Source organism: Pimephales promelas, chromosome 9, assembly GCF_988280905.1.
Source record: "Pimephales promelas chromosome 9, fPimPro1.hap1.1, whole genome shotgun sequence".
NCBI lineage: Eukaryota > Metazoa > Chordata > Actinopteri > Cypriniformes > Leuciscidae > Pimephales > Pimephales promelas.
This window is the reverse complement of record NC_142777.1, coordinates 36,332,919-36,621,276: the sequence shown is the minus strand read 5'-3', so window position 1 is coordinate 36,621,276 and position 288,358 is coordinate 36,332,919. Positions and strand designations below refer to the sequence as shown.

At 40.9% G+C, this 288,358-nt stretch overlaps 5 protein-coding genes across 35 annotated transcripts; all 5 read right to left on the bottom strand.

The window, feature by feature from the left end:
• Nucleotides 1-105,693: 105,693 nt before the first annotated feature.
• LOC120473285 (protocadherin gamma-A11) lies at nucleotides 105,694-277,401 on the bottom strand. 31 transcript variants are annotated; one of them, XM_039663063.2, is made up of 4 exons: nucleotides 274,909-277,401; nucleotides 116,668-116,726; nucleotides 110,464-110,561; nucleotides 105,694-107,652 (listed from the first exon to the last, which is right to left on the bottom strand). In XM_039663063.2, the coding sequence occupies exons 1-4, from the start codon at nucleotides 277,315-277,317 to the stop codon at nucleotides 107,387-107,389; spliced, it is 2,832 nt and encodes a 943-aa protein (XP_039518997.2). In that variant the 5' UTR covers nucleotides 277,318-277,401; the 3' UTR covers nucleotides 105,694-107,386. The 31 variants fall into 31 exon arrangements, with proteins under 31 accessions (XP_039518997.2, XP_088991213.1, XP_088991208.1 ...); XM_089135087.1 differs by lacking the exon at nucleotides 274,909-277,401 and adding an exon at nucleotides 271,424-273,957; XM_089135082.1 differs by lacking the exon at nucleotides 274,909-277,401 and adding an exon at nucleotides 267,445-269,937.
• On the bottom strand, nucleotides 161,231-164,410 carry LOC148977606 (protocadherin beta-16-like). Its single transcript, XM_089135080.1, has one exon. The coding sequence runs from the start codon at nucleotides 163,779-163,781 to the stop codon at nucleotides 161,250-161,252; it is 2,532 nt and encodes an 843-aa protein (XP_088991206.1). The 5' UTR covers nucleotides 163,782-164,410; the 3' UTR covers nucleotides 161,231-161,249.
• LOC148977605 (protocadherin beta-16-like) lies at nucleotides 175,143-178,033 on the bottom strand. Its single transcript, XM_089135079.1, has one exon. The coding sequence runs from the start codon at nucleotides 177,814-177,816 to the stop codon at nucleotides 175,402-175,404; it is 2,415 nt and encodes an 804-aa protein (XP_088991205.1). The 5' UTR covers nucleotides 177,817-178,033; the 3' UTR covers nucleotides 175,143-175,401.
• Nucleotides 186,696-189,663, bottom strand: LOC120473287 (protocadherin beta-16-like). Its single transcript, XM_089135101.1, has one exon. The coding sequence runs from the start codon at nucleotides 189,152-189,154 to the stop codon at nucleotides 186,737-186,739; it is 2,418 nt and encodes an 805-aa protein (XP_088991227.1). The 5' UTR covers nucleotides 189,155-189,663; the 3' UTR covers nucleotides 186,696-186,736.
• Nucleotides 214,836-218,207, bottom strand: pcdh2g14 (protocadherin 2 gamma 14). The gene has a single exon (XM_039663076.2). It carries the CDS (start codon nucleotides 217,493-217,495, stop codon nucleotides 215,120-215,122), a length of 2,376 nt encoding a protein of 791 aa, XP_039519010.2. The 5' UTR covers nucleotides 217,496-218,207; the 3' UTR covers nucleotides 214,836-215,119.
• Nucleotides 277,402-288,358: the final 10,957 nt, after the last annotated feature.

Here is a 288,358-nt window from a genome sequence, read left to right as displayed (position 1 = left end):
CTCTGGATTATGATAGAGGGCCGCGAGACTGTGACCTTAGCACAAAAATGGAGGCTCTAGACACTTCCAGAGCTGAGATATGGAAACTCAAAATTTCGACCCGAAAAAAAAACGACAGTGTTACCCCTTACGTTTTTTTCAGTTTTCGGGCGAAAAATCAAGTTTCTCCAATCTTCTCAAAACTCTGGATTATGATAGAGGGCCGCGAGACTGTGACCTGAGCGCAAAAATGGAGGCTCTAGACCCTTCCAGAGCTGAGATATGGAAACTCAAAATTTCGACCCGAAAAAAAAACGACAGTGTTACCCCTTACGTTTTTTTTCGTTTTCGGGCGAAAAATCAAGTTTCTCCAATCTTCTCAAAACTCTGGATTATGATAGAGGGCCGCGAGACTTTGACCTGAGCGCAAAAATGGAGGCTCTAGACCCTTCCAGAGCTGAGATATGGAAACTCAAAATGTCGACCCGAAAAAAAAACGACAGTGTTACCCCTTACGTTTTTTTCTGTTTTCGGGCGAAAAATCAAGTTTCTCCAATCTTCTCAAAACTCTGGATTATGATAGAGGGCCGCAAGACTTTGACCTGAGCGCAAAAGTGGAGGCTCTAGACCCTTCCAGAGCTGAGATATGGAAACTCAAAATGTCGACCCGAAAAAAAAACGACAGTGTTACCCCTTACGTTTTTTTCCGTTTTCGGGCGAAAAATCAAGTTTCTCCAATCTTCTCAAAACTCTGGATTATGATAGAGGGCCGCGAGACTTTGACCTGAGCGCAAAAGTGGAGGCTCTAGACCCTTCCAGAGCTGAGATATGGAAACTCAAAATGTCGACCCGAAAAAAAAACGACAGTGTTACCCCTTACTTTTTTTTCCGTTTTCGGGCGAAAAATCAAGTTTCTCCAATCTTCTCAAAACTCTGGATTATGATAGAGGGCCGCGAGACTTTGACCTGAGCGCAAAAATGTAGGCTCTAGACCCTTCCAGAGCTGAGATATGGAAACTCAAAATTTCGACCCGAAAAAAAAAACGACAGTGTTACCCCTTACGTTTTTTTCCGTTTTCGGGCGAAAAATCAAGTTTCTCCAATCTTCTCAAAACTCTGGATTATGATAGAGGGCCGCGAGACTTTGACCTGAGCGCAAAAATGGAGGCTCTAGACCCTTCCAGAGCTGAGATATGGAAACTCAAAATTTCGACCCGAAAAAAAAAACGACAGTGTTACCCCTTACGTTTTTTTCAGTTTTCGGGCGAAAAATCAAGTTTCTCCAATCTTCTCAAAACTCTGGATTATGATAGAGGGCCGCGAGACTTTGACCTGAGCGCAAAAATGGAGGCTCTAGACCCTTCCAGAGCTGAGATATGGAAACTCAAAATTTCGACCCGAAAAAAAACGACAGTGTTACCCCTTACGTTTTTTTCTGTTTTCGGGCGAAAAATCAAGTTTCTCCAATCTTCTCAAAACTCTGGATTATGATAGAGGGCCGCGAGACTTTGACCTGAGCGCAAAAATGGAGTCTCTAGACCCTTCCAGAGCTGAGATATGGAAACTCAAAATTTCGACCCGAAAAAAAACTGACAGTGTTACCCCTTACGTTTTTTTTCCGTTTTCGGGCGAAAAATCAAGTTTCTCCAATCTTCTCAAAACTCTGGATTATGATAGAGGGCCGCGAGACTGTGACCTGAGCTTAAAAATGGAGGCTCTACGTAGACCCTTCCAGAGCTGAGATATGGAAACTCAAAATTTCGACCCGAAAAAAAAATGACAGTGTTACCCCTTACGTTTTTTTCCGTTTTCGGGCGAAAAATCAAGTTTCTCCAATCTTCTCAAAACTCTGGATTATGATAGAGGGCCGCGAGACTGTGACCTGAGCGCAAAAATGGAGGCTCTAGACCCTTCCAGAGCTGAGATATGGAAACTCAAAATTTCGACCCGAAAAAAAAACGACAGTGTTACCCCTTACGTTTTTTTTCCGTTTTCGGGCGAAAAATCAAGTTTCTCCAATCTTCTCAAAACCCTGGATTATGATAGAGGGCCGCGAGACTGTGACCTGAGCGCAAAAATGGAGGCTCTAGACCCTTCCAGAGCTGAGATATGGAAACTCAAAATTTCGACCCGAAAAAAAAAACGACAGTGTTACCCCTTACGTTTTTTTCCGTTTTCGGGCGAAAAATCAAGTTTCTCCAATCTTCTCAAAACTCTGGATTATGATAGAGGGCCGCGAGACTGTGACCTGAGCACAAAAATGGAGGCTCTAGACACTTCCAGAGCTGAGATATGGAAACTCAAAATTTCGACCCGAAAAAAAAAACGACAGTGTTACCTTACCCCTTACGTTTTTTTCAGTTTTCGGGCGAAAAATCAAGTTTCTCCAATCTTCTCAAAACTCTGGATTATGATAGAGGGCCGCGAGACTGTGACCTGAGCGCAAAAATGGAGGCTCTAGACCCTTCCAGACCTGAGATATGGAAACTCAAAATTTTGACCCGAAAAAAAAACGACAGTGTTACCCCTTACGTTTTTTTCCGTTTTCGGGCGAAAAATCAAGTTTCTCCAATCTTCTCAAAACTCTGGATTATGATAGAGGGCCGCGTTACTGTGACCTGAGCGCAAAAATGGAGGCTCTAGACCCTTCCAGAGCTGAGATATGGAAACTCAAAATTTCGACCCGAAAAAAAAACCCGACAGTGTTACCCCTTACGTTTTTTTCCGTTTTCGGGCGAAAAATCAAGTTTCTCCAATCTTCTAAAAACTCTGGATTATGATAGAGGGCCGCGAGACTTTGACCTGAGCGCAAAAATGGAGGCTCTAGACCCTTCCAGAGCTGAGATATGGAAACTCAAAATTTCGATCCGAAAAAAAAAACCCACAGTGTTACCCCTTACGTTTTTTTCCGTTTTCGGGCGAAAAATCAAGTTTCTCCAATCTTCTCAAAACTCTGGATTATGATAGAGGGCCGCGAGACTTTGACCTAAGCGCAAAAATGGAGGCTCTAGACCCTTCCAGAGCTGAGATATGGAAACTCAAAATTTCGACCCGAAAAAAAAACGACAGTGTTACCCCTTACGTTTTTTTCCGTTTTCGGGCGAAAAATCAAGTTTCTCCAATCTTCTCAAAACTCTGGATTATGATAGAGGGCCGCGAGACTTTGACCTGAGCGCAAAAATGGAGTCTCTAGACCCTTCCAGAGCTGAGATATGGAAACTCAAAATTTCGACCCGAAAAAAAACCGACAGTGTTACCCCTTACGTTTTTTTCCGTTTTCGGGCGAAAAATCAAGTTTCTCCAATCTTCTCAAAACTCTGGATTATGATAGAGGGCCGCGAGACTGTGACCTGAGCGCAAAAATGGAGGCTCTAGACCCTTCCAGAGCAGAGATATGGAAACTCAAAATTTCGACCCGAAAAATAAATTACAGTGTTACCCCTTACGTTTTTTTCCGTTTTCGGGCGAAAAATCAATTTTCTCCAATCTTCTCAAAACTCTGGATTATGATAGAGGGCCGTGAGACTGTGACCTGAGCGCAAAAATGGAGGCTCTAGACCCTTCCAGAGCTGAGATATGGAAACTCAAAATTTCGACCCGAAAAAAAAAACGACAGTGTTACCCCTTACGTTTTTTTCCGTTTTCGGGCGAAAAATCAAGTTTCTCCAATCTTCTCAAAACCCTGGATTATGATAGAGGGCCGCGAGACTTTGACCTGAGCGCAAAAATGGAGGCTCTAGACCCTTCCAGAGCTGAGATATGGAAACTCAAAATTTCGACCCGAAAAAAAAACGACAGTGTTACCCCTTAAGTTTTTTTCCGTTTTCGGGCGAAAAATCAAGTTTCTCCAATCTTCTCAAAACTCTGGATTATGATAGAGGGCCGCGAGACTGTGACCTGAGCGCAAAAATGGAGGCTCTAGACCCTTCCAGAGCTGAGATATGAAAACTCAAAATTTCGACCCAAAAAAAAAACGACAGTGTTACCCCTTACGTTTTTTTCCGTTTTCGGGCGAAAAATCAAGTTTCTCCAATCTTCTCAAAACTCTGGATTATGATAGAGGGCCGCGAGACTTTGACCTGAGCGCAAAAATGGAGGCTCTAGACCCTTCCAGAGCTGAGATATGGAAACTCAAAATTTCGACCCGAAAAAAAAACGACAGTGTTACCCCTTACGTTTTTTTCCGTTTTCGGGCGAAAAATCAAGTTTCTCCAATCTTCTCAAAACTCTGGATTATGATAGAGGGCCGCGAGACTGTGACCTGAGCGCAAAAATGGAGGCTCTAGACCCTTCCAGAGCTGAGATATGGAAACTCAAAATTTCGACCCGAAAAAAAAAACGACAGTGTTACCCCTTACGTTTTTTTTCATTTTCGGGCGAAAAATCAAGTTTCTCCAATCTTCTCAAAACTCTGGATTATGATAGAGGGCCGTGAGACTGTGACCTGAGCGCAAAAATGGAGGCTCTAGACCCTTCCAGAGCTGAGATATGGAAACTCAAAATTTCTACCCGAAAAAAAACCGACAGTGTTACCCCTTACGTTTTTTTCCGTTTTCGGGCGAAAAATCAAGTTTCTCTAATCTTCTCAAAACTCTGGATTATGATAGAGGGCCGCGAGACTGTGACCTGAGCGCAAAAATGGAGGCTCTAGACCCTTCCAGAGCTGAGATATGGAAACTCAAAATTTCGACCCGAAAAAAAAAAACGACAGTGTTACCCCTTACATTTTTTTCCATTTTCGGGCGAAAAATCAAGTTTCTCCAATCTTCTCAAAACTCTGGATTATGATAGAGGGCCGCGAGACTGTGACCTGAGCGCAAAAATGGAGGCTCTAGACCCTTCCAGAGCTGAGATATGGAAACTCAAAATTTCGACCCGAAAAAAAACCGACAGTGTTACCCCTTACGTTTTTTTCCGTTTTCGGGCGAAAAATCAAGTTTCTCCAATCTTCTCAAAACTCTGGATTATGATAGAGGGCCGCGAGACTTTGACCTGAGCGCAAAAATGGAGGCTCTAGACCCTTCCAGAGCTGAGATATGGAAACTCAAAATTTCGACCCGAAAAAAAAAACGACAGTGTTACCCCTTACGTTTTTTTCCGTTTTCGGGCGAAAAATCAAGTTTCTCCAATCTTCTCAAAACTCTGGATTATGATAGAGGGCCGCGAGACTGTGACCTGAGCGCAAAAATGGAGGCTCTAGACCCTTCCAGAGCTGAGATATGGAAACTCAAAATTTCGACCCGAAAAAAAAACGACAGTGTTACCCCTTACGTTTTTTTTCATTTTCGGGCGAAAAATCAAGTTTCTCCAATCTTCTCAAAACTCTGGATTATGATAGAGGGCCGCGAGACTGTGACCTGAGCGCAAAAATGGAGGCTCTAGACCCTTCCAGAGCTGAGATATGGAAACTCAAAATTTCGACCCGAAAAAAAAACGACAGTGTTACCCCTTACGTTTTTTTTCGTTTTCGGGCGAAAAATCAAGTTTCTCTAATCTTCTCAAAACTCTGGATTATGATAGAGGGCCGCGAGACTGTGACCTGAGCGCAAAAATGGAGGCTCTAGACCCTTCCAGAGCTGAGATATGGAAACTCAAAATTTCGACCCGAAAAAAAAAACGACAGTGTTACCCCTTACGTTTTTTTCCATTTTCGGGCGAAAAATCAAGTTTCTCCAATCTTCTCAAAACCCTGGATTATGATAGAGGGCCGCGAGACTGTGACCTGAGTGCAAAAATGGAGGCTCTAGAACCTTCCAGAGCTGAGATATGGAAACTCAAAATTTCGACCCGAAAAAAAACCGACAGTGTTACCCCTTACGTTTTTTTCCGTTTTCGGGCGAAAAATCAAGTTTCTCCAATCTTCTCAAAACCCTGGATTATGATAGAGGGCCGCGAGACTTTGACCTGAGCGCAAAAATGGAGGCTCTAGACCCTTCCAGAGCTGAGATATGGAAACTCAAAATTTCGACCCGAAAAAAAAACGACAGTGTTACCCCTTACGTTTTTTTCCGTTTTCGGGCGAAAAATCAAGTTTCTCCAATCTTCTCAAAACTCTGGATTATGATAGAGGGCCGCGAGACTGTGACCTGAGCGCAAAAATGGAGGCTCTAGACCCTTCCAGAGCTGAGATATGAAAACTCAAAATTTCGACCCAAAAAAAAAAACGACAGTGTTACCCCTTACGTTTTTTTCCGTTTTCGGGCGAAAAATCAAGTTTCTCCAATCTTCTCAAAACTCTGGATTATGATAGAGGGCCGCGAGACTTTGACCTGAGCGCAAAAATGGAGGCTCTAGACCCTTCCAGAGCTGAGATATGGAAACTCAAAATTTCGACCCGAAAAAAAAAACGACAGTGTTACCCCTTACGTTTTTTTCCGTTTTCGGGCGAAAAATCAAGTTTCTCCAATCTTCTCAAAACTCTGGATTATGATAGAGGGCCGCGAGACTGTGACCTGAGCGCAAAAATGGAGGCTCTAGACCCTTCCAGAGCTGAGATATGGAAACTCAAAATTTCGACCCGAAAAAAAAACCGACAGTGTTACCCCTTACGTTTTTTTTCATTTTCGGGCGAAAAATCAAGTTTCTCCAATCTTCTCAAAACTCTGGATTATGATAGAGGGCCGTGAGACTGTGACCTGAGCGGAAAAATGGAAGCTCTAGACCCTTCCAGAGCTGAGATATGGAAACTCAAAATTTCTACCCGAAAAAAAAACGACAGTGTTACCCCTTACGTTTTTTTCCGTTTTCGGGCGAAAAATCAAGTTTCTCTAATCTTCTCAAAACTCTGGATTATGATAGAGGGCCGCGAGACTGTGACCTGAGCGCAAAAATGGAGGCTCTAGACCCTTCCAGAGCTGAGATATGGAAACTCAAAATTTCGACCCGAAAAAAAAAACGACAGTGTTACCCCTTACATTTTTTTCCATTTTCGGGCGAAAAATCAAGTTTCTCCAATCTTCTCAAAACTCTGGATTATGATAGAGGGCCGCGAGACTGTGACCTGAGCGCAAAAATGGAGGCTCTAGACCCTTCCAGAGCTGAGATATGGAAACTCAAAATTTCGACCCGAAAAAAAACCGACAGTGTTACCCCTTACGTTTTTTTCCGTTTTCGGGCGAAAAATCAAGTTTCTCCAATCTTCTCAAAACTCTGGATTATGATAGAGGGCCGCGAGACTTTGACCTGAGCGCAAAAATGGAGGCTCTAGACCCTTCCAGAGCTGAGATATGGAAACTCAAAATTTCGACCCGAAAAAAAAAACGACAGTGTTACCCCTTACGTTTTTTTCCGTTTTCGGGCGAAAAATCAAGTTTCTCCAATCTTCTCAAAACTCTGGATTATGATAGAGGGCCGCGAGACTGTGACCTGAGCGCAAAAATGGAGGCTCTAGACCCTTCCAGAGCTGAGATATGGAAACTCAAAATTTCGACCCGAAAAAAAAAACGACAGTGTTACCCCTTACGTTTTTTTTCATTTTCGGGCGAAAAATCAAGTTTCTCCAATCTTCTCAAAACTCTGGATTATGATAGAGGGCCGCGAGACTGTGACCTGAGCGCAAAAATGGAGGCTCTAGACCCTTCCAGAGCTGAGATATGGAAACTCAAAATTTCGACCCGAAAAAAAAACGACAGTGTTACCCCTTACGTTTTTTTTCGTTTTCGGGCGAAAAATCAAGTTTCTCTAATCTTCTCAAAACTCTGGATTATGATAGAGGGCCGCGAGACTGTGACCTGAGCGCAAAAATGGAGGCTCTAGACCCTTCCAGAGCTGAGATATGGAAACTCAAAATTTCGACCCGAAAAAAAAACGACAGTGTTACCCCTTACGTTTTCTTCCATTTTCGGGCGAAAAATCAAGTTTCTCCAATCTTCTCAAAACTCTGGATTATGATAGAGGGCCGCGAGACTGTGACCTGAGCGCAAAAATGGAGGCTCTAGACCCTTCCAGAGCTGAGATATGGAAACTCAAAATTTCGACCCGAAAAAAAAACGACAGTGTTACCCCTTACGTTTTTTTCCGTTTTCGGGCGAAAAATCAAGTTTCTCCAATCTTCTCAAAACTCTGGATTATGATAGAGGGCCGCGAGACTGTGACCTGAGCGCAAAAATGGAGGCTCTAGACCCTTCCAGAGCTGAGATATGGAAACTCAAAATTTCGACCCGAAAAAAAAAACGACAGTGTTACCCCTTACGTTTTTTTCCGTTTTCGGGCGAAAAATCAAGTTTCTCCAATCTTCTCAAAACTCTGGATTATGATAGAGGGCCGCGAGACTGTGACCTGAGCGCAAAAATGGAGGCTCTAGACCCTTCCAGAGCTGAGATATGGAAACTCAAAATTTCGACCCGAAAAAAAAACGACAGTGTTACCCCTTACGTTTTTTTTCCGTTTTCGGGCGAAAAATCAAGTTTCTCCAATCTTCTCAAAACTCTGGATTATGATAGAGGGCCGCGAGACTGTGACCTGAGCGCAAAAATGGAGGCTCTAGACCCTTCCAGAGCTGAGATATGGAAACTCAAAATTTCGACCCGAAAAAAAAAACGACAGTGTTACCCCTTACGTTTTTTTCCGTTTTCGGGCGAAAAATCAAGTTTCTCCAATCTTCTCAAAACTCTGGATTATGATAGAGGGCCGCGAGACTTTGACCTGAGCGCAAAAATGGAGGCTCTAGACCCTTCCAGAGCTGAGATATGGAAACTCAAAATTTCGACCCGAAAAAAAACCCGACAGTGTTACCCCTTACGTTTTTTTCCGTTTTCGGGCGAAAAATCAAGTTTCTCCAATCTTCTCAAAACTCTGGATTATGATAGAGGGCCGCGAGACTTTGACCTGAGCGCAAAAATGGAGGCTCTAGACCCTTCCAGAGCTGAGATATGGAAACTCAAAATTTCGACCCGAAAAAAAAACCGACAGTGTTACCTTACCCCTTACGTTTTTTTTCGTTTTCGGGCGAAAAATCAAGTTTCTCCAATCTTCTCAAAACTCTGGATTATGATAGAGGGCCGCGAGACTTTGACCTGAGCGCAAAAATGGAGGCTCTAGACCCTTCCAGAGCTGAGATATGGAAACTCAAAATTTCTACCCGAAAAAAAACCGACAGTGTTACCCCTTACGTTTTTTTCCGTTTTCGGGCGAAAAATCAAGTTTCTCCAATCTTCTCAAAACTCTGGATTATGATAGAGGGCCGCGAGACTGTGACCTGAGCGCAAAAATGGAGGCTCTAGACCCTTCCAGAGCTGAGATATGGAAACTCAAAATTTCGACCCGAAAAAAAAAACGACAGTGTTACCCCTTACGTTTTTTTCCGTTTTCGGGCGAAAAATCAAGTTTCTCCAATCTTCTCAAAACTCTGGATTATGATAGAGGGCCGCGAGACTGTGACCTGAGCGCAAAAATGGAGGCTCTAGACACTTCCAGAGCTGAGATATGGAAACTCAAAATTTCGACCCGAAAAAAAAACGACAGTGTTACCCCTTACGTTTTTTTCAGTTTTCGGGCGAAAAATCAAGTTTCTCCAATCTTCTCAAAACTCTGGATTATGATAGAGGGCCGCGAGACTGTGACCTGAGCGCAAAAATGGAGGCTCTAGACCCTTCCAGAGCTGAGATATGGAAACTCAAAATTTCGACCCGAAAAAAAAACGACAGTGTTACCCCTTACGTTTTTTTTCGTTTTCGGGCGAAAAATCAAGTTTCTCCAATCTTCTCAAAACTCTGGATTATGATAGAGGGCCGCGAGACTTTGACCTGAGCGCAAAAATGGAGGCTCTAGACCCTTCCAGAGCTGAGATATGGAAACTCAAAATGTCGACCCGAAAAAAAAACGACAGTGTTACCCCTTACGTTTTTTTCCGTTTTCGGGCGAAAAATCAAGTTTCTCCAATCTTCTCAAAACTCTGGATTATGATAGAGGGCCGCGAGACTTTGACCTGAGCGCAAAAGTGGAGGCTCTAGACCCTTCCAGAGCTGAGATATGGAAACTCAAAATGTCGACCCGAAAAAAAAACGACAGTGTTACCCCTTACGTTTTTTTCCGTTTTCGGGCGAAAAATCAAGTTTCTCCAATCTTCTCAAAACTCTGGATTATGATAGAGGGCCGCGAGACTTTGACCTGAGCGCAAAAGTGGAGGCTCTAGACCCTTCCAGAGCTGAGATATGGAAACTCAAAATTTAGACCCGAAAAAAAAAACGACAGTGTTACCCCTTACGTTTTTTTCCGTTTTCGGGCGAAAAATCAAGTTTCTCCAATCTTCTCAAAACTCTGGATTATGATAGAGGGCCGCGAGACTTTAACCTGAGCGCAAAAATGTAGGCTCTAGACCCTTCCAGAGCTGAGATATGGAAACTCAAAATTTCGACCCGAAAAAAAAACGACAGTGTTACCCCTTACGTTTTTTCCGTTTTCGGGCGAAAAATCAAGTTTCTCCAATCTTCTCAAAACTCTGGATTATGATAGAGGGCCGCGAGACTTTGACCTGAGCGCAAAAATGGAGGCTCTAGACCCTTCCAGAGCTGAGATATGGAAACTCAAAATTTCGACCCGAAAAAAAAACGACAGTGTTACCCCTTACGTTTTTTTCCGTTTTCGGGCGAAAAATCAAGTTTCTCCAATCTTCTCAAAACTCTGGATTATGATAGAGGGCCGCGAGACTTTGACCTGAGCGCAAAAATGGAGGCTCTAGACCCTTCCAGAGCTGAGATATGGAAACTCAAAATTTCGACCCGAAAAAAAAACGACAGTGTTACCCCTTACATTTTTTTCAGTTTTCGGGCGAAAAATCAAGTTTCTCCAATCTTCTCAAAACTCTGGATTATGATAGAGGGCCGCGAGACTGTGACCTGAGCGCAAAAATGGAGGCTCTAGACACTTCCAGAGCTGAGATATGGAAACTCAAAATTTCGACCCGAAAAAAAACGACAGTGTTACCCCTTACGTTTTTTTCCGTTTTCGGGCGAAAAATCAAGTTTCTCCAATCTTCTCAAAACTCTGGATTATGATAGAGGGCCGCGAGACTGTGACCTGAGCGCAAAAATGGAGGCTCTAGACCCTTCCAGAGCTGAGATATGGAAACTCAAAATTTCGACCCGAAAAAAAAACGACAGTGTTACCCCTTACGTTTTTTTCCGTTTTCGGGCGAAAAATCAAGTTTCTTCAATCTTCTCAAAACTCTGGATTATGATAGAGGGCCGCGAGACTGTGACCTGAGCGCAAAAATGGAGGCTCTAGACCCTTCCAGAGCTGAGATATGGAAACTCAAAATTTCGACCCGAAAAAAAACGACAGTGTTACCCCTTACGTTTTTTTCCATTTTTGGGCGAAAAATCAAGTTTCTCCAATCTTCTCAAAACTCTGGATTATGATAGAGGGCCGCGAGACTTTGACCTGAGCGCAAAAATGGAGGCTCTAGACCCTTCCAGAGCTGAGATATGGAAACTCAAAATTTCGACCCGAAAAAAAAAACGACAGTGTTACCCCTTACGTTTTTTTCCGTTTTCGGGCGAAAAATCAAGTTTCTCCAATCTTCTCAAAACTCTGGATTATGATAGAGGGCCGCGAGACTTTGACCTGAGCGCAAAAATGGAGGCTCTAGACCCTTCCAGAGCTGAGATATGGAAACTCAAAATTTCGACCCGAAAAAATAAACGACAGTGTTACCCCTTACGTTTTTTTCAGTTTTCGGGCGAAAAATCAAGTTTCTCCAATCTTCTCAAAACTCTGGATTATGATAGAGGGCCCCGAGACTGTGACCTGAGCGCAAAAATGGAGGCTCTAGACACTTCCAGAGCTGAGATATGGAAACTCAAAATTTCGACCCGAAAAAAAAAACGACAGTGTTACCCCTTACGTTTTTTTCAGTTTCGGGCGAAAAATCAAGTTTCTCCAATCTTCTCAAAACTCTGGATTATGATAGAGGGCCGCGAGACTGTGACCTGAGCGCAAAAATGGAGGCTCTAGACCCTTCCAGAGCTGAGATATGGAAACTCAAAATTTAGACCCGAAAAAAAACGACAGTGTTACCCCTTACGTTTTTTTCCGTTTTCGGGCGAAAAATCAAGTTTCTCCAATCTTCTCAAAACTCTGGATTATGATAGAGGGCCGCGAGACTTTGACCTGAGCGGAAAAATTGAGGCTCTAGACCCTTCCAGAGCTGAGATATGGAAACTCAAAATTTCGACCCGAAAAAAAAACGACAGTGTTACCCCTTACGTTTTTTTCCGTTTTCGGGCGAAAAATCAAGTTTCTCCAATCTTCTCAAAACTCTGGATTATGATAGAGGGCCGCGAGACTGTGACCTGAGCGCAAAAATGGAGGCTCTAGACCCTTCCAGAGCTGAGATATGGAAACTCAAAATTTCGACCCGAAAAAAAAACGACAGTGTTACCCCTTACATTTTTTTCCGTTTTCGGGCGAAAAATCAAGTTTCTCCAATCTTCTCAAAACTCTGGATTATGATAGAGGGCCGCGAGACTGTGACCTGAGCGCAAAAATGGAGGCTCTAGACCCTTCCAGAGCTGAGATATGGAAACTCAAAATTTCGACCCGAAAAAAAAACGACAGTGTTACCCCTTACGTTTTTTTCAGTTTTCGGGCGAAAAATCAAGTTTCTCCAATCTTCTCAAAACTCTGGATTATGATAGAGGGCCGCGAGACTGTGACCTGAGCGCAAAAATGGAGGCTCTAGACCCTTCCAGAGCTGAGATATGGAAACTCAAAATTTCGACCCGAAAAAAAAACGACAGTGTTACCCCTTACGTTTTTTTTCTGTTTTCGGGCGAAAAATCAAGTTTCTCCAATCTTCTCAAAACTCTGGATTATGATAGAGGGCCGCGAGACTTTGACCTGAGCGCAAAAGTGGAGGCTCTAGACCCTTCCAGAGCTGAGATATGGAAACTCAAAATGTCGACCCGAAAAAAAAACGACAGTGTTACCCCTTACGTTTTTTTCCGTTTTCGGGCGAAAAATCAAGTTTCTCCAATCTTCTCAAAACTCTGGATTATGATAGAGGGCCGCGAGACTTTGACCTGAGCGCAAAAGTGGAGGCTCTAGACCCTTCCAGAGCTGAGATATGGAAACTCAAAATTTAGACCCGAAAAAAAAAACGACAGTGTTACCCCTTACGTTTTTTTCCGTTTTCGGGCGAAAAATCAAGTTTCTCCAATCTTCTCAAAACTCTGGATTATAATTGAGGGCCACGAGACTTTGACCTGAGCGCAAAAATGTAGGCTCTAGACCCTTCCAGAGCTGAGATATGGAAACTCAAAATTTCGACCCGAAAAAAAAACGACAGTGTTACCCCTTACGTTTTTTCCGTTTTCGGGCGAAAAATCAAGTTTCTCCAATCTTCTCAAAACTCTGGATTATGATAGAGGGCCGCGAGACTTTGACCTGAGCGCAAAAATTGAGGCTCTAGACCCTTCCAGAGCTGAGATATGGAAACTCAAAATTTCGACCCGAAAAAAAAAACGACAGTGTTACCCCTTACGTTTTTTTCCGTTTTCGGGCGAAAAATCAAGTTTCTCCAATCTTCTCAAAACTCTGGATTATGATAGAGGGCCGCGAGACTTTGACCTGAGCGCAAAAATGGAGGCTCTAGACCCTTCCAGAGCTGAGATATGGAAACTCAAAATTTCGACCCGAAAAAAAAACGACAGTGTTACCCCTTACGTTTTTTTCCGTTTTCGGGCGAAAAATCAAGTTTCTCCAATCTTCTCAAAACTCTGGATTATGATAGAGGGCCGCGAGACTGTGACCTGAGCGCAAAAATGGAGGCTCTAGACACTTCCAGAGCTGAGATATGGAAACTCAAAATTTCGACCCGAAAAAAAACGACAGTGTTACCCCTTACGTTTTTTTCCGTTTTCGGGCGAAAAATCAAGTTTCTCCAATCTTCTCAAAACTCTGGATTATGATAGAGGGCCGCGAGACTGTGACCTGAGCGCAAAAATGGAGGCTCTAGACCCTTCCAGAGCTGAGATATGGAAACTCAAAATTTCGACCCGAAAAAAAAACGACAGTGTTACCCCTTACGTTTTTTTCCGTTTTTGGGCGAAAAATCAAGTTTCTCCAATCTTCTCAAAACTCTGGATTATGATAGAGGGCCGCGAGACTTTGACCTGAGCGCAAAAATGGAGGCTCTAGACCCTTCCAGAGCTGAGATATGGAAACTCAAAATTTCGACCCGAAAAAAAAAACGACAGTGTTACCCCTTACGTTTTTTTCCGTTTTCGGGCGAAAAATCAAGTTTCTCCAATCTTCTCAAAACTCTGGATTATGATAGAGGGCCGCGAGACTTTGACCTGAGCGCAAAAATGGAGGCTCTAGACCCTTCCAGAGCTGAGATATGGAAACTCAAAATTTCGACCCGAAAAAAAAAACGACAGTGTTACCCCTTACGTTTTTTTCAGTTTTCGGGCGAAAAATCAAGTTTCTCCAATCTTCTCAAAACTCTGGATTATGATAGAGGGCCGCGAGACTGTGACCTGAGCGCAAAAATGGAGGCTCTAGACACTTCCAGAGCTGAGATATGGAAACTCAAAATTTCGACCCGAAAAAAAAAACGACAGTGTTACCCCTTACGTTTTTTTCAGTTTCGGGCGAAAAATCAAGTTTCTCCAATCTTCTCAAAACTCTGGATTATGATAGAGGGCCGCGAGACTGTGACCTGAGCGCAAAAATGGAGGCTCTAGACCCTTCCAGAGCTGAGATATGGAAACTCAAAATTTAGACCCGAAAAAAAAACGACAGTGTTACCCCTTACGTTTTTTTCCGTTTTCGGGCGAAAAATCAAGTTTCTCCAATCTTCTCAAAACTCTGGATTATGATAGAGGGCCGCGAGACTTTGACCTGAGCGGAAAAATGGAGGCTCTAGACCCTTCCAGAGCTGAGATATGGAAACTCAAAATTTCGACCCGAAAAAAAAACGACAGTGTTACCCCTTACGTTTTTTTCCGTTTTCGGGCGAAAAATCAAGTTTCTCCAATCTTCTCAAAACTCTGGATTATGATAGAGGGCCGCGAGACTGTGACCTGAGCGCAAAAATGGAGGCTCTAGACCCTTCCAGAGCTGAGATATGGAAACTCAAAATTTCGACCCGAAAAAAAAAACGACAGTGTTACCCCTTACGTTTTTTTCAGTTTTCGGGCGAAAAATCAAGTTTCTACAATCTTCTCAAAACTCTGGATTATGATAGAGGGCCGCGAGACTGTGACCTGAGTGCAAAAATGGAGGCTCTAGACCCTTCCAGAGCTGAGATATGGAAACTCAAAATTTCGACCCGAAAAAAAAACGACAGTGTTACCCCTTACGTTTTTTTCCATTTTCGGGCGAAAAATCAAGTTTCTCCAATCTTCTCAAAACTCTGGATTATGATAGAGGGCCGCGAGACTGTGACCTGAGCGCAAAAATGGAGGCTCTAGACCCTTCCAGAGCTGAGATATGGAAACTCAAAATTTCGACCCGAAAAAAAAACGACAGTGTTACCCCTTACATTTTTTTCCGTTTTCGGGCGAAAAATCAAGTTTCTCCAATCTTCTCAAAACTCTGGATTATGATAGAGGGCCGCGAGACTGTGACCTGAGCGCAAAAATGGAGGCTCTAGACCCTTCCAGAGCTGAGATATGGAAACTCAAAATTTCGACCCGAAAAAAAAAACGACAGTGTTACCCCTTACGTTTTTTTCCGTTTTCGGGCGAAAAATCAAGTTTCTCCAATCTTCTCAAAACTCTGGATTATGATAGAGGGCCGCGAGACTGTGACCTGAGCGCAAAAATGGAGGCTCTAGACCCTTCCAGAGCTGAGATATGAAAACTCAAAATTTCGACCCAAAAAAAAAAACGACAGTGTTACCCCTTACGTTTTTTTCCGTTTTCGGGCGAAAAATCAAGTTTCTCCAATCTTCTCAAAACTCTGGATTATGATAGAGGGCCGCGAGACTTTGACCTGAGCGCAAAAATGGAGGCTCTAGACCCTTCCAGAGCTGAGATATGGAAACTCAAAATTTCGACCCGAAAAAAAAAACGACAGTGTTACCCCTTACGTTTTTTTCCGTTTTCGGGCGAAAAATCAAGTTTCTCCAATCTTCTCAAAACTCTGGATTATGATAGAGGGCCGCGAGACTGTGACCTGAGCGCAAAAATGGAGGCTCTAGACCCTTCCAGAGCTGAGATATGGAAACTCAAAATTTCGACCCGAAAAAAAAAAACGACAGTGTTACCCCTTACGTTTTTTTTCATTTTCGGGCGAAAAATCAAGTTTCTCCAATCTTCTCAAAACTCTGGATTATGATAGAGGGCCGTGAGACTGTGACCTGAGCGCAAAAATGGAGGCTCTAGACCCTTCCAGAGCTGAGATATGGAAACTCAAAATTTCGACCCGAAAAAAAAACGACAGTGTTACCCCTTACGTTTTTTTCAGTTTTCGGGCGAAAAATCAAGTTTCTCTAATCTTCTCAAAACTCTGGATTATGATAGAGGGCCGCGAGACTGTGACCTGAGCGCAAAAATGGAGGCTCTAGACCCTTCCAGAGCTGAGATATGGAAACTCAAAATTTCGACCCGAAAAAAAAAACGACAGTGTTACCCCTTACGTTTTTTTCCGTTTTCGGGCGAAAAATCAAGTTTCTCCAATCTTCTCAAAACTCTGGATTATGATAGAGGGCCGCGAGACTGTGACCTGAGCGCAAAAATGGAGGCTCTAGACCCTTCCAGAGCTGAGATATGGAAACTCAAAATTTCGACCCGAAAAAAAAACGACAGTGTTACCCCTTACGTTTTTTTCCGTTTTCGGGCGAAAAATCAAGTTTCTCCAATCTTCTCAAAACTCTGGATTATGATAGAGGGCCGCGAGACTTTGACCTGAGCGCAAAAATGGAGGCTCTAGACCCTTCCAGAGCTGAGATATGGAAACTCAAAATTTCGACCCGAAAAAAAAACGACAGTGTTACCCCTTACGTTTTTTTCAGTTTTCGGGCGAAAAATCAAGTTTCTCCAATCTTCTCAAAACTCTGGATTATGATAGAGGGCCGCGAGACTTTGACCTGAGCGCAAAAATGGAGGCTCTAGACCCTTCCAGAGCTGAGATATGGAAACTCAAAATTTCGACCCGAAAAAAAAACGACAGTGTTACCCCTTACGTTTTTTTCCGTTTTCGGGCGAAAAATCAAGTTTCTCCAATCTTCTCAAAACTCTGGATTATGATAGAGGGCCGCGAGACTGTGACCTGAGCGCAAAAATGGAGGCTCTAGACCCTTCCAGAGCTGAGATATGGAAACTCAAAATTTCGACCCGAAAAAAAAACGACAGTGTTACCCCTTACGTTTTTTTTCGTTTTCGGGCGAAAAATCAAGTTTCTCCAATCTTTTCAAAACTCTGGATTATGATAGAGGGCCGCGAGACTTTGACCTGAGCGCAAAAATGGAGGCTCTAGACCCTTCCAGAGCTGAGATATGGAAACTCAAAATGTCGACCCGAAAAAAAAACGACAGTGTTACCCCTTACGTTTTTTTCTGTTTTCGGGCGAAAAATCAAGTTTCTCCAATCTTCTCAAAACTCTGGATTATGATAGAGGGCCGCGAGACTTTGACCTGAGCGCAAAAGTGGAGGCTCTAGACCCTTCCAGAGCTGAGATATGGAAACTCAAAATGTCGACCCGAAAAAAAAACGACAGTGTTACCCCTTACGTTTTTTTCCGTTTTCGGGCGAAAAATCAAGTTTCTCCAATCTTCTCAAAACTCTGGATTATGATAGAGGGCCGCGAGACTTTGACCTGAGCGCAAAAGTGGAGGCTCTAGACCCTTCCAGAGCTGAGATATGGAAACTCAAAATTTAGACCCGAAAAAAAAAACGACAGTGTTACCCCTTACGTTTTTTTCCGTTTTCGGGCGAAAAATCAAGTTTCTCCAATCTTCTCAAAACTCTGGATTATGATAGAGGGCCGCGAGACTTTGACCTGAGCGCAAAAATGTAGGCTCTAGACCCTTCCAGAGCTGAGATATGGAAACTCAAAATTTCGACCCGAAAAAAAAACGACAGTGTTACCCCTTACGTTTTTTCCGTTTTCGGGCGAAAAATCAAGTTTCTCCAATCTTCTCAAAACTCTGGATTATGATAGAGGGCCGCGAGACTTTGACCTGAGCGCAAAAATGGAGGCTCTAGACCCTTCCAGAGCTGAGATATGGAAACTCAAAATTTCGACCCGAAAAAAAAACGACAGTGTTACCCCTTACGTTTTTTTCCGTTTTCGGGCGAAAAATCAAGTTTCTCCAATCTTCTCAAAACTCTGGATTATGATAGAGGGCCGCGAGACTTTGACCTGAGCGCAAAAATGGAGGCTCTAGACCCTTCCAGAGCTGAGATATGGAAACTCAAAATTTCGACCCGAAAAAAAAACGACAGTGTTACCCCTTACATTTTTTTCAGTTTTCGGGCGAAAAATCAAGTTTCTCCAATCTTCTCAAAACTCTGGATTATGATAGAGGGCCGCGAGACTGTGACCTGAGCGCAAAAATGGAGGCTCTAGACACTTCCAGAGCTGAGATATGGAAACTCAAAATTTCGACCCGAAAAAAAACGACAGTGTTACCCCTTACGTTTTTTTCCGTTTTCGGGCGAAAAATCAAGTTTCTCCAATCTTCTCAAAACTCTGGATTATGATAGAGGGCCGCGAGACTGTGACCTGAGCGCAAAAATGGAGGCTCTAGACCCTTCCAGAGCTGAGATATGGAAACTCAAAATTTCGACCCGAAAAAAAAACGACAGTGTTACCCCTTACGTTTTTTTTCGTTTTCGGGCGAAAAATCAAGTTTCTCCAATCTTCTCAAAACTCTGGATTATGATAGAGGGCCGCGAGACTTTGACCTAAACGCAAAAATGGAGGCTCTAGACCCTTCCAGAGCTGAGATATGGAAACTCAAAATGTCGACCCGAAAAAAAAACGACAGTGTTACCCCTTACGTTTTTTTCTGTTTTCGGGCGAAAAATCAAGTTTCTCCAATCTTCTCAAAACTCTGGATTATGATAGAGGGCCGCGAGACTTTGACCTGAGCGCAAAAGTGGAGGCTCTAGACCCTTCCAGAGCTGAGATATGGAAACTCAAAATGTCGACCCGAAAAAAAAACGACAGTGTTACCCCTTACGTTTTTTTCCGTTTTCGGGCGAAAAATCAAGTTTCTCCAATCTTCTCAAAACTCTGGATTATGATAGAGGGCCGCGAGACTTTGACCTGAGCGCAAAAGTGGAGGCTCTAGACCCTTCCAGAGCTGAGATATGGAAACTCAAAATTTAGACCCGAAAAAAAAAACGACAGTGTTACCCCTTACGTTTTTTTCCGTTTTCGGGCGAAAAATCAAGTTTCTCCAATCTTCTCAAAACTCTGGATTATGATAGAGGGCCGCGAGACTGTGACCTGAGCGCAAAAATGGAGGCTCTAGACACTTCCAGAGCTGAGATATGGAAACTCAAAATTTCGACCCGAAAAAAAACGACAGTGTTACCCCTTACGTTTTTTTCCGTTTTCGGGCGAAAAATCAAGTTTCTCCAATCTTCTCAAAACTCTGGATTATGATAGAGGGCCGCGAGACTGTGACCTGAGCGCAAAAATGGAGGCTCTAGACCCTTCCAGAGCTGAGATATGGAAACTCAAAATTTCGACCCGAAAAAAAAACGACAGTGTTACCCCTTACGTTTTTTTCCGTTTTCGGGCGAAAAATCAAGTTTCTCCAATCTTCTCAAAACTCTGGATTATGATAGAGGGCCGCGAGACTGTGACCTGAGCGCAAAAATGGAGGCTCTAGACCCTTCCAGAGCTGAGATATGGAAACTCAAAATTTCGACCCGAAAAAAAAAACGACAGTGTTACCCCTTACGTTTTTTTCCGTTTTTGGGCGAAAAATCAAGTTTCTCCAATCTTCTCAAAACTCTGGATTATGATAGAGGGCCGCGAGACTTTGACCTGAGCGCAAAAATGGAGGCTCTAGACCCTTCCAGAGCTGAGATATGGAAACTCAAAATTTCGACCCGAAAAAAAAAACGACAGTGTTACCCCTTACGTTTTTTTCCGTTTTCGGGCGAAAAATCAAGTTTCTCCAATCTTCTCAAAACTCTGGATTATGATAGAGGGCCGCGAGACTTTGACCTGAGCGCAAAAATGGAGGCTCTAGACCCTTCCAGAGCTGAGATATGGAAACTCAAAATTTCGACCCGAAAAAAAAAACGACAGTGTTACCCCTTACGTTTTTTTCCGTTTTCGGGCGAAAAATCAAGTTTCTCCAATCTTCTCAAAAGTCTGGATTATGATAGAGGGCCGCGAGACTGTGACCTGAGCGCAAAAATGGAGGCTCTAGACACTTCCAGAGCTGAGATATGGAAACTCAAAATTTCGACCCGAAAAAAAAAACGACAGTGTTACCCCTTACGTTTTTTTCAGTTTCGGGCGAAAAATCAAGTTTCTCCAATCTTCTCAAAACTCTGGATTATGATAGAGGGCCGCGAGACTGTGACCTGAGCGCAAAAATGGAGGCTCTAGACCCTTCCAGAGCTGAGATATGGAAACTCAAAATTTAGACCCGAAAAAAAAACGACAGTGTTACCCCTTACGTTTTTTTCCGTTTTCGGGCGAAAAATCAAGTTTCTCCAATCTTCTCAAAACTCTGGATTATGATAGAGGGCCGCGAGACTTTGACCTGAGCGGAAAAATGGAGGCTCTAGACCCTTCCAGAGCTGAGATATGGAAACTCAAAATTTCGACCCGAAAAAAAAACGACAGTGTTACCCCTTACGTTTTTTTCCGTTTTCGGGCGAAAAATCAAGTTTCTCCAATCTTCTCAAAACTCTGGATTATGATAGAGGGCCGCGAGACTGTGACCTGAGCGCAAAAATGGAGGCTCTAGACCCTTCCAGAGCTGAGATATGGAAACTCAAAATTTCGACCCGAAAAAAAAACGACAGTGTTACCCCTTACGTTTTTTTCAGTTTTCGGGCGAAAAATCAAGTTTCTACAATCTTCTCAAAACTCTGGATTATGATAGAGGGCCGCGAGACTGTGACCTGAGCGCAAAAATGGAGGCTCTAGACCCTTCCAGAGCTGAGATATGGAAACTCAAAATTTCGACCCGAAAAAAAAACGACAGTGTTACCCCTTACGTTTTTTTCCGTTTTCGGGCGAAAAATCAAGTTTCTCCAATCTTCTCAAAACCCTGGATTATGATAGAGGGCCGCGAGACTGTGACCTGAGCGCAAAAATGGAGGGTCTAGACCCTTCCAGAGCTGAGATATGGAAACTCAAAATTTCGACCCGAAAAAAAAACGACAGTGTTACCCCTTACGTTTTTTTCCATTTTCGGGCGAAAAATCAAGTTTCTCCAATCTTCTCAAAACTCTGGATTATGATAGAGGGCCGCGAGACTGTGACCTGAGCGCAAAAATGGAGGCTCTAGACCCTTCCAGAGCTGAGATATGGAAACTCAAAATTTCGACCCGAAAAAAAAACGACGGTGTTACCCCTTACATTTTTTTCCGTTTTCGGGCGAAAAATCAAGTTTCTCCAATCTTCTCAAAACTCTGGATTATGATAGAGGGCCGCGAGACTGTGACCTGAGCGCAAAAATGGAGGCTCTAGACCCTTCCAGAGCTGAGATATGGAAACTCAAAATTTCGACCCGAAAAAAAAAACGACAGTGTTACCCCTTACGTTTTTTTCCGTTTTCGGGCGAAAAATCAAGTTTCTCCAATCTTCTCAAAACTCTGGATTATGATAGAGGGCCGCGAGACTGTGACCTGAGCGCAAAAATGGAGGCTCTAGACCCTTCCAGAGCTGAGATATGAAAACTCAAAATTTCGACCCAAAAAAAAAAACGACAGTGTTACCCCTTACGTTTTTTTCCGTTTTCGGGCGAAAAATCAAGTTTCTCCAATCTTCTCAAAACTCTGGATTATGATAGAGGGCCGCGAGACTTTGACCTGAGCGCAAAAATGGAGGCTCTAGACCCTTCCAGAGCTGAGATATGGAAACTCAAAATTTCGACCCGAAAAAAAAAACGACAGTGTTACCCCTTACGTTTTTTTCCGTTTTCGGGCGAAAAATCAAGTTTCTCCAATCTTCTCAAAACTCTGGATTATGATAGAGGGCCGCGAGACTGTGACCTGAGCGCAAAAATGGAGGCTCTAGACCCTTCCAGAGCTGAGATATGGAAACTCAAAATTTCGACCCGAAAAAAAAAACGACAGTGTTACCCCTTACGTTTTTTTTCATTTTCGGGCGAAAAATCAAGTTTCTCCAATCTTCTCAAAACTCTGGATTATGATAGAGGGCCGTGAGACTGTGACCTGAGCGCAAAAATGGAGGCTCTAGACCCTTCCAGAGCTGAGATATGGAAACTCAAAATTTCGACCCGAAAAAAAAACGACAGTGTTACCCCTTACGTTTTTTTCAGTTTTCGGGCGAAAAATCAAGTTTCTCTAATCTTCTCAAAACTCTGGATTATGATAGAGGGCCGCGAGACTGTGACCTGAGCGCAAAAATGGAGGCTCTAGACCCTTCCAGAGCTGAGATATGGAAACTCAAAATTTCGACCCGAAAAAAAAAACGACAGTGTTACCCCTTACGTTTTTTTCCGTTTTCGGGCGAAAAATCAAGTTTCTCCAATCTTCTCAAAACTCTGGATTATGATAGAGGGCCGCGAGACTGTGACCTGAGCGCAAAAATGGAGGCTCTAGACCCTTCCAGAGCTGAGATATGGAAACTCAAAATTTCGACCCGAAAAAAAAACGACAGTGTTACCCCTTACGTTTTTTTCCGTTTTCGGGCGAAAAATCAAGTTTCTCCAATCTTCTCAAAACTCTGGATTATGATAGAGGGCCGCGAGACTTTGACCTGAGCGCAAAAATGGAGGCTCTAGACCCTTCCAGAGCTGAGATATGGAAACTCAAAATTTCGACCCGAAAAAAAAACGACAGTGTTACCCCTTACGTTTTTTTCAGTTTTCGGGCGAAAAATCAAGTTTCTCCAATCTTCTCAAAACTCTGGATTATGATAGAGGGCCGCGAGACTGTGACCTGAGCGCAAAAATGGAGGCTCTAGACACTTCCAGAGCTGAGATATGGAAACTCAAAATTTCGACCCGAAAAAAAAACGACAGTGTTACCCCTTACGTTTTTTTCAGTTTTCAGGCGAAAAATCAAGTTTCTCCAATCTTCTCAAAACTCTGGATTATGATAGAGGGCCACGAGACTGTGACCTGAGCGCAAAAATGGAGGCTCTAGACCCTTCCAGAGCTGAGATATGGAAACTCAAAATTTCGACCCGAAAAAAAAACGACAGTGTTACCCCTTACGTTTTTTTTCGTTTTCGGGAGAAAAATCAAGTTTCTCCAATCTTCTCAAAACTCTGGATTATGATAGAGGGCCGCGAGACTTTGACCTGAGCGCAAAAATGGAGTCTCTAGACCCTTCCAGAGCTGAGATATGGAAACTCAAAATTTCGACCCGAAAAAAAAACGACAGTGTTACCCCTTACGTTTTTTTCCGTTTTCGGGCGAAAAATCAAGTTTCTCCAATCTTCTCAAAACTCTGGATTATGATAGAGGGCCGCGAGACTGTGACCTGAGCGCAAAAATGGAGGCTCTAGACCCTTCCAGAGCTGAGATATGGAAACTCAAAATTTCGACCCGAAAAAAAAACGACAGTGTTACCCCTTACGTTTTTTTCCGTTTTCGGGCGAAAAATCAAGTTTCTACAATCTTCTCAAAACTCTGGATTATGATAGAGGGCCGCGAGACTGTGACCTGAGCGCAAAAATGGAGGCTCTAGACCCTTCCAGAGCTGAGATATGGAAACTCAAAATTTCGACCCGAAAAAAAAACGACAGTGTTACCCCTTACGTTTTTTTCCGTTTTCGGGCGAAAAATCAAGTTTCTCCAATCTTCTCAAAACCCTGGATTATGATAGAGGGCCGCGAGACTGTGACCTGAGCGCAAAAATGGAGGCTCTAGACCCTTCCAGAGCTGAGATATGGAAACTCAAAATTTCGACCCGAAAAAAAAACGACAGTGTTACGCCTTACGTTTTTTTCCATTTTCGGGCGACAAATCAAGTTTCTCCAATCTTCTCAAAACTCTGGATTATGATAGAGGGCCGCGAGACTGTGACCTGAGCGCAAAAATGGAGGCTCTAGACCCTTCCAGAGCTGAGATATGGAAACTCAAAATTTCGACCCGAAAAAAAAACGACGGTGTTACCCCTTACATTTTTTTCCGTTTTCGGGCGAAAAATCAAGTTTCTCCAATCTTCTCAAAACTCTGGATTATGATAGAGGGCCGCGAGACTGTGACCTGAGCGCAAAAATGGAGGCTCTAGACCCTTCCAGAGCTGAGATATGGAAACTCAAAATTTCGACCCGAAAAAAAAAACGACAGTGTTACCCCTTACGTTTTTTTCCGTTTTCGGGCGAAAAATCAAGTTTCTCCAATCTTCTCAAAACTCTGGATTATGATAGAGGGCCGCGAGACTGTGACCTGAGCGCAAAAATGGAGGCTCTAGACCCTTCCAGAGCTGAGATATGAAAACTCAAAATTTCGACCCAAAAAAAAAAAACGACAGTGTTACCCCTTACGTTTTTTTTCATTTTCGGGCGAAAAATCAAGTTTCTCCAATCTTCTCAAAACTCTGGATTATGATAGAGGGCCGTGAGACTGTGACCTGAGCGCAAAAATGGAGGCTCTAGACCCTTCCAGAGCTGAGATATGGAAACTCAAAATTTCGACCCGAAAAAAAAACGACAGTGTTACCCCTTACGTTTTTTTCAGTTTTCGGGCGAAAAATCAAGTTTCTCTAATCTTCTCAAAACTCTGGATTATGATAGAGGGCCGCGAGACTGTGACCTGAGCGCAAAAATGGAGGCTCTAGACCCTTCCAGAGCTGAGATATGGAAACTCAAAATTTCGACCCGAAAAAAAAAACGACAGTGTTACCCCTTACGTTTTTTTCCGTTTTCGGGCGAAAAATCAAGTTTCTCCAATCTTCTCAAAACTCTGGATTATGATAGAGGGCCGCGAGACTGTGACCTGAGCGCAAAAATGGAGGCTCTAGACCCTTCCAGAGCTGAGATATGGAAACTCAAAATTTCGACCCGAAAAAAAAACGACAGTGTTACCCCTTACGTTTTTTTCCGTTTTCGGGCGAAAAATCAAGTTTCTCCAATCTTCTCAAAACTCTGGATTATGATAGAGGGCCGCGAGACTTTGACCTGAGCGCAAAAATGGAGGCTCTAGACCCTTCCAGAGCTGAGATATGGAAACTCAAAATTTCGACCCGAAAAAAAAACGACAGTGTTACCCCTTACGTTTTTTTCAGTTTTCGGGCGAAAAATCAAGTTTCTCCAATCTTCTCAAAACTCTGGATTATGATAGAGGGCCGCGAGACTGTGACCTGAGCGCAAAAATGGAGGCTCTAGACACTTCCAGAGCTGAGATATGGAAACTCAAAATTTCGACCCGAAAAAAAAACGACAGTGTTACCCCTTACGTTTTTTTCAGTTTTCGGGCGAAAAATCAAGTTTCTCCAATCTTCTCAAAACTCTGGATTATGATAGAGGGCCACGAGACTGTGACCTGAGCGCAAAAATGGAGGCTCTAGACCCTTCCAGAGCTGAGATATGGAAACTCAAAATTTCGACCCGAAAAAAAAACGACAGTGTTACCCCTTACGTTTTTTTTCGTTTTCGGGCGAAAAATCAAGTTTCTCCAATCTTCTCAAAACTCTGGATTATGATAGAGGGCCGCGAGACTTTGACCTGAGCGCAAAAATGGAGTCTCTAGACCCTTCCAGAGCTGAGATATGGAAACTCAAAATGTCGACCCGAAAAAAAAACGACAGTGTTACCCCTTACGTTTTTTTCTGTTTTCGGGCGAAAAATCAAGTTTCTCCAATCTTCTCAAAACTCTGGATTATGATAGAGGGCCGCGAGACTTTGACCTGAGCGCAAAAGTGGAGGCTCTAGACCCTTCCAGAGCTGAGATATGGAAACTCAAAATGTCGACCCGAAAAAAAAACGACAGTGTTACCCCTTACGTTTTTTTCCGTTTTCGGGCGAAAAATCAAGTTTCTCCAATCTTCTCAAAACTCTGGATTATGATAGAGGGCCGCGAGACTTTGACCTGAGCGCAAAAGTGGAGGCTCTAGACCCTTCCAGAGCTGAGATATGGAAACTCAAAATTTAGACCCGAAAAAAAAAACGACAGTGTTACCCCTTACGTTTTTTTCCGTTTTCGGGCGAAAAATCAAGTTTCTCCAATCTTCTCAAAACTCTGGATTATGATAGAGGGCCGCGAGACTTTGACCTGAGCGCAAAAATGTAGGCTCTAGACCCTTCCAGAGCTGAGATATGGAAACTCAAAATTTCGACCCGAAAAAAAAACGACAGTGTTACCCCTTACGTTTTTTCCGTTTTCGGGCGAAAAATCAAGTTTCTCCAATCTTCTCAAAACTCTGGATTATGATAGAGGGCCGCGAGACTTTGACCTGAGCGCAAAAATGGAGGCTCTAGACCCTTCCAGAGCTGAGATATGGAAACTCAAAATTTCGACCCGAAAAAAAAACGACAGTGTTACCCCTTACGTTTTTTTCCGTTTTCGGGCGAAAAATCAAGTTTCTCCAATCTTCTCAAAACTCTGGATTATGATAGAGGGCCGCGAGACTTTGACCTGAGCGCAAAAATGGAGGCTCTAGACCCTTCCAGAGCTGAGATATGGAAACTCAAAATTTCGACCCGAAAAAAAAACGACAGTGTTACCCCTTACATTTTTTTCAGTTTTCGGGCGAAAAATCAAGTTTCTCCAATCTTCTCAAAACTCTGGATTATGATAGAGGGCCGCGAGACTGTGACCTGAGCGCAAAAATGGAGGCTCTAGACACTTCCAGAGCTGAGATATGGAAACTCAAAATTTCGACCCGAAAAAAAACGACAGTGTTACCCCTTACGTTTTTTTCCGTTTTCGGGCGAAAAATCAAGTTTCTCCAATCTTCTCAAAACTCTGGATTATGATAGAGGGCCGCGAGACTGTGACCTGAGCGCAAAAATGGAGGCTCTAGACCCTTCCAGAGCTGAGATATGGAAACTCAAAATTTCGACCCGAAAAAAAAACGACAGTGTTACCCCTTACGTTTTTTTCCGTTTTCGGGCGAAAAATCAAGTTTCTCCAATCTTCTCAAAACTCTGGATTATGATAGAGGGCCGCGAGACTTTGACCTGAGCGCAAAAATGGAGGCTCTAGACCCTTCCAGAGCTGAGATATGGAAACTCAAAATTTCGACCCGAAAAAAAAAACGACAGTGTTACCCCTTACGTTTTTTTCCGTTTTCGGGCGAAAAATCAAGTTTCTCCAATCTTCTCAAAACTCTGGATTATGATAGAGGGCCGCGAGACTTTGACCTGAGCGCAAAAATGGAGGCTCTAGACCCTTCCAGAGCTGAGATATGGAAACTCAAAATTTCGACCCGAAAAAAAAAACGACAGTGTTACCCCTTACGTTTTTTTCAGTTTTCGGGCGAAAAATCAAGTTTCTCCAATCTTCTCAAAACTCTGGATTATGATAGAGGGCCGCGAGACTGTGACCTGAGCGCAAAAATGGAGGCTCTAGACACTTCCAGAGCTGAGATATGGAAACTCAAAATTTCGACCCGAAAAAAAAAACGACAGTGTTACCCCTTACGTTTTTTTCAGTTTCGGGCGAAAAATCAAGTTTCTCCAATCTTCTCAAAACTCTGGATTATGATAGAGGGCCGCGAGACTGTGACCTGAGCGCAAAAATGGAGGCTCTAGACCCTTCCAGAGCTGAGATATGGAAACTCAAAATTTAGACCCGAAAAAAAAACGACAGTGTTACCCCTTACGTTTTTTTCCGTTTTCGGGCGAAAAATCAAGTTTCTCCAATCTTCTCAAAACTCTGGATTATGATAGAGGGCCGCGAGACTTTGACCTGAGCGGAAAAATGGAGGCTCTAGACCCTTCCAGAGCTGAGATATGGAAACTCAAAATTTCGACCCGAAAAAAAAACGACAGTGTTACCCCTTACGTTTTTTTCCGTTTTCGGGCGAAAAATCAAGTTTCTCCAATCTTCTCAAAACTCTGGATTATGATAGAGGGCCGCGAGACTGTGACCTGAGCGCAAAAATGGAGGCTCTAGACCCTTCCAGAGCTGAGATATGGAAACTCAAAATTTCGACCCGAAAAAAAAACGACAGTGTTACCCCTTACGTTTTTTTCAGTTTTCGGGCGAAAAATCAAGTTTCTACAATCTTCTCAAAACTCTGGATTATGATAGAGGGCCGCGAGACTTTGACCTGAGCGCAAAAATGGAGGCTCTAGACCCTTCCAGAGCTGAGATATGGAAACTCAAAATTTCTACCCGAAAAAAAACCGACAGTGTTACCCCTTACGTTTTTTTCCGTTTTCGGGCGAAAAATCAAGTTTCTCCAATCTTCTCAAAACTCTGGATTATGATAGAGGGCCGCGAGACTGTGACCTGAGCGCAAAAATGGAGGCTCTAGACCCTTCCAGAGCTGAGATATGGAAACTCAAAATTTCGACCCGAAAAAAAAAACGACAGTGTTACCCCTTACGTTTTTTTCCGTTTTCGGGCGAAAAATCAAGTTTCTCCAATCTTCTCAAAACTCTGGATTATAATAGAGGGCCGCGAGACTGTGACCTGAGCACAAAAATGGAGGCTCTAGACACTTCCAGAGCTGAGATATGGAAACTCAAAATTTCGACCCGAAAAAAAAACGACAGTGTTACCCCTTACGTTTTTTTCAGTTTTCGGGCGAAAAATCAAGTTTCTCCAATCTTCTCAAAACTCTGGATTATGATAGAGGGCCGCGAGACTGTGACCTGAGCGCAAAAATGGAGGCTCTAGACCCTTCCAGAGCTGAGATATGGAAACTCAAAATTTCGACCCGAAAAAAAAACGACAGTGTTACCCCTTACGTTTTTTTTCGTTTTCGGGCGAAAAATCAAGTTTCTCCAATCTTCTCAAAACTCTGGATTATGATAGAGGGCCGCGAGACTTTGACCTGAGCGCAAAAATGGAGGCTCTAGACCCTTCCAGAGCTGAGATATGGAAACTCAAAATGTCGACCCGAAAAAAAAACGACAGTGTTACCCCTTACGTTTTTTTCTGTTTTCGGGCGAAAAATCAAGTTTCTCCAATCTTCTCAAAACTCTGGATTATGATAGAGGGCCGCAAGACTTTGACCTGAGCGCAAAAGTGGAGGCTCTAGACCCTTCCAGAGCTGAGATATGGAAACTCAAAATGTCGACCCGAAAAAAAAACGACAGTGTTACCCCTTACGTTTTTTTCCGTTTTCGGGCGAAAAATCAAGTTTCTCCAATCTTCTCAAAACTCTGGATTATGATAGAGGGCCGCGAGACTTTGACCTGAGCGCAAAAGTGGAGGCTCTAGACCCTTCCAGAGCTGAGATATGGAAACTCAAAATGTCGACCCGAAAAAAAAACGACAGTGTTACCCCTTACTTTTTTTTCCGTTTTCGGGCGAAAAATCAAGTTTCTCCAATCTTCTCAAAACTCTGGATTATGATAGAGGGCCGCGAGACTTTGACCTGAGCGCAAAAATGTAGGCTCTAGACCCTTCCAGAGCTGAGATATGGAAACTCAAAATTTCGACCCGAAAAAAAAACGACAGTGTTACCCCTTACGTTTTTTTCCGTTTTCGGGCGAAAAATCAAGTTTCTCCAATCTTCTCAAAACTCTGGATTATGATAGAGGGCCGCGAGACTTTGACCTGAGCGCAAAAATGGAGGCTCTAGACCCTTCCAGAGCTGAGATATGGAAACTCAAAATTTCGACCCGAAAAAAAAAACGACAGTGTTACCCCTTACGTTTTTTTCCGTTTTCGGGCGAAAAATCAAGTTTCTCCAATCTTCTCAAAACTCTGGATTATGATAGAGGGCCGCGAGACTTTGACCTGAGCGCAAAAATGGAGGCTCTAGACCCTTCCAGAGCTGAGATATGGAAACTCAAAATTTCGACCCGAAAAAAAAACGACAGTGTTACCCCTTACGTTTTTTTCAGTTTTCGGGCGAAAAATCAAGTTTCTCCAATCTTCTCAAAACTCTGGATTATGATAGAGGGCCGCGAGACTGTGACCTGAGCGCAAAAATGGAGGCTCTAGACACTTCCAGAGCTGAGATATGGAAACGCAAAATTTCGACCCAAAAAAAAAACGACAGTGTTACCCCTTACGTTTTTTTCAGTTTTCGGGCGAAAAATCTAGTTTCTCCAATCTTCTCAAAACTCTGGATTATGATAGAGGGCCGCGAGACTGTGACCTGAGCGCAAAAATGGAGGCTCTAGACCCTTCCAGAGCTGAGATATGGAAACTCAAAATTTCGACCCGAAAAAAAAACGACAGTGTTACCCCTTACGTTTTTTTCCGTTTTCGGGCGAAAAATCAAGTTTCTCCAATCTTCTCAAAACTCTGGATTATGATAGAGGGCCGCGAGACTTTGACCTGAGCGCAAAAATGGAGGCTCTAGACCCTTCCAGAGCTGAGATATGGAAACTCAAAATTTTGACCCAAAAAAAAAAACGACAGTGTTACCCCTTACGTTTTTTTCCGTTTTCGGGCGAAAAATCAAGTTTCTCCAATCTTCTCAAAACTCTGGATTATGATAGAGGGCCGCGAGACTTTGACCTGAGCGCAAAAATGGAGGCTCTAGACCCTTCCAGAGCTGAGATATGGAAACTCAAAATTTCGACCCGAAAAAAAAACGACAGTGTTACCCCTTACATTTTTTTCAGTTTTCGGGCGAAAAATCAAGTTTCTCCAATCTTCTCAAAACTCTGGATTATGATAGAGGGCCGCGAGACTGTGACCTGAGCGCAAAAATGGAGGCTCTAGACCCTTCCAGAGCTGAGATATGGAAACTCAAAATTTCGACCCGAAAAAAAACGACAGTGTTACCCCTTACGTTTTTTTCCGTTTTCGGGCGAAAAATCAAGTTTCTCCAATCTTCTCAAAACTCTGGATTATGATAGAGGGCCGCGAGACTGTGACCTGAGCGCAAAAATGGAGGCTCTAGACCCTTCCAGAGCTGAGATATGGAAACTCAAAATTTCGACCCGAAAAAAAAACGACAGTGTTACCCCTTACGTTTTTTTCCGTTTTCGGGTGAAAAATCAAGTTTCTCCAATCTTCTCAAAACTCTGGATTATGATAGAGGGCCGCGAGACTTTGACCTGAGCGCAAAAATGGAGGCTCTAGACCCTTCCAGAGCTGAGATATGGAAACTCAAAATTTCGACCCGAAAAAAAACGACAGTGTTACCCCTTACGTTTTTTTCCGTTTTCGGGCGAAAAATCAAGTTTCTCCAATCTTCTCAAAACTCTGGATTATGATAGAGGGCCGCGAGACTTTGACCTGAGCGCAAAAATGGAGTCTCTAGACCCTTCCAGAGCTGAGATATGGAAACTCAAAATTTCGACCCGAAAAAAAACCGACAGTGTTACCCCTTACGTTTTTTTTCCGTTTTCGGGCGAAAAATCAAGTTTCTCCAATCTTCTCAAAACTCTGGATTATGATAGAGGGCCGCGAGACTGTGACCTGAGCTTAAAAATGGAGGCTCTAGACCCTTCCAGAGCTGAGATATGGAAACTCAAAATTTCGACCCGAAAAAAAAATGACAGTGTTACCCCTTACGTTTTTTTCCGTTTTCGGGCGAAAAATCAAGTTTCTCCAATCTTCTCAAAACTCTGGATTATGATAGAGGGCCGCGAGACTGTGACCTGAGCGCAAAAATGGAGGCTCTAGACCCTTCCAGAGCTGAGATATGGAAACTCAAAATTTCGACCCGAAAAAAAAACGACAGTGTTACCCCTTACGTTTTTTTTCCGTTTTCGGGCGAAAAATCAAGTTTCTCCAATCTTCTCAAAACCCTGGATTATGATAGAGGGCCGCGAGACTGTGACCTGAGCGCAAAAATGGAGGCTCTAGACCCTTCCAGAGCTGAGATATGGAAACTCAAAATTTCGACCCGAAAAAAAAAACGACAGTGTTACCCCTTACGTTTTTTTCCGTTTTCGGGCGAAAAATCAAGTTTCTCCAATCTTCTCAAAACTCTGGATTATGATAGAGGGCCGCGAGACTGTGACCTGAGCACAAAAATGGAGGCTCTAGACACTTCCAGAGCTGAGATATGGAAACTCAAAATTTCGACCCGAAAAAAAAAAACGACAGTGTTACCCCTTACGTTTTTTTCAGTTTTCGGGCGAAAAATCAAGTTTCTCCAATCTTCTCAAAACTCTGGATTATGATAGAGGGCCGCGAGACTGTGACCTGAGCGCAAAAATGGAGGCTCTAGACCCTTCCAGACCTGAGATATGGAAACTCAAAATTTCGACCCGAAAAAAAAACGACAGTGTTACCCCTTACGTTTTTTTCCGTTTTCGGGCGAAAAATCAAGTTTCTCCAATCTTCTCAAAACTCTGGATTATGATAGAGGGCCGCGTTACTGTGACCTGAGCGCAAAAATGGAGGCTCTAGACCCTTCCAGAGCTGAGATATGGAAACTCAAAATTTCGACCCGAAAAAAAAAACCGACAGTGTTACCCCTTACGTTTTTTTCCGTTTTCGGGCGAAAAATCAAGTTTCTCCAATCTTCTCAAAACTCTGGATTATGATAGAGGGCCGCGAGACTTTGACCTGAGCGCAAAAATGGAGGCTCTAGACCCTTCCAGAGCTGAGATATGGAAACTCAAAATTTCGATCCGAAAAAAAAAAACCACAGTGTTACCCCTTACGTTTTTTTCCGTTTTCGGGCGAAAAATCAAGTTTCTCCAATCTTCTCAAAACTCTGGATTATGATAGAGGGCCGTGAGACTTTGACCTGAGCGCAAAAATGGAGGCTCTAGACCCTTCCAGAGCTGAGATATGGAAACTCAAAATTTCGACCCGAAAAAAAAACGACAGTGTTACCCCTTACGTTTTTTTCCGTTTTCGGGCGAAAAATCAAGTTTCTCCAATTTTCTCAAAACTCTGGATTATGATAGAGGGCCGCGAGACTTTGACCTGAGCGCAAAAATGGAGTCTCTAGACCCTTCCAGAGCTGAGATATGGAAACTCAAAATTTCGACCCGAAAAAAAACCGACAGTGTTACCCCTTACGTTTTTTTCCGTTTTCGGGCGAAAAATCAAGTTTCTCCAATCTTCTCAAAACTCTGGATTATGATAGAGGGCCGCGAGACTGTGACCTGAGCGCAAAAATGGAGGCTCTAGACCCTTCCAGAGCTGAGATATGGAAACTCAAAATTTCGACCCGAAAAATAAATTACAGTGTTACCCCTTACGTTTTTTTCCGTTTTCGGGCGAAAAATCAATTTTCTCCAATCTTCTCAAAACTCTGGATTATGATAGAGGGCCGTGAGACTGTGACCTGAGCGCAAAAATGGAGGCTCTAGACCCTTCCAGAGCTGAGATATGGAAACTCAAAATTTCGACCAGAAAAAAAAAACGACAGTGTTACCCCTTACGTTTTTTTCCGTTTTCGGGCGAAAAATCAAGTTTCTCCAATCTTCTCAAAACCCTGGATTATGATAGAGGGCCGCGAGACTTTGACCTGAGCGCAAAAATGGAGGCTCTAGACCCTTCCAGAGCTGAGATATGGAAACTCAAAATTTCGACCCGAAAAAAAAACGACAGTGTTACCCCTTAAGTTTTTTTCCGTTTTCGGGCGAAAAATCGAGTTTCTCCAATCTTCTCAAAACTCTGGATTATGATAGAGGGCCGCGAGACTGTGACCTGAGCGCAAAAATGGAGGCTCTAGACCCTTCCAGAGCTGAGATATGAAAACTCAAAATTTCGACCCAAAAAAAAAACGACAGTGTTACCCCTTACGTTTTTTTCAGTTTTCGGGCGAAAAATCAAGTTTCTCCAATCTTCTCAAAACTCTGGATTATGATAGAGGGCCGCGAGACTTTGACCTGAGCGCAAAAATGGAGGCTCTAGACCCTTCCAGAGCTGAGATATGGAAACTCAAAATTTCGACCCGAAAAAAAAACGACAGTGTTACCCCTTACGTTTTTTTCCGTTTTCGGGCGAAAAATCAAGTTTCTCCAATCTTCTCAAAACTCTGGATTATGATAGAGGGCCGCGAGACTGTGACCTGAGCGCAAAAATGGAGGCTCTAGACCCTTCCAGAACTGAGATATGGAAACTCAAAATTTCGACCCGAAAAAAAAAAACGACAGTGTTACCCCTTACGTTTTTTTTCATTTTCGGGCGAAAAATCAAGTTTCTCCAATCTTCTCAAAACTCTGGTTTATGATAGAGGGCCGTGAGACTGTGACCTGAGCGCAAAAATGGAGGCTTTAGACCCTTCCAGAGCTGAGATATGGAAACTCAAAATTTCTACCCGAAAAAAAAACGACAGTGTTACCCCTTACGTTTTTTTCCGTTTTCGGGCGAAAAATCAAGTTTCTCTAATCTTCTCAAAACTCTGGATTATGATAGAGGGCCGCGAGACTGTGACCTGAGCGCAAAAATGGAGGCTCTAGACCCTTCCAGAGCTGAGATATGGAAACTCAAAATTTCGACCCGAAAAAAAAAACGACAGTGTTACCCCTTACATTTTTTTCCATTTTCGGGCGAAAAATCAAGTTTCTCCAATCTTCTCAAAACTCTGGATTATGATAGAGGGCCGCGAGACTGTGAACAGAGCGCAAAAATGGAGGCTCTAGACCCTTCCAGAGCTGAGATATGGAAACTCAAAATTTCGACCCGAAAAAAAACCGACAGTGTTACCCCTTACGTTTTTTTCCGTTTTCGGGCGAAAAATCAAGTTTCTCCAATCTTCTCAAAACTCTGGATTATGATAGAGGGCCGCGAGACTTTGACCTGAGCGCAAAAATGTAGGCTCTAGACCCTTCCAGAGCTGAGATATGGAAACTCAAAATTTCGACCCGAAAAAAAAACGACAGTGTTACCCCTTACGTTTTTTTCCGTTTTCGGGCGAAAAATCAAGTTTCTCCAATCTTCTCAAAACTCTGGATTATGATAGAGGGCCGCGAGACTGTGACCTGAGCGCAAAAATGGAGGCTCTAGACCCTTCCAGAGCTGAGATATGGAAACTCAAAATTTCGACCCGAAAAAAAAAACGACAGTGTTACCCCTTACGTTTTTTTTCATTTTCGGGCGAAAAATCAAGTTTCTCCAATCTTCTCAAAACTCTGGATTATGATAGAGGGCCGCGAGACTGTGACCTGAGCGCAAAAATGGAGGCTCTAGACCCTTCCAGAGCTGAGATATGGAAACTCAAAATTTCGACCCGAAAAAAAAACGACAGTGTTACCCCTTACGTTTTTTTTCGTTTTCGGGCGAAAAATCAAGTTTCTCTAATCTTCTCAAAACTCTGGATTATGATAGACGGCCGCGAGACTGTGACCTGAGCGCAAAAATGGAGGCTCTAGACCCTTCCAGAGCTGAGATATGGAAACTCAAAATTTCGACCCGAAAAAAAAAACGACAGTGTTACCCCTTACGTTTTTTTCCATTTTCGGGCGAAAAATCAAGTTTCTCCAATCTTCTCAAAACTCTGGATTATGATAGAGGGCCGCGAGACTGTGACCTGAGTGCAAAAATGGAGGCTCTAGACCCTTCCAGAGCTGAGATATGGAAACTCAAAATTTCGACCCGAAAAAAACCCGACAGTGTTACCCCTTACGTTTTTTTCCGTTTTCGGGCGAAAAATCAAGTTTCTCCAATCTTCTCAAAACCCTGGATTATGATAGAGGGCCGCGAGACTTTGACCTGAGCGCAAAAATGGAGGCTCTAGACCCTTCCAGAGCTGAGATATGGAAACTCAAAATTTCGACCCGAAAAAAAAACGACAGTGTTACCCCTTACGTTTTTTTCCGTTTTCGGGCGAAAAATCAAGTTTCTCCAATCTTCTCAAAACTCTGGATTATGATAGAGGGCCGCGAGACTGTGACCTGAGCGCAAAAATGGAGGCTCTAGACCCTTCCAGAGCTGAGATATGAAAACTCAAAATTTCGACCCAAAAAAAAAAACGACAGTGTTACCCCTTACGTTTTTTTCCGTTTTCGGGCGAAAAATCAAGTTTCTCCAATCTTCTCAAAACTCTGGATTATGATAGAGGGCCGCGAGACTTTGACCTGAGCGCAAAAATGGAGGCTCTAGACCCTTCCAGAGCTGAGATATGGAAACTCAAAATTTCGACCCGAAAAAAAAAACGACAGTGTTACCCCTTACGTTTTTTTCCATTTTCGGGCGAAAAATCAAGTTTCTCCAATCTTCTCAAAACTCTGGATTATGATAAAGGGCCGCGAGACTGTGACCTGAGCGCAAAAATGGAGGCTCTAGACCCTTCCAGAGCTGAGATATGGAAACTCAAAATTTCGACCCGAAAAAAAAACCGACAGTGTTACCCCTTACGTTTTTTTTCATTTTCGGGCGAAAAATCAAGCTTCTCCAATCTTCTCAAAACTCTGGATTATGATAGAGGGCCGTGAGACTGTGACCTGAGCGCAAAAATGGAGGCTCTAGACCCTTCCAGAGCTGAGATATGGAAACTCAAAATTTCTACCCGAAAAAAAAACGACAGTGTTACCCCTTACGTTTTTTTCCGTTTTCGGGCGAAAAATCAAGTTTCTCTAATCTTCTCAAAACTCTGGATTATGATAGAGGGCCGCGAGACTGTGACCTGAGCGCAAAAATGGAGGCTCTAGACCCTTCCAGAGCTGAGATATGGAAACTCAAAATTTCGACCCGAAAAAAAAACGACAGTGTTACCCCTTACATTTTTTTCCATTTTCGGGCGAAAAATCAAGTTTCTCCAATCTTCTCAAAACTCTGGATTATGATAGAGGGCCGCGAGACTGTGACCTGAGCGCAAAAAATGGAGGCTCTAGACCCTTCCAGAGCTGAGATATGGAAACTCAAAATTTCGACCCGAAAAAAAACCGACAGTGTTACCCCTTACGTTTTTTTCCGTTTTCGGGCGAAAAATCAAGTTTCTCCAATCTTCTCAAAACTCTGGATTATGATAGAGGGCCGCGAGACTTTGACCTGAGCGCAAAAATGGAGGCTCTAGACCCTTCCAGAGCTGAGATATGGAAACTCAAAATTTCGACCCGAAAAAAAAAACGACAGTGTTACCCCTTACGTTTTTTTCCGTTTTCGGGCGAAAAATCAAGTTTCTCCAATCTTCTCAAAACTCTGGATTATGATAGAGGGCCGCGAGACTGTGACCTGAGCGCAAAAATGGAGGCTCTAGACCCTTCCAGAGCTGAGATATGGAAACTCAAAATTTCGACCCGAAAAAAAAAACGACAGTGTTACCCCTTACGTTTTTTTTCATTTTCGGGCGAAAAATCAAGTTTCTCCAATCTTCTCAAAACTCTGGATTATGATAGAGGGCCGCGAGACTGTGACCTAAACGCAAAAATGGAGGCTCTAGACCCTTCCAGAGCTGAGATATGGAAACTCAAAATTTCGACCCGAAAAAAAAACGACAGTGTTACCCCTTACGTTTTTTTCCATTTTCGGGCGAAAAATCAAGTTTCTCCAATCTTCTCAAAACTCTGGATTATGATAGAGGGCCGCGAGACTGTGACCTGAGTGCAAAAATGGAGGCTCTAGACCCTTCCAGAGCTGAGATATGGAAACTCAAAATTTCGACCCGAAAAAAAAACGACAGTGTTACCCCTTACGTTTTTTTCCGTTTTCGGGCGAAAAATCAAGTTTCTCCAATCTTCTCAAAACTCTGGATTATGATAGAGGGCCGCGAGACTTTGACCTGAGCGCAAAAATGGAGGCTCTAGACCCTTCCAGAGCTGAGATATGGAAACTCAAAATTTCGACCCGAAAAAAAAACGACAGTGTTACCCCTTACGTTTTTTTTCCGTTTTCGGGCGAAAAATCAAGTTTCTCCAATCTTCTCAAAACTCTGGATTATGATAGAGGGCCGCGAGACTGTGACCTGAGCGCAAAAATGGAGGCTCTAGACCCTTCCAGAGCTGAGATATGGAAACTCAAAATTTCGACCCGAAAAAAAAAACGACAGTGTTACCCCTTACGTTTTTTTCCGTTTTCGGGCGAAAAATCAAGTTTCTCCAATCTTCTCAAAACTCTGGATTATGATAGAGGGCCGCGAGACTTTGACCTGAGCGCAAAAATGGAGGCTCTAGACCCTTCCAGAGCTGAGATATGGAAACTCAAAATTTCGACCCGAAAAAAAAACGACAGTGTTACCCCTTACGTTTTTTTCCGTTTTCGGGCGAAAAATCAAGTTTCTCCAATCTTCTCAAAACTCTGGATTATGATAGAGGGCCGCGAGACTGTGACCTGAGCGCAAAAATGGAGGCTCTAGACCCTTCCAGAGCTGAGATATGGAAACTCAAAATTTCGACCCGAAAAAAAAAAACGACAGTGTTACCCCTTACGTTTTTTTTCATTTTCGGGCGAAAAATCAAGTTTCTCCAATCTTCTCAAAACTCTGGATTATGATAGAGGGCCGCGAGACTGTGACCTGAGCGCAAAAATGGAGGCTCTAGACCCTTCCAGAGCTGAGATATGGAAACTCAAAATTTCGACCCGAAAAAAAAACGACAGTGTTACCCCTTACGTTTTTTTTCGTTTTCGGGCGAAAAATCAAGTTTCTCTAATCTTCTCAAAACTCTGGATTATGATAGACGGCCGCGAGACTGTGACCTGAGCGCAAAAATGGAGGCTCTAGACCCTTCCAGAGCTGAGATATGGAAACTCAAAATTTCGACCCGAAAAAAAAAACGACAGTGTTACCCCTTACGTTTTTTTCCATTTTCGGGCGAAAAATCAAGTTTCTCCAATCTTCTCAAAACTCTGGATTATGATAGAGGGCCGCGAGACTGTGACCTGAGTGCAAAAATGGAGGCTCTAGACCCTTCCAGAGCTGAGATATGGAAACTCAAAATTTCGACCCGAAAAAAACCCGACAGTGTTACCCCTTACGTTTTTTTCCGTTTTCGGGCGAAAAATCAAGTTTCTCCAATCTTCTCAAAACCCTGGATTATGATAGAGGGCCGCGAGACTTTGACCTGAGCGCAAAAATGGAGGCTCTAGACCCTTCCAGAGCTGAGATATGGAAACTCAAAATTTCGACCCGAAAAAAAAACGACAGTGTTACCCCTTACGTTTTTTTCCGTTTTCGGGCGAAAAATCAAGTTTCTCCAATCTTCTCAAAACTCTGGATTATGATAGAGGGCCGCGAGACTGTGACCTGAGCGCAAAAATGGAGGCTCTAGACCCTTCCAGAGCTGAGATATGAAAACTCAAAATTTCGACCCAAAAAAAAAAACGACAGTGTTACCCCTTACGTTTTTTTCCGTTTTCGGGCGAAAAATCAAGTTTCTCCAATCTTCTCAAAACTCTGGATTATGATAGAGGGCCGCGAGACTTTGACCTGAGCGCAAAAATGGAGGCTCTAGACCCTTCCAGAGCTGAGATATGGAAACTCAAAATTTCGACCCGAAAAAAAAAACGACAGTGTTACCCCTTACGTTTTTTTCCATTTTCGGGCGAAAAATCAAGTTTCTCCAATCTTCTCAAAACTCTGGATTATGATAAAGGGCCGCGAGACTGTGACCTGAGCGCAAAAATGGAGGCTCTAGACCCTTCCAGAGCTGAGATATGGAAACTCAAAATTTCGACCCGAAAAAAAAACCGACAGTGTTACCCCTTACGTTTTTTTTCATTTTCGGGCGAAAAATCAAGCTTCTCCAATCTTCTCAAAACTCTGGATTATGATAGAGGGCCGTGAGACTGTGACCTGAGCGCAAAAATGGAGGCTCTAGACCCTTCCAGAGCTGAGATATGGAAACTCAAAATTTCTACCCGAAAAAAAAACGACAGTGTTACCCCTTACGTTTTTTTCCGTTTTCGGGCGAAAAATCAAGTTTCTCTAATCTTCTCAAAACTCTGGATTATGATAGAGGGCCGCGAGACTGTGACCTGAGCGCAAAAATGGAGGCTCTAGACCCTTCCAGAGCTGAGATATGGAAACTCAAAATTTCGACCCGAAAAAAAAACGACAGTGTTACCCCTTACATTTTTTTCCATTTTCGGGCGAAAAATCAAGTTTCTCCAATCTTCTCAAAACTCTGGATTATGATAGAGGGCCGCGAGACTGTGACCTGAGCGCAAAAAATGGAGGCTCTAGACCCTTCCAGAGCTGAGATATGGAAACTCAAAATTTCGACCCGAAAAAAAACCGACAGTGTTACCCCTTACGTTTTTTTCCGTTTTCGGGCGAAAAATCAAGTTTCTCCAATCTTCTCAAAACTCTGGATTATGATAGAGGGCCGCGAGACTTTGACCTGAGCGCAAAAATGGAGGCTCTAGACCCTTCCAGAGCTGAGATATGGAAACTCAAAATTTCGACCCGAAAAAAAAAACGACAGTGTTACCCCTTACGTTTTTTTCCGTTTTCGGGCGAAAAATCAAGTTTCTCCAATCTTCTCAAAACTCTGGATTATGATAGAGGGCCGCGAGACTGTGACCTGAGCGCAAAAATGGAGGCTCTAGACCCTTCCAGAGCTGAGATATGGAAACTCAAAATTTCGACCCGAAAAAAAAAACGACAGTGTTACCCCTTACGTTTTTTTTCATTTTCGGGCGAAAAATCAAGTTTCTCCAATCTTCTCAAAACTCTGGATTATGATAGAGGGCCGCGAGACTGTGACCTAAACGCAAAAATGGAGGCTCTAGACCCTTCCAGAGCTGAGATATGGAAACTCAAAATTTCGACCCGAAAAAAAAACGACAGTGTTACCCCTTACGTTTTTTTCCATTTTCGGGCGAAAAATCAAGTTTCTCCAATCTTCTCAAAACTCTGGATTATGATAGAGGGCCGCGAGACTGTGACCTGAGTGCAAAAATGGAGGCTCTAGACCCTTCCAGAGCTGAGATATGGAAACTCAAAATTTCGACCCGAAAAAAAAACGACAGTGTTACCCCTTACGTTTTTTTCCGTTTTCGGGCGAAAAATCAAGTTTCTCCAATCTTCTCAAAACTCTGGATTATGATAGAGGGCCGCGAGACTTTGACCTGAGCGCAAAAATGGAGGCTCTAGACCCTTCCAGAGCTGAGATATGGAAACTCAAAATTTCGACCCGAAAAAAAAACGACAGTGTTACCCCTTACGTTTTTTTTCCGTTTTCGGGCGAAAAATCAAGTTTCTCCAATCTTCTCAAAACTCTGGATTATGATAGAGGGCCGCGAGACTGTGACCTGAGCGCAAAAATGGAGGCTCTAGACCCTTCCAGAGCTGAGATATGGAAACTCAAAATTTCGACCCGAAAAAAAAAACGACAGTGTTACCCCTTACGTTTTTTTCCGTTTTCGGGCGAAAAATCAAGTTTCTCCAATCTTCTCAAAACTCTGGATTATGATAGAGGGCCGCGAGACTTTGACCTGAGCGCAAAAATGGAGGCTCTAGACCCTTCCAGAGCTGAGATATGGAAACTCAAAATGTCGACCCGAAAAAAAAACGACAGTGTTACCCCTTACGTTTTTTTCCGTTTTCGGGCGAAAAATCAAGTTTCTCCAATCTTCTCAAAACTCTGGATTATGATAGAGGGCCGCGAGACTTTGACCTGAGCGCAAAAGTGGAGGCTCTAGACCCTTCCAGAGCTGAGATATGGAAACTCAAAATTTAGACCCGAAAAAAAAAACGACAGTGTTACCCCTTACGTTTTTTTCCGTTTTCGGGCGAAAAATCAAGTTTCTCCAATCTTCTCAAAACTCTGGATTATGATAGAGGGCCGCGAGACTTTGACCTGAGCGCAAAAATGTAGGCTCTAGACCCTTCCAGAGCTGAGATATGGAAACTCAAAATTTCGACCCGAAAAAAAAACGACAGTGTTACCCCTTACGTTTTTTCCGTTTTCGGGCGAAAAATCAAGTTTCTCCAATCTTCTCAAAACTCTGGATTATGATAGAGGGCCGCGAGACTTTGACCTGAGCGCAAAAATGGAGGCTCTAGACCCTTCCAGAGCTGAGATATGGAAACTCAAAATTTCGACCCGAAAAAAAAACGACAGTGTTACCCCTTACGTTTTTTTCCGTTTTCGGGCGAAAAATCAAGTCTCTCCAATCTTCTCAAAACTCTGGATTATGATAGAGGGCCGCGAGACTTTGACCTGAGCGCAAAAATGGAGGCTCTAGACCCTTCCAGAGCTGAGATATGGAAACTCAAAATTTCGACCCGAAAAAAAAACGACAGTGTTACCCCTTACATTTTTTTCAGTTTTCGGGCGAAAAATCAAGTTTCTCCAATCTTCTCAAAACTCTGGATTATGATAGAGGGCCGCGAGACTGTGACCTGAGCGCAAAAATGGAGGCTCTAGACACTTCCAGAGCTGAGATATGGAAACTCAAAATTTCGACCCGAAAAAAAACGACAGTGTTACCCCTTACGTTTTTTTCCGTTTTCGGGCGAAAAATCAAGTTTCTCCAATCTTCTCAAAACTCTGGATTATGATAGAGGGCCGCGAGACTGTGACCTGAGCGCAAAAATGGAGGCTCTAGACCCTTCCAGAGCTGAGATATGGAAACTCAAAATTTCGACCCGAAAAAAAAACGACAGTGTTACCCCTTACGTTTTTTTCCGTTTTCGGGCGAAAAATCAAGTTTCTCCAATCTTCTCAAAACTCTGGATTATGATAGAGGGCCGCGAGACTGTGACCTGAGCGCAAAAATGGAGGCTCTAGACCCTTCCAGAGCTGAGATATGGAAACTCAAAATTTCGACCCGAAAAAAAAACGACAGTGTTACCCCTTACGTTTTTTTCCGTTTTCGGGCGAAAAATCAAGTTTCTCCAATCTTCTCAAAACTCTGGATTATGATAGAGGGCCGCGAGACTTTGACCTGAGCGCAAAAATGGAGGCTCTAGACCCTTCCAGAGCTGAGATATGGAAACTCAAAATTTCGACCCGAAAAAAAAAACGACAGTGTTACCCCTTACGTTTTTTTCCGTTTTCGGGCGAAAAATCAAGTTTCTCCAATCTTCTCAAAACTCTGGATTATGATAGAGGGCCGCGAGACTTTGACCTGAGCGCAAAAATGGAGGCTCTAGACCCTTCCAGAGCTGAGATACGGAAACTCAAAATTTCGACCCGAAAAAAAAAACGACAGTGTTACCCCTTACGTTTTTTTCAGTTTTCGGGCGAAAAATCAAGTTTCTCCAATCTTCTCAAAACTCTGGATTATGATAGAGGGCCGCGAGACTGTGACCTGAGCGCAAAAATGGAGGCTCTAGACACTTCCAGAGCTGAGATATGGAAACTCAAAATTTCGACCCGAAAAAAAAAACGACAGTGTTACCCCTTACGTTTTTTTCAGTTTCGGGCGAAAAATCAAGTTTCTCCAATCTTCTCAAAACTCTGGATTATGATAGAGGGCCGCGAGACTGTGACCTGAGCGCAAAAATGGAGGCTCTAGACCCTTCCAGAGCTGAGATATGGAAACTCAAAATTTAGACCCGAAAAAAAAACGACAGTGTTACCCCTTACGTTTTTTTTCCGTTTTCGGGCGAAAAATCAAGTTTCTCCAATCTTCTCAAAACTCTGGATTATGATAGAGGGCCGCGAGACTTTGACCTGAGCGGAAAAATGGAGGCTCTAGACCCTTCCAGAGCTGAGATATGGAAACTCAAAATTTCGACCCGAAAAAAAAACGACAGTGTTACCCCTTACGTTTTTTTCCGTTTTCGGGCGAAAAATCAAGTTTCTCCAATCTTCTCAAAACTCTGGATTATGATAGAGGGCCGCGAGACTGTGACCTGAGCGCAAAAATGGAGGCTCTAGACCCTTCCAGAGCTGAGATATGGAAACTCAAAATTTCAAAACGAAAAAAAAACGACAGTGTTACCCCTTACGTTTTTTTCAGTTTTCGGGCGAAAAATCAAGTTTCTACAATCTTCTCAAAACTCTGGATTATGATAGAGGGCCGCGAGACTGTGACCTGAGCGCAAAAATGGAGGCTCTAGACCCTTCCAGAGCTGAGATATGGAAACTCAAAATTTCGACCCGAAAAAAAAACGACAGTGTTACCCCTTACGTTTTTTTCCGTTTTCGGGCGAAAAATCAAGTTTCTCCAATCTTCTCAAAACCCTGGATTATGATAGAGGGCCGCGAGACTGTGACCTGAGCGCAAAAATGGAGGCTCTAGACCCTTCCAGAGCTGAGATATGGAAACTCAAAATTTCGACCCGAAAAAAAAACGACAGTGTTACCCCTTACGTTTTTTTCCATTTTCGGGCGAAAAATCAAGTTTCTCCAATCTTCTCAAAACTCTGGATTATGATAGAGGGCCGCGAGACTGTGACCTGAGCGCAAAAATGGAGGCTCTAGACCCTTCCAGAGCTGAGATATGGAAACTCAAAATTTCGACCCGAAAAAAAAACGACAGTGTTACCCCTTACATTTTTTTCCGTTTTCGGGCGAAAAATCAAGTTTCTCCAATCTTCTCAAAACTCTGGATTATGATAGAGGGCCGCGAGACTGTGACCTGAGCGCAAAAATGGAGGCTCTAGACCCTTCCAGAGCTGAGATATGGAAACTCAAAATTTCGACCCGAAAAAAAAACGACAGTGTTACCCCTTACGTTTTTTTCCGTTTTCGGGCGAAAAATCAAGTTTCTCCAATCTTCTCAAAACTCTGGATTATGATAGAGGGCCGCGAGACTGTGACCTGAGCGCAAAAATGGAGGCTCTAGACCCTTCCAGAGCTGAGATATGAAAACTCAAAATTTCGACCCAAAAAAAAAAACGACAGTGTTACCCCTTACGTTTTTTTCCGTTTTCGGGCGAAAAATCAAGTTTCTCCAATCTTCTCAAAACTCTGGATTATGATAGAGGGCCGCGAGACTTTGACCTGAGCGCAAAAATGGAGGCTCTAGACCCTTCCAGAGCTGAGATATGGAAACTCAAAATTTCGACCCGAAAAAAAAAACGACAGTGTTACCCCTTACGTTTTTTTCCGTTTTCGGGCGAAAAATCAAGTTTCTCCAATCTTCTCAAAACTCTGGATTATGATAGAGGGCCGCGAGACTGTGACCTGAGCGCAAAAATGGAGGCTCTAGACCCTTCCAGAGCTGAGATATGGAAACTCAAAATTTCGACCCGAAAAAAAAACGACAGTGTTACCCCTTACGTTTTTTTTCGTTTTCGGGCGAAAAATCAAGTTTCTCTAATCTTCTCAAAACTCTGGATTATGATAGACGGCCGCGAGACTGTGACCTGAGCGCAAAAATGGAGGCTCTAGACCCTTCCAGAGCTGAGATATGGAAACTCAAAATTTCGACCCGAAAAAAAAAACGAAAGTGTTACCCCTTACGTTTTTTTCCATTTTCGGGCGAAAAATCAAGTTTCTCCAATCTTCTCAAAACTCTGGATTATGATAGAGGGCCGCGAGACTGTGACCTGAGCGCAAAAATGGAGGCTCTAGACACTTCCAGAGCTGAGATATGGAAACTCAAAATTTCGACCCGAAAAAAAACCGACAGTGTTACCCCTTACGTTTTTTTCCGTTTTCGGGCGAAAAATCAAGTTTCTCCAATCTTCTCAAAACCCAGGATTATGATAGAGGGCCGCGAGACTTTGACCTGAGCGCAAAAATGGAGGCTCTAGACCCTTCCAGAGCTGAGATATGGAAACTCAAAATTTCGACCCGAAAAAAAAACGACAGTGTTACCCCTTACGTTTTTTTCCGTTTTCGGGCGAAAAATCAAGTTTCTCCAATCTTCTCAAAACTCTGGATTATGATAGAGGGCCGCGAGACTGTGACCTGAGCGCAAAAATGGAGGCTCTAGACCCTTCCAGAGCTGAGATATGGAAACTCAAAATTTCGAAACGAAAAAAAAACGACAGTGTTACCCCTTACGTTTTTTTCAGTTTTCGGGCGAAAAATCAAGTTTCTACAATCTTCTCAAAACTCTGGATTATGATAGAGGGCCGCGAGACTGTGACCTGAGCGCAAAAATGGAGGCTCTAGACCCTTCCAGAGCTGAGATATGGAAACTCAAAATTTCGACCCGAAAAAAAAACGACAGTGTTACCCCTTACGTTTTTTTCCGTTTTCGGGCGAAAAATCAAGTTTCTCCAATCTTCTCAAAACCCTGGATTATGATAGAGGGCCGCGAGACTGTGACCTGAGCGCAAAAATGGAGGCTCTAGACCCTTCCAGAGCTGAGATATGGAAACTCAAAATTTCGACCCGAAAAAAAAACGACAGTGTTACCCCTTACGTTTTTTTCCATTTTCGGGCGAAAAATCAAGTTTCTCCAATCTTCTCAAAACTCTGGATTATGATAGAGGGCCGCGAGACTGTGACCTGAGCGCAAAAATGGAGGCTCTAGACCCTTCCAGAGCTGAGATATGGAAACTCAAAATTTCGACCCGAAAAAAAAACGACAGTGTTACCCCTTACATTTTTTTCCGTTTTCGGGCGAAAAATCAAGTTTCTCCAATCTTCTCAAAACTCTGGATTATGATAGAGGGCCGCGAGACTGTGACCTGAGCGCAAAAATGGAGGCTCTAGACCCTTCCAGAGCTGAGATATGGAAACTCAAAATTTCGACCCGAAAAAAAAACGACAGTGTTACCCCTTACGTTTTTTTCCGTTTTCGGGCGAAAAATCAAGTTTCTCCAATCTTCTCAAAACTCTGGATTATGATAGAGGGCCGCGAGACTGTGACCTGAGCGCAAAAATGGAGGCTCTAGACCCTTCCAGAGCTGAGATATGAAAACTCAAAATTTCGACCCAAAAAAAAAAACGACAGTGTTACCCCTTACGTTTTTTTCCGTTTTCGGGCGAAAAATCAAGTTTCTCCAATCTTCTCAAAACTCTGGATTATGATAGAGGGCCGCGAGACTTTGACCTGAGCGCAAAAATGGAGGCTCTAGACCCTTCCAGAGCTGAGATATGGAAACTCAAAATTTCGACCCGAAAAAAAAAACGACAGTGTTACCCCTTACGTTTTTTTCCGTTTTCGGGCGAAAAATCAAGTTTCTCCAATCTTCTCAAAACTCTGGATTATGATAGAGGGCCGCGAGACTGTGACCTGAGCGCAAAAATGGAGGCTCTAGACCCTTCCAGAGCTGAGATATGGAAACTCAAAATTTCGACCCGAAAAAAAAACGACAGTGTTACCCCTTACGTTTTTTTTCGTTTTCGGGCGAAAAATCAAGTTTCTCTAATCTTCTCAAAACTCTGGATTATGATAGACGGCCGCGAGACTGTGACCTGAGCGCAAAAATGGAGGCTCTAGACCCTTCCAGAGCTGAGATATGGAAACTCAAAATTTCGACCCGAAAAAAAAAACGAAAGTGTTACCCCTTACGTTTTTTTCCATTTTCGGGCGAAAAATCAAGTTTCTCCAATCTTCTCAAAACTCTGGATTATGATAGAGGGCCGCGAGACTGTGACCTGAGCGCAAAAATGGAGGCTCTAGACACTTCCAGAGCTGAGATATGGAAACTCAAAATTTCGACCCGAAAAAAAACCGACAGTGTTACCCCTTACGTTTTTTTCCGTTTTCGGGCGAAAAATCAAGTTTCTCCAATCTTCTCAAAACCCAGGATTATGATAGAGGGCCGCGAGACTTTGACCTGAGCGCAAAAATGGAGGCTCTAGACCCTTCCAGAGCTGAGATATGGAAACTCAAAATTTCGACCCGAAAAAAAAACGACAGTGTTACCCCTTACGTTTTTTTCCGTTTTCGGGCGAAAAATCAAGTTTCTCCAATCTTCTCAAAACTCTAGATTATGATAGAGGGCCGCGAGACTGTGACCTGAGCGCAAAAATGGAGGCTCTAGACCCTTCCAGAGCTGAGATATGAAAACTCAAAATTTCGACCCAAAAAAAAAAACGACAGTGTTACCCCTTACGTTTTTTTCCGTTTTCGGGCAAAAAATCAAGTTTCTCCAATCTTCTCAAAACTCTGGATTATGATAGAGGGCCGCGAGACTTTGACCTGAGCGCAAAAATGGAGGCTCTAGACCCTTCCAGAGCTGAGATATGGAAACTCAAAATTTCGACCCGAAAAAAAAAACGACAGTGTTACCCCTTACGTTTTTTTCCGTTTTCGGGCGAAAAATCAAGTTTCTCCAATCTTCTCAAAACTCTGGATTATGATAAAGGGCCGCGAGACTGTGACCTGAGCGCAAAAATGGAGGCTCTAGACCCTTCCAGAGCTGAGATATGGAAACTCAAAATTTCGACCCGAAAAAAAAACCGACAGTGTTACCCCTTACGTTTTTTTTCATTTTCGGGCGAAAAATCAAGTTTCTCCAATCTTCTCAAAACTCTGGATTATGATAGAGGGCCGTGAGACTGTGACCTGAGCGCAAAAATGGAGGCTCTAGACCCTTCCAGAGCTGAGATATGGAAACTCAAAATTTCTACCCGAAAAAAAAACGACAGTGTTACCCCTTACGTTTTTTTCCGTTTTCGGGCGAAAAATCAAGTTTCTCTAATCTTCTCAAAACTCTGGATTATGATAGAGGGCCGCGAGACTGTGACCTGAGCGCAAAAATGGAGGCTCTAGACCCTTCCAGAGCTGAGATATGGAAACTCAAAATTTCGACCCGAAAAAAAAACCGACAGTGTTACCCCTTACATTTTTTTCCATTTTCGGGCGAAAAATCAAGTTTCTCCAATCTTCTCAAAACTCTGGATTATGATAGAGGGCCGCGAGACTGTGACCTGAGCGCAAAAATGGAGGCTCTAGACCCTTCCAGAGCTGAGATATGGAAACTCAAAATTTCGACCCGAAAAAAAACCGACAGTGTTACCCCTTACGTTTTTTTCCGTTTTCGGGCGAAAAATCAAGTTTCTCCAATCTTCTCAAAACTCTGGATTATGATAGAGGGCCGCGAGACTGTGACCTGAGCGCAAAAATGGAGGCTCTAGACCCTTCCAGAGCTGAGATATGGAAACTCAAAATTTCGACCCGAAAAAAAACCGACAGTGTTACCCCTTACGTTTTTTTCCGTTTTCGGGCGAAAAATCAAGTTTCTCCAATCTTCTCAAAACTCTGGATTATGATAGAGGGCCGCGAGACTGTGACCTGAGCGCAAAAATGGAGGCTCTAGACCCTTCCAGAGCTGAGATATGGAAACTCAAAATTTCGACCCGAAAAAAAAACGACAGTGTTACCCCTTACGTTTTTTTCCGTTTTCGGGCGAAAAATCAAGTTTCTCCAATCTTCTCAAAACTCTAGATTATGATAGAGGGCCGCGAGACTGTGACCTGAGCGCAAAAATGGAGGCTCTAGACCCTTCCAGAGCTGAGATATGAAAACTCAAAATTTCGACCCAAAAAAAAAAACGACAGTGTTACCCCTTACGTTTTTTTCCGTTTTCGGGCGAAAAATCAAGTTTCTCCAATCTTCTCAAAACTCTGGATTATGATAGAGGGCCGCGAGACTTTGACCTGAGCGCAAAAATGGAGGCTCTCGACCCTTCCAGAGCTGAGATATGGAAACTCAAAATTTCGACCCGAAAAAAAAAACGACAGTGTTACCCCTTACGTTTTTTTCCGTTTTCGGGCGAAAAATCAAGTTTCTCCAATCTTCTCAAAACTCTGGATTATGATAGAGGGCCGCGAGACTGTGACCTGAGCGCAAAAATGGAGGCTCTAGACCCTTCCAGAGCTGAGATATGGAAACTCAAAATTTCGACCCGAAAAAAAAACCGACAGTGTTACCCCTTACATTTTTTTCCATTTTCGGGCGAAAAATCAAGTTTCTCCAATCTTCTCAAAACTCTGGATTATGATAGAGGGCCGCGAGACTGTGACCTGAGCGCAAAAATGGAGGCTCTAGACCCTTCCAGAGCTGAGATATGGAAACTCAAAATTTCGACCCGAAAAAAAACCGACAGTGTTACCCCTTACGTTTTTTTCCGTTTTCGGGCGAAAAATCAAGTTTCTCCAATCTTCTCAAAACTCTGGATTATGATAGAGGGCCGCGAGACTTTGACCTGAGCGCAAAAATGGAGGCTCTAGACCCTTCCAGAGCTGAGATATGGAAACTCAAAATTTCGACCCGAAAAAAAAAACGACAGTGTTACCCCTTACGTTTTTTTCCGTTTTCGGGCGAAAAATCAAGTTTCTCCAATCTTCTCAAAACTCTGGATTATGATAGAGGGCCGCGAGACTGTGACCTGAGCGCAAAAATGGAGGCTCTAGACCCTTCCAGAGCTGAGATATGGAAACTCAAAATTTCGACCCGAAAAAAAAAAACGACAGTGTTACCCCTTACGTTTTTTTTTCATTTTCGGGCGAAAAATGAAGTTTCTCCAATCTTCTCAAAACTCTGGATTATGATAGAGGGCCGCGAGACTGTGACCTGAGCGCAAAAATGGAGGCTCTAGACCCTTCCAGAGCTGAGATATGGAAACTCAAAATTTCGACCCGAAAAAAAAAACGACAGTGTTACCCCTTACGTTTTTTTCCATTTTCGGGCGAAAAATCAAGTTTCTCCAATCTTCTCAAAACTCTGGATTATGATAGAGGGCCGCGAGACTGTGACCTGAGTGCAAAAATGGAGGCTCTAGACCCTTCCAGAGCTGAGATATGGAAACTCAAAATTTCGACCCGAAAAAAAAACGACAGTGTTACCCCTTACGTTTTTTTCCGTTTTCGGGCGAAAAATCAAGTTTCTCCAATCTTCTCAAAACTCTGGATTATGATAGAGGGCCGCGAGACTTTGACCTGAGCGCAAAAATGGAGGCTCTAGACCCTTCCAGAGCTGAGATATGGAAACTCAAAATTTCGACCCGAAAAAAAAACGACAGTGTTACCCCTTACGTTTTTTTTCCGTTTTCGGGCGAAAAATCAAGTTTCTCCAATCTTCTCAAAACTCTGGATTATGATAGAGGGCCGCGAGACTGTGACCTGAGCGCAAAAATGGAGGCTCTAGACCCTTCCAGAGCTGAGATATGGAAACTCAAAATTTCGACCCGAAAAAAAAAACGACAGTGTTACCCCTTACGTTTTTTTCCGTTTTCGGGCGAAAAATCAAGTTTCTCCAATCTTCTCAAAACTCTGGATTATGATAGAGGGCCGCGAGACTTTGACCTGAGCGCAAAAATGGAGGCTCTAGACCCTTCCAGAGCTGAGATATGGAAACTCAAAATTTCGACCCGAAAAAAAAAACGACAGTGTTACCCCTTACGTTTTTTTCCATTTTCGGGCGAAAAATCAAGTTTCTCCAATCTTCTCAAAACTCTGGATTATGATAGAGGGCCGCGAGACTTTGACCTGAGCGCAAAAATGGAGGCTCTAGACCCTTCCAGAGCTGAGATATGGAAACTCAAAATTTCGACCCGAAAAAAAAACCGACAGTGTTACCTTACCCCTTACGTTTTTTTTCGTTTTCGGGCGAAAAATCAAGTATCTCCAATCTTCTCAAAACTCTGGATTATGATAGAGGGCCGCGAGACTTTGACCTGAGCGCAAAAATGGAGGCTCTAGACCCTTCCAGAGCTGAGATATGGAAACTCAAAATTTCGACCCGAAAAAAAAACGACAGTGTTACCCCTTACGTTTTTTTCAGTTTTCGGGCGAAAAATCAAGTTTCTCCAATCTTCTCAAAACTCTGGATTATGATAGAGGGCCGCGAGACTGTGACCTGAGCGCAAAAATGGAGGCTCTAGACCCTTCCAGAGCTGAGATATGGAAACTCAAAATTTCGACCCGAAAAAAAAAACGACAGTGTTACCCCTTACGTTTTTTTCCGTTTTCGGGCGAAAAATCAAGTTTCTCCAATCTTCTCAAAACTCTGGATTATGATAGAGGGCCGCGAGACTGTGACCTGAGCGCAAAAATGGAGGCTCTAGACACTTCCAGAGCTGAGATATGGAAACTCAAAATTTCGACCCGAAAAAAAAACGACAGTGTTACCCCTCACGTTTTTTTTTCAGTTTTCGGGCGAAAAATCAAGTTTCTCCAATCTTCTCAAAACTCTGGATTATGATAGAGGGCCGCGAGACTGTGACCTGAGCGCAAAAATGGAGGCTCTAGACCCTTCCAGAGCTGAGATATGGAAACTCAAAATTTCGACCCGAAAAAAAAACGACAGTGTTACCCCTTACGTTTTTTTTCGTTTTCGGGCGAAAAATCAAGTTTCTCCAATCTTCTCAAAACTCTGGATTATGATAGAGGGCCGCGAGACTTTGACCTGAGCGCAAAAATGGAGGCTCTAGACCCTTCCAGAGCTGAGATATGGAAACTCAAAATGTCGACCCGAAAAAAAAACGACAGTGTTACCCCTTACGTTTTTTTCTGTTTTCGGGCGAAAAATCAAGTTTCTCCAATCTTCTCAAAACTCTGGATTATGATAGAGGGCCGCGAGACTTTGACCTGAGCGCAAAAGTGGAGGCTCTAGACCCTTCCAGAGCTGAGATATGGAAACTCAAAATGTCGACCCGAAAAAAAAACGACAGTGTTACCCCTTACGTTTTTTTCCGTTTTCAGGCAAAAAATCAAGTTTCTCCAATCTTCTCAAAACTCTGGATTATGATAGAGGGCCGCGAGACTTTGACCTGAGCGCAAAAGTGGAGGCTCTAGACCCTTCCAGAGCTGAGATATGGAAACTCAAAATGTAGACCCGAAAAAAAAAACGACAGTGTTACCCCTTACGTTTTTTTCCGTTTTCGGGCGAAAAATCAAGTTTCTCCAATCTTCTCAAAACTCTGGATTATGATAGAGGGCCGCGAGACTTTGACCTGAGCGCAAAAATGTAGGCTCTAGACCCTTCCAGAGCTGAGATATGGAAACTCAAAATTTCGACCCGAAAAAAAAAACGACAGTGTTACCCCTTACGTTTTTTCCGTTTTCGGGCGAAAAATCAAGTTTCTCCAATCTTCTCAAAACTCTGGATTATGATAGAGGGCCGCGAGACTTTGACCTGAGCGCAAAAATGGAGGCTCTAGACCCTTCCAGAGCTGAGATATGGAAACTCAAAATTTCGACCCGAAAAAAAAACGACAGTGTTACCCCTTACGTTTTTTTCCGTTTTCGGGCGAAAAATCAAGTTTCTCCAATCTTCTCAAAACTCTGGATTATGATAGAGGGCCGCGAGACTTTGACCTGAGCGCAAAAATGGAGGCTCTAGACCCTTCCAGAGCTGAGATATGGAAACTCAAAATTTCGACCCGAAAAAAAAACGACAGTGTTACCCCTTACATTTTTTTCAGTTTTCGGGCGAAAAATCAAGTTTCTCCAATCTTCTCAAAACTCTGGATTATGATAGAGGGCCGCGAGACTGTGACCTGAGCGCAAAAATGGAGGCTCTAGACACTTCCAGAGCTGAGATATGGAAACTCAAAATTTCGACCCGAAAAAAAACGACAGTGTTACCCCTTACGTTTTTTTCCGTTTTCGGGCGAAAAATCAAGTTTCTCCAATCTTCTCAAAACTCTGGATTATGATAGAGGGCCGCGAGACTGTGACCTGAGCGCAAAAATGGAGGCTCTAGACCCTTCCAGAGCTGAGATATGGAAACTCAAAATTTCGACCCGAAAAAAAAAACGACAGTGTTACCCCTTACGTTTTTTTCCGTTTTCGGGCGAAAAATCAAGTTTCTCCAATCTTCTCAAAACTCTGGATTATGATAGAGGGCCGCGAGACTGTGACCTGAGCGCAAAAATGGAGGCTCTAGACCCTTCCAGAGCTGAGATATGGAAACTCAAAATTTCGACCCGAAAAAAAAACGACAGTGTTACCCCTTACGTTTTTTTCCGTTTTCGGGCGAAAAATCAAGTTTCTCCAATCTTCTCAAAACTCTGGATTATGATAGAGGGCCGCGAGACTTTGACCTGAGCGCAAAAATGGAGGCTCTAGACCCTTCCAGAGCTGAGATATGGAAACTCAAAATTTCGACCCGAAAAAAAAAACGACAGTGTTACCCCTTACGTTTTTTTCCGTTTTCGGGCGAAAAATCAAGTTTCTCCAATCTTCTCAAAACTCTGGATTATGATAGAGGGCCGCGAGACTTTGACCTGAGCGCAAAAATGGAGGCTCTAGACCCTTCCAGAGCTGAGATATGGAAACTCAAAATTTCGACCCGAAAAAAAAAACCGACAGTGTTACCCCTTACGTTTTTTTCAGTTTTCGGGCGAAAAATCAAGTTTCTCCAATCTTCTCAAAACTCTGGATTATGATAGAGGGCCGCGAGACTGTGACCTGAGCGCAAAAATGGAGGCTCTAGACCCTTCCAGAGCTGAGATATGGAAACTCAAAATTTCGACCCGAAAAAAAAACGACAGTGTTACCCCTTACGTTTTTTTCCGTTTTCGGGCGAAAAATCAAGTTTCTCCAATCTTCTCAAAACTCTGGATTATGATAGAGGGCCGCGAGACTGTGACCTGAGCGCAAAAATGGAGGCTCTAGACCCTTCCAGAGCTGAGATATGGAAACTCAAAATTTCGACCCCAAAAAAAAACGACAGTGTTACCCCTTACGTTTTTTTCAGTTTTCGGGCGAAAAATCAAGTTTCTACAATCTTCTCAAAACTCTGGATTATGATAGAGGGCCGCGAGACTGTGACCTGAGCGCAAAAATGGAGGCTCTAGACCCTTCCAGAGCTGAGATATGGAAACTCAAAATTTCGACCCGAAAAAAAACGACAGTGTTACCCCTTACGTTTTTTTCCGTTTTCGGGCGAAAAATCAAGTTTCTCCAATCTTCTCAAAACCCTGGATTATGATAGAGGGCCGCGAGACTGTGACCTGAGCGCAAAAATGGAGGCTCTAGACCCTTCCAGAGCTGAGATATGGAAACTCAAAATTTCGACCCGAAAAAAAAACGACAGTGTTACCCCTTACGTTTTTTTCCATTTTCGGGCGAAAAATCAAGTTTCTCCAATCTTCTCAAAACTCTGGATTATGATAGAGGGCCGCGAGACTGTGACCTGAGCGCAAAAATGGAGGCTCTAGACCCTTCCAGAGCTGAGATATGGAAACTCAAAATTTCGACCCGAAAAAAAAAACGACAGTGTTACCCCTTACATTTTTTTCCGTTTTCGGGCGAAAAATCAAGTTTCTCCAATCTTCTCAAAACTCTGGATTATGATAGAGGGCCGCGAGACTGTGACCTGAGCGCAAAAATGGAGGCTCTAGACCCTTCCAGAGCTGAGATATGGAAACTCAAAATTTCGACCCGAAAAAAAAAACGACAGTGTTACCCCTTACGTTTTTTTCCGTTTTCGGGCGAAAAATCAAGTTTCTCCAATCTTCTCAAAACTCTGGATTATGATAGAGGGCCGCGAGACTGTGACCTGAGCTCAAAAATGGAGGCTCTAGACCCTTCCAGAGCTGAGATATGAAAACTCAAAATTTCGACCCAAAAAAAAAAACGACAGTGTTACCCCTTACGTTTTTTTCCGTTTTCGGGCGAAAAATCAAGTTTCTCCAATCTTCTCAAAACTCTGGATTATGATAGAGGGCCGCGAGACTTTGACCTGAGCGCAAAAATGGAGGCTCTAGACCCTTCCAGAGCTGAGATATGGAAACTCAAAATTTCGACCCGAAAAAAAAAACGACAGTGTTACCCCTTACGTTTTTTTCCGTTTTCGGGCGAAAAATCAAGTTTCTCCAATCTTCTCAAAACTCTGGATTATGATAGAGGGCCGCGAGACTGTGACCTGAGCGCAAAAATGGAGGCTCTAGACCCTTCCAGAGCTGAGATATGGAAACTCAAAATTTCGACCCGAAAAAAAAAACGACAGTGTTACCCCTTACGTTTTTTTTCATTTTCGGGCGAAAAATCAAGTTTCTCCAATCTTCTCAAAACTCTGGATTATGATAGAGGGCCGTGAGACTGTGACCTGAGCGCAAAAATGGAGGCTCTAGACCCTTCCAGAGCTGAGATATGGAAACTCAAAATTTCGACCCGAAAAAAAAACGACAGTGTTACCCCTTACGTTTTTTTCAGTTTTCGGGCGAAAAATCAAGTTTCTCTAATCTTCTCAAAACTCTGGATTATGATAGAGGGCCGCGAGACTGTGACCTGAGCGCAAAAATGGAGGCTCTAGACCCTTCCAGAGCTGAGATATGGAAACTCAAAATTTCGACCCGAAAAAAAAAACGACAGTGTTACCCCTTACGTTTTTTTCCGTTTTCGGGCGAAAAATCAAGTTTCTCCAATCTTCTCAAAACTCTGGATTATGATAGAGGGCCGCGAGACTGTGACCTGAGCGCAAAAATGGAGGCTCTAGACCCTTCCAGAGCTGAGATATGGAAACTCAAAATTTCGACCCGAAAAAAAAACGACAGTGTTACCCCTTACGTTTTTTTCCGTTTTCGGGCGAAAAATCAAGTTTCTCCAATCTTCTCAAAACTCTGGATTATGATAGAGGGCCGCGAGACTTTGACCTGAGCGCAAAAATGGAGGCTCTAGACCCTTCCAGAGCTGAGATATGGAAACTCAAAATTTCGACCCGAAAAAAAAACGACAGTGTTACCCCTTACGTTTTTTTCAGTTTTCGGGCGAAAAATCAAGTTTCTCCAATCTTCTCAAAACTCTGGATTATGATAGAGGGCCGCGAGACTTTGACCTGAGCGCAAAAATGGAGGCTCTAGACCCTTCCAGAGCTGAGATATGGAAACTCAAAATTTCGACCCGAAAAAAAAACGACAGTGTTACCCCTTACGTTTTTTTCAGTTTTCGGGCGAAAAATCAAGTTTCTCCAATCTTCTCAAAACTCTGGATTATGATAGAGGGCCGCGAGACTGTGACCTGAGCGCAAAAATGGAGGCTCTAGACCCTTCCAGAGCTGAGATATGGAAACTCAAAATTTCGACCCGAAAAAAAAACGACAGTGTTACCCCTTACGTTTTTTTCAGTTTTCGGGCGAAAAATCAAGTTTCTCCAATCTTCTCAAAACTCTGGATTATGATAGAGGGCCGCGAGACTGTGACCTGAGCGCAAAAATGGAGGCTCTAGACCCTTCCAGAGCTGAGATATGGAAACTCAAAATTTCGACCCGAAAAAAAAACGACAGTGTTACCCCTTACGTTTTTTTCCGTTTTCGGGCGAAAAATCAAGTTTCTCCAATCTTCTCAAAACTCTGGATTATGATAGAGGGCCGCGAGACTGTGACCTGAGCGCAAAAATGGAGGCTCTAGACCCTTCCAGAGCTGAGATATGGAAACTCAAAATTTCGACCCGAAAAAAAAAACGACAGTGTTACCCCTTACGTTTTTTTCCGTTTTCGGGCGAAAAATCAAGTTTCTCCAATCTTCTCAAAACTCTGGATTATGATAGAGGGCCGCGAGACTTTGACCTGAGCGCAAAAATGGAGGCTCTAGACCCTTCCAGAGCTGAGATATGGAAACTCAAAATTTCGACCCGAAAAAAAACAACAGTGTTACCCCTTACGTTTTTTTCCGTTTTCGGGCGAAAAATCAAGTTTCTCCAATCTTCTCAAAACTCTGGATTATGATAGAGGGCCGCGAGACTTTGACCTGAGCGCAAAAATGGAGTCTCTAGACCCTTCCAGAGCTGAGATATGGAAACTCAAAATTTCGACCCGAAAAAAACCCGACAGTGTTACCCCTTACGTTTTTTTTCCGTTTTCGGGCGAAAAATCAAGTTTCTCCAATCTTCTCAAAACTCTGGATTATGATAGAGGGCCGCGAGACTGTGACCTGAGCGCAAAAATGGAGGCTCTAGACCCTTCCAGAGCTGAGATATGGAAACTCAAAATTTCGACCCGAAAAAAAAATGACAGCGTTACCCCTTACGTTTTGTTCCGTTTTCGGGCGAAAAATCAAGTTTCTCCAATCTTCTCAAAACTCTGGATTATGATAGAGGGCCGCGAGACTGTGACCTGAGCGCAAAAATGGAGGCTCTAGACCCTTCCAGAGCTGAGATATGGAAACTCAAAATTTCGACCCGAAAAAAAAACGACAGTGTTACCCCTTACGTTTTTTTCCATTTTCGGGCAAAAAATCAAGTTTCTCCAATCTTCTCAAAACTCTGGATTATGATAGAGGGCCGCGAGACTGTGACCTGAGCGCAAAAATGGAGGCTCTAGACCCTTCCAGAGCTGAGATATGGAAACTCAAAATTTCGACCCGAAAAAAAAACGACAGTGTTACCCCTTACGTTTTTTTCAGTTTTCGGGCGAAAAATCAAGTTTCTCCAATCTTCTCAAAACCCTGGATTATGATAGAGGGCCGCGAGACTGTGACCTGAGCGCAAAAATGGAGGCTCTAGACCCTTCCAGAGCTGAGATATGGAAACTCAAAATTTCGACCCGAAAAAAAAACGACAGTGTTACCCCTTACGTTTTTTTCCATTTTCGGGCAAAAAATCAAGTTTCTCCAATCTTCTCAAAACTCTGGATTATGATAGAGGGCCGCGAGACTGTGACCTGAGCGCAAAAATGGAGGCTCTAGACCCTTCCAGAGCTGAGATATGGAAACTCAAAATTTCGACCCGAAAAAAAAAACGACAGTGTTACCCCTTACGTTTTTTTCCGTTTTCGGGCGAAAAATCAAGTTTCTCCAATCTTCTCAAAACTCTGGATTATGATAGAGGGCCGCGAGACTGTGACCTGAGCACAAAAATGGAGGCTCTAGACCCTTCCAGAGCTGAGATATGGAAACTCAAAATTTCGACCCGAAAAAAAAACGACAGTGTTACCCCTTACGTTTTTTTCAGTTTTCGGGCGAAAAATCAAGTTTCTCCAATCTTCTCAAAACCCAGGATTATGATAGAGGGCCGCGAGACTGTGACCTGAGCGCAAAAATGGAGGCTCTAGACCCTTCCAGAGCTGAGATATGGAAACTCAAAATTTCGACCCGAAAAAAAAACGACAGTGTTACCCCTTACGTTTTTTTCCATTTTCGGGCAAAAAATCAAGTTTCTCCAATCTTCTCAAAACTCTGGATTATGATAGAGGGCCGCGAGACTGTGACCTGAGCGCAAAAATGGAGGCTCTAGACCCTTCCAGAGCTGAGATATGGAAACTCAAAATTTCGACCCGAAAAAAAAAACGACAGTGTTACCCCTTACGTTTTTTTCCGTTTTCGGGCGAAAAATCAAGTTTCTCCAATCTTCTCAAAACTCTGGATTATGATAGAGGGCCGCGAGACTGTGACCTGAGCACAAAAATGGAGGCTCTAGACACTTCCAGAGCTGAGATATGGAAACTCAAAATTTCGACCCGAAAAAAAAACGACAGTGTTACCCCTTACGTTTTTTTCAGTTTTCGGGCGAAAAATCAAGTTTCTCCAATCTTCTCAAAACTCTGGATTATGATAGAGGGCCGCGAGACTGTGACCTGAGCGCAAAAATGGAGGCTCTAGACCCTTCCAGACCTGAGATATGGAAACTCAAAATTTCGACCCGAAAAAAAAAACGACAGTGTTACCCCTTACGTTTTTTTCCGTTTTCGGGCGAAAAATCAAGTTTCTCCAATCTTCTCAAAACTCTGGATTATGATAGAGGCCCGCGAGACTGTGACCTGAGCACAAAAATGGAGGCTCTAGACCCTTCCAGAGCTGAGATATGGAAACTCAAAATTTCGACCCGAAAAAAAACGACAGTGTTACCCCTTACGTTTTTTTCCGTTTTCGGGCGAAAAATCAAGTTTCTCCAATCTTCTCAAAACTCTGGATTATGATAGAGGGCCGCGAGACTGTGACCTGAGCGCAAAAATGGAGGCTCTAGACCCTTCCAGAGCTGAGATATGGAAACTCAAAATTTCGACCCGAAAAAAAAACGACAGTGTTACCCCTTACGTTTTTTTTCCGTTTTCGGGCGAAAAATCAAGTTTCTCCAATCTTCTCAAAACTCTGGATTATGATAGAGGGCCGCGAGACTGTGACCTGAGCGCAAAAATGGAGGCTCTAGACCCTTCCAGAGCTGAGATATGAAAACTCAAAATTTCGACCCAAAAAAAAAAACGACAGTGTTACCCCTTACGTTTTTTTCCGTTTTCGGGCGAAAAATCAAGTTTCTCCAATCTTCTCAAAACTCTGGATTATGATAGAGGGCCGCGAGACTTTGACCTGAGCGCAAAAATGGAGGCTCTAGACCCTTCCAGAGCTGAGATATAGAAACTCAAAATTTCGACCCGAAAAAAAAAACGACAGTGTTACCCCTTACGTTTTTTTCCGTTTTCGGGCGAAAAATCAAGTTTCTCCAATCTTCTCAAAACTCTGGATTATGATAGAGGGCCGCGAGACTGTGACCTGAGCGCAAAAATGGAGGCTCTAGACCCTTCCAGAGCTGAGATATGGAAACTCAAAATTTCGACCCGAAAAAAAAAACGACAGTGTTACCCCTTACGTTTTTTTTCATTTTCGGGCGAAAAATCAAGTTTCTCCAATCTTCTCAAAACTCTGGATTATGATAGAGGGCCGCGAGACTGTGACCTGAGCGCAAAAATGGAGGCTCTAGACCCTTCCAGAGCTGAGATATGGAAACTCAAAATTTCTACCCGAAAAAAAAACGACAGTGTTACCCCTTACGTTTTTTTCCGTTTTCGGGCGAAAAATCAAGTTTCTCTAATCTTCTCAAAACTCTGGATTATGATAGAGGGCCGCGAGACTGTGACCTGAGCGCAAAAATGGAGGCTCTAGACCCTTCCAGAGCTGAGATATGGAAACTCAAAATTTCGACCCGAAAAAAAAACGACAGTGTTACCCCTTACGTTTTTTTTCCGTTTTCGGGCGAAAAATCAAGTTTCTCCAATCTTCTCAAAACTCTGGATTATGATAGAGGGCCGCGAGACTGTGACCTGAGCGCAAAAATGGAGGCTCTAGACCCTTCCAGAGCTGAGATATGGAAACTCAAAATTTCGACCCGAAAAAAAAAACGACAGTGTTACCCCTTACGTTTTTTTTCCGTTTTCGGGCGAAAAATCAAGTTTCTCCAATCTTCTCAAAACTCTGGATTATGATAGAGGGCCGCGAGACTGTGACCTGAGCGCAAAAATGGAGGCTCTAGACACTTCCAGAGCTGAGATATGGAAACTCAAAATTTCGACCCGAAAAAAACAACAACAGTGTTACCCCTTACGTTTTTTTCCGTTTTCGGGCGAAAAATCAAGTTTCTCCAATCTTCTCAAAACTCTGGATTATGATAGAGGGCCGCGAGACTGTGACCTGAGCGCAAAAATGGAGGCTCTAGACCCTTCCAGAGCTGAGATATGGAAACTCAAAATTTCGACCCGAAAAAAAAACGACAGTGTTACCCCTTACGTTTTTTTCCGTTTTCGGGCGAAAAATCAAGTTTCTCCAATCTTCTCAAAACTCTGGATTATGATAGAGGGCCGCGAGACTTTGACCTGAGCGCAAAAATGGAGGCTCTAGACCCTTCCAGAGCTGAGATATGGAAACTCAAAATTTCGACCCGGAAAAAAAAGTACAGTGTTACCCCTTACGTTTTTTCCGTTTTCGGGCGAAAAATCAAGTTTCTCCAATCTTCTCAAAACTCTGGATTATGATAGAGGGCCGCGAGACTTTGACCTGAGCTCAAAAATGGAGGCTCTAGACCCTTCCAGAGCTGAGATATGGAAACTCAAAATTTCGACCCGAAAAAAAAAACGACAGTGTTACCCCTTACGTTTTTTTCCGTTTTCGGGCGAAAAATCAAGTTTCTCCAATCTTCTCAAAACTCTGGATTATGATAGAGGGCCGCGAGACTTTGACCTGAGCGCAAAAATGGAGGCTCTAGACCCTTCCAGAGCTGAGATATGGAAACTCAAAATTTCGACCCGAAAAAAAAAAACGACAGTGTTACCCCTTACGTTTTTTTCCGTTTTCGGGCGAAAAATTAAGTTTCTCCAATCTTCTCAAAACTCTGGATTATGATAGAGGGCCGCGAGACTGTGACCTGAGCGCAAAAATGGAGGCTCTAGACCCTTCCAGAGCTGAGATATGGAAACTCAAAATTTCGACCCGAAAAAAAAAACGACAGTGTTACCCCTTACGTTTTTTTCCGTTTTCGGGCGAAAAATCAAGTTTCTCCAATCTTCTCAAAACTCTGGATTATGATAGAGGGCCGCGAGACTGTGACCTGAGCGCAAAAATGGAGGCTCTAGACCCTTCCAGAGCTGAGATATGGAAACTCAAAATTTCGACCCGAAAAAAAAACGACAGTGTTACCCCTTACGTTTTTTTCCATTTTCGGGCGAAAAATCAAGTTTCTCCAATCTTCTCAAAACTCTGGATTATGATAGAGGGCCGCGAGACTGTGACCTGAGCGCAAAAATGGAGGCTCTAGACCCTTCCAGAGCTGAGATATGGAAACTCAAAATTTCGACCCGAAAAAAAAAACGACAGTGTTACCCCTTACATTTTTTTCCGTTTTCGGGCGAAAAATCAAGTTTCTCCAATCTTCTCAAAACTCTGGATTATGATAGAGGGCCGCGAGACTGTGACCTGAGCGCAAAAATGGAGGCTCTAGACCCTTCCAGAGCTGAGATATGGAAACTCAAAATTTCGACCCGAAAAAAAAAACGACAGTGTTACCCCTTACGTTTTTTTCCGTTTTCGGGCGAAAAATCAAGTTTCTCCAATCTTCTCAAAACTCTGGATTATGATAGAGGGCCGCGAGACTGTGACCTGAGCTCAAAAATGGAGGCTCTAGACCCTTCCAGAGCTGAGATATGAAAACTCAAAATTTCGACCCAAAAAAAAAAACGACAGTGTTACCCCTTACGTTTTTTTCCGTTTTCGGGCGAAAAATCAAGTTTCTCCAATCTTCTCAAAACTCTGGATTATGATAGAGGGCCGCGAGACTTTGACCTGAGCGCAAAAATGGAGGCTCTAGACCCTTCCAGAGCTGAGATATGGAAACTCAAAATTTCGACCCGAAAAAAAAAACGACAGTGTTACCCCTTACGTTTTTTTCCGTTTTCGGGCGAAAAATCAAGTTTCTCCAATCTTCTCAAAACTCTGGATTATGATAGAGGGCCGCGAGACTGTGACCTGAGCGCAAAAATGGAGGCTCTAGACCCTTCCAGAGCTGAGATATGGAAACTCAAAATTTCGACCCGAAAAAAAAAACGACAGTGTTACCCCTTACGTTTTTTTTCATTTTCGGGCGAAAAATCAAGTTTCTCCAATCTTCTCAAAACTCTGGATTATGATAGAGGGCCGTGAGACTGTGACCTGAGCGCAAAAATGGAGGCTCTAGACCCTTCCAGAGCTGAGATATGGAAACTCAAAATTTCGACCCGAAAAAAAAACGACAGTGTTACCCCTTACGTTTTTTTCAGTTTTCGGGCGAAAAATCAAGTTTCTCTAATCTTCTCAAAACTCTGGATTATGATAGAGGGCCGCGAGACTGTGACCTGAGCGCAAAAATGGAGGCTCTAGACCCTTCCAGAGCTGAGATATGGAAACTCAAAATTTCGACCCGAAAAAAAAAACGACAGTGTTACCCCTTACGTTTTTTTCCGTTTTCGGGCGAAAAATCAAGTTTCTCCAATCTTCTCAAAACTCTGGATTATGATAGAGGGCCGCGAGACTGTGACCTGAGCGCAAAAATGGAGGCTCTAGACCCTTCCAGAGCTGAGATATGGAAACTCAAAATTTCGACCCGAAAAAAAAACGACAGTGTTACCCCTTACGTTTTTTTCCGTTTTCGGGCGAAAAATCAAGTTTCTCCAATCTTCTCAAAACTCTGGATTATGATAGAGGGCCGCGAGACTTTGACCTGAGCGCAAAAATGGAGGCTCTAGACCCTTCCAGAGCTGAGATATGGAAACTCAAAATTTCGACCCGAAAAAAAAACGACAGTGTTACCCCTTACGTTTTTTTCAGTTTTCGGGCGAAAAATCAAGTTTCTCCAATCTTCTCAAAACTCTGGATTATGATAGAGGGCCGCGAGACTTTGACCTGAGCGCAAAAATGGAGGCTCTAGACCCTTCCAGAGCTGAGATATGGAAACTCAAAATTTCGACCCGAAAAAAAAACGACAGTGTTACCCCTTACGTTTTTTTCCGTTTTCGGGCGAAAAATCAAGTTTCTCCAATCTTCTCAAAACTCTGGATTATGATAGAGGGCCGCGAGACTGTGACCTGAGCGCAAAAATGGAGGCTCTAGACCCTTCCAGAGCTGAGATATGGAAACTCAAAATTTCGACCCGAAAAAAAAACGACAGTGTTACCCCTTACGTTTTTTTCCGTTTTCGGGCGAAAAATCAAGTTTCTCCAATCTTCTCAAAACTCTGGATTATGATAGAGGGCCGCGAGACTGTGACCTGAGCGCAAAAATGGAGGCTCTAGACCCTTCCAGAGCTGAGATATGGAAACTCAAAATTTCGACCCGAAAAAAAAACGACAGTGTTACCCCTTACGTTTTTTTCCGTTTTCGGGCGAAAAATCAAGTTTCTCCAATCTTCTCAAAACTCTGGATTATGATAGAGGGCCGCGAGACTGTGACCTGAGCGCAAAAATGGAGGCTCTAGACCCTTCCAGAGCTGAGATATGGAAACTCAAAATTTCGACCCGAAAAAAAAAACGACAGTGTTACCCCTTACGTTTTTTTTCCGTTTTCGGGCGAAAAATCAAGTTTCTCCAATCTTCTCAAAACTCTGGATTATGATAGAGGGCCGCGAGACTGTGACCTGAGCGCAAAAATGGAGGCTCTAGACCCTTCCAGAGCTGAGATATGGAAACTCAAAATTTCGACCCGAAAAAAAAATGACAGCGTTACCCCTTACGTTTTGTTCCGTTTTCGGGCGAAAAATCAAGTTTCTCCAATCTTCTCAAAACTCTGGATTATGATAGAGGGCCGCGAGACTGTGACCTGAGCGCAAAAATGGAGGCTCTAGACCCTTCCAGAGCTGAGATATGGAAACTCAAAATTTCGACCCGAAAAAAAAACGACAGTGTTACCCCTTACGTTTTTTTCCATTTTCGGGCAAAAAATCAAGTTTCTCCAATCTTCTCAAAACTCTGGATTATGATAGAGGGCCGCGAGACTGTGACCTGAGCGCAAAAATGGAGGCTCTAGACCCTTCCAGAGCTGAGATATGGAAACTCAAAATTTCGACCCGAAAAAAAAACGACAGTGTTACCCCTTACGTTTTTTTCAGTTTTCGGGCGAAAAATCAAGTTTCTCCAATCTTCTCAAAACCCTGGATTATGATAGAGGGCCGCGAGACTGTGACCTGAGCGCAAAAATGGAGGCTCTAGACCCTTCCAGAGCTGAGATATGGAAACTCAAAATTTCGACCCGAAAAAAAAACGACAGTGTTACCCCTTACGTTTTTTTCCATTTTCGGGCAAAAAATCAAGTTTCTCCAATCTTCTCAAAACTCTGGATTATGATAGAGGGCCGCGAGACTGTGACCTGAGCGCAAAAATGGAGGCTCTAGACCCTTCCAGAGCTGAGATATGGAAACTCAAAATTTCGACCCGAAAAAAAAAACGACAGTGTTACCCCTTACGTTTTTTTCCGTTTTCGGGCGAAAAATCAAGTTTCTCCAATCTTCTCAAAACTCTGGATTATGATAGAGGGCCGCGAGACTGTGACCTGAGCACAAAAATGGAGGCTCTAGACCCTTCCAGAGCTGAGATATGGAAACTCAAAATTTCGACCCGAAAAAAAAACGACAGTGTTACCCCTTACGTTTTTTTCAGTTTTCGGGCGAAAAATCAAGTTTCTCCAATCTTCTCAAAACCCTGGATTATGATAGAGGGCCGCGAGACTGTGACCTGAGCGCAAAAATGGAGGCTCTAGACCCTTCCAGAGCTGAGATATGGAAACTCAAAATTTCGACCCGAAAAAAAAACGACAGTGTTACCCCTTACGTTTTTTTCCGTTTTCGGGCAAAAAATCAAGTTTCTCCAATCTTCTCAAAACTCTGGATTATGATAGAGGGCCGCGAGACTGTGACCTGAGCGCAAAAATGGAGGCTCTAGACCCTTCCAGAGCTGAGATATGGAAACTCAAAATTTCGACCCGAAAAAAAAAACGACAGTGTTACCCCTTACGTTTTTTTCCGTTTTCGGGCGAAAAATCAAGTTTCTCCAATCTTCTCAAAACTCTGGATTATGATAGAGGGCCGCGAGACTGTGACCTGAGCACAAAAATGGAGGCTCTAGACACTTCCAGAGCTGAGATATGGAAACTCAAAATTTCGACCCGAAAAAAAAACGACAGTGTTACCCCTTACGTTTTTTTCAGTTTTCGGGCGAAAAATCAAGTTTCTCCAATCTTCTCAAAACTCTGGATTATGATAGAGGGCCGCGAGACTGTGACCTGAGCGCAAAAATGGAGGCTCTAGACCCTTCCAGACCTGAGATATGGAAACTCAAAATTTCGACCCGAAAAAAAAAACGACAGTGTTACCCCTTACGTTTTTTTCCGTTTTCGGGCGAAAAATCAAGTTTCTCCAATCTTCTCAAAACTCTGGATTATGATAGAGGCCCGCGAGACTGTGACCTGAGCACAAAAATGGAGGCTCTAGACCCTTCCAGAGCTGAGATATGGAAACTCAAAATTTCGACCCGAAAAAAAACGACAGTGTTACCCCTTACGTTTTTTTCCGTTTTCGGGCGAAAAATCAAGTTTCTCCAATCTTCTCAAAACTCTGGATTATGATAGAGGGCCGCGAGACTGTGACCTGAGCGCAAAAATGGAGGCTCTAGACCCTTCCAGAGCTGAGATATGGAAACTCAAAATTTCGACCCGAAAAAAAAACGACAGTGTTACCCCTTACGTTTTTTTCCGTTTTCGGGCGAAAAATCAAGTTTCTCCAATCTTCTCAAAACTCTGGATTATGATAGAGGGCCGCGAGACTGTGACCTGAGCGCAAAAATGGAGGCTCTAGACCCTTCCAGAGCTGAGATATGAAAACTCAAAATTTCGACCCAAAAAAAAAAACGACAGTGTTACCCCTTACGTTTTTTTCCGTTTTCGGGCGAAAAATCAAGTTTCTCCAATCTTCTCAAAACTCTGGATTATGATAGAGGGCCGCGAGACTTTGACCTGAGCGCAAAAATGGAGGCTCTAGACCCTTCCAGAGCTGAGATATAGAAACTCAAAATTTCGACCCGAAAAAAAAAACGACAGTGTTACCCCTTACGTTTTTTTCCGTTTTCGGGCGAAAAATCAAGTTTCTCCAATCTTCTCAAAACTCTGGATTATGATAGAGGGCCGCGAGACTGTGACCTGAGCGCAAAAATGGAGGCTCTAGACCCTTCCAGAGCTGAGATATGGAAACTCAAAATTTCGACCCGAAAAAAAAAACGACAGTGTTACCCCTTACGTTTTTTTTCATTTTCGGGCGAAAAATCAAGTTTCTCCAATCTTCTCAAAACTCTGGATTATGATAGAGGGCCGCGAGACTGTGACCTGAGCGCAAAAATGGAGGCTCTAGACCCTTCCAGAGCTGAGATATGGAAACTCAAAATTTCTACCCGAAAAAAAAACGACAGTGTTACCCCTTACGTTTTTTTCCGTTTTCGGGCGAAAAATCAAGTTTCTCTAATCTTCTCAAAACTCTGGATTATGATAGAGGGCCGCGAGACTGTGACCTGAGCGCAAAAATGGAGGCTCTAGACCCTTCCAGAGCTGAGATATGGAAACTCAAAATTTCGACCCGAAAAAAAAACGACAGTGTTACCCCTTACGTTTTTTTTCCGTTTTCGGGCGAAAAATCAAGTTTCTCCAATCTTCTCAAAACTCTGGATTATGATAGAGGGCCGCGAGACTGTGACCTGAGCGCAAAAATGGAGGCTCTAGACCCTTCCAGAGCTGAGATATGGAAACTCAAAATTTCGACCCGAAAAAAAAAACGACAGTGTTACCCCTTACGTTTTTTTTCCGTTTTCGGGCGAAAAATCAAGTTTCTCCAATCTTCTCAAAACTCTGGATTATGATAGAGGGCCGCGAGACTGTGACCTGAGCGCAAAAATGGAGGCTCTAGACACTTCCAGAGCTGAGATATGGAAACTCAAAATTTCGACCCGAAAAAAACAACAACAGTGTTACCCCTTACGTTTTTTTCCGTTTTCGGGCGAAAAATCAAGTTTCTCCAATCTTCTCAAAACTCTGGATTATGATAGAGGGCCGCGAGACTGTGACCTGAGCGCAAAAATGGAGGCTCTAGACCCTTCCAGAGCTGAGATATGGAAACTCAAAATTTCGACCCGAAAAAAAAACGACAGTGTTACCCCTTACGTTTTTTTCCGTTTTCGGGCGAAAAATCAAGTTTCTCCAATCTTCTCAAAACTCTGGATTATGATAGAGGGCCGCGAGACTTTGACCTGAGCGCAAAAATGGAGGCTCTAGACCCTTCCAGAGCTGAGATATGGAAACTCAAAATTTCGACCCGGAAAAAAAAGTACAGTGTTACCCCTTACGTTTTTTCCGTTTTCGGGCGAAAAATCAAGTTTCTCCAATCTTCTCAAAACTCTGGATTATGATAGAGGGCCGCGAGACTTTGACCTGAGCTCAAAAATGGAGGCTCTAGACCCTTCCAGAGCTGAGATATGGAAACTCAAAATTTCGACCCGAAAAAAAAAACGACAGTGTTACCCCTTACGTTTTTTTCCGTTTTCGGGCGAAAAATCAAGTTTCTCCAATCTTCTCAAAACTCTGGATTATGATAGAGGGCCGCGAGACTTTGACCTGAGCGCAAAAATGGAGGCTCTAGACCCTTCCAGAGCTGAGATATGGAAACTCAAAATTTCGACCCGAAAAAAAAAAACGACAGTGTTACCCCTTACGTTTTTTTCCGTTTTCGGGCGAAAAATTAAGTTTCTCCAATCTTCTCAAAACTCTGGATTATGATAGAGGGCCGCGAGACTGTGACCTGAGCGCAAAAATGGAGGCTCTAGACCCTTCCAGAGCTGAGATATGGAAACTCAAAATTTCGACCCGAAAAAAAAAACGACAGTGTTACCCCTTACGTTTTTTTCCGTTTTCGGGCGAAAAATCAAGTTTCTCCAATCTTCTCAAAACTCTGGATTATGATAGAGGGCCGCGAGACTGTGACCTGAGCTCAAAAATGGAGGCTCTAGACCCTTCCAGAGCTGAGATATGAAAACTCAAAATTTCGACCCAAAAAAAAAAACGACAGTGTTACCCCTTACGTTTTTTTCCGTTTTCGGGCGAAAAATCAAGTTTCTCCAATCTTCTCAAAACTCTGGATTATGATAGAGGGCCGCGAGACTTTGACCTGAGCGCAAAAATGGAGGCTCTAGACCCTTCCAGAGCTGAGATATGGAAACTCAAAATTTCGACCCGAAAAAAAAAACGACAGTGTTACCCCTTACGTTTTTTTCCGTTTTCGGGCGAAAAATCAAGTTTCTCCAATCTTCTCAAAACTCTGGATTATGATAGAGGGCCGCGAGACTGTGACCTGAGCGCAAAAATGGAGGCTCTAGACCCTTCCAGAGCTGAGATATGGAAACTCAAAATTTCGACCCGAAAAAAAAAACGACAGTGTTACCCCTTACGTTTTTTTTCATTTTCGGGCGAAAAATCAAGTTTCTCCAATCTTCTCAAAACTCTGGATTATGATAGAGGGCCGTGAGACTGTGACCTGAGCGCAAAAATGGAGGCTCTAGACCCTTCCAGAGCTGAGATATGGAAACTCAAAATTTCGACCCGAAAAAAAAACGACAGTGTTACCCCTTACGTTTTTTTCAGTTTTCGGGCGAAAAATCAAGTTTCTCTAATCTTCTCAAAACTCTGGATTATGATAGAGGGCCGCGAGACTGTGACCTGAGCGCAAAAATGGAGGCTCTAGACCCTTCCAGAGCTGAGATATGGAAACTCAAAATTTCGACCCGAAAAAAAAAACGACAGTGTTACCCCTTACGTTTTTTTCCGTTTTCGGGCGAAAAATCAAGTTTCTCCAATCTTCTCAAAACTCTGGATTATGATAGAGGGCCGCGAGACTGTGACCTGAGCGCAAAAATGGAGGCTCTAGACCCTTCCAGAGCTGAGATATGGAAACTCAAAATTTCGACCCGAAAAAAAAACGACAGTGTTACCCCTTACGTTTTTTTCCGTTTTCGGGCGAAAAATCAAGTTTCTCCAATCTTCTCAAAACTCTGGATTATGATAGAGGGCCGCGAGACTTTGACCTGAGCGCAAAAATGGAGGCTCTAGACCCTTCCAGAGCTGAGATATGGAAACTCAAAATTTCGACCCGAAAAAAAAACGACAGTGTTACCCCTTACGTTTTTTTCAGTTTTCGGGCGAAAAATCAAGTTTCTCCAATCTTCTCAAAACTCTGGATTATGATAGAGGGCCGCGAGACTTTGACCTGAGCGCAAAAATGGAGGCTCTAGACCCTTCCAGAGCTGAGATATGGAAACTCAAAATTTCGACCCGAAAAAAAAACGACAGTGTTACCCCTTACGTTTTTTTCAGTTTTCGGGCGAAAAATCAAGTTTCTCCAATCTTCTCAAAACTCTGGATTATGATAGAGGGCCGCGAGACTGTGACCTGAGCGCAAAAATGGAGGCTCTAGACCCTTCCAGAGCTGAGATATGGAAACTCAAAATTTCGACCCGAAAAAAAAACGACAGTGTTACCCCTTACGTTTTTTTCAGTTTTCGGGCGAAAAATCAAGTTTCTCCAATCTTCTCAAAACTCTGGATTATGATAGAGGGCCGCGAGACTGTGACCTGAGCGCAAAAATGGAGGCTCTAGACCCTTCCAGAGCTGAGATATGGAAACTCAAAATTTCGACCCGAAAAAAAAACGACAGTGTTACCCCTTACGTTTTTTTCCGTTTTCGGGCGAAAAATCAAGTTTCTCCAATCTTCTCAAAACTCTGGATTATGATAGAGGGCCGCGAGACTGTGACCTGAGCGCAAAAATGGAGGCTCTAGACCCTTCCAGAGCTGAGATATGGAAACTCAAAATTTCGACCCGAAAAAAAAAACGACAGTGTTACCCCTTACGTTTTTTTCCGTTTTCGGGCGAAAAATCAAGTTTCTCCAATCTTCTCAAAACTCTGGATTATGATAGAGGGCCGCGAGACTTTGACCTGAGCGCAAAAATGGAGGCTCTAGACCCTTCCAGAGCTGAGATATGGAAACTCAAAATTTCGACCCGAAAAAAAACAACAGTGTTACCCCTTACGTTTTTTTCCGTTTTCGGGCGAAAAATCAAGTTTCTCCAATCTTCTCAAAACTCTGGATTATGATAGAGGGCCGCGAGACTTTGACCTGAGCGCAAAAATGGAGTCTCTAGACCCTTCCAGAGCTGAGATATGGAAACTCAAAATTTCGACCCGAAAAAAACCCGACAGTGTTACCCCTTACGTTTTTTTTCCGTTTTCGGGCGAAAAATCAAGTTTCTCCAATCTTCTCAAAACTCTGGATTATGATAGAGGGCCGCGAGACTGTGACCTGAGCGCAAAAATGGAGGCTCTAGACCCTTCCAGAGCTGAGATATGGAAACTCAAAATTTCGACCCGAAAAAAAAATGACAGCGTTACCCCTTACGTTTTGTTCCGTTTTCGGGCGAAAAATCAAGTTTCTCCAATCTTCTCAAAACTCTGGATTATGATAGAGGGCCGCGAGACTGTGACCTGAGCGCAAAAATGGAGGCTCTAGACCCTTCCAGAGCTGAGATATGGAAACTCAAAATTTCGACCCGAAAAAAAAACGACAATGTTACCCCTTACGTTTTTTTCCATTTTCGGGCAAAAAATCAAGTTTCTCCAATCTTCTCAAAACTCTGGATTATGATAGAGGGTCGCGAGACTGTGACCTGAGCGCAAAAATGGAGGCTCTAGACCCTTCCAGAGCTGAGATATGGAAACTCAAAATTTCGACCCGAAAAAAAAACGACAGTGTTACCCCTTACGTTTTTTTCAGTTTTCGGGCGAAAAATCAAGTTTCTCCAATCTTCTCAAAACCCTGGATTATGATAGAGGGCCGCGAGACTGTGACCTGAGCGCAAAAATGGAGGCTCTAGACCCTTCCAGAGCTGAGATATGGAAACTCAAAATTTCGACCCGAAAAAAAAACGACAGTGTTACCCCTTACGTTTTTTTCCATTTTCGGGCAAAAAATCAAGTTTCTCCAATCTTCTCAAAACTCTGGATTATGATAGAGGGCCGCGAGACTGTGACCTGAGCGCAAAAATGGAGGCTCTAGACCCTTCCAGAGCTGAGATATGGAAACTCAAAATTTCGACCCGAAAAAAAAAACGACAGTGTTACCCCTTACGTTTTTTTCCGTTTTCGGGCGAAAAATCAAGTTTCTCCAATCTTCTCAAAACTCTGGATTATGATAGAGGGCCGCGAGACTGTGACCTGAGCACAAAAATGGAGGCTCTAGACACTTCCAGAGCTGAGATATGGAAACTCAAAATTTCGACCCGAAAAAAAAACGACAGTGTTACCCCTTACGTTTTTTTCAGTTTTCGGGCGAAAAATCAAGTTTCTCCAATCTTCTCAAAACTCTGGATTATGATAGAGGGCCGCGAGACTGTGACCTGAGCGCAAAAATGGAGGCTCTAGACCCTTCCAGACCTGAGATATGGAAACTCAAAATTTCGACCCGAAAAAAAAAACGACAGTGTTACCCCTTACGTTTTTTTCCGTTTTCGGGCGAAAAATCAAGTTTCTCCAATCTTCTCAAAACTCTGGATTATGATAGAGGCCCGCGAGACTGTGACCTGAGCACAAAAATGGAGGCTCTAGACCCTTCCAGAGCTGAGATATGGAAACTCAAAATTTCGACCCGAAAAAAAACGACAGTGTTACCCCTTACGTTTTTTTCCGTTTTCGGGCGAAAAATCAAGTTTCTCCAATCTTCTCAAAACTCTGGATTATGATAGAGGGCCGCGAGACTGTGACCTGAGCGCAAAAATGGAGGCTCTAGACCCTTCCAGAGCTGAGATATGGAAACTCAAAATTTCGACCCGAAAAAAAAACGACAGTGTTACCCCTTACGTTTTTTTCCGTTTTCGGGCGAAAAATCAAGTTTCTCCAATCTTCTCAAAACTCTGGATTATGATAGAGGGCCGCGAGACTGTGACCTGAGCGCAAAAATGGAGGCTCTAGACCCTTCCAGAGCTGAGATATGAAAACTCAAAATTTCGACCCAAAAAAAAAAACGACAGTGTTACCCCTTACGTTTTTTTCCGTTTTCGGGCGAAAAATCAAGTTTCTCCAATCTTCTCAAAACTCTGGATTATGATAGAGGGCCGCGAGACTTTGACCTGAGCGCAAAAATGGAGGCTCTAGACCCTTCCAGAGCTGAGATATAGAAACTCAAAATTTCGACCCGAAAAAAAAAACGACAGTGTTACCCCTTACGTTTTTTTCCGTTTTCGGGCGAAAAATCAAGTTTCTCCAATCTTCTCAAAACTCTGGATTATGATAGAGGGCCGCGAGACTGTGACCTGAGCGCAAAAATGGAGGCTCTAGACCCTTCCAGAGCTGAGATATGGAAACTCAAAATTTCGACCCGAAAAAAAAAACGACAGTGTTACCCCTTACGTTTTTTTTCATTTTCGGGCGAAAAATCAAGTTTCTCCAATCTTCTCAAAACTCTGGATTATGATAGAGGGCCGCGAGACTGTGACCTGAGCGCAAAAATGGAGGCTCTAGACCCTTCCAGAGCTGAGATATGGAAACTCAAAATTTCTACCCGAAAAAAAAACGACAGTGTTACCCCTTACGTTTTTTTCCGTTTTCGGGCGAAAAATCAAGTTTCTCTAATCTTCTCAAAACTCTGGATTATGATAGAGGGCCGCGAGACTGTGACCTGAGCGCAAAAATGGAGGCTCTAGACCCTTCCAGAGCTGAGATATGGAAACTCAAAATTTCGACCCGAAAAAAAAAACGACAGTGTTACCCCTTACGTTTTTTTTCCGTTTTCGGGCGAAAAATCAAGTTTCTCCAATCTTCTCAAAACTCTGGATTATGATAGAGGGCCGCGAGACTGTGACCTGAGCGCAAAAATGGAGGCTCTAGACCCTTCCAGAGCTGAGATATGGAAACTCAAAATTTCGACCCGAAAAAAAAAACGACAGTGTTACCCCTTACGTTTTTTTTCCGTTTTCGGGCGAAAAATCAAGTTTCTCCAATCTTCTCAAAACTCTGGATTATGATAGAGGGCCGCGAGACTGTGACCTGAGCGCAAAAATGGAGGCTCTAGACACTTCCAGAGCTGAGATATGGAAACTCAAAATTTCGACCCGAAAAAAACAACAACAGTGTTACCCCTTACGTTTTTTTCCGTTTTCGGGCGAAAAATCAAGTTTCTCCAATCTTCTCAAAACTCTGGATTATGATAGAGGGCCGCGAGACTGTGACCTGAGCGCAAAAATGGAGGCTCTAGACCCTTCCAGAGCTGAGATATGGAAACTCAAAATTTCGACCCGAAAAAAAAACGACAGTGTTACCCCTTACGTTTTTTTCCGTTTTCGGGCGAAAAATCAAGTTTCTCCAATCTTCTCAAAACTCTGGATTATGATAGAGGGCCGCGAGACTTTGACCTGAGCGCAAAAATGGAGGCTCTAGACCCTTCCAGAGCTGAGATATGGAAACTCAAAATTTCGACCCGGAAAAAAAAGTACAGTGTTACCCCTTACGTTTTTTCCGTTTTCGGGCGAAAAATCAAGTTTCTCCAATCTTCTCAAAACTCTGGATTATGATAGAGGGCCGCGAGACTTTGACCTGAGCTCAAAAATGGAGGCTCTAGACCCTTCCAGAGCTGAGATATGGAAACTCAAAATTTCGACCCGAAAAAAAAACGACAGTGTTACCCCTTACGTTTTTTTCCGTTTTCGGGCGAAAAATCAAGTTTCTCCAATCTTCTCAAAACTCTGGATTATGATAGAGGGCCGCGAGACTGTGACCTGAGCGCAAAAATGGAGGCTCTAGACCCTTCCAGAGCTGAGATATGGAAACTCAAAATTTCGACCCGAAAAAAAAACGACAGTGTTACCCCTTACGTTTTTTTTCCGTTTTCGGGCGAAAAATCAAGTTTCTCCAATCTTCTCAAAACTCTGGATTATGATAGAGGGCCGCGAGACTGTGACCTGAGCGCAAAAATGGAGGCTCTAGACCCTTCCAGAGCTGAGATATGGAAACTCAAAATTTCGACCCGAAAAAAAAACGACAGTGTTACCCCTTACATTTTTTTCCGTTTTCGGGCGAAAAATCAAGTTTCTCCAATCTTCTCAAAACTCTGGATTATGATAGAGGGCCGCGAGACTGTGACCTGAGCGCAAAAATGGAGGCTCTAGACCCTTCCAGAGCTGAGATATGGAAACTCAAAATTTCGACCCGAAAAAAAAAACGACAGTGTTACCCCTTACGTTTTTTCCGTTTTCGGGCGAAAAATCAAGTTTCTCCAATCTTCTCAAAACTCTGGATTATGATAGAGGGCCGCGAGACTGTGACCTGAGCGCAAAAATGGAGGCTCTAGACCCTTCCAGAGCTGAGATATGGAAACTCAAAATTTCGACCCGAAAAAAAAAACGACAGTGTTACCCCTTACGTTTTTTTCCGTTTTTTGGGCGAAAAATCAAGTTTCTCCAATCTTCTCAAAACTCTGGATTATGATAGAGGGCCGCGAGACTGTGACCTGAGCGCAAAAATGGAGGCTCTAGACCCTTCCAGAGCTGAGATATGGAAACTCAAAATTTCGACCCGGAAAAAAAAAACGACAGTGTTACCCCTTACGTTTTTTTCCGTTTTCGGGCGAAAAATCAAGTTTCTCCAATCTTCTCAAAACTCTGGATTATGATAGAGGGCCGCGAGACTGTGACCTGAGCGCAAAAATGGAGGCTCTAGACCCTTCCTGAGCTGAGATATGGAAACTCAAAATTTCGACCCGAAAAAAAAACGACAGTGTTACCCCTTACGTTTTTTTCCGTTTTCGGGCGAAAAATCAAGTTTCTCCAATCTTCTCAAAACTCTGGATTATGATAGAGGGCCGCGAGACTGTGACCTGAGCGCAAAAATGGAGGCTCTAGACCCTTCCAGAGCTGAGATATGGAAACTCAAAATTTCGACCCGAAAAAAAAACGACAGTGTTACGCCTTACGTTTTTTTCCGTTTTCGGGCGAAAAATCAAGTTTCTCCAATCTTCTCAAAACTCTGGATTATGATAGAGGGCCGCGAGACTGTGACCTGAGCGCAAAAATGGAGGCTCTAGACACTTCCAGAGCTGAGATATGGAAACTCAAAATTTCGACCCGAAAAAAAAAACGACAGTGTTACCCCTTACGTTTTTTTCCGTTTTCGGGCGAAAAATCAACTTTCTCCAATCTTCTCAAAACTCTGGATTATGATAGAGGTCCGCGAGACTGTGACCTGAGCGCAAAAATGGAGGCTCTAGACACTTCCAGAGCTGAGATATGGAAACTCAAAATTTCGACCCGAAAAAAAAAACGACAGTGTTACCCCTTACGTTTTTTTCCGTTTTCGGGCGAAAAATCAAGTTTCTCCAATCTTCTCAAAACTCTGGATTATGATAGAGGGTCACGAGACTTTGACCTGAGCGCAAAAATGGAGGCTCTAGACCCTTCAAGAGCTGAGATATGGAAACTCAAAATTTCGACCCGAAAAAAAAACGACAGTGTTACCCCTTACGTTTTTTTCCGTTTTCGGGCGAAAAATCAAGTTTCTCCAATCTTCTCAAAACTCTGGATTATGATAGAGGGCCGCGAGACTGTGACCTGAGCGCAAAAATGGAGGCTCTAGACCCTTCCAGAGCTGAGATATGGAAACTCAAAATTTCGACCCGAAAAAAAAACGACAGTGTTACCCCTTACGTTTTTTTCCATTTTCGGGCGAAAAATCAAGTTTCTCCAATCTTCTCAAAACTCTGGATTATGATAGAGGGCCGCGAGACTGTGACCTGAGCGCAAAAATGGAGGCTCTAGACCCTTCCAGAGCTGAGATATGGAAACTCAAAATTTCGACCCGAAAAAAAAAACGACAGTGTTACCCCTTACGTTTTTTTCCGTTTTCGGGCGAAAAATCAAGTTTCTCCAATCTTCTCAAAACTCTGGATTATGATAGAGGGCCGCGAGACTGTGACCTGAGCTCAAAAATGGAGGCTCTAGACCCTTCCAGAGCTGAGATATGAAAACTCAAAATTTCGACCCAAAAAAAAAAACGACAGTGTTACCCCTTACGTTTTTTTCCGTTTTCGGGCGAAAAATCAAGTTTCTCCAATCTTCTCAAAACTCTGGATTATGATAGAGGGCCGCGAGACTTTGACCTGAGCGCAAAAATGGAGGCTCTAGACCCTTCCAGAGCTGAGATATGGAAACTCAAAATTTCGACCCGAAAAAAAAAACGACAGTGTTACCCCTTACGTTTTTTTCCGTTTTCGGGCGAAAAATCAAGTTTCTCCAATCTTCTCAAAACTCTGGATTATGATAGAGGGCCGCGAGACTGTGACCTGAGCGCAAAAATGGAGGCTCTAGACCCTTCCAGAGCTGAGATATGGAAACTCAAAATTTCGACCCGAAAAAAAAAACGACAGTGTTACCCCTTACGTTTTTTTTCATTTTCGGGCGAAAAATCAAGTTTCTCCAATCTTCTCAAAACTCTGGATTATGATAGAGGGCCGTGAGACTGTGACCTGAGCGCAAAAATGGAGGCTCTAGACCCTTCCAGAGCTGAGATATGGAAACTCAAAATTTCGACCCGAAAAAAAAACGACAGTGTTACCCCTTACGTTTTTTTCAGTTTTCGGGCGAAAAATCAAGTTTCTCTAATCTTCTCAAAACTCTGGATTATGATAGAGGGCCGCGAGACTGTGACCTGAGCGCAAAAATGGAGGCTCTAGACCCTTCCAGAGCTGAGATATGGAAACTCAAAATTTCGACCCGAAAAAAAAAACGACAGTGTTACCCCTTACGTTTTTTTCCGTTTTCGGGCGAAAAATCAAGTTTCTCCAATCTTCTCAAAACTCTGGATTATGATAGAGGGCCGCGAGACTGTGACCTGAGCGCAAAAATGGAGGCTCTAGACCCTTCCAGAGCTGAGATATGGAAACTCAAAATTTCGACCCGAAAAAAAAACGACAGTGTTACCCCTTGCGTTTTTTTCCGTTTTCGGGCGAAAAATCAAGTTTCTCCAATCTTCTCAAAACTCTGGATTATGATAGAGGGCCGCGAGACTTTGACCTGAGCGCAAAAATGGAGGCTCTAGACCCTTCCAGAGCTGAGATATGGAAACTCAAAATTTCGACCCGAAAAAAAAACGACAGTGTTACCCCTTACGTTTTTTTCAGTTTTCGGGCGAAAAATCAAGTTTCTCCAATCTTCTCAAAACTCTGGATTATGATAGAGGGCCGCGAGACTTTGACCTGAGCGCAAAAATGGAGGCTCTAGACCCTTCCAGAGCTGAGATATGGAAACTCAAAATTTCGACCCGAAAAAAAAACGACAGTGTTACCCCTTACGTTTTTTTCAGTTTTCGGGCGAAAAATCAAGTTTCTCCAATCTTCTCAAAACTCTGGATTATGATAGAGGGCCGCGAGACTGTGACCTGAGCGCAAAAATGGAGGCTCTAGACCCTTCCAGAGCTGAGATATGGAAACTCAAAATTTCGACCCGAAAAAAAAACGACAGTGTTACCCCTTACGTTTTTTTCAGTTTTCGGGCGAAAAATCAAGTTTCTCCAATCTTCTCAAAACTCTGGATTATGATAGAGGGCCGCGAGACTGTGACCTGAGCGCAAAAATGGAGGCTCTAGACCCTTCCAGAGCTGAGATATGGAAACTCAAAATTTCGACCCGAAAAAAAAACGACAGTGTTACCCCTTACGTTTTTTTCCGTTTTCGGGCGAAAAATCAAGTTTCTCCAATCTTCTCAAAACTCTGGATTATGATAGAGGGCCGCGAGACTGTGACCTGAGCGCAAAAATGGAGGCTCTAGACCCTTCCAGAGCTGAGATATGGAAACTCAAAATTTCGACCCGAAAAAAAAAACGACAGTGTTACCCCTTACGTTTTTTTCCGTTTTCGGGCGAAAAATCAAGTTTCTCCAATCTTCTCAAAACTCTGGATTATGATAGAGGGCCGCGAGACTTTGACCTGAGCGCAAAAATGGAGGCTCTAGACCCTTCCAGAGCTGAGATATGGAAACTCAAAATTTCGACCCGAAAAAAAACAACAGTGTTACCCCTTACGTTTTTTTCCGTTTTCGGGCGAAAAATCAAGTTTCTCCAATCTTCTCAAAACTCTGGATTATGATAGAGGGCCGCGAGACTTTGACCTGAGCGCAAAAATGGAGTCTCTAGACCCTTCCAGAGCTGAGATATGGAAACTCAAAATTTCGACCCGAAAAAAACCCGACAGTGTTACCCCTTACGTTTTTTTTCCGTTTTCGGGCGAAAAATCAAGTTTCTCCAATCTTCTCAAAACTCTGGATTATGATAGAGGGCCGCGAGACTGTGACCTGAGCGCAAAAATGGAGGCTCTAGACCCTTCCAGAGCTGAGATATGGAAACTCAAAATTTCGACCCGAAAAAAAAATGACAGCGTTACCCCTTACGTTTTGTTCCGTTTTCGGGCGAAAAATCAAGTTTCTCCAATCTTCTCAAAACTCTGGATTATGATAGAGGGCCGCGAGACTGTGACCTGAGCGCAAAAATGGAGGCTCTAGACCCTTCCAGAGCTGAGATATGGAAACTCAAAATTTCGACCCGAAAAAAAAACGACAGTGTTACCCCTTACGTTTTTTTCCATTTTCGGGCAAAAAATCAAGTTTCTCCAATCTTCTCAAAACTCTGGATTATGATAGAGGGCCGCGAGACTGTGACCTGAGCGCAAAAATGGAGGCTCTAGACCCTTCCAGAGCTGAGATATGGAAACTCAAAATTTCGACCCGAAAAAAAAACGACAGTGTTACCCCTTACGTTTTTTTCAGTTTTCGGGCGAAAAATCAAGTTTCTCCAATCTTCTCAAAACCCTGGATTATGATAGAGGGCCGCGAGACTGTGACCTGAGCGCAAAAATGGAGGCTCTAGACCCTTCCAGAGCTGAGATATGGAAACTCAAAATTTCGACCCGAAAAAAAAACGACAGTGTTACCCCTTACGTTTTTTTCCATTTTCGGGCAAAAAATCAAGTTTCTCCAATCTTCTCAAAACTCTGGATTATGATAGAGGGCCGCGAGACTGTGACCTGAGCGCAAAAATGGAGGCTCTAGACCCTTCCAGAGCTGAGATATGGAAACTCAAAATTTCGACCCGAAAAAAAAAACGACAGTGTTACCCCTTACGTTTTTTTCCGTTTTCGGGCGAAAAATCAAGTTTCTCCAATCTTCTCAAAACTCTGGATTATGATAGAGGGCCGCGAGACTGTGACCTGAGCACAAAAATGGAGGCTCTAGACACTTCCAGAGCTGAGATATGGAAACTCAAAATTTCGACCCGAAAAAAAAACGACAGTGTTACCCCTTACGTTTTTTTCAGTTTTCGGGCGAAAAATCAAGTTTCTCCAATCTTCTCAAAACTCTGGATTATGATAGAGGGCCGCGAGACTGTGACCTGAGCGCAAAAATGGAGGCTCTAGACCCTTCCAGACCTGAGATATGGAAACTCAAAATTTCGACCCGAAAAAAAAAACGACAGTGTTACCCCTTACGTTTTTTTCCGTTTTCGGGCGAAAAATCAAGTTTCTCCAATCTTCTCAAAACTCTGGATTATGATAGAGGCCCGCGAGACTGTGACCTGAGCACAAAAATGGAGGCTCTAGACCCTTCCAGAGCTGAGATATGGAAACTCAAAATTTCGACCCGAAAAAAAACAACAGTGTTACCCCTTACGTTTTTTTCCGTTTTCGGGCGAAAAATCAAGTTTCTCCAATCTTCTCAAAACTCTGGATTATGATAGAGGGCCGCGAGACTGTGACCTGAGCGCAAAAATGGAGGCTCTAGACCCTTCCAGAGCTGAGATATGGAAACTCAAAATTTCGACCCGAAAAAAAAACGACAGTGTTACCCCTTACGTTTTTTTCCGTTTTCGGGCGAAAAATCAAGTTTCTCCAATCTTCTCAAAACTCTGGATTATGATAGAGGGCCGCGAGACTGTGACCTGAGCGCAAAAATGGAGGCTCTAGACCCTTCCAGAGCTGAGATATGAAAACTCAAAATTTCGACCCAAAAAAAAAAACGACAGTGTTACCCCTTACGTTTTTTTCCGTTTTCGGGCGAAAAATCAAGTTTCTCCAATCTTCTCAAAACTCTGGATTATGATAGAGGGCCGCGAGACTTTGACCTGAGCGCAAAAATGGAGGCTCTAGACCCTTCCAGAGCTGAGATATAGAAACTCAAAATTTCGACCCGAAAAAAAAAACGACAGTGTTACCCCTTACGTTTTTTTCCGTTTTCGGGCGAAAAATCAAGTTTCTCCAATCTTCTCAAAACTCTGGATTATGATAGAGGGCCGCGAGACTGTGACCTGAGCGCAAAAATGGAGGCTCTAGACCCTTCCAGAGCTGAGATATGGAAACTCAAAATTTCGACCCGAAAAAAAAAACGACAGTGTTACCCCTTACGTTTTTTTTCATTTTCGGGCGAAAAATCAAGTTTCTCCAATCTTCTCAAAACTCTGGATTATGATAGAGGGCCGCGAGACTGTGACCTGAGCGCAAAAATGGAGGCTCTAGACCCTTCCAGAGCTGAGATATGGAAACTCAAAATTTCTACCCGAAAAAAAAACGACAGTGTTACCCCTTACGTTTTTTTCCGTTTTCGGGCGAAAAATCAAGTTTCTCTAATCTTCTCAAAACTCTGGATTATGATAGAGGGCCGCGAGACTGTGACCTGAGCGCAAAAATGGAGGCTCTAGACCCTTCCAGAGCTGAGATATGGAAACTCAAAATTTCGACCCGAAAAAAAAAACGACAGTGTTACCCCTTACGTTTTTTTTCCGTTTTCGGGCGAAAAATCAAGTTTCTCCAATCTTCTCAAAACTCTGGATTATGATAGAGGGCCGCGAGACTGTGACCTGAGCGCAAAAATGGAGGCTCTAGACCCTTCCAGAGCTGAGATATGGAAACTCAAAATTTCGACCCGAAAAAAAAAACGACAGTGTTACCCCTTACGTTTTTTTTCCGTTTTCGGGCGAAAAATCAAGTTTCTCCAATCTTCTCAAAACTCTGGATTATGATAGAGGGCCGCGAGACTGTGACCTGAGCGCAAAAATGGAGGCTCTAGACACTTCCAGAGCTGAGATATGGAAACTCAAAATTTCGACCCGAAAAAAACAACAACAGTGTTACCCCTTACGTTTTTTTCCGTTTTCGGGCGAAAAATCAAGTTTCTCCAATCTTCTCAAAACTCTGGATTATGATAGAGGGCCGCGAGACTGTGACCTGAGCGCAAAAATGGAGGCTCTAGACCCTTCCAGAGCTGAGATATGGAAACTCAAAATTTCGACCCGAAAAAAAAACGACAGTGTTACCCCTTACGTTTTTTTCCGTTTTCGGGCGAAAAATCAAGTTTCTCCAATCTTCTCAAAACTCTGGATTATGATAGAGGGCCGCGAGACTTTGACCTGAGCGCAAAAATGGAGGCTCTAGACCCTTCCAGAGCTGAGATATGGAAACTCAAAATTTCGACCCGGAAAAAAAAGTACAGTGTTACCCCTTACGTTTTTTCCGTTTTCGGGCGAAAAATCAAGTTTCTCCAATCTTCTCAAAACTCTGGATTATGATAGAGGGCCGCGAGACTTTGACCTGAGCTCAAAAATGGAGGCTCTAGACCCTTCCAGAGCTGAGATATGGAAACTCAAAATTTCGACCCGAAAAAAAAACGACAGTGTTACCCCTTACGTTTTTTTCCGTTTTCGGGCGAAAAATCAAGTTTCTCCAATCTTCTCAAAACTCTGGATTATGATAGAGGGCCGCGAGACTTTGACCTGAGCGCAAAAATGGAGGCTCTAGACCCTTCCAGAGCTGAGATATGGAAACTCAAAATTTCGACCCGAAAAAAAAAAACGACAGTGTTACCCCTTACGTTTTTTTCCGTTTTCGGGCGAAAAATTAAGTTTCTCCAATCTTCTCAAAACCCTGGATTATGATAGAGGGCCGCGAGACTGTGACCTGAGCGCAAAAATGGAGGCTCTAGACCCTTCCAGAGCTGAGATATGGAAACTCAAAATTTCGACCCGAAAAAAAAAACGACAGTGTTACCCCTTACGTTTTTTTCCGTTTTCGGGCGAAAAATCAAGTTTCTCCAATCTTCTCAAAACTCTGGATTATGATAGAGGGCCGCGAGACTGTGACCTGAGCGCAAAAATGGAGGCTCTAGACCCTTCCAGAGCTGAGATATGGAAACTCAAAATTTCGACCCGAAAAAAAAACGACAGTGTTACCCCTTACGTTTTTTTCCGTTTTCGGGCGAAAAATCAAGTTTCTCCAATCTTCTCAAAACTCTGGATTATGATAGAGGGCCGCGAGACTGTGACCTGAGCGCAAAAATGGAGGCTCTAGACCCTTCCAGAGCTGAGATATGGAAACTCAAAATTTCGACCCGAAAAAAAACCGACAGTGTTACCCCTTACGTTTTTTTCCGTTTTCGGGCGAAAAATCAAGTTTCTCCAATCTTCTCAAAACTCTGGATTATGATAGAGGGCCGCGAGACTGTGACCTGAGCGCAAAAATGGAGGCTCTAGACCCTTCCAGAGCTGAGATATGGAAACTCAAAATTTCGACCCGAAAAAAAAACGACAGTGTTACCCCTTACGTTTTTTCCGTTTTCGGGCGAAAAATCAAGTTTCTCCAATCTTCTCAAAACTCTGGATTATGATAGAGGGCCGCGAGACTGTGACCTGAGCGCAAAAATGGAGGCTCTAGACCCTTCCAGAGCTGAGATATGGAAACTCAAAATTTCGACCCGAAAAAAAAACGACAGTGTTACCCCTTACGTTTTTTTCAGTTTTCGGGCGAAAAATCAAGTTTCTCCAATCTTCTCAAAACTCTGGATTATGATAGAGGGCCGCGAGACTGTGACCTGAGCGCAAAAATGGAGGCTCTAGACCCTTCCAGAGCTGAGATATGGAAACTCAAAATTTCGACCCGAAAAAAAAAACGACAGTGTTACCCCTTACGTTTTTTTTCCGTTTTCGGGCGAAAAATCAAGTTTCTCCAATCTTCTCAAAACTCTGGATTATGATAGAGGGCCGCGAGACTGTGACCTGAGCGCAAAAATGGAGGCTCTAGACACTTCCAGAGCTGAGATATGGAAACTCAAAATTTCGACCCGAAAAAAACAACAACAGTGTTACCCCTTACGTTTTTTTCCGTTTTCGGGCGAAAAATCAAGTTTCTCCAATCTTCTCAAAACTCTGGATTATGATAGAGGGCCGCGAGACTGTGACCTGAGCGCAAAAATGGAGGCTCTAGACCCTTCCAGAGCTGAGATATGGAAACTCAAAATTTCGACCCGAAAAAAAAACGACAGTGTTACCCCTTACGTTTTTTTCCGTTTTCGGGCGAAAAATCAAGTTTCTCCAATCTTCTCAAAACTCTGGATTAAGATAGAGGGCCGCGAGACTTTGACCTGAGCGCAAAAATGGAGGCTCTAGACCCTTCCAGAGCTGAGATATGGAAACTCAAAATTTCGACCCGGAAAAAAAAGTACAGTGTTACCCCTTACGTTTTTTCCGTTTTCGGGCGAAAAATCAAGTTTCTCCAATCTTCTCAAAACTCTGGATTATGATAGAGGGCCGCGAGACTTTGACCTGAGCTCAAAAATGGAGGCTCTAGACCCTTCCAGAGCTGAGATATGGAAACTCAAAATTTCGACCCGAAAAAAAAACGACAGTGTTACCCCTTACGTTTTTTTCCGTTTTCGGGCGAAAAATCAAGTTTCTCCAATCTTCTCAAAACTCTGGATTATGATAGAGGGCCGCGAGACTTTGACCTGAGCGCAAAAATGGAGGCTCTAGACCCTTCCAGAGCTGAGATATGGAAACTCAAAATTTCGACCCGAAAAAAAAAAACGACAGTGTTACCCCTTACGTTTTTTTCCGTTTTCGGGCGAAAAATTAAGTTTCTCCAATCTTCTCAAAACCCTGGATTATGATAGAGGGCCGCGAGACTGTGACCTGAGCGCAAAAATGGAGGCTCTAGACCCTTCCAGAGCTGAGATATGGAAACTCAAAATTTCGACCCGAAAAAAAAAACGACAGTGTTACCCCTTACGTTTTTTTCCGTTTTCGGGCGAAAAATCAAGTTTCTCCAATCTTCTCAAAACTCTGGATTATGATAGAGGGCCGCGAGACTGTGACCTGAGCGCAAAAATGGAGGCTCTAGACCCTTCCAGAGCTGAGATATGGAAACTCAAAATTTCGACCCGAAAAAAAAACGACAGTGTTACCCCTTACGTTTTTTTCCGTTTTCGGGCGAAAAATCAAGTTTCTCCAATCTTCTCAAAACTCTGGATTATGATAGAGGGCCGCGAGACTGTGACCTGAGCGCAAAAATGGAGGCTCTAGACCCTTCCAGAGCTGAGATATGGAAACTCAAAATTTCGACCCGAAAAAAAACCGACAGTGTTACCCCTTACGTTTTTTTCCGTTTTCGGGCGAAAAATCAAGTTTCTCCAATCTTCTCAAAACTCTGGATTATGATAGAGGGCCGCGAGACTGTGACCTGAGCGCAAAAATGGAGGCTCTAGACCCTTCCAGAGCTGAGATATGGAAACTCAAAATTTCGACCCGAAAAAAAAACGACAGTGTTACCCCTTACGTTTTTTCCGTTTTCGGGCGAAAAATCAAGTTTCTCCAATCTTCTCAAAACTCTGGATTATGATAGAGGGCCGCGAGACTGTGACCTGAGCGCAAAAATGGAGGCTCTAGACCCTTCCAGAGCTGAGATATGGAAACTCAAAATTTCGACCCGAAAAAAAAACGACAGTGTTACCCCTTACGTTTTTTTCAGTTTTCGGGCGAAAAATCAAGTTTCTCCAATCTTCTCAAAACTCTGGATTATGATAGAGGGCGCGAGACTGTGACCTGAGCGCAAAAATGGAGGCTCTAGACCCTTCCAGAGCTGAGATATGGAAACTCAAAATTTCGACCCGAAAAAAAAACGACAGTGTTACCCCTTACGTTTTTTTCCGTTTTCGGGCGAAAAATCAAGTTTCTCCAATCTTCTCAAAACTCTGGATTATGATAGAGGGCCGCGAGACTGTGACCTGAGCGCAAAAATGGAGGCTCTAGACCCTTCCAGAGCTGAGATATGGAAACTCAAAATTTCGACCCGAAAAAAAAAACGACAGTGTTACCCCTTACGTTTTTTTTCCGTTTTCGGGCGAAAAATCAAGTTTCTCCAATCTTCTCAAAACTCTGGATTATGATAGAGGGCCGCGAGACTGTGACCTGAGCGCAAAAATGGAGGCTCTAGACCCTTCCAGAGCTGAGATATGGAAACTCAAAATTTCGACCCGAAAAAAAAACGACAGTGTTACCCCTTACATTTTTTTCCGTTTTCGGGCGAAAAATCAAGTTTCTCCAATCTTCTCAAAACTCTGGATTATGATAGAGGGCCGCGAGACTGTGACCTGAGCGCAAAAATGGAGGCTCTAGACCCTTCCAGAGCTGAGATATGGAAACTCAAAATTTCGACCCGAAAAAAAAACGACAGTGTTACCCCTTACGTTTTTTCCGTTTTCGGGCGAAAAATCAAGTTTCTCCAATCTTCTCAAAACTCTGGATTATGATAGAGGGCCGCGAGACTGTGACCTGAGCGCAAAAATGGAGGCTCTAGACCCTTCCAGAGCTGAGATATGGAAACTCAAAATTTCGACCCGAAAAAAAAAACGACAGTGTTACCCCTTACGTTTTTTTCCGTTTTCGGGCGAAAAATCAAGTTTCTCCAATCTTCTCAAAACTCTGGATTATGATAGAGGGCCGCGAGACTGTGACCTGAGCGCAAAAATGGAGGCTCTAGACCCTTCCTGAGCTGAGATATGGAAACTCAAAATTTCGACCCGAAAAAAAAACGACAGTGTTACCCCTTACGTTTTTTTCCGTTTTCGGGCGAAAAATCAAGTTTCTCCAATCTTCTCAAAACTCTGGATTATGATAGAGGGCCGCGAGACTGTGACCTGAGCGCAAAAATGGAGGCTCTAGACCCTTCCAGAGCTGAGATATGGAAACTCAAAATTTCGACCCGAAAAAAAAACGACAGTGTTACGCCTTACGTTTTTTTCCGTTTTCGGGCGAAAAATCAAGTTTCTCCAATCTTCTCAAAACTCTGGATTATGATAGAGGGCCGCGAGACTGTGACCTGAGCGCAAAAATGGAGGCTCTAGACACTTCCAGAGCTGAGATATGGAAACTCAAAATTTCGACCCGAAAAAAAAACGACAGTGTTACCCCTTACGTTTTTTTCCGTTTTCGGGCGAAAAATCAACTTTCTCCAATCTTCTCAAAACTCTGGATTATGATAGAGGTCCGCGAGACTGTGACCTGAGCGCAAAAATGGAGGCTCTAGACACTTCCAGAGTTGAGATATGGAAACTCAAAATTTCGACCCGAAAAAAAAAACGACAGTTACCCCTTACGTTTTTTTCCGTTTTCGGGCGAAAAATCAAGTTTCTCCAATCTTCTCAAAACTCTGGATTATGATAGAGGGTCACGAGACTTTGACCTGAGCGCAAAAATGGAGGCTCTAGACCCTTCCAGAGCTGAGATATGGAAACTCAAAATTTCGACCCGAAAAAAAAACGACAGTGTTACCCCTTACGTTTTTTTCCGTTTTCGGGCGAAAAATCAAGTTTCTCCAATCTTCTCAAAACTCTGGATTATGATAGAGGGCCGCGAGACTGTGACCTGAGCGCAAAAATGGAGGCTCTAGACCCTTCCAGAGCTGAGATATGGAAACTCAAAATTTCGACCCGAAAAAAAAACGACAGTGTTACCCCTTACGTTTTTTTCCGTTTTCGGGCGAAAAATCAAGTTTATCCAATCTTCTCAAAACTCTGGATTATGATAGAGGGCCACGAGACTTTGACCTGAGCGCAAAAATGGAGGCTCTAGACCCTTCCAGAGCTGAGATATGGAAACTCAAAATTTCGACCCGAAAAAAAAAACGACAGTGTTACCCCTTACGTTTTTTTCCGTTTTCGGGCGAAAAATCAAGTTTCTCCAATCTTCTCAAAACTCTGGATTATGATAGAGGGCCGCGAGACTGTGACCTGAGCGCAAAAATGGAGGCTCTAGACCCTTCCAGAGCTGAGATATGGAAACTCAAAATTTCGACCCGAAAAAAAAAAACGACAGTGTTACCCCTTACGTTTTTTTCCGTTTTCGGGCGAAAAATCAAGTTTCTCCAATCTTCTCAAAACTCTGGATTATGATAGAGGGCCGCGAGACTGTGACCTGAGCGCAAAAATGGAGGCTCTAGACCCTTCCAGAGCTGAGATATGGAAACTCAAAATTTCGACCCGAAAAAAAAAAACGACAGTGTTACCCCTTACGTTTTTTTTCATTTTCGGGCGAAAAATCAAGTTTCTCCAATCTTCTCAAAACTCTGGATTATGATAGAGGGCCGCGAGACTGTGACCTGAGCGCAAAAATGGAGGCTCTAGACCCTTCCAGAGCTGAGATATGGAAACTCAAAATTTCTACCCGAAAAAAAAACGACAGTGTTACCCCTTACGTTTTTTTCCGTTTTCGGGCGAAAAATCAAGTTTCTCTAATCTTCTCAAAACTCTGGATTATGATAGAGGGCCGCGAGACTGTGACCTGAGCGCAAAAATGGAGGCTCTAGACCCTTCCAGAGCTGAGATATGGAAACTCAAAATTTCGACCCGAAAAAAAAAACGACAGTGTTACCCCTTACGTTTTTTTTCCGTTTTCGGGCGAAAAATCAAGTTTCTCCAATCTTCTCAAAACTCTGGATTATGATAGAGGGCCGCGAGACTGTGACCTGAGCGCAAAAATGGAGGCTCTAGACCCTTCCAGAGCTGAGATATGGAAACTCAAAATTTCGACCCGAAAAAAAAAACGACAGTGTTACCCCTTACGTTTTTTTTCCGTTTTCGGGCGAAAAATCAAGTTTCTCCAATCTTCTCAAAACTCTGGATTATGATAGAGGGCCGCGAGACTGTGACCTGAGCGCAAAAATGGAGGCTCTAGACACTTCCAGAGCTGAGATATGGAAACTCAAAATTTCGACCCGAAAAAAACAACAACAGTGTTACCCCTTACGTTTTTTTCCGTTTTCGGGCGAAAAATCAAGTTTCTCCAATCTTCTCAAAACTCTGGATTATGATAGAGGGCCGCGAGACTGTGACCTGAGCGCAAAAATGGAGGCTCTAGACCCTTCCAGAGCTGAGATATGGAAACTCAAAATTTCGACCCGAAAAAAAAACGACAGTGTTACCCCTTACGTTTTTTTCCGTTTTCGGGCGAAAAATCAAGTTTCTCCAATCTTCTCAAAACTCTGGATTATGATAGAGGGCCGCGAGACTTTGACCTGAGCGCAAAAATGGAGGCTCTAGACCCTTCCAGAGCTGAGATATGGAAACTCAAAATTTCGACCCGGAAAAAAAAGTACAGTGTTACCCCTTACGTTTTTTCCGTTTTCGGGCGAAAAATCAAGTTTCTCCAATCTTCTCAAAACTCTGGATTATGATAGAGGGCCGCGAGACTTTGACCTGAGCTCAAAAATGGAGGCTCTAGACCCTTCCAGAGCTGAGATATGGAAACTCAAAATTTCGACCCGAAAAAAAAACGACAGTGTTACCCCTTACGTTTTTTTCCGTTTTCGGGCGAAAAATCAAGTTTCTCCAATCTTCTCAAAACTCTGGATTATGATAGAGGGCCGCGAGACTTTGACCTGAGCGCAAAAATGGAGGCTCTAGACCCTTCCAGAGCTGAGATATGGAAACTCAAAATTTCGACCCGAAAAAAAAAAAACGACAGTGTTACCCCTTACGTTTTTTTCCGTTTTCGGGCGAAAAATTAAGTTTCTCCAATCTTCTCAAAACCCTGGATTATGATAGAGGGCCGCGAGACTGTGACCTGAGCGCAAAAATGGAGGCTCTAGACCCTTCCAGAGCTGAGATATGGAAACTCAAAATTTCGACCCGAAAAAAAAAACGACAGTGTTACCCCTTACGTTTTTTTCCGTTTTCGGGCGAAAAATCAAGTTTCTCCAATCTTCTCAAAACTCTGGATTATGATAGAGGGCCGCGAGACTGTGACCTGAGCGCAAAAATGGAGGCTCTAGACCCTTCCAGAGCTGAGATATGGAAACTCAAAATTTCGACCCGAAAAAAAAACGACAGTGTTACCCCTTACGTTTTTTTCCGTTTTCGGGCGAAAAATCAAGTTTCTCCAATCTTCTCAAAACTCTGGATTATGATAGAGGGCCGCGAGACTGTGACCTGAGCGCAAAAATGGAGGCTCTAGACCCTTCCAGAGCTGAGATATGGAAACTCAAAATTTCGACCCGAAAAAAAACCGACAGTGTTACCCCTTACGTTTTTTTCCGTTTTCGGGCGAAAAATCAAGTTTCTCCAATCTTCTCAAAACTCTGGATTATGATAGAGGGCCGCGAGACTGTGACCTGAGCGCAAAAATGGAGGCTCTAGACCCTTCCAGAGCTGAGATATGGAAACTCAAAATTTCGACCCGAAAAAAAAACGACAGTGTTACCCCTTACGTTTTTTCCGTTTTCGGGCGAAAAATCAAGTTTCTCCAATCTTCTCAAAACTCTGGATTATGATAGAGGGCCGCGAGACTGTGACCTGAGCGCAAAAATGGAGGCTCTAGACCCTTCCAGAGCTGAGATATGGAAACTCAAAATTTCGACCCGAAAAAAAAACGACAGTGTTACCCCTTACGTTTTTTTCAGTTTTCGGGCGAAAAATCAAGTTTCTCCAATCTTCTCAAAACTCTGGATTATGATAGAGGGCCGCGAGACTGTGACCTGAGCGCAAAAATGGAGGCTCTAGACCCTTCCAGAGCTGAGATATGGAAACTCAAAATTTCGACCCGAAAAAAAAAAAACGACAGTGTTACCCCTTACGTTTTTTTCCGTTTTCGGGCGAAAAATTAAGTTTCTCCAATCTTCTCAAAACCCTGGATTATGATAGAGGGCCGCGAGACTGTGACCTGAGCGCAAAAATGGAGGCTCTAGACCCTTCCAGAGCTGAGATATGGAAACTCAAAATTTCGACCCGAAAAAAAAAACGACAGTGTTACCCCTTACGTTTTTTTCCGTTTTCGGGCGAAAAATCAAGTTTCTCCAATCTTCTCAAAACTCTGGATTATGATAGAGGGCCGCGAGACTGTGACCTGAGCGCAAAAATGGAGGCTCTAGACCCTTCCAGAGCTGAGATATGGAAACTCAAAATTTCGACCCGAAAAAAAAACGACAGTGTTACCCCTTACGTTTTTTTCCGTTTTCGGGCGAAAAATCAAGTTTCTCCAATCTTCTCAAAACTCTGGATTATGATAGAGGGCCGCGAGACTGTGACCTGAGCGCAAAAATGGAGGCTCTAGACCCTTCCAGAGCTGAGATATGGAAACTCAAAATTTCGACCCGAAAAAAAACCGACAGTGTTACCCCTTACGTTTTTTTCCGTTTTCGGGCGAAAAATCAAGTTTCTCCAATCTTCTCAAAACTCTGGATTATGATAGAGGGCCGCGAGACTGTGACCTGAGCGCAAAAATGGAGGCTCTAGACCCTTCCAGAGCTGAGATATGGAAACTCAAAATTTCGACCCGAAAAAAAAACGACAGTGTTACCCCTTACGTTTTTTCCGTTTTCGGGCGAAAAATCAAGTTTCTCCAATCTTCTCAAAACTCTGGATTATGATAGAGGGCCGCGAGACTGTGACCTGAGCGCAAAAATGGAGGCTCTAGACCCTTCCAGAGCTGAGATATGGAAACTCAAAATTTCGACCCGAAAAAAAAACGACAGTGTTACCCCTTACGTTTTTTTCAGTTTTCGGGCGAAAAATCAAGTTTCTCCAATCTTCTCAAAACTCTGGATTATGATAGAGGGCCGCGAGACTGTGACCTGAGCGCAAAAATGGAGGCTCTAGACCCTTCCAGAGCTGAGATATGGAAACTCAAAATTTCGACCCGAAAAAAAAACGACAGTGTTACCCCTTACGTTTTTTTCCGTTTTCGGGCGAAAAATCAAGTTTCTCCAATCTTCTCAAAACTCTGGATTATGATAGAGGGCCGCGAGACTGTGACCTGAGCGCAAAAATGGAGGCTCTAGACCCTTCCAGAGCTGAGATATGGAAACTCAAAATTTCGACCCGAAAAAAAAAACGACAGTGTTACCCCTTACGTTTTTTTTCCGTTTTCGGGCGAAAAATCAAGTTTCTCCAATCTTCTCAAAACTCTGGATTATGATAGAGGGCCGCGAGACTGTGACCTGAGCGCAAAAATGGAGGCTCTAGACCCTTCCAGAGCTGAGATATGGAAACTCAAAATTTCGACCCGAAAAAAAAACGACAGTGTTACCCCTTACATTTTTTTCCGTTTTCGGGCGAAAAATCAAGTTTCTCCAATCTTCTCAAAACTCTGGATTATGATAGAGGGCCGCGAGACTGTGACCTGAGCGCAAAAATGGAGGCTCTAGACCCTTCCAGAGCTGAGATATGGAAACTCAAAATTTCGACCCGAAAAAAAAACGACAGTGTTACCCCTTACGTTTTTTCCGTTTTCGGGCGAAAAATCAAGTTTCTCCAATCTTCTCAAAACTCTGGATTATGATAGAGGGCCGCGAGACTGTGACCTGAGCGCAAAAATGGAGGCTCTAGACCCTTCCAGAGCTGAGATATGGAAACTCAAAATTTCGACCCGAAAAAAAAAACGACAGTGTTACCCCTTACGTTTTTTTCCGTTTTTTGGGCGAAAAATCAAGTTTCTCCAATCTTCTCAAAACTCTGGATTATGATAGAGGGCCGCGAGACTGTGACCTGAGCGCAAAAATGGAGGCTCTAGACCCTTCCAGAGCTGAGATATGGAAACTCAAAATTTCGACCCGGAAAAAAAAAACGACAGTGTTACCCCTTACGTTTTTTTCCGTTTTCGGGCGAAAAATCAAGTTTCTCCAATCTTCTCAAAACTCTGGATTATGATAGAGGGCCGCGAGACTGTGACCTGAGCGCAAAAATGGAGGCTCTAGACCCTTCCTGAGCTGAGATATGGAAACTCAAAATTTCGACCCGAAAAAAAAACGACAGTGTTACCCCTTACGTTTTTTTCCGTTTTCGGGCGAAAAATCAAGTTTCTCCAATCTTCTCAAAACTCTGGATTATGATAGAGGGCCGCGAGACTGTGACCTGAGCGCAAAAATGGAGGCTCTAGACCCTTCCAGAGCTGAGATATGGAAACTCAAAATTTCGACCCGAAAAAAAAACGACAGTGTTACGCCTTACGTTTTTTTCCGTTTTCGGGCGAAAAATCAAGTTTCTCCAATCTTCTCAAAACTCTGGATTATGATAGAGGGCCGCGAGACTGTGACCTGAGCGCAAAAATGGAGGCTCTAGACACTTCCAGAGCTGAGATATGGAAACTCAAAATTTCGACCCGAAAAAAAAACGACAGTGTTACCCCTTACGTTTTTTTCCGTTTTCGGGCGAAAAATCAACTTTCTCCAATCTTCTCAAAACTCTGGATTATGATAGAGGTCCGCGAGACTGTGACCTGAGCGCAAAAATGGAGGCTCTAGACACTTCCAGAGTTGAGATATGGAAACTCAAAATTTCGACCCGAAAAAAAAAACGACAGTGTTACCCCTTACGTTTTTTTCCGTTTTCGGGCGAAAAATCAAGTTTCTCCAATCTTCTCAAAACTCTGGATTATGATAGAGGGTCACGAGACTTTGACCTGAGCGCAAAAATGGAGGCTCTAGACCCTTCCAGAGCTGAGATATGGAAACTCAAAATTTCGACCCGAAAAAAAAAACGACAGTGTTACCCCTTACGTTTTTTTCCGTTTTCGGGCGAAAAATCAAGTTTCTCCAATCTTCTCAAAACTCTGGATTATGATAGAGGGCCGCGAGACTGTGACCTGAGCGCAAAAATGGAGGCTCTAGACCCTTCCAGAGCTGAGATATGGAAACTCAAAATTTCGACCCGAAAAAAAAACGACAGTGTTACCCCTTACGTTTTTTTCCGTTTTCGGGCGAAAAATCAAGTTTATCCAATCTTCTCAAAACTCTGGATTATGATAGAGGGCCACGAGACTTTGACCTGAGCGCAAAAATGGAGGCTCTAGACCCTTCCAGAGCTGAGATATGGAAACTCAAAATTTCGACCCGAAAAAAAAAACGACAGTGTTACCCCTTACGTTTTTTTCCGTTTTCGGGCGAAAAATCAAGTTTCTCCAATCTTCTCAAAACTCTGGATTATGATAGAGGGCCGCGAGACTGTGACCTGAGCGCAAAAATGGAGGCTCTAGACCCTTCCAGAGCTGAGATATGGAAACTCAAAATTTCGACCCGAAAAAAAAAACGACAGTGTTACCCCTTACGTTTTTTTCCGTTTTCGGGCGAAAAATCAAGTTTCTCCAATCTTCTCAAAACTCTGGATTATGATAGAGGGCCGCGAGACTGTGACCTGAGCGCAAAAATGGAGGCTCTAGACCCTTCCAGAGCTGAGATATGGAAACTCAAAATTTCGACCCGAAAAAAAAAACGACAGTGTTACCCCTTACGTTTTTTTCCGTTTTCGGGCGAAAAATCAAGTTTCTCCAATCTTCTCAAAACTCTGGATTATGATAGAGGTCCGCGAGACTGTGACCTGAGCGCAAAAATGGAGGCTCTAAACCCTTCCAGAGCTGAGATATGGAAACTCAAAATTTCGACCCGAAAAAAAAACGACAGTGTTACCCCTTACGTTTTTTTCCGTTTTCGGGTGAAAAATCAAGTTTCTCCAATCTTCTCAAAACTCTGGATTATGATAGAGGGCCGCGAGACTGTGACCTGAGCGCAAAAATGGAGGCTCTAGACCCTTCCAGAGCTGAGATATGGAAACTCAAAATTTCGACCCGAAAAAAAAAAACGACAGTGTTACCCCTTACGTTTTTTTCCGTTTTCGGGCGAAAAATCAAGTTTCTCCAATCTTCTCAAAACTCTGGATTATGATAGAGGGCCGCGAGACTGTGACCTGAGCGCAAAAATGGAGGCTCTAGACCCTTCCAGAGCTGAGATATGGAAACTCAAAATTTCGACCCGGAAAAAAAAACGACAGTGTTACCCCTTACGTTTTTTTCCGTTTTCGGGCGAAAAATCAAGTTTCTCCAATCTTCTCAAAACTCTGGATTATGATAGAGGGCCGCGAGACTGTGACCTGAGCGCAAAAATGGAGGCTCTAGACCCTTCCAGAGCTGAGATATGGAAACTCAAAATTTCGACCCGAAAAAAAAACGACAGTGTTACCCCTTACGTTTTTTTTCCGTTTTCGGGCGAAAAATCAAGTTTCTCCAATCTTCTCAAAACTCTGGATTATGATAGAGGGCCGCGAGACTGTGACCTGAGCGCAAAAATGGAGGCTCTAGACCCTTCCAGAGCTGAGATATGGAAACTCAAAATTTCGACCCGAAAAAAAAACGACAGTGTTACCCCTTACGTTTTTTTTCCGTTTTCGGGCGAAAAATCAAGTTTCTCCAATCTTCTCAAAACTCTGGATTATGATAGAGGGCCGCGAGACTGTGACCTGAGCGCAAAAATGGAGGCTCTAGACCCTTCCAGAGCTGAGATATGGAAACTCAAAATTTCGACCCGGAAAAAAAAAACGACAGTGTTACCCCTTACGTTTTTTTCCGTTTTCGGGCGAAAAATCAAGTTTCTCCAATCTTCTCAAAACTCTGGATTATGATAGAGGGCCGCGAGACTGTGACCTGAGCGCAAAAATGGAGGCTCTAGACCCTTCCAGAGCTGAGATATGGAAACTCAAAATTTCGACCCGAAAAAAACCCGACAGTGTTACCCCTTACGTTTTTTTTCCGTTTTCGGGCGAAAAATCAAGTTTCTCCAATCTTCTCAAAACTCTGGATTATGATAGAGGGCCGCGAGACTGTGACCTGAGCGCAAAAATGGAGGCTCTAGACCCTTCCAGAGCTGAGATATGGAAACTCAAAATTTCGACCCGAAAAAAAAAACGACAGTGTTACGCCTTACGTTTTTTTCCGTTTTCGGGCGAAAAATCAAGTTTCTCCAATCTTCTCAAAACTCTGGATTATGATAGAGGGCCACGAGACTTTGACCTGAGCGCAAAAATGGAGGCTCTAGACCCTTCCAGAGCTGAGATATGGAAACTCAAAATTTCGACCCGAAAAAAAAACGACAGTGTTACCCCTTACTTTTTTTTCCGTTTTCGGGCGAAAAATCAAGTTTCTCCAATCTTCTCAAAACTCTGGATTATGATAGAGGGCCGCGAGACTGTGACCTGAGCGCAAAAATGGAGGCTCTAGACCCTTCCAGAGCTGAGATATGGAAACTCAAAATTTCGACCCGAAAAAAAAACGACAGTGTTACCCCTTACGTTTTTTTCCGTTTTCGGGCGAAAAATCAAGTTTCTCCAATCTTCTCAAAACTCTGGATTATGATAGAGGGCCACGAGACTTTGACCTGAGCGCAAAAATGGAGGCTCTAGACCCTTCCAGAGCTGAGATATGGAAACTCAAAATTTCGACCCGAAAAAAAAAACGACAGTGTTACCCCTTACGTTTTTTTCCGTTTTCGGGCGAAAAATCAAGTTTCTCCAATCTTCTCAAAACTCTGGATTATGATAGAGGGCCACGAGACTTTGACCTGAGCGCAAAAATGGAGGCTCTAGACCCTTCCAGAGCTGAGATATGGAAACTCAAAATTTCGACCCGAAAAAAAAAACGACAGTGTTACCCCTTACGTTTTTTTCCGTTTTCGGGCGAAAAATCAAGTTTCTCCAATCTTCTCAAAACTCTGGATTATGATAGAGGGCCGCGAGACTGTGACCTGAGCGCAAAAATGGAGGCTCTAGACCCTTCCAGAGCTGAGATATGGAAACTCAAAATTTCGACCCGAAAAAAAAAACGACAGTGTTACCCCTTACGTTTTTTTCCGTTTTCGGGCGAAAAATCAAGTTTCTCCAATCTTCTCAAAACTCTGGATTATGATAGAGGGCCGCGAGACTGTGACCTGAGCGCAAAAATGGAGGCTCTAGACCCTTCCAGAGCTGAGATATGGAAACTCAAAATTTCGACCCGAAAAAAAAAACGACAGTGTTACCCCTTACGTTTTTTTCCGTTTTCGGGCGAAAAATCAAGTTTCTCCAATCTTCTCAAAACTCTGGATTATGATAGAGGTCCGCGAGACTGTGACCTGAGCGCAAAAATGGAGGCTCTAAACCCTTCCAGAGCTGAGATATGGAAACTCAAAATTTCGACCCGAAAAAAAAACGACAGTGTTACCCCTTAAGTTTTTTTCCGTTTTCGGGTGAAAAATCAAGTTTCTCCAATCTTCTCAAAACTCTGGATTATGATAGAGGGCCGCGAGACTGTGACCTGAGCGCAAAAATGGAGGCTCTAGACCCTTCCAGAGCTGAGATATGGAAACTCAAAATTTCGACCCGAAAAAAAAAAACGACAGTGTTACCCCTTACGTTTTTTTCCATTTTCGGGCGAAAAATCAAGTTTCTCCAATCTTCTCAAAACTCTGGATTATGATAGAGGGCCGTGAGACTGTGACCTGAGCGCAAAAATGGAGGCTCTAGACCCTTCCAGAGCTGAGATATGGAAACTCAAAATTTCGACCCGAAAAAAAAAACGACAGTGTTACCCCTTACGTTTTTTTCCGTTTTCGGGCGAAAAATCAAGTTTCTCCAATCTTCTCAAAACTCTGGATTATGATAGAGGGCCGCGAGACTGTGACCTGAGCGCAAAAATGGAGGCTCTAGACCCTTCCAGAGCTGAGATATGGAAACTCAAAATTTCGACCCGAAAAAAAAAACGACAGTGTTACCCCTTACGTTTTTTTTCCGTTTTCGGGCGAAAAATCAAGTTTCTCCAATCTTCTCAAAACTCTGGATTATGATAGAGGGCCGCGAGACTGTGACCTGAGCGCAAAAATGGAGGCTCTAGACCCTTCCAGAGCTGAGATATGGAAACTCAAAATTTCGACCCGAAAAAAAAAAACGACAGTGTTACCCCTTACGTTTTTTTCCGTTTTCGGGCGAAAAATCAAGTTTCTCCAATCTTCTCAAAACTCTGGATTATGATAGAGGGCCGCGAGACTGTGACCTGAGCGCAAAAATGGAGGCTCTAGACCCTTCCAGAGCTGAGATATGGAAACTCAAAATTTCGACATAAAAAAAAAAACGACAGTGTTACCCCTTACGTTTTTTTTCCGTTTTCGAGCGAAAAATCAAGTTTCTCCAATCTTCTCAAAACTCTGGATTATGATAGAGGGCCGCGAGACTGTGACCTGAGCGCAAAAATGGAGGCTCTAGACCCTTCCAGAGCTGAGATATGGAAACTCAAAATTTCGACCCGAAAAAAAAACGACAGTGTTACCCCTTACGTTTTTTTTCCGTTTTCGGGCGAAAAATCAAGTTTCTCCAATCTTCTCAAAACTCTGGATTATGATAGAGGGCCGCGAGACTGTGACCTGAGCGCAAAAATGGAGGCTCTAGACCCTTCCAGAGCTGAGATATGGAAACTCAAAATTTCGACCTGAAAAAAAAAACGACAGTGTTACCCCTTACGTTTTTTTCCGTTTTCGGGCGAAAAATCAAGTTTCTCCAATCTTCTCAAAACTCTGGATTATGATAGAGGGCCGCGAGACTGTGACCTGAGCGCAAAAATGGAGGCTCTAGACCCTTCCAGAGCTGAGATATGGAAACTCAAAATTTCGACCCGAAAAAAAAAACGACAGTGTTACCCCTTACGTTTTTTTCCGTTTTCGGGCGAAAAATCAAGTTTCTCCAATCTTCTCAAAACTCTGGATTATGATAGAGGGCCGTGAGACTTAGACCTGAGCGCAAAAATGGAGGCTCTAGACCCTTCCAGAGCTGAGATATGGAAACTCAAAATTTCGACCCGAAAAAAAAACGACAGTGTTACCCCTTACGTTTTTTTCCGTTTTCGGGCGAAAAATCAAGTTTCTCCAATCTTCTCAAAACTCTGGATTATGATAGAGGGCCGCGAGACTGTGACCTGAGCGCAAAAATGGAGGCTCTAGACCCTTCCAGAGCTGAGATATGGAAACTCAAAATTTCGACCCGAAAAAAAAACGACAGTGTTACCCCTTACGTTTTTTTCCGTTTTCGGGCGAAAAATCAAGTTTCTCCAATCTTCTCAAAACTCTGGATTATGATAGAGGGCCGCGAGACTGTGACCTGAGCGCAAAAATGGAGGCTCTAGACCCTTCCAGAGCTGAGATATGGAAACTCAAAATTTCGACCCGAAAAAAAAACGACAGTGTTACCCCTTACGTTTTTTTCCGTTTTCGGGCGAAAAATCAAGTTTCTCCAATCTTCTCAAAACTCTGGATTATGATAGAGGGCCGCGAGACTGTGACCTGAGCGCAAAAATGGAGGCTCTAGACACTTCCAGAGCTGAGATATGGAAACTCAAAATTTCGACCCGAAAAAAAAACGACAGTGTTACCCCTTACGTTTTTTTCCGTTTTCGGGCGAAAAATCAAGTTTCTCCAATCTTCTCAAAACTCTGGATTATGATAGAGGGCCGCGAGACTGTGACCTGAGCGCAAAAATTGAGGCTCTAGACCCTTCCAGAGCTGAGATATGGAAACTCAAAATTTCGACCCGAAAAAAAAACGACAGTGTTACCCCTTATGTTTTTTTCCGTTTTCGGGCGAAAAATCAAGTTTCTCCAATCTTCTCAAAACTCTGGATTATGATAGAGGGCCGCGAGACTGTGACCTGAGCGCAAAAATGGAGGCTCTAGACACTTCCAGAGCTGAGATATGGAAACTCAAAATTTCGACCCGAAAAAAAACGACAGTGTTACCCCTTACGTTTTTTTCCGTTTTCGGGCGAAAAATCAAGTTTCTCCAATCTTCTCAAAACTCTGGATTATGATAGAGGGCCGCGAGACTGTGACCTGAGCGCAAAAATGGAGGCTCTAGACCCTTCCAGAGCTGAGATATGGAAACTCAAAATTTCGACCCGAAAAAAAACGACAGTGTTACCCCTTACGTTTTTTTCCGTTTTCGGGCGAAAAATCAAGTTTCTCCAATCTTCTCAAAACTCTGGATTATGATAGAGGGCCGCGAGACTGTGACCTGAGCGCAAAAATGGAGGCTCTAGACCCTTCCAGAGCTGAGATATGGAAACTCAAAATTTCGACCCGAAAAAAAAACGACAGTGTTACCCCTTACGTTTTTTTCCGTTTTCGGGCGAAAAATCAAGTTTCTCCAATCTTCTCAAAACTCTGGATTCTGATAGAGGGCCACGAGACTTTGACCTGAGCGCAAAAATGGAGGCTCTAGACCCTTCCAGAGCTGAGATATCAAACTTCAAAATTTCGACCCGAAAAAAAAAAACGACAGTGTTACCCCTTACGTTTTTTTTCATTTTTGGGCGAAAAACTTAGTTTCTCCAATCTTCTCAAAACTCTGGATTATGATAGAGGGCTGTGAGACTTTGACCTGAGTGCCATAATGGAGGCTCTAGACCCTTCCAGAGCTGAGATATCGAAACTCAAAATTTCAACCCGAAAAAAAAAACGACAGTGTTACCCCTTTCGTTTTTTTCGTTTTCGGGCGAAAAATTAAGTTTCTCCAATCTTCTCAAAACTCTGGATTTCGATAGAGGACCATGACACTTAGAACTGAGTGCAAAAAGGGAAGCTCTAGACCCTTCCAGAGCTGAGATATCGAAACTCAAAATTTCGACCCGAAAAAAAACGTCAGTGGTACCCCTTTCATTTTTTTTTTCGGGCGAGAAATTGAGTTTCTCCAATCTTCTCAAAACTCTGGTTTTTGATAGAGGGCCATGAGACTTAGACCTGAGTGCAAAAATGGAGGCTCTAGACCCTTCCAGAGCTGAGATATCGAAACTCAAAATTTCGACCCAATAAAAAAACCGACAGTGGTACCCCTTTCATTTTTTTTTTCGGGCGAGAAATTGAGTTTCTCCAATCTTCTCAAAACTCTGCATTCTGATAGAGGGCCATGAGACTTTGACCTGAGTGCAAAAATGGAGGCTCTAGACCCTTCCAGAGCTGAGATATCGAAACTCAAAATTTCGACCCGAAAAAAAAAACGACAGTTGTACCCCTTTCGGGTTTTTTTTTCAAAATTAAGTTTCTCCGATCTTCTCAAAACTCTGGATTCTGATAGAGGGCCATGAGACTTCGACCTGAGTGCAAACATGGAGGCTCTAGACCCTTCCTGAGCTGAGATATTGAGATCCCACATAGCCACCGTCCACGAACCCAATATTTTTATAATGGCATAGATGCTACATGGGATCTCAATATCTCCAGAGTTTCAAGAAGATCAGAGAAACTCAAGCGATAGGGGTACCCCTTGTCCACTTTTTTGGTGCAAGAAAAAAGTTTCTCTGATCTTCTTGAAACTCTGGATTCTGATAGAGGGCTATGAGACTTAGACCTGAGTGCAAAAATGGATGCTCTAAACCCCTCCTGAGCTGAGATATTGAGATCCAACTTAGCCCGCCTGCAATCTATTGAATGGGGATTTGGGTAGTGTTTTTTTGGACATTTTAATTAAAGTTCCTGTCATGATTAAAACTATTTTACTGCACTCAGGGGGCCCCCTGAGTCTGTGGCACCAAGCGCCATCCCATAATTCCACCATCCACGAACCCACTATTTTTACAATGGTATAAATCAATGCTACATGGGATCTCAATATCTCAGCTCAGGAAGGGTCTAGAGACTCCTTTTTTGCACTCAGGTCTAAGTCTCATGGCCCTCTATCAGAATCCAGAGTTTCAAAAAGATAGGGGTACTCCTTATCCACTTTTCCGGTGCAAGAAAAAAAGTTTCTCTGATCTTCTTGAAACTCTGGATTCTGATAGAGGGCCATGAGACTTAGACCTGAGTGCAAAAATGGAGTCTCTAGACCCTTCCAGAGCTGAGATATTGAGATCCCACGTAGCATTTATGCCATTATAAAAATAGTGGGTTCGTGGACGGTGGACTTTTGGGGCGGCGCTTGGTGCTATGTACCCCGGGGGGCCTGCTGAGTGCAGTAAAACAGTTTTTATCATGACAGGAACTTTAGTTAAAATGTCTATCAAATATACTACCCGAAACCCCATTCAATAGATTGCAGGCGGGATGGTGTCCAACATAAAAATGGTATGAAACTCATACAGGTTTGGAACAACATGAGGGTGAGTAAGTGAAGACAAATATAATTTGTGGTTGAACTATACCTTTAAAGGCATAGATCACCCAAAAAATTAAATTAGCCCATGATTTAATCACCCTGGCCTCTAGCCATCCTTGGTGTAAATGACATTCTTCTCTCAGAAGAAAACAATCAGAGTTATATTAAACAATGTCCTGGCCCTTCCAAGCTTTAAATTGGCTGTAAATGGTTGTTTCTGTTTTGAAAGTCCATAAAAGTGCATCTATCCATGATAAAAGTGCATCTATCCATGATAAAAGTGCATCTATCCATAAAAAACATATATTAATACAAAATATTTAAAATATTCATATTTAAGTTGCGCTTTAGATTTAAGTCAAATCCATATGTTCTTTTTGCCCGAAGTTATTTTACTTTATAAAGTTTTATATATGGATATTTTTCTTACATCTCCATCTTCCTCATTACTCCACATAAAGTCAACATCTGAGATATTTTTATCAGCTATATGTTCAAGCACTTCAGAACTGCATATTCTGCACATGAAAAGTTTCAAAAAAAATTTTATAAAAGAAATTTCAATCAGCATCACTGAAAATGTGACTTCTGTAACAAGCTTTCAAACCTACTGTCCAATCTAATGGACAGACACATTTAAAAAAAATCCTGATTTAAAACATGCACTTCTACAGTCGAACTTTAACTTTAATTAATAAGTTAAATCTTTCTATTTTACATACAAACTATGAAATACTGGCAAAAATATATACAAAATGTAAATACACCTCAGAAAATGTTGCTTGCTTCTGTGTTTGGAGTGAAGTGCTGCCATGCTTCTCTTCAATGTAGAGTTTTATATATATATATATATATATATATATATATATATATATATATATATATATAATTACTACATGCAGAGCTTTACTGGCATTTGATTGGATGACAAACGTCCAATCTCATGGACTGCAGTTTCTAAACTAGATGAAATGCTCCAGAAGTTTAAAAAGGGGGCTGACATGTGATGTCCATTGTAATGGACACAGGGTCTGAATGGGTAAATACCTGTTTGTAATCAATGCAAAAATTGTATGGTGTGTTTTATTGTATGTTACATGCATGAGTGGATTAATAATCCGAAGATTGCATGAGTTTTGAGTGTATTAGCACGGTTTTGAGTCAACTGATTGGTGTTGTATCATGCAGGTGAAAGCTATGAGATGAATGAATGAATGAACAAATGAAAAGTTTTTATTTCAAACATGTAGAAAAAAAAAGAAAAAAACCAAACAATACATAAAACAAAGAGAAAAAAAAACAACAATTTTTTTTTTTTAACATATACATGTCCGAAAAGGAGTAGGAAGAAGCATAAGCTTATTCAATCCTACCCCATCTTCAACTAATTATAACTAATAATTAACCTCACATGAGATGCCCTCATGTGAGGACATCAGTAGCGGTTCTAGGCACGGGCGAACCGGGCAGTCGCCCGGGGCGGCATTTCTTCATGTCACATGGGGGGCGGCTCGAGCAGTTCAAAAAAATCCTCTGTGCCGCGAAGTTTTTCTATTTTTTTATCATTTCGATTCAATTATTGGCAATGGCGCCCTGCTTGCTGAGAAGGTGCCGTGCGCAGAAGCGATGTCAAGGGGATCTCCTGATTAGTTCACGTATCGCGTCTTTTGCGCGCTCGAGGTCGTTATTTCAAATCCTCTGTTTCAAATAGGCGCATGGGAAGCGCGCTCATTATGCGCTCACGGGAAGCGCGCTCATAAACTTTTCAGCACGTGCACCCAAACACTTGGGTGTTTTTCTCTTCTCCGCAACAGCAAGCGTTTTTCTGTGGTGGAAATACATTAGCTCAGCCTTTCTCAAACTTTTTTCAGTCAGGGCACCTTTCAAAAGTGCATAAAATCTCAAGGCACCCCAGTGTAAAATATAATTTAAAAACACTGCATAACCCAAATTTAAATGCAAATGTCTTGTTTAGTTAGACAGAACAGTAATGAACAGAGCATAATATGAACTGTAAATAACAATAATAATAAAAACTTTATAGCACCTTTAAAAACACAGGTTTGCAAAGTAATTCACAAAATAATTAATCAGAGACACAAATGCCATAAAACCGTAAGAGGTGGACCGCCCAATACAAGAACCCAATAACAAATCCAGACCAGGAGAACTCAAATGAAGTGCAGGATGCAGATAAAATAAAATAAAAATCCCCGGCTCTTGTGTGGATTTTCTTTTCAAAAAACGACCCATAATGCTGTAACTAAAGTGGCCTAAATTCACGTTTATTTTTACGTTTCTGTCAGTCTGAGGTGTTGCTATAACGCGTTGCTATGGATTGCGTCACTTGCGTCAAGTTGTGTGTGTCTTGCTTCGGTCTTGTGAGACGGATTTTTTTATGATTAATTTTATATATTTATCTAAAATGAATTTACAATTTTATTAATATGTTCATATGTTTAAAAAGAAGAATGTAAATATGTAAATTCAAATATATTTATATATGAAATGTCAGCTGTTCTGTCAGCTGCAGAAGTATCTAAGCTTCTCCTCTCCAGTCATCCTACCACCTGCCCTCTTGATCCCATCCCATCACATCTGCTCCAAGCAATCTCTCTTCCAGCACTCACACACATCATAAATTGCTGCTTCCAAATCAACAGTCCTTATCCTCCTGGATCTGTCTGCTGAATCATCAGACCCTTCTGTCCACCCTCTCATCACTGGAACTTACCTCCACTGGTTTGAGTCCTATCTCACAGGTAGGTCCTTCAGGGTCGCATGGAGAGGTGAGGTATACAAAGTACATCAACTGACCACAGGAGTTCCCCAGGGTTCAGTGCTTGGTCCATGCCTCTTCTCCATTTAAACCACATCACTGGGACCCATCATACAGGCACGTGGTTTCTCCTACCATTGCTATGCTGATGACACCCAGCTCTACCTCTCAACCGGATGATCCCACAGTACCTGCACGAATCTCACGAAGCTGTCTGGCGGACATCTCGGCATGGATGAAGGAACATCACCTGCACCTCACCACCCTCATCCGGAATGCAGAATCCCTGTCAGCATTTAAAAGACAACTGAAAACTATTCTCTTGTGTGAGCACTTAACATAACTCAAAAAAATAAAATAAAAAACGTTTTCTTTTAAATTCCTGCTTATCTGGCTTATGCTACCCCGTGCAATGTCTGAACTTTGTGTTTTGAGCACTTGCGTTGTTTTTGCCTCGCTTGGTTTAGTCCTCAGTTGTAAGCCACTAAATGGAAATGTTTAAAAACAATTGTTAGGTGAAATATGACATGTAAGTAAATTCATATAAAATATGATTTTTGTAAGATCCACATTTAAAGCTGTGTTATTACAATGTGATACTGTGAAAACAAAACAATGAAACAAATAATTTGAGAACCTTTTATTTGAAATGTCAGTGTTCAGGAAAAGAAGAAAAAAATCAAAATAAAACAGCAATATAAATATTAGCATATAAAATGCAAGTAGCACACAGGAGGCGGGAATCAAAGCGTCTTATCAGCGATGTTACAGCAGGATTACAGCATCAGCAGACATACACGCACACACACACACACAGATAATAGATCTATTCAGATTCTTTATATAGACATTAAGAAGCATGTAAGCACAACAGAGATCACCAAATTAATAAACAGAGGCGTTTAGGTCTATTTGTCCTCCATTTTGTGTCTTTTCATGGAAAAGTGTGACAGGAAAAGAGAGAAAAATGAACACAAAAATATATGCAGAACATCACAACTTCTAGACTAAGAGTGTGTCACTATTTATTTTCATAAGTAAAAGTTAAACTCTTTATTTACAGGTGCGTTAGTTGGCTTTCATAGTACTAAAGAACTACATCGGTAACAGTGACATGTTTTTTTTTTGTTGTTTTGTTTTTTTCCTTTATTTTATTTTTGATCTTTTTTTTTCTAAAAAATAAAATGACATTCCAGTAGTAAGCCATTCCTCTTAAACTGATTATCTGAAAAGGTTTAATGCTTTAATGTTTAATGTTTTAAGGGCTGATTGCTATTTACAAAGGAACATCATGCCATTAGGAAAGTGGACCGGAATCAGCATTTGGATGGACTATTTTTTATCATGAGTATTTGCTTTACAAAAGTTCAACTAACAGACTCTTTAATGCATTTAACATGTGCTGCTTGTACATTCGGTGAGCACAAGTTGCCTTCTGAAACAGCATATTGACGAGGATTGAATTATTGAAATCAATTGTTCACTGAGCTTGTTGCACAATCATGGCAAAAAAGAAAAGAAAAAAGATGCCGTATGTCAGCCACTCAAAATATTCGGAGGTTTTGTCACCATTAAAACAGCGGATACTCATAGCGAGTATCATTACTAACCAGCACTGATAAAGAGCTTCAACACTTCAGGATAACCTGGAAATACTGAATATTAAGGACAATATGCCACTGCGTGTTTGTGGACTTCAATGGCTCGGAAAACATTCAGCAAACGTTTAAAACATCAAAACTCTGGCTCAGTGATACACAGGGGAATCCATTCTTCGATTATTTGAAAAACACAACAAAAGCGGACGGTGTAAAAGCGTGTTTGTTGACGTCAGGTGACGTGGAGATTATCCATGGCGCAAAAAAAACAGCATGCAGCTATAATCACCTGACATGAACACATCAAAAATAATCAATAGGAAAAAAGTCCATAGTGGTGTTTTAGTAAACAATAACAAAAGTAATAAAAATCATGATGCACTTTTACAAACACCGCATCATCCTACTGGGCACGTCATGAAACGCGGCGATGTGTCTTTGATTGTTTTAATAATACATTTCCTCTCATGATCACGGTAAAGTATTAATGTGGTGAATACATTATTGGCTAGATATACGCAGGAATATAGTGTTGCATAAACTTGGCAAACGGACATATGAAAAACAAAGTGATCAGAATTATATGCAAATGATTTTACAGTACTTGAACAGGAAAATAATGCATGTGTGAAATCTGAGAAGTGGGTTTTAACATTGACAATGTTTTTTTTTTTAACCTCATATTTCTCTCCAACTAGTTACAGATCGTGCATCAGCCCTCTACTTCTTCTCCTTCTTGGTGGACTTCTTCTTGCTGGCGGGCGTCTGGGCGGCCTTGGGCGGCTCTGGTTGTGGGACGGGGACCTGTGCCGGAGGCAGGGCCTGCTGCTGGACTTGCTGCTGGTTGGAGGTCAGGGTGGCAGTGCTGCCGGGGATGTAGACGTTCTGCCTGTAATCGGGCATGTGCTGCAGGGTGAACTGAGGACTGTAGCGGGTGGTCAGACCCATGGTGCCTGGGGTCAGAGTGTTGGTCGCCTCGCTCACCTCTGCAGACCAAAGAGAGTTTCTGTTAGGGGAGTTTCAGGGGATTTCTGCATTACAATACTTGTTCAATGACAGTGTCAATGCTGCAAAGTTCATTACTTATGAAGAAAACTCTAAAGCAGCTCTACACTCTCAGAAAAAAGGTCCAAAAGCTGTCACTGGGGCTATACCTATTCAAAAGGTGCGCTTTTGTACCTAAAGGGTGCATACTGGTACCTTAATGGTACATATTAGCACTTTAGGTGTACATAATGTACATAATAGCACCTAAATGTGGAAACATTACATAATAGCACTTAAACAGTGGAAACATTGACACACTGTCAGGAACCAAATAACTCGATAACGTCTGTCTCGGAACACATAAAATGCTTCCACTTGCATCTCATTTGTCTGAGTGAATGTCTTCAAACTATCTGCTCTAATCTGCTAAAATGCACTAAAATGTACATATGAAGAGTTCAGATGCAAAAGCCTCTAAGTGCCATTTGAAATTTTCTTCTAGAATGATCATTTTTATCAAGCTTGTATATTTAAGTTCAGTGATTTCACTTAAATGGCAATGATAATTACCTATTAATTGTTATTTAAGTGAAATTACTGAACTTAAATATACAAGTTTGATAAAAATCATCATTAAAGAAGAAAATTTCAAACGGCATTTAGAGGCTTTTGCATCTGAACTCTTCATATTAGCACCTAAATGTATATATCAGCACCTAAAATGTATATATCAGCACCTAAAATGTACATATTAGCACCTAAAATGTAGTGAAATGAGTTGTCTAGAGCTGCTTTATAGCTAAATCAAAGACAGTAGCGTCATCATTCAGCTCAAGTTTATGATTTCATCCAGTAGTGTCAGTGCATTCACGTTGCATTAAAAAACATGAGGAAACACCATCAGAAGGCCAGAAACTGAAATGAAACAGAAACCCTTTTTAAACTCAACAAAGCGTTTAACCTAGAAAACAATGACAAAAGCAAACCAACTGTGTTGATGGAAACCTAGCGATTGGCTGATCACAGGACAGAACAACACTGGACAGAAGAGTGGAAACATTGACGGGACGCGAATAACTCGATAACGTCTGTCTCAGAGTCTGCAGAACACATATAAAATGATTCCACTTGCATCTCATGTGTCTGTGTGAATGTCTTCAAACTATCTGCTCAAATCTGCTTATGTACACTACAGTTCATAGGTTTGTTTTTTAATTAATGCTTTTATTCAGCAAGGACACATTAAATTGACATTAAATAGCACCTAAATGTACATATTAGCACAAATGTAATCAGAACCTAAAATGTACATATCAGCACCTAAATGTAATCAGCACCTAAAATGTACATATTAGCACCTAGAATGTACATAATAGCACCTAAATGTACATATTAGCACCTAGAATGTACATTAGCACCTAAATCTAATGTACATATCAGCGTACATACAGTGGTGTGAATAAGTGTTGGCCCCCATGCTAAAGTTGCCTAAAAAGAGGAATAAAAAATCATCTTTTGGATATTGATCTTAATGCCTTAATTAGAAAAATGGAAAACTACAACCTAGGAAAACTACAACCTTTAAGGACACCAATTTTCTTTGTAAATGAATAATGTATCATAAATAAATACATGTTTTTCCTTAAATACAGGGTGCATAAGTCAGGGCACCCCTATGTCAAATTCCCATAGAGTCAGGCAGATTTTTATTTTTAAAAGCCAGTTATTTCATGGATCCAGGATAATAAGCATCCTGATAAAGTTCCCTTGGCCTTTGGAATTAAAATATCCCCACATCATCACACACCTTCCACCACACCAAGAGATTGGCATGGTTTTACTTCAGTTAGCCTAATAGCTGGTTTGATTTGCATTGAAAGATGATCTTATGGAAAGTACACCATGCCAATCTCTAGGTGTGGTGGAAGGCGTGTGATGATGTGGGGATATTTTAATTCCAAAGGCCAAGGGAACTTTATCAGGATGCATATTATCCTGGATCCATGAAATAACTGGCTTTTAAAAATAAAAATCTCTCTATGGGACTTTAACTCTATGGGAATTTAACATAGGGGTGCCCTGACTTATGCACCCTGTATTTAAGGAAAAACATGTATTTATTTATGATACATTATTCATTCACAAAGAACATTGGTGTCCTTAAAGGTTGGAGTTTTCCTCATTTTTCTAATTAAGGCATTAAGATCAATATCCAAAAGATGATTTTTTATTCCTCTTTTTAGGCAACTTTAGCATGGGTGCCAAAACTTATTCACACCACTGTATTATCACCTAGAGAATGTATATCAGCACCTAAAATGTACATATTAACACTTAAATGTACATATTAGCATGTAAATGTACATATCAGCACCTACAATGCACATAATATCACCTAAATGTACATATTAGCACCTACAATGTACATATTAGCGTAAATATTAGCGCCTAAAATGTACATATAGGCACCTAAATGTCATCTAAATGATGAGGAAATACCACAGCAACTAAGTAAATGTGTGATGAGTCACTTTCCATGTATTCTCATTCAGACCCAGCACTGAAACTATACAGGGAAACATGAGAGGATGAGGTCATGCTGCTGTGATGTGCTTTATATCGATACGGCCCACTGAATCTTCTCTGTGAGTGTTCATTCACACAAATCTATGCAAACTGTGATCTGATAATAATGTAAATGAGCACCAGCACTCCCAGAATGCATGCGTCTCCTGTGTTTTCATCATTACAAACGCTCAATCCCATGCTCACAGACATGAATATATATAGGGAGAGAAAGAGATTGTCACCATTAGCCGCGGCCATCAGCGCCTGGAGCTGCTCGGCCTCAGTGGGGGGGTTGGGCCAGGGTCCGGTTCCCATGGCAACCTCAGGAGTGGCAGCAGCCCTGCAGAGAGGAAGAGGAAGAAGAGTCAGCAAAACAGAGGTCGTTCTGTAGTGCTGCTATCAGCAACAGCTGCAGCGTGTGTGTGAGGCGCTTTGTGCCCGCATTTTAAGACACACACTCAATTCTCCATGTTACTTTTAACTACACCATGCTGGAACTCTAGTGGAAAACGAAAACGACCGGCTACATCGCGCACACACACACTGAACATTTCCATGTGTGGTGCCTTTGTCTTCAAAGGCTTGTTTAATTTGCATCCACGGTAAACAAAAGCCTCGATCGCACTAAAAATCACCTCATTACACACACACACTTTCTTTACTGTCGGTAACAAACACACTTTCAGCTTATCGCCATTAATTCGCCTCTAACAGAAGTTTGCTTTTGAAGAGTAAAGCTCCACAAACAATCCATTATGTGTTCATTAAACCTTAAAATGATGACTATAAAATACTTTCCTTAATTAGTAACGACTACATGAACAAAGGACAAATCGCTGTTCCTCATAAAACAGTCCGGATGTCCTCTTTTCTCTGCGTGTGAGAGGAATAATGGAGATTCCTCATCCTGTGCCCAAACACCAGGAAACACACACCACTGTTTAAAAGTGTGCAAGTCTTTTCTGTTCACCAATGCTGCATTTATTTGATTTAAAATACAATAAACATTTAAAATAGCTGTTTTCTATGAATATATAGTAAAAATATATTTTATTCCTGTGATTTTTTCAGTGTCACATTATAATAATCAGAAATGTTTCTTGATAATATTAATGTTGAAAACTGTTCTGCTGCTTAATATTATAAAATGTAAAATAATTATAGAATGTTGCATAGAATTTGATTTTATGATCCAATGTGCATTCAGAGAATCTCACCATCTCATGGTCTGTATGGACAACTAACAAGCATCTTCAGTACAAAGAGAGGATAAGATGCTAATGCTAAAGGCCATCTGTCTCTGAAAGGGTTTAAAAGGAAGTCAGTGTCTCTCTTCCTGTCTTATATGAGGACAGCAGCTGTGAAACAGTCTAACACACACACACACACCAGACTAACCACAACAGCACAGCACAACATCTGCATACAAGACACGAGCCACCGCAGGACCGGACCAAAACACACTCAAACACAGGGGAGAGGAAGAGAGAGAGAAAGAAAGAAAAGGAAAGAAAGAAAATAAATCTAACAAAAAAAAAATGGAATTTAAAGGAGTAGTTCACTTTAAAAAAAAAAAAATGCTGATAATTTACTCACCCCCATGTCATCCAAGATGTCCATGTCTTTCTTTCTTCAGTCGAAAAGAAATTAAGGTTTTTGATGAAAAGGTTCAGAATTTTCTCCATATAATAGACTTCAATGGGGACCAAACAGTTCAAGGTCCAAAAGAGTGCAGCTTCAAAGGGCTTTAAACAAAACCAGGCGATGAATAAGGGTCTTATCTAGTGAAACGATCGCTCAATTCAAAAAATAAATAACAAACTTTAAGTTTTATAAGCACAAATGCTCGCCTTGCTCTGTTCTGTGTGACTCTCCTGTTCGAACTCATTCATCAAAATGAACGAATCTTTTTTCGAGTCATTTGGTTGATTCAAAATACGAAATTAATGAAATGACTCGAAAAAAGATTTGTTCATTTTGAGAGTCACGAACGATCACAGAACAGAGTAAGGCGGTTCTGCTTATTAAACTTAAACTTTTTATTTATTTTTTAAATGAGCGATGGTTTCGCTTGATAAGACCCTTATTCATCGTCTGGTGTCGTTTAAAGCCCTTTGAAGCTGCACTGAAACTCTCAATTGGACCTTGAACCTTTTGGACCCCATTGAAGTCCATTATATGGAGAAAAATCCTGGAATGTTTTCATCAAAAACCTTCATTTCTTTTCGACTGAAAAAGGAAAGACATGGACATCTTGGATGACATGGGGGTGAGTAAATTATCAGCAAAAGTTTTTTTTTTTTTTTTTTAAAGTGAACTACTCCTTTAAGCATATGAAGGAAAATGTGACAGAAGGAATGGGTGCAAGAATGAAAAGCAGAAAGAGACTTGAGAAGAGAAAGACTTTTTTGCTTGTTTTTGCCAAGCATTTCAAAAGGGATAAACTCACAGTGCCAAGACGGGGGGGGGGAAACAGGGTGATGTTGTTTTAGAGTGAACAGCGCTAATGAGATCCAGAGCCGATCTCAATTCATTTAAGCATCAGAGTTTGAGGATCAAACCTGTGACCTTCAGGACACCAGCTCGGATCTTTAACCACTTAACCATCGTGTGAACCGGGTTAACTCGCATATCCTGCCAGAACACTTCAGATCGACACACAACAGTTCCTGTTCACCAGCGTGAAGATAACACGCCTCACTTCTCCAAAATCAGCGTCTCATCAGGAAATCACACTTCCTGTGGTCAGCATTATCACATCCTGTGGTTGGATAATCACTTCCTGTGGACCAGATTGGCCAAAAGATGGTCTAAGATGTCATTGTCTATTCATAAAAGCCCTTACAAATGTTTACACAGAGGACATTACGTACAGTATGTTGTGCAATTCCAAAACCATGGCATGCCGATGCACAGCAACAAAGCTAATCACACACTAATGTACAAGGCTCACCGCTACACACTGCATTCTATTCTATGAGCAGGACGGCCCCTGAGGGCCCCAGCGTCACTATTGGACACTAACACAGCACCAATACAGGGACAGCTACACTTCAATACCTCAGCCTGCTCGACGGCGTCCATCTTACATGTGTGGACTGGGGCTTGAAGGAGCTGGAAGAAAGATACAAATTAACTACGATGTTTTGGTGGGAAACGAGGTATAGGACAACCAAACTGAAATGAATAGTTCACCAAAAAAGACATCCTAGATGCATGACTGTCCTCTTTCAGTCAAACAGAATCAGAGTTATATTAAAGGAGTAGTTCGCATTTAAACTTTTGCTGATAATTTACTCACCCCCATGTCATCCAAGATGTCCATGCAGTCGAAAAGAAATGAAGGTTTTTGATGAAAACATTCCAGGATTTTCTCCATATAATGGACTTCAATGGTGTCCAAACGGTTCAAGGTCCAAATGAGAGTTTCAGTGCAGCTTTAAACGACACCAGATGACGAATAAGGGTCTTATCTAGGACCCTTCGAGTCATGACTCGAAAAAAGATTTGTTCACAGAATCACAGAACAGAGCAAGGCGAGCATTTGTGCTTATAAAACTTAAACTTTGTAATTTTTTTTAAAGGAGCGATCATTTCGCTTGATAAGACCCTTATTCATCGTCTGGTGTCGTTTAAAGCCCTTCGAAGCTGCACTGAAACTCTCATTTGGATCTTTGGACCCCATTGAAGTCCATTATAAGGAGAAAATCTTGGATTTTTTTCATCAAAAACCTTCATTTCTTTTCGACTGAAGAAAGAAAGATGTGGACATCTTGGATGACATGTGGGTGAGTAAATTATCAGCAAAAGTTTTTTTTTAAAAGTGAACTAACTAACTATAAGAACCCTGCTAACAAAACACAGGGCTTTGGGCCCGCTGCTATACATGTAGCACTGCCAATTTAAACTAAACAAAAAGATTTAATTTCTTCCAAATGGCTTCTTTCAAACCGGGTCCTGTCAGGATGGAATGTGTTGTGTAACATCTGTTATGGAAACCGATGAGTTGTGAAAACTGGCACACGACCGTATTGGCTGCCTGTGACTGGCCCCTCCCCCTCAAGAGCACCTGATTGGACGAGTCGCTGTCAATCACACTGAAACAGTCAAAGCGTCAAAGCCCTTTGGCATCTTAATGGCACCAATCAGTTTCAGCACAATGTATCGACTATAACAGGCATTAGCATGGCAATAAACCTCACTGTCCCCCTCTTTTACTCTTTCTGGCCCCTCTCTCTCTCTCTCTGTCTCTGTCTCTTGGCAGATCGAGGCATTGGGGGTGGAGGGGTAAGTGCTTGAATAACAGCAGCCATTTTGTAAGAAGAAGAACATTAAGATTCAGACCACAGCTAGTTTCTGTCTCTTTTTGTTTCTCTCTTTCTCTTTAGAGTAGGGTAAGGGGTACTAAAGTGTCTCATTCAAACAATATGCAGTATGTACACTGCGCTCAGTATGTGCATGCAAAAATTGTGCACAGCCGATCGTCTCTTTCAAGGAGTCAGAAATGATTACGAATAAATGAATTTACGAGTGGGAAACTCTGAATTCTATAGATGATGCATCACTCTCAGAAAAAAAGGTACGAAAGCTGTTACTGGGGCTGTACCTTTTCCAAAAGGTAAATTTTGTCCATTTTAGGTCCTAATATGTGCATTTTAATAATATGTACAATATGTATATTTTAGGTGTTAATATGTACATTTTAAGTGTTAATATTTTAGGTATTAATATGTACATTTTAGGCGTTAATACATTTTAAGTGTTAATATGTACATTTTAAAGGACAACTCCGACGCAAAATGAACCTTTGGTCTAATTACACATTGTTACCTAGTCAACCGTTATCTGAGATTTGTTTTCATGATTGCCAAATGTAAATAGTTTTATCTCTAAAAACAGTTTAGCCTATAACGATAGTATAATGCTAGTATATGGGGCATAGAGTAATGACAAATAAAAATCGCTTGTTATTACCACTAACAAGGCTCAAAATAGCCCCACAGTAACACAACTGCATAATAAGGGTCCCTACATTCAAACCGAAGCATTAAGAACTTTGTCAGTGTCCATACAGTTTAATAAGAAGATATTTTATACACACAGTCAACTTCGCGAATACAGGAAGAAGCCATCTTTGAAAAATAGTCTCTACCAGTCGATCTACGAACGCCGATCCAAGTGCGCTGGTGAGATGTGAATAAGGTGATAAGGTGAGCGCGAACAGTAGGCTACGTGTACATATTGAAGAGAAGAAAACGGTTCGTGTTTGTGTTTCTTCCGAAAACAACGGACCATATGATATTCTGCACAGTTCAGCGCACTTGGATCGGCGTTCGTAGATCGACTGGTAGAGACTATTTTTCAAAGATGGCTTCTTCCTGTATTCGCGAAGTTGACTGTGTGTATAAAATATCTTCTTATTAAACTGTATGGACACTGACAAAGTTCTCAATGCTTTGGTTTGAATGTAGGGACCCTTATTATGCTGTCGTGTTACTGTGGGGCTATTTTGAGCCTTGTTAGTGGTAATAACAAGCGATTTTTATTTGTCATTACTCTATGCCCCATATACTAGCATTATACTAGCGTTATAGGCTAAACTGTTTTTAGAGATAAAACTATTTACATTCGGCAATCATGAAAACAAATCTCAGATAACGGTTGACTAGGTAACAATGTGTAATTAGACCAAAGGTTCATTTTGCGCCGGAGTTGTCCTTTAAGTTGTAATATGTACAAGGTGCTAATATGTACATTATAGCTGCTAATATGTACATTTTAAGTGTTAATATGCACATTTTAGATGCTAATATGTACCATTAAGGTACCAATATGCACCCTTTAGGTACAAAAGTGTACCTTTTGAAAAGGTAAAGCCCCAGTGACAGCTTTTGTACCTTTTTTTCTGAGAGTGATGAGTTACGGTGATGATGAGTGATGAGTTATATCTGTATAATACAGATTTATATAATCTATTGAGATCAGTGGGAAAGGCTGCAGCAAAATGTGTTAATCATTCAATTGTCATGATTTGCTTCACATTTAGTATTGATCCCATAAACAAAAGTGATAAAAAAGTGAAAATTTGTATCATTTTGAATTGAGGTGTAGTTTGTGTTGATTGTTCACCACATAGGCTCTATCTTTTGTTCATACTACTTCCATGTTATGTTTCTGAATTGTACCTCAAGTATTTATCATGACAATGGAGTTTCCCAGGTGCACATGAAGGCAGCACATGTCATATACTCATGCAAATCTATTTCTGTATGCCATCTCTTGCTCTATATCCTCATGTATATGCACCTCAGTGTGTGCTAACCATTTATTCAACGCAAATGTTTTTGAATAGAGGTGACTTTGTGCGTTTACATAATGCAAATCTTAGTGAACCTGTGTGTGTGTGTGTGTGTGTGTGTATGTGTGTGTACGTGTGTGTTACTCACCCGCTGGGCCCGGGCCTCTGGTTCTGGGTGAAGCGCCAGTCACCAGTGGGTGGTTTTTGCTGTAATGAGACAAAAGGAAAAACATGAGTAATGACAAAAAACAAAAAGTTAAGACATTTGTGAGTGTATTTGTGTGACCTCGCTGCTGCCATGGCGACAGAGGAATGATGTAAGTGTGTATCCTGTATGTGGTGACTGCATTCCGTGTGACCTTGAGGACACAGCATGTGACCAAACCACGAGAACGAGAGACCTTTTCACTTCATCGTGCTCATGTTTCCAATGGCACTATGCAATAAAATCTAAATGAATGTCAGAAGCAACTTTGACAAACGACTTATAGAGGTTTCATTTGAAATCAATGGGTGTTAAATAGCACACACACACAGCAGGATCGTTGCAGTGAGTGAGAAACAAGCTCTGTGACTAATTGGGTCAAAGACAGAAAGACCATTGTGATTCCATCCTCAGGACAGCAAACACACACACACTGCGCATTATCTCTATAAAATCTCACAACCCCCAAAAAATAAAAATGCTTAAATATAATACTTCAAAAGCACATTGATATAAGCCTCTTCACAAATTCATTTTTTCATCTGCATTCTCTTATTGGACAGTGAAATGATAAAAAAAACAAAAACAAAAACAAATTCATAAATAGACAGAAAGACAAGTTCTATGAAGCCACGTATTTCAACAAGAAAAAACAAAACAAAGGGAAATATGTTTTTTCAACCATATATCAGAAACACAAACAATGCGCATGCACAGAATCACACAACCACAGGAGATATTTACATCAAAAGCACCACAAACGCCAGAGGAAATAAGAACACACAACAGACAATACACACATGAACTATATGAGGACTGAGTGCTGGTTTATATTGTTTATATACACAGCTAATTTTAATAACTATATTAAACTAAACAAAACTGTCTGAGACAATTATCTGACTTTTTTGTCTGATTTGAACAACTTTTGGGGACAATTTTGTTTGGGTACACTGTAAAAAAAAGTACACTGTAAAAAATATTGTTGGTTTAACTTAAAAAATGAAGTAACCTGGTTGCCTTAAAATTTTAAGTTCATTGAAATGGAAAAATTGAGTTAGTACAATGAAGGAGATTGATTTAATCATCAGAAACTCAAAATATTATGTTATCTGAACTACATAAATTATTGAAGTTGATTTGACAAAAGAAAAAATGTTGTGATTACAAATCATGAAAATATTTTTTTTTTTACAGTGTATAGCCAAAACACACAATTGTAAACCTAATAACTATACTAGCATAAACCTGACCTGAATCATCAGCATTTACTATATTTACTATAGAAAAATAAAAATTAATTTTAATTTAAAATGAAACAAAAATTGAACAAAACTATCTATAAAATTTAACAAAACTATCATTTTGGGAACATTTAAATGTCTCCAAAATGATTGTTTTGTTCGATTTAGAGCATTTCTGTGACCAGTTTTGTTTGCGGAGTATAGCCAATCACACCCATAAACACACAATCCTAAACCTCTCAAACAAAACCTCGCCTCAGTCTGTACACATATGAACCCAACCACATCAGATTAATCAGAACAATGAGAGAGATCACAACATTATTCACATTCAGAGTCAGAGGCTTTCAGACAGTAATGGCTCCTGCATATCCTAATGTGTACAAAACGCTCTTTCAGCGAGGGCAGAGCGAGCGAGCGTGAAGGTTACAGAAACATCTTCCATAATGAGGCGCCTGTCTTTCTCATCATGAGGATACTGTACATCGCCAACCATGTGTACAAATCTGAAACAGTATCAACAATAAATATCAAACAGAAGTATGTTACACTGTTGTCATCTAACCTCAATGTATTCCATTTTGAATAAACACAAGATAGTGTTTATAATTCGCCATGGTGGACTCAAAGTCAAAGTTGAAGGTTGGTAGTGTCCCTTCAAATAATGGTATTTACATACTGAATATTTATATAAATAACACACAATAAATGTCATGCTCCCAAACACACACACACACACACACCAAATACGCCCAAAGGACTGTATGTGTGACATTTGTAAACAAACTAATGCTCTGCTCACATGGGAAAGCAGGATGAAACACACCTATGTACAAACATACACGCACTCAATATCACTGTAAAAAATAATCCTGTCAAAAAACGGTAAACTACTGGCAGCAGTGGTTCCAGTAAAAATACGGTGTGTTACTGTTTTTTACAACTAAGCACTTAAATAACGTTTTGTCAGCTAACAGTTTAACAGTATATAGATAAAATGGTATTTAGCTGTTAATTTAAAGGAACAGCAACACGCCGTATTTTTTAGCCACACTCTACTACCAGTAGTTTACCGCTATTTTACAGATTTATTTTTGAGTGCGTCTATGTACAAACATACACACACTCAAACAATATCAAAAAATAATCATGTCAAAAAAACGGTAAACTACTGTCACCTGTTGTTGCCAGCATCATACCGTAAAAATACGGTGTGTTAATGTTTTTGACAACTAAACAACTAAATAACGTTTTGTCAGCTATGGTATAAAATGGTAATTTAGCAGTATATAGCAGACAAAATGGTATTTGGCTGTTAATTTAAAAAAACAGTAACACACTGTATTTTTTTAGCTACTCACTACTACCAGTAGTTTACCGTTATCCTACAGATTTATTTTTGAGTGTGTCTATGTACAAACATACACACACTCAAACTGTAAAAAATAATCGTGTCAAAAAATGGTAAACCAGCTTCCTACTGTAAAAACACGGTGTGTTACTGTTTTTGACAACTAAACAACTAAATAACGTTTTGTCAGCTACGGTATAAAACTGTAATTTAACAGTATATAGCAGACAAAATGGTATTAAGCTGTTAATTTAAAAAACAGTAACACGCCGTATTTTTTTTGCTAAAAAAATTGTTTACAGTTATTTTACAGATTTATTTTTTTATTGCAAAATGTGCGTGTATCAAATCAGTCTAAAGCCTGAAAAAAATAAATACAGATTCAACTTACAGATGCTGAACTATATTAGCCCACTATGAAACATTGCTTATTCTTATAATAAATATAACTCGCAAACATTTGGCCTTAATCTGGAGCTTTACATCTGGCACAGACACACACAAACCACATCTGGATCAGTATATCAAACCTGATAGATCCTGTGAATGAACAACCTAGATTTATCCAAGACATCCTCCCTCATAGATCACATGGAAAACATCTCTGTGACATACATCCTGACCACACAATAGAGAAACGTCCCCCACCGTAGTCTAAACACTGGACAGGAAGGTACCTGATTCCGTAAAGATCTAGTTTTCTTTGTATATCTTATAAACACTCAGCAGGAGTAACATGCCACTCTCTGTATAAACTGTACACACATTATCACTCAAAACACAAGGGCAGATGCATATGACTAAACCTTGACAAGAGTTAATTATCGACTCTTCTGACAAGTAAAGCGACAACCCAGTAACCGCCCAGAATCAAGGTTGTGAGATTTGCACAGATCAATTTAGTTTGATTGATTATAGCGATCAAGTCGGTCAAAGCTAATAAAAAATAAAAGTAGGACACTACACTCTAAGCAATGCTGAGTTGTTTCAACCCAAATTTGGGTCAAATATGGACAAACCCAAATGTTGGGTTGAAAATGTAAATTAAAATTAACCGAACTTCAACTTTCACTTTCAACTGTAATTTTTTTTAATTGCATTTTTAACCCAACATTTGGGTTTGTCCATATTTGACCCAAATTTGGGTTGAAACAACTCAGCATTTTTTTTAGAGTGTTAGAAAAAAGCAATGGCCAAACGATCATAGAGATCAGTGAAATGGGTTAATCTGAAGACATGGACAAATCTGGCAGAACGTCATGATATATGTTTCCTGTCATAACGTGACTGAAGGAGGTCAACAAATCCAGAAAGTTACAAATCTCCAGACCAGACAGTTTTTACATAAATATTGGCGTGTAATTTTAGGAACATCCGAGTTCATTTTCACAGTTAAGCACATTTCCTCAAAAAATTGTAAATAAAGAAACTACTTTTGAGTTTAATGAATGTTTTGGTTTGCATTAAAGTAATAAGAAGGCTGATTTTTCATGAAAATGCACAACATTTTATCATGAAACATTTTTAAAGAACATTATTTATGATCAAGATGGAAGAAGATGAGAAAATGACAATGAAAGTCAAAGAGGTTTTAGTGATGGGGTGAAATAGAAAAGGTGTAAAAACAAGAAGAAAAGTAATCAAGAGGACCACACACACACACACACACCTCTTTCTGTCCTCAGGTCCATTAGGGATTCTTCTATTTCTATTGAACTCACATGTCCACCTCTCTCTCACACACACACACACACAGCACGTGTCATGATAGCAGAGCCAGATGGCAGCCCAGCGACCCGAGAGACAAAACGACTCTCAAGAGACTTACAGATGTCCGGAATGGGAGACAGAAAATGAGGAAAATCTCCATTTCTCAGACTCATCCCTCAATAGACATAAACACAGGAGATTAAAGAAGAACTCAGTTTCATAACTCATAACAAACTCTACAAATACGTGCCATAGACAGAAGGAGAAACTTGCAAATATGAACTGACAATTACTACTCAAGGGTACATGGAAATGAGAATTGTAAATCCCAGTTGCCTATGGGATAACCCCGATGTGACACACTTACACACTACTCAGTAGGTCACATGACTCAGACGTATGGAGTCAATAACTTGAGTTCAGCACAACAGGAAGTCAGGGGTCAACGAATGGCCTCTGGGATCCTGTTATTCCGCCACTTCTTTCTTCCACAACCTACTTCCTTGTTCTCTCTCTCTCTCCATTCGTCATATTCCCGCCTTTTCCTTCCCCCTCATCCAAAACCTCACTTCTATCTGTCGGTCTGTTCCTTTTCCTGTCCATCTGTTGTCCATGTCTCACTGTAGAGTTTCTGTTCTGTACATTCATGATGTCTGCTCTATATTTCTGCTGTCCGTGACCCATCAGTTGGGAACCAGAAGACATTTTTGTTTACTTAAAACGCATCTAAAAACACAGATCTCAAATGTTTTTGCTTCAGGACGTGGATTTTAGATCGGATTTTATCACTAATCTAAATCTGTGATCGCCCTGACAAGCATGTTTCCAACTCTAAAATCCCAAAGTTCATTCCAATACTCTCTGAGCCTCTTTCCTCACTGTGTCTTCATTTTCTCCTCCCTTCTTGTCTAACACCATCCAGACTTTTGCTGAACGCTTTTCTTTTTGTTCTAATTGATCTACACTCTTGTGTTCCCACTTCTCATCTTTTCTCTGTTCTTCATCCCACTTCCCGATGAGTCACAGGACTCACACCCTGCCAGTCTAGTGCAGTTTTTGGAAGCCGGTTGGCAAAACATAAAAACTAAATAATGACGTACACTTGAAGAATATTTAACACATTACCCAGCTGCATCATATGGAACAAAACTATGCTTCTAAAACATCGAGAAACTAGAGAAAGCACAAAAGAGATACAAAAGAGCCCTGAGTTTGCCCCAAATTATTTCCCACCTACACTATACCTGTCAAAAGATTGGGATCTTTATGATTTACAAATATATATATATATATATATATATTGAAAGAAGTCTCTTCTGCTAACCAAGGCTGCATTAGTTTGCTCAAAAAAATGCAGTAAAATAGTAAAATATTTCTACAGTTTGAAATAAATATTTTCTATCTGAACATATTGTAAAATGTAATTTATTCCTGTGATCAAAGTTGTATTTTCAGCATTATTACTCCAGTCTTCAGTGTCACATGATCCTTCAGAAATCACTCTAATATGATGATCTGATGCTCAAGAAACCTGTTTGATTGCTATGAAATAAATGCTTTTCTTTTTGAACGTTCTATTTACCAAAGAATTGAGGGGAAACAATAATCTATAATCATTTCCGCAAAAATATGACGCTGCTTTCAACATTGATAAAGATCAGAAATGTTTCTTGAGCATCAAATCATCATATTGAGAAGATTTCTATAGTATCATGTGACACTGAAGACTGGACACTTTGACCACAGGAAGGACATCATAATAAATTGTAATATTTCACAATATGACTCTTTTTTGCTGTATTTTTAATCAAACAGCCTTGGTGAGCAGAAGAGACGCAATGAAATGAATCTTTGGTATTTTTTAGCTTATCTCAAGGGCATCCAAGATGTAGGTGTCTATGTTTCCGCAGTATTTTCAATTTTGATATTTTTAGGTCAAACCGTTCTTGTCTGTCAGTCATATAATGGAGGTCTATGGTCACCACCTCAAAGAGCATGCACAGAGAAGTCCAAATTAAACATGATTTAAAGACTCGTAAATGTAAGTACACATTGATGGCCTAAGGCACGAAACGAGCGTTTTGTGTGAGAAAACGAACAGTATTTATATCGTTTTTACCTCTTGTAACCACAGCCACGTCCAAGTGATCTGAGGGCGCGGGCGCTTTGTGGGTGTGGTAACAAGAGGTAAAAACGACATAAATACTGTTCGTTTTCTCACACAAACCACGCGTTTCGTGTCTTAGGCCATCAATACTTACATTTACAAGTCATTAAATCATGTTTAATTTGGACTTCTCTGCATGCTCTTTGAGGTGATGACCATAGACCTCCATTATATGACTGACAGACAAGAACTGTTTGACCTAAAAATATCAAAATACTGCGGAAACAAAGACACCTACATCTTGGATGCCCTTGAGGTAAACTAAAACATACCAAAAATGTATTTCAAAGTGAACTATCACTTTAAAGAGAAAATTCATTAGTGACACAACATTTGATTGGCTGTGGGGATGAGTATGCCCTCACCTCATTGGCTGAGTTCATTAAGTGCTTCCTAGTCAAAGTCATGTTTAGTGTGTTGTTATGACTCAACATGGGAGTCTTGACAAACACAAAGTCGCTCCTGCTGGAGAGCGTCGAGTAGCAGGGCCTGTAGGTCCGTGTGTGAGGATCTTGAGGCCCTCCCACCACCTCCATATATCGAATGGGTCCATCAGTGTTCAGCTGGAGGTGGAGGTCCTTATGGGCTCTCTGCTGGTAAGTGTGCCGGGAACGGAAACCCGTCCTGGAATAGCAGCACGTCGAACCATCCTTGTGTCTTAAGCATCGTACCAAGAGCACAGCCATGGTCAACAGCGACACCAGAGTCACACAACCCAGGGAGATGATGAGGTACAACGTGCCGTCCGTCAACCCGGTCCCCTTCTGTTGGATGATTCGGAAGTCTGTAGATTTGTCTGCGCTTTTCTCCTCGATAGTAACCGTGACCGAAACGCTAGTGGACAGAGCTGGCTGTCCGTTGTCTCGCACAATCACCACAAAGCTGTAAGATGGGTGAGTTTTACCACCCTGATCGTCGTCCATGAGCTTCTGTGTGGTGCGCAGCTCTCCCGTGTGCGGTTCGATGTGAAACAGCGAGGAATCGTCCCCGGGAGCGATGCTGTAGAAGAGCCACGCGTTGTGACCGCTGTCGGGGTCGACGGCCACGATCTTGTTCACGCGGTGTCCGACGGGGGCGGCGTGTGGGACGGTTAGCTGGAGCCCGGTGTCTTCAGAGTGGACGGGATAAAGGACGACGGGAGGGTTGTCGTTCTGGTCAACCACAAAAACGTGCACGGTTACATTGGTCGCTTGCGGAGGTGATCCGGCATCACGCACCTGAACCTCGATCTTAAACGCGTTCATCTGCTCGTAGTCCAGAGAGCGCATGGTGAAGATGTTCCCGTTCTCTGGGTTTATGTAGACGTATGAGGAGACGGGGCTGCCGTGGATGCTGGTCGGTAGGATGGAGTAAGACAGTCGCGCGTTATCGCCAACATCGGGATCTGAAGCCGAAACGCTCACTATTTGGGTAACGGGATCGTTATTTTCAGCTACATCCACTGAGTAGGAGTTCTGCGAGAACACTGGAGCATTATCGTTCACATCTGACAGGCGGACCGCAAACATCTTCTGGGAGGATAGAGGGGGCGAGCCGGAGTCGGTCGCCGTGACAACAACAGTGTACTCATCAATGGCCTCTCTGTCTAGACGCCCGTCAGTCACGAGTGTGTAGTGTTCACCGAACGCTGACTTTAATTTAAACGGAAGTCCGTGAGACACTCTAAGCGTCACTTTCCCGTTGTCCCCAGAATCGAAGTCTTTCGCACTGATCAAGGCAATGACAGTGCCGGGTTCCGCATCCTCCCGGATGGGGCTGGTTAGGGAGGTTAGCGTCACCTCCGGAGTGTTATCGTTCACATCGATTATTTCCACTTTGATGTTGCATGAGCCCTCCATGGCGGGAGAGCCTCCGTCCCGCGCTTGAACAATGATGTCATACACATTTGCTTCCTCGTAATCCACATCCCCCACAACACGGATTTCCCCTGATTTAGAATCGACACTAAACATTTTAAGGATTCTCTCTGGCGTGTATTTACTGAATAAGTAGGACATTTTCCCATTTATCCCAGAGTCCACATCAGTGGCATTCAGTGCTGTCACAAGTGTACCTGGAAGAGAGTTTTCCAAGAGACTAACCCTTTTCACCGGCTCGTCAAACACGGGCGCGTTGTCATTGACGTCCAGCACCCTAATGAGCAGGAGTGTGGTTCCGGATTTCTCCGGTTGTCCTCCGTCCACGGCCGTGAGCGAGAGGCTAAACCCGGCCTGTGTCTCACGATCCAAAGCCCTTTCCAGGACGAGCTCTGGAATTTTACTGCCGTCGCTTTTAGTCTCCACGTTTAAGACAAAATAGTCGCTCGTGGAGAGGCTGTACGTGCGCAGGGAGTTGATGCCCACATCGGGATCGCGTGCGCTTTCCAAACGGAATCGCGTTCCCGGAGCGGTCGCCTCAGAAATCTCGAGTGATGAATTCACGTTTGGAAACTGCGGCGCGTTGTCGTTGACATCGTCAATCTGAATAAGAACTCTGTGGATTTCCATAGGGTTCTGAAGAATTATTTGAAGGTGCAAAGAGCAAGTCGAGCTTAACGCGCACATGCGCTCCCTATCTATCGTCTCTCTAATAACTAAAACACCGTTAGGATTTACCTCGAAAAATTGCGCGTTAGATTCCGACATGACCTGTAGGTTTCTTTCAGTAATCCTTGTGGTGATGAGACCCAAATCTCTCGCTATATTCCCAACGAAAGACCCCGGCTTCTGTTCCTCCGGTACCGAATAACGGAGCTCACCGGACGCGACTGAGAGGAGCGCGAGGGAGAGCGCGAGGCAGAGCGCGGGCCACGAGCGTCTCCGCTCCATTATGAGCGATCCGGGGAAGGGAAAAGTTTCAACTTTTTCGTCTTATAGAATCCATATTCCAGTTAAAGCGGCGCTACGATGTCGTGCGTAACGCAATCCAAATCGCGCGGAGTGAATAAAGAAGTTTAACATAATTCATGATGGCTGTAAAGCTTTCGGGAAATTACACGAGAGGAAAAACAGTCCTCCATCTAGCTCTTCTCCCAAACTCCCTGAATTAGCTGCGCCTCCGCTGCGCAACAGGGCGGAGACTGAGTCACAAAGAGGCCCGTCCTATCACACACACACACTCACACATTGAGAGAGTGAGACCCACACACTTCCCCTAGAGCGTGGAGAAGCTTTCACAGCTCAGGTCGACGTGTTTCCAGCCTGTGATCCCATGGCATGTGGTTTAAATATATTTACGAGCCCAGATACACAGCATTAAACACTGAAAGAAATGCTGCCAGTTTGTGAACTTCGCCACAGACCACAAAACCATTGAACATTTTGACAGCACAGGTGTTGCGTTTCACGGTAATAAATACGCAATTATATGTTTTATAATGATAAGCCAGTGATGAGAAATTGTATCAGGTCGATTTTAAATAAAAAACAAAGTCTAAACACTCTTCACTACAACGACCGGCCACTAGACGGAGCAGTTTCAACAAGAGGGATTATCACATTTATTATCACATTACAAGTGATTAACAAAAACTTCAGTGATTTGTTGTGAGCCAGATCTTCTATTTACTTGTAATCTTAAAACTATTATTTTTGGGGGGGGATTTTTAAAAAAATATTATATTATACATTTAAATAATATATAAAGTTTTAGAATTAATATAATTATTATATAATATATAGGCTTGAAGAAATGTTCTCAGGCTTAAAGTCACTATGTATGAATGTCACTTGTCTGTCACACATCTGTCAAACATCAATGCTGGTTAAGTCCATGCTCTCTGCATGTGAGATGGTTTAGTAAGGAGGGGCTGGATGAATGTCTTGGTCAGTGCAGTTATTAACTATTTAATAATAATAATAATAACCTAAAAACCATCATATTAAAATTATTGTATAATTACATACAGTAGCTATTGCATATACACTACCGGTCAAAAGTTTTAGATCAGTAAGATTTTTTATGTTTTTAAATGAAGTCTCTTCTGGTCACCAAGGCTGCTTAATTTGATGAAAAAAAAAAAGACAAACAATAATATTGTGAAATATTATGACAATTTAAAATGACTGTTTTCTATTTTAATATATTTTAAAATTTAATTTGAAAGCTGAATTTTCTGATCAGTTTTCAGTGTCACATGATCCTTCAGAATTCATTCTAATATGCTGATTTTATGCTCAAAAAACATAAATTATTATTTTGAATGTTGAAAACAGTCGTGTACCAACCAAAAATATAACCTTTTCTAACATTATAAATGTCTTTAACTTTTGATCAATTTAAATCATCTTTGATGAATAAAAGTATTTTCTAATTTCTTTCCCCCAAAAATAAAAAATAAATTCTTACTGACCCCAAACTTTTGAATGGTAGTGAATAATGTTACAAAAGCTTTCCATTTCAGATCAATTCTGTTCTTTTGAACTTTCTATTCATCAAAGAATCCTGAAATCAAAATGTAAAAAACTGTTTTCAACATGAATAATAATCATAAATGTTTCTTGAGCATAATAATTTCTGTAGGATCATCATGTGACACTGAAGACTGGAGTAATGATGCTGTAAATTCAGTTTTGATCACAGGAAAAAATTACACTTCATATATTCACATAGAAAACCACTGTTTTAAATCGTAATGATATTTCACAATATTACTGTTTTTTGTATTTTTTATCAAATAATTGCAGCCTTGGTGAGCCGAAGAGACTTATTTTAAAAACATAAAAAAATCTTACCGATCTAAAACTTTTGACCGGTAGTGTATTAAGGCTGTGCAAAGATGGGAAGTTTGTTTACATATGTTTGTGCTGTGAATTATTTTGAATGTATAAATACACATGAATGCATATTTAAGAATTATTTGCACGAAAATACTATATATATATATATATATATATATATATATATAAATACATAATCTATATTATATATAAATATAAATATTTTATATATGAATTACACATTTTCTTATATACATGCACGTGTGTGTATTTATATATACAAAATTATTCTACACAGCACACACAAATATATTATGTAAACACAAACTTGTATTTTGGATTTCTGGAACTTTTATTTCGTGTTTTATCTTTGCACAGCCCTGATATATATTTACATACAGTGTATATATATATACACACACACACACACACACACACACACACACACACACACACACACACACACACACACACACACACACACACACACACACACACACACACACACACACACACACACAATCACACTGTAAAAAAATATTTTCATTATTTGTAATCATCACAACATCTTTCCTTTTGTCAAATCAACTTAAACAATTTATGTAGTTCAGATAACATAATATTTTGAGTTTCTGATGCTTAAATCCATCTCCTTCATTATGTTAACTCAATTTTTCCAGTTCAATGAACTTAAAATTAAGGCAACCAGGTTACTTCATTTTTTAAGTTAAACTGACAATATATATATATATATATATATATATATATATATATTTTTTTACAGTGCACACACTTTACAATGAGGTTTCATTAATTAACATGAAGTAATAATGAACTGCACTTCAACTGCATAACTACTTTTTTAATGTTAATTTCAACATTTACACTCTAAAAAATGCTGGGTTGTTTCAACCCAATTTTGGGTAAAATATGGACATACCCAGCCATTGGGTTAATTTTTTTAATTACATTTTTAACCCAACGTTTGGGTTTGTCCATATTTTACCCAAAATTGGGTTGAAACAACCCAGCATTTTTTAGAGTGTACCAATACTCTACTAAAATCAAAAGTTGTACTGTAAACATTAGTTAATGCACTGTAAAGTAACACATGAACAATGGACAGCTGGATTTTTGTAAACTAATGTTAGCAAATGAACAATAACAACAACAAAGGTACTGCTGGTTAATGATAACAATTTAACTTATGTTAACAAATGAAACCTTAGTGTAAAGTGTTGATATTATAATTTATCAAATATTTAGTATTTAATATTTAATATTATCAAATTTATATCAATATATAATTCTTCTTCAATATATACATTTATAGAATATTCTTAGATATCAATGTTAAACCTTTAACTACACTCTAAAAAATGCTGGGTTGTTTGAACCCAAATTTGGGTCAAATATGGACCCAAATTTACAGTTGGGTTAACATTTTAAATGTAATTTTTAACCCAACATTTGGGTTTGTCCATATTTGACCCAAATGTGAGTTGAAACAACGCAGCATTTTTTAGAGTGTATGTCGATATTCATTTTAACCATTATTTGGAAACACTTTGGTCCATTAGTAATAAAATCTTGTTAACATTAGCTAATGCAGTGTGAACTAACATGAACAAATTATAAATAGCTGGATTATTTTTAAACTATAGCGTTTAACTAAATACAGTAACAAATGTATTTGTAGTATTGTAAATGTAGTATTGTTCATGGTTAGTTCATGATACATTAATGTAACTGATGAACCTTATTGTACAGTTGAACCCATTTTTATTATTATTTGGTTGCTATTCATTACTCTCTTTAAATATTAACAATAGTGTAAAACGGATACCATATTATTTTAATAAATTTTTAATTGAGTACATATTATAGATTTGTAGACCTCTTAAAGCGTGTCTGTTAAATTATAGCCATGTGACTGACAGCTGCACGTGTGTGTGTTATCTTTAGCGCCGCCCTGTGGTGAGTTCATGAGCTGCAGCTCTGCGCGCGTGTGTTCAGTGGCTGGAGGGAGGGGCGAGCGGAACACACAGTCGAGGACATGCGCACATAGGGAGGGAGGGAGAGGCGAGAGGAAAATGCAGTCGGCAAACATGTTTATGCATAAAGGACACGAAAACAGCCCAACCAATTTATATACAGTATATATTTAGCAATATAAAAAGCAAGTGAGAGGTGTGTGAGAGAGAACGGATCTCAAATATTGTTATTAGAGATAGAGGAGAAAGAAAAGGACGCAAGAGCCCGTTTCAGCACTACAGTTGGCGGACAGCGCCGCTCAGCTTATACACGCAGCCGACCAAACCATCTGCTTCACACACACACACGTAATCAAATCAGCTCTCAGTAAACGAGTCAGCCACCTCTTCATACAAATAAATCAACGTCGATCCAAACAACAAGGCAGTCTTTTAGTATCACACAGACTAACTACAAAAAATACCCAGACAGCTGCATTATACAGTCCCAGTTAAAATGCACAAATGCTGAAAATCTTAAAGTTGATTATTTTCCGCTGTAAGATGCTGCCTTTTAAATATTCCACAGTTCATCATTAAAAAAAAAAAATACTAGAAAAGCAGAATCAATACAGAAAGTACACCTTTCGCGGGTGAATATCATGAGAAAATGTGTAAACAAACTTGCCATAATATAATGTTTATAGGGTTTAAGTGCAAAGAAACGTCTGGACACAAAATGTAAATGCATCAAAATGTATTCCTTATTATTTTCTACAGTTCCACTCAACAATTAATATATATATATATATATATATATATATATATATATATATATATATATATATATATATATATATATATATATACATATATACATATATACATATATATTTAAAAATGTTTTGTAAAGTCATTCATACATAGACACAATTTAAACGTACCTACACAACTAACAGCAGTAGACTCGTTTAGATTAACTAAAATGATTTTAAGATGAAAAACACATTAAAATGTGTCCAAACTGTCGACTAGTAGCAAACATTATAAAATGCCAAATATCCATGTAGCTGTAGAAACAAATATGCTTAGATCTATCTTTACAAGGTGACTAATAAAATGTGGGGTACGAGTAGAATGCATTTTATAAAATAAAACAAGCACACATGTGTGTGTATCTTCAATGCAACTCTTACCTTGATTTGCAGACACAGGTGTGTATCAGACATATGAGCAGGAGGAGGAGATATCACAGCATCAGCAGCAACATGGACATGGAAAAGAAAAAGAACAACAGATTTGATTAGAGTGATGCAACAGCAGACGAGTGCAGGTCGCTCATACTTACCAGATCTCTACACACTTCAGCAAGAACACAAACACATGAACATTTGTTTATGTGAGTCGGACAGAAAGATTTACGAAAGAGAAAGGAGAAAAGAGAGAGTGTTCAGAGAAATCAAACACATCTGAAGAGCAGCAGCTTCAGATATTAATAATTCAAACCTCCATATCTCTCACACAAACACACACGTTGGGTTTTTGTATTTTATGAGGACCGCAGATGAAAATGCACAAAAAAAAAGGATTGCACTCACAATGACAACCACCTGTTATTTCTGCCAATATATTTTGTTAAATGCAATTTTATTAGAGACATGAAGTTGTGCACAATGTGGGCAGGTCCTCTTACTATAAAATCTCTCAAAAACGCATACGATTTTAGAACAAATGTGGTAAAATAGTACATGTACAAGCATGAATAAGAGATCTAGATCCTCTTGAACCATCATGGATATACGCAAAATAATGAGAAAATATGTTCAGCTTATAACAGACTTTCAGATCTCACTGATGTAAATGCTCCCTATAAAAAACACACACGCCTGTCCCATCCCCCAACACATTAACCCAGAATCCCTGGTGACTTCATGTCTATATCTACGACAGGGGAGTCTTTAGGCCTTCAGCCGCCGCTCACCATCACATCCAGCCCTGAACCTTTCACTGCCCCCCTGTGGACTCCAGAATAATGGTACAGCCCTGCCCATGAGTCAGCCTGTTTCCATGGCAACACCATCCCACCAAGGGATGGAAATTGGGCCAGAGGAGAAGGCAGAGGGCATATATGACAAACACAGAACAAATTATAGTTATCATCCGCAAAAACATCGGAAATTTAACATCACTTCATACTTAAGGACAAACTAAAATGTAATTTATGCTAATGCACCAAACAAAGCTAGAAATATCATCAGTGTCACAATAAGCAGAATGTAAGGGCTTGTGATGGAATTAAATGCATGTTTTTGGGTGTTTTCCTTCACGCTGATCATGTAGAACTCACAAATACATCAGACAACAATACATGAGACTGCAGGCGTGCAGATGGAGAGGGGGAGGGGAGAAGTGGGTGAACTGATGGAGAGAAATAGACATGAGGGAAAGACAGCTTCTCTTCTATAGAAATGAGACGCTTGATATATAAAGAAAATAAAATAAATCAAATCAAACAATAACACTTTACAGTCTTAGAAGAAAATGTTTTATATGGAACCTTGAAGAATTCTGTCAAGTGCTTCATATGTTGAACCTTTTAGTGATTCCCATCATGGGGACATTCTAACAATTAAGCTTATTTGATTAATTTTGTTTTATTATACATTAAATAGCTTGTTTACATACTTCATCACTAGAAAAAAAATCAAATATCCCTTTAAAAATTAAACTACACTCATTTAAGACATTTCTCCTTATATGGAACTTTTTTGTCAGAGTTCTTTAAAAATTGAGTCAATAACACCAGAGTTCTATATAGAACCACACTGAAAATAAATTCTAAGAATCCTTTTGTTTTTATGATAATTAATTGTATTTGTATCTGACAGGAAGCAAAAGTAAATCATAAAGATACACCCGACTCTCAGATATAAGAAACCTAAACAACCATGAATGGCTTTCCAGCACATGGCTTTTGTTTGCTGTGTGTGTGTGTGTGGACACAGGTCACTATGTGCGTTTCTGTCCTACTGTCTCACTGGCCTGATAAACCCAGTTTAATCCTTTCAGAGGATCAGTGTGCTGCAGGCCACACACACACACACACACACACACTATACACCAACAAATCAGTATGCACAATCTCACACAGAATGATTCACATAGATGTCCGAGATCAGCATGACTCTATATGAACTGCATTACATGAGAGCATGTACACTTAAAATAACCGAATCAACGATCATCCCACATTAATCTTCTCTGAGAGCCACACCTGTTCACAAAGCTCAGGAGAGACTTCTTAAGGTGAGAGGCGAGAGGCATTAGAGAACAGAAAATAAAGCTGGAACTCTTACAGTACTAGAGACACGGAACATAAATCTGTTTTTCTTGCAAAGATATGTTATGTTTTATAACCACAGCAAAATATAGGTATACTAAAACAGACATTTTGAGCTTTTAAACACCTCACTTTGATAGTTTTACCTTGCATATTTATTCCTAATATAATGTAAAGCAAGCATACTTGACAGAACAAAGTCAAGTTATAAAACGCTAGCACTTTATTTCACAGTTCTGTCCCCAATACATACGATGTTCTTACAACATTATTATAATAACTGTGAAATAATTCGGTACTAGTCCTGAACCTACTCCTAATGCTTTTTTCTCAGGTAGGTACACTGTAAGTACATGTATGCATGCATGTATACATTTAAGAATTATTTGCATGTAAATACTGCATATAAATACAAAATCTATATTATATATAAATATTATACAAATGTATATATAAACAGTGCCCTTGACCTTTCATACTGGCTTTTACACAGCAGCAATCTGCCAATGAAGAATGCTTTGAAGCGAGAAGCTCATTGCAGTGATTTGTGAGGAAAGCTCAAGAGCATGTGGATTTATGGTGTACATTAAAGAAAAGGCGCTAATAAGTCCAGGAACTGAAGATTAGAGAAATGAAGGCCAGATGTGGGACATTCAAGACAAAGAGGGTAACGGTTCACACGGCCACAGATGAAGAAGTGCGGACGTGTGCGCCACACACAAACAGCAGAAGGTGTGTTAGTGCATGAGTGACCTTGCATGCTATTCAGGTCAATGCTAAAGACATTTAAGACTCCTTTTGGTTTGCATGAAAAAGGCACTAAAAGTGTCAACTTCCTGTAGTAGCAGTTTCCATAAGAACATCTGACATGCATATGTCTCTCTTTACACTGCTCCGAGGTTCCACAAATCTTAATGAGTCTATTAAAGAGCAGCTAGTGGAAAATAAACCTAAATATACAAGCTACAACATAAATTGGCTCTTAGTAGCAAATTTACTTTTGTAATATGATGCATTTCAGAGTGGAACAAGATATAAGATGAGTGATGACACAACTTAATGCATTCTTGTGTGTTATTGTGTTATTGATAGCAATTGATGGTGTTATTGATGGCAGCAGAAAAAAAAAACATGGTCACTTCTAAATTTGACGTAAGCATTTTTAAGCTCATTTATGAGAGCTGTGTTGTTGAAATTCAGACTTTATATCAAAACTGACTCATTTATCAGCTCTAACAATGCATTTCATATCTGCATTTGGTTAATTTTCCCTCATCTTCATATTCGATACTGTCTGTCTGTATGTGTGTATAGAACTGCGCAGTTTTGTCGATGCTCAAAATGGCTGCCAGCATCGCATTGCAGTGGTCTTATAGAGATACTGAGTGTGCACTGTGTTCTCTCTCTCCTTTCATGCTTCATCTCGTCTACCATCGCACACTTGCCTTTTCTCCTCAAATAAATTGAACGGTGTGTGTATATCAGTACTTGTTTTAGAGCCACTGCATAATCAGGGCAATAATGTGTGTGTGAAGCAGAAAATGGGTCAGTGTATGAAAGAATAGTGTGCCGTGACCCTGTTCTTCCTGCAGCATTTGTCCTTCTCCATCTCTCTCACTCTACATCCATTTACACCGTCACAGTCAACCCGGTCTCATCCCAAGACGTCATATAACTGACGTTTTGGGACGTCTTTTGACCATACGTCAATATTCGCCTTTTTAGGGCCCCCTTAAACGTCGGTAGATGAGGTTATGGGATCCTAACTCTACCCCATACCTAAACCTAACCCTAAACCTAACCCGTCACCTAACTGACGTTAAAGGTAAAGCGTCAGTTGTATGACGGCCCGGGATCGCCATCTAGCGACGTTTAAGGGGGCCCTAAAAAGGCGGATATTGACGTATGGTCAAAATACGTCCCAAAACGTCAGTTATATGACTTTTTGGGATGAGACTGTGTTATCACAGTTCTGATGAAACTAAATCTGATATATGGGAAAAATACATACAGTTGCTCTGCTAATTATTCTTCATCTGATAAAGCAAGTCATTGGTTTGGATGTTGCTCGGGTTGGTTATTTTGTTGCATTAGCCTTGCCTCACACACACCCCCTCCCCCACGGCTCTTCAGTCTGTGAAATCAGAGCACACTTCCTGTTTTCTCCTCCTTACACCAGCTCACATACTCTAAAGGAGAGATTAAGAATGTTATTTCCACAGTTTATATTCCACTGAATTGTCTGTCTGGGTCTAACACAAGAACATGCACTCTTAGAAGAAAAGGTTCTATATAGAACCTTAAAAGGTTCTATCAGCGCTACGCCTTTTTAAAAGTTCTTTGTAACAGGGAAAAAGGTTCTATATGGAACCTTTTGGGTTCATTTATCATTTATCATTTGGTTTGTCCTTTCCGGATTAAATATTTCATATTATTGACAAACATCAGTATAGTTGATCCAAAAATTATACGTAAGGCACACTGGATATGTATGAATGTCAATACACTAGATGACAAACATCAGATCAGTTTAAAAGTAAAAAAGCACAAGCACCCTTTGTCTCACTGTTCAATAACAACACCACCCGTGGTTCCTCTACTAGGACAAATGTGTGAACTTGAGGAGAAACTAACTTCACTAAAATCACCAACACACCAGCTGATTTGAAGAAATTGAGCAATAATGATAGAAAATATCACGCAACATTTGAGAACATTTGAGATGCCTGGTCTATTGTGATGATGTTCAGAAAGGTTAAATGCTGTATATCTCACCTCTGCACTAACATCTGGTTCCTCTGTATTCCTGTGTTGCTTTGGCACAGTCCTCGTGCCACTTAAGTCAACGTTTAAAACACTTTGACTAGAGGGCCGCAAAAACTTCAGATCACTCTTTCTGGAGTCAGTAGTGCCACAAACCTCATAATTGTACACGTGCTGTAAAGTTCCTGTGCCGCCTACGTCTGCGTAAAGAGGCGGATAATACGGAATAACTGGAAGATTCCCTCCAGATTTATAAAACATCCGCTCGCGCCTCCATCTGTAGCATTTGACTGACAGTATGGCGATGATAGACACGATAAAGAGAAATGAAACCACAGCCAAAGCCAAGACTAGATAGAAAGTCAGGTTTTCGTTGTATTCCTTGTCGTGCGTAAAGTCAGTGAACTCCGAGAGCACTTCAGGGAAGCTGTCCGCCACCGCCACGTTAACAATGACTGTAGCTGATCGAGAGGGCTGTCCGTTGTCCTCCACTACAACAGTGAGTCTTTGTTTCACAGCATCTTTATCTGTCACTTGGCGTACAGTTCTTATTTCTCCATTCTGTGCGCCCACTTCAAACAGCGCCCTGTCTGTGGCTTTCTGCAGTTTATATGAGAGCCAGGCGTTCTGACCAGAGTCCACATCTACAGCCACCACTTTAGTCACCAGATAACCCACATCTGCCGATCGAGGCACTATTTCAGCCACCACAGAAACACCTGACTGGACCGGGTACAGAACCTGAGGCGCGTTGTCATTCTGGTCCTGAATGATGATTTTGACGCTCGCGTTGCTGCTGAGAGGAGGAGAGCCTCCGTCCTGCGCTTTAACTGTGATTTTAAATGATTTTAATTGTTCATAATCAAACGATTTCGTTGTATAAATCGCCCCAGTGTCAGAGTTAATAGACACAAAAGACGAAAGTGGTGTGCCGTTTAAATCATTATCTGAAATTAAATAGGATACGCGTGCGTTTACTCCCAAATCTGCGTCATGCGCTTTAACACTGAACAAAGACAGAGAGGGCGAGTTATTCTCCATCACATACGCACAATATGAATCCTGTTCAAACTGCGGTGCATGATCATTTACATCCGTGATCTTAACATTTAATGTCTTTTTACTAAACAAAGAAGGGCTGCCGCTGTCTTTGGCTGTGATGGTAATATTATACTCATGTGTGTCTTCTCTGTCTAGCTCGGAGTCCGTGACTATACTGTAATAATTAGTCAAAGATGATTCGATTTTAAACGGAAGGTGTCTGTCAATAAAACAAGTAATCTTTCCGTTTTCTTCAGAATCGCTGTCTTGTATATTTATCATGGCCACTACGGTGCCAAGTGGTGAATTTTCAGGTATACTGTTAGAGAAAGACATAAGCGTCATTTTTGGTGTGTTGTCATTTACGTCTGTTACTTCCACAATCACCTCTGAAGAATCTGATAACCCCCCCTGATCTTTAGCTTGAATTTTAAACTCATGTATTGGAGACTCTTCAAAATCAAGCTCACCTATCAATCTTATTTCACCACTAGATGGATCGACAGAAAACAGGTCTCGAATTTTGGGTGTGGTATGTTCAAAATAATATCCAATTTGTCCATTTGAGACGGTGTCCGCATCGGTTGCGTTAACAATAACCAGCAACGATCCTTTTGCGGTGTTTTCCGGGATAGATATTTTGTATGTGTCCTTTTGGAAAACCGGAGCATTGTCATTTATATCTAAAACAATAACGTGTATTTTTACCGTGCCAGTGCGTTTCGGATTGCCTCCATCTGTAGCAGTTAAAGTCAGATATAAATGTTCTTGCTTCTCTCGGTCTAAATGCGTTTGCAAAACAAGCTCGACGTTTTTACTGCTGCCGGATCGACTCTGAGTCTTAAGAGTAAAATGATCAGTAGGATGAACTGAATAACTCTGAATACTATTAATGCCGACATCAGGATCAACTGCGCTATCCACGGTAAAACGCGCTCCTGTAGAAGCAGACTCGCTTATTTCCAATGTAATTTCACCTCTTGGAAATGCAGGACTGTTGTCATTAACATCCAATATTTCTATGGTGATGCGATAGAGCTCGATGGGATTTTCTAGGATGACTTCAAAGCTCAGACTGCATGCGGATACCGCACCAGCGCACAAAAGCTCCCGGTCGATTCTCTCCTTAATAATGATGTGCCCTTTCTCCCGGTCCAGCTCAACATATTCCCGGCCACCCGCTGTAAATATCCGCGCTTTCCCCGTTGTCAACCTTTTAAGCTCAAGACCTAGGTCTTTAACTATGTCTCCGACGAATGAACCCGGTGCCATCTCCTCTGGCACGGAGTAACGGACCTGTCCGTACGCGCCACAGAGAAAGAGTGCACAGAAAAGCAGAACACACGACGGCCATGAAGAATGGAAATCCATCCTTCTCATGTTGATAATGGAGCTTCGACTTATCTTTCACCAAAATATTAAATAAAATATCCACTTGACAGCGAAGAAATGTCTAAAACTGGGATCTAAAAATGAAACAAAGCATTTATATTGCCTGTTAAATGCGTCATCCAGATTCTGCGGTGCGCAAGGCTTTGTACTAATGCACTGCCCAAGTGGCACGGAAGGCGTGTATGATGCTTAAAATCAGCCAGATCTACCTTATAAACCAACAGCGACGCTTAGGGTTCAATCTAAGAACTGCAAATGCTAATCACACGCGCGTTATGAGAGCAGTTTATGAAAACAGGGCAGTGCTGGAGCAAGGTGCAAGCGTCAGCATCCGCTTTTACGCACATCATTGTAAAATACCTACAGTGGAGAAAAACACTTTGTTTCTTTTTCAAAACAAGCTGAAATAATTGTACACACTTTTAAAGAGACAAAAGCCTCTTGTGGAAAGTCAAAATTAAAATACATAAATGCGTAAAACTCCATTCTCGCACAATGTTTATTGTGCACTTTAACACATCACTAAAAAGAGTATATTTTAAAATAAAAAATTAACTAAATTAATTCAATACAATCTCATTCATCAAACCTCACCTGATTTTCTGTATCTTTGGATATCTGTTTATGCTCCTGAATGTGCTGCAGTGTCTGTGTTCCACCGGCGTCCAGACTAATGATGCTCTGACTATAAGGTCTGACGTATTTCAGATCACTCTTTCTGGAGTCAGTAGTGCCACACACCTCATAATTAAACACTTGCTTTAAGGTTCCTGTGCCGCCTACGTCTGCGTAAAGAGGCGGATAATACGGAATAACTGGAAGATTCGCTCCAGATTTATAAAACATGCGCTCGCGTCTCCATCTGTAGCATTTGACTGACAGTATGGCGATGATAGACACGATAAAGAGAAATGAAACCACAGCCAAAGCCAAGACTAGATAGAAAGTCAGGTTCTCGTTGTATTCCTTGTCGTGCAAGTCAGTGAACTCCGAGAGCACTTCAGGGAAGCTGTCCGCCACCGCCACGTTAACAATGACTGTAGCTGATCGAGAGGGCTGTCCGTTGTCCTCCACTACAACAGTGAGTCTTTGTTTGACAGCATCTTTATCTGTCACTTGGCGTACAGTTCTTATTTCTCCATTCTGTGCGCCCACTTCAAACAGCGCCCTGTCTGTGGCTTTCTGCAGTTTATATGAGAGCCAGGCGTTCTGACCAGAGTCCACATCTACAGCCACCACTTTAGTCACCAGATAACCCACATCTGCCGATCGAGGCACTATTTCAGCCACCACAGAAACACCTGACTGGACCGGGTACAGAACCTGAGGCGCGTTGTCATTCTGGTCCTGAATGATGATTTTGACGCTCGCGTTGCTGCTGAGAGGAGGAGAGCCTCCGTCCTGCGCTTTTACGCGAATGTTAAACTCTTTTGTTTGCTCATAATCAAAAGAACGAACAGCAAGAATCTCTCCGCTCTCTGCATTCACTGAAATATAAGTCGAGGCAGAGACGCCATTGACAAGAACATCCTCTAGAAAATATGAAACACGCGCGTTATTGCCAGAGTCTTTGTCATGCGCTTTAACAGATAAAACAGAGACTCCGGGGGAATTATTTTCCAGCACATATGCGGTGTATGACTGACGCTGAAACACAGGGGCGTTGTCATTGACATCAGAGATTTTCAGAGTCAGTGTTTTATTAGTAGAGAAAGATGGCGAGCCCTCATCTATAGCAGTTATTGTGATATTATATTCAGACATATTTTCACGGTCTAAAATCTGCTCAGTAACTAAAGTGTAGAAATTTGAGGAAGACGATTTGATGCGAAATGGCAAATTTGAATTAACGAAGCATTTGAATTGACCGTTTTTACCGGAGTCAATATCTTTAATGTTGAGCATCGCAATCACCGTGTCTGGGGCGGAATCCTCTGGGATGGGACTGGAAAATGAGATAAGACTGATAACAGGTGCATTGTCATTAATGTCAGTCAATTCAATGAGCACTTTACTGTTATCCGTGAGTCCTCCCTTATCAATGGCCTCAATATTCAGTTCGTATTGCTTTGATTTTTCATAATCCAACAGGCCATTTACGCAAATTTGCCCAGTGTTCTGATCGATTCGAAAAAGGTCTAAGTCTTTCCCAGAGCTTTGTGAAAACGAATATGTCACCTCACCATTTGCTCCTTTGTCTTTGTCTGTAGCACTCACTGTCAGCACTACTGTACCAATCGCTGCATTTTCTGCTAAAGAAACTCTATACACTGACTGACTGAACGAGGGTGTATTGTCGTTTGCATCAATTACTGTGACACTTATTTTAACTGTTCCGGATTTTTGAGGGCTCCCTCCATCAAATGCCGTCAGGGTTAATTTCAGTTCTTCATCTCTCTCCCTGTCTAACGGCGATTGCAGAATCATTTCTACGTATTTTGTACCATCATTGCGCGATAACTCTTTCAATGAAAAATAATCCGTTGGTATCAGAGCATATCTTTGGAGCGTATTCAAGCCTACATCAGGATCGTGCGCACTGTCTAAAGAAAAACGAGCACCGGGTACGGCAAGCTCACTTATCTGAAAGTTTATCTCTTTTCTAGTAAAAACAGGAGCATGATCATTAATGTCTAATATTTCTACATCAATTCTATGCAGCTCCATGGGGTTTTCTAGAATGATCTGAAAATGTAAGGAGCAGGGAGACACTTGCGCGCACAGCTCCTCTCTATCTATCCTCTCTTTCACTATCAGCGTCCCTTTATCCACATTCAGACCGATGTACTCACGACTGTCCTCCGTAAAGATCCGCGCTCGACCAGATTTCAGCCTCTTAACATCCAAACCGAGATCCTGAAGGATATTTCCCACCAGAGAGCCCTTTGTCATCTCCTCTGGAATAGAATAACGGACCTGCCCGCGCGCAACGGCCATGACAAAGACGCAGAGCACGAGACGCTGCATTAGCCATGATGAAATCCGCGTCGAAGACGCGCCTCTCCGGGCGTAAAAACAACAAAGAACCGACATCATCCAAATCTTCTAATACATGAGAAAACTATCCGAGGATTTGGAAAGGATGTAAAATATCAGTTATAAAGAAGATCCAGTCGATGGTCTAGTGATCCAATGTTAGAAAGAGCCTGTGTGAAATGAGAGATATTCTGCAGACTGTATGATGTCAGAAAGTGGAGGAGGATCTAAAATGAGTGTTTAAAAGACGAACATACTGACCAACAGCGGCACTTAGAGTATAAAGGAAATATTGCACTGGAAAAATACATAAGAATCACAATCACAAAACATTTTAATGCAGATGTTAAATTGAACGAAATTGCCAAAAGGCAAAGCGAAAAATATAAAAATGTTATTTGTGTCAAGTAATGCTTGAGAGTTAAAATGCAAAGTAAAAAAAAATCATAAATATTCACCGGAGCTCACCTGATCAAAAGAATCATCATTATTCAGTTTTCCCCTTTGCGCATGCGTGAGTGTGTGTGTTCCACTGGTGTCCAGACTAATGATGCTCTCACTGCAAGGTCTGACGTATTTCAGATCACTCTTTCTGGAGTCAGTGGTTCTGCAAACCTCATAATTGTACACGTGCTGTAAAGTTCCTGTGCCGCCTACGTCTGCGTAAAGAGGCGGATAATACGGAATAACTGGAAGATTCGCTCCAGATTTATAAAACATCCGCTCGCGCCTCCATCTGTAGCATTTGACTGACAGTATGGCGATGATAGACACGATAAAGAGAAATGAAACCACAGCCAAGGCCAAGACCAGATAGAAAGTCAGGTTTTCGTTGTATTCCTTGTCGTGTGTAAAGTCAGTGAACTCCGAGAGCACTTCAGGGAAGCTGTCCGCCACCGCCACGTTAACAATGACTGTAGCTGATCGAGAGGGCTGTCCGTTGTCCTCCACTACAACAGTGAGTCTTTGTTTGACAGCATCTTTATCGGTCACTTGGCGTACAGTTCTTATTTCTCCATTCTGTGCGCCCACTTCAAACAGCGCCCTGTCTGTGGCTTTCTGCAGTTTATATGAGAGCCAGGCGTTCTGACCAGAGTCCACATCTACAGCCACCACTTTAGTCACCAGATAACCCACATCTGCCGATCGAGGCACTATTTCAGCCACCACAGAAACACCTGACTGGACCGGGTACAGAACCTGAGGCGCGTTGTCATTCTGGTCCTGAATGATGATTTTGACGCTCGCGTTGCTGCTGAGAGGAGGAGAGCCTCCGTCCTGCGCTTTTACGCGAATGTTAAACTCTTTTGTTTGCTCATAATCAAAAGAACGAACAGCAAGAATCTCTCCGCTCTCTGCATTCACTGAAATGTAAGTCGAGGCAGAGACGCCATTCACGAGAACATCCTCTAGAAAATATGAAACGCGCGCGTTATTGCCAGAGTCTTTGTCATGCGCTTTAACAGATAAAACAGAGACTCCGGGGGAATTATTTTCCAGCACATATGCGGTGTATGTCTGACGCTGAAACACAGGGGCGTTGTCATTGACATCAGAGATTTTCAGAGTCAGTGTTTTATTAGTAGAGAAAGATGGCGAGCCCTCATCTATAGCAGTTATTGTGATATTATATTCTGATATTTTCTCACGATCTAATAACTGATCAGTTGTCACACTATAGAAATTTGGGGCAGATGACCTTATTTTGAATGGTAAATTTGGACCAATTAAACATTTAACCTGTCCGTTTCTCCCCGAATCCAAATCTTTGACATTCAGCATCGCTATCACTGTGTCCGGCGCTGCGTCCTCGGGTATTGTGTTAGAGAACGACATTACGCTTATGACAGGGGTGTTGTCGTTTACATCCGTAATTTCAATAAGTACTTTGCAAGTATCTGTTAAACCACCCTTATCTGTCGCTTCTATGTCTAACTCGTGGTATTTAGATATCTCGAAATCTAAATCACCTTTAACTATTATCTCCCCATTTAAAGACCCGATGCTGAAAATATTTGAAATACTGCGGCTGCTTTGAGACAAATAATATTCAATATCTCCGTTTGCACCCTCGTCTGCATCTGTGGCGGATACCGTAATGATAAAAGAGTCCATAGGGGTGTTTTCGGGCAAACTAACTCGATAAACAGATTGTGTGAAGGACGGAGCGTTGTCATTTGCATCAAGTACAACAATATGTATTTTAACTGCACCAGATTTGGCTGGACTGCCTCCGTCGTATGCGGTTAAAATCAAATTATGTTCACTTTGTTTCTCCCGGTCTAAGTGAGCCTGCAGCACCATCTCTACGTATTTAGTCCCATCAGGGCGGGACAACGAATTTAGTGTGAAATAATCGCTGGGATTGAGTTTATACGTCTGAAGTGTATTAAGACCTACATCTGGATCTTTAGCGCTTTCCAATGAATATCGAGCTCCAGGAATGGCTGATTCACTTATTTGAAAATCAATTTCCTTTCTATTGAATGTAGGAGCATTGTCATTAATATCTAATACTTCCACATCAATTCTATGCAGCTCCATGGGGTTTTCTAGAATGATCTGAAAATGTAAGGAGCAGGGAGACACTTGCGCGCACAGCTCCTCTCTATCTATCCTCTCTTTCACTATCAGCGTCCCTTTATCCACATTCAGACCGATGTACTCACGACTGTCCTCCGTAAAGATCCGCGCTCGACCAGATTTCAGCCTCTTAACATCCAAACCGAGATCCTGAACGATATTTCCCACCAGAGAGCCCTTTGTCATCTCCTCTGGAATAGAATAACGGACCTGCCCGCGCGCAACGGCCATGACAAAGACGCAGAGCACGAGACGCTGCATTAGCCATGATGAAATCCGCGTCGAAGATGCGCCTCTCTGGGCGTAAAAACAACAAAGAACTGACATCATCCAAATCTTCTATTCCATACAGAAGAAAAGACAAAGAACAAAAGATTTAAAAAGGGTGAAAAATCAAACTTCACCCGAAAACACTGAGAAGCGAATGTCTCGACGCTTCAGTGTTAAAAAGAGACCGTCCGAATGAAAGAGATATTCTGCAGACTGTATGATGTCAGAAAGTGGAGGAGGATCTAAAATGAGTGTTTAAAACACGAACATACTGACCAACAGCGGCACTTAGTGCATCACAGAAATATTACAGTGAAAAATACTGTTGAAGAGAACTACAAAAACCATATGAACTGCGACCATTGTAGTGTACATTTGCGTTAAAACAGCTGTAATGTAAATAAAATATATTTTGAACAGAACACTTATATTATGATGAGAGGGAAATAATCAAAAGCAAAATATAAGATAGCATTTAAATGAATCAGGAGAAATTCATTATATGACTCACCTATGCGCGCAAATACGCAGAATAAAAAAAAAAACTTTACTTGACTGAGTGTAACTGGACCTATATATATATATATATATTTTTTAAAGACAATGTATATAATTTCCTATTAACTATAGTCAAAAAGGTACGATTATAATATGAAACTTTGAAAAAAGTATTCACCAAAGTGATTAGTACAATTTCAACTGCCAGTGTTTTTTATTAATAATAATAATAACCAAGACATATATCTGTACAGTGCACATCAATAAACTGATAAAGTTAGAAAAAGAAAAATAATAGCTAAATGAAAAACAGAAAATCATATGCATAACTATTGAATCGAGCTCACCTGATCAAAAGAATCATCATTATTCAGATTTCCTCTTTGCGCATGCGTGAGTGTGTGTGTTCCACTGGTGTCCAGACTAATGATGCTCTCACTGCAAGGTCTGACGTATTTCAGATCACTCTTTCTGGAGTCAGTGGTTCTGCAAACCTCATAATTGTACACGTGCTGTAAAGTTCCTGTGCCGCCTACGTCTGCGTAAAGAGGCGGATAATACGGAATAACTGGAAGATTCGCTCCAGATTTATAAAACATCCGCTCGCGTCTCCATCTGTAGCATTTGACTGACAGTATGGCGATGATAGACACGATAAAGAGAAATGAAACCACAGCCAAGGCCAAGACTAGATAGAAAGTCAGGTTTTCGTTGTATTCCTTGTCGTGCGTAAAGTCAGTGAACTCCGAGAGCACTTCAGGGAAGCTGTCCGCCACCGCCACGTTAACAATGACTGTAGCTGATCGAGAGGGCTGTCCGTTGTCCTCCACTACAACAGTGAGTCTTTGTTTGACAGCATCTTTATCTGTCACTTGGCGTACAGTTCTTATTTCTCCATTCTGTGCGCCCACTTCAAACAGCGCCCTGTCTGTGGCTTTCTGCAGTTTATATGAGAGCCAGGCGTTCTGACCAGAGTCCACATCTACAGCCACCACTTTAGTCACCAGATAACCCACATCTGCCGATCGAGGCACTATTTCAGCCACCACAGAAACACCTGACTGGACCGGGTACAGAACCTGAGGCGCGTTGTCATTCTGGTCCTGAATGATGATTTTGACGCTCGCGTTGCTGCTGAGAGGAGGAGAGCCTCCGTCCTGCGCTTTTACGCGAATGTTAAACTCTTTTGTTTGCTCATAATCAAAAGAACGAACAGCAAGAATCTCTCCGCTCTCTGCATTCACTGAAATATAAGTCGAGGCAGAGACGCCATTCACGAGAACATCCTCTAGAAAATATGAAACGCGCGCGTTATTGCCAGAGTCTTTGTCATGCGCTTTAACAGATAAAACAGAGACTCCGGGGGAATTATTTTCCAGCACATATGCGGTGTATGACTGACGCTGAAACACAGGGGCGTTGTCATTGACATCAGAGATTTTCAGAGTCAGTGTTTTATTAGTAGAGAAAGATGGCGAGCCCTCATCTATAGCAGTTATTGTGATATTATATTCAGACATGTTTTCACGGTCTAATAATTGATCAGTTGTCACACTATAGAAATTTGGGGCAGATGATCTAATTTTGAATGTCAAATTTGGACCAATTAAACATTTAACCTGTCCGTTTCTCCCCGAATCCACATCTTTGACATTCAGCATCGCTATCACAGTGTCCGGTGCTGCGTCCTCGGGTATTGGGTTAGAAAATGAAATCACACTAATTACAGGGGGGTTGTCGTTTACATCTGTAATGTCGATTACAACTTTACTAGAGTCAGTTAAACCACCTTTGTCTGTAGCATCTATGTTTAACTCAAACTGCTTCGCCCTCTCGTAATCCAAAACCCCCTTTGTGGTAATTTCACCTGTATTTGTGTCAATATGGAATAAATCAAGGGCTTTCCCTGAACTACGTGAAAAAGAATATGTAATCTCACCGTTTGCGCCTTGGTCATTATCAGTGGCGCTTACCTTGATTACTACAGCACCCTTAGGTGAATTCTCAAATAAAGAAACACGGTAAACCGGTAGACTGAAAACAGGGGCGTTATCGTTTGCGTCTATGACAGTAACACTTATCCTAACAGTGCCAGTTCTCTGCGGATTGCCGCCATCAAAGGCTGTAAGGGTTAACTTGTGCTCCTCCTGAGTCTCTCTGTCTAAAGGTAATTTAAGAACCATTTCGACGTATTTGGAGCCATCGTTTCGTGATAGAACCTTCAAATCAAAATTATCTGTTGGATTTAAAGTGTATGACTTGAGCGCGTTAGTGCCAGTGTCAGGATCGTGCGCGCTGTCTAATGAAAATCGAGCCCCGGGAAGTGCAGATTCACTTATTTGAAAATCTATTTCCTTTCTGGCAAAAACGGGAGCATGATCATTAATATCTAATATTTCTACATCAATTCTATGCAGCTCCATTGGGTTTTCTAGAATGATCTGAAAATGTAAAGAGCAGGGAGACACTTGCGCGCACAGCTCCTCTCTATCTATCCTCTCTTTCACTATCAGCGTCCCTTTATCCACATTCAGACCGATGTACTCACGACTGTCCTCCGTAAAGATCCGCGCTCGACCAGATTTCAGCCTCTTAACATCCAAACCGAGATCCTGAACGATATTTCCCACCAGAGAGCCCTTTGTCATCTCCTCTGGAATAGAATAACGGACCTGCCCGCGCGCAACGGCCATGACAAAGACGCAGAGCACGAGACGCTGCATTAGCCATGATGAAATCCGCGTCGAAGATGCGCCTCTCTGGGCGTAAAAACAACAAAGAACCGACATCATCCAAATCTTCTATTCCATACAAAAGAAAAGACAAAGAAAAAAAGATTTAAAAATGGTGAAAAATCCAACTTCACCCGAAAACACTGAGAAGCGAATGTCTCGACGCTTCAGTGTTAAAAAGAGACCGTCCGAATGAAAGAGATATTCTGCAGACTGTATGATGTCAGAAAGTGGAGGAGGATCTAAAAATGAGTGTTTAAAACACGAACATACTGACCAACAGCGGCACTTAGTGCATCACAGAAATATTACACAGAAAAACGCTGTTAGAGATAGTAAAAAGAGAGAAATAAATGAAACCAAAGAAGTATACTGTACATTTAGATTTTTAAAAAGGTTTCCAACAGAACGCCTAAAATATGATAAAAAAAAAATAGTCAAAAACAGAAAAGCAGAAATATTAGTATAATATGCAAAGCAGAAAATATAATATAACCTTTAAATAATGCAGGTGCGATTCATTTCGACTCACCCATGCGCGCACACACACTTACAATTTCAACCTCTTACATGACTGAGTGCAACTAGAAAAATTTATTTAAAATACCGTGCATCTAATTTTCTATACAATATTGAAATATTATGGTTTTAAAATGAACAAATGTGAAAAATATAGGCACCAAAATCATATCAGTAAAGGAAATATCAACAACAGTTCACCGTTTAAAAAAATACAATGAACATTAATAAAACCGAGAAAGTCGGAAAGAGAAAAAAATAATAATAATCAAATGGACACAAGAAAAGCTTATTCAAAATTATTTACCGGAGCTCACCTGATCAAAAGAATCATTATTCAGTTTTCCTCTTTGCGCATGCGTGAGTGTGTGTGTCCCACTGGTGTCCAGACTAATGATGCTCTCACTGCAAGGTCTGACGTATTTCAGATCACTCTTTCTGGAGTCAGTGGTTCTGCAAACCTCATAATTGTACACGTGCTGTAAAGTTCCTGTGCCGCCTACGTCTGCGTAAAGAGGCGGATAATACGGAATAACTGGAAGATTCGCTCCAGATTTATAAAACATCCGCTCGCGCCTCCATCTGTAGCATTTGACTGACAGTATGGCGATGATAGACACGATAAAGAGAAATGAAACCACAGCCAAAGCCAAGACTAGATAGAAAGTCAGGTTCTCGTTGTATTCCTTGTCGTGCGTAAAGTCAGTGAACTCCGAGAGCACTTCAGGGAAGCTGTCCGCCACCGCCACGTTAACAATGACTGTAGCTGATCGAGAGGGCTGTCCGTTGTCCTCCACTACAACAGTGAGTCTTTGTTTGACAGCATCTTTATCTGTCACTTGGCGTACAGTTCTTATTTCTCCATTCTGTGCGCCCACTTCAAACAGCGCCCTGTCTGTGGCTTTCTGCAGTTTATATGAGAGCCAGGCGTTCTGACCAGAGTCCACATCTACAGCCACCACTTTAGTCACCAGATAACCCACATCTGCCGATCGAGGCACTATTTCAGCCACCACAGAAACACCTGACTGGACCGGGTACAGAACCTGAGGCGCGTTGTCATTCTGGTCCTGAATGATGATTTTGACGCTCGCGTTGCTGCTGAGAGGAGGAGAGCCTCCGTCCTGCGCTTTTACGCGAATGTTAAACTCTTTTGTTTGCTCATAATCAAAAGAACGAACAGCAAGAATCTCTCCGCTCTCTGCATTCACTGAAATATAAGTCGAGGCAGAGACGCCATTCACGAGAACATCCTCTAGGAAATATGAAACGCGCGCGTTATTGCCAGAGTCTTTGTCATGCGCTTTAACAGATAAAACAGAGACTCCGGGGGAATTATTTTCCAGCACATATGCGGTGTATGACTGACGCTGAAACACAGGGGCGTTGTCATTGACATCAGAGATTTTCAGAGTCAGTGTTTTATTAGTAGAGAAAGATGGCGAGCCCTCATCAATAGCAGTTATTGTGATATTATATTCTGAGATCATCTCCCGATCCAAAAGCTCATCAGTAACTACACTGTAGAAATTCGGGGTTGATGATTTTATTTTAAACGGTAAATTATGAGGAATTAAACACTTTACTATTCCGTTTTTACCCGAATCTAAATCTTTGACATTCAACATTGCTATTACAGTCTCTGGCGCTGAATTCTCCGGCACTGGGCTTGAAAATGAAATTACGCTTATTATTGGAGCATTGTCATTTATATCAGTAATTTCAATATGAACTTTACTGGTATCACTTAATCCGCCTTTGTCTGTTGCTTCCACATATAATTCATACTTTTTTGATTTCTCGAAATCCAACTGACCATTAACTGTAATTTCTCCAGAAATGGAATCAATGTTAAAAAGGACAGAAGAGCCTTCACTGCTCTGAGAAAAAGAATATGTAACCTCTCCATTAGACCCCATGTCTCCATCAGTTGCACTAACCTTTAACACAGTGGATCCTTTAGAATAATTCTCTGGAATTAAAGCTCTATAGACCGACTGACTGAAAACAGGCGCATTGTCATTTGCATCTAAAACAATGACGTTTATCTTGATAGTGCCCGTTTTTTGAGGGTTTCCGCCGTCGAATGCAGTCAAGATCAATTTATGTTCCTCTGCCGTTTCTCTGTCAAGAGGTTTTTGCAAAATCATCTCTATGTATTTTGTTTCGTCGAGATGAGCAGGTATTTTAACTGTAAAATGATCAGATGGAGTTAATTTATATGTTTGAAGAGAATTTATACCTACATCTGGATCGTTAGCGCTATCGATTGAATACCGTGCGCCTGACAAAGCAAGTTCACTCATTTGAAAAGTAATCTCTTTTTTCTTGAAAACTGGAGCATGATCATTAATATCTAATATTTCTACATCAATTCTATGCAGCTCCATGGGGTTTTCTAGAATGATCTGAAAATGTAAGGAGCAGGGAGACACTTGCGCGCACAGCTCCTCTCTATCTATCCTCTCTTTCACTATCAGCGTCCCTTTATCCACATTCAGACCGATGTACTCACGACTGTCCTCCGTAAAGATCCGAGCTCGACCAGATTTCAGCCTCTTAACATCCAAACCGAGATCCTGAACGATATTTCCCACCAGAGAGCCCTTTGTCATCTCCTCTGGAATAGAATAACGGACCTGCCCGCGCGCAACGGCCATGACAAAGACGCAGAGCACGAGACGCTGCATTAGCCATGATGAAATCCGCGTCGAAGATGCGCCTCTCTGGGCGTAAAAACAACAAAGAACCGACATCATCCAAATCTTCTATTCCATACAGAAGAAAAGACAAAGAACAAAAGATTTAAAAAGGGTGAAAAATCAAACTTCACCCGAAAACACTGAGAAGCGAATGTCTCGACGCTTCAGTGTTAAAAAGAGACCGTCCGAATGAAAGAGATATTCTGCAGACTGTATGATGTCAGAAAGTGGAGGAGGATCTAAAAATGAGTGTTTAAAACACGAACATACTGACCAACAGCGGCACTTAGTGCATTACAGAAACATTACACAGAAAAATACTGTTGAGGAGAAATACACAAACTGCGACCATTGTAGTATAGGCTATATTTGCGTTAAAACAGCTGAAATATAAATAAAATATTTTTGAACCGAACACCTAAAATATGATGAGAGGAAAATAGTCAAAAACAAAATATAAAACAGCATTTAAATATTGCAGGAGAAATTCATTATATGACTCACCCATGCGCGCAAATACGCAGAATAAAAAAAATAAAAAAATAAAAAAATAAAAAAAAACTTTTCTTGACTGAGTGCAGGTGGAGAAATATATATTTAAAGGCTATGCATGTAATTTCCTATTAACTATAGTCGAAAAGGTACGATTTAATATGAAATTTTGAAAAAATAGTCACCAATATGATAATACAGTATCTTTCAACTATAGCTGCCAGTGTTTTTCTATTATTATAATAATAAAGACATATGTACAGTGAATATCAATAAAACTGACGAAGTCAGAAAAAGAAAAATAATAGTTAAATGAAAAAAGGAAAATCATCGACCTCACCTGATCAAAAGAATCATCATCATTCAGGTTTCCTCTTTGCGCATGCGTGAGTGTGTGTGTCCCACTGGTGTCCAGACTAATGATGCTCTCACTGCAAGGTCTGACGTATTTCAGATCACTCTTTCTGGAGTCAGTGGTTCTGCAAACCTCATAATTGTACACGTGCTGTAAAGTTCCTGTGCCGCCTACGTCTGCGTAAAGAGGCGGATAATACGGAATAACTGGAAGATTCGCTCCAGATTTATAAAACATCCGCTCGCGTCTCCATCTGTAGCATTTGACTGACAGTATGGCGATGATAGACACGATAAAGAGAAATGAAACCACAGCCAAAGCCAAGACTAGATAGAAAGTCAGGTTTTCGTTGTATTCCTTGTCGTGCGTAAAGTCAGTGAACTCCGAGAGCACTTCAGGGAAGCTGTCCGCCACCGCCACGTTAACAATGACTGTAGCTGATCGAGAGGGCTGTCCGTTGTCCTCCACTACAACAGTGAGTCTTTGTTTGACAGCATCTTTATCTGTCACTTGGCGTACAGTTCTTATTTCTCCATTCTGTGCGCCCACTTCAAACAGCGCCCTGTCTGTGGCTTTCTGCAGTTTATATGAGAGCCAGGCGTTCTGACCAGAGTCCACATCTACAGCCACCACTTTAGTCACCAGATAACCCACATCTGCCGATCGAGGCACTATTTCAGCCACCACAGAAACACCTGACTGGACCGGGTACAGAACCTGAGGCGCGTTGTCATTCTGGTCCTGAATGATGATTTTGACGCTCGCGTTGCTGCTGAGAGGAGGAGAGCCTCCGTCCTGCGCTTTTACGCGAATGTTAAACTCTTTTGTTTGCTCATAATCAAAAGAACGAACAGCAAGAATCTCTCCGCTCTCTGCATTCACTGAAATATAAGTCGAGGCAGAGACGCCATTCACGAGAACATCCTCTAGAAAATATGAAACGCGCGCGTTATTGTCAGAGTCTTTGTCATGCGCTTTAACAGATAAAACAGAGACTCCGGGGGAATTATTTTCCAGCACATATGCGGTGTATGACTGACGCTGAAACACAGGGGCGTTGTCATTGACATCAGAGATTTTCAGAGTCAGTGTTTTATTAGTAGAGAAAGATGGCGAGCCCTCATCTATAGCAGTTATTGTGATATTATATTCTGAGATCATCTCCCGATCCAAAAGCTCATCAGTGATCAAACTGTAGAAATTCGGGGTTGATGATTTTATTTTAAACGGTAAATTATGAGGAATGAAGCACTTTACTATTCCGTTTTTACCTGAATCTAAATCTTTGACATTCAACATTGCTATTACAGTCTCTGGCGCTGAATTCTCCGGCACTGGGCTTGAAAATGAAATTACGCTTATTATAGGAGGATTGTCATTTATATCAGTAATTTCAATATGAACTTTACTGGTATCTCGTAATCCCCCTTTGTCTGTTGCTTCCACGGATAATTCATATTTCTTGTATTTCTCGAAATCCAACTGACCATTAACTGTAATATCTCCAGAAATGGAATCAATGTTAAAAAGGACAGAAGAGCCTTCACTGCTCTGAGAAAAAGAATATGTAACCTCTCCATTAGACCCCATGTCTCCATCAGTTGCACTAACCTTTAACACAGTGGATCCTTTAGAATAATTCTCTGGAATTAAAGCTCTATAGACCGACTGACTGAAAACAGGCGCATTGTCATTTGCATCTAAAACAATGACGTTTATCTTGATAGTGCCCGTTTTTTGAGGATTTCCGCCGTCGAATGCAGTTAATATCAATTTATGTTCCTCTGCCGTTTCTCTGTCAAGGGGTTTTTGCAAAATTATCTCTACGTACTTTGATTCGTCGAGATGAGAAGGTATTTTAACTGTAAAATGATCAGACAAAGTTAATTTATATGTTTGAAGAGAATTTAGACCAACATCTGGATCATTAGCGCTATCGATTGAATACCGAGCCCCTGACAAAGCAGATTCACTCATTTGAAAAGTAATCTCCTTTTTCTTGAAAACAGGAGCATGGTCATTAATATCTAATATTTCTACATCAATTCTATGCAGCTCCATGGGGTTTTCTAGAATGATCTGAAAATGTAAGGAGCAGGGAGACACTTGCGCGCACAGCTCCTCTCTATCTATCCTCTCTTTCACTATCAGCGTCCCTTTATCCACATTCAGACCGATGTACTCACGACTGTCCTCCGTAAAGATCCGCGCTCGACCAGATTTCAGCCTCTTAACATCCAAACCGAGATCCTGAACGATATTTCCCACCAGAGAGCCCTTTGTCATCTCCTCTGGAATAGAATAACGGACCTGCCCGCGCGCAACGGCCATGACAAAGACGCAGAGCACGAGACGCTGCATTAGCCATGATGAAATCCGCGTCGAAGATGCGCCTCTCTGGGCGTAAAAACAACAAAGAACCGACATCATCCAAATCTTCTATTCCATACAGAAGAAAAGACAAAGAACAAAAGATTTAAAAAAGGTTGTAAAATCGATCTTCACCCGAAAACACTGAGAAGCGAATGTCTCGACGCTTCAGTGTTAAAAAGAGACCGTCCGAATGAAAGAGATATTCTGCAGACTGTATGATGTCAGAAAGAGGAGGAGGATCTAAAAATGAGTGTTTAAAAGACGAACATACTGACCAACAGCGGCACTTAGTGCATCACAGAAATATTACACAGAAAAATACTGTTAGAGACAGTAAAAAAGAGAAATAAATTAAACCAGAGTATACTGTACATTTGTCGTTAAGACAGATTTAAAAAAAAAAAAAATTCCAACAAAACGCCTAAAATATGATGAAAGGAAAATGGTCAAAAACAGAAAAGCAGAAATATAAGTATAATATGCAAAGCAGAAAATATAATATAGCCTTTAAATAATGCAGGTGCGATTCACCCATGCGCGCACACATACTTACAATTTCAGCCTCTTACATGACTGAGTGCAACTAGAAAATATATTTAAAATACCGTGCATCTAATTTTCTACACAATATTGAAATGTTATGTTTTTAAAATAAACAATAGTGAAAAAATGATAGTCACCAAAATCATATGAGTAAAGAAAATGTCAACAAAAGTTCACCGTTAAAAAAAATAAAAATACAATTAACATCAATAAAACCGAGAAACTCGGAAAGTGAAAAAATAAATAAATAATCAAATGGACACAAGGAAAGCTTATTCATAATTAGTTACAGGAGCTCACCTGATCAAAAGAATCATCATTATTCAGTTTTCCTCTTTGCGCATGCGTGAGTGTGTGTGTTCCACTGGTGTCCAGACTAATGATGCTCTCACTGCAAGGTCTGACGTATTTCAGATCACTCTTTCTGGAGTCAGTGGTTCTGCAAACCTCATAATTGTACACGTGCTGTAAAGTTCCTGTGCCGCCTACGTCTGCGTAAAGAGGCGGATAATACGGAATAACTGGAAGATTCGCTCCAGATTTATAAAACATCCGCTCGCGTCTCCATCTGTAGCATTTGACTGACAGTATGGCGATGATAGACACGATAAAGAGAAATGAAACCACAGCCAAAGCCAAGACTAGATAGAAAGTCAGGTTCTCGTTGTATTCCTTGTCGTGCGTAAAGTCAGTGAACTCCGAGAGCACTTCAGGGAAGCTGTCCGCCACCGCCACGTTAACAATGACTGTAGCTGATCGAGAGGGCTGTCCGTTGTCCTCCACTACAACAGTGAGTCTTTGTTTGACAGCATCTTTATCTGTCACTTGGCGTACAGTTCTTATTTCTCCATTCTGTGCGCCCACTTCAAACAGCGCCCTGTCTGTGGCTTTCTGCAGTTTATATGAGAGCCAGGCGTTCTGACCAGAGTCCACATCTACAGCCACCACTTTAGTCACCAGATAACCCACATCTGCCGATCGAGGCACTATTTCAGCCACCACAGAAACACCTGACTGGACCGGGTACAGAACCTGAGGCGCGTTGTCATTCTGGTCCTGAATGATGATTTTGACGCTCGCGTTGCTGCTGAGAGGAGGAGAGCCTCCGTCCTGCGCTTTTACGCGAATGTTAAACTCTTTTGTTTGCTCATAATCAAAAGAACGAACAGCAAGAATCTCTCCGCTCTCTGCATTCACTGAAATATAAGTCGAGGCAGAGACGCCATTCACGAGAACATCCTCTAGAAAATATGAAACGCGCGCGTTATTGCCAGAGTCTTTGTCATGCGCTTTAACAGATAAAACAGAGACTCCCGGGGAATTATTTTCCAGCACAAATGCGGTGTATGACTGACGCTGAAACACAGGGGCGTTGTCATTGACATCAGAGATTTTCAGAGTCAGTGTTTTATTAGTAGAGAAAGATGGCGAGCCCTCATCTATAGCAGTTATTGTGATATTATATTCTGAGATCAACTCCCGATCCAAAAGCTCATCAGTGACCAAACTGTAGAAATTCGGGGTTGATGATTTTATTTTAAACGGTAAATTATGAGGAATGAAGCACTTTACTATTCCGTTTTTACCCGAATCTAAATCTTTGACATTCAACATTGCTATTACAGTCTCTGGCGCTGAATTCTCCGGCACTGGGCTTGAAAATGAAATTACGCTTATTATTGGAGCATTGTCATTTATATCAGTAATTTCAATATGAACTTTACTGGTATCACTTAATCCGCCTTTGTCTGTTGCTTCCACGGATAATTCATATTTTTTTGATTTCTCGAAATCCAACTGACCATTAACTGTAATTTCTCCAGAAATGGAATCAATGTTAAAAAGGCCAAAAGAGCTTTCACTGCTCTGGGTAAAAGAATATGTAACCTCTCCATTAGACCCCACGTCTCCATCAGTTGCACTAACCTTTAACACAGTGGATCCTTTAGAATAATTCTCTGGAATTAAAGCTCTATAGACCGACTGACTGAAAACAGGCGCATTGTCATTTGCATCTAAAACAATAACGTTTATTTTGATAGTGCCCGTTTTTTGAGGGTTTCCGCCGTCGAATGCAGTCAAGATCAATTTATGTTCCTCTGCCGTTTCTCTGTCAAGGGTTTTTTGCAAAATAATCTCTATGTATTTTGTTTCGTCGAGATGAGCAGGTATTTTAACTGTAAAATGATCAGATGGAGATAATTTATATGTTTGAAGAGAATTTAGACCAACATCTGGATCTTTCGCGCTATCGATTGAATATCGAGCCCCTGACAAAGCAGATTCAATTATTTGAAAAGTAATCTCTTTTTTCATGAAAACTGGAGCATGATCATTAATATCTAATATTTCTACATCAATTCTATGCAGCTCCATGGGGTTTTCTAGAATGATCTGAAAATGTAAGGAGCAGGGAGACACTTGCGCGCACAGCTCCTCTCTATCTATCCTCTCTTTCACTATCAGCGTCCCTTTATCCACATTCAGACCGATGTACTCACGACTGTCCTCCGTAAAAATCCGAGCTCGACCAGATTTCAGCCTCTTAACATCCAAACCGAGATCCTGAACGATATTTCCCACCAGAGAGCCCTTTGTCATCTCCTCTGGAATAGAATAACGGACCTGCCCGCGCGCAACGGCCATGACAAAGACGCAGAGCACGAGACGCTGCATTAGCCATGATGAAATCCGCGTCGAAGAAGCGCCTCTCTGGGCGTAAAAACAACAAAGAACCGACATCATCCAAATCTTCTATTCCATACAGAAGAAAAGACAAAGAACAAAAGATTTAAAAAGGGTGAAAAATCAAACTTCACCCGAAAACACTGAGAAGCGAATGTCTCGACGCTTCAGTGTTAAAAAGAGACCGTCCGAATGAAAGAGATATTCTGCAGACTGTATGATGTCAGAAAGTGGAGGAGGATCTAAAAATGAGTGTTTAAAAGACGAACATACTGACCAACAGCGGCACTTAGTGCATCACAGAAATATTACACGGAAAAATACTGATGAAGAGACATACAAAAACTATGTGAACTGCGACCATTGTAGTGTACATTTGCGTTAAAACAGCTGTAATATAAATAAAATATATTTGAACCGAACACTTATATTATGATGAGAGGGAAATAATCAAAAGCAAAATATAAAATAGCATTTAAATATTGCAGGAGCAATTCATTATATGACTTACCCATGCGCACAAATACGCAGAATATTTTTTTTTTTACTTGACTGAGTGTATAAATATATATTTTTTAAAGACTATGTAACTTCCTATTAACTATAGTCAAAAAGGTACGATTATTATATGAAACTTTGAAAAAAGTATTCACCAAAATGATTAGTACAATTTCAACTGCCAGTGTTTTTGCATTAATAATAATAACCAAGACATATATCTGTATAGTGCACATCAATAAACTGATAAAGTTAGAAAAAGAAAAATAATAGTTAAATGAAAAACAGAAAATCATATGCATAACTATTGAATCGAGCTCACCTGATCAAAAGAATCATCATTATTCAGTTTTCCTCTTTGCGCATGCGTGAGTGTCTGTGTCCCACTGGTGTCCAGACTAATGATGCTCTCACTGCAAGGTCTGACGTATTTCAGATCACTCTTTCTGGAGTCAGTGGTTCTGCAAACCTCATAATTGTACACGTGCTGTAAAGTTCCTGTGCCGCCTACGTCTGCGTAAAGAGGCGGATAATACGGAATAACTGGAAGATTCGCTCCAGATTTATAAAACATCCGCTCGCGTCTCCATCTGTAGCATTTGACTGACAGTATGGCGATGATAGACACGATAAAGAGAAATGAAACCACAGCCAAAGCCAAGACTAGATAGAAAGTCAGGTTCTCGTTGTATTCCTTGTCGTGCGTAAAGTCAGTGAACTCCGAGAGCACTTCAGGGAAGCTGTCCGCCACCGCCACGTTAACAATGACTGTAGCTGATCGAGAGGGCTGTCCGTTGTCCTCCACTACAACAGTGAGTCTTTGTTTGACAGCATCTTTATCTGTCACTTGGCGTACAGTTCTTATTTCTCCATTCTGTGCGCCCACTTCAAACAGCGCCCTGTCTGTGGCTTTCTGCAGTTTATATGAGAGCCAGGCGTTCTGACCAGAGTCCACATCTACAGCCACCACTTTAGTCACCAGATAACCCACATCTGCCGATCGAGGCACTATTTCAGCCACCACAGAAACACCTGACTGGACCGGGTACAGAACCTGAGGCGCGTTGTCATTCTGGTCCTGAATGATTATTTTGACGCTCGCGTTGTTGCTGAGAGGAGGAGAGCCTCCGTCCTGCGCTTTTACGCGAATGTTAAACTCTTTTGTTTGCTCATAATCAAAAGAACGAACAGCAAGAATCTCTCCGCTCTCTGCATTCACTGAAATATAAGTCGAGGCAGAGACGCCATTCACGAGAACATCCTCTAGAAAATATGAAACGCGCGCGTTATTGTCAGAGTCTTTGTCATGCGCTTTAACAGATAAAACAGAGACTCCGGGGGAATTATTTTCCAGCACATATGCGGTGTATGACTGACGCTGAAACACAGGGGCGTTGTCATTGACATCAGAGATTTTCAGAGTCAGTGTTTTATTAGTAGAGAAAGATGGCGAGCCCTCATCAATAGCAGTTATTGTGATATTATATTCAGACATATTTTCACGGTCTAAAGGCTGATCAGTGATCAAACTATAGAAATTTGAGGATGATTGTCTGATTTGAAATGGTAAACTCGGATTAATTAAACATCTCACCTGTCCATTTTTCCCTGAATCCAAATCTTTGACATTTAGCATCGCTATCACGATTTCAGGAGCTGAGTTTTCTGGTAAAGGGTTTGTCAAAGATATTACACTAATTACAGGGGCATTGTCATTAACATCTGTAATTTCCACCATCACTTTAGCAGTATCTGTTAACCCCCCATTGTCTGTTGCCACCACATTCAGTTCGTATTTCTTGGATTTTTCAAAGTCTAGACCGGCAACAACAATAATATCACCATTATTGGGTTCAATACTGAAAATATTCAAGATGTTTTTGCTGTTTTGTGAAAATGAATAGGACACTTGTTTATTTGTTCCTTGATCTGCGTCAGTTGCACTAACCTTTACGACTAATGAACCCTTTTGCGCATTTTCAGCGACAAGTGCAGTATATACAGATTGACTAAAAACAGGCGCATTGTCATTTGCATCCAAGACACTGACGTTTATTTTTACTGTCCCGGTTTTCTGGGGCGTTCCACCATCAAACGCCGTCAAAATCAGATCATGCACCTCATGTTTTTCTCTATCTAATGATGTCTGCAAGACCATTTCCACATATTTAGTACCATCAGTGTGTGACAACGTTTTGAGCACAAAATTGTCGTTTGGAGTTAATTTATATGTCTGAAGAGAATTTAGACCTACATCTGGATCATTTGCGCTATCGATTGAATATCGAGCCCCTGACAAAGCAAGTTCACTTATTTGAAAAGTAATCTCTTTGTTAGTGAAAGAAGGAGCATGATCATTGATATCTAATATTTCTACATCAATTCTATGCAGCTCCATGGGGTTTTCTAGAATGATCTGAAAATGTAAGGAGCAGGGAGACACTTGCGCGCACAGCTCCTCTCTATCTATCCTCTCTTTCACTATCAGCGTCCCTTTATCCACATTCAGACCGATGTACTCACGACTGTCCTCCGTAAAGATCCGCGCTCGACCAGATTTCAGCCTCTTAACATCCAAACCGAGATCCTGAACGATATTTCCCACCAGAGAGCCCTTTGTCATCTCCTCTGGAATAGAATAACGGACCTGCCCGCGCGCAACGGCCATGACAAAGACGCAGAGCACGAGACGCTGCATTAGCCATGATGAAATCCGCGTCGAAGATGCGCCTCTCTGGGCGTAAAAACAACAAAGAACCGACATCATCCAAATCTTCTATTCCATACGGAAGAAAAGACAAAGAACAAAAGATTTAAAAAGGGTGAAAAATCAAACTTCACCCGAAAACACTGAGAAGCGAATGTCTCGACGCTTCAGTGTTAAAAGAGACCGTCCGAATGAAAGAGATATTCTGCAGACTGTATGATGTCAGAAAGTGGAGGAGGATCTAAAAATGAGTGTTTAAAACACGAACATACTGACCAACAGCGGCACTTAGTGCATCACAGAAATATTACACGGAAAAATACTGATGAAGAGAAATACAAAAACTATGTGAACTGCGACCATTGTAGTGTACATTTGCGTTAAAACAGCTGAAATATAAATAAAAAATATTTTGAACTGAACACGTAAAGTATGTTGAGAGGAAAAAAGTCAAAAGCAAAATATAAAACGGCATTTAAATATTGCAGGAGCAATTTATTATATGACTCACCTATGCGCGCAAATACGCATAATAATAATAAAAAACTTTACTTTACTTAACTATATATATATATATATATATATATATATATATATATATATATATATATATAAAGACTATGTATGTAATATCCTATTAACTATAGTCGAAAAGGTACGACTTTAATATGAAAAAGTGTGAAAAATGTAGTCACCAAAATGATATTATACAGTAAATTTCAACTATAGCTGCCAGTGTTATTTTTTATCAATTATATATATATATACAGTTTGAAAAGTATATATATATATATATATATATATATATATATATATATATATATATATATATACTTTTCATCAGTTATATATAACTTATGAAGTCAGGAAAAGAAAAAAAAAGTTAAATGAAAAACAGAAAATCAAATGAATAACTATTTAATCGAGCTCACCTGATCAAAAGAATCATCATTATTCAGATTTCCTCTTTGCGCATGCGTGAGTGTCTGTGTTCCACTGGTGTCCAGACTAATGATGCTCTCACTGCAAGGTCTGACGTATTTCAGATCACTCTTTCTGGAGTCAGTGGTTCTGCAAACCTCATAATTGTACACGTGCTGTAAAGTTCCTGTGCCGCCTACGTCTGCGTAAAGAGGCGGATAATACGGAATAACTGGAAGATTCGCTCCAGATTTATAAAACATCCGCTCGCGTCTCCATCTGTAGCATTTGACTGACAGTATGGCGATGATAGACACGATAAAGAGAAATGAAACCACAGCCAAAGCCAAGACCAGATAGAAAGTCAGGTTTTCGTTGTATTCCTTGTCGTGCGTAAAGTCAGTGAACTCCGAGAGCACTTCAGGGAAGCTGTCCGCCACCGCCACGTTAACAATGACTGTAGCTGATCGAGAGGGCTGTCCGTTGTCCTCCACTACAACAGTGAGTCTTTGTTTGACAGCATCTTTATCTGTCACTTGGCGTACAGTTCGTATTTCTCCATTCTGTGCGCCCACTTCAAACAGCGCCCTGTCTGTGGCTTTCTGCAGTTTATATGAGAGCCAGGCGTTCTGACCAGAGTCCACATCTACAGCCACCACTTTAGTCACCAGATAACCCACATCTGCCGATCGAGGCACTATTTCAGCCACCACAGAAACACCTGACTGGACCGGGTACAGAACCTGAGGCGCGTTGTCATTCTGGTCTTGAATGATGATTTTGACGCTCGCGTTGCTGCTGAGAGGAGGAGAGCCTCCGTCCTGCGCTTTTACGCGGAACTGGAACTCTTTGATCTGCTCGTAATCGAAAGATCGCACTGCATGTATGACTCCACTATCAGCACTAACGGACACTAACGAGGACACGGGCACTCCGTTAACCGACGAGTCCTCCAGTATGTAAGACACACGGGCATTCTGGTTAAAATCTGCGTCTCTGGCTCTGACTGTGAATATGGAAAGACCCGGTGTGTTGTTTTCTTGAACAGAGGCCTCATATGAGCTCTTCTCAAAGACGGGCGCGTTATCATTGACATCTGATATCTGTAAGGAGAGAGTGACGCTGCTGGAGAGAGAGGGCACGCCCTCATCAGCGCACGTCACACTGATGTTATACTCAGACTCTCTCTCTCGATCCAAATCATTATCAGTCACGATACTATAAAATCCATTAGAAGTCGTTTTGATTGTAAAAGGAATGTTTTCATTGACACTGCACTGAACCTGACCGTTGCTGTCAGAATCCGGATCATTAACACTGATGATGGCAATCACAGTACTCTGTGGCGAGTCCTCCGGTATCGCATTAGATTTGGACATCACTGTGATGACCGGCGCATTATCATTTACATCAATCACGTCGACCATTATTTTACTAGAATCAGACAGCCCACCTTTATCTACAGCTTCTATATCAATTTGGTAATGCTTAAATGTTTCAAAGTCAATTTGTCCGACCAACGTCATCAATCCATTTTCATCGATATGAAAAATATCAGATACGCTGTCACTGTTTGCAATTAAATAACTGACTTCTCCATTTGTCCCTTTATCTGAATCAGAAGCGCTAACAGTGATGAGTGACGTGCCGCTCGGTGAATTTTCTGTGATAATCGCTCTATATATAGGCTTCGTAAAAACTGGAGCATTATCGTTTGCATCAAGCACTGTAATATGAATCTGAACCGTGCCTGATTTAGCTGGTTCCCCACCATCTATTGCGGTTAATACCAGAGACATGTTTTCCTGTTTTTCTCTGTCTAAAGGCTTCTGAAGAATCATTTCAACCTTTTTACTCCCATCACTCTGACCATGAATTTTTAAATTAAAATGATCAGTAGGTTGCAGAAAATAACTCCGTAGGTCATTATCGCCGATGTCTGCATCTATCGCTTTCTCCAGCATGAATTTTGATCCTACCACTGCTGATTCGCTTATCTCAAATCTTCTCTCGTCTCTTTTGAAAATGGGAGAATTGTCATTTATGTCTGTAATTTCAACAGTTACCCTAAACAGTTCCATAGGATTATCGAGTATAATCTGTAAATGCAGCGCGCAAGGCGTTGTCTGTCCGCATAGCGCCTCTCGGTCTATTCTCTCTTTGATAAGGAGGACTCCTCTTTCTTTATTCAGCTCGATGTATTCAGCGCTGTCTCCTGTATAAATACGCGCTTTACCCGATTTCAGTCTCTTTAAATCTAAACCCAAATCCTGCGCTATGTTCCCGACTAAAGAGCCTTTCGCCATTTCTTCAGGAATGGAGTAACTGACCTGCCCGAGAGCTGAACTGAGAGAGAGAAACCAAATAAACAGCAGTACTTGCCGCGCCATTGTTCGGTCCGACATTTTGCTCCAGACCAAATAAAAGCGGTCGCGTTGTATCCAAATCAGAGTCTTAAAGTGTTCAGGTCCAAAATAGAATAGGTCCAATACTAGTGGGGAATTTCTAAGACAACGTCTAAACATAAATCCATAAACGACTGTTCAAAGCCGCGACGGTGTCCTCAGTGTTATGCCCGTGTGCGCTATGCACTCGCCTCAGTCTCTTTCTTCTTTATACGTGCATTTAGAGAGGGGGGTATTGCTGGAATTATGCGCTCTCAGACGTTTCTCTGACACACAGCGGCACACTGAGACCATTCTGAGTTACTGCAAAACGCATCTAAATTATTTTAAAAAATGCATACACTCAAAATATATATGCAGCGAGAAATATAAATAAAACAAAATTAAAACCTGAATTTATATTTGTGTAAAATAAAGAAAATAATCTAAATTAGCCAAATGATTGTTTTGTAACGAAATCTGTCCAGCAATCCCCGTAGTATTTGTTTGGTAATAGGTAGGCTACTGGACCGTTTGATTAAATAATCTCATTCTCAAATACAAACAAAACGAATTCAGCAATACAGTACAAATGATACAGTAACAGACGTCAACATATCATTTATAAATAGTCTTTGCAATGTCACTGGACATCTGCTTTGAGACAAGAGCTTGAATGCAGACAATACATCGATTCAGCACCATGGACAGCGAAACGAAAGCGACATATTTATTCAGAGCACTGATAGCTCCTCCACTACTCGGTGGATTCTGGAACCTGTTGATTAATAATAATAATAATATATTAAAAAAAATATAAAAAAGTTAATTTCGTTATAAATACAGAGTGTTTACTCCTTAGGCACTTTCTCTGATTTCTCTGAACGAAAAAAGGACATTGCAATGGAAAAAAAGACAAAAATTTAACAACCACTACACAGAAAAAGTAAACCTCACCTTTTGAGAATCCTCAATGTTTAGTCTCTCCCTTTGCGCATGCGTGAGAGTCTGTGTTCCACTGGTGTCCAGACTAATGATGCCCTCACTGCAAGGTCTGGCGTATTTCAGATCACTCTTTCTGGAGTCAGTGGTTCTGCAAACCTCATAATTGTACACGTGCTGTAAAGTTCCTGTGCCGCCTACGTCTGCGTAAAGAGGCGGATAATACGGAATAACTGGAAGATTCGCTCCAGATTTATAAAACATCCGCTCGCGTCTCCATCTGTAGCATTTGACTGACAGTATGGCGATGATAGACACGATAAAGAGAAATGAAACCACAGCCAAAGCCAAGACTAGATAGAAAGTCAGGTTCTCGTTGTATTCCTTGTCGTGCGTAAAGTCAGTGAACTCCGAGAGCACTTCAGGGAAGCTGTCCGCCACCGCCACGTTAACAATGACTGTAGCTGATCGAGAGGGCTGTCCGTTGTCCTCCACTACAACAGTGAGTCTTTGTTTGACAGCATCTTTATCTGTCACTTGGCGTACAGTTCTTATTTCTCCATTCTGTGCGCCCACTTCAAACAGCGCCCTGTCTGTGGCTTTCTGCAGTTTATATGAGAGCCAGGCGTTCTGACCAGAGTCCACATCTACAGCCACCACTTTAGTCACCAGATAACCCACATCTGCCGATCGAGGCACTATTTCAGCCACCACAGAAACACCTGACTGGACCGGGTACAGAACCTGAGGCGCGTTGTCATTCTGGTCCTGAATGATGATTTTGACGCTCGCGTTGCTGCTGAGAGGAGGAGAGCCTCCGTCCTGTGCTTTTACGCGGAACTGGAAATCTTTGATCTGCTCGTAATCGAAAGATCGCACTGCATGTATGACTCCACTATCAGCACTAACGGACACTAACGAGGACACGGGCACTCCGTTAACCGACGAGTCCTCCAGTATGTAAGACACACGGGCATTCTGGTTAAAATCTGCGTCTCTGGCTCTGACTGTGAATATGGAAAGACCCGGTGTGTTGTTTTCTTGAACAGAGGCCTCATATGAGCTCCTCTCAAAGACGGGCGCGTTATCATTGACATCTGATATATGTAAGGAGAGAGTGACGCTGCTGGAGAGAGATGGCACGCCCTCATCAGCGCACGTCACACTGATGTTATACTCAGACTCTCTCTCTCGGTCTAAATCGCCCTCAGTAACGAGGCTGTAAAATCCATCTGAAGAAGAATGGATGATAAAAGGAATGTTTTCATTTAATTCACATTTTACGATACCGTTTTCATTTGTGTCAGCGTCTTGAATGTTCATCATCGCTAGAACTGTCCCTGGAGGGGCATTTTCAGAAATGTCATTTGATTTGGATATTATACTGATTACTGGCTTGTTGTCGTTCGTATCTGTGACGTCAATAATTACTTTACAAGAATCGGTATGTCCACCTTGATCACTGGCTTGAATTGCTATCTGATAGTGTTTATTTTTTTCGTAGTCAACGTTACCAGTTAACTTGAGAATGCCGTCATACTGGCCTATATCAAATAGATTAGCGGACGCGGCAGATGATAACGAATATGTGACGACGCCATTAGAACCCTGGTCTGCGTCGGACGCGCTGACTGTGGTCAACACGGTGCCCTTTGCTGAATTCTCGGCTATACTGGCTTTGTAAACTGATTGACTGCAAACAGGCGCGTTATCATTCGCATCTAAAACTGTGATGTGTATTAGCATTGTGCCTGACATTTGGACCTCGCCGCCATCGACTGCCGTTAACAATAAAGAAATACGGTCTTGGTTTTCACGATCTAGTGGTTTCTGTAGTACCATTTCGACCGTTTTACTACCATCTGGTGAACTTTGAGTTTTCACAATAAAATTGTCACTTGGTTTCAGTGTGTATCTTTGAAGGCCATTCACACCCACATCGGTGTCAACTGCAATCTCCAAATCAAATTTAGCTCCACTCTGGGCCAGTTCGCTAATTTCAAATTTCATCTCATTAAGGCTAAACATAGGGGCGTTATCATTAATGTCTTGTATCTCAACTGTTACTCTGTATAGTTGCATCGGGTTTTCCAGTATAATCTGTAAATGCAGCGCGCAAGGCGTTGTCTGTCCGCATAGCGCCTCTCGGTCTATTCTCTCTTTGATAAGGAGGACTCCTCTTTCTTTATTCAGCTCGATGTATTCAGCGCTGTCTCCTGTATAAATACGCGCTTTACCCGATTTCAGTCTCTTTAAATCTAAACCCAAATCCTGCGCTATGTTCCCGACTAAAGAACCTTTCGCCATTTCTTCAGGAATGGAGTAACTGACCTGCCCGACAGCTGAACTGAGAGAGAGAAACCAAATAAACAGCAGTACTTGCCGCGCCATTGTTCTGTCCGACATTTTGCAGAAGATCACGGGATGAAGATTAAGACAGAAAGCAAAGAAATCAATCCAAAATGCTGGAGGAGATCATGAATATATCCAAAGTGAAAAGAACAAGAAAAGTCTGAAAATCCAAAGGGATTTTAAATACAGTATCTCCGTGATTGTCCTTCTCTCTCCTCTTCAGACTGCGCTCTCAGCTTCTGTCTCTCTCTCTAATAATATGGAGATGATGGGGGTGGAACTGCAGCAGATCTGCTCTATAAACTGACAGATTGACCAACAGCGGCACTATGAGTCCAGTCTGATGAACTACAGATAATATAAAATTAAAAACACTTTATCTCAGTCAGAAATGTCTGAGACAGCAATTCACTAAAAGTTATGAATTATAAAACCAAACAAATGCCCATGAATATACGAATATATGTAAAATAAAATTATTGTACAAGTTTGTGTAAATAATTAAGAAAGAAAACATTGAGCAAACAATAATTGACTTATTAGTTTTTTTAATATCTTGACCACAGACAGAAGGATACATATCTAAAATACAACTGTGCGCATAAAGTATATCTAGATACGTCTGAAATTGTGTAGTTTAAATTTAAAAAAGAAGACAGACCGATAAAAATGAAAATCTCAAAAAGACGGTCTGCTCTATAGAAATGCAACAGAATACACGAGGTGACCGAGTCTAACTGGCTTTCAGGACCATGGTCAGCGAAACTGACTGGAGTTTTCACTTCATGACAGTGGCAGGTAGAGTATTTGCTATATATTTTTGGAAAAAAATGGGAAAATAAAACTTAATTTAAAGTTGGTAAAGTTTTGCCACTTTTTCCCGTGATCTTTGTAACAAAGTAATTGTACTACTTGACGCATCAAAGAATAAATACATGAATAATTACACGAATAAATAAATAAATAGAGATGACATGAGTGCATTTTGAACTACACAAGGCCCCTAAGAAGAAATGATTTGAGAAATATAACGATAGAAAATATAAAACTACCAAAAGCTGACCGAAATATTAATATAAAATAAAATGTACATTTACAATAGCAGAAACGATTATTCTCATAAAAGTATCAGCACATGCGTTAACAGTTCAAACAATAATTAATCTATAAAAATATATCTCATTAATTAGTTATAAAATATCTCTCACCTGATCATCACAATCATCAAAGTTCAGTCTCTCCCTTTGCGCATGCGTGAGTGTGTGTGTTCCACTGGTGTCCAGACTAATGATGCTCTCACTGCAAGGTCTGACGTATTTCAGATCACTCTTTCTGGAGTCAGTGGTTCTGCAAACCTCATAATTGTACACGTGCTGTAAAGTTCCTGTGCCGCCTACGTCTGCGTAAAGAGGCGGATAATACGGAATAACTGGAAGATTCGCTCCAGATTTATAAAACATCCGCTCGCGCCTCCATCTGTAGCATTTGACTGACAGTATGGCGATGATAGACACGATAAAGAGAAATGAAACCACAGCCAAGGCCAAGACTAGATAGAAAGTCAGGTTCTCGTTGTATTCCTTGTCGTGCGTAAAGTCAGTGAACTCCGAGAGCACTTCAGGGAAGCTGTCCGCCACCGCCACGTTAACAATGACTGTAGCTGATCGAGAGGGCTGTCCGTTGTCCTCCACTACAACAGTGAGTCTTTGTTTGACAGCATCTTTATCTGTCACTTGGCGTACAGTTCTTATTTCTCCATTCTGTGGGCCCACTTCAAACAGCGCCCTGTCTGTGGCTTTCTGCAGTTTATATGAGAGCCAGGCGTTCTGACCAGAGTCCACATCTACAGCCACCACTTTAGTCACCAGATAACCCACATCTGCCGATCGAGACACTATTTCAGCCACCACAGAAACACCGGACTGGACCGGGTACAGAACCTGAGGCGCGTTGTCATTCTGGTCCTGAATGATGATTTTGACGCTCGCGTTGCTGCTGAGAGGAGGAGAGCCTCCGTCCTGCGCTTTTACGCGGAATTGGAAATCTTTGATCTGCTCGTAATCGAAAGATCGCACTGCATGTATGACTCCACTATCAGCACTAACGGACACTAACGAGGACACGGGCACTCCGTTAACCGACGAGTCCTCCAGTATGTAAGACACACGGGCATTCTGGTTAAAATCTGCGTCTCTGGCTCTGACTGTGAATATGGAAAGACCCGGTGTGTTGTTTTCTTGAACAGAGGCCTCATATGAGCTCTTCTCAAAGACGGGCGCGTTATCATTGACATCTGATATCTGTAAGGAGAGAGTGACGCTGCTGGAGAGAGAGGGCACGCCCTCATCAGCGCACGTCACACTGATGTTATACTCAGACTCTCTCTCTCGATCCAAATCACCGTCTGTGACTAAACTAAAGAAATTAGTAGTGGTCGTCTTTAAGGCGAATGGATAATTCTCATTAATAACGCATTGCACTTTGCCATTGTCATTAGAATCGACGTCTTGCGTGTTGATTACAGTAACAACAGTATCAGGCTTAGAATCCTCTGATAACATAGCTGACTTTGACATTATATTGATGACCGGCTTGTTATCATTGACATCTAAAACGTCGATAATTATTTTACTTGAATCTGTTAGACCACCACGATCACTCGCTCTAACATTTATCTGAAAATGTCTGGCTTTTTCATAATCGATGTCACCAATTATTCTCAGTTCGCCAGTGTGTCTGTTTATTTCAAACATTTCAGGCACACCGTCGTGAGTATTGGTAACTGAATAAATAATTTCACCATTTGAACTCTGATCCGGATCGGAGGCTTCAACTCTAATGACAACTGTCCCTTTCGGCGAATTCTCTACGACAGTGGCTTTGTATACAGAATGGGTGAAAACAGGCGCGTTGTCATTAACATCAAGTACTTTTATACGAATCTGTGTTGTTCCAGATAGATGTGGATCGCCTCCATCAACCGCTGTCAAAACTAAAGCAATATCTTCCTGATTCTCTCGATCTAGTGGTTTTTGTAAGACCATCTCAACTATTTTTCTACCATCTGCCTGACTGTGCAGCTTTAATGAAAAATGATCGCTCAGTGAAAGCATGTAGCTTTGAATAGCATTGGTCCCGACATCTTGGTCGACGGCTTGCTCTATATCAAATTTAGCCCCATTTACAGCAGACTCGCTTATTTCAAAATAGGTATCTGGCTTGTTGAAATAAGGAGCATTGTCATTTATATCGGTTACCTCGACAGTGACATGGTAAAATTCGATTGGATTTTCTAAAATAATCTGAAAATGCAGCGCGCAAGGCGTTGTCTGTCCGCATAGCGCCTCTCGGTCTATTCTCTCTTTGATAAGGAGGACTCCTCTTTCTTTATTCAGCTCGATGTATTCAGCGCTGTCTCCTGTATAAATACGCGCTTTACCCGATTTCAGTCTCTTTAAATCTAAACCCAAATCCTGCGCTATGTTCCCGACTAAAGAGCCTTTCGCCATTTCTTCAGGAATGGAGTAACTGACCTGCCCGAGAGCTGAACTGAGAGAGAGAAACCAAATAAACAGCAGTACTTGCCGCGCCATTGTTCTGTCCGACATTTTGCAGAAGATCACGGGATGAAGATTAAGACAGAAAGCAAAGAAATCAATCCAAAATGCTGGAGGAGATCATGAATATATCCAAAGTGAAAAGAACAAGAAAAGTCTGGAATCCAAGAGAATTGTATTAAATACAGTATCTCCGTGATTGTCCTTCTCTCTCCTCTTCAGACTGCGCTCTCAGCTTCTGTCTCTCTCTCTAATAATATGGAGATGATGGGGGTGGAACTGCAGCAGATCTGCTCTAGAAACTGACAGATTGACCAACAGCGGCACTATGAGTCCAGTCTGATGAACTACAGATAATGTAAAATTACTAAACCTTTATTCTCAATATCAGACAAGTTTGAGAAAAGTCAGTATACAAGTTTTTACTAAAGTTCTTAAGTATAACACCGAAATATGTCCATAACAACACATATTTATAATACAAAGATTGAATGTGTTTGTGTTAATAAAGATAGAAGGGGAAAAATAAATATATTTCATGATTTCATGAGGCCCTATCAGTATGAACACTGATCAAGTCAGAAAGAGAGACATACCAGTTATTCAGATCTAATCACAAATGAAATAGCCTATAGCTAAACTTTTGAACAGGAGTACAGACCAAAAATATGCTGAAAATCTCAAAAAGATTGTGTGTTGTAAAGAGATGCAGAATAATATATGAAGTAAATGACCGCGATTCAGGACCATGGCCAGGGCAGCAAGTGCAAACGCTGAAGAGTTTCTCACTTCTTCACAAAAACAAGTGAAAATCACTCAAAGATTTTTTTTTGAATGGCAAATAACAAACTCTGCATGCGACAGAAACATTTTTTTTTTTTTTACTTTTTTTACTGCCATTTCAGGGGCAACGCGTCATACGGATTTCAACTGAAAATAAATAAAAACGGAATAAAATGCAAATTCCACTAAACCTATGAAAATAAATAAAAAAGAAAGTGAAGAAGCTGCAGAATAAGCTGCAATTTTCTTTCTTTCATGGCTGAAGCAAATTAACTATATAATTACAACACGACGAAAAACACCAGACCTCTAACAAGAGAATGAATATTTGAATTACACAACTGCACTAGATGCTAAACTAAAATGTCGATCAGAGTATAATAATCATATGAAAATAAATAGTAGATAATTCATATAATTTCCAACTAAAATGATTTAAACACTTATTAAAATTGCAGATTCATTTCAGAAAACCTGTCAGTGACAGTGTCAAAAAGTCAAGCAAAATTGTTCAATCACGAGAAACATTTTAAAATATCACATAAATTAGTTATAAAATAATTCTCACCTGTTCACCACAATCATCAAAGGTCAGTTTCTCCCTTTGCGCATGCGTGAGTGTCTGTGTCCCACTGGTGTCCAGACTAATGATGCTCTCACTGCAAGGTCTGACGTATTTCAGATCACTCTTTCTGGAGTCAGTGGTTCTGCAAACCTCATAATTGTACACGTGCTGTAAAGTTCCTGTGCCGCCTACGTCTGCGTAAAGAGACGGATAATACGGAATAACTGGAAGATTCGCTCCAGATTTATAAAACATCCGCTCGCGCCTCCATCTGTAGCATTTGACTGACAGTATGGCGATGATAGACACGATAAAGAGAAATGAAACCACAGCCAAAGCCAAGACTAGATAGAAAGTCAGGTTCTCGTTGTATTCCTTGTCGTGCGTAAAGTCAGTGAACTCCGAGAGCACTTCAGGGAAGCTGTCCGCCACCGCCACGTTAACAATGACTGTAGCTGACCGAGAGGGCTGTCCGTTGTCCTCCACTACAACAGTGAGTCTTTGTTTGACAGCATCTTTATCTGTCACTTGGCGTACAGTTCTTATTTCTCCATTCTGTGCGCCCACTTCAAACAGCGCCCTGTCTGTGGCTTTCTGCAGTTTATATGAGAGCCAGGCGTTCTGACCAGAGTCCACATCTACAGCCACCACTTTAGTCACCAGATAACCCACATCTGCCGATCGAGGCACTATTTCAGCCACCACAGAAACACCTGACTGGACCGGGTACAGAACCTGAGGCGCGTTGTCATTCTGGTCCTGAATGATGATTTTGACGCTCGCGTTGCTGCTGAGAGGAGGAGAGCCTCCGTCCTGCGCTTTTACGCGGAACTGGAAATCTTTGATCTGCTCGTAATCGAAAGATCGCACTGCATGTATGACTCCACTATCAGCACTAACGGACACTAACGAGGACACGGGCACTCCGTTGACCGACGAGTCCTCCAGTATGTAAGACACACGGGCATTCTGGTTAAAATCTGCGTCTCTGGCTCTGACTGTGAATATGGAAAGACCCGGTGTGTTGTTTTCTTGAACAGAGGCCTCATATGAGCTCTTCTCAAAGACGGGCGCGTTATCATTGACATCTGATATCTGTAAGGAGAGAGTGACGCTGCTGGAGAGAGAGGGCACGCCCTCATCTGCGCACGTCACACTGATGTTATACTCAGACTCTCTCTCTCGATCTAAATCACCGTCTGTCACTAGACTGAAGAAATTATTCCCTGTTGATTTTAGCATAAAAGGAATGTCTTTATCAATTGTGCACGTAATCTTTCCATTTTCACTGGTGTCGAGGTCTTGGACAGTTAATATTGCCACAACAGTTCCCTGTTTAGAATCTTCAGATACACTATTTGTTCTCGACATAATGTTTATTGCAGGTGTGTTATCATTAACGTCAGTGACGTCGATAATAACTTTACAAGAATCCGAATGTCCACCTTGGTCTTTTGCTTGGACATCAATTCGATAAACTTTGTTTTTTTCATAATCCACTTTACCAACTAATATCACGACTCCAGTGGTTTCGTCTACCTTAAACAAATCATGTGCACCATCAGAAGAAATGGAAAATGTAACCATGCCATTAGAGCCCAGATCAGCATCAGAAGCACTGACTGTGGTTAAAACAGTGCCCGATGGTGCATTCTCTGCTATACTCGCTCTATATGCTGCTTGACTGCAAACGGGTTCATTGTCGTTGGCGTCAATAACTGTAATTTGTATCTGCATTGTTCCTGTCAAATGCGGATCTCCACCATCCTTTGCTGTCAGTAAAAGTGTGATATGATCTTGCTTCTCTCTATCTAATGGCTTCTGTAATATCATTTCAACAGCTTTTTCACCATCAGGTTGATTGTGCAGTTTTAAAGTAAAAAAATCGTTCGTACTAAGAGTGTAATCTTGAAGATTATTGAGGCCAACATCTAGATCATTCGCTCTCTCTAAGACAAACCGAGCCCCCGTTTTTGCCATTTCATTTATGTCAAACTTAATTTCGTTTTTTTTAAAGACTGGCGCATTATCGTTGATATCTGTAATCTCTACTGTGATCGAATAAAATTCCATCGGGTTTTCCAGTATAATCTGTAAATGCAGCGCGCAAGGCGTTGTCTGTCCGCATAGCGCCTCTCGGTCTATTCTCTCTTTGATAAGGAGGACTCCTCTTTCTTTATTCAGCTCGATGTATTCAGCGCTGTCTCCTGTATAAATACGCGCTTTACCCGATTTCAGTCTCTTTAAATCTAAACCCAAATCCTGCGCTATGTTCCCGACTAAAGAGCCTTTCGCCATTTCTTCAGGAATGGAGTAACTGACCTGCCCGAGAGCTGAACTGAGAGAGAGAAACCAAATAAACAGCAGTACTTGCCGCGCCATTGTTCTGTCCGACATTTTGCAGAAGATCACGGGATGAAGATTAAGACAGAGAGCAAAGAAATCAATCCAAAATGCTGGAGGAGATCATGAATATATCCAAAGTGAAAAGAACAAGAAAAGTCTGTAATCCAAGAGAATTGTATTAAATACAGTATTTCCGTGATTGTCCTTCTCTCTCCTCTTCAGACTGCGCTCTCAGCTTCTGTCTCTCTCTCTAATAATATGGAGATGATGGGGGTGGAACTGCAGCAGATCTGCTCTATAAACTGACAGATTGACCAACAGCGGCACTATGAGTCCAGTCTGATGAACTACAGATAATATAAAAAATAATAACACTTTATCTCAGTCAGAAATGTCTGAGACAGCAATTTACTAAAAGTTATGAATTATAAAACCAAACAAATGCCCATGAATATACGAATATATGTAAAATAAAATTATTGTATAAGTTTGTGTAAATAATTAAGAAAGAAAACATTGAGCAAACAAGAATTTACTTATTAGTTTTTTTTAATATCTTGACCACAGACAGAAGGAGACATATCTAAAATACAACTGTGCGCATAAAGTATATCTAGATACGTCTGAAATTGTGTATTTTAAATTTAAAAAAGTGGACAGACCGATAACTAGATGAAAATCTAAAACAGACGTGTTGGTGTTCTATAGAAATGCAACAAAATACACGAAGTGACCGCGCCTGCCTGGCTTTCAGGACCATGGTCAGCGAAACTGACTGGAGTTTTCACTTCATGACAAAGACAGACAAAAGTTGTTTACGTGCAAAGAAAAAGCAGTGGCAGGTAGAGTATTTGCTATAAATTTTTGGACAAAAAGTGAAAATAAAACTTAACTTAAAGTTGGCAAGGATACATGCAAAGTAATTGTACTACTTAACGCGTCAAAGAATAAATACATGAATAATTACACGAATAAATAAACAAATAGAGATGACATGAGTGTATTTTGAACTACACAAGGCCCCAAAGAAGAAATGATTTGAGAAATATAACGATAGAAAATATAAAACTACCAAAAGCTGGCCGAAATATTAATATAAAATAAAATGTACATTTACTACAATAGCAGAAACGATTATTCTCATAAAAGTATCAGCACATGCGTTAACAGTTCAAACAATAATTAATCCATAAAAATATATCTCATTAATTAGTTATTAAATAATTCTCACCTGATCATCACAATCATCAAAGTTCAGTCTCTCCCTTTGCGCATGCGTGAGTGTGTGTGTTCCACTGGTGTCCAGACTAATGATGCTCTCACTGCAAGGTCTGACGTATTTCAGATCACTCTTTCTGGAGTCAGTGGTTCTGCAAACCTCATAATTGTACACGTGCTGTAAAGTTCCTGTGCCGCCTACGTCTGCGTAAAGAGGCGGATAATACGGAATAACTGGAAGATTCGCTCCAGATTTATAAAACATCCGCTCGCGCCTCCATCTGTAGCATTTGACTGACAGTATGGCGATGATAGACACGATAAAGAGAAATGAAACCACAGCCAAGGCCAAGACTAGATAGAAAGTCAGGTTTTCGTTGTATTCCTTGTCGTGCGTAAAGTCAGTGAACTCCGAGAGCACTTCAGGGAAGCTGTCCGCCACCGCCACGTTAACAATGACTGTAGCTGATCGAGAGGGCTGTCCGTTGTCCTCCACTACAACAGTGAGTCTTTGTTTGACAGCATCTTTATCTGTCACTTGGCGTACAGTACTTATTTCTCCATTCTGTGCGCCCACTTCAAACAGCGCCCTGTCTGTGGCTTTCTGCAGTTTATATGAGAGCCAGGCGTTCTGACCAGAGTCCACATCTACAGCCACCACTTTAGTCACCAGATAACCCACATCTGCCGATCGAGGCACTATTTCAGCCACCACAGAAACTCCTGACTGGACCGGGTACAGAACCTGAGGCGCGTTGTCATTCTGGTCCTGAATGATGATTTTGACGCTCGCGTTGCTGCTGAGAGGAGGAGAGCCTCCGTCCTGCGCTTTTACGCGGAACTGGAAATCTTTGATCTGCTCGTAATCGAAAGATCGCACTGCATGTATGACTCCACTATCAGCACTAACGGACACTAACGAGGACACGGGCACTCCGTTAACCGACGAGTCCTCCAGTATGTAAGACACACGGGCATTCTGGTTAAAATCTGCGTCTCTGGCTCTGACTGTGAATATGGAAAGACCCGGTGTGTTGTTTTCTTGAACAGAGGCCTCATATGAGCTCTTCTCAAAGACGGGCGCGTTATCATTGACATCTGATATCTGTAAGGAGAGAGTGACGCTGCTGGAGAGAGAGGGCACGCCCTCATCAGCGCACGTCACACTGATGTTATACTCAGACTCTCTCTCTCGGTCTAAATCACCGTCTGTCACCAGACTGAAGAAATTATTATTTGTTGACTTCAGGGTAAAAGGAATATTCTCATTAATTGAACAATAAATTTGACCGTTTTCACCAGCATCAGGGTCTTGCGCGTTTATCACAGTTACAACAGTTCCAGAATGAGAGTTTTCAGATATGGTGGTTAATTTAGACATGATGTTGAGGAGCGGTTTATTGTCATTTATATCAATCACATCTACATCGATTTTACAAGAATCAGTCAGACCCCCGTCATCGCTCGCCTGTACATGAATTTGATAATGCCGAGCTTTTTCATAATCTATATTCCCTGTTACTCTCACCTCACCGTTTGTTTCGTTAATTTCAAACAATTCTGGAACATTGTCGAGGGTATTTGTAATAGCATATTTTACTTTGCCGTTTGAGCCCTCGTCCAAATCTGAAGCGCTAACTGTCGTTACAACTGTGCCTTTGGGGGCGTTTTCAATGATACTCCCTTTATATATTTTATGCGTAAAAACAGGCGCGTTGTCGTTGGCATCTAAAACCGTAATATATATCTGCGCAGTGCCAGACAATTGTGGATCACCTCCATCTATCGCGGTCAGAACCAGAGACAAATGCTCTTGCTTTTCACGATCGAGGGGTTTTTGAAGAACCATTTCTACAAGCTTACTACCGTCTGCCTGACTTTGCAATTTCAATGCAAAATTATCCGAAGGCTTTAGTAAATAAGTCTGCAGGCCGTTTATTCCCACATCTAAATCCATCGCTCTCTCTAAAACAAATACTGCCCCCGTTACAGCTGACTCGCTGATTCTGAATCTCATCTCATCCCTTTTAAAAGAGGGTGAATGGTCGTTTATATCTACAACTTCGATTGTAACAGAGTAAAACTCTATCGGGTTTTCCAGAATAATCTGTAAATGCAGCGCACAAGGCGTTGTCTGTCCGCATAGCGCCTCTCGGTCTATTCTCTCTTTGATAAAGAGGACTCCTCTTTCTTTATTCAGCTCGATGTATTCAGCGCTGTCTCCTGTATAAATACGCGCTTTACCCGATTTCAGTCTCTTTAAATCTAAACCCAAATCCTGCGCTATGTTCCCGACTAAAGAGCCTTTCGCCATTTCTTCTGGAATGGAGTAACTGACCTGCCCGAGAGCTGAACTGAGAGAGAGAAACCAAATAAACAGCAGTACTTGCCGCGCCATTGTTCTGTCCGACATTTTGCAGAAGATCACGGGATGAAGATTAAGACAGAGAGCAAAGAAATCAATCCAAAATGCTGGAGGAGATCATGAATATATCCAAAGTGAAAAGAACAAGAAAAGTCTGGAATCCAAGAGAATTGTATTAAATACAGTATCTCCGTGATTGTCCTTCTCTCTCCTCTTCAGACTGCGCTCTCAGCTTCTGTCTCTCTCTCTAATAATATGGAGATGATGGGGGTGGAACTGCAGCAGATCTGCTCTAGAAACTGACAGATTGACCAACAGCGGCACTTTGAGTCCAGTCTGATGAACTACAGATAATTTTAAATTACTAAACCTTTATTCTTAATGTCAGACATGTTTGAGAAAAGTTAGTATACAAGTTCTTACTAAAGTTCTTAAGTATAACACTAAAAAAGTCCATAACAACACAAATTTATAATACAAAGATTGAATGTGTGTGTGTTAATAAAGATAGAAGGGGAAAAATAAATATGTTTCGTGATTTCACGTGGCCATATCAGTATGGACACTGATCAAGTCAGAAAGAGAGATTTCCCTAAACATAATTTTTCACAAATCTACTCAAAAAATGAACACATCTAATTAGAAATGAAATTGTCTATAGTTAAACTTTTGAACAGGAGTACAGACAAAAATATGTTATAAATCTCAAAAAGATTGTGTGTTGTAAAGAGATACAGAAGAATACATGAAGTAAATGACCGCGATTCAGGACTATGGCCAGGGCAACAAGTGCAAACGCTGAAGAGTTTCTCACTTTTTCACAAAAACATGTGAAAATCACTCGATTTATTTATTTTTTTAAATGGCAAATAACAAATAGTGCATGCAACAGAAAAAAGGTTTACTTTTTACTGCCATTTCAGTGGCAACGTGTCATATACTAGGACTTCAACTGAAAATAAATATAAAAACGAAATAAAAAGCAACTTCCACTAAACGTATAAAAGAAAAAATGAAAATGAAGAAGCTGCAGAATAAGCAGTAATTTTCTTTCTTTCATGACTGAACAAGCAAATTAACTATATAATTACAATACGACGAAAAACACCAGACCCCTAACAAGAGAATAAAGATTTGAATTACAAAACTGCACTAGATGCTAAACTAAAATGTCGCTCTTCCGTAAAGAGATGCAAAAGAATATATGAAGTAAACGACCGCGATTCAGGACCATGGCCAGGGCAGCAAGTGCAAACGCTGAAGAGTTTCTCACTTCTTCACAAAAACAAGTGAAAATCACTCAAAGATTTTTTTTTTAAATGGCAAATAACAAACTGAATAAAAACAAGAATAAAAAGCAACTTCTACTTAATGTATCAAAAGAGAAAAAAAGAAAATCATTCGGAAGATCAAACATAAGCAGTAATTTTCTTTCTTTCATGGCTGAACAAGCAAATTAACTACATAAATACAATACGAGGAAAAACACCAGACCAATAAGAGAATAAATATTTTAAGTACACAACTGCACTAGATAATCAACTAAAATTTCGCTCAGACAATAAAAAACATATAAAAATAAATAGCAAATGATTTGTTTCATTTCTTTTTCCAATGATTTAAACACTTATTAAAATTGCAGAGACACTTCATTTCAGAAAACATGTCAGTGACCGTGTAAAACCGTCAAAAATTCAAGTAAAATTGTTCAATCACGAGAAACATTTTAAAACATCACATAAATTGGTTATAAAATTATTCTCACCTGATCACCACAATCATCAAAGGTCAGTTTCTCCCTTTGCGCATGCGTGAGTGTCTGTGTCCCACTGGTGTCCAGACTAATGATGCTCTCACTGCAAGGTCTGACGTATTTCAGATCACTCTTTCTGGAGTCAGTGGTTCTGCAAACCTCATAATTGTACACGTGCTGTAAAGTTCCTGTGCCGCCTACGTCTGCGTAAAGAGACGGATAATACGGAATAACTGGAAGATTCGCTCCAGATTTATAAAACATCCGCTCGCGCCTCCATCTGTAGCATTTGACTGACAGTATGGCGATGATAGACACGATAAAGAGAAATGAAACCACAGCCAAAGCCAAGACCAGATAGAAAGTCAGGTTCTCGTTGTATTCCTTGTCGTGCGTAAAGTCAGTGAACTCCGAGAGCACTTCAGGGAAGCTGTCCGCCACCGCCACATTAACAATGACTGTAGCTGATCGAGAGGGCTGTCCGTTGTCCTCCACTACAACAGTGAGTCTTTGTTTGACAGCATCTTTATCTGTCACTTGGCGTACAGTTCTTATTTCTCCATTCTGTGCGCCCACTTCAAACAGCGCCCTGTCTGTGGCTTTCTGCAGTTTATATGAGAGCCAGGCGTTCTGACCAGAGTCCACATCTACAGCCACCACTTTAGTCACCAGATAACCCACATCTGCCGATCGAGGCACTATTTCAGCCACCACAGAAACACCTGACTGGACCGGGTACAGAACCTGAGGCGCGTTGTCATTCTGGTCCTGAATGATGATTTTGACGCTCGCGTTGCTGCTGAGAGGAGGAGAGCCTCCGTCCTGCGCTTTTACGCGGAACTGGAAATCTTTGATCTGCTCGTAATCGAAAGATCGCACTGCATGTATGACTCCACTATCAGCACTAACGGACACTAACGAGGACACGGGCACTCCGTTGACCGACGAGTCCTCCAGTATGTAAGACACGCGGGCATTCTGGTTAAAATCTGCGTCTCTGGCTCTGACTGTGAATATGGAAAGACCCGGTGTGTTGTTTTCTTGAACAGAGGCCTCATATGAGCTCTTCTCAAAGACGGGCGCGTTATCATTGACATCTGATATCTGTAAGGAGAGAGTGACGCTGCTGGAGAGAGAGGGCACGCCCTCATCAGCGCACGTCACACTGATGTTATACTCAGACTCTCTCTCTCGGTCTAAATAACCGTCTGTCACTAGACTGAAGAAATTACTATTAGTGGATTTAAGAGAAAATGGAATATTTTCATTAACTGAACACTGAACTTTCCCATTTTCTCCTGAATCAGGATCCTGAACATTTATCATTGTAACCACGGTCTCAGAAGCGGAATTTTCAGCAATCACGTTTGTTTTGGACATAATATTGATCACTGGCGTATTATCATTGATATCAATGACATCAACTATGATTTTACAGGAGTCAGTCAGACCTCCGTGATCACTCGCCTGAACGCGTATCTCATAGCGTCGAGCTGTTTCATAATCAACTAGATCTGTCAATCTTACTTTACCATCAGTCTCGTTTATTTCAAATTTACTACGGACATCATTAGTGTTTGTTATTGTATAGATAATTTCACTGTTTACTCCTTGGTCTTGGTCTGACGCACTAACTGTCGCTACAATGGTTCCTTTTGGTGAATTTTCAGTTACAGTGGCTTTATAAACGGATTGTGTGAAAACAGGAGAGTTATCATTCGCATCTAAAACAACAATATGTATTTGTATATTACCAGACATTTGTGGATCTCCCCCGTCAAAGGCTGTTAACGTTAAAGTCAAAAGCTCCTGCTTTTCGCGGTCTAGAGGCTTTTGTAAAGTCATTTCGATATGATGGTCTCCTCCTGGCTGAGTCTTGAATTTCAGTACAAAATTATCTGTTGGTTTTAACGAGTAGGTCTGAAGACCATTAATTCCAACGTCTAAATCCCTAGCAGGTTCTATTGTGAATTTTGCGCCAATCGACGCAGATTCACTAATTCTAAAATTCATCTCAGTTTTTTCCAAAAATGGCGCATTGTCATTAATATCAAGCACTTCAACATTAACACTGTAAAACTCCATCGGGTTTTCCAGAATAATCTGTAAATGCAGCGCGCAAGGCGTTGTCTGTCCGCATAGCGCCTCTCGGTCTATTCTCTCTTTGATAAGGAGGACTCCTCTTTCTTTATTCAGCTCGATGTATTCAGCGCTGTCTCCTGTATAAATACGCGCTTTACCCGATTTCAGTCTCTTTAAATCTAAACCCAAATCCTGCGCTATGTTCCCGACTAAAGAGCCTTTCGCCATTTCTTCAGGAATGGAGTAACTGACCTGCCCGAGAGCTGAACTGAGAGAGAGAAACCAAATAAACAGCAGTACTTGCCGCGCCATTGTTCTGTCCGACATTTTGCAGAAGATCACGGGATGAAGATTAAGACAGAAAGCAAAGAAATCAATCCAAAATGCTGGAGGAGATCATGAATATATCCAAATTGAAAAGAACAAGAAAAGTCTGTAATCCAAGAGAATTGTATTAAATACAGTATCTCCGTGATTGTCCTTCTCTCTCCTCTTCAGACTGCGCTCTCAGCTTCTGTCTCTCTCTCTAATAATATGGAGATGATGGGGGTGGAACTGCAGCAGATCTGCTCTAGAAACTGACAGATTGACCAACAGCGGCACTATGAGTCCAGTCTGATGAACTACAGATAATATAAAATTATTATTCTTTTATCTCAGTGTCAGACATCTGAGAAAAGCATTTTACTAAAAGTTATGAAGCAAGCCAAACAAATGGCAATGAAAATACAAATATCTGTTAAATAAAATGATCGTATAAGTTTGTGTAAATAATTAAGAAAAACACTGAGTAAACAATAATTGATTCATTAGTTGCAAACTTGCAATATCTTGATCAGAAACACAGGGATAGATATCTAAAATTCAACTATAGGCATAATAAATATCTAGATACGACTGAAATAGTGTAGTTGACTTTCAAAAGGAGGAGAGACCGATACAGATGAAAATCTCAAACAGGCGGTCTGCTGTAAAGAAATGCAACAGAATACACGAAGTGACCGCGCCATTAATTAGTTATGACTGGCTTTCAGGACCATGGTCAGCGAAACTGACTGGAGTTTTCACTTCATGACAAAGACAGACAAAAGTTGTTTTCGTGCAAAGCAAAAGCAGTGGCAGGTAGAGTATGTACTATACTCTTTTCGGACTGAAAGGGAAAATAAAACTAAATTTAAAGATGGCAAGGACATATATAAAGAAATTATACCACTTAACGCATCGAAGCATAAATAAATTAATAAATACTTGACTAAGTAAAAAAAATCAAAACGTATTTTTTTTCTTGTCTGTGCAAAAAGTGATGACATGAGTACATATCGGATTACACAAGGCCCATGTAGGAAGACAAAAATGGAGTAATGTAACTGTAGAAAATATACACAAATGCTGACCAAAATATACTATAAGATAACAATTAAATAAAATATACATTAAAATAACAGAAACGATTATTCTAAGAAAACTATTTAGCAACTGCGTTAACGGTTCAAACAATAACGAAGTAATCAAAATATCATTAATTAGTTATAAAATGATTCTCACCTGATCACCACAATCATCAAAGTTCAGTCTCTCCCTTTGCGCCTGCGTCAGTGTCTGTGTTCCACTGGTGTCCAGACTAATGATGCTCTCACTGCAAGGTCTGACGTATTTCAGATCACTCTTTCTGGAGTCAGTGGTTCTGCAAACCTCATAATTGTACACGTGCTGTAAAGTTCCTGTGCCGCCTACGTCTGCGTAAAGAGGCGGATAATACGGAATAACTGGAAGATTCGCTCCAGATTTATAAAACATCCGCTCGCGTCTCCATCTGTAGCATTTGACTGACAGTATGGCGATGATAGACACGATAAAGAGAAATGAAACCACAGCCAAAGCCAAGACTAGATAGAAAGTCAGGTTCTCGTTGTATTCCTTGTCGTGCGTAAAGTCAGTGAACTCCGAGAGCACTTCAGGGAAGCTGTCCGCCACCGCCACGTTAACAATGACTGTAGCTGATCGAGAGGGCTGTCCGTTGTCCTCCACTACAACAGTGAGTCTTTGTTTGACAGCATCTTTATCTGTCACTTGGCGTACAGTTCTTATTTCTCCATTCTGTGCGCCCACTTCAAACAGCGCCCTGTCTGTGGCTTTCTGCAGTTTATATGAGAGCCAGGCGTTCTGACCAGAGTCCACATCTACAGCCACCACTTTAGTCACCAGATAACCCACATCTGCCGATCGAGGCACTATTTCAGCCACCACAGAAACACCTGACTGGACCGGGTACAGAACCTGAGGCGCGTTGTCATTCTGGTCCTGAATGATGATTTTGACGCTCGCGTTGCTGCTGAGAGGAGGAGAGCCTCCGTCCTGCGCTTTTACGCGGAACTGGAAATTTTTGATCTGCTCGTAATCGAAAGATCGCACTGCATGTATGACTCCACTATCAGCACTAACAGACACTAACGAGGACACGGGCACTCCGTTAACCGACGAGTCCTCCAGTATGTAAGACACGCGGGCATTCTGGTTAAAATCTGCGTCTCTGGCTCTGACTGTGAATATGGAAAGACCCGGTGTGTTGTTTTCTTGAACAGAGGCCTCATATGAGCTCTTCTCAAAGACGGGCGCGTTATCATTGACATCTGATATCTGTAAGGAGAGAGTGACGCTGCTGGAGAGAGAGGGCACGCCCTCATCTGCGCACGTCACACTGATGTTATACTCAGACTCTCTCTCTCGGTCTAAATCACCGTCTGTGACTAAACTAAAGAAATTAGTATTCGTAGATTTTAGAGAAAATGGAATATCTTCATTAACTGAACACTGAACTTTCCCATTTTCTCCTGAATCAGGATCCTGAACATTTATCATTATAACCACAGTGTCAGAGATAGCATTTTCTGCTATAACGTTTGTTTTGGATATAATATTGATCACGGGCGTATTATCATTGATATCAATGACATCAACTATGATTTTACAGGAATCAGTCAGACCTCCGTGATCACTCGCCTGAACGCGTATCTCATAATTGCGCGCTTTTTCAAAATCTATTATTCCGACCACCGTAACCTGCCCGTTATCTTTATTTATGTCGAATAACTGCTGAGAATCATCTTCCATGTTTGCAATGGAATACTCTATCTTACTATTTATACCCTCATCGGCGTCAGTTGCGCTCACTGTTGACACAATAGTGTCTTTTGGCGCATTCTCGGTCACAGACGCTTTATACACTGACTGCGAGAAAACAGGGGCATTGTCGTTTGCGTCTAAAACAGAAATGTGAATCTCTATACTGCCAGACAACTGAGGATCTCCTCCATCAACAGCTGTGAGCACTAATATTACATCATGTTGTTTTTCACGGTCTAAAGGCTTTTGCAGAACCATTTCGACATTTTTCCCATCGCCTGGTTGATTTTTAAATTTAAGGTTAAAATTATCAGTCGGTTTTAGCATATAGCTTTGAAGGCCGTTGATTCCCACATCGAGATCTATAGCAGGCTCTAACATAAATTTAGACCCCGATATAGCGGTCTCGCTGATCCTGAAATTAATTCTACTCTTTTTAAAACTGGGAGTGTTGTCATTAATATCTACTATTTCGATGGTAACGCTAAAAAGTTCCATCGGGTTTTCCAGTATAATCTGTAAATGCAGCGCGCAAGGCGTTGTCTGTCCGCATAGCGCCTCTCGGTCTATTCTCTCTTTGATAAGGAGGACTCCTCTTTCTTTATTCAGCTCGATGTATTCAGCGCTGTCTCCTGTATAAATACGCGCTTTACCCGATTTCAGTCTCTTTAAATCTAAACCCAAATCCTGCGCTATGTTCCCGACTAAAGAGCCTTTCGCCATTTCTTCAGGAATGGAGTAACTGACCTGCCCGAGAGCTGAACTGAGAGAGAGAAACCAAATAAACAGCAGTACTTGCCGCGCCATTGTTCTGTCCGACATTTTGCAGAAGATCACGGGATGAAGATTAAGACAGAAAGCAAAGAAATCAATCCAAAATGCTGGAGGAGATCATGAATATATCCAAAGTGAAAAGAACAAGAAAAGTCTGGAATCCAAGAGAATTGTATTAAATACAGTATTTCCGTGATTGTCCTTCTCTCTCCTCTTCAGACTGCGCTCTCAGCTTCTGTCTCTCTCTCTAATAATATGGAGATGATGGGGGTGGAACTGCAGCAGATCTGCTCTATAAACTGACAGATTGACCAACAGCGGCACTATGAGTCCAGTCTGATGAACTACAGATAATATAAAATTAATAAACCTTTATCTGAGTGTCAGATATCTGAGAAAAGCAGTTTACTGAACAAAGATCTAAAGTATGAAAAAGTCCATATCAGTAAACGTCTGAGATACAAATATTATAAGAGTTTGTGTAAATAAAGATTGAAGGGGGGAAAAAGAAAGAAATACATTTCGAGTTTGCTCATAGTTTTGCTGATGCCATATTAGTATATGAGTGCTGAACAGACATACATGGATAAATACCTTAAATACAATTATTATAGACATAAGAAATATCTAGGCAGTGATAAAATACTGTATCGTTTAACTTTTGAACAGGAGGACAGAACAGTAATTTGCTAAAAATCTCAAAAAGACGGTCTGCTGTAAAGAGATGCAGAAGAATTTATTTATATAAATAACCGCGTCGCCTCGATTCAGGACCATGGCCAGGAAAGCGAAACGCTGAATACAGTTTCTCACGCCTTGAAGAAATAAATTAACAAGAAAAATAAAAAAAATAAAAACGACGAACTCTGAATACAGTGGAAATAAAATCTAAAATTAAACGAATAAAAAAAGGAATAAAAAGTCCCACTTGACATAAAGGAAAAAAGACAACACAATTTATAAGCTGAAAAAAATAAGCACTCAATTGTCTTTCATGGCTGTACAGAAAATATGAACTATAAAGTATAACAAAAAACAACAAAACAATTGGTTACACTTTAAACGGATACAAAACACCCGTGATTCGTGCGATTTCCTGCTCACATTATTTAAACATTTCTTAAAATTGCAGACACTTCATAAAAAAATAAATAAAATAAAAAACAGCGACATTGTCAGCAGTTCAAGCAAAAATGTTCAGTCATGAGAAACATTTTAAAATATCACATAAATTAGTTATAAAATTATTCTCACCTGATCACCAGAATCATCAAAGGTCAGTTTCTCCCTTTGCGCATGCGTGAGTGTCTGTGTTCCACTGGTGTCCAGGCTAATGATGCTCTCACTGCAAGGTCTGACGTATTTCAGATCACTCTTTCTGGAGTCAGTGGTTCTGCAAACCTCATAATTGTACACGTGCTGTAAAGTTCCTGTGCCGCCTACGTCTGCGTAAAGAGGCGGATAATACGGAATAACTGGAAGATTCGCTCCAGATTTATAAAACATCCGCTCGCGTCTCCATCTGTAGCATTTGACTGACAGTATGGCGATGATAGACACGATAAAGAGAAATGAAACAACAGCCAAGGCCAAGACTAGATAGAAAGTCAGGTTCTCGTTGTATTCCTTGTCGTGCGTAAAGTCAGTGAACTCCGAGAGCACTTCAGGGAAGCTGTCCGCCACCGCCACGTTAACAATGACTGTAGCTGATCGAGAGGGCTGTCCGTTGTCCTCCACCACAACAGTGAGTCTTTGTTTGACAGCATCTTTATCTGTCACTTGGCGTACAGTTCTTATTTCTCCATTCTGTGCGCCCACTTCAAACAGCGCCCTGTCTGTGGCTTTCTGCAGTTTATATGAGAGCCAGGCGTTCTGACCAGAGTCCACATCTACAGCCACCACTTTAGTCACCAGATAACCCACATCTGCCGATCGAGGCACTATTTCAGCCACCACAGAAACACCTGACTGGACCGGGTACAGAACCTGAGGCGCGTTGTCATTCTGGTCCTGAATGATGATTTTGACGCTCGCGTTGCTGCTGAGAGGAGGAGAGCCTCCGTCTTGCGCTTTTACGCGGAACTGGAAATCTTTGATCTGCTCGTAATCGAAAGATCGCACTGCATGTATGACTCCACTATCAGCACTAACGGACACTAACGAGGACACGGGCACTCCGTTGACCGACGAGTCCTCCAGTATGTAAGACACACGGGCATTCTGGTTAAAATCTGCGTCTCTGGCTCTGACTGTGAATATGGAAAGACCAGGTGTGTTGTTTTCTTGAACAGAGGCCTCATATGAGCTCTTCTCAAAGACGGGCGCGTTATCATTGACATCTGATATCTGTAAGGAGAGAGTGACGCTGCTGGAGAGAGAGGGCACGCCCTCATCAGCGCACGTCACACTGATGTTATACTCAGACTCTCGCTCTCGATCTAAATCATTATCTGTCACTAGACTGAAGAAATTAGTATTAGTGGATTTCAGAGAAAAGGGAATATTTTCATTAACTGAACACTGAACTTTCCCATTTTCTCCTGAATCAGGATCCTGAACATTTATCATTATAACCACCGTGTCAGAGATAACATTTTCTGCTATTACGTTTGTTTTGGATATAATATTGATCACGGGCTTATTATCATTGATATCAATGACATCAACAATGATTTTACAGGAATCAGTCAGACCTCCGTGATCACTCGCCTGAACGCGTATCTCATAATTGCGCGCTTTTTCAAAATCTATTATTCCGACCACTGTAACCTGCCCGTTATTTTTATTTATGTCAAATAACTGACGCACATTATCTTGCATGTTAGTAATGGAATACTCTATCTTACTATTTATACCCTCATCGGCGTCAGTTGCGCTCACTGTTGACACAATAGTGTCTTTTGGCGCATTCTCGGTCACAGACGCTTTATACACTGACTGCGAGAAAACAGGGGCATTGTCGTTTGCGTCTAAAACAGAAATGTGAATCTCTATACTGCCAGACAACTGAGGATCTCCTCCATCAACAGCTGTGAGCACTAATATTACATCATGTTGTTTTTCACGGTCTAAAGGCTTTTGCAGAACCATTTCGACATTTTTTCCATCTCCTGGTTGATTTTTAAATTTAAGGTTAAAATTATCAGTCGGTTTTAGCATATAGCTTTGAAGGCCGTTAATTCCCACATCGAGATCTATAGCAGGCTCTAATGTAAACTTTGACCCCAAAATAGCCGATTCGCTGATCCTGAAATGAATCCTACCCTTTTCAAAACTGGGAGCGTTGTCATTAATATCTACTATTTCGATGGTAACGCTAAAAAGTTCCATCGGGTTTTCCAGAATAATCTGTAAATGCAGCGCGCAAGGCGTTGTCTGTCCGCATAACGCCTCTCGGTCTATTCTCTCTTTGATAAGGAGGACTCCTCTTTCTTTAATCAGCTCGATGTATTCAGCGCTGTCTCCTGTATAAATACGCGCTTTACCCGATTTCAGTCTCTTTAAATCTAAACCCAAATCCTGCGCTATGTTCCCGACTAAAGAGCCTTTCGCCATTTCTTCAGGAATGGAGTAACTGACCTGCCCGAGAGCTGAACTGAGAGAGAGAAACCAAATAAACAGCAGTACTTGCCGCGCCATTGTTCTGTCCGACATTTTGCGGAGGATCACGGGATAAAGATTAAGGCAAAAAGCAAAGAAATCAATCCAAAATGCTGGAGGAGATCATGAATATATCCAAAGTGAAAAGAACAAGAAAAGTCTGTAAATCCAGGAAAGGGATATTAAATACAGTATCTCCGTGATTGTCCTTCTCTCTCCTCTTCAGACTGCGCTCTCAGCTTCTGTCTCTCTCTCTAATAATATGGAGATGATGGGGGTGGAACTGCAGCAGATCTGCTCTATAAACTGACAGATTGACCAACAGCGGCACTATGAGTCCAGTCTGATGAACTACAGATAATATAAAATTAATAAACCTTTATTCTCAATGTCAGACATGTTTGAGAAAAGTTAATATATAAGTTTTTACTAAAGTTCTAAAGTATAACACTAAAAAAGTCCATAACAACACACATTTATAATACAAAGATTGAATGTGTTTGTGTTAATAAAGATAGAAGGGGAAAAATAAATATATTTCGTGATTTCATGTGGCCATATCAAAAAGAGATTTACCTAAACATAATTATTCACAAATCTACTCTAAAATGAACACATCTAATTAGAAATGAAATTGTCAATAGTTAAACTTTTGAACAGGAGCACAGACAAGAAAGATGTTGAAAAATCTCAAAAAGATTGTGTGTTGTAAATGAATAATGAATAGATGCAGAAGAATATATGAAGTAAATGACCGCGATTCAGGACCATGGCCAGGGCAGCAAGTGCAAACGCTGAAGAGTTTCTCACTTCTTCACAAAAACAAGTGAAAATCACACAAATATTTTTTTTTTAAATGGCAATTAACAAATTGTGCATATGACAGAAAAAAAGTGTACTATTTTTACTGACATTACAGGGGCAACGTGTCATATACTAGGACTTCAATTGAAAAGAAATTAAAACGGAATAAAAAGCAACTTCCACTAAAAGTATTAAAGAAAAAAAAAAGGAAATGAAGAAGCTGCAGAATAAGCTGTAGTTTTCTGTCTTTCATGGCTGAGCAAGCAAATTAACTACATAATTACAACACGACGAAAAACACCAGACCTCTAACAAGAGAATGAATTTTAAGTACACAACTGCACCAAATGCAAAAGTAAAATGTCGATCAGACTATAATAAACAGATACAAATAAATTGCAGATAATTCGTGTTATTTCCTACTAAATTGATTTAAACACTTATTAAAATTGCAGAGACACTTCAGTTCAGAAAACCTGTCAGTGACCGTGTCAACAACTCAAGGAAAAATTATTCAATCAAGACAAACATTTTAAAATATCACATAAATTAGTTATAAAATGATTCTCACCTGATCAAAAGAATCATCATTATTCAGTTTTCCTCTCTGCGCATGCGTGAGTGTGTGTGTTCCACTGGTGTCCAGACTAATGATGCTCTCACTGCAAGGTCTGGCGTATTTCAGATCACTCTTTCTGGAGTCAGTGGTTCTGCAAACCTCATAATTGTACACGTGCTGTAAAGTTCCTGTGCCGCCTACGTCTGCGTAAAGAGGCGGATAATACGGAATAACTGGAAGATTCGCTCCAGATTTATAAAACATCCGCTCGCGTCTCCATCTGTAGCATTTGACTGACAGTATGGCGATGATAGACACGATAAAGAGAAATGAAACCACAGCCAAAGCCAAGACTAGATAGAAAGTCAGGTTTTCGTTGTATTCCTTGTCGTGCGTAAAGTCAGTGAACTCCGAGAGCACTTCAGGGAAGCTGTCCGCCACCGCCACGTTAACAATGACTGTAGCTGATCGAGAGGGCTGTCCGTTGTCCTCCACTACAACAGTGAGTCTTTGTTTGACAGCATCTTTATCCGTCACTTGGCGTACAGTTCTTATTTCTCCATTCTGTGCGCCCACTTCAAACAGCGCCCTGTCTGTGGCTTTCTGCAGTTTATATGAGAGCCAGGCGTTCTGACCAGAGTCCACATCTACAGCCACCACTTTAGTCACCAGATAACCCACATCTGCCGATCGAGGCACTATTTCAGCCACCACAGAAACACCTGACTGGACCGGGTACAGAACCTGAGGCGCGTTGTCATTCTGGTCCTGAATGATGATTTTGACGCTCGCGTTGCTGCTGAGAGGAGGAGAGCCTCCGTCCTGCGCTTTTACGCGGAACTGGAAATCTTTGATCTGCTCGTAATCGAAAGATCGCACTGCATGTATGACTCCACTATCAGCACTAACGGACACTAACGAGGACACGGGCACTCCGTTGACCGACGAGTCCTCCAGTATGTAAGACACACGGGCATTCTGGTTAAAATCTGCGTCTCTGGCTCTGACTGTGAATATGGAAAGACCAGGTGTGTTGTTTTCTTGAACAGAGGCCTCATATGAGCTCTTCTCAAAGACGGGCGCGTTATCATTGACATCTGATATCTGTAAGGAGAGAGTGACGCTGCTGGAGAGAGAGGGCACGCCCTCATCAGCGCACGTCACACTGATGTTATACTCAGACTCTCGCTCTCGATCTAAATCACTGTCTGTCACTAGACTATAAAAACCATCGGGCGATGACTGAATGACAAACGGAACATTGTCATTTAAGAGACAATTAACTTTACCTCCTTCATTCGAGTCTACGTCTTGAATGTTTAATATTGCAAGAACAGTGCCAGATTTGGAATCCTCTGATATCTGGCTTGATTTTGAAATAATATTAATAGCTGGATTGTTATCGTTTATATCAATAACGTCAACAATTATCTTACACGAATCCGTATGACCACCATCATCTCGTGCTTGAACATCAATTTGATAATACTTACTCATTTCATAATCTATACCCCCAGTGAGCTTTACAACACCAACATCCGGGTCTATTTCAAAAATATCTGCCGATTTGTCGGCCGTATTTGAAATAGAAAACGATATTCTACCATTCGCACCCTGATCAGCATCAGAAGCACCAACTGTTGTTAAAACTGTGCCTTTTGGTGAGTTTTCAGCTATGCTGGTTTTGTATACGGATTGTGAACACACAGGGGCGTTATCATTAGCATCTAAAACAGTAATGAGTATCTTCATTGTACCGGACATCTGTGGATCGCCTCCATCAAATGCTGTTAAAAGTAACGAGATATGGTCTTGTTTCTCTCGGTCTAAGGGTGTTTGAAGAACCATTTCTACGGCTTTATTTCCATCAGGGAGATTCTGAAATTTCAAAACGAAATTATCTGTTGGCTCTAAAGAATAACTCTGCAGACCATTTCGACCAACGTCATGATCAATAGCCCTGTCCAGTATAAATCTGGCTCCTGCTAAAGACATTTCGTTTATTTCAAATCTCACCTCACTCTTACTAAACATCGGCGCATTGTCATTTATATCTGTGACCTCAACTGTAACGCGGTACAATTGCATCGGGTTTTCCAGAATAATCTGAAAATGCAGCGCGCAAGGCGTTGTCTGTCCGCATAGCGCCTCTCGGTCTATTCTCTCTTTGATAAGGAGGACTCCTCTTTCTTTATTCAGCTCGATGTATTCAGCGCTGTCTCCTGTATAAATACGCGCTTTACCCGATTTCAGTCTCTTTAAATCTAAACCCAAATCCTGCGCTATGTTCCCGACTAAAGAGCCTTTCGCCATTTCTTCAGGAATGGAGTAACTGACCTGCCCGAGAGCTGAACTGAGAGAGAGAAACCAGATAAACAGCAGTACTTGCCGCGCCATTGTTCTGTCCGACATTTTGCAGAAGATCACGGGATGAAGATTAAGACCGAAAACAAAGAAATCAATCCAAAATGCTGGAGGAGATCATGAATATATCCAAAGTGAAAAGAACAAGAAAAGTCTGGAATCCAAGAGAATTGTATTAAATACAGTATCTCCGTGATTGTCCTTCTCTCTCCTCTTCAGACTGCGCTCTCAGCTTCTGTCTCTCTCTCTAATAATATGGAGATGATGGGGGTGGAACTGCAGCAGATCTGCTCTATAAACTGACAGATTGACCAACAGCGGCACTATGAGTCCAGTCTGATGAACTACAGAAACAAGTGAATACACGTATGCTTTTCTTATTTCTATTTTAATTCAAACGTCTACAGTTTATTAAAAAAGCGTCAATAAAGCAACAGTATATAATAGAAAAAAAATGTTTCAAGAAAAAAATGCTACATTAATTCCTATAAATTTGGACAGCAATAAACATCACAGAGAAAAAAAATCTGTCCTTGATTTGTCTTTAAACTGTCATGTATCCGCAATGATAAAATCAATTTAAAATATAAGAAAACAATGAAAAAAATAATAATAATAAATTTCCCATATGTAATTTACAACAAAACTGAATGAAAATAAATAATGAACTGTATAATATTCTAAGGGGAAAATTGTAAAGTCACAAGGAGGAACTGAACTAACATTTCAACGCGTTCTCATCATTTCAGCACCATGGTCAGCGATTCGAAGGCACATATTCTACACAAGGGTTTTATACAAATTATATACGACAATCACATAATGATTATCAAACATTGTACTAAAAAAATGTGTGTTTTACAGAAAACATCAAACAATTTCAACTCTATCAGAGACATATATACAGTAAACCTCACCTGATCATTGAAACGGTTGGTCGGATTTTCCCTTTGCGCATGCGTGAGTGTCTGTGTTCCACTGGTGTCCAGACTAATGATGCTCTCACTGCAAGGTCTGGCGTATTTCAGATCACTCTTTCTGGAGTCAGTGGTTCTGCAAACCTCATAATTGTACACGTGCTGTAAAGTTCCTGTGCCGCCTACGTCTGCGTAAAGAGGCGGATAATACGGAATAACTGGAAGATTCGCTCCAGATTTATAAAACATCCGCTCGCGTCTCCATCTGTAGCATTTGACTGACAGTATGGCGATGATAGACACGATAAAGAGAAATGAAACCACAGCCAAAGCCAAGACCAGATAGAAAGTCAGGTTCTCGTTGTATTCCTTGTCGTGCGTAAAGTCAGTGAACTCCGAGAGCACTTCAGGGAAGCTGTCCGCCACCGCCACGTTAACAATGACTGTAGCTGATCGAGAGGGCTGTCCGTTGTCCTCCACTACAACAGTGAGTCTTTGTTTGACAGCATCTTTATCTGTCACTTGGCGTACAGTTCTTATTTCTCCATTCTGTGCGCCCACTTCAAACAGCGCCCTGTCTGTGGCTTTCTGCAGTTTATATGAGAGCCAGGCGTTCTGACCAGAGTCCACATCTACAGCCACCACTTTAGTCACCAGATAACCCACATCTGCCGATCGAGGCACTATTTCAGCCACCACAGAAACACCTGACTGGACCGGGTACAGAACCTGAGGCGCGTTGTCATTCTGGTCCTGAATGATGATTTTGACGCTCGCGTTGCTGCTGAGAGGAGGAGAGCCTCCGTCCTGCGCTTTTACAACGAAACTAAGCTGTTTAATTTGCTCATAATCAAACGAACGAACTGCGTGTATCACACCATTCTCAGAGTTTATAGACACGTACGACGAAATCGGCGCTCCACCAATATGAGTATCTTCTAAAAAATATGACACTCTGGCGTTTTGATTCCAATCTAAATCTCTCGCCGTCACACTACATATGGAAAACCCTGCTGCGTTATTTTCAGGAAGGTGTGCTGTATAGATATTTCGTTCAAAAACTGGCGCGTTGTCATTGATGTCAGAAATCTTAAGTCGAAGTGTCGTTGAGCTCGAGAGTGCAGGTGAACCTGAATCAGTCGCTGTCACCGTTATATTATATTCCGATTGAGTTTCACGGTCAAGAAACGCATCTGTGATCAAATTATAATAATTAGAGAGGGATGATTTGATACTGAACAAGAGGTTTTTGCCAATAAAACACGTAACCTGCCCATTTCTTCCCGAGTCCGCGTCTTTCACATGAATTATAGCAATAGTAGTACTTGGGGGCGAATCTTCTGCTATAGTGCTCGAGAGAGACATCACGTTTATTGCAGGTGCGTTATCATTAATGTCTGTTACATCAATTATTAGTTTACTTGTGCTCGTCAACCCCCCTTGGTCTTTGGCCTTAACTCTTATTTCAAACCGCCTTTCTTTTTCAAAATCAACATCACCTATAACAGTTATCTGACCTGAATCGCCGTCAATGTTAAACATGTCTTTAAATTGTTCTTTTATATCAGAAAACGAATACAATATTTGTCCGTTTGTACCACTGTCTGCATCTGTCGCATTTACAGTGATTAGATAAGTGCCTTTCTGTGCGTTCTCCATCACAGATGCCCTATAAACACTCTGGTTAAACACAGGTGCATTGTCATTAACATCTAAAACAGTAACATCTATATTAACAGAGCCAGACCTCTGCGGGTTTCCGCCATCTACAGCGATCAGCTTCAGAGATAGATGAGGATGCTCCTCCCGGTCTAAAGCTTTATCAAGAACCATTTCAACGTATTTACTGCCGTCTGGATTTGAGTTTTGTTTAAGAACAAAATAATCATTTCGTGTGAGAATGTAATTTTGCAATGAGTTCAATTCTACGTCAGGGTCATACGCCCTTTCTAAAGCAAACCCCGAACCAAGAGCTGCCGATTCACTTATTTCAAAACTAATTTTATTATTTTCAAATACTGGAGAATTATCATTAACATCGGTTATTTCCACAGTAACCTGGTGCAGCTCCATTGGGTTCTCTAGAATGATCTCGAAGCTGAAGCTGCACGGTGTGACGTCGCCGCATAGCTGCTCTCGGTCTATTCTCTCACTCACGACTAGAACTCCTTTGTCTGTTCTAAGCTCTGCGTATTGGGCGCTTTCTCCGGTCACGATGCGCGCTCGACCCGCTCGAAGCCTTTTCAAATCCAGCCCCAGATCCTGTGCGACATTACCAATAAGCGAGCCTTTACTCATTTCTTCAGGGATGGAGTACCGGATTTGAGAGATGGCAAAAGGAATGCAGCAGGAGATGAAAAACAATACTTGCCACTGCGGTCGGAAGAAAACAGGCCATCGAGCACATCCATTTCGATACAAATCCTTAACAGCCATACTGATTAGAAAGCAAGTTCAATAATATTTCCAGTATTCAATGGAATAGACCATTCCAAGGTAGGACCACAAAACCCGTTTTATATTCGGTAGGAAGAGAAAAGGAAAGAGATAGTCACCCTCTCACCATCCCGTAAGGAATGAAACAGAGGGAGAGATGCGTCACAGGCTCACAGCGCGTAATGATTGGGCGGGGACAAGGTTTACTGTTAGTCAAGCTTATTGCACACAAAGTATTTCACTGACCAACAGCGGCCCTTAGAGTTCAACATAAGCATTAACAGAATAAATATACATATCAAAAGTTAGACAAATAAAAAATGCATTTAAATCGACATCAGCGTTGCCCAACCTCAATACAGACAAATAAAGATAAATGAGTAAAATGTCACAGTTGCTCCTAATATGAGACAAAAATTAAACTTTTCTTGGTATGAACTGATCTTCAATGCAGACTTTTAACAGTTCATTATATTATCATATTACATTAATTTAGTGAATAATAATAGGCGAATAATTTTCACAGGGACTGCAGATGGAAATTAGGTGCAAGCATTTCTCCTCCTGTGAGTTTGTGTGTGTATGCATGGTTCCTGACAAATAGATCGATAAAATAAAAATAATAATAATGTCTCACCTCTACTGGCGAATTTAATTCATTCAGCACGTTGTTCTCGTTGGGCGCGCGCTGCAGTGTTCCTGTAGAATTAGGATCCACTATCAACACGTTCTGACTTGCAGGTCCAACAAATTTACAGTCACTTCTTCTGGAATCGGTCGTTCTGTAAACCTCATAATTATACGCGTGCTGTAGAGTTCCTGTGCCAACAGTGTCCGCGTAACGCGGTGGATAATACGGGATAACTGGCAGATTCGACTTGTAATACATACGTGATTGTCTCCACCTGTAGATCTTAACAGATATTATGACGACTAAACATGTTATGAAAAGAAATGAGACTGCAGCCAAGGCCAATACTAAGTAAAAAGTCAAGTTGTTGTATTCCTTGTCGTGCGTAAAGTCAGTGAACTCCGAGAGCACTTCAGGGAAGCTGTCCGCCACCGCCACGTTAACAATGACTGTAGCTGATCGAGAGGGCTGTCCGTTGTCCTCCACTACAACAGTGAGTCTTTGTTTGACAGCATCTTTATCTGTCACTTGGCGTACAGTTCTTATTTCTCCATTCTGTGCGCCCACTTCAAACAGCGCCCTGTCTGTGGCTTTCTGCAGTTTATATGAGAGCCAGGCGTTCTGACCAGAGTCCACATCTACAGCCACCACTTTAGTCACCAGATAACCCACATCTGCCGATCGAGGCACTATTTCAGCCACCACAGAAACACCTGACTGGACCGGGTACAGAACCTGAGGCGCGTTGTCATTCTGATCTTGGATGAAAATGTTCACGGTTACGTTCGTACAAAGAGGAGGAGAGCCGCCATCCTGCGCTTTTATAGTCACCTTAATGTTTTTGATCTGTTCATAATCGAAAGAGCGCACTGCATGTACAACCCCACTCTCCGCGTTTACAGAAACATACGTTCCTACGGGAGACCCGCCCAAGTCATTTTCTTCCAGAATGTAAGATATACGCGCATTCTGGTTTTCATCCGGGTCATAAGCTCTGATTCTGAGGATAGAAACGCCGGGTGAATTATTCTCGAGCAAGTACGAGTTATAAACACTGTCCTTAAAAACTGGGGCATTATCATTAACATCCGTTACTTTCAGATGAAACGTTTTTCTGCTTGTTAAAGGCGGCTTTCCGGAATCAGTGGCGATAACAGTGATGTTGTACTCTGACAACTTCTCGCGATCTAAAATAGCATTCGTGACTAAAGAATAATAATTTCTCAAAGTCGATTTTATAGCAAAATCTTCAGATCCTTCGATAAAACAATTGACTTTGCCATTATCATCAGTGTCTGAGTCCTTAACATTAATTATTGCGATTGTAGTATCAGCGGGAGCGTTTTCGGATACTGAGCTCGAGAAAGACATTATATTGATGGCAGGTGCATTATCGTTTACATCAATGACCTCTAATGCAATTTTACTCGAATCGGTTAATCCACCCTGATCCCTAGCCTCGACTGTTAGTTCAAATTTAGTATCTTTTTCATGATCAATTTCTCCATCAACAGAAACAATGCCAGTGTTGCTGTCAATGTTGAATAGCTGCGCAGATGTTCCTTTTTGTTTATAGAAATTGTATGTTATTCGCCCATTTGAACCAGCGTCTGCATCTGTGGCGTTAACTGTTGTAATGTACGTGCCTTTCTGTGCGTTCTCCATCACAGATGCCCTGTAAACAGTCTGGTTAAACACCGGTGCATTGTCATTCGCATCTAAAACAGTAACATCTATATTAACAGAGCCAGACCTCTGCGGGTTTCCGCCATCTACAGCGATCAGCTTCAGAGATAGATGAGGATGCTCCTCCCGGTCTAAGGCTTTCTGTAAAACCATTTCCGCGTATTTACTGCCGTCTGGACTCGAGTGTTGCTTTATAACAAAATGGCTATTTGGTGATAAAATGTAATTCTGCAGCGAGTTCACGCCGACATCGTGATCATCTGCGCTTTCCAACAAAAAACGTGAACCCAGCGTTGCAGACTCACTAATTTCGAATTTTAATTATTTGTTCTGGAACGACGGCGCGTGATCGTTTTCATCCAATATCTCAATGGTAACAGGGTGCAGCTCCATTGGGTTCTCTAAAATCATCTCGAAGCTGAAGCTGCATGGTGTGATGTCACCGCAAAGCTGCTCTCGGTCTATTCTCTCACTCACGACTAGCATCCCTTTGTCTGCTTTAAGCTCTGCGTATTGAGTGCTTTCTCCGGTCACTATACGCGCTCGACCCGCTCGAAGCCTGTTCAAATCCAGCCCCAGATCTTGTGCTACATTACCTATGAGTGAACCTTTCTTCATCTCCTCCGGAATCGAATATCGTATCTGTCCGCTTGCAGTGTAAAAATAACAAGAAAAAAACATTGATAACACCCACGGCTTTTTCCATACCCAAGAGCTGCGAGTGCATTCTCTCATCCAACAGCTCCGTTGCATCATAATCACAAAATCCAATTCAAATGTTGAGATGTAGTCCAAGATGGTGCGAGAGAAAAAAAATAATGCAATAAAACGGTACTGCAAACCTTAATATCTCCCGCACACAAACCCTGAATAAAAATGTCGAGGCAGCCTTGCCCTCATCTGCCAAAACGCAAGAAAATGGGGAGGGGTAAAGATTGCTGGATGACAAATCACAGCATAAAATGTTTCACTGATCAACAGCGGCCCTTGCTGTTCAAAGTAAGCGTTAACAAGCCTACGTAATTCTACAAAATATGTGTAAGTGTATCAGTGAATTCGTTATACACATTTACATTCTAAATGTATGTTCCGCGGTTAGCAGGCACTAATAGTGAAGGAAACAATTGAAGAACAAGTGTCTAAAAAATAACTATGAAATAAAAAAGTCTAAAAAATACATCACAAACTGTACTGTTGCTGTCCATAAACGAAGTGCTGAAACGATACATTAAAATTTTAATTAAAAGAAGCACGTGCATGAACATTTCGAGAGTAAAAATGAAATCAAACACTTTGAAAGGCTAATAATTAAATATCCGCATTACCCACCTGTAGCGAAGAGTCTGACTCATCAAGGATGTTTTTCTCGATGGGCGCGCGCTGCACTGTCCCTGTAGAACCGGGGTCCACTATTAACAAACCCTGACTAGCAGGTCTGGCGAACTTACAGTCACTCCTTCTGGAATCTGTCGTGCTGTAAACCTCATAATTATACGCGTGCTGCAGAGTTCCTGTGCCAACAGTGTCCGCGTAACGCGGTGGATAGTAAGGGATAACTGGTAGATTCGACTGAAAGTACATACGCGATTGCCTCCATCTGTAGATTTTAACAGATATTATGACGACCAAACATGTTATGAAAAGAAATGAGACTGCAGCCAAGGCCAAGACTAGATAAAAAGTCAGGTTATTGTTGTATTCCTTGTCGTGCGTAAAGTCAGTGAACTCCGAGAGCACTTCAGGGAAGCTGTCCGCCACCGCCACGTTAACAATGACTGTAGCTGATCGAGAGGGCTGTCCGTTGTCCTCCACTACAACAGTGAGTCTTTGTTTGACAGCATCTTTATCTGTCACTTGTCGTACAGTTCTTATTTCTCCATTCTGTGCGCCCACTTCAAACAGCGCCCTGTCTGTGGCTTTCTGCAGTTTATATGAGAGCCAGGCGTTCTGACCAGAGTCCACATCTACAGCCACCACTTTAGTCACCAGATAACCCACATCTGCCGATCGAGGCACTATTTCAGCCACCACAGAAACTCCTGACTGGACCGGGTACAGAACCTGAGGCGCGTTGTCATTCTGGTCCTGAATTTGGATTTTAATTTGCGCACTGGTGCTGAGAGCTGGCGCACCGCCATCCTGAGCTTTTACCCTGAAATCAAGTGATTTTATTTTTTCGTAGTCAAACGAGCGCATGGCATAAACAACACCAGTTTCAGCGTTAACTGATATAAGAGAGGACAATGATTCCCCGTTTATCTGCACGTCTTCAATGAGGTACGCAACCCTTGCATTCTGGTTCGAGTCTGCATCGCGCGCATGAACGCAAGTTATTGAATGACCCGGTGAATTGTTTTCAGCCATAACCGCCGAGTAGACACTTTTATCAAACACTGGCTCGTTATCGTTGACGTCATTAATTTTAATGACTAACGTTTTATTGTTGCTTAGTGGAGGTGATCCTTGATCAGCCACTGTTATAGTAATGTTGTACTCCGAGACAGTTTCGCGGTCTAAAGCACCGTCTGATACTAAAGTATAGTAATTGGCAAGGGTTGACTTCATTTTAAAAGGCAAAGAGGGGCTTATTCTGCAACTTATAAGCCCATTCTTCCCCGAATCTGCATCTTTAACACTTATTATAGCAACTGTAGTGTCGGTGGGCGAGTCCTCTGCAATTGTATTTGACAATGATGTTAAGGATATGACTGGCACGTTATCATTCACATCGGTCACTTCCACAATAACTTTACATGAATTAGACAGAGAACCCTTGTCTTTGGCCATTACATTTAATTGATATTGTTTAACCTTCTCGTAATCGATATTTCCCAGCACTCGAATCTCCCCGTTGTCGGGATTAAGAGAAAACACACTACTCGCCTGTGATATTTGATCAAGGTAATATGTTACATGGCCAAATGCGCCCTCATCTTTATCATTAGCAGATACTGTAGTAACGAGAGCACCCTTTGGGGAGTTTTCTGAAACAAACGCTTTGTAGACTGCCTGCGTAAAAATCGGGGCATTGTCATTTGCGTCCTGAATGATGACACGGATACTCACTGTGCCAGTGCGCTGAGGACTGCCGCCATCAGCCGCGGTGAGAGTGAGCTTCATCTCCGCCTGATGCTCTCTATCTAGCGGTCGATCAAGTACCATCTCCGCGTGCGTACTTCCGTCAGAATGCGTCTGCTCTTTTAGACTAAAATGCGTTGTTGGTTTAAGGCTGTACCCTTGAAGTGAATTTATTCCTACATCGGGATCTACAGCACTGCCTAATATGAACCGCGCTCCTACCATCGCCGATTCACTTATATCCACGGTAATCTCTTTCGAAGGAAAAGCGGGTGAATTGTCGTTAATATCCAGTATTTCAACTGTGACGCTAAATAACTCCATTGGATTTTCTAAAACGATCTCAAAGCTGAAGCTGCACGGCGAAGTCTGTCCGCAGATTTCCTCTCGATCTATGCGTTTTTTCACGAGGAGTATTCCTTTGTCTGCCTGAAATTGCACTAGCTCACTCCCATCCTCCGACGCAACACGAGCCCGTCCGGATCTAAGCCTGCCAATACTCAGTCCGAGATCTCTCGATAAATCACCAATCATGGATCCAGACGCCATTTCTTCTGGAACAGAATATCGAACTTGCGCCTCAATCGCCTGGTGTGCTACAAAGAACAAAAGCAGGCGAATCCATACAGACGAAGAGCGTTGTTCTACAAAACACATGATGAATGCAGTCTCCATCTCATGCATTCAGTAATTAAAGAAGTGGAAAACAGAGGGGTCAATTAAAAATATGGCTACAAGAACTGTCGATGGTGCATTTCTTTTCTCTCCTTCTGACTGCTTATGTCTTTTCCCCACCACCCTCCTGCCCAGAGAGAGGACAAATGACGTGCAATACTGCAGTGACGTCAACAAGCTTAGATTCACAGGCCGACAGCGGCACTCAGAGTACAAAACACAGACTAGCAATCAAAGCATTCACAGGGAGAATTCAATAATGCATTGCATATTGAAGCAAGTAGTCAGGTTATTATAAACTTAATTTAAATCAAAATAATTTCCATTCGTTGTCGCAATCATTACCACGTGGCATTCATATAATTAACCAAAGAAATAAAAGTAATTTTAGAAAAGCTTAAAGCTTCAGCACTAAAGAGAAACACAAACGAATAATTGTTCATAACAAATATTTAAAAAGAATACATTAAGCGATTTATGAGGATATCATAGGCTACAGAGAAGACCGAGAACATACTTTTCAGCACCATGGACAGCGTCACATCACGAGCTGTTTTTATATATATATATATATTCCCCCTCAGCCATTATAACAATATTGTAGATTACAAGTTACTATAAAAAATCCAATAAAAATAAAAATATTTGAATGAGCAACGTTTTGGTCAATCGGGCTTCCTCGGGCTTACAAAACACACAAGTGTGCAAAAAAAAAAAAAAAACATAATTTAGCGTGACTATCAGCTGTTAGTACTAATAAAATCTATTTGAAAAATAGAACAAATCACATTTGTGCAAACTTACCAGTGTGCTGTGCGCATCGGTAAAATCCGCGCCTCGTGTCTCCTTTGGGATTGTTTCTGTTCCACTCACGTCAACACTCGTCAGACTTTGACTGACGGGTCCGAAATACTTAACATCACTTTTCCTGGAGTCTGTGGTTCTGTAAATTTCATAATTATGCACAGGCTGCAGAGTCCCTGTGCCCACAGTGTCCGCGTAACGCGGTGGATAGTACGGAATAACAGGGAGACTTGATTGATAATACAAACGTGATTGTCTCCATCTGTAAATTTTAACAGATATTATGACGACCAAACATGTTATGAAAAGAAATGAGACTGCAGCCAAGGCCAAGACTAGATAGAAAGTCAGGTTATTGTTGTATTCCTTATCGTGCGTAAAGTCAGTGAACTCCGAGAGCACTTCAGGGAAGCTGTCCGCCACCGCCACGTTAACAATGACTGTAGCTGATCGAGAGGGCTGTCCGTTGTCCTCCACTACAACAGTGAGTCTTTGTTTGACAGCATCTTTATCTGTCACTTGGCGTACAGTTCTTATTTCTCCATTCTGTGCGCCCACTTCAAACAGCGCCCTGTCTGTGGCTTTCTGCAGTTTATATGAGAGCCAGGCGTTCTGACCAGAGTCCACATCTACAGCCACCACTTTAGTCACCAGATAACCCACATCTGCCGATCGAGGCACTATTTCAGCCACCACAGAAACACCTGACTGGACCGGGTACAGAACCTGAGGCGCGTTGTCATTCTGGTCCTGAACGTTAATTAGAACTGTAGCATTTGAACCGAGAGGAGGAGACCCACCATCCTGTGCTCTCACGTGTATCTTAAACTCTTTCATCTGTTCATAATCAAATGCTCGCACCGCATGAATAACTCCATTGTCTGCGTTAACAGAGAAGTACGTTGAGACAGGAGAACCATTTACATTGGTATCTATGATATAATACGCGATACGCGCGTTTTGCCCTGCGTCAGGGTCTGTCGCTTGAAGAGTCAGCAAAGAAACGCCGGGAGAGTTATTCTCTAATATAAACGCTTTATAATCACGCTGACTAAAGGCTGGAGCGTTATCGTTGATATCAGTAATATCTAGTGAAATCGTTTTTTTACTGAATAATGAAGGGCTGCCTTCGTCTGATGCAACTAGCGTTAGGTTAAAACTGGAAACTTTTTCTCGGTCCAGTGGCGCGTCGGTTACCAAAGTGTAATACTTGCGCGGTGATGGTTTAATTGTAAAGGGTGAATTTTGCTCTAAATTTAAGCGAACCTGTCCATTTTTCCCGGAGTCTACATCCTGGACGCTTATCAAAGCTACAATGGTGCCAGGAGGAGAATCCTCTTGTATCTTACCCGAAAAAGATGTCATGGTTATAATCGGGCTGTTGTCATTAACATCTACAACATCTATGACCAGTTTACTTGCACCGGTCAGGCCCCATGGGTCTTTAGCCTGCAAATTAAGTTCATATTGCTGAACAGCTTCATAGTCTAAATTGCCAGTGAGTGTTACATCACCAGTGTCTGCATTGATTTGGAAGAGGTGCGCTGCGTCCTCTCCCATATGAGTAAATGAATACGTTACATTGCCATTGAAACCTTGATCTGCATCAGATGCGCTTACTTTAGTTATCAACGTCCCTTTTACTGCGTTCTCAGCTACACTTGCTTTATACATTGTTTCAGTAAAAATGGGTGCGTTATCGTTTGCGTCAAGAACATTAACGAGTATTTTAACAGTTCCGGATCGCGGCGGGTCTCCGCCATCAATGGCCGTTAATATAAGTGAATGCTCGCTCTGTTTCTCTCTGTCCAGCACTGACTGCAACACCATCTCTGCGTACTTGCTGCCGTCTGAGCGACTGTGCTGCTTTAAAGCAAAATGATCAGTAGGTTTCAGACTATAGCTCTGAAGAGAATTCAATCCAACATCAGGGTCAGTCGCGGTGTCTAATAAGAAAATGATGCCTATAGGCGTGGACTCGCTAATCTCTAAAATGATTTCCCTCTTCGAAAAAACTGGTGCATGATCATTGATGTCTTGAATCTCGATTGTAATCGAGAAAAATTCCAGAGGATTTTCAAGCAAAATCTCAAGACCGAAACTACAAGGTGATTTTTGTCCGCAGAGCTGCTCTCTATCTATTCTCTCCTTCACCACCAAATGTCCTTTGTTACGGTTCAGTTCGACGTATTGTCTACTGTCATCAATAACGAGACGCGCACGGCCAGACACCAACCTTTTCACATCCAAACCGAGATCCTTCGCCACATCTCCGACAAACAATCCAGGTCTCATTTCCTCTGGAACGGAGTAACGAATCTGCCCGGACGCTGAGTTCAGCACGAATAAAAGACAGATTGAGAATCCTAATTGCCATTTTACGCACCGTCGCAAACGGACTCCTTCGTTATCCCTCATCATGCAAATGTAGTAATCCGAGAAAGTACAATCATGCAAATATCCAAGCATTTAAAAAATCCCCTCTGTATTGCTTAAAAGGTTGCAAAAAGAGTCATGTGCAAACAAAAGCGCGTCGTCTGTTTTCTCTGTCCTGTCTGACGCAACGCCTTCTACACACAGCTTTTTTGTCACTATCCTCTCCCTGTGCAACAGCACCTCTCACAGTTGATAAGAAGCACAACAGCAGTGCGGGACTGTCCCGCATCAGGGCCAAAAGAGCTGGCAAGGTCTGATTTATGACAGTGCAATATGAGGTTCTTGCACACAGAAGTTCGAGTGATTGTCATTACTGGACAGAAACTGGACAGTGAGCACCTAGTGCTTTAAAAAAGTGAAATTCATCATTGGGACGAGCTCAGAGCACTTACAATGCAGAATTAAATAAAGCCAACCCAACTAGATTTAAACGATTACAAATTGTCATGATAACCTATGTATTTCATGACAGGAGTTTAACAAGAGGGCCAAACATGATTTTAGGTGCAATCTTGTTTGGCCACCCTCTTATTTAAATCAAAAATAATGAAGAAAGTGTGTGAGCCAGTCAGATGTGATCTACTGTAAGCTAGCTGATGATGACCTACCTTTGAGAGTTGAGAGGATAAAAGTGAGCGTGATCTCCAAAAAAAAAACAGACAAAATCTTCAGTCTTGTCCAGTAAAAGCAGAATGTGAGTGTGTGTGTTCATATGATGTAAGAGGACACTAATTTGTATAATGACATGGGTATTACACTGGTATTACAGCGCAAAAGTGGTTAACGAGGACAGTTTTTGAAGAGTCCTCGTAATAATAATGACTTAAAACATACTACACAATGTTTTATTAAAAATAGAAAGTTTTCTGTGATGGGTAAAATTAGGGGTAGGGTTAGTGTATGAGGACAGAATATACAGCGTGTACAATAAATCGCACCCCCTCTCTCTTCTGTCTGTGTGTGTAATTCAACTAACATGAAAACAAATTGTGCACAAGTGTCAAATCTCAGCAATTAAAATAAAATATTTCCAGTAACACTTTACAATAAGGTTTAATGCATTACCATTTGTGAATACATTAGGTTGACCTTTTTTTATCAGGGACAATTTAACCAATAAAACTTGTAACATTTCAGGTTGCATAAATTAACATTGTTATGAATTACACTGAAAAAAATAATATGCTTCATCTAATCAATAAAATTGTGGCAACATATTACAAGCAATATTATTAATTAAATTAAACAAATTAGAATTAATTAGAATGTTAATTTGATTATCTAATTTGTTCAATTTAATAAATAATATTGCTTGTAATCTGTTGCCACAATTTTATAAAGCATATTCATTTTTACAGTGTAACTCCAACTGTGAATAAACAGTAATATATTGTTAAACTAACAAAACCCAGATTCATAAATGATTTTAAAATGTTATTATTATTTTATGATCAATTTAACTTATGTCAAATGACAAATTGTTACCGGAATGTATCCGCTACACTGTAAAAAAAATATTGTTGGTTTAACTTAAAAAATAAGTAACCTGGTTGTCTTAAAATTTTAAGTTCATTGAAATGGAAAAAATTGAGTTAATGCAATGAAGGAGATTGATTTAATCATCAGAAACTCAAAATATTGTGTTATCTGAACTAGATAAATTATCTAAGTTGATTTGACAAAACAAAAAATGTTGTGATTACAAATCATGAAAATGTTTTTTTTTTACTATATACAGTGGAAAAAAGGTTTTGCAGTCTGACACTGATCAATACAGAAGCAGGGTATGTGTTATTATTGTGTATATTTTTATTGTACAATATTGTACATAGTTTTAGGTTCTGCAGATGATTCAAACGCACACGCTGACTATCTGTGTGGATGCATGAAACATGAGCAGGTCTGAAGCTGCCGCATAGTCATACATACTTAGTGTGTTGAGATTGCATTATTCAGACTGTGTCCCATATAGCCTAATGCATTTTAATGCTGTAAAAGTGGGCCAGAGTCCAGCCTTAATGCTTATTGAGTGACACACTACTGCAGTAGGGGAGGAGAGGCCTAAATAGTGCACACACACACACACACACACTGGTGCGCTATCTTTGTGGGGACTCTCCATATACGTAATGGTTTTTGTACTGTACAAACATATTCTGTCGCCTTACACTAACCCGACCCCTACACCTACCCATCACACAAAACCTTCTGCATTTTTACATTTAAAAAAAATATATAATTTAGAAGATTTATTAAACCATTTCCCTCGTGGACCATTGGCAACTCCCTCAATGTGGGGATGATTCAGTCGCACAGGCAGCGTTTTAGTGAACCACCACAAGATGGAGCAATGCACATACTGTATGCTTACATTCAGAGACTGAAACAGCCCATCATGAGGTCTTCTCTAACAGTAAAAACATGTAGCAGAGGTTTTAAGGAGAGCATGAAAATTTAAATGAGACTCAAAGAGAGAGAGAGAGAGATAGAAAGTGCATGCAGTGAAAAAAGCTTTCTGTGGACTGACAATGGCAGAATATCAAATATGTGTTTCTTACCTGGAGGAGATTGATTCATTTCCATTAATTGGGATGAAGAGCAGGTGCAAGTCATGGAGGGGAGAGAAGAGGAAGAAAATAATCAACAAAAATAGATTTACAATTTTTCCTGAAGATAATGTGTTGTGTACTTGTGCAGTTGAGCAATAAAGCAATAATGGTGTAAGCATTTTTGTATTGATTATACAAAATTAAAAGAAACACACACTAAAAGGCAAATATCTAAACAATAAATTGAGAGAAATCATGCACTCAGAAAAGCCATAAAGTATGTCTTTCACAGAAACAGTGTGACATAAATGACATACTAGCATACATAATGACATCACCATGATTTTGATCAGTGTACACTGAGAAACACAAGAGTGTGTGTGACATGAAGAGACATTTCTGCCTCGGTCACCCACCTGAAGGCATCTCTGCATGTGTGCACTGAAGTGAACTAATCAGATTGGATTACAAGTGTGTGTTTAAATATTTTGTTGTCCATTTTCTCTTTTACACAAACACATATAAATGCGTCTCTATAGCGCACATTGTGTTTTATCGTGCAATTTATGATTTTTTTCGTGCATATGATACGCAGTTTTCACGTGCATTTGACATGCAGTTCATTTGCCCACACCACTAATTCTACCCAAATGAATAATACACACACACCACAACTAAACCTACCTTAACCAATCCATGCGTATCATATGCACGTAAAAATTCAAACTTATCGCGTATGAATTGCAAGATAAACACACTGCGTGCCATAGAGATGCATTTAGTGTGATTGGGTTGCACACACACCCCTTCTCACATGTACAGAACAGAAGTGTTCAGCTGAAGTAGGCCTGCCTAAAGCAACAATTTAATCACACATGAGTGAACTTTTTAAATAGCACACAGTCACTGACTGGAATATGTACAGCATTCTGTGGATACAGGCCCAATACTGTACACGCTCAGAATAAGAGGTAAAAGCTAGCACTGTAGTGATGCCATTATTAAATAGTACTAATATGTATAATTTAGATACTAACTCACCTTTACAAAACTTATATGCACCCTTTAGGGGTAAATAAGGTAAAGGGCTTTAGGGGAGAACAGGGCACAACCTAGCGCTTTTTGACTCTCTCATTTGTGTAAATGGTAACACTTTACAATAAGGTTAATTTATTAAACATTAGTTAATGCACTGTGAACTAACATGAACTAACCATTTGTTACTGTATTTGTTATTCTTTGTTAACGTTATAGTTAATACAAATATAGCTGTTCATTGTTTGTTCATGTTAGTTCACAGTGCATTAACTAATGTTAACAAGATTTTTAAAAAGTATTAGTAAATGTTGAAATTAACATTACCAAAGATTAACAAATGCTGAAGAAGTTTTGTTCATTCTTTGTTAATGTTAACTAATGTAGTAACTAATGAACCTTATTGTAAAGTGTTACCGTGTAAATCTACTTAGGGTTTAGAGTATAATTTTTTTTCCCACATTAATTTCCCACATGTCTAGTACAATTATGTGGTTTTGTTTTATTGATAGAGTGTATACTTTTTTTCTTGATTTACCTTGAAAGAATGGAAGTGAAATGTGACGACATGCCCCATAGGTGGGATACATTGTAACATGTGAGGGGCACATTGTAACACCATATGCCAGCTTAAAATGCTATCTGATCTGATCAAAAACATATACAAGTCAAACCAAAATATTTTCTTAATAAAATACAATTATTAACTTTTTCATATACAATAAAGGCATTTTTTAATAATTAAAAATAAACTAATTTTTGAGTTTGAACACAAACACACCGGAAAACACACCTATACAGCATAGTTCCAAACAAAATAATAATTAATAATTTCTGAACATTGATTCTCAGTCTTTATTTACATGTTTCTCACGTTTTCTCAATAGAATCCATACAAGTATAGAATATAATAGCATATTTCTAATAGGGGCACATTGTAACGCAGTGTGACAACATACCCCAACTGCACAACTGGGGTTTAAACCCAGCTAGTTAGTGAAGCATTAAAGAACGATATCAACTGTTAAACAACAGATTGGAGATTAAAATAATATCAGATTTGTCTAATTTTAAATAAATACAAAAAATAGAGATTACAAATTAACTTAAGTAAGAAATGTACTTTTGCTTTGCTTAAATAAATGTTCAGTGATATCTTACAAAGATTTCGGAATTTTGGCGCATGTTTTTCTCTATATAAAGTGTTAATATGGCAACTAGTAAATACACCAAGTTTCGTCATACCAGCATTTAGATACTAACATACCTTTACAAAACTTATATGCACCCTTTAGGGGTAAATAAGGTACAAGGGTGTACCTTTTGAAACGGTAACCATCCAAGTGACCCCTTTTGTACCTTTTTCTGAGAGTGATAACTACATGTATATTCCATACACTCATAACTGGCACTCAGATTAACTATTGTTAAGCCAACAACTATGATTCAATTAATAAAACACTTATGTTTTTTTCTTTAAGTGAACCATCTGAAGATCTAATGCTATTAAAGGAGGTTTGAGATGATATTCAGTAATGATCGCACGCGTGAGATCGACAATCGACCACTGTGGGCTTTGACGGAAAACAAATTACAGGTATGTGCGCTGGCTGAATTAACATCATTTTTATTAATATCTTTCACATCTACTGTAGTCAGATTGACCGTGGTCACTCTTAATAACATCACTCACATGGCCGTGCACTCGTAATGACAAATCAAAGATGTTAAGAGGCTAAAAGCAGGTTTAACACGATAACCTAAAAGCAGGTTTAAGACAATAACACGGTGTAGGCAACACCGATTTATGTCGTTACTGACAGCACTCCAAATGTACAAAAAAATGAGCTCAATGTTAAAATTGACCAGAGTTCTCCTTTAAATTTTCTCATAATGTCACTTGAAAATCTCTAAATTAAGCTCAGAATTGCAAATTCACCCCCATCTCTCTGTTGTTGCATTATGTATGCTCACGTGTATGCATCAGGCGTTCATGACCCGATTAAAGGCATGTCAGAACATCGTATACACTGCAGATGAGCTCAGTGCAGAGTCACAGTTACACAACACACAAACATCTGCTCAGAGAAAACATTACTCTACATCTAGACCCTTACATTTAATCAAACAGTTTACACGTGGCCTTATAGTCACGAGACTAAATCATCCTTTATCCTGGATTAGAAGCTCAAATCATGAGTCTGGACAGTTGCTAAACAGATGCGTCATAAAAACTCCTCATTTTTAGACTCATCTTTATGGCAAAGTATCTTAGAGGTAAATGTAATAAAATTGTTAAATGAAGATCATCACACTGTAGTTATAGCAACATTTCTTACTAGTACACAGTAAAAAAAATGTGTTCAATTTACGGTAAAATACCGGCAGCTGTGGTTGCCAGAAATTTACCGTATAAAATACGGTAGCAAGAATTTACGGTCATAAGATTTTACAGAATTAACTTAAAATTTACGGAGATAAACCGGATTGAATTATCTGATATATTGTTAAATTATCGACCAATTGAAGTGTTAATTTCTGTTTCATACCATTGTAATATACTGACATTCATCAATCACAGCAGTAATGAGAGTCACATGATATATGGAAACTCACCACATGCAGTTTTTCCACAAGAAACTTAATTCTAATATATAGAAGCTGCACAGTTTCATTCACTCAAACATTAAACACCATCATGGTAGCAAACATGAAATTTTAAAAAGGCAATAAACATGAATTTAATAGCATTAAATGTCACATAAAAACCCTAATGTACCTAACTGAATAGAAAAAGACTAAGCAAACTATGAAGAAACAAGTTATTTCAACAAAAATACATCAAGTGTGGAGTGTCACGCAGGGAATGGTGGGAATGTCAATTTACGTTTTTTCACTGTAAATTATACAATGAGTTGTTCATTTTCACTTTAAAAACTGTAAATTTAACAGTATTTTTCAGTAAAATTACATGAAATTTACCATTAGATTTATCACAGTTATTTACCGTATATAGTAAGGAAAGGTTCTGTTAACCAATTAACAGTTTTTCAATGTAGCATTTTTACAGTCTTTTACCATTAAAATCACGATCATTTTTTACAGTGTAACTTTAAACCCTGAAATAGAAATATCTGCTTTAGAGCAAAAGTGAAGCTAACAACAGCACTGCCAAAGATATACAGTGTGAATTACTAACTGAAATTATGACCAGTGTAACTCATGAAATAACATAACTTAGTACTAAGCTTTCAGCAACAACTTTAAGGTGAACGGCCATTACAATTGTATCTTATGATAACAGGATTGAAAGACATGCATATCTAATTAAACACAGGACAGACATACTGGGACATATGACTGCTGAACGATGTTTAATATTTCTACTGAATAATCAACAATGTCATTCATAAATGTGTCTAAGTAATGTTGCATGCTGTATTTTATAATTTCCCACTTAAAAGAGATGCTCAGATTGTGCCTCTTTTGATACATATTTTTATTAATATAACTCCTAAAGCTGAAAGTGACTTTACAAAACACATAATGCACACACGGACAGCACTATGCAGAGTAAGTGTTAAAATATCTAAAGTATGAATGTAGGCACCTCCAGTGACAGTGATTCTGGTTCAAATCAATAACTAAATGCGTACAGATCAACATCTTGTAAAAATGTGTGTTTGTGTAAATTGATTATACATTCACAGTTTGTCTATTGTAAAGGTTCAAAGGAAAAATGTATTATTTGGACTTTAAGGTAAAATCACCGGTAACAAATTGTACATAGATGACATTGCACATTTATGACAAAGGATAAGAAATGAGGTTTCATAACACATCAGCTAAATATGTATAAAATCAAAAATAAAGCACGGAGTAAAGAGTATGGAAAGACAGATGAAGATGAATTTGTGATAAATCTGATTCAGGGAAGCAGAAGAGGGTTTATGTGAAATGTAACGCCTTTCAACCATTCAATCTTTCAGTCTGTGAGTGTGAGTGTGAGTGTGAGTGTGAGTGTGAGTGTGAGTGTGAGTGTGAGTGTGAGTGTGAGAGAGAGAGAGAGAGAGAGAGAGAGAGAGAGAGAGAGAGAGAGAGAGAGAGAGAGAGAGAGAGAGAGAGAGAGAGAGAGAGAGAGAGAGAGAGAGAGAGAGAGAGAGAGAGAGAGAGAGAGAGAGAGAGAGAGAGAGAGAGAGAGAGAGAGAGAGAGAGACTACAGAGAGATAGTCCTAAACTGAGCGAGAGTATGATCGGGCAAAAATATCTACAGTCAAAGAATACAGAGATGGATACTCATCAAATACAAACTCAGTGATAACCAAGTTTTAGTAATTATAGTTTAGTAGAGTGAAAATCAGAACACTCAGGGGAAGACATTTCAGTTTAATGTTTCAGTTTACAGTTACCTCTTGTGCAAACCTCTTAACAATAAAAATAAAATCACTGACTGACATTCATGGCTTCCAAACTAATTGCACACACACAAAAAAAAGTAAAATCTGTGCTCATTGTGACATCATCAGATCTGCTCAAAGGTTTACACAACCCTTGCAGAATCTGTAAAATAATAACAATAATTCTAACAAAATAAGAGGGATCATACTGTCCTGAATAAGATATTTGAATTTTTTTTTTACTTACAGACCACAAGACAAAAAAATAGCTTAATTTTATAAAAATTAAAACTTTTGATGACTTAAAGGAAACATGTAGTATATTATGTTGCTTCTGAAGGGCAGTAATACAATGAAAACCGTTGATATTTAAACAAAATAAGGAAAAAAATGTAATCTGCATCCCGTTCGAAAAGTTCTCACCCCCGTGTCTTAATATATCATGTTTCCTTCTGGAGCATCAGTGAATGTTTGAATTTTGTGTTTGAGTCCCTCAATTATCCTCAGTGTCAAAAGATTGATCACAAAATCATATAGTCACTGAAAGGGTTCAAATATGCAAAAGATGCTGGAAAACTGAATAATTTATGGGACCTGGGGGGCTTTTCTGAAGAACAATGGACATTCAACTGCAAGGGACAAACAAGGGACCCATTAACAACCATCACAAAAAAAAAAAAAAAAAAAAAAAAAACAGTTGTGGATCATCCAGGTAATGACATGCAGTATTAATAATCAAGAACATAAACTTTTTAACAGGGTCTATTGAACATTTTTTTAATTCTAATTTTTTTAAATATTTTTTTTTTTTGTCTTGTGGACTGTATGTCAACATATTTTATGTAAAACATCTTATTCGGGACAGTTCTAAATAAAAAATAACATGCATTTTGTATTAATCCTTCTTATTTTGTTAAAATGATCACAGATTCTACAAGGGTTGTGTAAACTTTTGAGCAGCACTGTATATATTTATGTATATATTTATTTACATAATTATATATTATTAATAATATATTAATTATATATTATTATATGTATTAATGTATTATTTAAAAAATATCATGTATTGAATTATATATATATATATATATAAAATTTAATACTTTTTTATTTTTTTATAATACATTAAAGCAGATCTGCATACAATATTATATAGCACACAAAAGTCTTTACAAAACTGTTCTGTACATATACGAGTCTGGGTTAGAATATATATATATATATATATATATATATATATATATATATATATATATATATTCTAACCCAGACTCGTATATGTACAGAACAGTTTTGTAAAGACTTTTGTGTGCTATATAATTATATAGCATAAATAAAATTCAAAACATTTTCTTCTTATTTTTAAAAATAATACATTAAAGCAGATCTGCATACAATATTAAAGAGCACACAAAAGTCTTTTAAGTACAAATATAAAACATTGTGTAAAAAAAAAAAAAAAAAAAAAAGATTATGGATGTCAATATCTTGCCACATGCAGAATCAAAGCACAAAAGGACCTAAAACAAAAGTGAAGGATTCACTGTACTGTGTTTTCATGAAACGACGAACATGTGTCATTTGCTTGAATAAAGCCTTTTTTTAAAGGATTGTCTGCATGATTGTCAGGGTCAAACCATCTGGGTTAGAACTGATGTGGCACTAATAGCGTTGCACGTGCAGTGCTGCGTCCGCCCACATGCCCGGACGTCCCGCTCTTATTCCTCATGTCAAAATCAACAAAGTCAGAGCCGAATCTGAAATCCCCTCTCCACGAGCCTGTGGTCAGGAATGAATTATATCGATCATCCTTCTGCAAAGTATTAAAGCGGCTCACGTCGGAGTACCCAGGCGGTCCGTAGGTAGGAGGAAAAACGGGTAAGTGTGCGGTCGAGCGATACATGTATCTGTGTCTACATAACTTCAAATAGACCATAGCAATGATGAGCACAAAGAACAGACTGGACACGCCAGCCAAAGCAAGTATTAAATACAGAATAAGCTCCCTGTGCGCATGTGACTCTTCCACGCCACGTGCAAAGAGCTCATCGATGACAGGCAAGCCATCTTCAATCATAATATTAACAGTTGCAGTGGCAGACAAACACTCACGCCCGTTATCACTCACAGAGACTAGTAAGGTTTGTCTGATCTCATCATCTTCTGCAAATGGCCTCAGTGTCCGAATCTCCCCACAGTGCAGTCCAACAGAAAACAAATTAGACTGCGTGGCTTTCAAGACTCGATAGGACAGCCATGCGTTGTGCCCTGCGTCGGCATCAACAGCGACCACTTTAGTGACCAGATAACCTGCAGGAGCAGCTCGAGGGACAATGTCATCCGCAAGGTGTCCATCAAACTGAACTGGGTAAAGAACGACCGGAGAATTGTCGTTCTGATCCGCAATGAAGACCTGGACGGTGCATGTGCTGGTGAACGGAGGGCTGCCTCCATCTCGTGCCATCACTGGAATATTGAAGCGAGTGGACGTTTCGTAATCAAAGGGCTGTCGGGTGAATATCTCACCGGTCTCTGCGTTAATGGAGAAATGAGAAGCTGCATCTTCTGAGAGAGAATACAGGATTCTAGCGTTCTGCCCTTCATCTGCGTCGTCAGCTGTGACTTTAGTGACTGGGGTTCCCTGAGGCTGGTTTTCTGCAAACTGGATGCTGTAGTCACTGTGTCTAAAAATAGGAGGATTGTCGTTCACGTCTGTGACTGTTATGGCTACAGTTTTGCTGCTGAATAAAGGGGGTGTTCCTGCATCCACAGCAGTCACGGTTATGTTATAGTGTGGACGCTTTTCCCGGTCTAAAACTCCATCAATCACAAGCATGAAGTAATTCTTGACTTCTGAAACGAGCTTAAACGGCACATCTGATATCTCACACGTGACCCGGCCACTGGTGCCGGTATCAAGGTCATAGACGTTTAGCAAAGCCACCATGGTTCCAGGTGAAGCGTTTTCTGGCACCGTCGCAGAGTTTGATTTAACTGCAATAACAGGTGCATTGTCATTCACATCGATCACATCTATGATGAGTTTACAGTGAGATGACTGTCCTCCTCCGTCTTTGGCTTGAACATCCAGCTCATGAGAACTGGCCTCTTCGTAATCCAACGCGCCCATGACCCTCACCTCTCCAGTCACAGGGTCAACCTCAAAAATCCCTCGGGTCTTATCAGGCACGTGACTGAAAGAGTAGCTAACGTCCCCGTAAATTCCGCTGTCCAAATCGGTCGCGTTTAATTTAACCACCACAGAACCTTGAGCTGAATTTTCTTGTGCGCTGACTTTATACACCCTTTGACTAAACACAGGGACGTTATCATTAGCGTCTAACACGTGGATGTGAATCGAAGCCGCTCCGGAACGAGCCGGCCGGCCTCCATCCACTCCGCTTAGGGTCAGAAAGTGATCCGCCTGGTTTTCTCGATCCAAAGGCTTTTTGAGCACCAATTCGGGATATTGAGTATTCATCTCTAAAGCAAAGTATTCACTCCCGCTGAGTTGATAGTGCTGAACAGAATTAGCTCCTATGTCAGGATCGTGAGCACTCTCAAGTGGAAAACGCCTCCCTAGGACCGTTGACTCCAGTAGCTCAAGCTCGATCTGGCCGTTATCGAACGCTGGGCTGTTGTCGTTGATGTCCTGGATGTCTAAAAGGAGACTGTACACTTTGAGCGGGTTCTCCAGAAGCAGTTGAAATTGCAGGACGCAGGGTGCAGACTGTAAGCAAAGCTCCTCGCGGTCCATTCTCTCGCTCACCAACAGAGAGCCCGTTTCTAGCCTCAGCTCGCAGAACTGTCGGCTCCCCTCAGCAACAACTCGAGCGTTGCGTCTCACGAGCTCCGTCACATCTATTCCCAAATCTCTGGCCACGTTGCCGATGACGGAGCCTTGCTGCATCTCCTCTGGAAGCGAATAACGCACTTCAGCGAGAGAACCGCACACGCAAACGAAGCAGAAGCAAAGCGGAAGCCAGAAATGTGCCAATACGCGTCTTGACAAACACATCATGTTGTAAAATGTTAATGGTTACATTTTAATAATAAAAACAATGTGGATAAAAGCGCATTCTGAAGAGATCCTCAACGGAGCAGACGCTGTGCACTGACGCCTGCTCCTGTTGGCTTAGATTTTTATTTTCATCTCTCTCTTTCTCTGCACGCCTACAGCACTCCCCTCCCCATCCATCCCTCATCTCTCCCTCCTCTCTCCTCTCCTCTCCTCGCTGTGCAACGCTGATTAAACTGGGGCGTCAGGGCACATGGCACAGATGAGGTCACTTCTTCCTAAGCTGTTCATAACATGAGAGCGTCACCCAGAGACCAAATGCAGAGTTACAGACACACCAACTCTTTCAACAACATTATATTTTTTAACAATGTTTTTTTTCTTTCTTTTTTTTCCCCCCAGAAGTACTGAACAAATATTTTACTCCAACTTAAAATGGTATCATAATAAGCTCTCAAATTCATAAAAAAACAACAATAATAAAAATAAAATAACTATCCACACTATGGCTACAAAATAAAAATTCCTTTTTGGAAATATATCCTCACAAAAAGCCACTAATTCAAATTCTATGTAAACTTCTAATACCGGCCAAATGGATAGTTATAAGGCAGTGTACTGATCTATCTATCTATCTATCTATCTATCTATCTATCTATCTATCTATCTATCTATCTATCTATCTATCTATCTATCTATCTATCTATCTATCTATCTATCTATCTATCTATCTATCTATCTATCTATCTATCTATCTATCTAGAAAGAACATAAGAGTAGTAATGACAAATACTGAGAGATTATACAGTATATATATACACTTGTATATATATATATATATATATATATATATATATATACTGTATATATATGTATATATATATATATATATATATATATATACTGTGTATATATATATATATATATATATATATATATATATATATATATACTGTATATATATATATATATACTGTGTATATATATATATATATATATATATATATGAAGAGTTCAGATGCAAAAGCCTCTAAGTGCCATTTGAAATTTTCTTCTAGAATGATAATTTTTATCAAGCTTGTATATTTAAGTTCAGTAATTTCACTTAAATAACAATTAATAGGTAATTATCATTGCCATTTAAGTTAAATAACTGAACTTAAATATACAAGTTTGATAAAAATCATCATTAAAGAAAAAAATTTCAAATGGCATTTAGAGGCTTTTGCATCTGAACTCTTCATATATATATATATATATATATATATATATATATATATATATATATATATATATATATATATATATATATATATATATATATATTTATTTATATTTAGTTATATATTTACTTTCAGGGGCCAAAATCAGGTTATAATTTTTTTTAACAATGTTTTTTTTTTTCATTTTCAGAAGGACTGAATGAACATCTTACTGTAACTTAAAATGGTATCATAATAAGCTCTCAAATTCATAAATAAATAAATAAAAATAAAATAATTATCCACACTAGGGTTTTAATGGCTACCAAATGAAAATACCCTTATGGAAATCTATTCAAAAAGCCACTAATTCAAATTCTATGTAAATTTCTAATACCGGCCAAATGGATAGTTATAAGACAGTGTATGGTGCTATAACTGATAAAGTCAGTTTCTTAGGTTGTAACCTCAACACAGAAAAAGAATTCAGTATGAATGGTTGCCAAGGTGAGAAAAGTAGCATTTTATAGATCTTTCTGATTAGCAAGATTTGATGACTACTGCTCCAAAATCTATTTTTGCAATGCCATTAAACCAACAAATGCTTAAAAGTAAGTAAATAAAAATATCATGGTAATAATAACGGATATAAGTTCACATTAAGAAAATGCAGAACCAATTTCATACCTTATTTTCAGAGGTGCTTTCTTGCATAGCCTCTGCATCAAGCCCTTCAAGATCATCCAAAGCTGTCTTTTTCAGAGTCAGGTCAGTAGTCAGTGTGCCCTCATTATAAGACCTGACGAACTTAAAGTCACTCGTGCGCGAGCCCGTGGTCAGGTACGCGTCATAATTGTAAGCGCTGCGGAGAGTTCCCGCGCCCTCCACCTCTGCGTAATTTGGAGGGAGATACGCGCTGGGAATGGCTACAGCTCCATCAAACAACAGTCTGGGCTTTCTCCTGCGACAAAACCTCACGGCCAGGATGATGATGATGAAGGTCAGGAAGAAAGTGGACACGGACACCAGCGCGATGATCAAATAAAACGTCAGTTTGGAGCTGCTCTCGTCATGAGACATGTCTTTCAGTTCTGGAACTTCAGCCAAGTTATCTGATATGAGTAAACACAGCGCGCACGTGGCTGAGAGAGAGGGCAGTCCGTTATCTCTCACGGACACAATAAGGTTCTGTTTCATGATGTCAGATTCAGAAATGTCCCGCTGCGTCCTGATCTCCCCGCTGTGGACACCGATAGTGAAAAGTCCCGGATCAGTCGCTTTAATAATGTGATACGAGAGCCACGCGTTCTGTCCAGAATCCGCGTCCACGGCGATCACCTTGGAGACCAGGGAGCGCGCCTGCGCAGCTTTGGGAACCATCTCGGTCATGAAGGAGTTTCCTTCCGGAGAGGGGTATAATATCTGAGGGGAGTTGTCATTCTCATCCGATATGAAGACACTCACGGTCACGTTACTGCTCAGAGGAGGAGAACCGTTGTCTCTGGCTAACACGAGCACTTTGAAACTCTTCAACTGTTCGTAATCAAACGACCTCACGGCATGAATGACCCCGGTGTCTCCGTTAATGGATAGAAAGGAGGACACCGGTGCGCCATTGACATCAGAGGACAACAGAGAATAAACTACAGTGCCATTCTGTCTCCAGTCCGGGTCTGTAGCTGATACTGAACAAATAGAGGAGCCCGGTGTGTTATTTTCTTGCACATGAGCTCTGTAATTCTGCTCCTCAAATACAGGTGGATTATCATTGACGTCAGATACAGTCAAGTGAATATTCTTAGTGGAAGATAAAGGCGGAGAGCCCTCATCAGTAGCAGTGATTGTAATATTATAATCAGAGAGCAGCTCGCGGTCTAATTCACCTGTGGTCACCAGAGAATAGTAGTTTTTGATTGAAGGAACGAGTTTAAACGGGACGTTTTGCTGAATGGAGCAGCGCACCTGTCCGTTATTCTCAGAGTCTCTGTCCTGAACATTAATGATGCCAACCTCTGTACCGGGTAACGCGTTCTCAGGAACGGGACTGTTAAGAGATTTTACTATTATTATAGGGGCGTTATCATTAATGTCACTTACACCGATTACAACGTTTGAGTAAGACGTTAGACCTGAACCATCTTTAGCTATTATGCGCAGAGTAAATGTGGCTTCTTCCTCAAAATCTAGTGGCCCTTTTATGCTGATGACACCTGTCTTCCGATCAAGGTAAAACAAATGTTTATATTCTTCCATAACATGACCAAACTCATAAGTTACTTCCCCATTCTGTCCCTCGTCAGCATCAGTAGCGCTCACTGTCACCACTACAGTATCTACAGGAGCATTTTCAGGCAGACTGACTTTATAGACGGCCTGACTAAAGACTGGAGCATTATCATTAGCATCCAGCACAGTGACGTGTATGGCTACAGTCCCTGATCTCGGTGGAGTCCCGCCGTCTACCGCAGTAAGAATTAAAGTCACCTCTTTCTGCTGCTCTCGATCCAGCTCTTTATTTAAAATGATTTCGGAGTATTTCTCTCCAAAGGAGTTGCTTTGCACTGACAAAACGAAATTTTCATTATTTTGAATTGAATAGCTTCGCACAGAATTTTGCCCAATATCCGCATCGTTTGCTTCTTCAAGCAGGAAGCGCTTGCCTTTATCAGCGGATTCATTTATCTCCAGATTAATCACATCTTTACCGAAATAAGGACTGTTGTCGTTGATATCTTGAACCCGAAGACTAATAGGATGTAATTCTAAAGGATTCTCCAGCACGAGCTCTTGTTTTAAAAGACACGAATCTTTCTTTCCACAAAGCCCTTCCCTGTCGATTCTCTCCGCTACGGTCAGTTCTCCAGTATTCAGATTAATGTCACAGTATCGTTTTCTGTTACCTTCAGTATCAATGCGAGCCTTACGAGATGACAGTCTGTTCACATCGAGCCCGAGATCCTTTGCTATATTTCCAATCACAGATCCGCGTTTCATCTCCTCCGGGAAAGAATAGCTCACGTCTCCATAAGCGGTGTGCGCCATAAAAAAGATGGAGAAGAAAAGACCGAGTATCGTCGCCAACAATCCTTTATCCATCATGTTCGGTTGTGGACAAAACGCAGACTAGCCTACTTGATAAAAAATGACGAGCAAATGAGAAAGAATATAAATCAGTTTGAACACCAGCTCATATTCAGCCGTTCTAACAAAGACGAAAGACAATCTCCGTACAGTCACACACGCATTCGCCAAATAGCAACGCAAATGGGTGGAGATAACGCAAAGAAATTGGAAGCACAGGTAAACAGCGACATCTTGAGGACCAAATGAGATATTCCTGAAACATATTCCTAAAACGCCAAGCAATGATATCAAAATAGTTGAAATAGAAATGCAAAAAAAAAAGAAGAAGAAGAAAAAAAAAAGGAAAAATCGGGTGTTGTCAAATTACGCACACGATATGAGGATTCTATGATCAAGTGAGCGTTATATTATTGCTAAATGTCGAAACAAAACAACATATCATCTGAACGATCCACACACAATCTTTTTCACAAGACTGAACACGCTACAGTTCATACCACAACACATCAGCACCACGGACAGCACCGACCGAGGCCAATGCTCACTGCAATGATCGCAAGCGGTGGTCTGTAAAACTACAGTTTTGTTTTCAAGCTCGTTTTGAATTTGATTATAACAAACATCAGCACATAAATCCGTGAAATAACAAATGTGAAAATTATATCTAATATATTTGACGTGATAAAACGAATGACATTGAAAATGCAAAAAACTAAAACAGAAAAACAGAATGGGCAGCCTATGTTGATAACTTTTGGAGGGTGGTGTAGCTTAACACAACCTGTGCTGATTAATTATCATTATAATCAGACTAATATTGCAGACTCATGGTCCAAAAAAGAAAAAAAAAGAAAAAAAAAAAAGAAAAGAAGTAACAACAGATACAAAAAATAAATTGAATTAATCCATTGCAAAAACTACAACAATACCTGTGTCTCCACAAGTTGGACTGATAACGTGTAGTACAACTGACCCTTATATTTGATACGCCCACAATAATCTCATTTTTGGAAACATTTAGCCGGCAGATAAATGTATACATACGATTTCGTAAAACCTTGAAAAGTGTTAACTCCTGCACTCAAAAACATTTCACATGCACTACCATCTAGATCTCCTTAAGAGAATTTTCATTGCATATTTTTCAGATACTTTAAGTCTCTGTAAACTTGCTGTTCTATAATTTGACCAAATGAGCAGCATAAAATGGTGAACAATATGCTTTAAACAATGACATCTTCACATCATCTGAAACAGGAACTGAACTTATGTAAAGTATGTTAGCCTGCATATCCATCATATGAGCAGCCTTTCAATATCCTCATTTTTTGTCACGTATTTAATAATAAAATGTCCAAGATATGTATACTTTCAATAAAATGTCCAAGATATTTTACTTTCACATACACAAAGAACATTATCAGACAATTTAAAACTGGAAAGTTGAATAGGTTTATCCTCCTTAGTTCTGCAAATCATAACAACAGTCTTACTAGCATTGTAATGTTATGTCACTGTGTGTGGCTCTGAACATGATATATGTTTAGAAGCTGTTGGAGACTAGCACTATTACATAATATGACTCACTAAGATATTCCCAATCATACACACAGTGTTACAAGCTTTCAAGCATTTAGATAAATCATCCACATGAAGAACTGGGAGCAAAATCCCTCCTTGTCTCACACTATTACTAACCCCAAAAACGGACAGAAACTTTATTGTCCCATTTCATTTGCATTGACTGAATTCTCACAATGTGTTCAGACACCCATATTTGTCTCATTTTAAAGAAATAACTTTCCATGGTTAACTCAATCAAAAGTTTTGGATGCATCAATAAAACACACAAGAACTGATAAGTTGTTATCATTTACCATTTCCTTTTAGGGCATACATGCACAGATCAGTTTTGTTTGGCTCTAACACCAATCTGCAGAGTTAATAAACACATTTATCCTATCCAGCAAGATATTTTCTAAAATTTCAAACAGAAACCTGGCTAGAGCTACGGGCCTATAATTATCTAAAAACTATACCAATCGAGATTTTGAACTGGCACTAACAAATCAGACTGCATTGAATCTGGTAACAAACCCTGAATCATAAAACAAGTAAAACAGACAGCTTAAAAAAATAAATAAATAATAAAAAAACCCTCACTTTCATATTTAAGATGTTCAACAGAGATATGGTCTAGGCCACTTGCTTTGTTGTCAGATAGCTTGATACACCTAATGTGACATCATCCCTATATTGAATCATTACCCTCAATAATGCACGCCTTATATCATTTTGGACACAATTAAATACATTAAAATAATGCTGTTTCCATAAATCTGCAATATTTTCTGTTACGGAGACTCCCTTTAAGGTACATATAAGTGATATTCTGCAGTTGTGAAAAGTTCGCACTTCTTTCCAAAAATCATTAATATTATTATTTAAACTTCTGTGCCATGAAATAAGCCCTCAAGGTTTGCTCATTTTTACATATAAAATGGATATCATACTGCTAAGAAAAAGCCATTGAGGACATAATAACAAGAATGTGAATAAGAATAAGAATAATTCAGAGTATTCTAAACACCAGACGTGCTAAACGAGTTCAATCTGACAATAATAGACCAAACAAAACACGAAACTAATTGCCACCATACTATGGAAAACTCCTTTATCCCTTAAACACAACACAATGCAGGAAAAATAAAACATTAAAATATGGGAAATATACCTGCGAAAAAATAAAAACGGGAAATTCCGTCCAACATAAAAAAAAATTGCAACGTTTTTCTTCGGTATATAACAGACACTCCTAACATTTACTTACAGTTTAGAACTTTGATTTCTACATGATTAAAGTGTATAGAAAAACAATAATATTTTCAAGTTCATGCTTGAACGAACTTATTCAATATAACATTTTCGAAATTGATTCTGCTACACTCACACGACAAAAAAATAAAAAAAATAAAATAAAATAAAAACTTAACATACCTGTGAAACTATGTCTATTCCCTCGGCAATACCATTAAGATCATCGGATGATCGGGTATTTTTCAGAGTCATGTCAGGTGTAAGTGTGCCCTCATTATAAGACCTGACGAACTTGAAGTCACTTGTGCGCGAGCCCGTGGTCAGGTACGCGTCATAATTGTAAGCGCTGCGGAGAGTTCCCGCGCCCTCCACCTCTGCGTAATTTGGAGGGAGATACGCGCTGGGAATGGCTACAGCTCCATCAAACAACAGTCTGGGCTTTCTCCTGCGACAAAACCTCACGGCCAGGATGATGATGATGAAGGTCAGGAAGAAAGTGGACACGGACACCAGCGCGATGATCAAATAAAACGTCAGTTTGGAGCTGCTCTCGTCATGAGACATGTCTTTCAGTTCTGGAACTTCAGCCAAGTTATCTGATATGAGTAAATACAGCGCGCACGTGGCCGAGAGAGAGGGCTGTCCGTTATCTCTCACGGACACAATAAGGTTCTGTTTCATGCTGTCAGATTCAGAAATGTCCCGCTGCGTCCTGATCTCCCCGCTGTGGACACCGATAGTGAAAAGTCCCGGATCAGTCGCTTTAATAATGTGATACGAGAGCCACGCGTTCTGTCCAGAATCCGCGTCCACGGCGATCACCTTGGAGACCAAGGAGCGCGCCTGTGCAGCTTTGGGAACCATCTCGGTCATGAAGGAGTTTCCTTCCGGAGAGGGGTATAATATCTGAGGGGAGTTGTCATTCTCATCCGATATGAAGACACTCACGGTCACGTTACTGCTCAGAGGAGGAGAACCGTTGTCTCTGGCTAACACGAGCACTTTGAAACTCTTCAACTGTTCGTAATCAAACGACCTCACGGCATGAATGACCCCGGTGTCTCCGTTAATGGATAGAAAGGAGGACACCGGTGCGCCATTGACATCAGAGGACAACAGAGAATAAACTACAGTGCCATTCTGTCTCCAGTCCGGGTCTGTAGCTGATACTGAACAAATAGAGGAGCCCGGTGTGTTATTTTCTTGCACATGAGCTCTGTAATTCTGCTCCTCAAATACAGGTGGATTATCATTGACGTCAGATACAGTCAAGTGAATATTCTTAGTGGAAGATAAAGGCGGAGAGCCCTCATCAGTAGCAGTGATTGTAATATTATAATCAGAGAGCAGCTCGCGGTCTAATTCACCTGTGGTCACCAGAGAATAGTAGTTTTTGATTGAAGGAACGAGTTTAAACGGGACGTTTTGCTGAATGGAGCAGCGCACCTGTCCGTTATTCTCAGAGTCTCGGTCCTGAACATTAATGATGCCAACCTCTGTACCGGGTAACGCGTTCTCGGGAATGGGACTATTAAGAGATTTTACTATTATTATAGGGGCGTTATCATTAATGTCAGATACGTCAATAGCAACTGTTGCATATGATACCAGGCCAAGTCCATCGGTGGCTTGAATTGGTAGCTCAAACGAGGATTCATCTTCATAGTCAAGAGACCCTATTAAAGTTATTATTCCATTTTTTTGGTCGAGAGAAAAAACTGTCATGTCATTTTCTGAAATATGACCAAATTCATACGTCACTTCCCCATTCTGTCCCTCGTCAGCATCAGTAGCGCTCACTGTCACCACTACAGTATCTACAGGAGCATTTTCAGGCAGACTGACTTTATAGACGGCCTGACTAAAGACTGGAGCATTATCATTAGCATCCAGCACAGTGACGTGTATGGCTACAGTCCCTGATCTCGGTGGAGTCCCGCCGTCTACCGCAGTAAGAATTAAAGTCACCTCTTTTTGCTGCTCACGATCTAATTGCTTTTGAAGTACTAACTCGCCGTAAAATTTTCCAGTTGTTTTTGCGTTCACAGCTAAATCAAAATATTCATTTCGCGCTAAATTGTAATTTTGAACCGAATTACTTCCTATATCTGCATCATGGGCCTCCTCCAATACAAAACGAGCACCTTTTACAGCCGATTCGCTGATCTCGAGTTTTATCAGGTCCTTTTTAAACAAAGGAGAATTGTCATTTATATCTTTAACATCAATGTTGACACGACGAGATTCAAGAGGATTTTCCAGCACAAGCTCCTGTTTTATAACACACGAAGCTTTCTTTCCACAAATCTCCTCTCTGTCGATTCTCTCCGCTACGGTCAGTTCTCCAGTATTCAGATTAATGTCACAGTGTCGTTTTCTGTTACCTTCAGTATCAATACGAGCCTTACGAGATGACAGTCTGTTCACATCGAGCCCGAGATCCTTTGCTATATTTCCAATCACAGATCCGCGTTTCATCTCCTCCGGGAAAGAATAGCTCACGTCTCCATAAGCGGTGTGCGCCATCAGCACGAAGAACAAAAGGCCGAACATCTCAGCAGCAAAGCAGAACATGTTTCAGAATAGTCCAGAAATAAAATCCAGATATACAAGGTACATGTAAAAGGGTACACAAATATAAAACTCAATGTCGAATAATAGCCAGAAGGACAGCATTAGCAGCAATCAGACGCCGTCGATGATTTTCTGTAACTGAACGAGACTGAAACCCATGACATCAGAAGCAGGGTGGAGAGATGTTGAAGACACACATTGTTTTGCAGGTGAACAGCGACACTATGAGTGAAAAGAAGTTACTGCATAATATCAAATTTGTTTTGTTTTTGTTTTTTGTTTTTTTTTTCAAAAAAGAAGTTTTTTGAGCAAAACAAGAGCTGGCAGCAACATTCCCCAACGAGTAGAAGATAAACATGACAACAAAGTTTTAGTAGGCTATCTCTCCACCCCGACCCAAAGAGAGAGAGAGAGAGAGAGAGAGAGAGAGAGCGAGAGAGAGAGAGAGAGAGAGAGAGAGAGAGAGAGAGAGAGAGAGAGAGAGAGAGAGAGAGAGAGAGAGAGAAAAGGCGGAATATAGAGTTAGGAGCTTGTAGCAAAACTCCAAACATCAAGAGTAATTGACATTGCAGCACCACGGACAGCAACATGGAAACCTTGCCATTTCTAACCAGACTAAAAGAGTGCTTAAAAAGTTGCTGACATACAAAACTGCTTTTAAAAGCAAATTTCACGTAATAAAGACATTGCTGAGAAAATCCCTAATGTTACAACATTTGTGTTTTACAAATTACGTGTATTTGTCATTCATTGATGTAATGTGTGTGCTGCCAATGGACCCAACGACCTGCTGGGAGTTGTAGTTTTTGCGTTCTCATCCCAAAGCGCCATATAGGACGCTTTTGCAAAAGCGTAAATATCCAAGGCACATGGCACCCTTTAACGTGAAATGAGACGCATATATATTTGGGCAGAAGGCGCCCCCTAGTGGTCTAACCCTTACCCTACACCATACCTAAACTTAACCATTAACCGAAGCGTCTCATTAGACGTTAAAGGGTGCCATGTGCGTTGGATATTTACGCTTTTGCAAAAGCGTCCTATATGGCGCTTTGGGATGAGAATGCGTTGTATGTTCTGATCTTTTTCCTGTGCTCCTCCCTGTCCTGATCTATAGGTGATGGACCTACCAGCTGTTCCTCATCAGTGGCAAGAGGAGTCAGTATTTAATCAGAACTAGAGAGCCAGTGAGAGATGTCTTCTCCCAAGAGCTCGAGAGTGTTGAGATTGCTGGTCCCAGAGTGTTGCACTTTATAGTGTGCCTTGAGCTTAAGTGTGGTGTTATAGCTAGTGTGCAGCTTTGTGTGTTAAACTTAAAATTAAACTTAAATGTGTTGTGGCTGTAGTGCACAGCTTTGGGTTATTTGCCTGCTATTGAGAGTGTTGAAACAGTAAGGAGCAGGTGCCTTTTTTTTTTTGTTGTTCTCATCTTTTCCTGTTTTTTGTTAGTTAGGAAGTGAGGTTGTAGTGCTGTTGTTTATTCGTATTTATTTTTGCAGATTAAATAGATTTCCTTCTACCAAGTAGTGATCGTTTGTTTGTTTTGTCCATACCTGCTCCTGAAGAACATTTCTTTTATTTTTATTTTTATTTGTTGTTGCTGGAATTGTTGGTTTAGGGTTATTTTTTGTCACAGTATTTATGTAACGGAGGCCAGCTAGTAGTTGCTGTGCGAGTAAACCTCACTCCTCGATCTCAATAGACGCTCTAGCGACAGACGCTAGAGGCTGCAGTCGTTAGCCTCCTTGCTAGAGCGCCTGACTCTCATGCCGGAGACCCGGGTTCGAGGCCCGCTCGGAGCGGGGCGAGTAGGACCCGGGTGTGAGGGGTTACATTGGTGCCGTGACCCGGATGAGAGTGAGGTTTAGGGGGGTGAGTGTAACGGAGGCCAGCTAGTAGTTGCTGTGCGAGTAAACCTCACTCCTCGATCTCAATAGACGCTCTAGCGACAGACGCTAGAGGCTGCAGTCTTTAGCCTCCTTGCTAGAGCGCCTGACTCTCATGCCGGAGACCCGGGTTCGAGGCCCGCTCGGAGCGGGGCGAGTAGGACCCGGGTGTGAGGGGTTACATTTATGTTATTACTTGTTTATTGTAAATAAATGTAATTGTTAATCTTACTTTGTGTACTGAGTGCTGGGAGTGAAAACGGTTCAAACCTTCTCTTTGTCACTGCTAACCTTTGCTTTAAAACGTTATTTCCCTTTTGCCCCTAGAAATCTAATTGGGAACATAACAACTACTTATCTAAACTACTTAAACTACTAACACCTAATCACCTTAACCTACTAAAATATCATTTTGTAGCATTACAAAATACAGAATCCATGTACAGATATACGGGTGACAAAGAAAAAGTTAAAATGGGCTTAAAAAATATTAGCCAACAGAACAAGACATATCAGATTCCTTTCTTTAAAAATATCCAACAACTTTCAGTTTTTTTAATCTAAAATATTAGTTAAAGAAAGCTTATTGTAGTTGAATGCATTGCCATAAGGGATTCAAACGCTATTTTATGAGAGATAGAGGTACAGTAACTACATTATCCAGAGCATTGCTATGACGGGTAGAAAAGCAAGGCTGTGAGGGACAGACAATCAGTGTTTTCAATGGCACACACTGGAAAAAGCTTTAAAGCTCAGATCACTTATCATTTTACACAGCTCAGTTTCATGCCTACTTGATGGAAAGTATTTTTGCAGTGTTTCATCAGTAGAATAATCCAAAAACACCTTGAATAATAGAACAACCAATTGAAGAGATGTGTGTCTATCCCTGACAGCCTTGCTTTCCTTTTTTAAAAATCAAAGATGGCGCTGCTGTGAATAAGGCTTATTAATCGGACATACTTTTAAACAGCTAAAGAGTCAATCAATTATATATAATGACAATTAAATAAAAACAACTTATAGAATTATAGAATACGTGCATAAACAGATCAACGTGTGGAAAATAAGTTTTAAAGTAATACATTTCAGAAAAAAAACATTAAAAATGTTCATATCTACAAAAATCACTTGAATGAGTTACGTAATCTGTTCAGCAAGATAATAAAAAAAAATATTTATTATTATTTATTGTTTATTTTTTAGACTTCTTAATCCTACCTGAAACGAATCGTTGATTTCCGCATCAAGTCCTTCAAGATCATCCACAGCGGACTGAGTCTTTTTCAGAGTCAGGTCAGCAGTCAGTGTGCCCTCATTATAAGACCTGACGAACTTGAAGTCACTCGTGCGCGAGCCCGTGGTCAGGTACGCGTCATAATTGTAAGCGCTGCGGAGAGTTCCCGCGCCCTCCACCTCTGCGTAATTTGGAGGGAGATACGCACTGGGAATGGCTACAGCTCCATCAAACAACAGTCTGGGCTTTCTCCTGCGACAAAACCTCACGGCCAGGATGATGATGATGAAGGTCAGGAAGAAAGTGGACACGGACACCAGCGCGATGATCAAATAAAACGTCAGTTTGGAGCTGCTCTCGTCATGAGACATGTCTTTCAGTTCTGGAACTTCAGCCAAGTTATCTGATATGAGTAAATACAGCGCGCACGTGGCCGAGAGAGAGGGCTGGCCGTTATCTCTCACGGACACAATAAGGTTCTGTTTCATGCTGTCAGATTCAGAAATGTCCCGCTGCGTCCTGATCTCCCCGCTGTGGACACCGATAGTGAAAAGTCCCGGATCAGCCGCTTTAATAATGTGATACGAGAGCCACGCGTTCTGTCCAGAATCCGCATCCACTGCGATCACCTTGGAGACCAGGGAGCGCGCCTGCGCAGCTTTGGGAACCATCTCGGTCATGAAGGAGTTTCCTTCCGGAGAGGGGTATAATATCTGAGGGGAGTTGTCATTCTCATCCGATATGAAGACACTCACGGTCACGTTACTGCTCAGAGGAGGAGAACCGTTGTCTCTGGCTAACACGAGCACTTTGAAACTCTTCAACTGTTCGTAATCAAACGACCTCACGGCATGAATGACCCCGGTGTCTCCGTTAATGGATAGAAAGGAGGACACCGGTGCGCCATTGATATCAGAGGACAACAGAGAATAAACTACAGTGCCATTCTGTCTCCAGTCCGGGTCTGTAGCTGATACTGAACAAATAGAGGAGCCCGGTGTGTTATTTTCTTGCACATGAGCTCTGTAATTCTGATCCTCAAATACAGGTGGATTATCATTGACGTCAGATACAGTCAAGTGAATATTCTTAGTGGAAGATAAAGGCGGAGAGCCCTCATCAGTAGCAGTGATTGTAATATTATAATCAGAGAGCAGCTCGCGGTCTAATTCACCTGTGGTCACCAGAGAATAGTAGTTTTTGATTGAAGGAACGAGTTTAAACGGGACGTTTTGCTGAATGGAGCAGCGCACCTGTCCGTTATTCTCAGAGTCTCTGTCCTGAACATTAATGATGCCAACCTCTGTACCGGGTAACGCGTTCTCGGGAACGGGGCTGTTAAGGGACTTAATCACTATAATTGGAGAATTGTCATTAACATCTGTAATTTCTACGATTAATTTAGTGTCAGAAGAAAGACCAGCGCCGTCCTTTCCCTCAATAAGAATTTCATACTTTAATGCTTGCTCAAAATCAATGGGTCCTTTAACTTTTATCTCTCCATTGTTTTGATCTAAAGCAAATAGTGTGTTCGCAATTCTCGAAATTCGGCTAAACTCATACGTCACTTCCCCATTTTGTCCCTCGTCAGCATCAGTAGCGCTCACTGTCACCACTACAGTATCTACAGGAGCATTTTCAGGCAGACTGACTTTATAGACGGCCTGACTAAAGACTGGAGCATTATCATTAGCATCCAGCACTGTGACGTGTATGGCTACAGTCCCTGATCTCGGTGGAGTCCCGCCGTCTACCGCAGTAAGAATTAAAGTCACCTCTTTCTGCTGCTCTCGATCCAGCTCTTTATCTAACACTAACTCAATATTTTTGCCACCATCCGCCTTTGTACTTACAGATAAAAGAAAATTGTTATTATTTTCAATCGAATAGCTTTGCACTCCATTATTTCCTATGTCAGCATCATGCGCCTCATTCACGCGGAACCGAGCGCCTTTATCAGCATTCTCACTTATCTCAAGCTTTATCGTGTCTTTAGGGAATGTTGGCGTGTTATCATTAATATCTTGTATTTGGATAGTGACACGGTGTATTTCCAATGGGTGTTCTAGAACCAATTCAAACTTAAGAGCACAAGAAAGCCCCTCATTACAAATCTCCTCTCTGTCGATTCTCTCCGCTACGGTCAGTTCTCCAGTATTCAGATTAATGTCACAGTATCGTTTTCTGTTACCTTCAGTATCAATGCGAGCCTTACGAGATGACAGTCTGTTCACATCGAGCCCGAGATCCTTTGCTATATTTCCAATCACAGATCCGCGTTTCATCTCCTCCGGGAAAGAATAGCTCACGTCTCCATAAGCGGTGTGCGCCATCAGCACGAAGAACAAAAGACCAAACATCTCGACAGCAAAGCAGAACATGTTTCAGAAATTGACCAGAAATTAAGTCCAGATATACAAGTAACGTCTAAAAGAAGCATAAGTGTGCAAATAAATCCAATGTCTGAAATAGACCTTTGATCACCGTCGACGATTTTCTATAATGAGGCGAGCTTGAAACTGTGTATGACATCATAAACAGGGTGGAGAGATGTGTATTGAACACATACATGGTTTTGCAGGTAAACAGCGACACTGTGAGTTTAAAAGAAGAAACTACATAAAATATATATACACTCTAAAAAATGCTGGGTTGTTTTAACCCAATTTTGGGTCAAATATGGACAAACCCGAAATGTTGGGTTAAAAATGTAATGTAAAAATTTAACCCAACGGCTGGGTTAGTCCATATTTGACCCAAAGTTGGGTTAAAACAACCCAGCATTTTTTAGAGTGTATATATATATATATATATATATTCGACAGGATTAAGTGTCGCATCATATAAAGAACTCTGGATATAAACTTAAAATTGTTTAGCAAAACAAAAGCCAGAAGCAACATTTTATAAGAGAAGTACGACCACAGTATGTGTAGTATTAAAAAAAGAAAAGAAAAAGATACAGCAGGATTGAGCGTGTTGCTCTTTCCTCTCCTATATTACACCTCACACAACTCTAACATCAAGAGTAAACGCCAGTTCAGCACCACGGACAGCGACAGGAAAACAGCTCTCTGATATTTCCAATCAGACTACAACATTTACAAAACTACACTTAATTGCATATTTCTGTCATTCGACTTTAATTCCATCTATATACCAACAATCCATAAAGGATACATCGATTAGAGAAAAATGTAAAACTACTTAAAATATTAACATTCAAATTAAAAAATAGCAGAATCCATGGACACACGTCTGCTAATGATGCAAACAATATTTTAAACCAATAGTAATAATTTTAAAAAATAGAAAGAAGTATTATTCAACAGAATGAAGCAGAAATTGGATTTCTTACCTCTAAAGATCACCAACAATCAACTGTTAACCTATTTAAATCCAAAAGCTAGTAGGGAAACATACAAGTAGCCTACGTAAATAAGTAAAAACACATCGATTTGTGAATCATGCCTCATGACTTAAAACTGCCAACATGACCAAAAAAAGTTTAAAAGTTTGCGTAATGAAGTTTAAATAAATTAAGCTGCTAAAAATAAGCCACATTAAGGACACCATTATTAAAGTAAACTAATGCAAAAATTACAGAGTAAATTCTCATGAAGTTACAGAGAAGGCAGAAAGAATTATAGGAGTTAAAAGAAAATTAACATGAAAAAAACGTCAAACAAGTTCCAATTTTAAAACTTTCTATTTAATTTGCAAATGTCAATCCTTTCGATATCAAGGCCTCAGTCACCAATAAAAAACGGTAATGAAATATGGTGATGATGATAATACACAGAGACAAGCCATATGGCATTACAGAAAACCGTTAATCAAGGGGAAAATACATTGTTGTTAGAAAGCATGCTTACTTGGATAACAATAAAGGACGGAGCAACTTCTTTGACTTAAGAAAGTTCAGAGGCAGGGAAGGAGAACAAGAAAAAACTATTAATTAAATAAAATAAAAACGCAATTACGTAAAAAAAAAAAAAAAAAAAAATCATGAATCTTAACCAACAATTGATAATTCATGACCAGAAGATCTAAAAATTATTTATAAAAGTTTCTATTAATGTAACTACTTTTCCGACATCAACTTCGCCCTCATAAAATCTTCAGTTGATCTTTTTGTGAGCTATTAAATGTAAATACACATTTCATTTAGAAGCCCAGACCATTAAAAAAATACTTTAGTCCTACCTGAAAGGAATCGTTCATTTCCGCATCAAGTCCTTCAAGATCATCCACAGCGGACTGAGTCTTTTTCAGAGTCAGGTCAGCAGTCAGTGTGCCCTCATTATAAGACCTGACGAACTTGAAGTCACTCGTGCGCGAGCCCGTGGTCAGGTACGCGTCATAATTGTAAGCGCTGCGGAGAGTTCCCGCGCCCTCCACCTCTGCGTAATTTGGAGGGAGATACGCACTGGGAATAGCTACAGCTCCATCAAACAACAGTCTGGGCTTTCTCCTGCGACAAAACCTCACGGCCAGGATGATGATGATGAAGGTCAGGAAGAAAGTGGACACGGACACCAGCGCGATGATCAAATAAAAGGTCAGTTTGGAGCTGCTCTCGTCATGAGACATGTCTTTCAGTTCTGGAACTTCAGCCAAGTTATCTGATATGAGTAAATACAGCGCGCACGTGGCCGAGAGAGAGGGCTGTCCATTATCTCTCACGGACACAATAAGGTTCTGTTTCATGCTGTCAGATTCAGAAATGTCCCGCTGCGTCCTGATCTCCCCGCTGTGGACACCGATAGTGAAAAGTCCCGGATCAGTCGCTTTAATAATGTGATACGAGAGCCACGCGTTCTGTCCAGAATCCGCGTCCACGGCGATCACCTTGGAGACAAGGGAGCGCGCCTGCGCAGCTTTGGGGACCATCTCGGTCATGAAGGAGTTTCCTTCCGGAGAGGGGTATAATATCTGAGGGGAGTTGTCATTCTCATCCGATATGAAGACACTCACGGTCACGTTACTGCTCAGAGGAGGAGAACCGTTGTCTCTGGCTAACACGAGCACTTTGAAACTCTTCAACTGTTCGTAATCAAACGACCTCACGGCATGAATGACCCCGGTGTCTCCGTTAATGGATAGAAAGGAGGACACCGGTGCGCCATTGACATCAGAGGACAACAGAGAATAAACTACAGTGCCATTCTGTCTCCAGTCCGGGTCTGTAGCTGATACTGAACAAATAGAGGAGCCCGGTGTGTTATTTTCTTGCACATGAGCTCTGTAATTCTGCTCCTCAAATACAGGTGGATTATCATTGACGTCAGATACAGTCAAGTGAATATTCTTAGTGGAAGATAAAGGCGGAGAGCCCTCATCAGTAGCAGTGATTGTAATATTATAATCAGAGAGCAGCTCGCGGTCTAATTCACCTGTGGTCACCAGAGAATAGTAGTTTTTGATTGAAGGAACGAGTTTAAACGGGACGTTTTGCTGAATGGAGCAGCGCACCTGTCCGTTATTCTCAGAGTCTCTGTCCTGAACATTAATGATGCCAACCTCTGTACCGGGTAACGCGTTCTCAGGAACGGGGATGTTAAGGGAACTAATTACTATTATAGGGCTGTTGTCATTGATATCAGTAACATCTATTACTACAGTGCATCTACTCGCTAACCCTTGACCATCTTTAGCTTGAATGGGAAGTTCGATCATACTCTCCTCTTCATAATCAAAGAACCGTCTTAGTTTAATTTCACCAGACACCGCATCAAGAAAGAACATTTCCAGATGGCTTTCTGGTAAATGACCAAATTCATACGTCACTTCCCCATTCTGTCCCTCGTCAGCATCAGTAGCGCTCACTGTCACCACTACAGTATCTACAGGAGCATTTTCAGGCAGACTGACTTTATAGACGGCCTGACTAAAGACTGGAGCATTATCATTAGCATCCAGCACAGTGACGTGTATGGCTACAGTCCCTGATCTCGGTGGAGTCCCGCCGTCTACCGCAGTAAGAATTAAAGTCACCTCTTTCTGCTGCTCTCGATCCAGCTCTTTATTAATAACCAATTCTTCATATTTTCCTCCACTTGCCCCAGTAAGGACACTTAGAATAAAATGATCATTATTTTGAAGTGTATATGACTGCACTGAATTCAGACCAATATCCGCATCGTGTGCCTCATCTAATAAATAACGAGATCCTTTGACTGCCGATTCCCGAATTTCGAATTTTATGACATTTTGTTTGAACTGTGGTGAATTATCATTTATGTCCTCAATATTGAGAATAAAGCGGTGAAGTTCTAAGGGATTTTCCAGCACCAGTTCCTGTTTAATAACACACGAAGCTTTCTTTCCACAAATCTCCTCTCTGTCGATTCTCTCCGCTACGGTCAGTTCTCCAGTATTCAGATTAATGTCACAGTATCGTTTTCTGTTACCTTCAGTATCAATGCGAGCCTTACGAGATGACAGTCTGTTCAAATCGAGCCCGAGATCCTTTGCTATATTTCCAATCACAGATCCGCGTTTCATCTCCTCCGGGAAAGAATAGCTCACGTCTCCATAAGCGGTGTGCGCCATCAGCACGAAGAACAAAAGGCCAAACATCTCAACAGAAACACAGAACATGTTTCAGAAACTGTTCAGAAATCAAATCCAGATATGCAAATAACGTGTAAAAGAAGCATAAGTGTACAAATAAATCCAATGTCCGAAATAGTCCTTCGCTCACCGTCGACGATTTTCTATAACACAATGAGCTGTGTATGACATCATAAACAGGGTGGAGAGATGTGTATTGAACACACACAAGGTTTTGCAGGTAAACAGCGACACTGTGAGTTTAAAAGAAGAAGCTACATACAGAATATAAACATTTGACATGCAGGATTAAGTGTCGCATCATATAAAGAACTCTGGTTATAAACTTAAAATTGTTTAGCAAAATTAAAGCCAGCAGCAACATTTTATGAAGAGTGTGAGACGTACAACCAGAGTAGCCTATGTGTAGTATTAAAAAAGAAAAAATATACAGCAGGATCGACTGGTGTGAGGTGTAATATAGGAGAGGAAAGAGCAACACGCTCAAACATCAAGAGTAAACGCCAGTTCAGCACCACGGACAGCGACAGGGTAACAGCTCTCTGATATTTCCAATCAGACTACAACATTTACAAAACTACACTTAATAGCATATTTCTGTCATTTGACTTTAATTATATCTAAACACCATCAATACATGAGGGAGGCATCGATGAGAGAAAAAGTAAAACTTCTTAAAATATTAAAATTCGTAGATCCTATAGCAGAATCCACGGACACACATAGCCTACTAATTATCTCAAAATATATAAAAGATATTACAAATAAAAAACAAATAAAAAAAAACTAGACATGGTTTTTACAAACGAATGAATCAGATATTTGTTTTTTTACCTCTAAAGATCACCAACAATCAACTTTTAACCTATTTAAATCCAAAACAGTAGCTGTTAAAAAAATACAAGTAGTCTATAAGTAAATAAGTAAAACTACAATCATGCCTCATGACAGAATGTGTTCGCATAACCTAAAAAACAAGATTCACTGTCCTGCACTCCAATAACTGTATTTATGCAAGTTAACGCCTCAAAGATGTTTTAAAAGTTTGTTTAATGAAGTCTAGTACATGAAGCTGCTAAAATATGCCATATTAAGGATACTATGATGAAAGTAGACTAATTCATAAGTTACAGAGTAATTTCTTATTAAGTTACAGAGAATGTAGAAAGTTATATTTAAAAGAAAATTAACATTAAAAAAAATTAAAACAAGCTCTATAATTAATTATTAATTTTACTTGCTCAACAATTTACAAATTTCGTTAATCCATTCGACATCAGGGCCTCAGTTACCAATAAAAAAGGCAATGAAATATGGTGATGATAATACACAGGGAGAAGGCATGACTTTAAACCGTGAATCAAGGTAAAGATATACGTCGTTATCAGAGAGCATGCTTACCCACATAAAAAAAAAGAAAAGAAAAAGAAAGCTTCCAAAAGGACGAAGCAAGTTCATTGACTTAAGAAAATTAGAGGCAGGCAAAGAGAAAAAAACGACAACAAAAAAATAATAAAATAAAATACACCAATACGTAAAACATAATTTCGTGAATTAATTTCTGAATCATGCATCTTGACTTGAAAATGATAACTCATGACTAGAAAATCTAAAAAAATTATTTATAAACATACCAGTTCATTCATCTACTTTTCTGACATCAACTTCGCCCTCAGAAAATGTATGTTTTTTGCGAGCCTGTTAGACCATTAAAACATAAATATAGTCCTACCTGAAACGAGTCGCTCATTTCCGCATCAAGTCCTTCAAGATCATCCACAGCGGACTGAGTCTTTTTCAGAGTCAGGTCAGCAGTCAGTGTGCCCTCATTATAAGACCTGACGAACTTGAAGTCACTCGTGCGCGAGCCCGTGGTCAGGTACGCGTCATAATTGTAAGCGCTGCGAAGAGTTCCCGCGCCCTCCACCTCTGCGTAATTTGGAGGGAGATACGCGCTGGGAATGGCTACAGCTCCATCAAACAACAGTCTGGGCTTTCTCCTGCGACAAAACCTCACGGCCAGGATGATGATGATGAAGGTCAGGAAGAACGTGGACACGGACACCAGCGCGATGATCAAATAAAACGTCAGTTTGGAGCTGCTCTCGTCATGAGACATGTCTTTCAGTTCTGGAACTTCAGCCAAGTTATCTGATATGAGTAAATACAGCGCGCACGTGGCCGAGAGAGAGGGCTGTCCGTTATCTCTCACGGACACAATAAGGTTCTGTTTCATGCTGTCAGATTCAGAAATGTCCCGCTGCGTCCTGATCTCCCCGCTGTGGACACCGATAGTGAAAAGTCCCGGATCAGTCGCTTTAATAATGTGATACGAGAGCCACGCGTTCTGTCCAGAATCCGCGTCCACGGAGATCACCTTGGAGACCAGGGAGCGCGCCTGCGCAGCTTTGGGGACCATCTCGGTCATGAATGAGTTTCCTTCCGGAGAGGGGTATAATATCTGAGGGGAGTTGTCATTCTCATCCGATATGAAGACACTCACGGTCACGTTACTGCTCAGAGGAGGAGAACCGTTGTCTCTGGCTAACACGAGCACTTTGAAACTCTTCAGCTTTTCGTAATCAAACGACCTCACGGCATGAATGACCCCGGTGTCTCCGTTAATGGATAGAAAGGAGGACACCGGTGCGCCATTGACGTCAGAGGACAACAGAGAATAAACTACAGTGCCATTCTGTCTCCAGTCCGGGTCTGTAGCTGATACTGAACAAATAGAGGAGCCCGGTGTGTTATTTTCTTGCACATGAGCTCTGTAATTCTGCTCCTCAAATACAGGTGGATTATCATTGACGTCAGATACAGTCAAGTGAATATTCTTAGTGGAAGATAAAGGCGGAGAGCCCTCATCAGTAACAGTGATTGTAATATTATAATCAGAGAGCAGCTCGCGGTCTAATTCACCTGTGGTCACCAGAGAATAGTAGTTTTTGATTGAAGGAACGAGTTTAAACGGGACGTTTTGCTGAATGGAGCAGCGCACCTGTCCGTTATTCTCAGAGTCTCTGTCCTGAACATTAATGATGCCAACCTCTGAACCGGGTAACGCGCTCTCAGGAACGGGGCTGTTGAGAGATTTAAGTATTACCATTGGGGCGTTATCATTAATATCAACAATATCTATTAATACGGTGGAATAACTGGCTAAGCCTTGACCATCTTTAGCTTGAATGGGAAGTTCAATCGTACTCTCCTCTTCATAATCAATTGGACCTGTTAATTTAATTACACCAGACACTGCATCGATGAAAAATAATTGCAGTACCTTTTGAGGTAAATGACCAAATTCATACGTCACTTCTCCATTTTGTCCCTCGTCAGCATCAGTAGCGCTCACTGTCACCACTACAGTATCTACAGGAGCATTTTCAGGCAGACTGACTTTATAGACGGCCTGACTAAAGACTGGAGCATTATCATTAGCATCCAGCACAGTGACGTGTATGGCTACAGTCCCTGATCTCGGTGGAGTCCCGCCGTCTACCGCAGTAAGAATTAAAGTCACCTCTTTCTGCTGCTCTCGATCCAGCTCTTTATTAAGAACTAGCTCTCCATATTTGTTCCCATTTGCCCTGGTTAGTACATTAAGATGAAAATGTTCATTATTTTGAAGTGTATATGACTGCACTGAATTCATGCCAATGTCCGCATCGTAAGCCTCTTGTAATAAATAACGAGATCCTTTCACCGCTGATTCCCGTTTTTCGAATTTTATAACACTTTCCTTGAACTGTGGTGAATTATCATTAATGTCCTCAATATTGAGAATAAAGCGGTGTAGTTCTAATGGATTTTCCAGCACGAGCTCTTGTTTAATAACGCATGAAGCTTTCTTTCCACAAATCTCCTCTCTGTCGATTCTCTCCGCTACGGTCAGTTCTCCAGTATTCAGATTAATGTCACAGTATCGTTTTCTGTTACCTTCAGTATCAATGCGAGCCTTACGAGATGACAGTCTGTTCACATCGAGCCCGAGATCCTTTGCTATATTTCCAATCACAGATCCGCGTTTCATCTCCTCCGGGAAAGAATAGCTCACGTCTCCATAAGCGGTGTGCGCCATCAGCACGAAGAACAAAAGGCCAAACATCTTGGCATTAACGATGAACCTTTGAAAGCTTCAGATATTGACCAGTAATTATAGCAATACAGCACTTGACTTGTTACCGAAAATACAAATCAAAACTCAATGTAGAATAATTACCACAGTATTAGCAGCAATCAGTCTCACTCTCCGTCGATGATTTTCTGTAGAGACTAGCTTGAAGCATGACATCAGAAGCAGGGTGGAGAGATGCGTACAGAACACACACATTGTTTTGCAGGTGAACAGCGACACTATGAGTTAAAAGACGAAACTGCACAACATTCATATTTCTGAAAGAATTAAATGTCGATTGTAGGTAAAATTATTTATCAAAACGTGAGCCGGCAGCAACATTCCCTGACGAGAGTAATAGACACGATCACGATTTTTGTAGATGGGCAACTGAAGGAGAAGGAGGAATAAGAACACGATGATGATGATGATGATGATGATGATGATGATGATGGGCGTGATAGAGTCAGTAGCTACATAAAAGCAAGACGCCAAACACGAGTAATTTATATTTCAGCACCATGGACAGCAACAGGAAAACCCTGTCATTTCGAATTAGACTAAAGTAGTGTTTAAAAAAGCAGATGATTTAAGATGATTGCTTTTATAACCCAATATCACACAAATACAAAGATGAGAAAAACGCTAAACTTTAAACAGCAGCATGTTGTGAGAGATTGAATTAAAAACTTCACAATCCGCGCAGAGAGACACAGCTACTGATGCCACAGGAAAGTTTAAATGAGTTTAAAAGATCAGCTTACAAAACGAAACATATCAGATTGCTTTCATTACAAAACAACAAAAAATACAACTTCTTTAAGTTCTTTGAATCTAAAACATTTCCCAGATACGACATATTGTGTTTTAATTTACTGCCATTTAGGCTTCACATGAAATTTTATTGCAGGTATTACTAAGACAATTTGTAAACCGCTAAAAAGGTCAATCAATTATACAATGTCAATGTCAGCTCTATAATTGGATCCTAGCTACTGGAAAATAAAAATAAAAAGCATAAGCGAAGACTCGTGAAACTCAGACTGAACTTCAAAATCTTTAAGAGTCAGTTGTTACTGAAGGCAGTCTATCAAAATACAAATAAGTATGTAGGCTAATCTATAATCGCAGAACATATTCTTTTCAAAGAAAAACTTCATTCGTCCTATTTGGAAAGGCTCAATCATGTCCGCATCAAGTCCATCAACCAAACTTTCTCTGAGGATGTGAAAACAGAACCAGCTCAATTTCTATAATATCTACTCGTGCAAGACACGATGTATACAGACCCGCATAGTATAAGAGCAAAACCTCAACAGCAACAGGCACTACCTGTACAGCACCATGGACAGTGAACAGAATCTAAATCTTAAAAATAATGAAATTAGAAAATAATTTAAACCCTTAATAACATTATTTTAAATTAGAGACAACAATAGTTATGCAAAATTGTAAATAAAATAATTAGAAAACGTCAGTTGTCCACATTGCGCGGGATCACATTACATGGCTTTATTCCGGGCCACAAAATAATCTCTCTAACTCTCTACAGTATTCTGATTAAACAGGGTTTCAGAAATGGTAATGATCAAAGTCTGCACAATGTTTGCACAATTTGGCCATTATTTACTAAATCCCAAAGTCAAAAACTTGCATGTGCGATGAATCAAAATTGCTTACATATAATTTGTAGATGAAATATTATAGAATACTTGCATAAAGAGAATCATTTGCAAACAAACAAAAAAACAATAAAGGTATTATTTTAAAAGTTAAAATTTTTCAGTCTTCAAATTGAAGCTCAAAAATGTTCATGTCTACAAAAAAATTAAAAATAAATAAATAAATAAAAACCTAAAAAAGCCAAGCAATAATTTTCATCAAGAGAGCCCTTTGACACTGTCACTCTGTAAACACAACATCTCTGTCTTTTTTTTTTTTATAAATAAGAAAATCTTTGTTGGTCCTACCTGAAACGAATCGTTAATTTCTGCATCAAGCCCTTCAAGATCATCCACAGCGGACTGAGTCTTTTTCAGAGTCAGGTCAGCAGTCAGTGTGCCCTCATTATAAGACCTGACGAACTTGAAGTCACTCGTGCGCGAGCCCGTGGTCAGGTACGCGTCATAATTGTAAGCGCTGCGGAGAGTTCCCGCGCCCTCCACCTCTGCGTAATTTGGAGGGAGATACGCGCTGGGAATGGCTACAGCTCCATCAAACAACAGTCTGGGCTTTCTCCTGCGACAAAACCTCACGGCCAGGATGATGATGATGAAGGTCAGGAAGAAAGTGGACACGGACACCAGCGCGATGATCAAATAAAACGTCAGTTTGGAGCTGCTCTCGTCATGAGACATGTCTTTCAGTTCTGGAACTTCAGCCAAGTTATCTGATATGAGTAAATACAGCGCGCACGTGGCCGAGAGAGAGGGCTGTCCGTTATCTCTCACGGACACAATAAGGTTCTGTTTCATGCTGTCAGATTCAGAAATGTCCCGCTGCGTCCTGATCTCCCCGCTGTGGACACCGATGGTGAAAAGTCCCGGATCGGTCGCTTTAATAATGTGATACGAGAGCCACGCGTTCTGTCCAGAATCCGCGTCCACGGAGATCACCTTGGAGACCAGGGAGCGCGCCTGCGCAGCTTTGGGGACCATCTCGGTCATGAAGGAGTTTCCTTCCGGAGAGGGGTATAATATCTGAGGGGAGTTGTCATTCTCATCCGATATGAAGACACTCACGGTCACGTTACTGCTCAGAGGAGGAGAACCGTTGTCTCTGGCTAACACGAGCACTTTGAAACTCTTCAACTGTTCGTAATCAAACGACCTCACGGCATGAATGACCCCGGTGTCTCCGTTAATGGATAGAAAGGAGGACACCGGTGCGCCATTGACATCAGAGGACAACAGAGAATAAACTACAGTGCCATTCTGTCTCCAGTCCGGGTCTGTAGCTGATACTGAACAAATAGAGGAGCCCGGTGTGTTATTTTCTTGCACATGAGCTCTGTAATTCTGCTCCTCAAATACAGGTGGATTATCATTGACGTCAGATACAGTCAAGTGAATATTCTTAGTGGAAGATAAAGGCGGAGAGCCCTCATCAGTAGCAGTGATTGTAATATTATAATCAGAGAGCAGCTCGCGGTCTAATTCACCTGTGGTCACCAGAGAATAGTAGTTTTTGATTGAAGGAACGAGTTTAAACGGGACGTTTTGCTGAATGGAGCAGCGCACCTGTCCGTTATTCTCAGAGTCTCTGTCCTGAACATTAATGATGCCAACCTCTGTACCGGGTAACGCGTTCTCGGGAACGGGACTATTAAGAGATTTGATTATGAGACTGGGGGAATTGTCATTCATGTCAGTAATTTCAATTACCACTTTTGTGTCTGATGAAAGGCCATACCCATCCTTAGCCTCTACAACAATTTCATATCTTGATTCATCTTCAAAATCTATAGGCCCTTTCACAGAAATTTGTCCAGTCTGATGATCCAATGAAAACGATTCTTTAGCATATTCGGATAAATGACCAAATTCATAGGCAACTTCCCCATTTTGTCCCTCGTCAGCATCAGTAGCGCTCACTGTCACCACTACAGTATCTACAGGAGCATTTTCAGGCAGACTGACTTTATAGACGGCCTGACTAAAGACTGGAGCATTATCATTAGCATCCAGCACAGTGACGTGTATGGCTACAGTCCCTGATCTCGGTGGAGTCCCGCCGTCTACCGCAGTAAGAATTAAAGTCACCTCTTTCTGATGCTCTCGATCCAGCTCTTTATCCAACACTAACTCGACATACTTGCCTCCATCTGTTTTTGAATTCACTGCTAAAACAAAATTTAAATTTCTCTCTAAAATGTATGTCTGCACTGAATTGTGTCCAACATCCGCATCATGAGCCTCAATGACACGAAAACGAGCACCTTTATCGGCACTTTCACTTATTTCTAGCTTGATTACATCTTTGGGAAATACTGGCGTGTTATCATTAATGTCTTGAATTTGTAGGACAACGCGATGCAATTCCAAAGGATTTTCTAATACAAATTCGAAATTAAGCACACAAGAAAGCCTATCCTTACAAAGCCCCTCTCTATCTATCCGATCGGCCACAATCAATTCTCCCTTTGTCAGATTTATGTCGCAAAATCGTTTTCTGTTACCTTCAGTATCAATGCGAGCCTTACGAGATGACAGTCTGTTCACATCGAGCCCGAGATCCTTTGCTATATTTCCAATCACAGATCCGCGTTTCATCTCCTCCGGGAAAGAATAGCTCACGTCTCCATAAGCGGTGTGCGCCATCAGCACGAAGAACAAAAGGCCAAACATCTCAGCAGCAACCTTTGCAATGCTTAGGAATTTGAGCAAAACGTAATTCCAGTAATGCAACAGTTAAAATAAAAGAGAACACGTGAAACTAAACAATAAAAAACAGTCACATTCGACGATTTTCTGGAACGAGACGATCGCGCAGTCCAGTGTATGACATCATCAGAAGCAGGGTGGAGAGATGTGTGCTGAAGACAAACATTGTTTTGTAGGTGAACAGCGACACTATGAGTTTAAGGCAAAAACTGCATAAGAATCATATATTTCACAGGATTGAGCGTCAAAACTTAGGCTACACACACTAAACAGATGTAATATACTTATATATTAAAAAAAAAAAAACAAGAGGCAGCAGCAACATTCACTGAATAATGGGAGATCAAAATTACCACATCATTAAGGCCTGCAGTATATAAAAAAAATGTGTATGAGGGGCACCATGCAGTGCAACATTGAAGCACCATGGACAGCAACAAGAAAACCTGTAATATCTCGTTTCATCGGAATTACATTTTCTTTTTAAGCCAGTTTCACATCATAAAAGACACACACACACACACACACACACACACACACACACACACACACACACACACACACACACTTCCTCTACTACAGCATGGGATACAAATTGAAAAATTGCCTTTCTATAAAACTTCATATCCGAGTGTAGTGGCGCTTATTATATATCTTGAGGTCCCCTCGAAAACGAGATGCCATATCTCAAGGGGTTTTCCTCTTACCAATAAAGTGTACCAATATTAAACAATACTTACGTAAAAATGTAAAGCCATTTATAAACTTTTTTTACATAACAGATACTGTGTTGTTTATCCTGGGCCAGATTAAATAAACTCTAATGATCATTCATATTTCTGAAACCCCTTTTTAAAAACAAATATGTATTGTATTATATTCCAGGGAAATATTCCTCCACAAGAATTGACTACAATCCCAAATGAATTGGCTTACGCAATATATCAAATTTCGTTTCCAGGTCGTGAGCCGGTGGTGTACTGTAAACACTTGCGCACACTGACAATAAATGGAGCTACTTTTCAGACGAGAAATTGACCCTAAAATATTGCACCTGCAAAAGACAACTTGAGTCAAGTGAAACTTAGCAGAGGAGAGCCTGTTGCCAATCGAACTTTCGCTTCAGAAAGAAAATACAAAATCAAAGTGTAAACACAGACCATTATATAATTAAAAAGACGTTGTTAGTCTTGAAACGAACAGCTCATTTCCCACATTAAGCCCTTGTACACGGGAAAAATAATATTACATAAGAAATTACAACTACTCATAATATGCATTCTGCATTAATAGCTCATCGACTAGATTATCAAAAAAGGTTTGATGTTGTAACATAAAAATCAACAAAAACTTAAATCCCTTCGAATAAAAAAAAATATATAACCAACTGGGGGATTAAATAAGTTATATGCATAATTCGTGACGCCTCATAATTTAAAACCGTCTATACATGACCAAAATAATTAAAAAATCTTCTCAATGTAGCCTTTAAAAAATGACTTTCAAACATGTCCATGTGCATGAAATAAAGCATTTGAACGAGCCAGTTTGGTCTTTAAAGAGACTATGAAAGTGAAAGCGGTCAACTTTGAGCACAAATACACATTTAATATGGAAGTCCAGACCATTAAAATAAATACTTTGTTAGTCCTACCTGAAACGAATCGTTGATTTCCGCATCAAGTCCTTCCAGATCATCCACAGCGGACTGAGTCTTTTTCAGAGTCAGGTCAGCAGTCAGTGTGCCCTGATTATAAGACCTGACGAACTTGAAGTCACTCGTGCGCGAGCCCGTGGTCAGGTACGCGTCATAATTGTAAGCGCTGCGGAGAGTTCCCGCGCCCTCCACCTCTGCGTAATTTGGAGGGAGATACGCGCTGGGAATGGCTACAGCTCCATCAAACAACAGTCTGGGCTTTCTCCTGCGACAAAACCTCACAGCCAGGATGATGATGATGAAGGTCAGGAAGAAAGTGGACACGGACACCAGCGCGATGATCAAATAAAACGTCAGTTTGGAGCTGCTCTCGTCATGAGACATGTCTTTCAGTTCTGGAACTTCAGCCAAGTTATCTGATATGAGTAAATACAGCGCGCACGTGGCCGAGAGAGAGGGCTGTCCGTTATCTCTCACGGACACAATAAGGTTCTGTTTCATGCTGTCAGATTCAGAAATGTCCCGCTGCGTCCTGATCTCCCCGCTGTGGACACCGATAGTGAAAAGTCCCGGATCAGTCGCTTTAATAATGTGATACGAGAGCCACGCGTTCTGTCCAGAATCCGCGTCCACGGCGATCACCTTGGAAACCAGGGAGCGCGCCTGCGCAGCTTTGGGAACCATCTCGGTCATGAAGGAGTTTCCTTCCGGAGAGGGGTATAATATCTGAGGGGAGTTGTCATTCTCATCCGATATGAAGACACTCACGGTCACGTTACTGCTCAGAGGAGGAGAACCGTTGTCTCTGGCTAACACGAGCACTTTGAAACTCTTCAACTGTTCGTAATCAAACGACCTCACGGCATGAATGACCCCGGTGTCTCCGTTAATGGATAGAAAGGAGGACACCGGTGCGCCATTGACGTCAGAGGACAACAGAGAATAAACTACAGTGCCATTCTGTCTCCAGTCCGGGTCTGTAGCTGATACTGAACAAATAGAGGAGCCCGGTGTGTTATTTTCTTGCACATGAGCTCTGTAATTCTGCTCCTCAAAAACAGGTGGATTATCATTGACGTCAGATACAGTCAAGTGAATATTCTTAGTGGAAGATAAAGGCGGAGAGCCCTCATCAATAGCAGTGATTGTAATATTATAATCAGAGAGCAGCTCGCGGTCTAATTCACCTGTGGTCACCAGAGAATAGTAGTTTTTGATTGAAGGAACGAGTTTGAACGGGACGTTTTGCTGAATGGAGCAGCGCACCTGTCCGTTATTCTCAGAGTCTCTGTCCTGAACATTAATGATGCCAACCTCTGTACCGGGTAACGCGCTCTCAGGAACGGGACTGTTGAGAGATTTAAGTATTACCATGGGGGCGTTATCGTTAACATCAATAATATCTATTAATACGGTGGAATAACTGACTAAACCTTGACCATCTTTAGCTTGAATGGGAAGTTCGATCGTACTCTCCTCTTCATAATCAATTGGACCTGTTAATTTAATTACACCAGACACAGCATCGATGAAAAATAATTGCAGTACCTTTTGAGGTAAATGACCAAATTCATACATAACTTCTCCATTTTGTCCCTCGTCAGCATCAGTAGCGCTCACTGTCACCACTACAGTATCTACAGGAGCATTTTCAGGCAGACTGACTTTATAGACGGCCTGACTAAAGACTGGAGCATTATCATTAGCATCCAGCACAGTGACGTGTATGGCTACAGTCCCTGATCTCGGTGGAGTCCCGCCGTCTACCGCAGTAAGAATTAAAGTCACCTCTTTCTGCTGCTCTCGATCCAGCTCTTTATTAAGAACTAGCTCTCCGTATTTTCCTCCATTTGCCCTGGTTAGTATATTAAGATGAAAATGTTCATTATTTTGAAGTGTATATGACTGCACTGAATTCATGCCAATGTCCGCATCGTAAGCCTCTTGTAATAAATAACGAGATCCTTTGTCTGCCGATTCCCGTTTTTCGAATTTGATAACACTTTCCTTGAATTGTGGTGAATTATCATTAATGTCCTCAATATTTAGAATAAAGCGGTGTAGTTCTAATGGATTCTCCAGCACGAGCTCTTGTTTAATAACGCATGAAGCTTTCTTTCCACAAATCTCCTCTCTGTCGATTCTCTCCGCTACGGTCAGTTCTCCAGTATTCAGATTAATGTCACAGTATCGTTTTCTGTTACCTTCAGTATCAATGCGAGCCTTACGAGATGACAGTCTGTTCACATCGAGCCCGAGATCCTTTGCTATATTTCCAATCACAGATCCGCGTTTCATCTCCTCCGGGAAAGAATAGCTCACGTCTCCATAAACGGTGTGCGCCATCAGCACGAAGAACAAAAGGCCAAACATCTTGGCATTAACGATGAACCTTTGAAAGCTTCAGATATTGACCAGTAATTATAGCAATACAGGCACTTGACTTGTTACCGAAAATACAAATCAAAACTCAATGTAGAATAATAACCACAGTATTAGCAGCAATCAGTCTCACTCTCCGTCGATGATTTTCTGTAGAGACGAGCTTGAAGCCCAGTGTATGACATCAGAAGCAGGGTGGAGAGATGTGTACAGAACACACACATTGTTTTGCAGGTGAACAGCGACACTATGAGTTAAAAGACGAAACTGCACAACATTCATATTTCTGAAAGAATTAAATGTCGATTGTAGGTAAAATTATTTATCAAAACGTGAGCCGGCAGCAACATTCCCTGACGAGATAATAGACACGACCACGATTTTTGTAGATGGGAAACTGGAGGAGAAGGAGGAATAAGAACATGATGATGATGATGATGATGATGGGCGTGATAGAGTCAGTAGCTACATAAAAGCAAGACGCCAAACACGAGTAATTTATATTTCAGCACCACGGACAGCAACAGGGAAACCCTGTCATTTCGAATTAGACTAAAGTAGTGTTTAAAAAGTAGCTGATTTAAGAAATTGCTTTTATAAGCCAATATCACACAAATATAAAGATGAGAAAAACGCTGAACTTTAAACAGCAGCATGTTGTCACAGATTTAATTAAAAACTTCACAATCCGCGCAGAGAGACACAGCTACTGATGCCACAGGAAAGTTTAAATGAGTTTAAAAGATTAGCTTACAAAACGAAACATATCAGATTGCTTTCATTACAAAACAATAAAAATAAAACTACTTTAAGTTCTTTGAATCTAAAATATTACCCAGATAAGACATATTGTGTTTTAATTTACTGACATTTAGGCTTCACATGAAATTTTATTGCAGGTATTACAATTTGTAAAACGCTAAAAAGGTCAATCAATTATAGAATGTCAATGTCAGCTCTATAATTAGATCCTAGCTACTGAAAAAAAAAAAAAAGCATAAGCGAAGACTCGTGAAACTCAGACTGAACTTCAAAATCTTTAAGAGTCAGTTGTTACTGAAGGCAGTCTATCAAAATACAAATAAGTATGTTAGGTTAATCTATAATCGCAGAACATATTCTTTTCAAAGAAAAACTTCATTCGTCCTATTTGGAAAGGCTCAATCATGTCCGCATCAAGTCCATCAACCAAACATTCTCTGAGGATAAGAAAACTGAACCAGCTCAATTTCTATAATATCTACTCGTGCAAGAAACGACTGTATACAGACCCGCATAGTAAAAGAGCAAAACCTCAACAGCAACAGACACTATACCTGTACAGCACCATGGACAGTGAACAGAATCTAAATCTTAAAAATAATGAAATTAGAAAATAATTTAAACCCTTAATAACATTATTTTAAATTAGAGACAACAATAGTTATGCAAAATTGTAAATAAAATAATTAGAAAACATCAGTTGTCCACATTGCGCGGGATCACATTACATGGCTTTATTCCGGGCCACAAAACAATCTCTGTAACTCTCTACAGTATTCTGATTAAACAGGGTTTCAGAAATGGTAATGATCAAAGTCTGCACAATGTTTGCACAATTTGGCCATTATTTACTAAATCCCAAAGTCAAAAACTTGCATGTGCGATGAATCAAAATTGCTTGTACATATAATTTGTAGATGAAATATTATAGAATACTTGCATAAAGAGAATCATTTGCAAACAAACAAAAAAACAATAAAGGTATTATTTTAAAAGTTAAATTTTTTCAGTCTTCAAATTGAAGCTCAAAAATGTTCATGTGTACAAAAAAATTAAAAATAAATAAATAAATAAAACCTAAAAAAGCCAAGCAATAATTTTCATCAAGAGAGCCCTTTGACACTGTCACTCTGTAAACACAACATCTCTGTCTTTTTTTTTTTATATATAAATAAGAAAATCTTTGTTAGTCCTACCTGAAACGAATCGTTAATTTCTGCATCAAGTCCTTCAAGATCATCCACAGCGGACTGAGTCTTTTTCAGAGTCAGGTCAGCAGTCAGTGTGCCCTCATTATAAGACCTGACGAACTTGAAGTCACTCGTGCGCGAGCCCGTGGTCAGGTACGCGTCATAATTGTAACGGCTGCGGAGAGTTCCCGCGCCCTCCACCTCTGCGTAATTTGGAGGGAGATACGCGCTGGGAATGGCTACAGCTCCATCAAACAACAGTCTGGGCTTTCTCCTGCGACAAAACCTCACGGCCAGGATGATGATGATGAAGGTCAGGAAGAAAGTGGACACGGACACCAGCGCGATGATCAAATAAAACGTCAGTTTGGAGCTGCTCTCGTCGTGAGACATGTCTTTCAGTTCTGGAACTTCAGCCAAGTTATCTGATATGAGTAAATACAGCGCGCACGTGGCCGAGAGAGAGGGCTGTCCGTTATCTCTCACGGACACAATAAGGTTCTGTTTCATGCTGTCAGATTCAGAAATGTCCCGCTGCGTCCTGATCTCCCCGCTGTGGACACCGATAGTGAAAAGTCCCGGATCATTCGCTTTAATAATGTGATACGAGAGCCACGCGTTCTGTCCAGAATCCGCGTCCACGGCGATCACCTTGGAGACCAGGGAGCGCGCCTGCGCAGCTTTGGGGACCATCTCGGTCATGAAGGAGTTTCCTTCCGGAGAGGGGTATAATATCTGAGGGGAGTTGTCATTCTCATCCGATATGAAGACACTCACGGTCACGTTACTGCTCAGAGGAGGAGAACCGTTGTCTCTGGCTAACACGAGCACTTTGAAACTCTTCAACTGTTCGTAATCAAACGACCTCACTGCATGAATGACCCCGGTGTCTCCGTTAATGGATAGAAAGGAGGACACCGGTGCGCCATTGACATCAGAGGACAACAGAGAATAAACTACAGTGCCATTCTGTCTCCAGTCCGGGTCTGTAGCTGATACTGAACAAATAGAGGAGCCCGGTGTGTTATTTTCTTGCACATGAGCTCTGTAATTCTGCTCCTCAAATACAGGTGGATTATCATTGACGTCAGATACAGTCAAGTGAATATTCTTAGTGGAAGATAAAGGCGGAGAGCCCTCATCAGTAGCAGTGATTGTAATATTATAATCAGAGAGCAGCTCGCGGTCTAATTCACCTGTGGTCACCAGAGAATAGTAGTTTTTGATTGAAGGAACGAGTTTAAACGGGACGTTTTGCTGAATGGAGCAGCGCACCTGTCCGTTATTCTCAGAGTCTCTGTCCTGAACATTAATGATGCCAACCTCTGTACCGGGTAACGCGTTCTCGGGAATGGGGATTTTTAGAGATTTAATCATAATGATAGGGACATTATCGTTGGTATCAACAACATCAATTAATACAGTACAATAACTGACTAACCCTTGGCCATCTTTAGCTTGAATTGTAAGTTCAATTGAGCTTTCCTCCTCATAATCAATGAGCCCCGTTAGTTTAATCTCTCCAGACAATGGATCCAGCGAAAATGTTTGCAGGTGGTTTTCAGTCAAATGACCAAATTCATACGTCACTTCCCCATTCTGTCCCTCGTCAGCATCAGTAGCGCTCACTGTCACCACTACAGTATCTACAGGAGCATTTTCAGGCAGACTGACTTTATAGACGGCCTGACTAAAGACTGGAGCATTATCATTAGCATCCAGCACAGTGACGTGTATGGCTACAGTCCCTGATCTCGGTGGAGTCCCGCCGTCTACCGCAGTAAGAATTAAAGTCACCTCTTTCTGCTGCTCTCGATCCAGCTCTTTATTAAGAACGAGCTCTCCATATTTTCTTCCATTTGCCATAGTAACTACATTAAGCAGAAAGTGTTCATTATTTTGAAGTGTATATGACTGCACTGAATTTATTCCAATATCGGAATCATGAGCCTCTTCTAATAAATAACGAGATTCTTTGCCTGCAGATTCCCTAATTTCGAAATTGATTAGAGTTTGTTTGAATTGTGGTGAATTATCGTTTAAGTCCTGAATATTCAGAATAAAACGATGCAGCTCCAAAGGGTTTTCTAACACGAGCTCCTGCTTCAAAACACACGAAGCTTTCTTTCCACAAAGACTCTCCCTGTCGATTCTCTCCGCTACGGTCAGTTCTCCAGTATTCAGATTAATGTCACAGTATCGTTTTCTGTTACCTTCAGTATCAATTCTTGCATCACGACTTGACAGTGTGTTCACATCGAGCCCGAGATCCTTTGCTATATTTCCAATCACAGATCCGCGTTTCATCTCCTCCGGGAAAGAATAGCTCACGTCTCCATAAGCGGTGTGCGCCATCAGCACGAAGAACAAAAGACCAAACATCTCAGCAGAAACGCAGAACCTTTGAAATTCCTTAGCAATTAAATCCAGGAAAACAACAATATACATGTAAAGGAAAACATGCAAATCTAAATTAAGAGTGTGGACAGAACTACAATTTATGAGGCAGTCTCCGTCGACGATTTTCTATAATGAGACGAGCTTGAAGCCCTGTGTATGACATCAGAAGCAGGGTGGAGAGATGTGTACTGGACACACTCATGGTTTTGCAGGTGAACAGCGACACTATGAGTTAAAATAAGAAACTGCATTATATTTGTGTCTTTTGACAGAATTAAGTGCTAGAATGTTCCACTACTTGGATATACTGAAATATGTTGATAAACAAACAAGCAGCGACATTCACTGAAAACTGGAAGATAAATATAAAACCACAACATGACATTAACTGAAGACTGGAAGATAAAAATAAAACCAAAATATATAAGGTACTAAAGCAAAAACAGCTGTTTAGATTGTAACATTATTTCGTAGCAAAAAACCTCAAAAGCAAGAATAAATCCCCGTGCAGCACCACGGACAGCGACAGTCAAACCTGATCAATGCTTCTATTTCTACATAAAAATGACATTAAAAAAATGCTGATATCGGAATTTATTTGTCTTTATAAAGACATATTTCACACAGAGGAGACATCGATGAAATAAACAAATAAAACAGCAACATTTGATCATATTCGATTAATATCCGTATCCATATAAAGGCAAATAAAGTAACAGTTAGAAACAAATATATAATATGATCGACAAAACTATTAGTGAAAAGGACGAGTCAGTTTCAGATGTATTTAAAATGTCTGTCAATTAAATTACATTTAGGCCAACACATTTAATCTGTATATGTGCATAACTAATTATCTGAAGAAGTATTCGTTAGTCCTACTTTAAAGAGTCACTCGTGTCCGCATTATGTCCTTCAAGATCACAAGAACACACATTTGACCAATTTATAAAAAAATACACCTGTAGACAACACAAATGTCTGAATCTAATCCATAGTCAATATAATAACACAAATATTGAGGTAAACGCTCAACATCACCTGTTGTTTATAGCGAACTGTGATGTCAGTCCTCCTGAATATGACATCAACAGGGTGGACAGAAACAATGTGAATGTCAACGGTGGCACTGATAAACAACAACACAGAGTTACATTGGGAAACTCTAATAACTCTGAAGACAAATGGCAAAACTTGGATACAACTTCACAATATCAATGGCCCGGAACAACCGCATATTCTCGTAGAATTTAAGAGAACAAGCTCGATTTGCAAGAACATCTATTCCTATAAAAAACAAACATTAAAAAAGGAAATAAAATAAAATAAACATGACTGTGTATAGACACAGTATAGAGCAAAACATCTCAGCAAAAGACACTGTCTATTGGGTATCACAGCAAATAGAAATATGCTTAAAAATATGTGTAGCCTATATAATTATATTAAACGCGTCAAGAACAAAAAAAGTAAATGAAATATAGAGAAACTCGCCAACTGAGTTTGAGCCATATAATCTAAACTGTTAAAATTTCTGAAATCCCTTTAAGAAAACTTTTTGTGAAAAAAAAAATGTCTAATATCAAATTTTATTTAGCACATTTTGGACCCGATTTACAAAATTATAGACAAAAAAATAACTTGATTGTGACAAATTATTTTAGGAAAACACTGACATAGCTTTTCAGACTTAATTACCCTGTAAAATGTTTAGGTCTACAAATATCACTTGAATGAGCACGTATTTAAAAAAACAAACACAAATTGAGTCGGTTGGAAATGAAAGCAGAAGACAAATAAATATTTTCTAAAAAATGTTAGTCCTACCTGAAACGACTCGCTCATTTCAGCATCTAGTCCTTCAAGATCATCCACAGCGGACTGAGTCTTTTTCAGAGTCAGGTCAGCAGTCAGTGTGCCCTCATTATAAGACCTGACGAACTTGAAGTCACTCGTGCGCGAGCCCGTGGTCAGGTACGCGTCATAATTGTAAGCGCTGCGGAGAGTTCCCGCGCCCTCCACCTCTGCGTAATTTGGAGGGAGATACGCGCTGGGAATGGCTACAGCTCCATCAAACAACAGTCTGGGCTTTCTCCTGCGACAAAACCTCACAGCCAGGATGATGATGATGAAGGTCAGGAAGAAAGTGGACACGGACACCAGCGCGATGATCAAATAAAACGTCAGTTTGGAGCTGCTCTCGTCATGAGACATGTCTTTCAGTTCTGGAACTTCAGCCAAGTTATCTGATATGAGTAAATACAGCGCGCACGTGGCCGAGAGAGAGGGCTGTCCGTTATCTCTCACGGACACAATAAGGTTCTGTTTCATGCTGTCAGATTCAGAAATGTCCCGCTGCGTCCTGATCTCCCCGCTGTGGACACCGATAGTGAAAAGTCCCGGATCAGTCGCTTTAATAATGTGATACGAGAGCCACGCGTTCTGTCCAGAATCCGCGTCCACGGCGATCACCTTGGAAACCAGGGAGCGCGCCTGCGCAGCTTTGGGAACCATCTCGGTCATGAAGGAGTTTCCTTCCGGAGAGGGGTATAATATCTGAGGGGAGTTGTCATTCTCATCCGATATGAAGACACTCACGGTCACGTTACTGCTCAGAGGAGGAGAACCGTTGTCTCTGGCTAACACGAGCACTTTGAAACTCTTCAACTGTTCGTAATCAAACGACCTCACGGCATGAATGACCCCGGTGTCTCCGTTAATGGATAGAAAGGAGGACACCGGTGCGCCATTGACATCAGAGGACAACAGAGAATAAACTACAGTGCCATTCTGTCTCCAGTCCGGGTCTGTAGCTGATACTGAACAAATAGAGGAGCCCGGTGTGTTATTTTCTTGCACATGAGCTCTGTAATTCTGCTCCTCAAATACAGGTGGATTATCATTGACGTCAGATACAGTCAAGTGAATATTCTTAGTGGAAGATAAAGGCGGAGAGCCCTCATCAGTAGCAGTGATTGTAATATTATAATCAGAGAGCAGCTCGCGGTCTAATTCACCTGTGGTCACCAGAGAATAGTAGTTTTTGATTGAAGGAACGAGTTTAAACGGGACGTTTTGCTGAATGGAGCAGCGCACCTGTCCGTTATTCTCAGAGTCTCTGTCCTGAACATTAATGATGCCAACCTCTGTACCGGGTAACGCGTTCTCAGGAACGGGACTGTTAAGAGATTTAAGTGTTACTCTAGGGGCGTTATCATTGACATCAATAACATCTATTATTACTGTACAATGACTCGCTAACCCTTGTCCATCTTTGCCTTGAATTGGCAGTTCAATTAAATTATCCTCCTCGTAATCAATGAATCCTGTTAGTTTAATCTCTCCAGACAAGGAATTAAGAGAAAATATTTCCAGAAGGCGTTCGGGTAAATGACCAAATTCATAAGCAACTTCTCCATTCTGTCCCTCGTCAGCATCAGTAGCGCTCACTGTCACCACTACAGTATCTACAGGAGCATTTTCAGGCAGACTGACTTTATAGACGGCCTGACTAAAGACTGGAGCATTATCATTAGCATCCAGCACAGTGACGTGTATGGCTACAGTCCCTGATCTCGGTGGAGTCCCGCCGTCTACCGCAGTAAGAATTAAAGTCACCTCTTTCTGCTGCTCTCGATCCAGCTCTTTATTAAGAACCAGCTCGCCGTATTTTCTTCCACTTGAACGCGTTAATACACTAAGAAGAAAGTGTTCATTGTCTTGCATTACATATGTCTGAACTGAATTCAGACCAATATCCGCATCGTGTGCCTCATCTAATAAATAACGAGATCCTTTATCTGCTGATTCTCGTATTTCGAATTTTATTACACTTTGTTTGAACTGTGGTGAATTATCATTAATGTCCTCAATATTGAGAATAAAGCGATGTAGTTCTAAAGGATTTTCCAGCACCATTTCCTGATTAATAACGCATGAAGCTTTCTTTCCACAAATCTCCTCTCTGTCGATTCTCTCCGCTACGGTCAGTTCTCCAGTATTCAGATTAATGTCACAGTATCGTTTGCTGTTACCTTCAGTATCAATGCGAGCCTTACGAGATGACAGTCTGTTCACATCGAGCCCGAGATCCTTTGCTATATTTCCAATCACAGATCCGCGTTTCATCTCCTCCGGGAAAGAATAGCTCACGTCTCCATAAGCGGTGTGCGCCATCAGCACGAAGAACAAAAGGCCGAACATCTCAGCAGAAACGCAGAACCTTTGAAATTCCTTAGCAATTAATCCAGGAACACAACAATATACATGTAAAGAAAAACATACATGCGAATCTAAATTACGAGTGTAGACAGTAGTACAGTATGAGGCAGTCTCCGTCGACGATTTTCTATAATGAGACGAGCTTGAAGCCCTGTGTATGACATCAGAAGCAGGGTGGAGAGATGTGTACTGGACACACTCATGGTTTTGCAGGTGAACAGCGACACTATGAGTTAAAATAAGAAACTGCATGTCATTCTGACAATATGAAATCCTAGAATATACACCGAGTATATTATATGCAAGAACATGAACACGCTGCAACATTCACTGAAGAGATAAATATCACCACAACATTTATGGTACTCAAACAATGCAGCCATCCGGATATGCCAGTTAAGCACCACGGACAGCGACACGGCAATATAAAATGATATATAAAAATGCTCCATGCAATTTTCAATCCGACTGAAAGATCTTTAAAAAGAGTTGACATTGGAATTCAATCGCCTTCATAAGCCAATTCACATCAATGAGAGAAAGTAAAACTTCTTAAAATAGCAACAATTTATCCGCACAACTAGTGTTACATAAAATGAGCTTGACAGAACTCTTAGTCAAAGAGATTTACTCTCCACATGTAAAACAACACAAATGACTGGCTCTTGTTCATGGTCAATATATGGTGATCCCACAACATAAGGCACATGCTCCGTAAAAAATACCGGTATCAGTGCATGGCACGAGACGCAATACATCGTCACATGTTTTAGTGGCACATGCCAATATCCACTGGCACAGGCCAATGAAAACCGGGTTTAAGAACAGCGGCATGTGGCAATGACTTCTGTGCGTAAATGTCAGTTATACAGCCTCTATAAATATTCTCTGATTTCTGCACCAATGCGAATAAATGACTCGGGGGATGTTATTTGTAACCAACTAGTTTTTTGTTGTTGTTGTTGTTTTTTTGTTTTTTAAATGCACATCATTAACATATAATAATAATAAACCAATTAAATTTGTCCACTTTTCAGATTTCAAAACGTTTTTGTCATGTTAATGTGTCTAATAAAAGGCACTCGAATGAGTCACGTTCTTGTTGTAAGTGAAAGAACTACATTTTAAATACAAAAAGACATAATGCAATAGGACAATATGAAAGTATACAGACAATAAAATATCAAATAATTAAATTTATACTTGGTCCTACCTGAAACGAGTCGCTCATTTCCGCATCAAGTCCTTCCAGATCATCCACAGCGGACTGAGTCTTTTTCAGAGTCAGGTCAGCAGTCAGTGTGCCCTCATTATAAGACCTGACGAACTTGAAGTCACTCGTGCGCGAGCCCGTGGTCAGGTACGCGTCATAATTGTAAGCGCTGCGGAGAGTTCCCGCGCCCTCCACCTCTGCGTAATTTGGAGGGAGATACGCGCTGGGAATGGCTACAGCTCCATCAAACAACAGTCTGGGCTTTCTCCTGCGACAAAACCTCACGGCCAGGATGATGATGATGAAGGTCAGGAAGAAAGTGGACACGGACACCAGCGCGATGATCAAATAAAACGTCAGTTTGGAGCTGCTCTCGTCATGAGACATGTCTTTCAGTTCTGGAACTTCAGCCAAGTTATCTGATATGAGTAAATACAGCGCGCACGTGGCCGAGAGAGAGGGCAGTCCGTTATCTCTCACGGACACAATAAGGTTCTGTTTCATGCTGTCAGATTCAGAAATGTCCCGCTGCGTCCTGATCTCCCCGCTGTGGACACCGATAGTGAAAAGTCCCGGATCAGTCGCTTTAATAATGTGATACGAGAGCCACGCGTTCTGTCCAGAATCCGCGTCCACGGCGATCACCTTGGAGACCAGGGAGCGCGCCTGCGCAGCTTTGGGAACCATCTCGGTCATGAAGGAGTTTCCTTCCGGAGAGGGGTATAATATTTGAGGGGAGTTGTCATTCTCATCCGATATGAAGACACTCACGGTCACGTTACTGCTCAGAGGAGGAGAACCGTTGTCTCTGGCTAACACGAGCACTTTGAAACTCTTCAGCTGTTCGTAATCAAACGACCTCACGGCATGGATGACCCCGGTGTCTCCGTTAATGGATAGAAAGGAGGACACCGGTGCGCCATTGACATCAGAGGACAACAGAGAATAAACTACAGTGCCATTCTGTCTCCAGTCCGGGTCTGTAGCTGATACTGAACAAATAGAGGAGCCCGGTGTGTTATTCTCTTGCACATGAGCTCTGTAATTCTGCTCCTCAAATACAGGTGGATTATCATTGACGTCAGATACAGTCAAGTGAATATTCTTAGTGGAAGATAAAGGCGGAGAGCCCTCATCAGTAGCAGTGATTGTAATATTATAATCAGAGAGCAGCTCGCGGTCTAATTCACCTGTGGTCACCAGAGAATAGTAGTTTTTAATTGAAGGAACGAGTTTAAACGGGACGTTTTGCTGAATGGAGCAGCGCACCTGTCCGTTATTCTCAGAGTCTCTGTCCTGAACATTAATGATGCCAACCTCTGTACCGGGTAACGCGTTCTCGGGAATGGGACTGCGCAAAGATTTTAAACGTATCCCAGGAGCATTGTCATTAACATCTGTAAGTTGAATTACAACTTTAGCGTCACTGGATGAACCAAATCCATCTTTTCCTTCTACACGTAATTCATAAACAGCTTCGTCCTCGAAATCAAGGGCACCTGTAACTTGAATGTCACCTGTATGTGGATCTACCGAGAACAGCTTTCTAGCTCTGTCAGAGATACGACCAAATTCATACGTCACTTCTCCATTCTGTCCCTCGTCAGCATCAGTAGCGCTCACTGTCATCACTACAGTATCTACAGGAGCATTTTCAGGCAGACTGACTTTATAGACGGCCTGACTAAAGACTGGAGCATTATCATTAGCATCCAGCACAGTGACGTGTATGGCTACAGTCCCTGATCTCGGTGGAGTCCCGCCGTCTACCGCAGTAAGAATTAAACTCACCTCTTTCTGCTGCTCTCGATCCAACTCTTTATCTATCAGTAATTCCAAATTCTTTTCTCCGTCCACATTTGAATTTATAGCCAGTTGAAAATTATCATTTTTTTGTAGATTGTATTTCTGAACTGCATTCTGTCCTACATCAGCATCATGAGCCGAATTCAAGCGATAGCGAGTTCCTCGGACAGCAGACTCTCTAATTTCAAATGTGATCAAATCCTTTGAGAATACAGGCGAATTGTCATTAATATCCTGGATTTGAACTGAAACACGGTGCAGTTCTAAGGGATCCTCAAGCATGAACTCAAATTTTAAAACGCATGAAACCCTGTCGCCACAAATCTCCTCTCTGTCGATTCTCTCCGCTACGGTCAGTTCTCCAGTATTCAGATTAATGTCACAGTATCGTTTGCTGTTACCTTCAGTATCAATGCGAGCCTTACGAGATGACAGTCTGTTCACATCGAGCCCGAGATCCTTTGCTATATTTCCAATCACAGATCCGCGTTTCATCTCCTCCGGGAAAGAATAGCTCACGTCTCCATAAGCGGTGTGCGCCATCAGCACGAAGAACAAAAGGCCGAACATCTCAGCAAAAACGCAGCACGTTTAAAATTCCTAAGCAATTAAATCCAGAAACACAACAATATACGTGTAAAAGAAAAATACATGTAAAGCTAAATTTAGATATGTAGACAGAAGGACAGTATCTGAGACAGTCTCCGTCGACGATTTTCTATAATGAGGCGAGCTTGAAGCCCTGTGTATGACATCAGAAGCAGGGTGGAGAGATGTGTACTGAAGTCTACTGGTTTTGCAGGTGAACAGCGACACTGTGAGTTAAAATAAAAAACTGCATGATATATTTTTTTTTAATCTCTTGACAGTATTCAGTGCTTGTAATGTACCCCGAACTTGCCATATGATTAATTATTTGGAGAAACAGGAACAAACAGCGACATTAACTGACGATTGAGAGATGCATGAAACAGCATCATTTAAGGTACTAATAAAAAAATAAAATGAAATAAAAAGTATAGAAGGCTAGATTATTCTATGAGCAACTTACCCAAACGTCAAGAATACACTCTGATGCAGCACCGCGGACAGCGAAAGTAAAACATGATCAACGCTATTTCCATTCCCACTTAAAAGGTATTTAACAACGATTGAGTCGGAATTAAAATTTTCCTTAAAAGCCACATTTAACATGAAGGAGACATCGATGAGAGGAACGCAAAATTAGTCATGCCTAAAACAGCAGTATTTTGTCATATATTCGATTACAAAAATCCGAATAAATACAGGCACTATAAGAGATGTTCGAAAACACACTGAAATGCGCTTGACAAAACGATTAGTCAAAAGAACAAGTCAGTTTTAGATTTCTTTAAATGTGACCATAAAGGCTTACTGCAAGATCTTTTGTAAAAAACAAACAAAAATATAGCGATTAAAAGGAATGCAAAACTCAATAACACGACTTGTAAAACATGATATTAACACAGTTATACATGAGCAAAATCTAAAACTAAATTAAGACTAATTTATATATTTTTTTTTTCAGATTTTAAAATGAACTTCACAAATGTTCATATGTCTAAAAGCACTTGAGTGAGGCGCAGCGATTTTGCTATTTTAAAAAGTATGTTTTCAGTGAAAGAGGTCAAATAAACTCCATTTACACATTCAATCTGTAAATCCAGTCAATGCCTCAACCGTTTAACATCATCTGTTGTCCACAGCGAACTGTGATGTCAGTGCTGAACATGACATCATGAACACAGTGGACAGAAACAATGTGAATGTCAACGATGGCACTGATAAACAACAACACATGGTTAAATTGGAAAATTCTAACTCTGAAACTCTGTGTTTGAAATAACGCATTAAATGACTTTACAATATCAAGGGCCCGGAACATTCTCGTAGAATTTAAAAGAGAACAATCTTGATTTTCAACAGCATCTATTCTTAAAAACACGAATGAATTTAGACAAAGTATAGAGGGAAAAACCTCACCAGCAAAAGACACTGTCTGTACTGAGCCATGGACAGCAAATAGAAAAATAACTTCTTTGTGCATCAAATGAAAACACTGATACACATGAAAACACTGATATAACTTTTCAGACTTTAAACTGACCTTCTAATTTATTCAAGTCTAGAATATCACTTGAGTCAGCCACGTATTTTTTTTCTGGCCAATGAAAGGCCAACACACAAAAATATTCTTTTTGGAAAATAGGTTAGTCCTACCTGAAACGAGTCGTTCATTTCTGCATCGAGTCCTTCAAGATCATCCACAGCGGACTGAGTCTTTTTCAGAGTCAGGTCAGCAGTCAGTGTGCCCTCATTATAAGACCTGACGAACTTGAAGTCACTCGTGCGCGAGCCCGTGGTCAGGTACGCGTCATAATTGTAAGCGCTGCGGAGAGTTCCCGCGCCCTCCACCTCTGCGTAATTTGGAGGGAGATATGCGCTGGGAATGGCTACAGCTCCATCAAACAACAGTCTGGGCTTTCTCCTGCGACAAAACCTCACGGCCAGGATGATGATGATGAAGGTCAGGAAGAAAGTGGACACGGACACCAGCGCGATGATCAAATAAAACGTCAGTTTGGAGCTGCTCTCGTCATGAGACATGTCTTTCAGTTCTGGAACTTCAGCCAAGTTATCTGATATGAGTAAATACAGCGCGCACGTGGCCGAGAGAGAGGGCTGTCCGTTATCTCTCACGGACACAATAAGGTTCTGTTTCATGCTGTCAGATTCAGAAATGTCCCGCTGCGTCCTGATCTCCCCGCTGTGGACACCGATAGTGAAAAGTCCCGGATCAGTCGCTTTAATAATGTGATACGAGAGCCACGCGTTCTGTCCAGAATCCGCGTCCACAGAGATCACCTTGGAGACCAGGGAGCGCGCCTGGGCAGCTTTAGGGACCATCTCGGTCATGAAGGAGTTTCCTTCCGGAGAGGGGTATAATATCTGAGGGGAGTTGTCATTCTCATCCGATATGAAGACACTCACGGTCACGTTACTGCTCAGAGGAGGAGAACCGTTGTCTCTGGCTAACACGAGCACTTTGAAACTCTTCAGCTGTTCGTAATCAAACGACCTCACAGCATGAATGACCCCGGTGTCTCCGTTAATGGATAGAAAGAAGGACACCGGTGCGCCATTGACATCAGAGGACAACAGAGAATAAACTACAGTGCCATTCTGTCTCCAGTCCGGGTCTGTAGCTGATACTGAACAAATAGAGGAGCCCGGTGTGTTATTTTCTTGCACATGAGCTCTGTAATTCTGCTCCTCAAATACAGGTGGATTATCATTGACGTCAGATACAGTCAAGTGAATATTCTTAGTGGAAGATAAAGGCGGAGAGCCCTCATCAGTAGCAGTGATTGTAATATTATAATCAGAGAGCAGCTCGCGGTCTAATTCACCTGTGGTCACCAGAGAATAGTAGTTTTTGATTGAAGGAACGAGTTTAAACGGGACATTTTGCTGAATGGAGCAGCGCACCTGTCCGTTATTCTCAGAGTCTCTGTCCTGAACATTAATGATGCCAACCTCTGTACCGGGTAACGCGTTCTCGGGAATGGGGATTTTTAGAGATTTAATCATAATGATAGGGACATTATCGTTGGTATCAACAACATCAATTAATACAGTACAATAACTGACTAACCCTTGGCCATCTTTAGCTTGAATTGTAAGTTCAATTGAGCTTTCCTCCTCATAATCAATGAGCCCCGTTAGTTTAATCTCTCCAGACAATGGATCCAGCGAAAATGTTTGCAGGTGGTTTTCAGTCAAATGACCAAATTCATACGTCACTTCCCCATTCTGTCCCTCGTCAGCATCAGTAGCGCTCACTGTCACCACTACAGTATCTACAGGAGCATTTTCAGGCAGACTGACTTTATAGACGGCCTGACTAAAGACTGGAGCATTATCATTAGCATCCAACACAGTGACGTGTATGGCTACAGTCCCTGATCTCGGTGGAGTCCCGCCGTCTACCGCAGTAAGAATTAAAGTCACCTCTTTCTGCTGCTCTCGATCCAGCTCTTTATTAAGAACGAGCTCTCCATATTTCCTTCCATTTGCCATAGTAACTACATTAAGAAGAAAATGTTCATTATTTTGAAGTGTATATGACTGCACTGAATTCATTCCAATATCGGAATCATGAGCCTCTTCTAATAAATAACGAGATCCTTTGTCTGCAGATTCCCTAATTTCGAAATTGATTAGAGTTTGTTTGAATTGTGGTGAATTATCGTTTAAGTCCTGAATATTGAGAATAAATCGATGCAGCTCCAAAGGGTTTTCTAACACGAGCTCCTGCTTCAAAACGCATGAAGCTTTCTTTCCACAAAGACTCTCCCTGTCGATTCTCTCCGCTACGGTCAGTTCTCCAGTATTCAGATTAATGTCACAGTATCGTTTTCTGTTACCTTCAGTATCAATGCGAGCCTTACGAGATGACAGTCTGTTCACATCGAGCCCGAGATCCTTTGCTATATTTCCAATCACAGATCCGCGTTTCATCTCCTCCGGGAAAGAATAGCTCACGTCTCCATAAGCGGTGTGCGCCATCAGCACGAAGAACAAAAGGCCGAACATCTCAGCAAAAACGCAGAACCTTTGAAATCCCAAAGAAATTAATTCTTGCAACACAGCAATATACATGCACCAAGAAAAAAAATATTTAAATCTAAATTTAGAAATGTAGACAGTTGATGAGTCAGTCTCCGTCGACGATTTTCTATAATGAGGCGAGCTTTAAACCCTGTGTATGACATCAGAAGCAGGGTGGAGAGATGTGTATTGGACACACTCATGGTTTTGCAGGTGAACAGCGACACTATGAGTTAAAAGAAGAAACTGCATGATATTTGTATCTTTTGACAGAATTAAGTGCTGGAATGTACAACTACTTGGACATACTGAAATATGTTGATAAACAAGCAGCGACATTCACTGAAAACTGGAAGATAAATATAAAACCACAACATGACATTAACTGAAGACTGGGAGATAAAAATAAAACCAAAACATATAAGGTACTAAAGCAAAAACAGCTGTTTAGATTGTAACATTATTTCGTAGCAAAAAACCCCAAAAGCAAGAATAAATCCCTGTGCAGCACCACGGACAGCGACAGTCAGGTTTGACTGGAGATCAATGCTTCTATTTCTACATAAAAATGACATTAAAAAAATGCTGATATCGGAATTTATTTGCCTTTATAAAGACATATTTCACACAAAGGAGACATCGATGAAATAAACAAATAAAACAGCAACATTTGATCATATTCGATTAATATCCGTATCCATATAAAGGCAAATAAAGTAACAGAAAAAAATGATAATATGATCTCGACAAAACTATTATTGAAAAGACCGAGTCAGTTTCAGATATTTAAAATGCCTGTCAATTAAATTACATTTAGGCCAACACATTTAATCTGCATATCCAGTCCATAACTATTTATCTAAAGAAAGTATTCGTTAGTCCTACTTTAAGGAGTAACTCGTGTCCTCACTATGTCCTTCAAGATCACAAGAACACACATTTGACCAATTTATAAAGAATTCACTTGTAGACAACACAAATGTCTGAATCTAATTCATTGTCAATAATAACACAAAAATTGAGGTAAACGCTCAACATCCCCTGTTGTTTATAGCGAACTGTGACGTCAGTCCTGAATATGACATCAACAGAGTGGACAGAAACAATGTGAATGTCAACGGTGGGACAAAAACACAGAGTTACATTGGGAAACTCTAATAACTCTGAAGACAAATGGCAAAACTTGGATACAACTCACGAAATGATTTCACAATATCAATGGCCCGGAACAACCACATATTCGTGTAGAATTTAAGAGAACAAGCTCGATTTGCAAGAACATCTATTCGTATATATAAAAAAAAAACATTAAAAAAGGGAAAAAAATAAACATGACTGTAGACACAGTATAGAGCAAAACATCTCAGCAAAAGACACTGTCTGTTGAGTACCACAGCAAATAGAAATATGCTTAAAAAATGAGCATATATTTATATTAAACGCGTCAAGAACAAAAGAAGTAAATTAAATATAGAGAAACTCACCAACTGAGTTTGAACCATATAATCTAAACTGTCAACATTTCTGAAATCCCTTTTAAAAAACTTTTTGTGAAAAAAATATATCTAATGTCAAATTTTATTTAGCAAAATTGGACCCGATTTACAACATTACAGACAAAAAAAAAACTTGATTGTGAAAAATTATTTTAGGAAAAAACTGACATAGCTTTTCAGACTTAATTACTCTGTAAAATATTCAAGTGTTCAAATATCACTTGAGTGAGCAAGTATTTAAAAAATAAACACAAATTGAATCGGTTGCAAATGAAAGAAGAAGACAAATAAATATTTTCTAAAAAATTTTGGTCCTACCTGAAAAGAGTCGATCATTTCCGCATCAAGTCCTTCCAGATCATCCACAGCGGACTGAGTCTTTTTCAGAGTCAGGTCAGCAGTCAGTGTGCCCTCATTATAAGACCTGACGAACTTGAAGTCACTAGTGCGCGAGCCCGTGGTCAGGTACGCGTCATAATTGTAAGCGCTGCGGAGAGTTCCCGCGCCCTCCACCTCTGCGTAATTTGGAGGGAGATACGCGCTGGGAATGGCTACAGCTCCATCAAACAACAGTCTGGGCTTTCTCCTGCGACAAAACCTCACGGCCAGGATGATGATGATGAAGGTCAGGAAGAAAGTGGACACGGACACCAGCGCGATGATCAAATAAAAAGTCAGTTTGGAGCTGCTCTCGTCATGAGACATGTCTTTCAGTTCTGGAACTTCAGCCAAGTTATCTGATATGAGTAAATACAGCGCGCACGTGGCTGAGAGAGAGGGCTGGCCGTTATCTCTCACGGACACAATAAGGTTCTGTTTCATGCTGTCAGATTCAGAAATGTCCCGCTGCGTCCTGATCTCCCCGCTGTGGACACCGATAGTGAAAAGTCCCGGATCAGTCGCTTTAATAATGTGATACGAGAGCCACGCGTTCTGTCCAGAATCCGCGTCCACGGCGATCACCTTGGAGACCAGGGAGCGCGCCTGCGCTGCTTTGGGGACCATCTCGGTCATGAAGGAGTTTCCTTCCGGAGAGGGGTATAATATCTGAGGGGAGTTGTCATTCTCATCCGATATGAAGACACTCACGGTCACGTTACTGCTCAGAGGAGGAGAACCGTTGTCTCTGGCTAACACGAGCACTTTGAAACTCTTCAACTGTTCGTAATCAAACGACCTCACGGCATGAATGACCCCGGTGTCTCCGTTAATGGATAGAAAGGAGGACACCGGTGCGCCATTGACATCAGAGGACAACAGAGAATAAACTACAGTGCCATTCTGTCTCCAGTCCGGGTCTGTAGCTGATACTGAACAAATAGAGGAGCCCGGTGTGTTATTTTCTTGCACATGAGCTCTGTAATTCTGCTCCTCAAATACAGGTGGATTATCATTGACGTCAGATACAGTCAAGTGAATATTCTTAGTGGAAGATAAAGGCGGAGAGCCCTCATCAGTAGCAGTGATTGTAATATTATAATCAGAGAGCAGCTCGCGGTCTAATTCACCTGTGGTCACCAGAGAATAGTAGTTTTTGATTGAAGGAACGAGTTTAAACGGGACGTTTTGCTGAATGGAGCAGCGCACCTGTCCGTTATTCTCAGAGTCTCTGTCCTGAACATTAATGATGCCAACCTCTGTACCGGGTAACGCGCTCTCAGGAACGGGGCTGTTAAGGGATTTAATCACTATAATTGGAGAATTGTCATTAACATCGGTAATCTCTATAATTATTTTGGTGTCCGAAGAAAGACCAGCGCCGTCCTTTCCCTCAATGAGCATTTCATATTTTATCTCCTCCTCAAAATCAATGGGTCCTTTAACTTTAATCTCTCCATTATTTTCATTAAGATCAAATAATTCTTTCGCAATTCCGGAAATACGGCTGAACTCATAAAACACTTCTCCATTCTGTCCCTCGTCAGCATCAGTAGCGCTCACTGTCACCACTACAGTATCTACAGGAGCATTTTCAGGCAGACTGACTTTATAGACGGCCTGACTAAAGACTGGAGCATTATCATTAGCATCCAGCACAGTGACGTGTATGGCTACAGTCCCTGATCTCGGTGGAGTCCCGCCGTCTACCGCAGTAAGAATTAAAGTCACCTCTTTCTGCTGCTCTCGATCCAGCTCTTTGTCTAACACTAACTCAATATTTTTGCCACCATCCGCCTTTGTACTTACAGATAAAAGAAAGTTGTCGTCTTTTTCAATCGAATACCTTTGTACTCCATTATTTCCTATGTCAGCATCATGCGCCTCATTAACGCGGAACCGAGCGCCTTTTACAGCATTCTCACTTATCTCAAGCTTTATCGTGTCTTTAGGGAATGTTGGCGTGTTATCATTAATATCTTGTATTTGGATAGTGACACGGTGTATTTCCAATGGGTGTTCTAGAACTAATTCAAAATTAAGGGCACAGGACATTCTTTCATTACACAGTCCCTCCCTGTCGATTCTCTCCGCTACGGTCAGTTCTCCAGTATTCAGATTAATGTCACAGTATCGTTTTCTGTTACCTTCAGTATCAATGCGAGCCTTACGAGATGACAGTCTGTTCACATCGAGCCCGAGATCCTTTGCTATATTTCCAATCACAGATCCGCGTTTCATCTCCTCCGGGAAAGAATAGCTCACGTCTCCATAAGCGGTGTGCGCCATCAGCACGAAGAACAAAAGGCCGAACATCTCTGCAGAAACGCAGAACCTTTGAAATCCCAAAGAATTTATTCTTGCAACACAGCAATATACATGCACCAAAAAAAATGTAAATCTAAATTTAGAAATGTAGACAGAATACAGTTTATGAGGCAGTCTCCGTCGACGATTTTCTATAATGAGACGAGCTTGAAGCCCTGTGTATGACATCAGAAGCAGGGTGGAGAGATGTGTATTTGACACACTAATGGTTTTGCTAGTGAACAGCGACACTGTGAGTTAAAATAAGAAAATGCATGACATTCTGACAGTATGAAGTCCAGAAATATACGTATACTCTCTGCAAGAACATGAACAAGAATTAAAAATTCACTGAAGAGATAAATACGACCACAACATTAAATGCCCTTCGTAAATGCCAGTTCAGCATCACGGAGGGCATACAATTACAACATAAAAAAAATGCACTATGCCATTTTAAATGACTAAAATAGCTTTAAAAGTGTTGACATTATAATTTAATCGCATTCATAAGCCAATTTAAATCGATTAGAGAAACGCAAAACTACATGAAGTAGCAACAATTTATCCACGAGGAGGACACAAACAAATGTGAGATAAAATGAAACATTGAACTTGACAGAACTCTTAGTCAACGAGACTTAATACTTTCCCCAAAATAGCACCATTAAAAAACGTTAAGCCCTTAAATTTAAAATATAGTGACTAAAAAGAATGAATAACTCTTATAAAACACTGATTCATGAAACCTACAATTCCTAAAACATTAACAGAAACCGCAATATACCAATGCATCTTCATTTCGTACTTAAAACATCTCAAATCTGTTCATGGGAGTAAAATAAAGCGCTTGAATGAACCGGAAGATCTTTCAAAATAGTCAATTAAAATGCAAATACTGTAGACATTCAGCAAAAAGGCTGTATAATAAAAAAAACCGTATATAAGATTTCGTCATTACTTAAAGACAATTACTGCATTTCCGCAACAACTCCTTCACAATCACCATGACAAATAATAATAATAATAATAAACATGTTACAAAAAATACATATAAAGCAGAAGGCAAATGTCTAAATATTGTTAATGATGAATATAGGCTGGTGGTGGCACAACATATAGCGACATTCTCCTCAACTATGTCAGTGTCTCATGACGCAATCCATCGGGCACATCATGTCACAGGTTTCAGTGGCACGGAAGCCATTGCCACATGCCGCTGTGCTTGGTGGCACATCCAGTTTTCATTGGCATGTGACAGTGGCTTCTGTGCGTATATGCCATGCCACTTCATGATATCGCCTCTCCATAATATTAGCTTATTTCTGGACGAATATGAATAAATGACTCACATGGATTTTATTTGCAGCTGACTAAACCTTATTTTTGAATACAAAATATTGACATAAAAACTAAATATAAACAATAAACCAATTAAATTAATCCACTTTTAAGATTTCAAATAGATTTTTAGTCATGTTCATGTGTCTAAAATGTGCTTGAATGAGTCATGTGCTCTTGTTGTCGGTGAAAGCACAAAATTTCAAAATACAAAAAGACGATGCAAGTAAGTACAGACAATAACATGTAAAATATATATACTTGGTCCTACCTGAAACGAGTCGTTAATTTCCGCATCAAGTCCTTCAAGATCATCCACAGCGGACTGAGTCTTTTTCAGAGTCAGGTCAGCAGTCAGTGTGCCCTCATTATAAGACCTGACGAACTTGAAGTCACTCGTGCGCGAGCCCGTGGTCAGGTACGCGTCATAATTGTAAGTGCTGCGGAGAGTTCCCGCGCCCTCCACCTCTGCGTAATTTGGAGGGAGATACGCGCTGGGAATGGCTACAGCTCCATCAAACAACAGTCTGGGCTTTCTCCTGCGACAAAACCTCACGGCCAGGATGATGATGATGAAGGTCAGGAAGAAAGTGGACACGGACACCAGCGCGATGATCAAATAAAACGTCAGTTTGGAGCTGCTCTCGTCATGAGACATGTCTTTCAGTTCTGGAACTTCAGCCAAGTTATCTGATATGAGTAAATACAGCGCGCACGTGGCCGAGAGAGAGGGCTGTCCGTTATCTCTCACGGACACAATAAGGTTCTGTTTCATGCTGTCAGATTCAGAAATGTCCCGCTGCGTCCTGATCTCCCCGCTGTGGACACCGATAGTGAAAAGTCCCGGATCAGTCGCTTTAATAATGTGATACGAGAGCCACGCGTTCTGTCCAGAATCCGCGTCCACGGCGATCACCTTGGAGACCAGGGAGCGCGCCTGCGCAGCTTTGGGGACCATCTCGGTCATGAAGGAGTTTCCTTCCGGAGAGGGGTATAATATCTGAGGGGAGTTGTCATTCTCATCCGATATGAAGACACTCACGGTCACGTTACTGCTCAGAGGAGGAGAACCGTTGTCTCTGGCTAACACGAGCACTTTGAAACTCTTCAACTGTTCGTAATCAAACGATCTCACGGCATGAATGACCCCGGTGTCTCCGTTAATGGATAGAAAGGAGGACACCGGTGCGCCATTGACATCAGAGGACAACAGAGAATAAACTACAGTGCCATTCTGTCTCCAGTCCGGGTCTGTAGCTGATACTGAACAAATAGAGGAGCCCGGTGTGTTATTTTCTTGCACATGAGCTCTGTAATTCTGCTCCTCAAATACAGGTGGATTATCATTGACGTCAGATACAGTCAAGTGAATATTCTTAGTGGAAGATAAAGGCGGAGAGCCCTCATCAGTAGCAGTGATTGTAATATTATAATCAGAGAGCAGCTCGCGGTCTAATTCACCTGTGGTCACCAGAGAATAGTAGTTTTTGATTGAAGGAACGAGTTTAAACGGGACGTTTTGCTGAATGGAGCAGCGCACCTGTCCGTTATTCTCAGAGTCTCTGTCCTGAACATTAATGATGCCAACCTCTGTACCGGGTAACGCGTTCTCGGGAATGGGACTATTAAGAGAGCTAATTACTATTATAGGGCTGTTATCATTGATATCAATAATATCTACTATTACTGTGCAATGACTCGCTAACCCTTGTCCATCTTTGGCTTGAATTGGCAGTTCAATTAAATTCTCCTCCTCGTAATCAATGAGTCCAGTTAGTTTAATCTCTCCAGACAACGAATTAAGAGAAAATATTTCTAGAAGTTGTTCGGATAAATGACCAAATTCATAGGCAACTTCCCCATTTTGTCCCTCGTCAGCATCAGTAGCGCTCACTGTCACCACTACAGTATCTACAGGAGCATTTTCAGGCAGACTGACTTTATAGACGGCCTGACTAAAGACTGGAGCATTATCATTAGCATCCAGCACAGTGACGTGTATGGCTACAGTCCCTGATCTCGGTGGAGTCCCGCCGTCTACCGCAGTAAGAATTAAAGTCACCTCTTTCTGCTGCTCACGATCCAGCTCTTTATTAAGAACGAGCTCTCCGTATTTTCTTCCATTTGAACGCGTTAATACACTAAGAAGAAAGTGTTCATTGGCTTGCATTACATATGTCTGCACTGAATTCATGCCAATGTCCGCATCGTGGGCTTCATCTAATAAATAACGAGATCCTTTATCTGCCGATTCCTGTATTTCGAATTTGATTACACTTTGTTTGAATTGTGGTGAATTATCATTGATGTCCTCAATATTGAGAATAAAGCGGTGTAGTTCTAATGGATTTTCCAGCACGAGCTCTTGTTTTAAAACACATGAAGCTTTCTTTCCACAAATCTCCTCTCTGTCGATTCTCTCCGCTACGGTCAGTTCTCCAGTATTCAGATTAATGTCACAGTATCGTTTTCTGTTACCTTCAGTATCAATGCGAGCCTTACGAGATGACAGTCTGTTCACATCGAGCCCGAGATCCTTTGCTATATTTCCAATCACAGATCCGCGTTTCATCTCCTCCGGGAAAGAATAGCTCACGTCTCCATAAGCGGTGTGCGCCATCAGCACGAAGAACAAAAGCCCAAACATCTCAGCAGAAACGCAGAACCTTTTAAATCCCAAAGAAATGTATTTTTGCATCACAGCAATATACATACACCAAGAAAAAAAATACTTAAATCTAAATTTAGAAATTTAGACAGGAGACGGTATATGAGGCAGTCTCCGTCGACGATTTTCTATAATGAGACGAGCTTGAAGCCCTGTGTATGACATCAGAAAGCAGGGTGGAGAGATGTGCACTGGAAAAACACATGGTTTTGCTAGTGAACAGCGACACTGTGAGTTAAAATACGAAACTGCATGTCATTCTGACAATATGAAATCCTAGAATCTACACCGAGTATATTATATGCAAGAACATGAACACGCTGCAACATTCACTGAAGAGAAATATCACCACAACATGTAAAGTACTCAAACAACGTAGCCCTCCGGATATGCAAGTTCAGCACCACGGACAGCGACACGGCAATATAAAATGATATATAAAATTGTTCCATGCAATTTTCAATCCGACTGAAAGATCTTTAAAAAGAGTTGACATTGGAATTGAATCGCCTTCATAAGCCAATTCACATCAATGAGAGAAAGTATATAACTTCTTAAAATAGCAACAATTTATCCGCACAACTAGTGTTATATAAAATGGTAAAATGAGATTGATAGAACTCTTAGTCAAAGAGATTTACTCTCCACATGTAAAACAACACAAATGACTGGCTCTTGTTCATGGTCAATATATGGTGATCCCACAACATAAGGTATCAGTGCATGGCACGAGACGCAATACATCGTCACATGTTTTAGTGGCACATGTCAATATCCACTGGCACTGGCACTGGCACGGGGGGCGGGGGGGGGGGGGGTATTTGTAACCAACTAGTTTTTTTTTTCTTTTTTTTTTAAATACACATTATTAACATATAATAATAATAAACCAAATAAATTTGTCCACTTTTCAGATTTCAAAATGTTTTTGTCATGTTCATGTGTCTAATGGCACTAGAATGAGTCAAATGTTCTTGTTGTAAGTGGAAGCAGTACATTTTAAATACAAAAAGACATAATGCAATAGGACAATATGAAAGTATACAGACAATAAAATATCAAATAATTAAATGTATACTTGGTCCTACCTGAAACGAGTCGCTCATTTCGGCATCAAGTCCTTCAAGATCATCCACAGCGGACTGAGTCTTTTTCAGAGTCAGGTCAGCAGTCAGTGTGCCCTCATTATAAGACCTGACGAACTTGAAGTCACTCGTGCGCGAGCCCGTGGTCAGGTACGCGTCATAATTGTAAGCGCTGCGGAGCGTTCCCGCGCCCTCCACCTCTGCGTAATTTGGAGGGAGATACGCGCTGGGAATGGCTACAGCTCCATCAAACAACAGTCTGGGCTTTCTCCTGCGACAAAACCTCACGGCCAGGATGATGATGATGAAGGTCAGGAAGAAAGTGGACACGGACACCAGCGCGATGATCAAATAAAACGTCAGTTTGGAGCTGCTCTCGTCATGAGACATGTCTTTCAGTTCTGGAACTTCAGCCAAGTTATCCGATATGAGTAAATACAGCGCGCACGTGGCCGAGAGAGAGGGCTGTCCGTTATCTCTCACGGACACAATAAGGTTCTGTTTCATGCTGTCAGATTCAGAAATGTCCCGCTGCGTCCTGATCTCCCCGCTGTGGACACCGATAGTGAAAAGTCCCGGATCAGTCGCTTTAATAATGTGATACGAGAGCCACGCGTTCTGTCCAGAATCCGCGTCCACGGCGATCACCTTGGAGACCAGGGAGCGCGCCTGCGCAGCTTTGGGGACCATCTCGGTCATGAAGGAGTTTCCTTCCGGAGAGGGGTATAATATCTGAGGGGAGTTGTCATTCTCATCCGATATGAAGACACTCACGGTCACGTTACTGCTCAGAGGAGGAGAACCGTTGTCTCTGGCTAACACGAGCACTTTGAAACTCTTCAACTGTTCGTAATCAAACGACTTCACGGCATGAATGACCCCGGTGTCTCCGTTAATGGATAGAAAGGAGGACACCGGTGCGCCATTGACATCAGAGGACAACAGAGAATAAACTACAGTGCCATTCTGTCTCCAGTCCGGGTCTGTAGCTGATACTGAACAAATAGAGGAGCCCGGTGTGTTATTTTCTTGCACATGAGCTCTGTAATTCTGCTCCTCAAATACAGGTGGATTATCATTGACGTCAGATACAGTCAAGTGAATATTCTTAGTGGAAGATAAAGGCGGAGAGCCCTCATCAGTAGCAGTGATTGTAATATTATAATCAGAGAGCAGCTCGCGGTCTAATTCACCTGTGGTCACCAGAGAATAGTAGTTTTTGATTGAAGGAACGAGTTTAAACGGGACGTTTTGCTGAATGGAGCAGCGCACCTGTCCGTTATTCTCAGAGTCTCTGTCCTGAACATTAATGATGCCAACCTCTGTACCGGGTAACGCGTTCTCGGGAATCAATATTTTGACAGATTTAGTCATTATTGTGGGGGCGTTATCATTGACATCCGTAACATATATTAATACAGTGGATCGACCTGCTAACCCTTGACCATCTTTAGCTTGAATCGGTAGTTCAATTGAACTCTCTTCCTCATAATCTAAGATGCCTTTCATTTTAAGCTCTCCAGACACTGCATCGAGAAAAAATATTTCTAAAAAATTTTCGGATAAATGACCAAATTCATACGTCACTTCTCCATTCTGTCCCTCGTCAGCATCAGTAGCGCTCACTGTCACCACTACAGTATCTACAGGAGCATTTTCAGGCAGACTGACTTTATAGACGGCCTGACTAAAGACTGGAGCATTATCATTAGCATCCAGCACAGTGACGTGTATGGCTACAGTCCCTGATCTCGGTGGAGTCCCGCCGTCTACCGCAGTAAGAATTAAAGTCACCTCTTTCTGCTGCTCTCGATCCAGCTCTTTATTAAGAACGAGCTCTCCGTATTTTCCTCCATTTGCCCCAGTAAGGACACTTAGGAGAAAATAGTGATTGTTTTCCAATGTATATGTCTGCACTGAATTAATGCCAATATCCGCATCGTGTGCCTCATCTAATAAATAACGAGATCCTTTGTCTGCCGATTCCCGTATTTCGAATTTGATCGTACTTTGTTTGAACTGTGGTGAATTATCATTGATGTCTTGAATATTAAAAATAAATCGATACAGCTCTAAAGGATTTTCCAGCACGAGCTCTTGTTTAATAACGCACGAAGCCTTTCTTCCACAAATCTCCTCTCTGTCGATTCTCTCCGCTACGGTCAGTTCTCCAGTATTCAGATTAATATCACAGTATCGTTTTCTGTTACCTTCAGTATCAATTCGTGCATCACGACTTGACAGCCTCTTCACATCGAGCCCGAGATCCTTTGCTATATTTCCAATCACAGATCCGCGTTTCATCTCCTCCGGGAAAGAATAGCTCACGTCTCCATAAGCGGTGTGCGCCATCAGCACGAAGAACAAAAGGCCAAACATCTCAGCAGAAACACTGATGCCTCTGAAATCCATATGGGAAAAGGGAGGACAAGAGAAAATAAGATAGTAATAATAATGAAGACTAGGCAGGCCGTCGATGCAAACGATGTTTGCTTTAGATGAGAGCTGTAAGCCCTGAACAATGACATCAGGAAAAGGGTGGAGTAAAGTACAATACGACACAAAATGATTTTACTGGTAAACAGCGACACTGTGAGTTAAACTCAGACACTGCACAACCTTGACAACTTAGAATTAACCTTGGCTGACAGGATTGGTTTCCATCAAATTGTCTAATATCAACTCGCAACTTTGTATTGTGCAGCAGAATATTATTTTATAATGTAGACTTGAACAACAACGGGGTATACAGAGCCCATTCGAGTCACCTGGAGTGACCTATATGGGTTCCCAGGGGGTATAATTATACGTCAGAACTTCAGAATTATAAGAAAGCAATTTAATTAAAATACATTAAAATAAAGTATTTTTCCAAGTCTTGTGGTTAAGTGAAAAATACCAATGTGCAAATTTTATCTTTAACTTATTCAATAGCCTAAAGCAACGTCATCAAGGAAAAGAATACAAACCTTTTACACCTGGTAGCACAAATAACTTTTAAATTTGCATACATTTCGCTAAACTCAAGGTGAGACGAGAGAGGAGGGCCTTTACCTCGATATGGATGACTTAAATCTGAAACATGAGACAAAAATGCAAACTCTTAGAGAATGAGTACCTGTCGATGTTTTTCCATAACAAGGCAAGCAGGAATCCCTGCAAATGACATACTGAGAGTCCGATCTTATGAAAGTTCGTATCTATAGCACGAATGTCATTACTCATGGCATTTATTCGCCAAAAACAGTTTTTGCGTGTATACGCGTTTTTCGTGTGCATATGGTACGAACTTTTTGGCGTATAATACGCACGAACTCCCCACCGCCCTCCCCCCTAAACCTACCCAGGGTTTTTTAGTGCGTATAGCATAAGCACGCAAAAAACATTTTTGGCGTATAAATGCTACGAGAAATGACATTCGTTGTATAGATACGCATCTTCATGAGACTGTGTTGGTTTTACAGCGAATCGGTGTATTAAATTAAATTAGACTGGAAAATTACTTTTAACTAAATGACTTCACAAAATGAAAAACCAGCCTCAAAGTGACAGCAGAAAACGCAGTAAAACACAAATGCGTTAAATACAAAAACACTAGAGCTACATTAAACGGCCTACATCAACATGCCCGACTCACTGTGCAGCACCATGGACAGCGAAAAGCGACAAAACAGTTCACCCAAAGATGAAAATTAGCCCATGATTTACACACCGTCAAGTCATCCTGTATATGACATTGTTCTTTCGGACGAATCGGAGTTATAATGAAAAAAAATGGCCTGGCTCTTGCAAACGTTATAATGGTAGTGAATGGCTCTATCTGTTTTGAAAGCCAAAGTGCATCTATCATGGAAGTGCATCTGCTTGAAGTGTGCCACGCGGATCTGGGGTTCCTTCAGACGAATACGCAAACACGTATTTGTCTGAAAGAAGAATGTCATATCCACCTGATGACTTGGGGGTGAGTAAATCATGGGCTAATTTTCATTTTTGGGAAAAAGATTATGCATTTTAAATATGACAATAATAACGATAAATGTAGGCTATCTTTCAATGTTAATCAGCAAAAACTCTTTAAAAGAAAAAAAATAGTCAATAATAGAAATACATTTGAATTAAAATATTTGAAAAGACAAGCATTTAAACATATTTACAAATAGTTTATTAGTTTGATTATTCTGATGGCTGATGGCTGAAGAAAAAAAAAAAACTTACAACCGTCAACTCCACTTAACTAATATAAAAGGGAACTCAATGTATTATATATCCGTTAAAAACAACATAGCTAACATACAAACACTACAAACACACTTGAATTCTTTAATTCACATGGCATGGCCGGATTCAAATAATGATGAACTCATTTTTATAACGAAATGAGATATGGAAATTTAAAATGAAAAAAAAAATAGAACATATTTCGCAAACTTGTAAAAGGGCACATACATAATTGTGTTCATTATATCACATATTGTGGAAGAGAGGAGCAGAGAGAGGAGCGTCAGGAGGAGCGCAGCGGCGCGCAGTGAGTCAGGGTGGAATTACATTTCGATCCTGTCGAGCGTCTCATCTGAAATATCTCTGCATGTCAGAGGCAGAGTGCTAAACATTTATGCTCCTCATTAATAGACTATTTTAAATGGCAGAACAGGTATTATAGCAACTAAATTCTGAAAACATCGGATGCTTGTCTCTTCCCAATTAGCGTGCTTCAAATTAGAAATAAAAGCGATAATATCCAACATAAAATCAATTAATATTAACCAATTATAAATTAAAATGTTTTGAGATTAGATTTGGTGACATCTTAAACTATGTTGCTGCTACTCTGCACCACTCAGACTCATGTTATTAATATTTTAGTATAGTGAAGCTAACGAACCTGTAGTCCTTTTTATGGTAGGCCTCGTAATTATCTTAAATGTCATACGTTGTAAGGGTTAAACGCTTTTTGCAAAAAATACAAAAGCAAAAAAGCTCAACTTAAGACAGCAAAATGAAAATAATTTCATTAAAAGCAGAGAACGCGACTTGTTCACAGGATATAAAAAATGGGGTGCCAGATTTAAAATGTAATTTATATTCATACGCGTGTCTAGGGTGTTTTCATACAAAATATTGCCGCAAATGCACCCGCCTCTTCGGTTTAAAGGACTGAAAGCTTCCTCCTTCAGCATGCCATCCTTCATGATGGCGAACCTCTATCGATTTTCTGTTCACTTGCTGTGAAGAAATAGCGAGGACGCATCAATTTAAAAAGTATTAAACACGCCAGAGACGTCAATGCATGTGACATTTCACTAGTGAAAAAAAGTATTTGAAATCTATTCCCTTTTGAAATAGGCTACATTGCAAATATAGGGCTACTAACATTTTTTTTTTTTTTTTTTTTGCTCTATATATATTAAAAGTATTTTAGCATCATTACTTTTAACACACTTTAAAATAATTGTACTTTTGTACATTTTCTAAAAATATATTTTTATTTACACTTTACATAAAAATATATTTTTAAAAACTGTATTTATTTGCACTTTACTTAAAACATATATTTAAAAAAAACTCTATTTGCACTTTACTTAAAATATTTTTTTTTAAACTGTAGCTATTTATTTGCACTTAAAATATTTTTAAACTATTTATTTGCACTTTAAATAAATATATTTTTAACTGTGTAAAATTATCATTGTAACAATAATGCATTGAAAGTATACTTGCAAAATAGTATAGTATAAAATAGTATATTGTACAAAGTAACCTATAGCTAAATATTTTTATTTTTTTTATTTTTTTAATAAATGTGCATTTGATATTGAAGACAAGTCTGCAATTTTGGAATAAGCCAAATGTATTTTTACTCAAATATAATAAACTTTTATATGATAATATCCATAAATTAAACTTGACAACTTCTAATTATTTTTCTTATCATTTTGCCGTTTATACGAGTATAGGAAAATCGTGTAAATGTAACATGCGTCAAATTTGAGAGTTTAAAACAAATATAAAACAGCATTTCTTTAACCTCAGACACTGTGAAATGCTTACAGGCGGTGGCGCAGTTGAGTCGTACACACACCAGTGAGAAACCTCAGTATCTCAGTATTTGTCACGGGGGTGGAAAGAAATATTAATTAGTCATAAATAAGGGTCATAAAAACCAAAATGCATTGAAAGCAATGTCATCGGTCTGTTCCTGAACAGCTCATATCACTTCTTTATTAACATCTGGTCATGCTGCAAAGTTGCAGAGACTATTTATTTTAGATTTTAAAGTTATTCTGTATGATTTCATATACATAAATCAACATTTGGTCAATCTAAACCACGTTTTAAAGTTTCTGTGACTCAGCTTTGTTTAATCTTATTCTTATTTAAGAAGAAAGTAAATGCAAATTAATGTCAATTTTTTTAACTACCCCTTTCATTTATGTACCATTCCTGTAGTTTGAATCTTCATTATTCTCTGATAAAAGTATTAAAGCTTACAACACCCATCTCTCCTGCTAATGCAATCTAATTTAAAATCAAATCATCTGATATGGAAGCTGCTAACCTTTAGTTTGTAATCATTTCGGTTTCAGTGTTATTATTGTAGGCTAAATGTTATTATTTTACATTTTTTATATTAAATGTGAATCGTATTGTCACTGCTCAGAAACTTGATTACATTTTAAAAATCAACACAAGGCATTGATTGAAGACAATGTCAAGTAAACATTTTAAATGTTGTATTTTTACTTTGCATTTCAACACACATGTCCTGTCAATGGTTTCTCAGTTTTATATTCAGCACACACTGCATCTTATAATCTTTCTGAACACATTTAGCAAGCAAGTGTCTGAACCTGACTTTAAGCTGATGGTTATGGATGTAGCATGAACAAAGTACTTTAAAAATCTGCAACCAGTGTTTTTATGTTTACACATTATTTCTCCCTTTTGACCATATTCCTGCAAACGCATTGACAGTCCTCCTGATAACTCAGTGATTGAGAGCGCACTTGAGCGTGAATCTTCTAACCTGCACTTTTATTCTGCTTCCCATGGTGGATGACAGTTTCATCTCTGATTTATGGCAACCGTTCATTTAGTCGTCACTGTGTTTTTGATTTGCAAGTGCGTAGTCTCTGCAGGATACTGTATATGTGCTGAGTCATTCAGGCTAAAAGAGCAGAACAGAGAAAACACAAAAACACTCACCTCAGCTCACTTTCCCCAGATGAACTGTACAGACAGGCATCCCGTGGGACACGCTATTACTGTACAGACTCTCCTGTGGAATCCAGAAAACATCACTCCAGAAAGCAGATGTGAACCAGTTTGATGTTAAATGAACTGAATACTGTAGTTGGGTCCGAAACCACATTAATATTGGATGTTTTACATTTACATCAGCAAATAAACTAGTTAGAGGATTTTGAAATACTAAATAATTGAGATTTCTAGGTCACTGAAATGCAAATCTGTGAGATTGACCAATGCACTGTTTTCACCATCAACTGTTGTCATTAAAGTAAACCTATTCTAAAATTAATTCTGTTCAACCTGTCAAGTTGTTTATAATATGTGATGCCAAATAAAACTAAAGTTATGTTGGTGTTCTCAGTTCTGTTTGAATGTTATTTGTATTCTGATACTTTATTATTCCTGGTACTAAATGGCATGGCTGGGCTCTTAAACTAATCCCATATAATTCTTGCTGATCCTGTTTAAATGTCTGTTTGTGTAACTTTACTGGGGCTTTAAATAATTAATAAACTTTTAAACCACAACCCTACATTCTTACTTGTCTGTAACTGACTTAAACCATATTCACATGAAATATCATTTACATATTCAATCTATTACCCAATGATATCTTACCCTAAATAAATGTACTATGAAATGTTAAATAAAAATAGTTTACTGAATAATTGAAATACTAAATTCACCAAAAGAGTGCACTCACAATTTAAACAAAACAACAACAAAAATAAGATAAGATACAAAATGTATAAAGTATTATATTGAATAAAATTAAATCACGTCAAACCTCAAGTTTGAATTATCCTCAAAAAGTAAAAGAAATCAAAGCGTTACAATGTAGCAAAGCTCAGAAACTTGTAGGCACGCACAACACATCATGAAACACACGCGGGCCCGCGCGCGCACACACACACACACACACACACACACAAACACTACACGTGATTCACGTGATAGTCCTAGCCGGCAAATGTGCTAAAACAGTTTACTATGGGAGGCCGTATGAGACGAAACCACTTGAAACACTTGCACGTTCAAATTAGACTTGCACAGACGTGAAACACTTAAGATACACGAAACATTTGTGATACACAAACTCTTGCGATACACACTGAAACATTTGCGATACACAGTGAAACTGTTGCAATACACACTGAAACTGTTGCAATACACACTCAAACACTTGCGATTCAGTGCAAAACAAAAATTAAAAATATAGGCTAAGTAGCCTATAAAATAAACATAGGCTTTATTATGCTGGCATTAATTAGTCCACAAAAAAAAGCCTAAACTAATTCATTTATTTAAAGCAAAACTAAAACCGGCATTGGGCATTAATCTGTAACGTTAATATGCAGTGTATTTGTTTGTTATTTATTATTCATATGTGCTTTATAATATTTTTATTTATTAACCTCCTGAGACCCGAGAGTTTGCCTGGTGTGCATTTTATAATTTTGGGACTTGCTATTTAGGATAAGTAGGACCTAATAATTAAAATTTGTTTTTGTAGGCTACAGGAAGTCGTTTTTGCATAAAATGATGTCCTCAAGGACAGTGGGTCTATTTAACTTAATAATTTAGCCTAAATGACTTATAGGCGGGGGAATGGCTAAGAGTTTCGTTTGTTGGAAATATGAACTGAATTTAGAAATGCTTTTGAAATAAAAAAAACTTTGCGTTTAATAAACAAAATAATATATTTTTTAAATGATGTCGTTTGGAGGGGTAAAATATTTCCGTTCCCTGAATCATGGGCTTAATTTTAGGAAAAAAACATAATGTGTTGATTTTGGAGCAAACGAAACGATTTAGAGATAGCCTACCTTAATCCCAGGTGATGGTTCTTGCGTCGAATTACCGCACCGTCACAGGGAGTCTCTCACACGCGATACCAGGGCTTGGCAATCACTCACGCGACAGACATCCTCTCAGTGGCGATATGTTAACTTCAGCAAACCGTCAACAAACAAATCTTCGGCTTCCAAGTTCACAATTCAGTCTGATTTGTGTGCACAAGAGCTGAATAAAGTCCCACTGCCAAATATACACCGTTTGTCACATTTTATTTAGTCTAACTACTAAACAATGAGCAGGTCCTTGACGGAACTTCTTCTACGTTTCTTACGTTTTTTTTTCTTCCCGGTTGGTGACGTCACACTCGTGATAAACGAAGTGCATTATGGGCGTAGCCGCCATTTGTAAGGTATTTTTTTTATTTTTTTTATTTTTTAACTTTTACTTATTACAACAAACAATAAAGAAATCCAACAAAGAAAGAGCGTATGACAATCTCAAAATGTACAATACAAATCCTAATGTATTAGCCTACAAACCAAGATTCACACCTCCCGCACATCATCCAAAAAGACATCCTCTGATCACATGACAAGGGAGAACAAATAGACTTAAGGAGCTCAAAACACTAAAAAATAAAAAATAAAAATAAAAAATAAATAAATAAATAAATAAAAAGAAAAAAAAAAGAAAATAGAGGGACTCAACTCATTTGAAGTGTCACTAAACGGTTATACAATTTCTTAGCCTGGGCATTCTCAACCTTAATGAGACAGTTTTGAAACAGCAAAAGTTCGTTTTTAAATGCAGACCATGAGGGGGAGGACTTAGCAAATCGACATTCATTTGTAAGGTATCGATGCTGGGGTATGGGCTCTATGCACGGCGGTATTTCCGGTGAAGGATTAAGGATGCTCGATAACTTCCGCCGATCGTAGAGTCCAATACGATACCGAGAATTTATATTGAATTTTATACTCCATGGTTATACTAAAGAAACGTTAGTCACAAAAACAGATAAAACAGACACCCCTCGTTGTGTTTACGCTTATTTCTAAAATTATATTAAATAAACATAACTATATATAAAATTACATCTAAACATATGTACGTTTCGTTTCAAAGACGGGAGGACAGTAGTACATTTTGAAGACTCTGCCATAATCCCGTTTTCCTCGGTTTTCCTCCGCTTAAATCTCCACAACCGGAAATGGACGAGCATCCTTGCGTCAAATGCAGAACTTATGCGTGCATATAGCCCATTCTGTTGTTGGAGAATTGTTTTTTCATTATTATTTTTTTTTTCAAACTAAACCATCCTTAACATGACACTATCATCATCATCATCATCATCATCAACACAGCAAACCTATCTTTGCTGTAACTAACTTTACAGGATTTATTTACATTCCTAATCCTACCGAAGGATACAGTAACTTGGTGAAATGTCCGCGGGGTTTAAGAGATGTAGGTATAGTTATTAAATTGTTAACTGGTAACGTTATATGCACTTATACCATAAACAAGATAGTTGACAATGCCTAAGTATGAGGATGAGAAAGCAATGCGGGATCAGCACTCCAGCTTACTGCAGTCAGCTGAGCTCATATGGATCTATGTTTGAATGAATGACAATTTCTCCAAATTACGGTACTTGCCATATCGAGTTTATTGCGGTTCGGCATTTTCTCTGTTTTCTTGTGCTTCTGCAGTTTTGCAAGTTATTTACTTGTTATCTCTACTCTCGTAATCTTGATGCTCAAAGTCAGTAGTGATCTTAGCCTACCTCAAAAATGGCGCCGCGTAGACGTCACACACAACAAACCCACGTGTCTGACAAAGACCGATACAAAAAACAAAATAATAATAAAAAATAAAAAACAAAGACCGATACAAAAGTCATATAGTAAAATATTTTTTTTACCACCAAACATCAAAATATTATGTTACATTATACATTTCACTTCACCAATGAAATCCTTTAAACAAAAACCCTTAGAAAAAATTAAAAACACATTTGAAACAAACACAATTGTATTTCAAACTACAACTCCCATAAACCCTTTTATTTACCTAAAATGAATAAAATGGATATGAACTACAATAAATGTAGTTGTTTCTTGTGCTTACTTCTAAATTCTAATATTGTATGACTTTAAAATAATTTCTTTAGTTCTAATGTGCAATTATGAACTGAATGTAATTAAGTTAATAGCACTAAAAATGCTTTTTAGCCCTGCGCTATATATTTTATTTTTTTATTTTTTTATTTGAGATTTATGCCAGCCTATATGGTCCTTACAATCTTGCAGAAAGAAAATGGTATGTATTTTATCCTTCCGTTTCTCTGTCAGTATGTTTGCATCTTCTTTTTCTGAATTTCTGTTTCATATTTCATTATAATCATTAATGCTGTATTTGTGACTTACTACGCTGTACTGCCTTTGGCCATCACCATCTCATTATAATGTTGTTTGTTTGTTTCTCACCACAGCGTAAATTAGAGGAAATTTAAAACACAAACTGGTCATGACCCAAAGAAATGCTCCTGGGAGTGGTATACAGCTCCCATGAGGACGTCTCCAGTTTAATAAAATTAAACGGATGGGCTCTCTATGCAGTTTGGAGACTGTAGCACAATCTGATCCCATACCTTCCCCAAACTGTCACCTTTATGTCTTTTCAGACACCCAATTCTGAACGGAATTGTAGCCATGGAGATCCGTTCCATCATTGTAGTAACCATAGAAACAGCCTCTGAGAAAGAAATGTATTTATTTTTCTCTAGACAGAATTAAGCTGAACTCTTGAACCTTATGCACCAACACTCACTCACACACACACACACACACTCGCTCTCTTGCTTTGATGTCAGATTAAAGAGGATTTTGAACAGCCGGACTAGTAACTTCAGATGTCACATGTTGGAAGTAGCATAAAATCAAGGAGTGAAGATTACACCGCCTTCACCGTGACCTTCCGCTAACCTCCCCGAAGTGCTGAAGACGGTAACATCATTAGCATGAACAGCAGACACTGCTGGAGAGAGCCTGCTTTCAGAGCAAGATGTCTGTATTAGTAAATCTCTCAGTGAATTACTGATCATGATTATTACTGCCATCAAGATGAGCAAAGAGAAGCGTGGCGAATCTGAACCTTCACACACACAGTCACACTTGTCTAGATTGTTGACTGGGTTGTCTGCTTGTCAAAGCTAATATAGATGAAATGCGTGTCTGTGGCGTCTAAACCAGTCCTTATCTATCTATCTATCTATCTATCTATCTATCTATCTATCTATCTATCTATCTATCTATCTATCTATCTATCTATCTATCTATCTATCTATCTATCTATCTATCTATCTATCTATCTATCTATCTATCTATCTATCTATCTATCTATCTATCTACACTCTAAAAAATGCTGGGTTGTTTTAACCCAATTTTGGGTCAAATATGGACAAACCCGAAATGTTGGGTTAAAAATGTAATGTAAAAATTTAACCCAACGGCTGGGTTAGTCCATATTTGACCCAAAGTTGGGTTAAAACAACCCAGCATTTTTTAGAGTGTATCTATCTATCTATCTATCTATCTATCTATCTATCTATCTATCTATCTATCTATCTATCTATCTATCTATCTATCTATCTATCTATCTATCTATCTATCTATCTATCTATCTACACTCTAAAAAATGCTGGGTTGTTTTAACTCAATTTTGGGTCAAATATGGACAAACCCAAAATGTTGGGTTAAAAATGTAATGTAAAAATTTAACCCAACGGCTGGGTTAGTCCATATTTGACCCAAAGTTGGGTTAAAACAACCCAGCATTTTTTAGAGTCTATCTATCTATCTATCTATCTATCTATCTATCTATCTATCTATCTATCTATCTATCTATCTATCTATCTATCTATCTATCTATCTATCTATCTATCTATCTATCTATCTATCTATCTATCTATCTATCTATCTATCTACACTCTAAAAAATGCTGGGTTGTTTTAACTCAATTTTGGGTCAAATATGGACAAACCCAAAATGTTGGGTTAAAAATGTAATGTAAAAATTTAACCCAACGGCTGGGTTAGTCCATATTTGACCCAAAGTTGGGTTAAAACAACCCAGCATTTTTTAGAGTGTATCTATCTATCTATCTATCTATCTATCTATCTATCTATCTATCTATCTATCTATCTATCTATCTATCTATCTATCTATCTATCTATCTATCTATCTATCTATCTATCTATCTATCTATCTATCTATCTATCTATCTATCTATCTATCTACACTCTAAAAAATGCTGGGTTGTTTTAACTCAATTTTGGGTCAAATATGGACAAACCCAAAATGTTGGGTTAAAAATGTAATGTAAAAATTTAACCCAACGGCTGGGT

Bases quoted from the DNA above. Each gene is read 5' to 3' on its own strand.
- LOC148977606 (XM_089135080.1), bottom strand. From the start codon at position 163,781: ATGTTTAGACGTTGTCTTAGAAATTCCCCACTAGTATTGGACCTATTC.
- LOC148977605 (XM_089135079.1), bottom strand. From the start codon at position 177,816: ATGTCGGACAGAACAATGGCGCGGCAAGTACTGCTGTTTATTTGGTTT.
- LOC120473287 (XM_089135101.1), bottom strand. From the start codon at position 189,154: ATGTCGGACAGAACAATGGCGCGGCAAGTACTGCTGTTTATTTGGTTT.
- LOC120473285 (XM_039663051.2), bottom strand. From the start codon at position 205,523: ATGCTTGGATATTTGCATGATTGTACTTTCTCGGATTACTACATTTGC. The intron at 116,727-203,054 runs GTAAGTTTGCAC...GTCTCATTACAG, and splicing joins CCGATGCGCACAGCACACTG to CAAAAACCACCCACTGGTGA. The intron at 107,653-110,463 runs GTGACAATCTCT...TTTGGTCTGCAG, and splicing joins GCTGATGGCCGCGGCTAATG to AGGTGAGCGAGGCGACCAAC.
- pcdh2g14 (XM_039663076.2), bottom strand. From the start codon at position 217,495: ATGATGTGTTTGTCAAGACGCGTATTGGCACATTTCTGGCTTCCGCTT.